General features: G+C 41.1%; 7 protein-coding genes and 1 long non-coding RNA gene across 15 annotated transcripts; 3 read left to right on the top strand and 5 right to left on the bottom strand.

The window, feature by feature from the left end:
- The first annotated feature begins 58,994 nt into the window (after positions 1–58,994).
- LOC118894415 lies at positions 58,995–60,430 on the top strand. The gene is made up of 2 exons (XR_005019710.1): positions 58,995–59,267; positions 59,744–60,430. It is a non-coding gene; the product is annotated as an uncharacterized LOC118894415 (long non-coding RNA).
- Positions 60,431–74,757: 14,327 nt separating this feature from the next.
- Positions 74,758–84,607, bottom strand: ZDHHC19 (zinc finger DHHC-type palmitoyltransferase 19). Its single transcript, XM_036850670.1, has 8 exons — positions 84,410–84,607; positions 83,938–84,059; positions 83,241–83,380; positions 82,231–82,403; positions 81,717–81,822; positions 76,072–76,157; positions 75,574–75,778; positions 74,758–74,978 (listed from the first exon to the last, which is right to left on the bottom strand). Exons 1-8 carry the CDS (start codon positions 84,547–84,549, stop codon positions 74,859–74,861), a joined length of 1,092 nt encoding a protein of 363 aa, XP_036706565.1. The 5' UTR covers positions 84,550–84,607; the 3' UTR covers positions 74,758–74,858.
- A 1,477-nt stretch (positions 84,608–86,084) lies between these two features.
- On the top strand, positions 86,085–97,542 carry LOC118894412 (cyclin-dependent kinases regulatory subunit 2-like). Its single transcript, XM_036850672.1, has 3 exons — positions 86,085–86,432; positions 87,672–87,681; positions 97,532–97,542. Exon 1 carries the CDS (start codon positions 86,092–86,094, stop codon positions 86,320–86,322), a length of 231 nt encoding a protein of 76 aa, XP_036706567.1. The 5' UTR covers positions 86,085–86,091; the 3' UTR covers positions 86,323–86,432; positions 87,672–87,681; positions 97,532–97,542.
- SLC51A (solute carrier family 51 subunit alpha) lies at positions 92,403–109,671 on the top strand. The gene is made up of 9 exons (XM_036850671.1): positions 92,403–92,648; positions 93,272–93,366; positions 104,440–104,594; positions 105,380–105,453; positions 105,862–106,020; positions 106,578–106,689; positions 106,980–107,126; positions 108,630–108,735; positions 109,288–109,671. The coding sequence occupies exons 1-9, from the start codon at positions 92,611–92,613 to the stop codon at positions 109,443–109,445; spliced, it is 1,044 nt and encodes a 347-aa protein (XP_036706566.1). The 5' UTR covers positions 92,403–92,610; the 3' UTR covers positions 109,446–109,671.
- A 528-nt stretch (positions 109,672–110,199) lies between these two features.
- On the bottom strand, positions 110,200–160,931 carry PCYT1A (phosphate cytidylyltransferase 1, choline, alpha). Of its 2 annotated transcripts, none has more exons than XM_036850669.1 (9): positions 160,800–160,931; positions 137,216–137,338; positions 126,232–126,331; positions 121,018–121,134; positions 120,128–120,279; positions 117,813–117,891; positions 117,230–117,372; positions 115,581–115,769; positions 110,200–114,686 (listed from the first exon to the last, which is right to left on the bottom strand). In XM_036850669.1, exons 2-9 carry the CDS (start codon positions 137,330–137,332, stop codon positions 114,480–114,482), a joined length of 1,104 nt encoding a protein of 367 aa, XP_036706564.1. In that variant the 5' UTR covers positions 137,333–137,338; positions 160,800–160,931; the 3' UTR covers positions 110,200–114,479. The 2 variants fall into 2 exon arrangements, with proteins under 2 accessions (XP_036706564.1, XP_036706563.1); XM_036850668.1 differs by having other exon boundaries at positions 111,737–114,686; positions 137,216–137,342; positions 160,800–160,914.
- A 2,556-nt stretch (positions 160,932–163,487) lies between these two features.
- Positions 163,488–183,500, bottom strand: DYNLT2B (dynein light chain Tctex-type 2B). Of its 2 annotated transcripts, XM_036850693.1 has the most exons (6): positions 183,145–183,500; positions 180,228–180,361; positions 174,720–174,789; positions 169,607–169,676; positions 166,471–166,534; positions 163,494–163,634 (listed from the first exon to the last, which is right to left on the bottom strand). In XM_036850693.1, exons 1-5 carry the CDS (start codon positions 183,267–183,269, stop codon positions 166,505–166,507), a joined length of 429 nt encoding a protein of 142 aa, XP_036706588.1. In that variant the 5' UTR covers positions 183,270–183,500; the 3' UTR covers positions 163,494–163,634; positions 166,471–166,504. The 2 variants fall into 2 exon arrangements, with proteins under 2 accessions (XP_036706587.1, XP_036706588.1); XM_036850692.1 differs by lacking the exon at positions 169,607–169,676 and having other exon boundaries at positions 163,488–163,634.
- A 1,333-nt stretch (positions 183,501–184,833) lies between these two features.
- Positions 184,834–198,576, bottom strand: TM4SF19 (transmembrane 4 L six family member 19). The gene is made up of 6 exons (XM_036850238.1): positions 198,272–198,576; positions 192,030–192,231; positions 191,546–191,623; positions 189,407–189,576; positions 188,972–189,155; positions 184,834–185,735 (listed from the first exon to the last, which is right to left on the bottom strand). Exons 2-5 carry the CDS (start codon positions 192,207–192,209, stop codon positions 188,975–188,977), a joined length of 609 nt encoding a protein of 202 aa, XP_036706133.1. The 5' UTR covers positions 192,210–192,231; positions 198,272–198,576; the 3' UTR covers positions 184,834–185,735; positions 188,972–188,974.
- Positions 198,577–214,407: 15,831 nt separating this feature from the next.
- Positions 214,408–285,429, bottom strand: UBXN7 (UBX domain protein 7). Of its 6 annotated transcripts, none has more exons than XM_036850232.1 (12): positions 285,308–285,396; positions 280,727–280,834; positions 265,199–265,346; positions 262,462–262,529; positions 256,010–256,075; positions 254,668–254,780; positions 243,522–243,668; positions 242,087–242,177; positions 241,304–241,431; positions 220,811–221,204; positions 220,602–220,681; positions 214,408–218,928 (listed from the first exon to the last, which is right to left on the bottom strand). In XM_036850232.1, exons 3-12 carry the CDS (start codon positions 265,318–265,320, stop codon positions 218,767–218,769), a joined length of 1,371 nt encoding a protein of 456 aa, XP_036706127.1. In that variant the 5' UTR covers positions 265,321–265,346; positions 280,727–280,834; positions 285,308–285,396; the 3' UTR covers positions 214,408–218,766. The 6 variants fall into 6 exon arrangements, with proteins under 6 accessions (XP_036706127.1, XP_036706130.1, XP_036706128.1 ...); XM_036850235.1 differs by having other exon boundaries at positions 280,755–280,834; XM_036850233.1 differs by lacking the exon at positions 285,308–285,396 and adding an exon at positions 281,106–281,227.
- Positions 285,430–288,358: the final 2,929 nt, after the last annotated feature.

Here is a 288,358-nt window from a genome sequence, read left to right as displayed (position 1 = left end):
GCCCTTTACTATTAGCAGAATGAGATGTCCTTGGACATCTGGTGTTTATAAGGTTAGCCATTGACCAGGAGACTGATAAAATTAATCAAAGCGTCCATATCTCCCTCCTAGGCACACCCTTACTTTCCTGCAGTTTCCCATGGCCTTAGATCCATCAGAGCAGTAAAGAGCAAGATTAGCATAGGGCCATAAATTTAGATCCTGGGTCACTTTAGCTGAAAAGCCCTCTATCACAGTGTATAAGAACCCTCATTCATTGCTGGTAAGTATGCAAAATGGTAGAGCCACTCTGGAAGAGAGGTTGGCAGTTTCTAATAAAGTTAAACACGGTTTTACAGAACAATCCAACATTCGCACACCTAGGCATTTACTCAACTGATTTGAAAACTTAGGTGCACACAGAAATCTTCACATGAATGTTTAGAGCAGCTTATTCATAATCTCCAAAAACTGGAAGCAACCAAGATAGTTGCTTCACCAATAGGTGAATGGATAAATTTTGGTATATGCATACAATGAAATACTATTCAGCAATAAAAAGGAATGAGCTATCAATTCATGCAAGAACATGGGAAATATTGCTAATGCAATATTGAAATGCATACTGTTAAGTGAAAGTAGTCAGTCTTAAAGGACTACATTTTATATGCTTCCATTTATATGACATTCTGGAAAAGGCAAAATTATAGAGACTGAAAATACATCAGTGGTTGCCAGGGGTTTGGGGAGTGGGGAGAGCTTAATAAATGAACTATATTTTAGAGCAGTAAAACTATTCTTTGTGATACATGAGACTATGCATTTGTCAAAACCCATAGAACTTTATAGCACAAAGACTCAACCTTAATGTATGCAAATTAAAAAAATAAATTAGTAGGTCAGGGGAATCCCAGAGTGGAATACAGACTGTGATAAAAGAATATTATTAAAATGTACTGTATAATCTTACTGAAGAGAATGGAGGGTAAGTGCTGACATAAGTGACTTTGAAATGAGTGGAGGCTGTAAGACTAAAGACTAAAGGAACTGTACATAAGCACTGTACTCTAATTGATGAAGTTGTTCCCCATGGGGGCATGGGTTAACAATTCTGAAACCACTATACATGTATACTGGGATTGAACAAATAAATAAATGAATGGCAGATAGTGGGAGGCAGATTTCTCACTCTTGGAGTGTGAAGTTACAGATAAGCAAGAGGGGAGTCTAGAATGAATCATGTGATACTAGATAGTTGCAGACATCACTATGAATCTGTGTTTAGCTTAATGTGGATACAGATAGATATAACAGTAACAATTATGGATGTGTGTATATACACAGATTAGTATATACATATAAAAAAAGAGAGAAAGTCAACAAAACCAAAGTTGGTCCTTTGAAAAGATCAGGAAAATTGACAAACCTTTAGGTAAACTGACCAAATTTAGAAAGAGAAAAGAAATCCACTCAAAACATGAAAATCAGGAATGAAAAAGAGGACATCATTACCAAACCTATAGAAATTTTAAAAGACTATAAGGCAATACTATGAACAACGGTATGCCAACAAATCAGATAACTTAGGATGAAATTGACAAATTCCTAGAAAGACACAAACTGCTAAAACTGACTCAAGAAGAAATAGAAAATCTAGATATGCCTATAGTAAGTAAAGGGATTGGATTAGTAATTTTAAAATTTCCCACAATTTGAAGCCCAAGCTCAGATGGCTTCACAGGTGACTTTTAACAAATGTTTAAAGAGGAATGAATAAAAATTCTTCAAAAACTCTTCCAAAAAATTAAAATGGAAGGAACACTTTCCAGCTCATCCTATGAGGTTAGTATTACCCTGATGCCAAAACCAAAGACTTTACCAAAAAAAGAAAAAGAAAGAAAGAAAAGAAAAAATAGAGCAATATTTCTTATGAATATAGGCTGGAAAATCCTCAACAAAATACTTGCAAACTGAAATCAATAACATATAAAAAGGATTATACACAATGACCAATCAGGATTTATCCCAGAAATGCAAGGTTGGTTTATCATCTAAATATCAATTAACATAATATACCACATCAACAGAATAAAGGACCAAAACCACATGATCATCTCAGTAGACAGCAGAAGAAGCATCTGACAAACTCCAACACCTTTTCATATAAAAACACTCAACAAATAGAAAGGAACTACCTCAACATGATAAAGAGCATTTACAAAAAACCCACAGCTAATATCATCCTTAGTAGTAAAACACCAAATGCTTTGCCCTAAAATCAGGAAAATGACAAAGATGTCTACTCTCACCACTTCTATTCAACATTGTGCTGGAGGTTCCAGCCAAAGCAATAAAGCAAGAAAAAAAGTATCCAGATAGAAAGGGAGAAGTGAAACTATCTCTATTTTGTAGATAATATGATTTTGCCTATAAAAAATCTTAATAAATCTATTAAAACCTATTAGTATATACATGTAAATATATCTCCTAGCTCCGCCACAGAGAGGGCCTAGAAGCAACAACATCCAGGTACAATGAGCACATCTAGTGCCCAGATCTTGGTTTTTAATACCATTCTCCAATAAAAATAAACCAGGCTCCCTGGAGAAATGGCTGGGGCAGGGAATATCCAAGATGAATCTAGAGCATCTTCTGGTGCCAGAAATAAGGAAGTGCTCAAGGGACAAAATGATGGAGATATGTCTATAGCACAGGAGCCAACTGAAGGAGCAACAAAGTAAATAGCAAAATACTAGATTATTATCCAAAGCATAAAATAAATATTGATGAGAGCCTACTAATATAAATAAATGATTGACTAAATAAATAAATGGGAAAGATAGACAAATCTTCTGTACAGAAGAATTCCTATACAAATAATATATGTAGATACTGTTCCATTAAAAAGGTGGAGCCCAACTCCCTACCCCTAGAGTGTGGACTGTGCATAGTGACTTCTTTCCAAAGAGTACAGTATGAAAACGGGAGAAAAAAGAAAACTTACAAACAGTAGTACCTCAACTAGGTAATCAAAGTCAACATCAACAGAGATAAGCAATGTTGATAGGACCCTTGATATAATGTGATGAAAACGGCACTTTTCTTCTGTGGTTTTCCTCCCCCAAACCCGTAACTCCAATGTAATCAGAGGGAAATATTAGACAAACCACAATTGAAGGACATCCTACAAAATATTTGACCTGTACACCTTAAAACTGTGAAGTTCACCAAAAAAAAAAAAAGAAAAGCCTGGGAAACTTGTACTTTCTAGAGGAGACTAAGGAGACACAACTACATGTATAATGGTATCCTGGATGAAATCCTAGAACAGAAATGGAACATTAGGTAAAAACGAAGAAATCCAAGTTAACTATGGACTTTAGTTAAGAATACACATCAATTTTGGTTCATCAGTTGTGGTAAATGTACCTCAGTAATGTAACATAACAGTAGGAGAAAGTGGGTGTGGGGTGTATGGGAACTCTGTATTATCCTTGTAACTTTTCTGTAAATCAAAAAGATATTTTAAAGTAAAAAGTTTATTTAAAAATATGTATATGGGTGAAGGAGGTCAAAAGCTACAAACTTCCACTTATAAAGTCATAAATAAGTCACGGGGATGTAATGTACAGCATGGTGACTATAGTTAATAATACTGTATTATATATTTGAAAGTTGTTTAAAAAATACACACACATTATACAACACATATAGCTAGTTATAGAAAAGGAATAGAAGAAAAAATAACAAAAAGTTAATAGCAAATAATTAAAATTTTTTTCTTTTTCATTAAATGTTCCTTAAAGAATGTATTTTACTTTGAACATAAAAAAATTTTTTAAATAAAATAAACCACTTTGTTGGGAACTCCCTGGCGGTCCAGTGGTTAGGACTTGGCTCTTTCACTGCCAAGGGGCCGGGTTCAATCCCTGGTCAGGGAACTAAGATTCCACAAGCCCTGCAAAAACAAAACAAAACAAAAAAAAACTTTGTTGTTGTTGTTCTTTCCAGCTTTATTGAAGTATGGTTGACAATTTAACCTTGCATAGATATATATATATCTATAGATATATAGATATATATATTTATTTATTTATTTATTTATTTATTTATTTTTTGGCTGTGTTGGGTCTTCATTGCTGTGCGCAGGCTTTCTCTAGTTGTGGTGAGCAGGGGCTACTCTTTGTTGCGGTGTGTGGGCTTCTCATTGCGGTGGCTTCTCTTGTGGAGCACCGGCTCTAGGCATGTGAGCTTCAGTAGTTGTGGCACACAGACTCAGAAGTTGTGGCTCACAGGCTCTAGAGCGCAGGCTAAGTAGTTGTGGCGCACGGGCTTAGTTGCTCTGCGGCATGTGGGATCTTCCCGGACAAGGGCTCGAACCCGTGTCCCCTGCATTGGCAGGCAGATTCTTAACCACTGCGCCACCAGGGAAGCCCTAAACTTGTATATATTTAAAGTGTACAACTTGATATGCACAGACATCATGAAACATTTACCACAATCAAGCTACTTAATATATCTATCAGCTCACATAGTTACCACATTCTTTTCTTTTTGTGGTGAGAACACTTAAGATCTATTCTCTTAGCAAATTTCAAATATACAATACAATGTTATTAACTATAGTCATATTGTTAATAACATTAGACCTCCAGAACTTATTCATTGTGCATAATTGATATTTTGTACACCTTGACCAACAATTTTTCTTTCCCACAACTTTTTTTTTAAACCATGGAAAGAAAAAATGATTATTTGTTTAAAAATGAACCCTGGCTTCTCACTTCTACTATTTTATATCTACTTCTATTATATAACAGGAGGCACATCTTTCTCTTCTGCTGAACATGATGCAGATAATAGATTTGTGTAGGTAGCTAACTCCTTCTGAGCACATACAACGTGCATTTATGCGTCGATCAATTTTCGTTAACAATCCAGTGAGGTGGGTACTGATGTAATCCTCATACCCATTTTCCAGCTGAGAAAACTTAGAGTGGTTAGGAACTTGCCCAACTAATAAGGGTTAGAGGCAGAATTCGAATCTACGTCAACTGACTCCAGAGCCCATGCTGGCCTGTGCTCCTATGAAACCTGCAGCCTGCAGGCTGGCTGGTGTTGGTTAATACCCAGGGTTCAGAGTGATGGCAGAAGAGTAGGTAGGCAGGTCCTGAGCATCTCTGCCTGGCAGACACTTAGGCCACAGTCCCCTTGGGGCTTCCTGGTTCCCCCCAGACCCCAACCACTGTAGAGCCATGGGGATGGGGTGGAGTCTGTCCTTCCCTCCTCCGCAGTAAGCCCCCTTCTTCCCAGGAGACAGTGAGGGGAAACAAGGCCATTGTTGACAGGGTCACTGCATTGCACAACATCCTCGTTTGTGAGTGGTGCTCCGTGGAGCTGCAACTCAGAGGTACGATGGCCGGTGGCATAGTCTGTCAGATAAGAGAGGGGCCATCCCAAGTGAGGGAGCAGAGCGGGCCACAGTCTTGGGCAACCTGGGCTTGGGCAGAACAGGTGAACCCAGGTTTCCCAGCCACTGAATCGCCCTGTGCCCCAGTACGTGTGCACCAACAGCTTCCCTGTGGCAACAGATCTAAGCCAGAGACACAGGGCCACCTTGGAGAGAGCGGTTCCTCTCAGGAACCCTCATCAGTACCGTGAATGCCAATTTAACAATAATGAGAAAGAGAACACAGAGCTCTGACTTGGGACCACACTGTTGACATCTGAAGCCTTCACTAAATTCTTCTTTAGCATAATGCTATCTGCCTTCATTGAGGAACTTTATAATGAGAAGTCGTATGAAACTCATGATTGAACTTAATTGTAGGAGCCATTAAGGAGGGTGGCCATCAGTTTCTCTTGTGAGGTTCTAGGAATTTTTCTAGGGTTTCAGTACCAAAAAAGGCTGAGCTTCTCCTGATCAACTGCAGAAACATTGCTGTGAATCTTGCTCCCGATCGTGTTTCTTTCTCTGCTGTAGCCCGAGGAAGTCAGAATCCATTCTAGGGCCCTATTCCAACAACTGTGCAAGACTTCAGGATGTGTGTTTTTTAGACAGAGGCCCAACCCACCTTGCTTCATCTTATTTTCCTGTCATTCTCAGTAGGAGAGTGGCTGAAACAGCAGACTTGGAGTCAGTCCAACCTTCTGCATTGCCATTTACCAACTGTGTGACCTTAGACAAGATACTTCACCTCTTTGAGTCTGTGTCCTTATCTGTAAGATAATAGTACCTACCTCACAGGGTTGTTCTGAGAATTAATAAAATTATCTGTGTAAAATAATTAGCCCAGTACACAGCCTACACTAATGCTCAATAAATGATAGCTAATATAATAATTTTTAAGTTGTATTTATTCTCCATTGCCACCTCAAATCCTCTTTTGGAATGATATAGGGGTAAAAACAAGTACAAAGATGAAACTCGTAGGTAGTCCAGACTTTCCCCATGTGCCTATGTGGGACATTCTTTCCCTATTAGACGAACACAGAAGAAACCAAAATGTAATCAGAAGAGTGGTAGGTAGAATGGAATTAGGGTAAGGGAAGTCTTTCTCTGGAGATTACCCAAGGCTGAAGAGACCTGCCTCCCCAAGGTCATACCCTCCCATGGAAAGGGTTATCCCAGCTCCAGAGCTTCCTGTTGTAGGATCAGCTGAGGCCTTGGTCACACCTGCAACCCAAGCCAACCTCTCCCAATCCTGCTGCACTCCCCTCTCTGCAGATGTTAATCCTGAGGGCATCTTTAATAAACTTCCTGTGTGCAAAGCTCCCTCTTGGTCTGTTTCCCAGACACCCTACCTGTGACAGTTGTAAGGTTTGATTATCAAATGGCCCCATCTCCTACAGTCTAATGCGTTTGTCTCCATGATGGGCACGTACCCTCCTAGTTTCCCCTGACAGGGCACTGTCCCCTGGGATGCCTCTAGACCTGGGAACCTATAGAAGCTGATCAAAATTAGAGACTGGGAGACAATGCAGAAATCCTAATGTTTCCTACATAAAAGAAAAAAAAATTTTAATAATCCCATGAACCACTAAAGAGGAACAATCCAAACCATACTTCTCAGAAGTACTTTGTATTGAAGTTGCTTCACTCTAAAAGGCTCTTTAGTAACAACTGAACACCCCAGCTCAAGTTAAGCAAAAAGGGAAAACCCACTGTTTGCTCTGGGTAAGAAACTGTACAAAAATCTTAGAGGCTAATCAAGAGTTTAAATGTTAATAGTAATAATGAGTTCCTTGAAGGAGCTCTCACTGCCTGGATTTGAGCAGAGAGGGAACATACACAGAGGTGTCAAATTGCAGCTTGCAAGATGAAGCTTAACCCCTGAAAACACTATATGAACTAAAGCCTGTTCTCCTAGGTACCTTGCAGGTCACTGATTCAATTAGAGATATTAAAAATAATGCATCTGGGGACTTGCTTGGTGGTCCAGTGGCTAAGACTCTACGCTCCCAATGCAGGGGGCCCGGGTTTGATCCCTGGTCAGGGAACTAGATCCCACATGCCGCAACTAAAGATCCCACGTGCCACAACTAAGACCTGGCGCAGCCAAATAAAAAAATATTTTTAAAAAATGCATCTGTAGTGGTTTGGTTGAGAGGGGTGGGGTTGTAGTAAACCTTATGGAACTCAGGGGCAACTATTCTAAATTTCCAAAGAGAGTCCTTAGAGATCCTTGACACTGTTTATAATTGTATACACATGAAGTGTATATGTAACATGTTTTTGAATGTGTATTTTACCAGTTTTTTGGGCCATAGTCATAATAATAATTATTTACCTGGGCAAAATTTTCTCCAGGATATCACTGGGGTGCAGAGTGGGTGCTGGCAAGTGGGTGAGCAGCTGAAAGAAGCTGTCTTCTCAGAGGAAACGGCTCATTGTCCTCTGTTCCACACTGCCAGGTTTAGCTTTATCTCTTTTTCGAGGAAACTGGTCTTGGGTCTGTTGGCCAAGCTCACCATGATATACTATTATCAGATGAGATACATTCTGGATTTCCAACGGACACAACGTATGATAGACACTGAGCTTCACACATAAAATTTTAGTTATCAAGATCATATTGGCTTTATTTTGATATAACTTGATTTTATTATTTGCTTTGGCTCACATCAGCATCACATATTTGTTCACTTTTTTAAAATATGCTCTAGAATGTGCTTACGACTTAAGTAGGATATCATGTTAGCCATTTCTCTGTATTATATACTTGATTAAATATCAAAGTAGCCTTTCTTTCTCAAGGATTTATTGGTCTGTAGTGCCTCTACCTCAGTTCCTTTTTGTTGGTTATTTAAAAAAATATTTTAAAATGTATGCCCATAATGACATTTATTTGCCCATTTAGGTCCCTTGAGCATCAGAGGCTTGGAAAAAAGATCCTCAGTGGCCATCTCATCCCTCCCCATAGTGTACAGATACACAGACTGAAGTCCAGTGAGCCCCTATGAAGAGGAGTAGTTTCTGGTAAAAGATTTCAGAAATACTGTATTTGTTGGTAAGATTAACAGCATGATTCCATTTGTGTTATAAAAAAGGAGATATAAATATTTTTTGCTTATAAATATTTTTAAATAATTTTTGAAAGGACACATAAGATATTATTGATAATGGTTAACTCCAGGGAGTGGGCCAGGGAAAAATTCATTTTTCATTTTATAGCCCTCTGTAGTATTTGAGATGTTTTCTTCCCCTTTGTTCATATATACATAATACATTATATCATATATAATCCCACGCGGCTTGTGGGATCTTAGTTCCCCAACCAGGGATCGAACCCGGGCCCTGGCAGTGAAAGTGTGGAGTCTTAACCACTGGACTGCCAGGGAATTCCCAGGAATTTTTTATATTGAATGAGAAAGAACTCCCCTAACAGCCTCTGTTCTACAAATGCAAACATGATAGACTATCAGCCTTGAGTGGTTTTTCTACAGTAGTAGTGGTAGGCTCATGGTAAGCCAATTGTTTTGACCTAATGACCCAAACATGGCCCCATTGATTTTAACCATAATTATACCTAGATCTTGGAGCATTTAGCCATGTGAGTACCATACTTGTTTGTAAACATCTATCCTACTTGTGAAAAAGTAGAAGGTGATTGTAAGATCTTAGGAAAAATTTCTGGACCACAGCATATCTCTGTGGAGAAAGATAAGTAACAAAATAGAATGTGAACAAAACCATAGGCTCACCATGACGTACCAGTGTTTACCAGATACATTTCAGAGGACGTGAGTTTGGAAATCCCCAATGGCCCATAGAACCCCTATAAACCTCTATATGTGAAAACAATGAATCAGGAAGCTACAAAATATGTTATGTTCTCCTTACCAGTAAACTCCTAATTAATGATTCAAAACTGTAGCAATCCATAATTTCCTTTCTTGCTTCTATACAAAACCTACTTCTAGGGCTTCCCTGGTGGCGCAGTGGTTAGGAATCCGCCTGCCAATGCAGGGGACACGGGTTCAAGCCCCGGTTCAGGAAGATCCCACATGCTGCGGAGCAGCTAGGCCCGTGCGCCACAACTACTGAGCCTGCGCTCTAGAGCCTGCGCGCCTAGAGCCGCTGCTCCGCGACGAGAGAGGCTACCGCAATGAGAAACCCATGCACGGCAATGAAGAGTAGCCCCTGCTCACCGCAACTAAAAAAAAAAAAAAGAGAGAGAGAGAAAGCCCACGAGCAGCAACGAAGACCCAACACAGCCAAAAATTAATTAATTAATTAAAAAAAAAAACAAAAAACCTACTTCTAGAAAGGCCCACAGTAGATACTAGATAAAATCTTATAAAATCGAAATGTATACTTCCTGTGTGAGTTTAGAAAGCACACACATTGTCTATAATTAATATAACATAACAAATAAGAACGCTACCTTACATCCCACTCAAAAAAATTCTGGGTGGTTTAAAGACATAAATGTGAAAGACCAAACTAAAAAACAATATAGAAAATCATATTCTTTGGATCCATCTCCTAAAACAAAGGAAATAAAAACAAAAATAAACAAATGGGACATAATTAAGGATCACAGCAAAGGAGACCATCAACAAAATGAAACAACAGCTTACTGAATGGGAGAAAATATTTGCAAATGATATGACCGATAAGGGATTAATATCCAACAACCTGATTAAAAAATGGGCAGAAGAAATGAATAGACATTTTTCCAAAGAGGATGCAGATGGCCAACAGGCACATGAAAAGATGCTCAACATTGACAATCATCAGGGAAATGCAAATCAAAACCACAATGAGCTATTACCTCACACCTGTCAGAATGGCTATCATGAAAAAAACCACAAATAACAAACTTTGGCAAGGATGTGGAGAAAAGGGAACCCTTGTGCACTGTTGGTGAGAAGATAAATTGGTGCAGCCACTGTGGAAAACACTATGGAGGTTTCTCAAAAAACTAAAAATAGGGACTTCCCTGGTGGTGCCGTGGTTAAGAATCCGCCTGCCAATGCAGGGGACACGGGTTCAAGCCCTGATCAGGGAAGATCCCACATGCCGTGGAGCAACTAAGCCCATGCACCACAACTACTAAGCCTGCGCTCTAAAGCCCGTGAGCCACAACTAATGAGCCCACATGCCACAACTACTGAAGCCCATGCCTAGAGCCCCTACTCTGCAACAAGAGAAGCCACCGCAATGAGAAGACCGCGCACCGCAATGAAGAATAGCCCCCGCTCTCCCCAACTAGAGAAAGCCCACATGCAGCAACGAAGATGCAAGGCAGCCAAAAGAAAGAAAGAAAGAAAAACACCCTAAAAATAGAATATCATATGACCCAGGAATTCCACTCCAGGGTATATATCTGAAAAAAACAAAGACACTAATTCGAAAAGATGCATGTACCCCAATGTTCATAGCAGCATTATTTACAATTGCCAAGACATGGAAGCAACCTAAGTGCCCATCAACAGATAAATGGGTAAAGAAGATGTGATACGCGCGTACACACATGCACACATACAATGGAATGCTAGTCAACCATAAAAAAGAATGAAATTTTGCCATTGGCAGCAACATTGATGGACTTGGAGGGCATTGTGCTAAGTAAAATAAGTCAGGCAGAGAAAGACAAATACTGTATGATATCATTCATACATGGAATCTAAAAACTACAACAAACTAGTGAATAAAACAGAAAAGAAACAGACTCAGATACAGACAACAAACTAGTGGTTGGTTACCAGTGATGGTTGTGGGGGGACAGTATAGGGGTAGGGGAGTAAGAAGTACAAACTATTAGGTATAAAATAAGCTACAAGGATATATTGTACAACATGGGGAATATAGCCCATATTTTATAATAAATAAGTGGAGTATAACTTTTAAAAATTGTGAATCACTACATTATACACCTGTAACTTATATAATATTGTACATCAACTATACTTCGAAAAAAAAAGGAAAACATATAGAAAACCATCTTTATAACTCTGGAATAGGAAATAATTTTTTAAATAAGCTGTAAAAAGTATAAACCATAAAAGAAAATATTGATAAATTCTATTCCATTGAAATTAAGAATTTGTTTTTATTAAAAGATTCTATAAAGAAAGCAAAAAGTAAGCTACAAACATTTCTAACATACATAACCAATAAATTATCTGTATATAAAATATATATTTTAGTTTGTTAAGCCATTTACATATGTTATATATTCTATTTTGAGAATATATTTTACAGTAAAAAAAAAAAATCAAGAATGACAAACTGTAGATTTGGAGCTGGAGTGAACTTGGCTCTGTGACCAAGTGACTTAATCTCTCCAACCTCAGTTTTGTCATGTTATGAGTGACTGTAATAATAGTTCCTTCCCCGTAGGGCTCTCAGAGCCAAGTATGAGTAAGCAAACACCTGATATATGGCAAGAGTGCAACAAACGGTTAATAATTATAACCATAAATAAATAGTGTCAGAGCAGGGTCGGAATCAAATTCAGCTCCTTAAATCATCCTGATCTAAAACAGGACTGTTTCTAGAACACGTGGTTGGACTTAAATGGCCTTGGCTGTGGAGGGAAGGGAAAGCAGATATTGATGGATAGAACCTGTCCACTAGGCTGCCTCTTACGAAGCCAATGGCATAAGCTCCCGGTTATTTCTCCTGTTCTTTCCATTCACTGGCTCTGAGGCAGGTAAGCTCCCGGTTATTTCTCCTGTTCTTTCCATTCACTGGCTCTGAGGCAGGTGCCGTTTACAGCAAACATCACCTCCCACAATGAGTCCCTGCACAGAGCCACCCGCCGGCCTGTCTGGGAGTCGGGGTGGGGCGTGTGGACTGGATTCTAGGTCTGGACACCTGGGAGGAGAAAGCTTCTCAATTAAGACCCGTTCCAGGGCTTCCCTGGTGGCGCAGTGGTTGAGAATCTGCCTGCCAATGCAGGGGACACGGGTTCGAGCCCTGGTCTGGGAAGATCCCACATGCCGCGGAGCAACTGGGCCCGTGAGCCACAACTACTGAGCCTGAGCGTCTGGAGCCTGTGCTCCGCAACAAGAGAGGCCGCGATAGTGAGAGGCCCGCGCACCGCGATGAAGAGTGGCCCCCGCTTGCCACAACTGGAGAAAGCCCTCACACAGAAACAAAGACCCAACACAGCCAAAAATAAAAATAATTAATAAATAATAAATAAAAAAATTAAAAAAAAAAAAAAAAAGACCCGTTCCAGGAACGAATTTCCATCCCGAGGCTCTCTGTTCACCAAAAATACTCCTTAGCGGCGAATAACCTCCTTACATTTTTAAATGGGAGAAACCAACTTCTAAAACTCACTCTAGGGCTTCCCTGGTGGCGCAGTGGTTGAGAATCTGCCTGCCAATGCAGGGGACACGGGTTAGAGCCCTGGTGTGGGAAGATCCCACATGCCGCGGAGCAACTGGGCCCATGAGCCACAACTACTGAGCCTGTGCGTCTGGAGCCTGTGCTCCGCAACAAGAGAGGCCGCGATAGTGAGAGGCCCGCGCACCGCGATGAAGAGTGGCCCCCGCTTGCCACAACTAGAGAAAGCCCTCGCACAGAAACGAAGACCCAACACAGCCATAAATAAAATAAATAAATAAAATTAAAAAAAAACACAAAAACTCACTATAACCCCAACTCAGCAGCACTGAAACTAAGAACTCTTACTCTGAACAGGTTGAGCTTCTGAGAGAAATTCCTCCAAATTATTGGTCCATTCTTAAATTGTCTATTTTGTTCATCATCACACTTAGAAATGTCAAGTAAGGAAAAAAAAAGAAGAAGAAGAAAGGCATGACTAAGGCTGGCTTCAATCCTGATGGCTGAGACAATCAGGGCCAGGCCAGTTGAGAAAGCCCAGGACTCCAGGGGGTACTTCTCCATGGAAGGACCAGCATCCAAAGTGCCTGCTGGGACTGTGGAGCCAGGAGTCCCCTCCTCTGGAGCCTTTAATAAAAAGCTCAGCACTCAGTGGCTGGGGGTGGATGGAGAGTGGTGCCCTGTAGAGGCTGGAACAAATGAACTCCGTGGAATGAGCAGAGACAGCCCCTTTCACACCATAAATAAGCCCCTTCTTATCTGATCCTATGTCTGAATTTTTTATTCCAAAACTATAGTCACCATGTCCCTTTTATTCTAGGACTTTTGAGGAGTTGTTTGTTTGTGTAATGAGAGCTTAGGTCAAGGAAATTTGGTTTCTCTCCAAAACACTGAGGGAAAAATAGGCTTATTGTAAATGGCCCAAGCAACTCTGGCCCAAAGGGCACAGGCCATGCAGTCCTAGTGCCCTATGGCCCCCAGTGGGGACAGCATCATTCTCCACATTGTCCCATTCTCACAGTCAAGGGCCCAGAGAATTGGGTAGGATCAGCAGAAGCTGGGAGTGGGGGCCACTCTGGATCTGCTGGGCTGTAGCTTGGCATGGGCTTCAGCTGGGCCAAGGGAGGCCCAGAGCCAAAGCTCAAGCAAGCGTTTTCCCTCTCTTACCCTTGCAGCCCTCATTCTAACTGCTACCTTGGTTCCCAGCCCAGGCAGGCCCCGGATAGACCAAGGGTCGGACATGTGCCAGGGAGAAGGTCTCCCATGGTGGCAGCTGACAGGGAGCCAGCCAGGACGTCAAGAAGAGAAAGCTCCAATTTCTCAAAGTCCACACGGCAAATGACAGCAAACGATGGCGGGGCTTCCGCAGGGAATTTCATCAGAGGAAGTTGATCCACAGAGGCATGGGTTGGTAGCTTCCTTCCTATGAGCCTCTGCTCTCATTTTGCCACTCTTCCAGTTTTTATCTAAACCACAAAGCATTTCCTTCAATGCCATGGAAAGAATTTGCTGTATCAGGAAAATATATTGCAATACCATTCCCAGCATTAACACATCTGTTTTTTCTAGATCTGTATTTACCTCTCAGCCATGTCATTAAAATAGGACCTGAAGAATTATCCTCACACTCCAGAGACCTAGCCCTGGTTCTCAACCAGCTGGCTTTAACGCAAGCACCAAGTGGTGCCCCAAAGACAGAAAAATAATTTAGGTTCAAACTCTGACGTTCCGTGCAAGTACAGGCAAAATCTGGAACTTCCATTAGAATATCTGTAGAATTATTCCTCATATTGTTCCCACTGGATTCTTTCCTTGATGGTTAAATTTGGAAGTGATTCCCACAGGGCACTATTCAAAGATAAACTAATCTGTACTTCCATCCTTCCTCACTTTGAGAAGTGTTTGTTGTTCAGTAGAAGTATAATGCAATTCACATGTGTAATTTAAAATCTTCTAGTAGCCACATTTAAAATTTAAAAAGGAACAGGTGAAATGAATTTTAATAAAGTATGTTATTTTACCCAACATATCCAAAACATTATAATTTCAACATGTAATCAACATAATATCAATGAGCTATTTTACATTTTTTTTCATATGAAGTCTCAAAATCTGGTATGTATTTTATACTTGCAGCATATCTCAGTTCAGAGTAGCCACATTTCAAATGTTCAGAGCCACATGTGGCTAATGGTTGCCATGTTGGACAGTGCAGGTTAGAGCATCAAGTCTGAATTTCACAGCTTGACCTTCCAAGTCCTTCTTAACTTGACCTCCATTTACGAATTCAGGCATATCTACCCTTACTCCTGAACAGAGAGAAGGGATCTTAGAGAACTTCCCTCATTTTACATCTAATCCCATATGAGCCCAGACATGGAAAGTGACCTCCTTGAGGTCATTCAAATATTTAGTAGCAACAGCAAAGCTTTTCTGACTTCTAAAGCAAGTGGAACCATTTGCGCCAGTTAAGTAAAATACAGTCTATGATAAAGACCTAAATGTAAGGCCGGATACTATAAAACTCTTAGAGGAAAACAGGCAGAACACTTTCTGACATAAATCGCAGCAATATCTTTTTTGATCCACTTCCTAGAGTAATGAAAATAAAAACAAAAATAAACAAATGGGACCTAATTAAACTTAAAAGCTTTTTCACAGCAAAGGAAACCATAAACAAAATGAAAAGACAACCCTCACAATGGGAGAAAATATTTGCAATCAAAGCAACCAACAAGGGATTAATCTCCAAAGTATACAAACAGCTCATTCAGCTCAATATCAAAAAAAACCCAAACAACCCAATCAAAAAATGCGCAGAAGATCTAAACAGACATTTCTCCAAAGAAGACACACAGATGGCCAAAAAGCACATGAAAAGATGCTCAACATCGCAAATTATTAGAGAAATGCAAATCAAAACTACAATGAGGTATCACATCACACAGGTCAGAATGGCCATCATCAAAAAATCTACAAACAATAAATGCTGGAGAGGGTGTGGAGAAAAGGGGACCCTGCTGCACTGTTGGTGGGAATGTAAATTGATACAACCATTATGAAGAACAGTATGGAGGTTCCTTAAAAAACTAAATATAGAATTACCATACGATCCAGCAATCCCACTACTGGGCATATACCCTGAGAAAACCATAATTCAAAAAGAGTCATGTACCACAATGTTCACTGCAGCTCTATTTACAATAGCCAGGACATGGAAGCAACCTAAATGTCCATCGACAGAAGAGTGGATAAAGAAGATGTGGTACATATATGCAATGGAATGTTACTCAGCCATAAAAAAGGATGAAATAATGCCATTTGCAGCAACATGGATGGACCTAGAGATTGTCATACTGAGTGAAGTACGTCAGACAAAGACAAATATCATATGATATTGCTTATATGTGGAATCTAAAAAAATGACACAAATGAACTTATTTACAAAACAGAAATAAGAGTCACAGATGTAGAAAACAAACATGGTTACCAGGTGGGAAAGAGGGGGGAGGGATAAATTGGGAGATTGGGATTGACATTTACATACTACTATATATAAAATGAATAATTAGGGCTTCCCTGGTGGCGCAGTGGTTGAGAATCTGCCTGCCAGTGCAGGGGACACGGGTTCGAGCCCTGGTCTGGGAAGATCCCACGTGCCGCGGAGCAACTAGGCCTGTGAGCCACAACTACTGAGCCTGCACTCCGCAACAAGAGAGGCCGCGATAGTGAGAAGGCCTGCGCACCGCGATGAAGAGTGGCCCCCGCTTGCCACAACTAGAGAAAGCCCTCGCACAGAAACGAAGACCCAGCACAGCCATAAATAAACAAATTAATTAATTAATTAATTAATTTAAAAAAAAGGATAATTAATAAGGACCTACTGTATAGCACAGGGAACTCTACTCAATACTCTGTAATGATCTATATGGGAAAGGAATCTAAAAAAGAGTGGATATATGTATATGTATATGTATAACTGATTCACTTTACTGTACACCTGAAACTAACACAACATTGTAAATCAGCTATAATCCAATAAAAATTTTTTTTAAAAAGGAAAAAAAATACAGTCTATAAAAAATGTTACTGGAGAGGATTAATGGATGAATGGTTCCTTCTCTGCTTTGCTGAGGGTTTTTAGTTGACCCCAGGTTCTTGGCATTAGTCATCCCCACAGCCAGCCCCATGACTGTCTCAGTGGCAGGGTGCACTGACCTTTGGATGGTTATTGGGAAAGTTGCCTCAAGCTCTACATGCCACAGGAATTTGTACACGATCCCCGCAGGGCAAAGCTAGCGGCTCCACAGCCGATGCATCACCAATTCCCTGCTCCAGGTAAACTCAAGACAAGGTTGGTGTCTCCCACATGCCCCCACCTGTTGGACCCAAACCAGAGAAAGGGAAATGGAAGTGACCTCAATATTTGCAGAAAGCCAGAGTCAGGATGAACAGGCCCTGGGGCCAGGCATCTCCAGGGAGCCGGAGGGAGACAACACAGCAGCTCCAGAAGCCCTGGTCTCAGGACCAGGAGGGCCAGCGGGGGCCTGGCTACAAAGAGGCCGAGGCCCCTCCACTTGGGGATGCCTTTAGTGTTCATTTCAGTGACCAATCCCAGCGCTCACCTGAATCCCCTGGAGATCTTGTTAGAATGAAGATTCTGCCTCAGTAGGTTTGGGGTGGGGCCTCAGATTCAGCCTTCCTAACCATCTCCCAGATAATGGTTACCACTGGTCCAGGGACCACACTTAATAGCAGGAGCCTATCCCCGCTACCCGCAGATGAGTGGTCAGTGACTAAGGAGGCCCAGTCAGGCTGGCTGCAGCTGGGCTATTTCTCCTCACCCAGATTTTGGAACTCATAAAGATAGCTAACACCAACAAAGTACAACCGCCACTCTTCGTCATTCACGCTAACTCAATAAATCTTCACAGCAGCTCTATCAGCTGGTGACTATGACTATCATCCCTAGTTACAGATGAGGAGACCAAAACAAGAAAGGTTAGGTGACTTGCCCACAGCTGGTAAACGAAACTGGGGTTTAAGCCCAGGCGCTCTGGGTAGTTCTGCGCACTGGGACTATGTCATGAGAAGTTTCGAAGACTCAGGCCATTGTGTGTTGTCTCAGCTGGGCGGTGACAGACACATCTGCCGTCTACTAGCAAAATGCCTTTCAAACTGTCATGAACTCTCCAAAGTTTGTTTCAAAATACCTGTAAGCCTTCCCCTCGCCAGCCTTGGGCCATAACATACTTCTTTTATCTTCAAACAAGTTCAAAGCTTGTTTGTAGTTTTTTGAATAAAAGTTTAGTTTCTTAGGAATTCTGAAAGGGTATTAAAAGTAATCAGTGTGAGCTGAAGGAATTTTATCTTTAACTTCCTCACGCTGGGGGACAGGCCCTATTAATATGCTTCAAACGTTGTTGATCCGTCTTCTCTGTTTGCTGTGTCATCCTGTTGGGCCCGGGTTTCTCGTTTGTTCTCTTTTGATCCGCGGCCATGTGTCGCTAGGAGAGGAGCTGAGGGGTGCTGAGGCTGAGTGGTGATCCAAGGGCCAGGCCTGCTCTGCTTCCAGGTAGCTGTGTGGTCTGCTCAGCCCACATCCCTGCTCAGGGCTCAGTTTCCTCATTTGTGTCATGAAGGGTCTGGCCAGATGCTCTGAAGTGCTAGCACACGGCAGGTTCTTTTTGAGGGTTCCTGATCTTTGTCAGGCTTTCTCCAGCAGCTGCTGATTTTCTGTGTGATTGACTGTTCCCAGCCTCAGGGTGATTGGTTCCTACAAAACAGAGTCCCTCAAGAAGGTCCGAAACAAAGGTGAGAAATTCTTTGGCAAAAAACCTTGACACTGATTCTGGCTCCCTCTCAGTGGTCTGGGTCCCTTCGACCATCCTCAACATTCACCCGGCCTCACGGAGCCCAATCACCTGGATATCTTGTAACCAGCTTGACTTGCTCCTGCTCCCACTTCTAGCCCCTTGCTTAAATCCCCTCACTGGCTCCCTACTGCCCACTCAGCCAGGTCCAGACTTCTTATTCTGACTCCTGGTCCCTTGTGTTCTGCTCATGTTCCACCAGATGCCTTCTCACCTCTCAGCAATCTGTGAGTGGCCCCTCTAACCTGCATCCTCCTTCTTGCCTCCATGCCTTTTCACATGCTATTCCACTGCCTGGCATGCCCTTCCTTCCCCTGCCTGCCTAGAAAACTCCTCTTCATCCTTCAAGACCCTCCTCAGGGTTGTTTTCTGAGAAGCTTTTTATGATCCATCTGGATAAAACACGTCAGCCATCCTTTGTGCTTCTACTGTATCCCATCCCACAATGAGCTTCCATTTTATCAGTTTGAATGCATTCAGCTGCAAGTAACAGAATACCTGATTAACAGTGATTTAAACAATAGAAACATTTCATTATCTCTCAGACAATTGATGGTGCACTCTTCAGGGTTGGTTCAGCAGTTCACCTCTGTCATCAAGGACCTAGGCCCTTTCTCTTCCATCACCCTCAGCATTTTGGGTGTGTTTTGCCTCATGGCCACAAGATAGTGGCCGTAGCTCCAGGTATCACATCATCACACCTCAGCATCCGAGAGGGAAGCAAGAGGGTAGGAAAAAAATGAACCTTTCATTCCTACGCTCACTCTTGGCCTGCTGATACCTGTCCTTTCCTACCCCTGGTCCCTACACTCTATCAGATGCTCCAATTAACTACTCAAATTAACCAGACACCTTTAAATATTCACACTCAGGACCTGACTCTCAAGTACCTGAGGTCAAATACCTCTTTTGTTCTTAAAAAACAAAATCAGTCTCACAGTCTGAAAATCTTGAAAGGTTTGACTGTCTGAACATTTATTCACTTTTGAATAGTTCTGTAGTATGTGTGGCTTTTATTGTGAGCCATCTCAAATATGTTTTAGAAGTAGGTGTGGTATAAATAACAAATAAATGAGTGAATATCTGGAAGTGTGACTGTTTTTATTTAATCTTGGGAAAATGTGGTAACCACTGCGATAAGCCCTTCCGGCTAAGAGTAAACAGGATGGCCTGATCTCTGTCTAGAATATAAAAGCTGCAAGTTAATATAAGGTGATAAGGCCGGTAGTGGGTGGAGGTGGGGGGCATTTCAGACTTGACCTTGCTTTTTGGTACAGCTCATTGAATGCATAGTGTGTGAACTTTGGAGAGGGATAAGGTCTGAGGCCTCATCACTGACTTCATAGCAATGGCCTGTGTAATGGAAGGATCCCTCTCTCTGGGTCTCAGTTTCCTAAGTGTATGACAAGGAGTTTGGGCCAGAAGGCCTCAAAGGGCCCTTCGAACTTGGCTGCTATATATGTATTGGGGAGGGGGTTGATGAGGTGCCTCCCTGGGGGTGGAATTGTCCACTGGGGGGTAGTGGGAACAGGCAATGGAATCCCTGACTCCTTTGTCTCTCAACCACTGTGGCCTTATCTTCCCACAGGATCTGGGAAGAGGGTTCATCATCCCCCACCTGCCTTGGAAGAATACAGTTCCCACATTTGAGGCTATTCTCTCCTCCGCAGGAGGCTGAGCAACAAAGTCACCGACACTCTTCTCTGTGCTCGCAGCTTGGGGACTGCCCCCTCCAGGCTCCAAGCAGCTCAGGGGTCACCCCATGCCCCACCCACACCCCCAGCTTCAACCAGGACCAGGCAAGCCGAGAGGGAGGGAAAGGGTGCGAAGGGGGGATGCCAGGGGCGGCGGACACCTCTCAGATGCCCGGGGGATGCGAGGGGGCCCCTGACTGCAGAGAGAGCAGGAGTGGAGCCAGAAGCACGGTGCCCTGGGTGGCAGGGAGGGGCTCCCATTTCCCTGGAATCTCTGTCTTTGCCTCCTCAGGCACAGTAGGGACTGACTTGCTGAACTGAAGCAGGAAGAGAAGGGAAGGGCTGGGAGAAGTACCCTTCGTGATGTTCCATCTCCTCACCTTACCTGCCTCGCCTCACCTCACCTCGGGTGTGCCTTTCAGCAGCGTGGCTTTTCCAGACGGATTGAAGGGCAGCCAGGAATGGCTCCTCATTGCCTCTGACCTGGGCCCTTCCCTTCCACAGTCACAGAGGAGGGGGCCCACCTCGGCCTAGCCTCCAGGAATCAAAGCCCTTCACCACTATTCTTGGACGTACCTGGAATTCGGGTCGATACCAAGTGGTGGGCTGAGTTTTCCTCTCTTTGCCTCTCCGGGCTGAGGCATTAGCTTGTGGCTCCTAAAGGGCGGAATACTCAGTGATAGAATAACTTCCAGCCTTCTGTTGTAGAGTACTCTCCAGTTTACACAGCACCTACGTACTTCTGGTTTCATTTAGTTGCTACAGCAAGTCGGCAAGATGCTTACCATAAGCATTGTCTCCATTTTACAGCTGAGAAAATCAAGGCTCAAAGAGAATATCCATTTTCTGTTCTTGCTGTGACAAATCAACACAAATTGAGCAGCTTAATAACACACAAACGCATCATCTCACCATTCTGTAGGTCAGAAGTGCGGGCACAGCCAGGCACGGCATGGCTCAGCTGGTCCTCTGCTTTGGGTTTCGTGACATCGAAATCAAGGTGTCGGCAGGGCTGCGTTCCTTTCTGGAGGTCTGAAGATGAATCTGCGTCCAAGTTCATGCAGGTTGTTGGCAGAACTGAATTCCATGCAGGGTAGGATGAGGTACCAGTTGGCTGTCAGCGGGGAGCCCTTCTCAGCTTCTAGAGACTGCCTGCACTCCTCAGCTTGTAGCTGCCTTCCGCCATCTTCAAAGCCAGTGGGGTTGAGTTCCTTTCATGTTTTGAGTCTCTCAGAGCTCCTCTTGTGACTAATCTCTCTTCTGCCTTGAGCCAGAGAAAGCTCTCTGCTGTTGAGGGCCCATGTGACTAGACTGGGCCCACAGGGATAATCCAGGACAATCTCCCCATCTCTAGGTCTGGAAACTTCGTCACATCTGCAAAGTCACCTTTGCCATGGTCATGTAATGTACAACCTTCACAGTTCTGGAGATCATGGCACGGGCATCCCTGGGGACCATTATTCTGCCTCCCACAGAGAGGTTTTGAAACCTATCACTCAGCTAGGAAGTGGCAGAGGTAGAACCTGAATCCACATCTCCCAGCTGCACAATGTGTACTCTTTCCACCACATCTCAGCTGCCTCAGGAACTTCCGGGGCATCATTTAATTCATCCCATTTCTTTCTGGTAAACCAGAGGCTGGAGGAGAGATTTCATCTTTGCATAACAGAGCCTGGGGAGAAATGTGGGAAGCTGAGGAAGGTGGACTCTGGCCTCGGGCCAGCTCAGTGGGATAAGGGGGTGGGTTCCTGGGCCTGTGTAGACTAGGCTGGTGGGGCCCATCTGGGGACCCTGGCAGCAATGGGTTATCTCAAGGAGACCGGATGCAGAGGACAGAGATGGGGACTCTCCAGGGTCCCACAAGCTGACTGAGCCACACAAATGGCCAACATCCAAGTCAGGAGTTGGGAACAGCCTGCTCCCAAGTCAGAGACTCAGCAACGGTCAAGCTCTGGAAGCCAGTCAGAACCTCTAGCTTTCTCTGTGTGAATTATCCAGCAGCAAAACCAAGCAAAACTGGAGTGGTCTCGTTGGGCCTGTGAGGGAGACCCTGGGAAGTTTGTGTAGAGCCAGAGCCAGACAATGGAAATGGCGTGGTGCCTGTCATGTGAAACAAAGGATATGGCAGTGTTATTGGTGTTCCTTTGTGCAGGGTGCTGTCTTGATTTTGTTAATAAACAAAAACATACTGTAATAGGGGCTTTCATAGTTTTAATCCCAACTTGATGTCCTTCCCCTCCAAGTGCCCTTCTCCATGAGAGTTTAGTCCACAGCCAAGGAAATCTGCTTCCTTGTGGGGTTTCAGGACAGCACACACCGAGGGGAAGAGGCACCTGAGTCTCTACAGGTGTTCCAGTCAGAGGTCCACCAGCACCGGCCAAGCCCTGCCTGGGGAGCTGAGCCCCAGGGTGAGGCTGCGAGGCGCTTTCCCAGGGACCTGGGGAGACTGCATGCTTGATGGTAAATGAAGAGATCAGGAATCCACAGGGTGATGCCATTTACGCCTATGTCTATGCACTGAAGTGGAGAAGGAAGTCTACTAGAAAAATGAGTGGTTATATTCCAGGGCACGGGTTTATCGGTGATAACTTTCTTCCTTATAATTCAGATATATTCCAAGCATATGTATTGTTATATCTTTCAAGGATTCTACAATGAGCAGAAAACAATGAAAATATTATATTTGTAATAATAGTGGCACAAAGCTTAATTAGGTGTATGGAAGAACACCCTGAGTGGGATTGACAGGAAAGGGGTCCCCAGGGAGGAGGCTCTGCCACCCCTCCGTGTGTGTGAGGATCAGACACCCCAGTGCCTAGAAGGGGGCTGGCACTTGCTTGGGGTCCTGGGATGGAGCCATTGACCTCTACCCCACACTGGACCGGGACCCTGTGGTCCTGAAATCAATTTTGCATCCTAGCCCCATGATCCCTGCACCTGGCATGCTAAGCCTTCAGTGTACTGAAGGAACACTAAGCTTATTAGAGTTAGTTGATTGGGTTTCAATATCTTCCACGTTCAGGGAGGATTTTGTTTCCTCTGAGGATGGATGAGAACTGAAGTTCCTCCCCTGGGGATATTGCTCCCTGAGATCACATATGCTTTTCCCTTTATTCAGCTCACACCTGTCAGGTCATATCGCCTAAACCCTACCTCCAGAGTATAGCCTAGAGTGTATTTAGCTTTATTTTCTTTTCATTTTCATTATCCAAGTATTTATATTTATTGCAGAAATTCTAAGAAAAAAATAAGCAAAAAAGTACAGAAATCACCTGTAGGCCCACCAACCAGAGATAACCAATATATTTTTGTCTCATACATAAATATAAAATTGTCAAAATAAAATAATATCAAACATACTCTTTGGGAGCACTCTTCTTCATGACATACACTTCTTGAGTACACTTTTGGCGCTATACATACGCAGGGCTACACATATGTTTTAACGCGTACGTACTATTCCATCGCGTGACTCTATCATTACTTAACAATTACCCTATGGTTGGACAATGCTTTTCCAGATTTTTGTCATTATCAACAATGCGGGGATGACCATTCTTGTACTCATCTTTGCCTTCATCTTGTCATTATTTGATTAGGCCAAATTATAGGAAATATACTGTTAGTTTGAAGGGAATGCAATCTTTTAAAGCATGTCTCTTTAAAACAGGTGACATCTAAAGCCATGAGTCTTTTTCTCCACAAAGCACAGAAGCTGGAGATGTTAAGTATTTGCTCAGATGAGCTCTGGGGCCCCTCTAGCTCAGACCCTCTGATTGTCATTCCATAGCCCCAGACACCTCTCTTCTGGGTTTAAAAGGTCTTGAGTGTGTTGGTGACCTCTTGCCAAAGAAGTGCATTCCCTCCCTTTTCCAAACTGTCCCACAACACAATTTCTCCACCACCTTATCCTCCTCCTGAAATCATTCCCCCCTCCCCCGGCTCTGCTCGGTTCTACAGATGTCGACCACAGTGCTGGCCACACTTTCATTCATTAAGATAATTCAGTAAACAGTGAACATGCATGAGGATTTACTCCGGGCTAAGCCCTGGGAAATACAGAGGTGAACAAGGGAGGTTCCTGACCTCATGGAAGTTATAAACACTAAGGGAATTTCACTAATGTGAAGAAACATCAGAATGACAGGAGAGTGAATAGTCATGAAGAGATGCTATTAATCTCATGGCCCGGCGCATCTTCTCTGAGGAGGTGATACTTGAATGGAGAGAGTATTTCATTATACTTCTCTGTTGATGTGTCCTCCCCCCTTTGTTAGATGGGGACCGAGCCTTATTATGTTATCCCAGAGGTAGCACAGTGCCTAGCTTAGGGAGAGTGCTTGGTAGACATGCATGGAATGAATGAATGAATGAATGCACAGGCGAATCAGTGGAGGTGATGGTCCCACCATCCTCTGCTCTGTTCACATGCATGTGGAGCTCTGAGCCCAGAACCAGGGAGGTGGTTTCCTCCCCAGGGCGCCTCTCCTTGTTACCTACAAATGAATAGGAGATCAGAGAAGTGAAGGAGCTCACTCCACTGCACAGCAAGCCACGGGGCAGAGCTGCCCAGAGAAGCCAGCACAGCAGAGCAGCACAGAAGCTAGCAGCAGCAGCTTGACTTTGGCTCTGCTCCATACCCTGTGACCTTGGGCAAGTTATCAAACTCTCTGAGTCCGTTTTTAAATCTAGAAAATGGAGATAGCAGCACCTACCTCACCAAGCAGTTGTGAGGATTAAATTGAGATAAAGCTTGTAAAGAGCTTGGCAGGGAGGTGGGCTCAGCAAAGGGGAGCGCCCCGGGCGCCAGGGCCTGCTCGGGGCTGAGATGGAGTTTACCTAGCTGGCTCCCTTCAGGACTCGCCCAGGGTGCGGACAACGAGGGTTGGCAGGACGGGGGACCTGGGCAAGACTTCCAGAGAGGAGGAGATAGCATGGGAGCATATTTTCCACGTCATTCCACATTTTTACCCATATCCTGACCTCTCTTTAAAAAGAATTATTGTAAAAACAATACAAAGATGTTAAAGGAAATTTTAAAGGAAAAATAAATCACCTTATAGGATCTTAGCATTCTAACCCAATGATGTTATTTTTTTCTGTCTAGTCTTTCCTGTTTGTCCAAATACATACATATTTGATATCACTGAACTTGTAATCTGTTTCATATTTTTCACATCACTTAACATTTCATCATAAATGCTCTTTCATAATGCTATAGTCTTCGCACATAGAATTTTTAAGGGCAGGCTGATCGTCCATCAGGCTGATGAACCATTATTTATTTATTCATTTTCTTATTGCTGAATATTTAGTTTGCTTCTTTTTGCAGCTAAAGACAAATACATGTTTGTTTATAGCCTTCCTGTTTTGTTTTGTTTTAAATTCTTATTGGAGTATAGTTGATTTACAATGTTGTGTTGTAAAGTGACTCTGTACAGGTGTACAGCAAAGTGACTCTGTTATACATATACATGTATCCACTCTTTTTTAGATTCTTTTCCTATATAGGCCATTACAGAGTATTGAGTAGAGTTCCCTGTGCTATACAGTAGGTTCTTATTAGTTATCTATTTTATTTACAGTAGTGTGTATATGGCAATCCCAATCTCCCAATTTATCCCTCCCTTGTTTATAGCTTTTTAATCCTTTATGGCTATGTTGTTCCCCAGTGTAACAATCGTCACTTTTCTAGCAGTGTGTGAGCCAGTCTTCACCAACTCTGCAGAGAGCTTTAGTGTTGGTGTTAATATGACTGAATATGGTTAACTAAATCTGGTACAGCATGGTGTTTATTTACTGTTTAATTTCCTCTTGAAAGAAATTTAGTTCATACTCTTTGCTTATTATCAGTCTTGATTAGTTATTTATGAACCTAATTTTTTGTCTTATTTGCTGCAAGATTTTTCTCCAGTTTGTCATCTATTTTTTTTTTTTTTTAATTTTATTTATTTATTTATGGCTGTGTTGGGTCTTCGTTTCTGTGCGACGGCTTTCTCTAGTTGCGGCAAGTGGGGGCCACTCTTCATCGCGGTGCGCGGGCCTCTCACTATCGCGGCCTCTCTTGTTGCGGAGCACAGGCTCCAGACGCGCAGGCTCAGTAGTTGTGGCTCACGGGCCTAGTTGCTCCGCGGCATGTGGGATCTTCCCAGACCAGGGCTTGAACCCGTGTCCACTGCATTGGCAGGCAGATTCTCAACCACTGCGCCACCAGGGAAGCCCCCATCTATTCTTTTTCCTTTCAAAATTATACTTAAAAAAGAATTATAAAGCAATACATGTTCATGGTAAAAAAATTGAAAAAGAAAGTATTAAAATCTATGTTACCATTTAGAATTAACCTTTATTATCCTGTTTCAAAACCAAGTGTAAAAAGATATTTTTGAATCTATTGGAAATGAGATTATGGACTGGTTATTAGATGACATTAAGGGATTATTGTTCATTTTGTGGGGTGTGAAAAAGCAGGGTAAATATGTAATTTTTAGAATGAGCTTATCAGTTAAGATGCTTACTGGAGCATTAACAGGAAAACTAATGTGAAATCTCAGAGTTGCTTTTTAAAACCCCACGGCAAAAAAATAAACAAAAAATTGGGGAAAACTAGATAAAACCAAATTAGCAAAATTAAATATTTGCTGAAAGTGAGTGATGGATATATAGGTATTTGTTTTATTATTCTAACTTTGCATATGTTTGAAATTTTCTGCGATGAAAAGTTTAAAAAGTTCAGGAGATCTTCCAGGCCCCCTATCTAAAACTCTAACATGTCTCCTTCATTCTCATTTTGTATTACTCATCCCTGACTTTTGTTTTTTCTCCTTAGCATTTTGTTAGTATCTACCATGCTAACCTTGCTCTTATTTCATCTAGTTAATTTGGCTTATTATCCTTCCCCAACTGGAATGCAACTCTCCCAGAATCTTCATCTGTTTTGTTCACTACTCCTACAGTCAACAATGCCTGGCTACTCAGATAATTATCGCATGAAAAACAAAGTCACTGTTAACATTTAAAAATTACAGATACTCATTTTAACTTTAAATTTAACAGAAGAAAAAAAGATACTGTAGTAGAATGAATTACTGAACATCGGATTATGTTCCTTCCTAAAGGACCCTTTTAAAGTTTTTAAAAAAAATGTATATGAAATCATCATGGTTGGAGGCATTAGATTTTTTTTTTAACTGTTCCTTCATTTCTTAATGGGCATAAGTTTAAATTTCTAGGCAACACAACTTAGTAATTGCTTCATAAACATCAGAATAAATATCACGAATATTTAAGAAACAAACAAACCTTATTTTTTATTTATAAGTACACCAAGAAAAAGTAGAACACGTAGGCCTACTTTTAGAATGGTCCTCTAGACAAAACAAATAGGGGAAGGCAGATCTGTGAGAAAATATCCTATAAAATATCCTAGCTGAGGGGAGAAAGCCACCCATCATGAAGAAATGATTAGAACTACTACATTTCCTTTGTGATTCTTTTCATTACTTTTTTTAAAAATTAATTAATTAATTAATTAATTATTTTTGGCTGCATTGGGTCTTCATCACTGCTCACGGATTTTCTCTAGTTGCGGCAAGAGGGGGCTACTCTTCGTTGCAGTGCACGGGCTTCTCATTGCGGTGGCTTCTCTTGTTGCAGAGCACAGGCTCTAGGGCACGTGGGCTTCAGTAGTTGTGGCACACAGGCTCAGTAGTTGTGGCACACGGGCTCAGTAGTTGTGGCGCATGGGCTAAGTTGCTCCGCGGCATGTGGGATCTTCCTGGACCAGGGCTCGAACCCGTGTCCCCTGCATTGGCAGGCGGATTCTTAACAACTGAACCACCAGGGAAGTCCTTCATTACTTTTTAAAGGACCCCATCACAGGCCTTTAATCGCTGGCCAGTCTGGCAATGGATATACATGGACAGACCTAGTCAAGAGGCAAGAGAAAAATGCCCTCTTGGTTCTCTGTCACCAGCTTCTTCCACCATCTTCCTCTGCCATCCTCACCTTGGCCTGTCTATGTCTTCCCAGTGTGGGTTCTGGCTTTGTCCTCCCTCCTCCCAGCCCACCCTCAGCTCCTTCCTTCACCAGCACGCTGGTTTCCAAGCCTGAGGGTTGTGCCTACCTGAGAAGCTGTAAAAACACAGACTCTACCCCTGCCTCCTTGGGCCCCATCTTTGCAGACCCTGACATGTAGGTCTGGGTGGAGGTTGGGAGTTTGTCTTTTCTGAAGCCCTGAATGTGATTCTAATGAGCAGGTTCAGGGTCTACTCCATCAGTATCTTTCCTTATATATTCCAGAACCTACCATAATGCCTGGCAAATCATACGTGCTTAACAAATATGTAACAAATTAATGAACTGAAGGAAAAAAAATTTAAGCCCTTGTATATGTGTACAGAAATCGGTGTCGCCTCTTGTGATTTTTACAAACGTTTTGTGAAGCAGCGAATAAAGTGGATATTATTGTCCCCGTTTCACAGAGGCCAAGAGAGGAGAAGGGACTTCCCCAAGATCACAGCTGGAGGGACCAGAGTCTGCCTCCCTCTACCAGGACAAGTCCCAGGGGCTTAGAAAGGGGGGCAGAGTTTAAGGAGGGGGAAAAAGGAATTCCCATCCCCATTACTTAGTGGGTTGAGGGGAGTGGAAGCAAGGAGGGGGAAAAAGGAAAAGGAAGAAGAGAAGGGACCAGAAAAGAAGAAGCAGAGGAAGGTCAGAGGTGCCTAAAAGTATGGAAAGGGAACAAGACATCAAAAAACAAAAAGCAAGACCCCAAAACAGACACAGGTAGAGACTGGATGGGATTATGGAGGAGGCGGGGCCAGAGCAGCTTTCTCACAGGGAGACACAGTAGGTTCTAAAGAAAACAGCTCAGGGACTTCGCTGGCGGTCCAGTGGTTAAGACTCCCCACTTCCACTGCAGGGGGGATGGGTTCGATCCCTGGTTGGGGAACTAAGATCCCATAGGACGCACAGCGCGGCCAGAAGAAAAAAAGAAAGAAAGAAAGAAAGAAAGCTCAGAGGGTGTTAAGCCATAAAACCTATCTCTGGGGAGCAGGCATGTACCACTGGTCCCCGAGTTTGATGTTTCCCTTGGTGTCAGAGCACTGGGCCCAAAGTCCCCATGGAAAACACTTCCTTTTGCTGACTGTGGCCTCTGCCTGCCAGCCTCCTCCTCCAGGGCTGTGTGTTTAGGCAGCTGCATTGCATTTTTAGAACAATTTTTAACTTTGCAGGCCGTACCTGCGGAACCAGAATGTCTGGCCAAGATCAGTTACATAATATCCTTAGACCCTCTGGGTGCCAAAGGCAACTGCAGCTCTGGGCCAAGGCAGGTGTGCGCTGGGCCTAGTCAGAGAGTGCAGGAGGGAAAAGAAGGGGTCCCCTTCCCACCTGGAGGCCTGCTGGGAAGGCCTCCCTCTGGAGAGGGAAAGCTGAGTGGGGCCGGCCCCAGTCTGAGTCTTCTATCCAGGAGCCCTTAGAGGGCAGCTTTGTTCTCTTTTATGGCTCCCTGAAGGATTTAGGCTACATCCACCAGAGAACCGCACCATTGAGGATTGTAAAATATGAACGTGTTGCCATGAAGGTGTGAATTTTTCTTCTGTACTTATTTAAAGATTATCTCTGATAAATGAAGTAGTTCTGTCTGGAGCAAGGGGATGGACTACATGACTTCTGCAAGACTCCGCCTGACGGATGGTTCGTAATATGCTGGCCAGATCCCAGGCCAGGACATCCTGGTCCCAGTACCGAAGCGCTCCACTGGAAACAAGACCAAACCTCAAAAAATGTGTGCAGAAGGAAGAGGAGCTGAGCTCACTGCAGCCTCTCCGGGCTCCCCAGGGCAGGCCTGAGTAGAAGGAAGGAGGAAAGGAGATAGCCATCAGGGTGGCTGGAACGCATGTTACAGAAACAGCCTGGAGCCCACGGAGCCCAGAGAGATGGGTGAGAGATGGGATCCCAGCAAGTCAGCGTGGGCAGGAATGATGGGGAGCAGCTGGTCCAAGCCCCTCATTTTATAGGCAGAAGACTGAAAAGTGACTCACTTGCCCACAGTCACGTAGAGAAAGAGGAGGCGGTAAGGCTGTTAGTTCAAAGGCTCAAGGTCTTCCATGAACTTCAGAAGGGCAAAGGTAGGCCTAGCTCTGAAGGCTGCTGGGGTGGGCTGGAGTTCTAAGCCACAGATGGGCAGCCATCTAAAAGGTACGGAGGGAGAGCCATCAACAGGACTTAGAGATGGGCCTCCTGGGACCAAACCGGGGACCCAAAATGGCACTGACATCTCCACCCTGACCTTTCTTCCCAGCCTCCCAAGGTCACCACCCAACCCTGCGAACCTTCCCATAACGCAGGAGCAAGACCCTGCCTGCTCACTGTTTGCCTACCAGTCAACCGGCTCGGGGCTGGGCAACACCTCCCTCCATTCTCACCCTTTCCTCCTTTCTCCACCTCCTCCATTCACCTGGCTCACAGACAGGCTGAATCCCTTTTCACTGACACTGTAGAGGCCCCATTGGTCACGTTTACCTCGCCCCAGATCAGCGTCCCCACTTTCACCTGGACACCTGCCGCAGCTTCCTCACTGTGCCCGGCCTCCCACCTCTGCTCCTCCAGCCCTCCCACTTACGCAGCACCTAGAGAGTGTCCTGAAACACAAACCTGGTCATCTCACGCCCCTGAAAGCTAGTCATGGTTCCCTGGCGCCTCCAAGATAAAGCACCAACTCCTTGGGAGGGCCTTGCATCTCAGCTCGCTGCTCCACGCTCTGCCGTGTTGCTCCGAGAGCCCACCGAGCCTTTTCACAGCTCTGGCTTTTGCACATTTTTTCTTTGCCTGTGATGCTCTTCTACCCCCTGGTCTACCTGGGATATCTCCTACTCATCTTTCACATTTCAACCCAAAGCTTCTTCCTCTGGGAAGCCCTCCTTGATCTCCTCAGGCAGAACCTGCACTCACTTCTCTAGGCACTTACCACCCGTGCTCTAATCACCCATTTGCCTGTTGCGGTAGGTGGCTGCTAGTAGGATGGCTCTCAATGACCCCTGCCTCTTGGTATTTTTCCGTAGGCAACACTCTCCCCTTGAGTGTGGACTAGGCTCCCTTCTAATGACAAGAACGTGGCAAAAGTTAAGGGATGTAACTTCTGAGATTGGTTACAAAAGGAATGTCTGTGCCTTCTGATCTGGGCTCTCCGTGTCAGAGCCCTCACTTTGGAGGAAGCACACTGCCATTTTGGAGTGGTCCTATGGAGAGGCCCATGCGACAAGGAACAGATGTCTCTGGCTAACTGTCAGTAAGGACTTGAGGTGGGTCTACTGCCACAAGAGTGGGCTGGAAGCAGATTCCCCTCAGTCAGGCCTTTGAGATGACGGCTGCCCTAGTTGTCACTTGATTGGTTTTGGAATGGAGACGCTGAGTTAGAGGAACCTGGCTAAGCTATGTCAGATTCCTGATCCATAGAAACCATGAGATAACAAATGTTTATAGTTTTAAGCCTCTAACTTTGGGGGTAAGTTGTTACACAGTAACCACCTGTGTTCTCCATTGGCCTTGGAGCTCCTTGGGGACTGACTTATTTATCTTTAGATCTGCTGGGGCAGCTCACTGGGGATAATGAGAAGATCCTACAAGCTTTGAAGAAGCTAAACCAAACCAAACCAAAACAACAGGTTCCATACAAAGGATCCAGAATCAGAATGGCCTCACCTTCTCAATAGCTACTGTGGAAAGCCAGAACACAAGGGAACAAGATCTTCAAAATTCTGAGGGAAAATGATATCCAACCTACAGCAATTAAATGTGAGTGTGAAACACTTTCAGAGAAGATCTCAAACCTTTAACTCCATGAACCCCATTTCTCAGGAAACTACTTGAGCATGTGCTCTGAACAAGAGATAGTAAACCAAGAAAGAAGAAGAATAAAACAAGGAGCAAAGGGACTCTCTAGCTGATGATGAGGGGAGGTCCCAGGATAACAGCTGTGGCCAAAGCCTAGAGGGCGACTGGTCCACACCGGGGCCCATCAGAAGGTCTGCTAAGGAAGATGCCACTGACAGACCACCTAATGTTTTGAACATATTGACTAGAGATTTGCACACATGGGAGAGAGTTTGGGGTTGAATTAGTAACAAGTATACAGACGACTAAGCAAATGAAAAATGTAAGACAATTGTTAACTCTAGCAAAAACAAAATGTTGTGCAAGAAGAAGTAATCATAGTATACTAATAAGCTGTGAATAGAGTTTACAAAGTCAAAAATATAAACAGTGAATACTGACCTAAAAATTACAACAGAACTAAATGGAAAGGAATGGGGTATGGGAAGTGTGCTGTGAGGTGGGGACAGGCAGAACGAAAATAAGCTAAATCCTCATCTTCCACAGTGAAAAGTCAATAGATAAAGAATTAGCTGAAAAGTTGAAAGTGATTGCCTCTGAAGAGTTGGAAATAGGGTCTGAGTTGCAAGAGACAGTTGCTTTCACAAGTCTCACAGAACTATTTAACTTGTAGAACTATGTGCACATATAACTCTATTAAAAGTTAAACTTTAAATGAAAATCTACCATAATTTCTACATATAGAAGGTGCTCAATAAATGTTGACCATTATAATTCCTTCTGTACAATGTCATTAGACAGCTTGTTATTCTTGCAGCTGTCTTGTGATATGTTAGGACACTTGATTGCAAATGAGCAAGCCTTAACTCAAACTGATGAAAGCATAAAGGGGATTGTACTGTGTCATGTCACAAGCAAGCTTCAGTCATGGCTGGATCCAGGCGGTCACATGGTGCCAGCAGAAATCTTTCTGTCTCCATTTCTTGTCTTTTTTTCCTGTGTTGACTTCATTCTCAAGCAGGCTCCTTTCCCATCTTGGCAAGCTGGCCTCCAGCACCTCCAGGTTTCTATCCGACCAGCTTCATTATCCTAATGGAAGGAGAGAGTCTTTGTCCGGTATTTGCAACAATATGCCTGGGATAGACACTCAGTGATGTGCCTTGGGTCACATGCCCATCCCTGAGCAGACTGCTATGGCCAAAGGGACTGAGCCCTCTGATTGGCTAAGCCTGAGTCATATGCCCACCAGGGAACCATGGAGAAAGTGGGGGTGGAGTGGTTTCACAAAGGAAATCTGGGTGCTGCTATTGGAAAAAGAGAGGATAAATGCTGCAAAATCAACAGTTGTGCCCCAAAACTGAGATGGCTGCTCATGATCAGTGCATAAGCCACTGGTTAGGAGCCTTCTCCTAGAACACTACCCAGTTGGCCCATTTCTTCTGCTTCACAAGAACTGTTAGTGTTTAAAGACATGTCCCACGTTCCCACATCTTCTTATCTCCAGGGAAAACAAGCCTAGGTCCCCTGGTTATCCTTGCATGACAGTTTCTGGACCCCTCAGTTTCCGGGCTCTCTTTCCCTGGATGCTGAGTAGTGTCAAAATACTGAAACATGGTACCCAGAGCTGAATGAAGTGCTAGATGTGGCCTGACCTGTCAAGAGGCCCATAGGATGCTCATCTTATTTCTCCTTGGCAGTAGAGCACCCTAAAGATGTACTAGCTTTTTTAGTAACTGCTATGCTATGCTATGCATTGTTGGCTCATATTCAGTTGCGACCAACACCTTGTATTATATGAGCTGTCATTAAGCCAGGGGTTCCTCATTTTGCATGCACACAGTTGGTTCTTTGAACCTAAATAAAGGACTCTGTCCTTGTTAAATTTCAACTTATAAAATTTGGCCCATTACTGCAGTTCACTGAGGTGTTTATGAATTTAAATCCTGTCTTCAGTACTAACCATCTCTCCAGGTTTTGCATAAACCACCTATTTGATTGGCAGATGTTTTCTTTATTTTCATCCAAGAGGACAATAAAATAAATTAGGGTCAAGGAAAAAGCCCTTTGTCCCACTACCCAAGTCCGCATGATATGGGCAACATAGCTGATATGTTGCCCAATCAGCTATGGAGCAATCACGTTGTTTGAGTCTGCTAGGGCTGCCTAGCACACACATTACCACAGATTGGGCGGCTTAGACAACAGAAATTCATTCTCTCTCTCACAGTTCTAGAGGCTAGAAGTCTTACGTCAAGGTGTCAGCAGAGCCATGTCCCCTCCAAAGACTCTAGGGAAAAATACTTCCTTGCCTCTTCCTAACTTTTGTTGGTTGCTGGCAATCCTTGACGTTCTTTCGCTGTAGCTGCATCACTCCATGTCTGTCTCCATCTTCACATGGCATTCTTCCCTCTACGTGTGTCTTCTTTGTGTCTCTATGTCCAAATTTCCCTCTTATAAGGACATCAGTCATTGGATTTATGGCTCACCCTGATCCAGTATGAGTTCATCTAACTAGATTACATCTGCAAAGACCCGAGTTCCAAATAAGGTCATGTTCACAGGTACCAGGGGTGAGGACTCCGACATATCTTTTTAGGAGACACAATTCAACCCACCATACAAGCAGTATCGGTTTTCATCTCCCATGTTTCCTTCATGTCCTTTCATGTCTGAAGATCTCCTCTATCAGAAGTCTTGCTGTAGGACTTCCCTGGTGGCACAGTGGTTAAGAATCTGCCTGCCAATGCAGGGGACACGGGTTCGATCCCTGGTCCAGGAAGATCCCACATGCTGCGGAACAACTAAGCCCATGCGCCACAACTACTGAGCCTGCGCTCCAGAGCCCGTGAGCCACAACTACTGAGCCCGCACGCCTAGAGCCCATGCTCCGCAACAAGAGAAGCCACTGCAATGAGAAGCCCGTGCACGGCAACAAAGAGTAGCCCCCGCTCCCCGCAACTAGAGAAAGCCCACGTGCAGCAATGAAGACCCAACACAGTCAAAAATAAATAAATTAAAAAAAAAAAAAAGTCTTGCTGCAATCCAGGTGGCCACGGGATTCCATGCACCCACCCCCATAAACCAGTCAACCTGACCCACTAACCCAGTCTAGAGCGGTGGCTGCCACCAGGAGCTGTGCGTGGCTGCCCTCTCCCTTTCCCCCCTTTTTTTTTAACATCTTTATTGGAGTGTAATTGCTTAACATTGTTGTGTTAGTTTCTTGCTGTATGACACAGTGAATCAGTTACACATATACTTATATCCCCATATCCCCTCCCTCTTGCATCTCCCTCCCACCCTCCCTATCCCACCCCTCTAGGTGGTCACAAAGCACCGAGCTGATCTCCCTGTGCTATGCGGCTGCTTCCCACTAGCTATCTATTTTACATTTGGGAGTGTATATATATCAGTGCTACTCTTTCACTTTGTCCCAGCTTACCCTTCCCCTCCCCGTGTCCTCAAGTCCATTCTCTACGTCTGCGTCTTTATTCCTGTCCGGCCCCTACAGAACCTTTTTTTTTTTTTTTTTAGATTCCATATACATGTGTTAGCATACGGTATTTGTTTTTCTCTTTCTGACTTCCTTCACTCTGTATGACAGATTCTAGGTCCATTCACCTCACTACAGATAACTCAATCCCTTTCCACTTTTTAGAGATTCTGATAGAATCTCCCTGGGGGGAGGCCAGAATCTCCTGGGCGTGGGAAGATGGTAGGTAGAGGAGGGAGGCCATAGAGTAGCCTGGTTAAGAGCTTGGACTTTGGAGTGAGACAGACCTGTGACTTTGTGCTGGCTTACTCCACGTCTCTTGCATCTCATTTTTTTTCACTTATAAAATGTGAGTAACAAAACTTTTCTTTATGACAATTAAATGACATCCCAGGGTAGCAGTGGATGTTGCTACTCTTGCTGCTGCTGCCCCTGCTGTGAGCTGCTCAGGATTTGGGTGAATCTAGATCTGAATCCAGATCTTTGATGTCCCCCTGAGGTGAGCCTCTCAACATCGCTGAACCTGCTTCAGGGCTCACATCTGTAAAATGAGCTCTGAGTGCACCCAGTACAGAGCCTGGGGCACAGTAAAGCCATCATAAATGTTTGCGTCTTTCCCTTCCCTTCTCCTGGGAGTAAAGGAGAGGAGAAGGGAAGGGAAAGAAGTAATGTTAGTCTCTTAGGAAACTCAAGTGACTCCTTCCTGATCACTCTCTTTTCTCTGTCCTTGGGGAGAGAACTTGGATGTATTTTGAGCCTGTCTTTACAGAGACTCTAAACTGTTTTTTTAAAACAAACGCTAATTATAACTAGCATATATATATTCACCCAGGCGGTAACTGAGGCAGGTGGTTCAACAACAGCCCCAGAGGCACCGAGTAACAAGGGGTGGAGCAGAGCTTCAGTCCACACCCTCCAACCCCAAACCGCACGCTTTGCCTTTAAACAGAGAAGTTTAGATTTAAAAAAAAAAAAAAAATTAGGTTTAATTACATACATAAATGAGTTTTTTCTTTTAAAACATTAGAACCTTACTGATAAATCTAAAGTTTCTTTGTCCATCCCTTTCAATCTTTATCCCCGTATCCACCTCCCCAGGGGTAACTACTGTTTATGGGTTTGATATGTATGCTCCAGAACTTTAAAAAACATAGACATTTCCATTCCTTTACTGATATACAAACCTATACAAAATACACCGTGTTTGTGCGGGTGTTTTCACATAGATGGCATCACGTACCACCCGTGGTTTGGCAACTTGCATTTTTTACTCCACAGCACGTCTTGAGAGTTGTCCCTGTTGAAACACACGAATCTGGTTTGTTCCTTTGGTCCGCTCTACTCCACCATCAAACGTGCCATGCTTGATGGACCCTGTTGATAGCCCCGTGCTCCTGCCCCACTTCCCACTGCTTCTGAGGGCTGTGGGCTCTGTGGGGCAGGTCTTGAGCCGCTTTGAGGAAGCCTCCTGGGCTCACAGACTTCCTCGGCCGGGAGAGGCCAGAATCACGGGGAGTTCACTTTGAAAGTGGGGCCACCTGCAGACCCTAACCGTCTGGGTTCAAGATCAAGGACTTCCCCCTGGCCACCTGCTGCAGGAGCAGGAAGGCCCAGCAGAGCCTCAGGAGCTCCCTGCGGCCCTCAGTTCCTCTCTGCTGGGCCAGTTCTCCTCACTGCTACTCACTGTTAACAGTGAAAGATAAAAAGAGAAGTAAAATAAACACAATAAATAGGCTGAAGGGTAGTGAATAAAATGGCAGCAGCAAACAATAAAAACAAACCAACTAATTACAGTGCAAATATAAAAACATAGCGATTAAACCCTTTTTGACTAGACTTTGATCTAAATTAGGACTCACCAAGAACAAGGCCTGAGGCTGGGGGTGGGGAACACTTCCCTAAGGGAGCACTCCCTCCTTCCCGCAGGGATTCATCCTTCCTGGATGAAACTGAAGTGAGTCTGGGTCCCCCCTTGAGCCAGAGTCCCTGTTACTGCCCATCTCGGTGGACTCCCAGACTTGAACTTCTTCCAGATAGGGGGCTACCCATTTGAATCACCCAGGAAGATTTAAAACAGTTTCCCAGTGGTTGGGGATAAATCAGTTGAGGGGTGGGAGTATGAATTAACACTACACTGATTTGTAGTGTTTGGCAATTTCCATGGTGTAAATGCTCCCACCAAACTGTTAATGGTTTACTAACTGGCTTGCAAATTAACTCATTCAGAATTCAAGACAATGGCACTACATTTAGAACTCTTGGTAGCTTTTCTCACTTTCTAAGAATTCCCAATACACACCATGATCACTGAAGAATCAGCCAGTCAAAATGCAGTAAGTTATTTATAGCCAAATAATGTATAAAGCAACTTTTTAAAAACTCTTTCCAAATGTTTACAGCAAAAAATATTTAATGTGGGCTGGAAGCTTGTTTCACTGTTTGATAGGATATGTGGGAAGCTTCCACAAGGAACTATTTCCAGGGCCTACCAAGGGCACAGAAGAGGAGGGAGTCCCCACTGTGTGAAGGTGGACAAGAGAAGCACCCACTGACTACAGAAGTCCTCCTCTGCTGGCCCTGTGGCTCATGGAGCACTTTCACAAGGAAGGAAGCTGAGATTCCAAGAGGTAAAGCAACAAGGTCACATGGTCAGGTCTCGACTCAGGACTCTGACACTAGAACTAGGCCTCTTTCCAAAACATGCTGGAGCCCCCCCCGCCCCGGTGGAGTCTGAGACCCCGCTCAGGTGTGGGACCTTTAAAGGTGGGGTGCCCTTCCCTTCGCCCCTTTCCTGACCTTCAGCCATGCCCTGCAGACCACACACTGAGCCCACCTGAGCCAGGAGTGCCCAAAGGGAGAGCCTGGGAGCCTGTAGCCTCCTGACACCCAGGAGAAAGCCTTGGTTACCCATCCCCCAGCCACCTCAGCAAGGCTCCCCAGGATGGGAGAGGTGCCAGCAGGCAGGAATAGGGGAAGCCAGGAAAGCTTTCAGACCTTCTGCTGAGTGTCAGGAGGCACCTCAGTGTGGCTGTGGAACCAGAGCTTCTGGTCCCCAGGGCAGGCCCACACAGCGGGAGCTGCTCCCTGCAGCCTAGGTTACATAACCCATGAGATCAGCCAGGTAGGGTGGCAGTTCCCGTAGAGAAAGCGTTCCCACAAGACAGGGGGCCATTCCCTCATCCTCTGCAGTGAGCCACCCCCCAGGGGCTCCTTATAGCTCACCCCTTTCAGTGGCAAAGCTACCACCCTCACTTTCCTGCACTGGAGAGGGCTGAGGACTGGAGTGGGTGAGGACCTCCTCAGCCAGAAGTGCAGTAAGCCTAGGCAGAAGAAAATAGTTGATTCCCTCAAGTATCAGCCACTGTGGCCAGCTCTGGGCCTGCTCGGGAGGGGGTGGGACCTGGGGAGGTATCCCCACATAGCCCTCAGGGTGGCCTGGGCGTCCTGGCCTCCGAGGTCAGCATTCCACTGAGAATCCTGGAGAGGCTCTCTGCTCTCATACCCTCCTGGATACATCCCCTGGGGTAGGCCAGCTGGGCATAGCTTGATGAGGCAGAGGGGAGAAAGGACAGGCTCTCTGTGTGCCAGTGAATGTCTCTGGTCCCCGTGGTAACCTCTCCTGTCTCTAAAATTATATGTGGATTAAAAGCACTCCATCTGGCAAGAGCAGATGGAATTGGGCAGAAGCATAATCAGGACACTGGATTTTAGATCTGTGGTTCTCCATTTATCAAGAAGACAAAAATAAAAGACAAAAAGGCCAGGAGAGGGCTTCCCTGGTGGCGCAGTGGTTAAGAATCTGCCTGCCAATGCAGGGGACACGAGTTCGAGCCCTGGTCTGGGAAGATCCCACATGCCGCGGAGCAACTAAGCCCGTGAGCCACAACTATTGAGCCTGCGTGTCTGGAGCCTGTGCTCCGCAACAAGAGAGGCCACGATAGTGAGAGGCCCGCACACCGCGATGAAGAGTGGCCCCCGCTCGCCGCAACTAGAGAAAGCCCTCGCACAGAAACGAAGACCCAACACAGCCATAAATAAATAAATAAATAAATTTATTAAAAAAAAAAAAAAAGGTCAGGAGAGAGGTGTATGGTGGGTGTGTGTGTGTGTGTGTGTGTTTTCTTTATGTGCCACGTGATGTAGCAAGTGGACACTGAATTAGTATGTAGTATAGGAAGATGATTTAGGGGGGAGGGGATTAACCAAAGGAAATGGAAAACTGAGGTCAGAATAGATGAGGGGAAAATGGGGTAAACTGGGTGGTCAGAGCAAGACCAGGATGCCCCCAAGGCTCCAAGAGCACAAACAGCTCCCACAAAAGTCTGAATAAGGAGAGCAGAGACACACTGCAGGACCGGGCGTTCCTCGAGAGCCTTAGGGCATCCCTCCAACGTAAAAGCAGAAGGAAGTGCCACACGTCAGTCAAGTATAAACGTAGTTACGGTCAACAGAAAACCTGACTCGAAGGCCCTTGAACAAATAATGGCTTCTTTGTCTCACAAAATAAAATATCTGAAAGTGGGCAGGGGCTGGCGCTCAAGGGTGTCAGGGCTGGCATCTCTGTGGTTCTCTTGGCCTTTTTCCGTGGAAATATAGTTACTGCGGTTTCAACTATCAGGAACCTCCTCAACCCACGCAGAAAAGACTAGGGAACTGCACAAGGCAGCCTGTCCTGGGAGCGCTCCTCCCACTTTAGTCCCATTGGCCAGAGCTGGTCACGTGGTCTCCCTCAGCCACAAGGCAGGCTGGGAAAGCAGAGCGCAGGGTTGCCATGATCATGGCCTAGGCTTGTCAGCTGCTCTATTGCACCAAACAAAATCAAGGTTCTATTAGTAAGGAAGAAAGGGGAAACGAACGTTGGGAAGGCAACCAAGCCCAGAGGTGAGACCCTCAGTGGTGAACTTTCTTGGTAAAGACTAAGTTACTATGCCGAAGTGGAGCTGAAACAGTCTCCAGAAAACTGTAAGGCCCCACTTTGGGAAGGCAATCCAAGTCACCAAAGTCTGGGCCCTTGATACAATCATCTCAGTTATCACTAATTGTCTCAATTGATCTTCAGGGCAACCCCATGAGGTAAACGTTATTATATCTCCCCTCCTGCAGGCAGGAAAGGCGAGTTCCGCACTTTGCACATCACACTTTGCAGGAATACATCTGAGTCAAGATTTTACAGGCCCTAAGTCAGATATTCCTCAGCTGTTTGGTCCTAAACTGACTGCTCCTTATAGGAAGCCGTCCCCTCCTCCTTCACTCAGTTACCGTCCCCGGCCCTTCCCCAGGATCAAAACACCAGTAAGGAGGCCGCTGAAGTCAAGCAGACCTGCGTTCAAATCTCCATTCTTCTTCTGGTCAGTGCGTGGCCCTGGGCAAGCTGCTCAGCTCTCTGGGCCTCGCAGACCTCAAGAGGTTGTAGGATTAAATAGGAGATGCTGGATTAGAGCACCCAGCACAGTGCCCAGAAACAGCAGGCATTCGATAATATCAGTGCCTTTCTAGAGATGCAGCAATGTGGAAATGCAGCCATGGACCAGCTATGGTTTTGCATAAACCAAGATCATGTTATTTCCCATGTACTTTGCTTACAAAATCTAACTCTTTTAAAATCAGAAGTCATCCGTTTTGTTCTCCTTTGCCACTCAAAAGCTGACTTGGCTTGAAGTCTTCAGAAGTACTTCAACTAGCATTTACTGAGCAACTGTTAAGTGCCAGGCACTCTGCTGCTTGGAGGCCTGGCCCTCACCCTAGGAGGGTACAGTCTGGTTGCAGAATGGTGCATGCAGGCAAATAAGTCTAAAATGAGGCAGGGTATAGTGACAATTATGTGTTGTGCTAATTGAAAATGCTGGGACTTCAGAGGTGGCAGAGGCTGTGTGGGTGTAGCGTGGGCTTGTCCTTCCTGCCCTCCAGAGCTGCCGTGGAAGAGGTGCCACCAGGACCAGCTGAATTTATTAAAAATTAATTTCAGTGACAGCAGAGCCTTAAACGGAGGGTGGAGCCCTTCTGGGTGCAGGGCCCTGTGTGACCGCACAGGTCGCATGCTTGCGCAGCTGGCCCCTCAGGTCCTGCACGAAGGGCAGCTGCTGCCTCTGAGAGACTCGGGCACAGAGCAGACCTGTGGGAAAGGGGTCACAGGCCTCCCCCAAGCCAGTGACCATGTGTCACACTCCCTACTTCTGCTTGAGGAGAGTTAGTTCTGTCTGATGAGAGTCATCAGGAGTGACTGTGGGTTTCCACAAGCCAGAATGGATGCTCATTTCCCCAGCGTGAGAAAGAGCTGCCCTGCGATAGTCTGGGGGCCAGTGACAATGGCATGTCCCTCACTGTGCCTTCTGCCTCACCTCAGACCCCCAGCAGAAGGTTCAGGGACCAGGAAAAGGGACAGGAGCCACCGATGCTAACAATCCGAAATAAAGGAATTGCCAGGGACCCTCTGGTCTCAGAGACAGAAACCAAAATAGACGTATAATAAACTGTACCGTACACATAAATATTTGATAGGCACCAGCATGAGAGTGAGATATCAAGTGACATCCTTGGGCTGGTTGGGCCCTCCAGAGGTCAGCCAGGCCATCCCCCTGCCTCCAGCAACTTCAAGGCAAATGCGGAAGGTCCTGTGACATGGAGCGTCACTGGGCATCACCATCTGGGAGGCCATCTCACAGGTCTGTCTGGAGGTGCACAGGGCTGACATGGCTGCTTCCCACCTGCTGCTCTGCTGCCCGCTTATGACTTATTTTGACCCTCCTCAGCGCCCAAGAACAGGTCCCCGTCAATGCCCCAGTTTGCCCAGGGACCTCCATTTCTCTACACTGCCTTTGGGAGCAGCTCTGACTGGGGGCAACCCAGCCCCACTCCTCCCGCTTCAGCCCCAGAGACCAGGCCAGGAAGACTGAAGGCCAGGATGGCCGTGATGCCAGAAGCAAGGAAGCCATAAGTGTGCCAGGGCTCACCCTGTTGCACTTGCCAGGCCAGGCCTGAATGCACCCCTTTACAGCCCGTGGCTATGGGGCAGGTTACAAACCTCCCCTGTAGCTCAAGCTCTGGCACGAGGCCTTCCTGAATGCCCCCACTTTGAAATGAGTTTAGCGAATGGTCCTTCCAGTGAGGTCCTCAGTGATGAGTCACAGCCAGAACAAGTCTCCTGGCTGATCCACAAGCTCCAGGGAGGCTGAGACTTTGTAATAAACTTCTATGTATGCTCTTTGCACCTAGCCTAGGAGTCATTATGTGGCACTCAGAGGGTATGGGCAAAATTTCAGCTTAGCCTTCTTTTTAAAATGACTTTTTTGGGCTACTATCAAAAAAAAACAAAGAAGGAAAAGAAGATAACAATATTGGTCAGGATGTAGAGAAACTGGAACCCTTGTGCCAGTACAGCGGTTCCTCAAAAAATTAAAAATAGAATTACCATATGACTCAGCAATTCCACTTCTGAGTATATACCCAAAGGAACTGAAAGTAGAGTCTTGAAGAGACATTTGTACATCCATGTATAGCAGCAATATTCACAATAGCCAAAAGGTGGAAGCAACCCAAGTGTCCACTGACAGAAAAATGTATTAAAAAATTTGGTGTATACATACAACAGACTATAATCAGCCTTAAAAAGGAAGGAAATTCTGACACCTGCTATTACATGGATGAACCTTAATGACATCATGCTAAGTGAAATAAGCCAGTCACAAAAAGACAAAGATGTGAGGTACCTGGAGTGGTCAGATACATGGAGACAGAGAGTAGAATGGTGTTACAGGCGTGGGTATGGAGAGTTGTTGTTCAATGGGTAGGGTTTCAGTTTTGCCAGGTGAAAAGAGTTCTGGAGTTTGGTTACACAACAGTGTGGATGTACTTAACACTACTGAACTGTACACTTAAAAATGGTTAAGGGCTTCCCTGGTGGCGCAGTGGTTGAGAGTCTGCCTGCCAATGCAGGGGACACGGGTTCGAGCCCTGGTCTGGGAGGATCCCACGTGCCGCCGAGCGGCTGGGCCTGTGAGCCGCAATTGCTGAGCCTGCGCGTCTGGAGCCTGTGCTCCGCAGCAAGAGAGACCGCGATAGTGAGAGGCCCGCGCACCGCGATGAAGAGTGGCCCCCGCTTGCCGCAACTGGGGAAAGCCCTCGCACAGAAATGAAGACCTAACACAGCCATAAATAAATAAATAAATTAAAAAAAAAAAAATTTAAAAAATGGTTAAGATGGTCATATGACCCAGCAATCCCACTGCTGGGCATATACCCAGAGAAAACCGTAATTCAAAAAGACACATGCACCCCAATGTTCATTGCAGCACTATTTACAATAGCCAGGTCATGGAAGCAACCTAAATGCCCATCGACAGATGAATAGAAAAAGATGATGTGGTACATATATACAATGGAATATTACTCAGCCATAAAAAGGAATGAAATTGGGTCATTTGTAAAGACGTGGATGGACCTAGAGACTGTCATACAGAGTGAAGTAAGTCAGAACGAGAAAAACAAATATCGTATATTAACGCATATATGTGGAATCTAGAAAAATGGTACAGATGAACCGGTTTGCAAGGCAGAAATAGAGACACAGATGTGGAGAACAATCATATGGACACCAAGGAGGGAAAGCGGGGGCGGGGGTGGTGTGATGAATTGGGAGTTTGGGATTGACACGTATACACTGATATGTATAAAATAGATAGGTGATAAGAACCTGCTGTATAAAATAAATAAATAAATAAAATTTTTAAAAATGGTTAAGATGGTAAATTTTATGTGTATTTTACCACTATTAAAAATTAAAATCCTATTGACATTTTGTGTTTTTCTGCATATAAAAGAAATATTTATTAAAAATCTTGTACTTATAGAAAAGTTTAAAGAGGAAAAGACATATCTCAGGTACTACATATAAAAACTCATAAAGAAATTAAAATTACACGTAATCCCACTACCCAGAGACAACTGCTGCTAACACGATACATGTCCTTCCGTAATTTGGACATGTACCTGTGTGTACACCTATCTATCCAGCTGTAATTTATAGCATTCAATGGATACAATTATATATACTACTTTTTCACTTAATGTATTGTAAGTATTTCCAAAATCTCCTATAACATGATTTTTAATAGCTTCCTGGTATGTGATCATACGGACATAAAATTTATTCAACTAGCCTTCTATTTCTGAACATTTAGGTTGTTTATAAAGTTTTTCAGTATTTTTAGACTGTGATAACACCCTTCTGTATATACTGTTACCCATATTTCTGACCATTTCCTTAGAATAATTTCCCAGAAGTGAAGTTACTGAGTCAAACTCTGAGTATCTTGAGGCCGACGGCACACACTGACCAGGGCCTCCTGACGCCCGTTTTTGTTCACAGGGCACAGCTGGCCCGTGCTCTGTGTGCTCTGTCCCTGCCAGTGCTCAGAAGGCCCCAGACTTTCTCTCCTTTGACTTCTGCTAGATTTGACTCCTGCAGATGCTGGAGAACTAAATGCTCTGGAACTTAAGCAAAGTAAAAAAGGGTCCCTGTGTCTCTATGAGGTAACTTTGTAGGTTCAAATGACATCTTACAAAAAGTCTAGAGTCTCTGTTGCTGGAAGGGACTTAGAGATGGCCCCATCCAACTCTGTCGAAAAGAAAATGAGGCACACAAGGGGAATAATAGTCTTTTTTCTTGATGGATGGACTGAGCCAAAACTGAGCTTGCTCCATTACCCCAGGAGGGTTGGGGTAACAGCAGAGAGTAAATTCTCCAGCTCACTGGACCAAGCGCCAGCTTCCAGAACAGCTGCGGGGTCATTTCGGGCCATCTTTTGACAGCCTCAGTGCAAATGCCTCATGACCACATCCTGGCTTTCAGGAGGAGCCAGGAAGACTCTCCAGGACAGCGGCTCAGACCCTTCTCCTATTCTAAACTCAGAAAAACCTGGTCTTAGGTTTACAACACAGGCAGGTGCTCCACAGGCAGGCACGTGGCTGGGTGGTTTGCTCTTGGCCAGAGAGAGGCAGAGAAGACCCAGGCTTGCCCTGTGCAAGAAATGGAGTGGGGAAGGGGGAGGGAAGGGGCCCTACCTTCACTGAGCACCTACTGTGTGCCAGGCCCTGTGCTGGGCACCCACCTTCTTTCCCTCAGTCATCAGTTCCACCCTGGGATGCAGGCATTAGCCCCCTTTGGCAGATGAGGCTCGAAAAAGGTAAAGAACCTGGCCAAAGGTCAAACTGATAGCAAATGCAGTCAGGATTTGAGCGCAGGTTGACCACCAACGGCTGCAGTGTCTTCACCACGCCACTCACTAGTCACGAGGACCCTGAACAAACGTCAACATACGTAATAAAGAAGAGATACACGACCTTGCACATGTCTGGAAACTGGTTTCATATCACAGTAAGAGACAAGTGACAGGGAGGTTTGGTCAAGTGTGTCAAGAGGTAGCACTGGTCCCTCCAGCTCCAAGGCTCTGAATCGCAGAATTCCCATAGGAGTAGGAGAACCAACCAGAGGGCCAGTATCCAAGGACCCTGATGATGACCACAAGAAAGAGGCAGCAGCTGTGGGGGAGGAAAGGGCATTGTGCTGGGGGCCAGGGACCTGGGTGCCATTCCCAGCTGAGCCAGGCCAGCTGTGTGAGCCTGGGTGAGACACTTCACCTCTCTGAACTTAGCTCTTCCCATATAAAATGCGAAAAATTCCCTCATCCTCCTCCAGCCATCACCCCATTTCACTCCTCCCCTCTATAGCAAAACTCCTCCAAAGTGTTGTGGATCCTTGCCTCCAAGTCTTTTTTTCTGATTCTTTTAAAAAATTTGCACTTATGGTGAATTACTTCTCAAATAAAAATAATGTATATGTTATAAAGGATATTAAAACAAACTATGCACCTGCCAGTCAGTCAGTTTAAGAAATAGGGACTACTAAGGCATCTGAAGTCCCCAATCACGTCCCTCTCCCCTCCACCCAGGAGTATCCACTGTTCCAAATACGGCATCTATCATTCCCTTCCTTCTCACTAAACTTGGTTTTTTTAATTGAAGTAAAATTTACCTGAACATTGTGTTAGCTCCAGGTACACAACAGAGTGATTTGATATTTCTATATATTACAAAACAATCACCACAATAAGTCTAGTTACCATCTGTCACCATACAAAGTTATTACAATATTATTGACTATATTCCCCACGCTGCACATTTCACCCCTGTGACTCATTTATTTTGTAACTGGAATTTTGTACCTCTCAATCTCCCTCAACTATTTCACTCCTCCCCAACTCCCCTCCCCTCTGGCAACCACCTGTTTGTTCTCTGTATCAATGAGTCTGTTTCTGTTTTGTAATATTTGTTCACTTGTTTTGGCTTTTAGATTCCACATATGAGTGAAATCATATGATATTTGTTTTTCTCTGTCTAACTTATTTCACGCAGTGTAATACTTTCAAGGTCCACGACAGGGGCTTAATTTCTAAAATATACAAACAGCTCATACAACTCAACAAAAAAACTACAAACAACCCAGTGGAAAAAATAGGCAGGATACCTAAATAGACATTTCTCCAAAGAAGACATACAGATAGCCAATAGGCACATGAAAAGATGTTCAACATTGCTAATTATTAGAGAAATTCAAATCAAAACTACAATGAGATATCACCTCACACTGGTCAGAACAGCCATCATTAAAAAGTTTACAAATAACAAATGTTGGAGAGGGTGTGGAGAAAAGGGAACCCTCTTGCACTGTTGGTGGGAATGTAAGTTGGTGCAGCCACTATGGAAAACAGTATGGAGGTTCCTCAAAAAACCAAAAATAGAATTACCATATGATCCAGCAATCCCACTCCTGGGCATATATCCAGAGAAAGCTATAATGCAAGAAGATACATGCACCCTTATGTTTATAGCAGCACTATTCGCAGTAGCCAAGACATGGAAACAACCTAAATGTCCATCGACCAATGAATGGATAAAGATTTGGTATATATATACAATGGAATACTACTCAGCCATAAAAAAGAATGAAATAATGCCATTTGCAGCAACATGGGTGGAACTAGAGGTTATCATACTAAGTGAAGTAAATCAGAAAGAGAAGGACAAATACCATATGATATCATTTATATGTGGAATCTAAAATATGACACAAATGAACCTATCTGTGAAAGAGAAACAGACTCATAGACACAGAGAACAGACTTGTGGTTGCCAAGGGGGAGGCGGGGAGGGGGAGTGGACTGGGAGTTTGGGGTTAGCAGATGCAAACTATTACATATAGAATGGATAAACAACAAGGTCCTACTGTATAGCACAAAGAACTATATTCAATATCCTGAGATAAACCATAAGGAAAAGAATATAAAAAAGGATGTATATATATATGTATAACTGAATCACTTTGCTATACAGCTGAAATGAACACAACATTGTAAATCAACTACACTTCAATAAAAAAATGAATTAAAAAAATTAAAAATAAAATACAATAAGTCCCCTACATATGCACGAGTTCCATTCTGAGAGCACGTTTGTAAGTCCAATTTATTTGTAAGCTCAACAAAGTTAGCCTAGGTAGCCAACTAACACAATCGGCTATATAGTACTGTACTGTAATAGGTTTATAATACTTTTCACACAAATAATACATAAAAAACAAACAAAAAATAAAGAAAACACTTTTAATCTTACAGTACAGTACCTTGAAAAGTACAGTAGTACAGTACAACAGCTGGCATACAGGGGCTGGCATCGAGTGAACAGGCAAGAAGAGTTACTGACGGGAGGAGGGAGAGGAGGTGGGAGATGGTAGAGCTGAAGGATCGTCAGTAATAGGAGACGGAGGGCAAGCTGCAATTTCACTCACGCCTGACGTTGATGGCAGAGGTTCTGGCTCCTTGCTGGATTCAATTCTATCTACCCTCTTGAAAAAACGATCCAGTGATGTCTGGGTAGTACTGTAGCAGCTACATCACCGCTGCTTTTACGCTTGCTTCCAGACATCCTGGGCTTGAAATTAAAATACTGTACTACTGTACTCTACACAGTACACAAAAGCAGAACCACTTATAGAGGATGCATGCATGTGACAATGTACGCCAGACACATGAACTAACTTACATGATTGGACATGCAAATGCAGATTCACATCTTTGAAAATTTGCAACTTGAAGGTTTGTATGTAGGGGACTTACTGTAAATAAAATAAAAATAAACACTAGTATTATATGGTAAAAAAAAATACTTTCAAGGTCCATCCATGTTGACAAATGACAGGATTTCATTCTTTTTTATGGCTGAGTAGTATTCTAGTGTATATATACTATATCTTCTTTAACCATTCATCTACTAAAGGACACTTAGGCTGCTTCCATATCTTGGCTACTGCAAATAGTGCTGCAACGAACATAGGGGTGCATATATCTTTTCGAATTAGTGTTTTTGTTTTCTTTGGGAAAATATCCAGAAGTGAAATTGCTGAATCGTATGGTACTTTTAATTTTTGAGGAAACTCCATACTGTTTTTCATAGAGACTGCATAAATTTACATTCCCACCAACAGTGTACAAGGGTTCCCTTTTCACCATATCCTTGTCAACACTTTTTTTTTGTTGATAATAGCCATTCTGACAGGTGTGAGGTGATATCTCATTGTGGCTTTGATTTGCATTTCCCTCGTGATTAGTGATGCTGAGCATCTTTTCATGTGTCTGTTGGCCATCTGTGTGTCTTCTTGGGAAAATGTCTATTCAGGTCTTCCAGGTTAGAGGTTTTCCATTATTATCTATTCAAATAAGTTCTCTGCCCCCTTCTTTCTCTCTTCTCCTTCTGGGACCCCTATAATGTGAATGTTAGTATCCTTGATGTTGTCCCAGAGGTCTCTTAAACTATCCTCATTTTTTTAAATTCTTTTTTTCTTTTTTCTGTTGAGCTTGGGTAGTTTCCACTACTCTGTCTTCCAGTTCACTGATACGTTCCTCTGTATCATCTAATCTACTGTTAATTCCTTCAAGTGTATTTTTTATTTCATTTATTGTATTCTTCAACTCTGTTGAGTTCTTCTTTATATTTTCTAACTCTTCATTAAACTTCTCACTGTGTTTATCCATTCTTCTCCCGAGTTCATTCAGTATCTATGTGATCATTACTTTCAACTATTTATAGGGTAGATTATCTCCACTTTGCTTAGCTCTTTTTCTGGGGTTTTATCTTGTTCCTTTATTTGGAACATATTCCTCTGTTGCCTCATTTTGCCCAATTCTCTGTTTTTATTTCTATGTATTAGGGAAGTTGGTTACGTTTCTCGATCTTGGAGAAGTGGCCTTATGTAGGAGACAGGCTATGGGGCCCAGCAGCACACTCCCGTCTGGTCACCAGAGTTATATGCTCTAGAGTGTCCCCTCTGTGAGCTGTATGGGCCCTTCTGTTGTGGCAGGGCTGACCACTGTGGGTGCACTGGTAGTCAGGGCTGGCCCCTGGCCCACTTGGTTGCCAGGCCCTGCCCCGTGCAGAGGCTGCCAGCCCACTGGTGGGCAGGCAGGGCCAGTCCCAGCGTGGCTGGCCGTGCAGCCTGGGGTGTCCCAGGGCTGTCCAATGGGGTGTCCCATTGGTTGGCAGGGCCAGGTCTCTAGGGGGCTGGCTGCAGGGATTGGGGGCCCTGAGGCTGGTGCTGGCCCACTGGTGGGCGGGTAAGCCTCCGGTGCTAAAAGGCTAGGGGGAGGACTCCAAACTGGTGCTTGCCAGCAACAGTGTCCTTGAGGTACAACACTGCTCCCAAAAATAGCTGCTGCCAGCATCTATGTCCCCATAGGGAGTCCCAGTTACCTCCTGCCTATCCAGGAGGCTCTCCAAGATCAGCAAGTGGGTCTGACCCAGGTTCCTAACAAATTACTGCCTCCAACCGAGGTCTTGGAGTGTGTGAAATTTCACATGAGCCCTTTAAGAGTAGAGTCTTTGTTTCCTCCAGCCCTGCCGAATGCAAGCCCTGCTGGCCTTCAAAAGCTGACATTCTGCGGGCTCATCTTCCCAGTGCAGGACCCCTAGGCTGAGGAACCTGATATGGGGCTCAGACCCCTCACTCCCTGGGGAGACCCTCTGCAATTATAATTATCTACCATTTGTGGGTTGCACACCCAGGTGTGTAGGTCTTGACTATATCTCGTCTCCACCTCTCCTACCCATCTCGTAGGTTCCTTCTTTACAGCTTTAGTTGTGGAAAATCTTTTCTGCTAGTCCTCAGGTCGTTCTTAGCGATAGTTGCTCTATAAGTAGCTGTAATTCGGTGTGCCTGTGGGAGGAGGTGAGCTCAGCGTCTTCCTACTCTGCCATCTTGGCCACTCCCCTCTCATCAAACTTTTAAGTATTTATGCATCCCTAAACTTTATATAAATGGTATTTCATTAAACGTATTTCTGCCACTTTTTAAATTTGTTATGGATTGAACTGTGTCCCCCCCAAGAAAAGATTGTGTCTTGAGCCTTAACCTTCAGTATTACAGAATGTGACCTTTTTTGGAGGTAATGTCTTCGTAGAGGTAATCAAGTTAACATGAAGTCAATCGAGTGGGATTCAGCCATAAAAAAGAATGAAATAATGCCATTTGCAGCAACATGGATGAACCTAGAGATTACCATACTAACTGAAGTAACTCAGACAGAGAAAGACAAATGCCATATGATATCACTCATATGTGGAATCTAATTTTTTTTTTTTTTTTTTTGCCTGTACTGGGTCTTTGTTGCTGCGTGCGGGCTTTCTTTAGTTGTAGCGAGCGGGGATTACTCTTCGTTGCTGTGCACGGGCTTCTCATTGTGGTGCCTTCTCTTGTTGTGGGGCACGGGCTCTAGGTGCACGGGCTTCAGTAGTTGTGGCACCCGGGCTCAGTAGTTGTGGCACACGGGCTTAGTTGCTCCATGGCATGTGGGATCTTCCCGGACCAGGGCTCAAACCCATGTCCCCTGCATTGGCAGGCAGATTCTTAACAACTGTGCCACCAGGAAAGCCCCTGGAATCTAATTTTTTTTAAAATGATACAAATGAACTTATTTACAAAACAGAAACAGACTTACAAATATCAAAAACAAACTTATGGTTACCAAAGGGGAAATGATCTTCCAACAAACAAAAGTCCAGGACCAGATGGCTTCACAGGTGAATTCTATCAAACATTTAGAGAAGAGCTAACACCTATCCTTCTCAAACTCTTCCAAAAAATTGCAGAGGAAGGCACACTCCCAAACTCATTCTATGAGGCCACCATCACCCTGGTACCAAAACCAGACAAAGACACTACAAAGAAAGAAAATTACAGACCGATATCACTGATGAATATAGATACAAAAATCCTCAACAAAATACTAGCAAACAGAATCCAACAACACATTAAAAGGATCATACACCACGATCAAGTGGGATTTATCCCAGGGATGCAAGGATTCTTCGATATATGCAAATCAATCAATGTGATACACCATATTAACAAATTGAAGAAGAAAAACCATATGATCATCTCAATAGATGCAGAAAAAGCTTTTGACAAAATTCAACACCCATTTCTGATAAAAACTCTCCAGAAAGTGGGCATAGAGGGAACCTACCTCAACATAATAAAGGCCATATATGACAAACCCACAGCAAACATCATTCTCAATGGTGAAAAACTGAAAGCATTTCCTCTAAGATCAGGAACAAGACAAGGATGTCCACTCTCACCACTATTATTCAACATAGTTCTGGAAGTCTTAGCCACGGCAATCAGAGAAGAAAAAGAAATAAAAGGAATACAAATTGGAAAAGAAGAAGTAAAACTGTCACTGTTTGCGGATGACATGATATTATACATAGAGAATCCTAAAACTGCCACCAGAAAACTGCTAGAGCTAATTAATGAATATGGTAAAGTTGCAGGATACAAAATTAATGCACAGAAATTTCTTGCATTCCTATACACTAATGATGAAAAATCTGAAAGAGACATTATGGAAACACTCCCATTTACCATTGCAACAAAAAGAATAAAATACCTAGGAATAAACCTACCTAGGGAGACAAAGGACCTGTATGCAGAAAACTATAAGACACTGATGAAGAAAATTAAAGATGATACAAACATATGGAGAGATATACCATGTTCTTGGATTGGAAGAATCAACATTGTGAAAATGAGTATACTACCCAAAGCAATCTACAGATTCAATGCAATCCCTATCAAATTACCAATGGCATTTTTTACGGAACTAGAACAAATCATCTTAAAATTTGTATGGAGACACAAAAGACCCCGAATAGCCAAAGCAGTCTTGAGGGAAAAAAACGGAGCTGGAGGAATCAGACTCCCTGACTTCAGACTATACTACAAAGCTACAGTAATCAAGACAATATGGTACTGGCACAAAAACAGAAACATAGATCAATGGAACAAGATAGAAAGCCCAGAGATAAACCCACGCACCTATGGTCAACTAATCTATGACAAAGGAGGCAAAGATATACAATGGAGAAAAGACAGTCTCTTCAATAAGTGGTGCTGGGAAAACTGGACAGCTACATGTAAAAGAATGAAATTAGAATACTCCCTAACACCATACACAAAAATAAACTCAAAATGGATTCGAGACCTAAATGTAAGACCGGACACTATAAAACTCTTAGAGGAAAACATAGGAAGAACACTCTTTGACATAAATCACAGCAAGATCTTTTTTGATCCATCTCCTAGAGTAATGGAAATAAAAACAAAAATAAACAAATGGGACCTAATGAAACTTAAAAGCTTTTGCACAGCAAAGGAAACCATAAACAAGACGAAAAGACAACCCTCAGAATGGGAGAAAATATTTGCAAACGAATCAACGGACAAAGGATTAATCTCCAAAATATATAAACAGCTCATTCAGCTCAATATTAAAGAAACAAACACCCCAATCCAAAAATGGGCAGAAGACCTAAATAGACATTTCTCCAAAGAAGACATACAGACGGCCACGAAGCACATGAAAAGATGCTCAACATCACTAATTATTAGAGAAATGCAAATCAAAACTACAATGAGGTATCACCTCACACCAGTTAGAATGGGCATCATCAGAAAATCTACAAACAGCAAATGCTGGAGAGGGTGTGGAGAAAAGGGAAACCTCTTGCACTGTTGGTGGGAATGTAAATTGATACAGCCACTATGGAGAACAATATGGAGGTTCCTTAAAAAACTAAAAATAGAATTACCATATGACCCAGCAATCCCACTACTGGGCATATACCCAGAGAAAACCGTAATTCAAAAAGACACATGCACCCGAATGTTCATTGCAGCACTATTTACAATAGCCAGGTCATGGAAGCAACCTAAATGCCCATCAACAGACGAATGGATAAAGAAGAAGTGGTACATATATACAATGGAATATTACTCAGCCATAAAAAGGAATGAAATTGAGTCATTTGTTGAGACGTGGATGAATCTAGAGACTGTCATACAGAGTGAAGTAAGTCAGAAAGAGAAAAACAAATATCGTATATTAATGCATGTATGTGGAACCTAGAAAAATGGTACAGATGAGCCGGTTTGCAGGGCAGAAGTTGAGACACAGATGTAGAGAACGGACATATGGACACCAAGGGGGGAAAACTGCGGTGGGGTGGGGATGGTGGTGTGCTGAATTGGGCGATTGGGATTGACATGTATACACTGATGTGTATAAAATTGATGACTAATAAGAACCTGCAGTATAAAAAAACAAACAAACAAAAACAACTAATACTAAACTTTCATTGGGTTATTTGTATGGAAATATGTTAATATAAATGTTTCAGACATTACATGAAATTTCTAAAAATCTTATATGTTCTGTTATAATGTTACAAGTCATAATCCTAGTTATTACTTTAAAATGTATATCTCAGAAATAACTAATTTTCTTGTCAACTGCATTATTATGAACTTTCATCAAATTTTTAACTGTGGTCACTTTTAAGTCTTTTGTCATTTACAGACAGTTCTGTGTGTACTCTGATGCTTTTGCAAATATGTTCCTATAAAAGGGTTTCATCTTTAAGAAATTCATGGAAAAGACTCTGACAAGTACAGGTTTCTGGTAACTGACTGTACTGCTGAACTGAATGAATAAGCAGAACTGAATTTTCAGAACTCTAATGAAAAACTGATGAACTCATAAAAGTGCTAACAAAAGATCAAGATGAAAAAAAAAATTAATTACATGGGACTGAGTGAACTGATGAGGATGAGTATAATTTTGTGACTTTCTGTCTGAATTAAAAAAAAAAAATCCAACAAGGACTCAGAGGCAAAGAATATACAAATCAATTTTCACTGCAAAGTAAAGGAGCTGTTACAGTGGAGGATTACTGGACTGAATGTCAGTATTATGACATAGTATGAGTGTGTTTCATGTTTGGTAATTGCAATCATTGTTGCTTTTGTTGTGGTCATCCATGTACAATATTTGGTGTCAGTCTACTTATCTCTTGTAAAAATAAAATACAGTGTGTGTTTGTGAAAAAAAAAATGATACAAATGAACTTATTTACAAAACAGAAACAGACTTACAAATATCAAAACCAAACTTATGGTTACCAAAGGGGAAATTGAGGGGGGGTGGATAAATCAGGAGCTTGGGCTGAACATACACACACTGTATATGTATAAGTATATCATATACATATACTATGTATAAGATAACCAACAAGGACCTACTGTATAGCACAGGGAACTCTACTCAATATTCTGCCACCTATATGAGAAAGGAATCTAAAAAAGAATGAATATATGTATGTATGTGTGTATATATATATATATATAACTGAATCACTTTGCTCTACGCCTGAAACTAACACAAAATTGTAAATCAACTATACTCCAATAAAATTAAAATTAAAAAAAATTATTTTTTAATCCCTTCCTTTTCAATGCAATGTCTACTCTAACCAACACCTCTTGTCAACACTCTCTGAACCAAAAGCAACAGTATCTTAGCTGGGGAAGAGGCAAAATATAGTGGTTTTGAGAGCAGAGCCTGGTCCTTGGAGTCAGACAGACATGAATTCAAATTTCAGTTCTGCCACTTATGTGACCTTCATTTAACCTCTCTATCCCTGAGTTTCCTCCGTTGTCAAATAGTATAATACCTACCTCACAGAGAGGCTGTCAAGATTAAAAATAATGTAGCAAGGCATTTAGCTTACTGCTTCCACTAGATGGTCTCTGCCTTAATTCATCCAACAATTAATTGCCAGGACAATCTGCCTCAAATAAGCACTCATCGCATCAGTCTATAGCTTCAGGGATCTCTTAATGACTACCAAATCAAAGGTAAACTCCTTAACTTGATATTCAGCTCTTACTGTCCACCGTTTGCTTACCTCCAAGACCCCCTCCACTCCTTCCTATTCAACATCACCTCTGGTTATTACCTTCTCCAGGCAAATCACCTCTGTGCCACCATTAAATGTACTAATTCTGAAATGTGGACACAAGCATCGGAGATCTAGGGAACTTCTAAGCAATCACCTGGTCCAAACTCTTCATTTCACAAATCAGAAAATAAAAATCCAGACAGGCTAAGTGATTTGACAACAAAATTATTATCAATCAGTACAAAAACCTGGTTTTTGGATTTCTACTCTAAATGTTCTTTTCAGCATTTTTTCCCACTTTCTCTCTAGCAACTTCAGGAACCATGCAAAACTCACTTAAAAAAAAAAAAAAAGGCCCTCCATTTACAATTTACTCCATAACCTCTCAGAATGTAGGCATAAAGTTTATGTTTTGGTTTATTCAACATGATGCCAAAACATATGACTGACTCAGTCAACAAATAAGGGAAGAAAATCAATGAAGCCAATTATTTGCCTTGTATAGACCAAATCAACTAAATATTTTAACACGGACTAGTTACTATTTTTGGAATCTGCCTTGTTAGAACTTAGATTACTAATTACCTTATTTTAGGTGGTTATCTTTTCTTTCCAACTAGATTACAAGTCTCTTGAAAATAGGAATTTTGTTTTATTCACCTTTGAATTCCCCACTGCCCTGTCAAGGTATCTTGCTCCTTTTTTCATGAATTGTGTAAATAACTGTTAATTTACTGTATTAAAGATGCATTATTTTCCGTACTGTTGAGTTTTATTACCTTTGCAATCTTTCTTATCTAGCCCACTTTGTTATAGTCTTATTTACCCACTTTGTTTTATACTGATGTATTTTCCCATTCAATGGCATAAAAATGAAAAAGATGATTCTCAGTGACTATGTGTTTTAATTTTATTCACATATGCCTATGTATCATACAAATATTTTACATATGTGTACTTTATATCTCCAATCACACAATATATATCTTTTTTTTAAAACGCCATTAGAGGGGCTTCCCTGGTGGCGCAGTGGTTGAGAATCTGCCTGCTAATGCAGGGGACACGGGTTCGAGCCCTGGTCTGGGAAGATCCCACATGCCGCGGAGCAACTAGGCCCGTGAGCCACAACTACTGAGCCTGCGCGTCTGGAGCCTGTGTTCCGCAACAAGAGAGGCCACGATAGTGAGAGGCCCGCGCACCGCAATGAAGAGTGGCCCCCGCTTGCCGCAGCTGGAGGAAGCCCTCGCACAGAAACGAAGACCCAACACAGCCAAATAAATAAATAAATAAATAAATAAACGTGCTAATAATTTTAAAAAAAAAGGCAATATTTATAAAAAAAAAAAAAAACGCCATTAGAGTGGGAGTGTGGGCCCTAATCCAATATGACTGGCATACGTATAAAAAGGGGAAAATTCAGATGCAGAGCCACACACACAGGGAGAACACCACGTGAAGACTGGAGTTATGTTGCCACCAGTCAAAGAACAACCAGATGCTCAGAGAAAGCCCTGGAACAGATCCTTCCCAGCAGCTTCGGAGGGAGCATGACCCTTCCAACAGCTTGATCTTGGACTTCTGGCCTCCCGAACTGTGAAAGAATGTACTTGTTGTTTAAGCCACCCAGTCTGTGGTACTTTGTTATGGCAGTCCCAGGAAATGAATACATCATTCAATAATATATTCTTGAAATTCACTTGTTAATGAATGAAGCTGAGGTTTATTCATTTTCTCTGCCATGCTCCGTTACGTGACGTAACACCATTTATCCATTTTACTCTGCAAAGCTATATGGCTCACTTACAGGTTTTTTGACATGGCAAATGGTGCTGCCCTGAACCTCCTGAATGGTGGATCCTATAGGGAACTGCCATTTGGGTCTAGAAGGCAGATGCAAGTCTTGACTGGGTAGCAACAGTCAGAGCAATAACATACTCAGCAAGATAACCCTGATTGCTATCCCCTGTGCCAATATAGTGGGTGTAAAATGGTATTTCATAGTGTCTTCAATTTGCCTTTTCCTTATTCCTAATGAAGTTAGGCATTTTTCTATGTTTACTGACAATGTAGGTTTTCTCTTTTGCAAAACACCTGGTTGTACTTTCCTTGTCTTTTTTCTTATTTATTTCCAGGAGTTCTTTATGTACTCTGGACTCTAATCCTACGTTGGCTGTGTGCTGCAAGTATCTTCTTCTGTTTTGCAACTTTTCACCTTATTTATAGCATCCTTTGAGGAACATAAATTTTCTTGTCTTTTTTTCTTTTAAATGGACTTATTTTGGGGGGGCAGTTTTAGGTTCATGGCAAAATTATGAAGCAGAAAGTACAGAGAGTTTCTCATATACTGCCGGCTCCCCACACAGGCACAGCTCCCCCACTGCCAACGTCCTCCACCAAGATGGTATATTTGTTACCATTGATTTACCTACACTGACACATCATTATCAGCTTTCATTCTAATGTAGTGGAATTTATTCATCTTTTTCTTAACAGTTAGTGCTCTCAAGAAATTCTTTGCACCCCAAGGTCACAAAGATATACTCCTATATACCTTTCTTAAGGGTTTATATTCTGCCTGTTAATGGACCTGGAATCGATTTTTGACACTGCTGTGTAGCAGGAATCTAAAATGGGCAAGAGAACCTGCCCTGCTATTCTCACAGGGTTATTGTGAAGATCAGAAGAGAAAATGTGTGTGAAAGGGCACTGAGAACTGTCACTGTACAAATCCGGGTGCCTATGATGTTAATTTGATGCGGGATGAGAAAACCATTTAAGAGATGGTTGTTTCAGCTCTTGGTTAGCTAATAAATTGGTTGCATGTTAGGCTGCCAATAGGCCAGGCAGAAACAAAACTACCTCCCCCCTTCTGAGGCTGGAGGACATGTGTGGCCTTTGCACGAAAGCAGGTTCCAGTAAAACCGCTGGGGTTTTTCTCCCCTCCACCCACACTGCACACTCCATCAGCCATCTGACATTAGCAAATGTGGTTGCCAAGAGAGCCTTGAGTCATAGAGAAAAGATTAAATTACGTTCAGGAAATCTGCTCACCAAAGCGCGTGAGTAACGAGATTCAGAAAGATGTCTGTCGAAAGCAGCAAAAAGCAAGTATGGGTACTTCTCGGGGAACCTGCTGCACCCCCTCAAAGACGGATGACTCCACCCCAGCTCCTACTCCACCTGGAGAGGCAACAAAAGCCAAGGACATGCCTGTGACACGTGAGACTGGGGACCCCAGCAACCTTAACGTACGGAAGAGATTAACAGCTCGAGGGGGAGGTGGGGCCGACTTCAGGGAACTGGGAGATTCAGATCCAAGGAGGCAGGTCTGCAGGGCTGGTTAGAGGTAGAGGGCTGAGAGCCCAGGGAGGAGGGGAGCAGGTCCACTGGGAGGTCACACTGCTGGAGGAGGCTGACAAAATCAAAAGCACCCTTTGACCTCAGAAGGTGGCATTGTTCGTGCTCCTTGAAGCACACCATGGCTGAGAGCCAGGGCTTAGGCAAGCCCTTGCCAGGTGCCTGCTACCAGGCCTGTGACACTGACCTTGTAATAGCGAAGAATAAATCTAACTCCATACTGGATGTTTTACTTTAACCTTTGTATGCTATTGCTTTTGCTACAAGTTAATAACTAAAAGAATGTTGCCTACAGCCTGAAAGATACAGAATAGCCCATTCTCAAGGCTCTGATCTTTAAAGGTATAACACTTTTCCATTCATATAGAGAGAAAAAGTTGCAGAACAGAGAATATCTTTTGCCTTGTTGGAGGTTTATACGAACACTGTAGCCAGACCTACCTGGACAGCTGCGAGAACAAAGGATTCCTTCACCACGAAGTTTGCAGCAACCAATCACACCCCCTCCCTTTTTAGTATAAAAGAGGACTGAATTCTAACTCAGGGAAGATGGTTCTTTGAGACACTAGTCCACCATCTTCTCGGTCTGCTGACTTTCCGAATGAGGTTGCTGTTCCTTGCCCCAGCAACTCGTCTCTCTATTTATTGGCCTGTCGTGCAGCAGGCAGTATGAGCTTGCACTCAGTAACGGCCTCACTGGGAGGCGACTGGAGGGAAGGAGGGATATAAAAGGGCCTCAAGGAATTGTTTGGGGATGACAGTGTGTTCAGTATCTTGACTGTGGTGGCATTTCACAGATGTACACGTGTCAAAATTCATCAAATTGTACACTTTAAATATGTCCAGTCTTGTCATTTATATCTCCATAAAGCTGTTAAAAATTACCACAGAGTGTGGTGGTAATTTTTATTACATTTGCATGTAGATAGACAGAAGAAAGACTGGAAGGGTGTCCCCCCCAGATGTTAACGGTGCTTAGTTTGGGGTTGTGGGATTAGAGAGAATTTTAATTTTCCTCTTTGTGTTTTTCTACACATTAAAAAATTTCCAAAATAGATATGTTTTACTTTTGTAGTGATGGGAAAAAAAGTGTTTACTTCAGAATAAGAGCAATCTCTAAGTCACAGGGATCTTGTGAAGACGGGCAGGAGTGGAGCCAAGGCGGCAGATGCTCCATGTGTTGGAGTATCGGAGGCAACCAGCTTCGGACAAAACAAGCCAGCCCTGGGTCACATCTCAGCTCTGCCACTTGTTTGCTGAGTGGCCTTGAGCTAGGTACTTGAACGTTTCGTGCCTCAGTTTCCCCAATTATAACATGGGGGATGACTGTAGAAGCCTGTGAAGGTGGCTGAGAGGTTCAGTGAGGTCACAGCAGTGTTCCCACAGCACGGTAGGCACTGGGTGACTAGTGGCTGCTATTCCCTTCCTGTCTTAACTTCAAGGTATTAAAAAGAATAGAACTGACTTAAGATTTAAAAAAAAAAAAAAAAGATAAAACTAAAGAGAGTTGAATGATCTCTGAAACAGAAAGTCAGTTCTGGAATTGAAAGTTTTTGAGGTTTCTCTTACCCGGTACCAGAAATTTTTCTCTCTCAACCAGCGGTAAACACCATTTGTGCCCCCCTCCCATCCCCGCCAACAAGTGTGTCCCCTCCCACTCCCCCTGCATATCCCCCCTCCCGGCCTCCCTCTCCTTCTCTGATGCTCTGCTGTGAATTACCTGAGCTTGCTTCTCCTGAAGCTGCTTTTGGGGGGCAGAGACCATACTTTACCCTTCCCTTCTTTTATTTGTCCCTTTTCTGCAGACCCAGGAGTAACCACCTGTGCCCTCCCCATCCCCCATGCCCAGCCCAATCTTTGGCTTGGCCTTGCCTTCAGGGGTCTGGATGCGTCCTTTACTGACTTAGTCTGGTGTCGTGGGCAGCTTACCATGCTTCCCTGACCCTCAGCTTCCTCATCTGTTTACTGGCACCGATAACTCCTGCCTTACCTGGCTCATGAGGGAATGTGTTTTGTGACTTGTGCATTAAGCCTCACACGACACAGGTGAGACCAAATTTTCTTCAGTTGGCACCAGTTCCGGGGAAGAGGAAACCCTCTCTGACACTCTACCCTTCACCCAAGGGTGGGCTCCAGCCCTGAGGACGTCACGTACTTCACTGTGACCACCCTTCTGTGGTCAGTCATCTTCAAGTTGCTGACAAAAAGTGTTGTCTTCCATTTCAGTAAAGAACTAATGTTTTTTGGATTGGGTTGTTTGTTTTTTTGATGTTGAGCTGCATGAGCTGCTTGTAAATTTTGGAGATTAATCCTTTGTCAGTTGCTTCATTGGCAAATATTTTCTCCCATTCGGAGGGTTGTCTTTTCGTCTTGTTTATGGTTTCCTTTGCTGTGCAAAAGCTTTTGAGTTTCATTAGGTCCCATTTGTTTATTTTTGTTTTTATTTCCATTTCTCTAGGGGGTGGGTCAAAAAGGATCTTGCTGTGATTTATGTCATAGAGTGTTCTGCCTATGTTTTCCTCTAAGAGTTTTATAGTGTCTGGCCTTACATTTAGACATTTCTCCAAAGAAGATATACAGATTGCCAACAAACACATGAAAGAATGCTCAATATCATTAATCATTAGAGAAATGCAAATCAAAACTACAATGAGGCATCACCTCACACCAGTCAGAATGGCCATCATCAAAAAATCTACAAACAATAAATGCTGGAGAGGGTGTGGAGAAAAGGGAACCCTCTTGTACTGTTGGTGGGAATGTAAATTGATACAGCCACTATGGAGAACAGTATGGACGTTCCTTAAAAAACTAAAAATAGAACTACCATACGATCCAGCAATCCCACTACTGGGCATATACCCTGAGAAAACCATAATTCAAAAAGAGTCATGTACCACAATGTTCACTGCAGCTCTATTTACAATAGCCAGGACATGGAAGCAACCTAAGTGTCCATGGACAGATGAATGGATAAAGAAGATGTGACACATATATACAATGGAATATTACTCAGCCGTAAAAAGAAACGAAATTGAGTTATCTGAGGTGGACGGACCTAGAGTCTGTCATACAGAGTGAAGTAAGTCACAAAGAGAAAAACAAATACCATATGCTAACACATATATATGGAATCTAAAAAAAAAAAATGGTCACGAAGAACCTAGGGGCAGGACAGGAATAAAGATGCAGACTTTATACTAGTATTCTCCATACTAGAGAATGGACTTGAGGATACGGGGAGGGGGAAGGGTAAGCTGGGACGAAGTGAGAGAGTGGCATGGACATATATACACTACCAAACGTAAAATAGATAGCTAGTGGGAAGCAACCACATAGCACAGGGAGATCAGCTCGGTGCTTTGTGTCCATCTAGAGGGGTGGGATAGGGAGGGTGGGAGGGAGGGAGACGCAAGAGGGAGGGGATATGGGGATATATGTATATGCATAGCTGATTCACTTTGTTATAAAGCAGAAACACACCATTGTAAAGCAATTATACTCTAATAAAGATGTTGAAAAAAAAAAAGAACTAATGTTGCCCACCATCAGACACTGTAGCCTCCCCAACAGTGTGCCCTGAGGAAAATTCAGGATGGAGAAAAAAGGATACTCTGGCCCTGGACAGATAAGATACATGTCAAAGGAATAATTTCAATGAGCCCAGAGTCCTGCATCTTCCCACACATAGAAAGGCACTAAAATCATTAATTTGAGGTGTCTGTTTTTTATGATTAGCAGTAACCTTTTGATGTTTGACTACATTTTTTTTTTTTCTCAACAGAAACTCCTATATATCCTGGCACCTCCCTTACCTCTTTGGAGCAGTTCCCCAGAGTCATCTGAGAGGCTGTCTCTCGGGCTATAGTCTTTAGTAAGGTCCCTGAATAAAACGCAACTCGCGACTTTTAGGTTGTGTGTTCTTCTTCAGTTGACAAGTCTTACTGAAATCTTCTGCTGGTTGGTCATTTAAGCTTCAAGCAAGCTCCCTTCTCTTCCCCCTCAGGGTGCTCCAAGTCCCTTGAGGCCAAGGCCACCTCATTCATCTTTCTCTCCCTCCCTTTTCTTTTCTCCCAGCAAATCCACCCCTTGCAGAGAGTTAGCTCACCCGGTGCCTCCTTACTTGTTTGTTAGTTCTATTTGAACCACTCTGGCAAGTCTCAGCCAGAGACTTTTAAACCATTAAACTTTATGGTGACAATAGAACAAAGGCAGAGAGACAGAGACAGTCATTCCAAAGGTGAAAGCACACCCTAAGGGTTTTACAAAAGGCACCAGAACAAAAGGTCTGCAATGGTGTTCAAATAGGAAGGACCCTGACCCCATGTCATTCATGGTGTGTGTGTGTGTGTGTGTGTGTGTGTGTGTGTCAGAGGAGAGGGGCAGCTGTGGCAGGGACAGTGTCTGTGGGTAGGTGGGGGGATCCGTTTGCAAAGTTTACAGCTTTCCTTTGACTTGAATCCTCACCTATCACCGGATTGTGTGTTACAGGCCTGCTGGAGGCCAATTCTAGGCCAGACCAGTGCTTAAAAGAACCTCAGGGGGTGAGTTACTTAGTTCCTCCTCCACGTCGTAGATCCCTGTGCGGCCCAGCCTGGCAGGCCTCTGCCTGCCTTTTGTATCTGCCTGCTTCTCCTTCCCACCATCCCCTCCCCCAAGTCCCCAGTCAGTCTCGCTATCTGCCCTGCCACAGGCGTGATGTCAGCCAGTCTGATGCAACCGTTTCTGGTCCGAGGACCAGTCCCTGCCTGGCACAGTTCCCCAGTGGAGAGGAGAGGTGAGCTCCGAATCGGCTCCACTGCCCCCCCTTTCAGTGGTCCTGCAGGGACCCCCTCTCTCCAGGCCCTACCACCCTCCTGAAGATTGGTCGTGGCCATTGTTTAGCTCCTTCACTCCCTCACTGAGTGACCTTGGGCAACTCGCCTCACCTCTCTGCGCCTGTTTCTGCCTCTGGAAAACAAGACAATAACACTTACTCACGGGATTGTTATGAGCATTAAATGGGAAAACAGTGTTTCCCAAACTTCAGTCATTCAATTTCCCAACACAAATTTTACCATATCTGCACATCACCTGCTCTATTCTTTACTTGGTGTTTGTCACTGAATCAACTTTAAATCATCTCACTTTGTAAAAAATACACTTTGCTAAAGAACGCTGAGCCCGTGCAATTGTTCCTTTCAATTGATCCGTTTTAAAAACTCCTGTCCCCAAATCCTTCAATTCTTGGTCAGGACAGGCCTCTTTTGAGACACCTATATTCTTTTCTAATACTCATTGCCATAAATGCTTAACTACTGATATACCAAGTCCCCCAGGGAAGGGACACACGGGCTGCTGCAACATGCTTTGGGAGACCCCACACGGGAGACCGTGCCCAAGGCAGGGTGCAGTGGCTGTGGGTCATGGGAAACCTCTGCCTGGGGGAGTTGCCGGCCACCTGGACCAGCGCCCTCCACCCCCAAGCAGGGCGACGGGGGGCACAGGGGACAAGGGAGCGCTAGGGCCTGGCTGCAACGAGACGTCCGCTCATCGTGGGAGTCCCACTTCAGGCCACTGTCAGAGTGCATTCTTCCTGCCAGTCGGTGCCTGAGGACCAAGTGCCAGGATGGCTGAGACCGGGCAAGTGGGCGAGGGCAGATCTGGCCTTCGTTAAGCTCAGGTCTGTCGAGCTGTGTGGGCTGGCAGGGCCTGACTCCGTGAGCTCAGAGTGGCCTGGCCCAGCGAGGATTTAAGGGCGTGGAGCTTCATCGCTTCAAAAACAAGTCAATTAAGTGGTGCACAGGGCCTGCACATAACACCCCTGTAATTGTGCTCTACACGGTCAGTTCAGACAGCACTTTCACACGCCCTGCTTCCCTAGGAGGTAGTCAGGGCAACTCCAGGGCTGTTACCCCAGTTCACAGATGAGGAAACTGGGGTTCGGAGAGGCTGAGATGTGTATGGAGGGGGAGGAGTGAGGGATATTTGCTGGCACCTATTAGGAGCAGGCATGTTCCCATGTCTGACCTCATCTAATACTTGGGATAGTGCTGGGAAGTACGGACTATCAGCCAAATAAGCAAAGTTAAGAATCCTACCCAAGATGTAGCCGATTTGAATTTGTTAATTACTAGCAGCCCCCAACTTCCAACTAGGCTATAACCCAGGATGCAGTCAAAAGATATTTTCCCACTGAAATAGGGTTGTTATGGTATTTAGGTACTCAGGCTAGTCCAAGGAGGGCCAATTAATCCACAACACTCCAGAATTCTTGAACACGTGTAGTCAACACCAGAAAAACATTGTTGTAACACCAGTAATTGAAACAGAAAAGCAATAGCACTTGATAAGAAATTACTTTTCATGTTGAATGCTTGCCTGAAAATCTGAGGCCAGATAGAAGAGTGGACATAATTTCCCCTGCACTCCTATTTTAGAATTTAAAGAAAAAGAAGAAAAAACAGGTGGGGCGGGGGGCACAGAGCAGCCAATGGGGAGCAGGCTGGAAGAAGAAGTACAGAGACAGTTGACCAAGTTGGGATGTTGTGATAGGAAAAAGCAGGTCCCCGGGAGCCAGCTCCTTGTGAAGGGGCCGGCAGGATGGCCAGGGACCCTAAATTCTCTCCTGCTCAAGAGGTTGCTTCCTATTGGAACAAGAGTTCCGGCCTCCACAGAAAGATGACAGAAGGTACTGGACCTGCCGACTCCTGGGGAGTCAGGGGGACTCAGAGGCCTGAGAACAAGGAGGGAAAGGCATTTTCTAGGGAGGAGAAATGTGTCTCCAATGGGTAGAACCAGAAGTGGATTTAAACCCCTGCCACCATGTACAAAATTCTGGAAGCGGGGGCAGGTGCAGCATCTGAAAGCATCTGGAAAACCGCCTCAGTCCTGGGAAGAGCAGCCTAGGGCTCTGGCTGCTTTCAGCTCTGATGCTGAGACAGCCGGTTCCAGCCCTGGAGCCCCACTTACCAGCTGTGCAACCCGGCAGGTGCATCACCTCTCTGAGCCTCATCTCCTACTGAAGAGGCGGTACACTTCCCACCCAGGGCTGCTGCGGGGAATAACGTCCACAGAACAACTCAGGCACAGAGTCGGGCACACGGCTGCGGGGACACGACATGTAATCGACACATGTCACCTCCCAGCCTGGCTGGCTCCCTCACTTCCTTCAGAGCCATCGAGGCTGCTGCCATAGCCCCCTTCGATCCAGGTCACAAGGCTGCAACTGAAGGGTGGAAGAGGTCTTGCATGATTCAAAGTGGATATAAAGAAGTGAGAGGAGTGATTCTAACTTGAGATCAGAGCCTGACGGCTGGTCAGGCTGCGGGGGCCACTACCTCCCATTCATGGAGCCCTGCAGGAGAGGGGCCTGCGGTGAGCGTGGGCAAAGCAGAGCAGCTGGCCATGCCGATGAAAGTGTCTATAACCCCCTCGTCCCCATTGTTCTCAGGTAATGTCAGAGCTGGAAAGAGCCACTGATCTTCTGGTTCCACACTCTCACTGCACAGATGAGGGAACAGGTCCAGAGAGGGGAAGGGCTTTTCCCAGTTACACAGCCTGGCAGAGAAAGCGCTGGGCCTAGAAATCAGGTGTCCGAACACCCAGACTGGCAGCCAGAATCCCTTTCATTAGGAAACACTTGCTCATCCACCAAGAGTATCTGATGAATTTGCTTCCAGTCTTTTAAAAATACATAAATATAATTCTTAATTATATTGAAATATAGTATGACTTAAATAATATAGTATAAATTTAAATTAAATTATACATGAACACATTCTTTTAAAAATTAATTTCATTACCTCCGGGGTTTGTTGTGATTATTCAGTGTTTATTGAATGAATGAATGAATGAATGAATGGATTTGTATTCCCACTATCCCAGTTCAGGCCTCAGTCTTTTTATGAGCTTCTCCATGAATGACAGGAATAAGCCTTTGATTGGTACCCTCCTCTGGATATCCCTTCACCAAGTGCCCTTCCTCCCCATACCCATCCAGTCCTACCACGGGCCCCAAAGAAGGGACTCAGGGCAAGGAGGGCAAACAAGGCTGCTCAGAGAATTCCTCTAACCCTGCTCCTCTCGAGGTCAAGGCTGGCCTTGGGACACTCTTCGGACTAGACTTGGGACAGATCTGGGACATCCAGACGCCATCTCCCCTGGATCCATGTCCCAGCACCCTGCTCAGCGGCTCCCTCACACTAACAAGTGTCTCTTTCATTCAATGGCTGGTTTTGCCTTTGCTATTTCTCTCTCTTCCCCCTGGTGCTGGGGCTTGGAAAGACCCTGAGCCTCTGGTGGGACTCTAAGGGAATAATTCAATCATACAAAATTAAGGCTAGTTTGATGGGGGAATCCTTTCACAATGTATACAGATAGCAAATCATCAGGTTGTACACTTTAAATATCTTAGGAGTTTACTTGTCAGTTATGCCCCAATAAAAAAATAAAAGAATATTAAGGCCAGAGCCTGGGAAACTGGCAGGGCCTGAGGGCCTGGAGATGGAGGCTTGACCAGGCCCAGCACTGCTGAAGGCAAGGGAATGAGTGAGTTCTCCAAGATGGGGCATACCCCAAGGATGGCACCTGGGAGATACCCTGGCAGGAGGTATGGGACCTGGGAGATATCCTGGCAGGAAGTGAGAGAAAGAGTCATAGACAGAGTATCCCTAACTCAGGAGGAGAGTCAGGAGTGCGTCAGATACCCGAGATCAAGGGTAAAGAGAGAGTTCAAGAAAGAGGGTGTGGCCAGCAGTGGGAATGCAGCTGAGGATGGACAGACAGTGGCCTTCCCTTCTTGAGATGGATGTGCCCACCGTCCCCTGGGAGCAAGCTTGGGGCCTGGCTGTGCCCAGAGGCCCTCAGGCTGGATCTGGTGCTGGGGAACCTCCCGGTGAGGTTGGACGGTGAGCCTGGAAGGGTGTGGACCCTCCATCAAACCCCAGGGATGAGTGCCCAAGACCCCACTGAGCAGAATCAGGGTGGGACAGAAACCAAACAAATTGCTCCTTTAAAGCCACCTGAAATTCATGTTTCAGGAATGTTTGATTTGGGGCTTCTCTTTCCTGCAGCAGGATATTTAAAGAAAACAACTCTTTAAAAGCTTCAACTCCAAAGCACAGAGCCCTCTGTGTGCCTACTTCTGGTCTCTGCTTCAGGAACAAACCTCCTTTACTCTTTGGTCTGGATTGTATCCAAGGTAGATGGAGCCCCTGGGCCAAGGTGGGTGCAGCCCACGTCCCTGCCGAGGGTTCAGAGTCGAGCCATCACAACCAGACCTTGAGGCCTTCCAGAGGCTTCCACCCCAGGGGCTCAGGGTGGCTGGCAGATGGGGGTGCCAGCTGGGAGCAGAAAGGGCCATATCCCTGCTCCAAACCCAAGTCCAGCCAGCTCCTCCCCTCGGGACAGATACTTGGTGGGGAAGAGAGGGAGCTCAGAAGTCACCCAAGGAAGGTGACCCAGGCTGGGTCTGTCTGGGATTTAAAGTGAGGCGGCCCATTCTCAGCCTTGGCCACTTCCAGATGATCCAAATCCAGAGCCTGCAAAAATGGCAGGGGAAATGTAGACAGAGGGACAGGGAGTTACTCCTGCCAGGCTCCCCAAGCCCAATCTGGCCCTCCCACTGCTCCCTTTCCAGAAGCCCTGTGCCCGTTGGGGCTATGGTTGGTGTGAAGAAGTAAAAGTCCAGAGCACCTTCCCATGGTACACTGTGTCACCCACAAGTGCCAGAGGTAGCCGGGCCTGGGCTCGAGTTTCCCTTCTGCAGATGTGGTAACAGCAGCTCTGAGAGGCTAGGGGCTTTCTTGGGGCCACACCACCAGGAAGCACAGACCCTGCCTTCCAACCCAGGTCTCCTGATGCCCCATCTTGGCATCCCACTGCGCAGCCAGGCAAAGGGCAAGCAGGAGAGTGTCTTTCCATGTTGTGTTTGCCAGGAGCTGAAGAACAGATATCTAGGAACAACTGGGCAGGGGACTTTCCCAGCCCAGATGGCCAAGGGTCCTGCCCAGGGATCGGTATTCTTGCTTGGTGACCTAATGCTCTCCCCACCCCGGCTACTAGGGGACAGATGAAGTTCAGGCACAGGACCCTAATAGGTCCTCGAATAAGCTCTGCCCGGGGCCCCATCCACCTCAGGGCTTGTGCCCAGACCAAGGACCCTCCTCCCTGGCCACTAAGCCACGGACTCCCAGGAGGGCAGGGCAGGAATAGCCCAGAGGATCCTCCAGAAAACTGTCCTTACAGATAGGGAGATGGAGGCCTGAGGACTGTCCAAGGTCACGCCTACAAAAGTCATAGCATCTTCCCCACAAATCATTCTGAGGATTATATGAGATAATACAAGCCAAGCACTTAGCCCACAGTTAGCATCAAAACGATTGTTACTATTGTTGTCACTTTCATGAGTTTGCCTATGGGAGCCAAGTTACCAGGCCTCCAGGAGAAGAAAGAGTGCCCTTCCTGTTTACAGTCCAGGCCTCTGACCCATCCGGCCTCTGACCCGCAGAGGGCGGTGGAAAGGGCTGAGAAGCAGGAGATGGGGACCCAGCCTCGCCTGGCCTCTACGTAGCTGCGTGACCCCAGGGCAAGCCCTGCTGAACCTCTCCCCGAGTGCCGGTGCCTTGGTTTTCTTCTCACTGAGAAATAAGCTAGATATTCAATGTGGGAATATTCCTTCCAGTGTGGGAATCTTCAATGTCAGCAGCAAAACAGTCCCAACCAGAAGCAGCTGAGAAAGCGTGTGCCTGGCAGGCCCCGGTCGGAGACAGACAAAGGCACCCTGTGCAGGCCCTGCCTCTGGCCTGGCCCAGAGTTCTGGAGGTTTCCATGCCCAGGCCCAAGTGCTTCCAAGAATCACAGTTGAAAGTTATTACTTGAAAATTGTCAGACCGTTTACTTTGTGTTCCTGGAAGCTGTTGTCCAGGAAAGGTGGTGACGGGTCGGGAGAGAGACAGAGTGAACACAGGAAGAGCGTGGAAGACAGTGAAAGGAGGAAGAGGGGGAGGAGAGAGAGGAGATGGAGTGGAAAGGTGAGAAGAGGTAAGGCAAAGGCAGACACGGACAGACAGACTGGGAGGCTACAGAGAGAGGGCAGAGCTGGCAGAAGCGGCAGCAGTGGCTCCGAGCGAGGCCCGGACACAGGGTTCAGATGCCCACAGCTTTGGCTTCCTTCAGCCCGGGCACTGCCCGGCCTCGAAACTGATGCAACAGGGTGCTTTCTTAAGCAGAAGCCTCCTCACCCATGCGGGGGGGCAGAGCCGTTGGGTGGTTATCTTGCTGCTCCCTTGAACACGCTCAGCCCACACCTCCATCCCCCGTTGGCTGGGGGACACAAACATTGCTTGATTTTCCGTAAAACACCACAAACCTCCCCTCTGAAGCAGCCCTTCGCCTTTGCTCCCTGGCCACCAGGAAACCCATACCAAACGGCAGCCACTGTGAGTGGCATCACAAAGGCCCTAGCAGGTCACAGAGTCCTGACCCAGGCATCACCTGGATCCTAGTGTGGGGACAATCACGACCATTGATGAAGCACCTACCATGTGCCCACGCTGGGGTCAAGCTCTCCACGTGCGCTGCACACTGAATCCTCATAAAGGCACAATAGAGGCAATGATTCATCCCATTACACAGCAGGAAACCAGGCCGTCTGTCTGGCTTCAGAGCCCATGCCTTAGCCACTACTCTAAGTTGAAATAAAATATAACTGCCTGTGAAGCACAGTGTCGTGACAAAGGCTAAAGGAGTTTGGCTCTGCCACTTAGAAGCAGTGCGACCGTGGAGAAGTGGCTTGTTTGCTCAGTTCTGGTTTCCGCAACTCTAAGACAAGAATAACAACTTCGGGGGTTGCTGTGAGGATTAAAGGAGATCATGTGAATCACTTAGCCCAAGCCCTAGCCCGGTGGGGCTCAGTAAAGTTTTGTCAGCCAGGACGGGCCTGGCACACCTTCAGCCCAGCCCCTTCCCTCCACCGCGCTCGGCGTGCAGGAACTGGAGGAGGATGTGGGCATCGCTGGAGCATCACCTGGGTGTCAGGCACTGTGCCCGGGTGCCCAGGAGGGTCAGCCAGTGAGGGGCCTGTACTCTGGGAGGTATCAGGATTCTGGCCCCCCGATCCCATGCTGCAGCCACCTCCCCTGTCCTATCTGTCCCTGCCCTGTCCCACCCTCAGCCACTGGCAGGGCCCCCTTGGGTGGGGTGGGCAAGGCAGGGCAGGGCTGAGCACAAGGCAGCGGGGCGTCATTATCGCTCCCAGCAGAGCTGGGGTCGGGGTTAAGCCTGCCTTCTTATCAGGTCCCCAGGCCCTGTGCTAACACGTGCTGCCTGGCTCTCCGGGGGCTGGTAGGGGGGCCCTGAGGATGCTGCTCAAGGCCTTCCTCCTCTGAAATGGTCCCTGGAGCAGGAGTGGGAGAGGCAGCCCGGAAACAGAGAGCGCGCGCCTGGCTTGGACACCGTGTCACCCTAGGCAATCCCTTCCCTCTCTAGTGAAAATCTGTGAAATTGAGGGTGGAGGGGCAGCTGGATGACGTGACCCCTAAGTCCCCTCCAGCTCTAAAGAGTTAGGATCCTGTAGCCACCTGTGAGCTAGCCACTATGGTCATCCTGTTTGCAGACGAGGGAGCTGAGGCCAAGCGGAGGGAAGAGGCTCGCTCCCGCAGCATGCTCGCTGGTCGCAAAGCTGAGTGACACCCAGCCTCCCGACTCCTGGCCCAATGCTCTTCCCACCCAGCACACACTCTGACCTTCTAGAAGGTCATGGAGGAAAGTGTAGAGATGACAAGGGGGTGGCTGCTTCCAGGCTCCCCCTCCTTTCTTCAGGTTCCAGGGGTGGCCTGGGGACCTCTCAGAGGGGCTCCAGACATGTGGGCACCTGGCAGCCCTGCAGGGTTTTGGAGGGGGGGGGGGTCACTCCTTGGTTCCTGTCCAAGGGAACGCAGGGACGGCAGGGCTTCCAGGTTGTGTGTGGAGAGCTGGCCCCATTTTCGGGCCCTGATAACACCCCTCCCCGTATCAGCGGGCCAAGGACTGCGAGGGGTGTGTCTGGGCATCGAGGGCAGGTTCAGCAGAAACGTGGAGGTAGAAAGGGAAAGGTGGTGCAGCTCAACGGAGGTCTCCAGCCTGGCCGGAAAGAATCTCTGAGGGCGCCCAAGGCTTAGGGGAGACGGCGCGGGGAGTCACAGGAAAGGGTGAGCTAGGTCTGCTTACACCTTGAGGAGCAGAGGAGCCTGATCCAAGGGGCTTTCCTAAAGAAATCCTAGAAATCTCAGGTTGGGAGGGCCCAGAGACCGAGAATCTACATCCCAGAGCAGGAGGGGACACGGCCACCTCTGAGAATCTGAGGAAGGTTATGTCCTTGCCCAGTGAGAAAATGAGGCCCAGGCTGTGGGGGGAGGTGGCTCACGTGTGACTTAGGACTTGCGAGGCCCTGCCTGAAACAGAGGGAGTCCCCTGTAGAGCTGGAGACAGGGACCCAGTAGGTGCAGTCCTGATGAAGCAGCCAAGACCACAGAAGGACGGCAGCAGGTCAGGCAGCACTGGGCCACCCCAGACTCTGCGGCCTGGCCTGCTCAGCGCCCTGTGGAGCTGGGGTTCTGGGCAGGCACCATTTGGGCACCCAGCCAGTTCCATGAATATCCCTCCATCCAGGCTTTGGCCCAGGTTCCTGAATCTTCTTCCTCTCTGGCGGAGGCCCAGACCGCCCTGAGGACTCCCATTTGGGAGGAGGACTGAGGGCCTCTCCTCACCGCTGAGCAGCCTGGGCTGAGCTGAACACACACAGAGAGGCCACTCACACAGATCTGTGTATCACATACACACCTGGGGTCTGGGGCTCAGAAAGTCCCATGCTCTCGTCCCCTCACCCTGTGACCATGGACTGTGGGCTTCCCAGACAGGAAAGGCTGCTTCAGCTTTACTTGTAAACGTGGGCCCTAAGGATTTTAAATGTGGCCACTGAGGTCATTTACAACAAAGCTAAAACTAGGCTGCCTTTTTCTATGGCAGTGAGTACCTTGCATCCCTCCCCAGAACCCAAGGTTAACCCTGAGAGAGCTGAGAAAAGGCTTGAACCCCAAGGGGGTCTTGGGACTGGGGAGACCCTGGGACCAAGGCAAAGGAGGCGAGAAAGAACTGGAGTCCCTGGGTTGAATGAGGCTGGCCAGGAGGCCGAGAACCAGAGCCACAGGGGTGGGCGAGGCTGGGCCTGGGGCTGCCACAGACAGGGCGGGAGGAAGAGGGAAGGGCAGCCTCAAAGGGGACCCAGCGTAGAGAGAACTGGAGCCGAATCCTGCATCGTAGGTCACCCACCTCTCCAGGCTGGGCCCCCAACACACAAGCACATGTGCACACACAGGCACACACCTTCGCAGGCCCCTGGGGTGCTCATCCGACCCTTTGGTGACGTCCTTCCCTCTCACCTTCACCGCACCCCACTGCAGCTGGATACACGGTGGGTAGGAAGCAGTGTGGTCAGTGTCCATCCTCACCGCCTAAGGCAGCAGTTCGGTAACTCCAGGGTGGTAGGATCCCATGGAGCACTTGATGGTAATTCAGATTCAGATTCCTGTCCTCCCCCCACCCTGAGATTCTGAGTCAGTGGTCTGGGGCCCAGGTAATTCTGAGAAGGTGGTCCTTGGAGGGATGCTGAGTGGTCTGCTAGCTGTGTGGTGGAGAAAATAATCATAATCATACTGGCTGCATTCATTGTGTGCCTACCGTGTACCTGGTGTTTTTCATGAACCACCTCGTTTCATCCTCTGACAACCTTCCTGGAAGGTGCCATTATTTCCATTCCCAAGGTCAGACTCTGGCCACTAGAGGAGCCACAGTTTGATTTGGTTCCCTCCATTCACCCCAACCTACCCACACACACAGACTCACAGGGCCTGGGACCCACCCCAGGGACAGGACCAGAACCAGCACCTGACTCCCCATTAGGAGGAAATGGCCGGGTGAGACCCACCTGCAGGAAAGTTGCAGCGTTGGTCTGTGACGGAGAACACTCCCACGCCCCCTCCCCCGCCCCCACCACCCGGGATGAGGCAGGGGGACCAGCCCACCCGCGAGGCTCCAGGGGTCACGGCTGGACCGGGCCAGGCTTGGAGAATTCCCAGGTGGCGGGCGCCCCCTGCAGCCAGATAGGGGTGCTGCAGGGCAGAGGCGGGACTTCGGGCTCACACCCAGGCATTGCTGGGTTTTCACTTCCATCGTCTCCAGCCGTCGCTGTGGCTGTTACGGTTGCCCCATTTTAAGGATGAGAGCAAGGTTGAGTGTCTTGCCCGAGGTCGCAGAGGACCCTGGCTCCTCCCTCCCAGGGGCTTTGTCCCAGCCCTTCAGAGCCCGCCTCATCCACACTCTCTCGCTTCGAGGACAGACAGTGCAGCAGGGCAGCTGTAGGAGGTAGGCAAAGGGTATTTAATGGGCTTTGGGGGGGGGGCGGGTCTCAGCACTCCCGCCAGGCGAGTGGGCAAGGGCAGGGCACAGAGGTCTCCACAAGGGGCTCAAGAGGTGAGGTTCGGCTGCGGAGGCTCCTGGCATCTCCCAGTGCGAAAGGGCAAGAGGTAGGCGGAGCCTCGTCTGGGGGCCTCCCGCAGCAGGGGCAGCACCGGGCTGGCGTGGAGCTAAACACACGGTGGGGGGGATGCAGGCTCTCCTTAAGCCCCGCCCCGCAGCCCACCCACTGGGGAGCAAGAGACTGCCCAGACTGTCACCCACCACCCCAGAATGTCACTGCAGGGGCTCTGGAGGGGCTGTGGGTTACCCACCCCTACATCATTCTTAATGCTCCACTTCCACATGGTTCATAGACTGGGCTTCAGAGTAGAAGGTGCCTTTAAATAAAGGAATTCCCCCCCTCCCACCCCTGCCAATTATAAACCACTGGACTAGTCTCAATCCTCATAAATAGCTGAGGAAACTGAGGCCCAGAAAGGGTAAGTGACTGGCCCAAGGCCACCCAGCAAGTGAGTGGTGCGGCCTTTTCCCTTTGTGTCTCCAGGGACCCCTGGTGTATTCTGGAGGCCTGTGACTCTACTGCCAACACTCTTCAGGCCTATAATCCCCCTCTCTCGAGCTCTAAGTGCTCCAGCTTCAGGGCCAGCCCAACATTGGGGGGCTTCTCCCAACACCTGTACAATCCGCAGACGCCCCCTCCCAACACACACAGGCACACGTGCACGCTGCACACACACACACGCACACACACACACTCCTCACCTCCTGGAGGGCTGCAGCCTCACCACTCCCTGGGGGCCCCTTCCCTGGTTTGTCGAGACCCAGAGGTTGGGACTGGGGGCCAGACCCAGGCCCAGGGAGGTCTGGGGGACTGAGCGCGGAGGGGCACATCGGGAAGTGCGCGTTCTGCCTGGGTACCCAATCAGGCCCCACCACTCTCTGCAGCCGGACAGCTTCAGCCATGTACCTGGGGAGCAACAAGCCAGATGCGAGTGGTCATGGCCCTGCAGGGAGCTGTCACCAACCTCATCCAGGCTGCCATGCCCCTCTAACCCCATTTCTTAGAGGAAGAACCCACAGAGGCAAGGAAGGGGAAGTTCCAGAGGCTCCCGCAATGCCCTGGAGACAACTCCAAAAGAAGAAGAATAGTGAGCGTAAGGAGATGGGAGCTATGCTAAGGGGCCAGGGGAGATGACCCAGCTTCACCCCACCCCCCCAGCGCCAGGGGCCACCGCTCAGGCCTCTGGTTTGCCAACTCACTTGGGTCCCAGCGGTGCACAAATTGTTAAATACCAGTTGCTGGCACAGCCGTGGTCGAAGGGGTTGTATCCTTGCAGGTATCGGCACTGGGCGGGAGGGGGGGGGGGTCGAGGACAGGAAGAAGAGCTCAGAACCCGCAGGACTGGGCAGGCCACCCCCACTGGCCCTCCCTGCACCGGTCAGCTCAGCCCAGGGCTGCAGCAAGACTCCAAGGACAGAGGAGCCAGGAGAGTCAGGCGAGGCGTCCCCAACCCACTTCTGAGCAGCTCTGGCACTGCACCCACCTCTCCTGCCTGCTCAGGGATCCTTCTCCATCACCTTGTATCCCCTTTCGCACTATCCTCCCCCTCTGTCTCATTTGGCCACACACATCCTCCTGCTACCTCCTTCCAGATCCTTTCGGATCTTCCTTTTGCTGATAAACTGCTCCAAAGACAGTTCCACCGATGTTCCCTCAACTCCTCTACTTTCCCACGTCTCATTCTTTTCTAAAATTGTGCCTTCACTGAACTTCACTATCTGGAAGGATGGTTTGTGGTACCTAATCATATTTCCCTAACCAAAATCACACGGCCTTGGAAATCTGGGCTCAAGCTCCTGAGCACCCAATGCTTGACCGATGTCAAGCCCAAAGGTCAAGTCCTCCCCTGGAAACTCTGGACCAGGTTTTCTCCTCCTCCCCTCCTTCTGCCCATCAGCCTCGCCCCCTCCTCCTTCCCAGCACAGGCTGAGTCTCATGGGGACTTCAAGAGCCTTAGCTACAAAGTGTTTGTCACGTCCTAAAGTGGCCCAAGAGCACCTCTGCCCACCACCAGCTCCCCTGTGTCCCATGCCCTTAACCACTGTGATTTTTTGAGTTCTCCCTACTTTAAGGTGTTTCAAGAATTTAAGGGAAACTGGCATTCTACTCTCAATTTTAATTAAATGGTTAGAAGAGTTTGATTAAATTTACAATCAGAATTTTAAATCTAGAGAATAAATTTTGATTTATTAGATGTACACGAAGAATAGAAAAATGTTGATTGCTCAGTGCTTAAAGGAATGGTAATTGTTTAATGAATTCATAAGAACTGACTAATAAAGTAGAGCCCTTCCTCTCCCCACATGGGACCCTCAGAATGAATGGAATCCAACAGCTTGGAAGTTCCCAGACTGTCCTCTCTCACCAGCTTCAGGCATGGTCTCCTGCTCCAGTTTTGTATCTCAAACGCCCTCATGCTCCACAGGACCAAAACCAAAGTGGGTATCTACTCGCCCCATCTCCTGCCCAATTCCCTGCTGCCTCTGCTCTCTCTCCCCTTCTTCCCCGGGGATCGGGGAGTCAGACTTCTCTCTCTTTCTCTCTCTCCTTCTCTCCCAAAGCATTATGGATTCCTTTGTTTGTAGGTTCACTCATTTGTTCATAAATATTTGGGGACCTCAACACTGTTCCAGGCATTGCTCTGGGGACTGAGGACACACCACAGACAACAAAGCCAGCCTTAACTTTCAGGGTGCTGAGGGCAGTTGGGGAGTGGTCAGGGCAGCACAGAGAGGGGATTGGTGAGGAGAGCAGGCAGCCCGGCCAACACTCCAAGGTGCAGGCAGGGGAGCAGCAGCCCAGGGCAGCAGAGAGAGCTGGACCCTGAGAGGCTGGGGAAGGGCCACAGCAGGTACATTCTGTTTCAGATGCTGCTCTGTGCAGCCTGGAAAGATTAGTCTCAGGATTGCCCGCTGGCTTTGGCCACTTGGAGAGCGTAGCATCAGTATGACAGTGAGGACAGAGGCTGGGCTGAAGTGGGCTGAGGAAGGTGAAGAACGACGCTAGTGAGCACAGCCAATGCTCTCAGCAAATCTGGTTGCGCTGGAGGGGAGAGTACAACAGGGGAGGCCTGTGATATTAAGGGATGTTTGCTTTGTTTTTAAGATGTGAGAGAGAAGAACATGTGCACTGATGATGGGAAGGAATGGCAATAATGATGACCTATGGGGCACTTACTCACACCAGCCACTGTTCTATGTATCTCACACATATTAACCCATGCTGTCCCCTTTTACGGATGGGGAAACTGAGGTACCAGATGGCTAAGTAACACAGCCAAGATCTCCCTGCTGGTGTGTTGTGGAGCTGTGATTTGAATTTATGTGGTCTGGCTCCAGAACCCTTGTGATCTAAGCAAGTGGCCCAGCAGAAGTTGTGGTCAAGGGATGGAGGTAAGAAGGGAATAAAGTTGAGGTGTGTGAAGAATGCCTGAAATGGGTTCTAGTAATGGGAAAGAGCCCTGCCTGGTGAATCTCAGAGTGCAGACCACATTTAGGTTTCTTAAGGCTGGAGATCCTGGATTGGGACAGCCCCATCTGAGCAGGGGACGGAGGGCAGGCCTATGGCCTGACCTGGGCTAGAAGAACCACAGGATATGGGAAGGGAGAATGCTGCCCAGGAGGGGCTGAAATGAGGGACTGAGGCTGGAGAGAGAAGACATGCAGACCACAGGGAGCTGATGAGTCAGGGCTGCACAGAGGAGTCACAGGTGGGCTGGGAACCAAACATGGGTGGGGTGGAGTGATTAAGTGGTGACTGGAAGGATGGGAAATGGTGGGCAAAGAGGGTTCCTCTGTCCTTTCAGCTGTCTCAAGGTCTCCAGCCCCTCCCTCCTTGATGTGACCTATGACAGTCTTCCTAAAACCGCCTTTAGTCAAGTCATTGTCAGGTGGAAGGAATCCCATGGCAAGGGTGTTCACTTTTACCACTCGTAATCAACACAGTACTGAAAGTCCAAGACAATGCAGTAAGAAAAGAAAAGGAAATAAAGCCATACACGTTGGAAAGGAAGAAATGAAACGGTCCTTTTCACAGATGACATGATTTTCTATGTAGAATCAACAAAAAAACTATTAGAACTAATAAGTGAGCCTAGAAAAATTGCAAGATTCAAGACTAATACACAAAAATCCATTGTATTTTCTTATAATAATAAACAAATGGAAATGAAATTTTTAAAAATTATAATAGCACACAAAAATGAAATACTTAGAAAAAATCTAACACAATGTAGTCAAGATCTACATGCTGAAAACTGTAAGACACTAATGAAAGAAATCAAAGAAGCCCTAAATAAATGGAGAGTTATACTACTTTCATGGGTTCAAAAACTCAATATTGTTAAAATGTCCATTTTCAAAATTGATCTATACATTCAACACAATCCAAATGAAAACCTCAGCAAACATTTTTTGCAGAAATTGACAAAGCCGCTTCTAAAACTTATATGGAAAATCAAGGTAACTAGAATAGCCGACAGAACTTTGAAAAAGAACAAAGTTGAAGAACTCACATTGTATGATTTCAAGACAATATAAAGCTACTAAGCAAGACCGTATGGTACTGGTAAAAGAACAGAGAGTCCAGAAATACACCTACATCTCTATATTCAATTGATTTTTGACAAATGTTCAAAGGCAACTCAATGGAAGGATAGTCTTTTCAAAAAATGGTGCTAGAACAACCGATAAGCAAAAAAAAAAAAAAAAAAAAAAAAAATCTTGACCCATACCTTGCATCATATACAAAATTTAACCCCAAATGAATCATAGTCCTAAATATAAAACCTAAGACTATAAAACTTCTAAAAGAAAACGTATAAGAAAAATCTTTGTGACCTTGGGTTAAGGAAAGATTTCTTAATTACACACCAAAAGCACAATCCATAAAAGAAAAAACTGATAGGGGGACTTCCCTGGCAGTCCAGTGGCTAAGACTCTGTGCTCCCAATGCAGCGGGCCCAGGTTCAATCCCTGGTCAGGGAACTAGATCGCACATGCCGCAACTAAGAGTTCGCATGGTGCAACTAAAGATCCCACGTGTCACAACTAAAAGATCCCATGTGCTGCAACTAAGATCTGGCAAAGCCAAATAAATGAATAAATAAAAATAATAATAAAAGGAAAATGTATTAAAAAAAAGAAAAGAAAAAACTGATAACATATTTCAAAATTTAAAACTTCTGATTTTTGGAAGACACTGTTGAGAAAATGAGATGACAAACGACAGACACGGAGAAAATATTTGCAAAACACATGTCTGAATCCTGAATAAATAAAGATTTCTTAAAACTCAATATTAAGAAAACTACCCAATTTTTTTAATGGGCAAAAGACTGGAACAGATATTTAATCAAAGATATACTGATGGCAAATAAGAACATGAAAAGATGTTCAAAATCATTAGTCATTAGGAAAATGCAAATTAAAACCACAATAAAATGTCACTACACATTTATTAGACTGTCTAAATTTTTTTAAAAACTGACAAAGCCAAATGTTAATGATGCAGAGCAACTGGAATTCTCATATATTCCTTATGGGAATGCAAAATGGTACAGCCATTTTGGAAGACAATTTGGCAGTTTCTTATAAAGTTAAACATACAGTTACCATATGACCCAGCAATGCCAGTCTTAAGTATATACCCCCCCAAAAATGAAAACTTGTGTTCACATGCCTGTACACCAATGTTTATAGTGGCTTCATTTATAATCACCACGAATGGGAAACAACCCAAATATCCTTCAATTGGCGAATGGGTAAACAAGCTGTGGCACAGCTATATGATGGAATACCACACAGCAATAAAAAGGAGGAAACTCCTGATGTGGGCAACAACATGGATTAATCTCAAATGCCTTATGCTAAGTGAAAGAAACCAGACTCAAAAAGCTATGATTACATTTATGTGAGATTCTGAAAAAGGAAAAACTATTGGGATAGAAAACAAATCAGTGGTTGCCGGGGGCTGCAGATAGGGAAAGAAACTGACTCAAAAGGCCATGAGGGAATTTAGCGGGGGGTGGGGGAACGGCGGGTTGGGGTTGATGGAACTGTTCTAAATCTTGGTTATGGCGGTGGTTACAGGACTTACAAGTTGGTCAAAACTCATACAGCTGTGCACTTAAAAGGGTGAGTTTTACTGTATGTAAAGAAAAAATCCTATCAAGGCTCTCGGGTTTCCACAGCACCAAGATTAAATTATCCACCTGACTTCTTTGCCTTTTAAATCTGGCCAATCCCAGGCAGACCACTTGCCCATGCCACAGCTGCTCCAATTAGAACTGTTTCCTCATCATCCTATCAACATTCCACAGGCTTTCAGGCTTCCCAGCTTTTTTGCAAGCTTTGCCCGTCACTGCAAAGCCCTTCCCTCGATTTATGCCCGTCCGAAACCACTAAATGGCACGTCCTACTCGACACTGAAGTCCTCACTGAACTCTCAGTGCTCTGAGTCTGTGCTACACAACGTAGGCAGGCCCCTCTCCCAGAGTGTTCGCGGGTGTCTGGCGAGGGTTACTCTGATTTCAGGTTCCTTGTCAACACAAGCGCAGGATGCAGCCTTACCTCTCCGCCCATAGCTCAAAATAATGCGCACGCGCCTAGCACACAGTAGCGCACCTTCGACGCAGCGCACCCAGGAAGGAGAGTGACCACCGAGCTCCAGGAGGAGGTGAGATTTGAGCTGAATTTGGGTCTGGAAGGGCTAATGAGGCACCTTCGAGAGAAGTCAGGCCATCAAGGACCAGGGCGTTGCAGAAAGCGGAAAGTGCGGAAGTCCGGGAGGGGCAAGGTGACCACCCACAGCCCGATATAGTGGCGCCCCGCTCGGCCCCACGTACCTTGCCCTCGTAGGAGCGCTCGGCCGCGCTCACCGACATGGCCTGGATGAGCAGCAGCAGGAAGAGTGGCACCAGGAAGCCGGCGGCGGGTACAGCCACCACGATGCTGCGCACCAGCTAAGGAACAGCGCCTCCGGCCAGTCCTCCTTGGCCCCGCCCTTCACCGACCCCGACCCCAAACAGCCCCGCCCACAAGCCCCGCCCACCCTCTCGCTGTGCTCTATCCCAGTGTAAACCTCACCTCACCCTGCTGTCCAGGCCCCCGTGCCACCTCTAGCACTTCCCCTCCTCGACCCTGCTAGATGCTCAACCCTTCGCAGTTCCTCCTATCCCCACCCATCTGCCCGACCCTACCCACCGTCACCTAGTCCCAGACTGGTCCTCCCGAGCGGCTTCGCGGAAAACCCCGCCCACCATTACCTCTGCACCACCCCCCCCCCCCCGTGACGCCCCTCCTCCGCTGTCCCCGCCCTCCCCACAGCTCCCCTCGTGGGTCCCGCAGCCCAGCAGATACGCAATAGCCTTGTCCATGGAGAAGGGCAGGTGGGTCGTGCGCACCAGGAAGATCAGACAGGTGACCAGCATGGCACCTGAGTAGAGGCATAGTGACAGGACGAGCAGCATAAAGAAGCGAAAGTTGCGGTGACCGATGCAGTTATTGACCCACTTGCAGTGGTGATCAAAGTCCTAGGCGAGAGGGAGAGGGGGACCTCGAGGACCCAACCTCTGACCCAGGCTCCATCGCCCCCAAATCTGAGGCCTTACCCCCACCCTCTAAGCCACCTGCCCTTGGCCTCAGGCACTGGCTCCCATTTCTAGGGAGACAGTGAGCCACAAAGTCCCTAACACTGCTGGCATTTCTGTGGTTAGAGCACCATACGGCTCTGTGGCTCACATAGTTTCATGTCAAGAGGGCTTTAGAGCCGGGGCCTGCTGGTCTTCTCTGGGACACATCCTGGTGTAACTTCAGGCAGGACATAGAATATCTCTGGGCCTCTGTTTTCTTATCCACTGGATGAGCCTAATAATAACACCCTTGCCCAGCCAGTCTCCCAGGGTTGTAAGGACCAGTTAAGACAGCACATTGGTAAACTGTTGCAGGCTGTGCACTTAGAGCCCAGGAGACCAGGAGACCCTCTGGCCTGGACAGCCAGAAGAGGACAGGCAAAGTTCCACTGGCCAGGCCTGCAACCTGCCTGAGGGCCTCGGGCATCTAGTGTCAGTGAGCCCTCGATAGGTCAGGGGTATCTTTCCTTCCCCTGGCCTGACCAGGCCCAGCATAGATGTGGATGCCCCTCTTCATGTCAGCACCAGTGCAAGAAAGGGCCAGCCTCCCAGGAAAGGTGCAGGCACAGCGGCAGTGACTTGTATGAGTGACCAGGAGTGACTGGGAATTACTGCCACCCGTGGTCTTTAGCAGTCCTGGAAGTAGTTTCACACCGACCACAGGCCCCCGTGTGAGTGGGCCTCCTGGTCCCAGGCAGGTGCTGGGAGGGTAGGTGGGCAGGTGAGAGGGGCACTTACCTCCACACAGATGTTGCACTGGGGGCAGTGGTAGGTCCGGGGCGGGCGGTGGAAGCAGCACTTATGGCACCACTGCAGGCGGAAGGCCCTGTGGTTCACCCATACCACATGCACCATCATGGGGCCCTGTTCGTTGGAGCCTAGCATGGGAAAAGGATTGAGCAGCAGCAAGAGGCCCTTCCATCAGTCTGCTGCAGCAGAAGGGTGTGGGCACGCAGCCCCACAGCATCACTGGGCTCCAGGAAGGGTGGGGACCAGGTGGGCAGGGGAATCCTTAGTCCCCATTGAGTAAGCTGGCCAAGCTTAGAGAGGCTGACAGTCAAAGGGAAGGTGGGTTTCCAGCCCGAGGAGTTCTTTGAGAACTCAGGCCTTTGCCACTGTGAGCGATGCTTTAAGGAATCTGTGTGGTAGGAAGGAGGAAGAGAAAACTGGGTGGTTGTGAAGAGCTAGCTTCTCTACCCAGCCTCCCCTAGCCCTCCCCTCCAAGGCAACTGGAAAACCTCCAAAATTCTGTTTTTCCACACCTCCGTGGCTCGAGAAATGAAGTGCCAGATGCAGGGCTTGAGCACAGGAGGACATGGGGTGAAGGGGTCCTGAGACCCCAGGCGGGGAGATGGAAGGAGCACTTTAGGAGTCATCCCAGCAGGCAGGAGCCCTTCGGGTGCTGCCTCCTTCTCCCAGGGGGCCAGTGTCTCACCTTGATGCAAGATGCCAGGGTCTGAGAAGTTGAGTGAAACGAGACTGAAGAAGGTGAGGATAAAGAGGAGGCCTGTGATGACGGGAAAGGCCCATTCCCCGTTCTGGGCCAGCCACCTGCAACTGAGACCAGAGCAGGAGTCAGCCCTGATCTGGGGTGGCCTGAAGCTCCCCCCAGGACCCAGTCCACCCAGTCACGACCCACAGACCATAAATCCTGGTCTAAATATCCAGGCTAGTGACAGATCCATAGAAATTCCACCAAAGGTCATTGAGTATTACAAGCCACCCGCAGCTCCCAGATGCACCAAGCACTCTATACCTCTGTGCCTTCGCACGTTCAGTTCCCTCTGCCTAGAACCTCTTCCTTTCCCGGACCCCCCTTCCGCACTCTCCCTGCCTCCGTACTATCGTTATGTGTTTTCCTTTCTGTTGCTCTGTAAGAAACCTGTCAGCTTGTGTGGGAGACTTACGGGAATGCGAAGAAGAGGCCACTGAAAACGACCAGCAGCACCACGTTGAAAGCAGCAAATAGGCTCGGGAGGATCCAGGGGAGTGGGGCCTGAGGCGGGCGATGAGGCTCCTTCAGGAGCGGCATGGCTGGACGTCCCATGGTCCAGGGGAGATTAGGGCCCCCAGGCTCTCTCTCCACTGCTGGTTCCAGGAGCTCCATGGCCACAGCAGCCTCAGAAGCCACAGCCCAGGGTGGAGGGAAAGAAGTCCCAGGGTGGAGGGAAAGAAGTCCCAGTGTGACATCACAGAGGCTGAGGAGAATGGGGGCTAGGGGCTCTTCAGCAGCGCTGTCTGCCACCTGTGACCGTCACTTCCAACAGCAAACCATACCCCTACTTGTGCTGGGGACTGAGAGGTCCTGCCCCTGCGAGGTTCGAGACTACATGAGATTAGAGAAACAGGTGGGGAGAAGGTGGGTAATGCTACTCACCCTTTCAGGCTCAGTGCTAATCAAAGCAAACGGTGTTCATCGCTCTATCTCCATTTTTTCCTTGCTGTTGTTACAAAATTGCACTTTGGGAGAGGAGGCAGCTAAATCTTCCCTTGTTTCCAGGGTTGGCTTCACAACGCAATTCTGGTCAATGGGACATAAGTGGATGTCGGAGGGTTTCTAGAAAGGCTTTTGCTTTCCTGATAAAAGGGGGAAAAGACACAGTTGGTGCAGCTTTGCCCCTTTCTTCCTGTTTTGAACCTAGACGTGCTGCCTTGGTCCACCTCGACCCATTAGGCAATAAGTCAACATGGGACACGAACAGAATGACAATAATGACACTGAGTCACTGCCCCAGCCTTGAACTGCCTCCCTCTGAGCTGTTTATTATGTGAGAAAATAACTGGGTTTTCTGTTACATACAACTGATATTTGTCATTTATTTTAGTCACTGAGCATCTGAACCCCTCTGTGTTTGGAGGATCCCTGAACTATAAGTCTTGATGAAGGGCAAGGACTCTTTCTCCATCCCAGCTGAACCTGAAAATGCCAGACACTTGCATTCGAAGCCTCTCTTGGAGCTAGCACACAGGCCTGTGACTTGGGCGCCACCAATTAGCCTCAGATCTGCTACCACCAACCAACTGAGGAGTCCACTGAGATGCAGCAACTGTCCTTTTAAAACTTAAGATCATGGCCTCCGATTAGAACCTTCCAACTGCTTCCCTGCCCACTCAGAGTAAAGTTCAAAGTCCTTACCATGGCCTTCAAGGCCCTCCCTGATCTGGCCCCACTAACTTTCTGACCTCATTTCCCAACACTCAGCCCCGTACTCACTCCACACTCGCCAGGCACACTGGCCTCCATGCTGTTCCTCAAACACACGTGGTATAGTCCAGTCCTGGGTTCTTCACACTTGCTCTTCTCTTTCCCTGGAATTCTCTGCCACATATATTCACAGAACTTGCTCCCTCACTTCATTGTATTCTTTGTTCCAGCGGTGCCTTCTGCCGTTATCCACATGCCTGCATCTCCAACTGTTTCCTTACGATAGATTCCTAACAGTTGGATTTAGGCCCAATGAATGCGAATATTGAAAACATATTTCAGAGTCGAGTCGTTGCCTTACCCGACTTGGACGTGTCTCTCGCCTGCGTCCACTCTTCGCGTCCTGTCATTCCAGTCTTGTGCTGCCCAGTGCCCGCCCGCAGGATGGCCCATGAGCAGATCTGCTACTCGGACAAGTACTTCGATGAGCACCACGAGTACTGGCATGTCATGTTACCCAGAGAACTTTCCAAACAAGTACCCAAAACCCATCTGATGTCTGAGGAGGAGTGGAGGAGACTTGGGAGTCTAGGCTGGGTTCATTACACGGTTCATGAGCCAGAAGCACACCTTCTTTGCTTCATACGACCTCTTCCAAAAGGTCAACAAAAATGAAGTATATCTGGGGATCATCAATTAAATCTTTTTCAAATTTAATGTATATGTGTATATAAGGTAGTATTCAGTGAATACTTGGAAAATGTACAGATCGTTCATCCATATCTGTGCATGAGCTGTATTCTTCACAGCAACAGAGCTCAGTTAAATGCAACTGCAAGTAGGTTAACTATAAGGTGGTTAAGATAAAATTTCTTCTAGTCAGTTTTTCTCTTAATATAAGTGCCTGTTTGACTTTACCTGTTACTTTTGTTAAATAAAGTTTATATGTCACATTTAAAAAAAATTTTAAGTAAAACATATTTTACATAATTTAAAAATGCTTTCTAGAGAGTTTGTGCACGTTTATACTATTATGACCATACCCATATCATAATACTAACACTATAATTAGGTATTAATGTAAAATAATTTCCCCAATTTTATAGAGGACAAATGATAACTTGATCTTTTAATTTATATCTCCTTAAATTACTTATGAAATTAAATATTTTTATATATCTATAGGTCATTTTATTGTAGTTGTTTTGTGAATTGCCTTTGTACATCGTTTGCTTGCTCACATTTCAAATGTAGAAGTATTTTTCTCTTTTTTTTATTGCAGTAAATATACATAACATAAAACTTATGTTATGTATAAACCATCACTACTATCCATTCCAGAACTTTTTCATCATCCCAAGTGGAAGCTCTGTACCATTAAACAATAACTCCTCATTCCCTCTCTCCCCAGTTCCTGGTAACCACTGTTTTACTTCCTATCTCTATGAAATTTGACTATTCTAGGTACCTCACAGAAGTGGAATCATACATCTGTCCTTTTGTATCTGCCTTTTTCCACTCAGCATAATGTCCTCAAGATTCATCCTTGAGCTTCAGCAGTCTTGGAAGTTGGTATGTTGTAGCATGTATCAGAATTTCCTGACTTTTTAAGACTGAGCAATATTTAATTGTATGTATATGCCACATTTTGTTTATTCATTCATCCTAAATGTTAATGGACATTTAGGCTGTTTCCACCTTTTGACCATTGTGAATAATGTTGCTATGAACATGGGTGCACAAATGTTTATTCAGGTTCCTGCTTTCAATCTTTTGGGTCATATGGTAATTCTATGTTTAGTTTTTTGAGGAACTGCCATAGTATTTTCCATAGCAGCTGCATTATTTTACATTCCTGCTAACAATGGACAAGGGCTCCAATTTCTTCGCATCCTTGCTAACACTTTTTGTTTTCTTCTGTTTTTGTTTTTGTTTGTTTTTTACAATATCTATCCTAATGGGCATGAAATGGTATCTCATTGTGCTTTTGATGGGAGTGTTGGGTTTTTCTTTCTGATTTGCAGGAGCTCTCTTGTATTAAAAGTTTTGGTTGTGTTTATTGCAAATATGTTCCCAATTATTGTTTGCCTTTTAATTTTGCATGCAATATTTAGTGTATAAAGTTTTTGTTGTTTTTATATAATCAAATCTATGGATCATTTCCTTAGCATCATCTCACCTTATTTCTATGTCTTTCCCCTCCTTCTATCTGATAAATATTTAACTATATTTAACTCCTTCTATCTGATAAATATTTAACTATATTTCTTGTTTTCTTTTTCATTTAACTCTTTAACCTACCTGAAATTAATGTAAGGGTAAGATACAAGGTAAAGGTCTATCTAATCGTGTATTTTCCCCATGTCGTTATAATCAGTTGTTCCGGCGTCATTTATCAAATAAGCTTTCCTTTCCCTCTTACGACAGATACTAAGTTCTTCATGTGCACTAAGATCTGCGGGTAACACTATGAGGTGCCTCCCAGAGGGCAAATAAGCCCACGTGCCACAACTACTGAGCTCGCACACCTCAACGAGAGAGTCCGAGTGCCACAAACTACAGAGCCCACGCTCTCTGGAGCCCCCTTCAGGAATGAAGATCTTATCCCCCCAGTGGCTAGAAAACAGCCTCAGCTTTGGGGATTGCCTCCCCTAAAGAAAATTGCCTCACCCAGGATCCCACCTCCTTCCAAGGGCAGGTTGCATCCAAGGAGTGGTCCAACATGAGGTTATAAAGGCCCAGACACTTTGCCCCAGTGCAGGACAATTCCAAAGGGCCATCCTAGCCCCCATGTGACCTTGGAGTTGGCTGAGGCTTTTATTAGGCCCTTACCACAGATTGACTTCTCCCTTTGCTCAGCCCTGCTTCCTTCCCTTTCCTTTCTTTCCCTTCCCTTCCACAGGTGTTGGTCCCCAAATCATCCCCTAATAAACACCCTATGTGCTAATCTCTAGAGTTTGTTTGTGGATTTTTCTTTCATTGATTTATTGAATTTAGCACCCTGTATTCCAATGTTTGTAGTTTTAGAATCCGGGAGCCTTTTTGCGTTCTTAGTTGTCATCATCTGAATCCCTAAACTTATGATGTTGTGTAGTAAATGAAAACATCAGAACCCAAAAATATTCACTAATGAATGAGAAATGAGACCCCACTCAAATATCACCTTTCCTTTAATACTAGCACCTTCCTTTTACATCTCAACTGCAGTGCAAAACAATGCCAAGTGCAGGTATGATGACAACTTATTGCAAAGTGACATTTTAAATCTTGCAAAAGAAGCAGCATCTTATGATGTTGATAGACATTATATTAGAATGCAAGTTAAATTTTTTTAATTTTTTTTAAAATTTATTTATTTATTTATTTATGGTTGTGTTAGGTCTTCATTTCTGTGTGAGAGCTTTCTCTAGTTGTGGCAAGCGGGGGCCACTCTTCATCGCGGTGCGCGGGCCTCTCACTATCGCGGCCTCTCTTGTTGCAGAGCACAGGCTCCAGACGCGCAGGCTCAGTAGTTGTGGCTCACGGGCCCAGCTGCTCCGCGGCATGTGGGATCTTCCCAGACCAGGGCTCGAACCCGTGTCCCCTGCATTGGCAGGCAGACGCTCAACCACTGCGCCACCAGGGAAGCCCCATAAATTTTTTTAATTTTTAAAAAATGTATTTTTATTGAGCTAACACTGGTTTTAACATTATATAGTTTTCATGTGTAGGACATTATATTTCCAATTCTGTATACACTTACAGCATGTTCACCACCAAAAGTTTCCATCAATCACCATGCAGTTGATCCCCTTTACGCATTTTATCCTCCCTCCCGCCCCTTACCCTCTGGTAACCTCTTGGTTACCAAACCAAAACTGTTTGGTTTTGGTTTGATTTGGTTTGTTTATTTCTTCTGGGGTTTTTTTAAAAGAGAGAATATTATTTAAATGACCCCAAAAGTAATCAGCCAATAAGGGGCTAGTCTAAAACAGCTTAGAATTGAAGAATGGGTTATCAATAAGGTTGATAACATGGTAGACTCTTCAAAAAAGAATGCCTACGGCTTCACTGGTAAATTATACCAAACGTTAAAGAAGAATGAATGCCAGCCCTTCTCAAACTCTTCCAAGAGATAGAAGAGGAAAGAAGAAAGGACACTTCCTAATTCATTATATGAAGTTAATATTACCATGATACCCAAGCCATATGAAGACATTACACACACAGACACACACACTCAACTAAGATCCCACATGCCACAGGGCAAATAAGCCCACGTGCCACAACTACTGAGCTCGCACACCTCAACGAGAGAGTCCGAGTGCCACAAACTACAGAGCCCACGCTCTCTGGAGCCCGTACACCACAACCAGAGAGCGAAAACCCTCACGCCACAACTAAGAGAGAAGCCCACACGCCTCAGCGAATATCCCGTGTGCTGCAACTAAGACTGACACAGCCAAAGAAATAAAGAAAACAAATAAATTTTTTTAAAAGGAAGAAATACAGCATTAAAAAAATAATAAATAAATATCAAATGATTGAGGAGCACTAGGGAAAACTGACGAAATTTATCGTTGGTTGGTCTTTTTTTTTCAAAAATTACCCTTACACTGAGAAAGCCCAAACTGAAGTGATAGATGTCTTATCATGTTACCATATGATTTTGTGGAGAAAATTAAACCAAAAAAAAGAAAAAGTGAAGTGAAGAATTCATTCTTTTTCTTTAATAGGTTATTACTTTTTTAATATTTATTTATTTATTTGGCTGTGCCGCGTCTTAGTTGCAGCACGTGGGATTTTTGTTGCTGCATGCGGGATCTAGTTTGAACCTGGGCCCCCTGCATTGGGAGCACGGAGTCTTAACCACTGGACCACCAGGGAAGTCCAAAGAATTTGTTTTCCTTGATTCTAAACATCAGTGTTTGACAGCTAGCAGTCCTAAATTAGCAAGAGAAGAACTTGATTGGCTGCTCCAGCTCATTTTCCTGATACGCCTTAGCTATGGATGGCCCAGCCCTAACTAATCCATGGGTCCCACTGTACAGAAGATAGGGACTTTGGGTCGGACAGAAGTACCACATCAGCACTATAGCCCTCCCTCTCACCAACCCCCTGCCATTCTTCCTTCCATCATCATCCATCCTGAGGATTAGCCAGCCTCCCCTGGGCCTACCAGCCCCTGCTGCCCAGCTGCGGGAACATGAGTGTCAACCCAGCAGCCTTCCCTTTCCAACTCCCTCCTGCTCTTCAAACCTCCTCTCCTGCCTCCACCACGCCCCACCCCCCATTTCTGTCCTAAAGAAGTTTCAGAGAACATCCTCAGCACCCTGTGTTCTCCTCTAGGGAAGTCTAAAGTTCAGGGCTCTGGGTGGTTCAGCTCAAGGCCTCTCACCGGGCTAGAGATGAATGACCCAGGCAGGATGGAGCACTCCTGTGGAAATGGTTGAGGAAGTTGAGTCAGCCTGTGCCTTGCTAGGGCGGGGCCCAGGCGACTGACCCTCAGGAGGTTAGTGCCCTTATTTTATTTGTTGTGCCCTTACCTCCACCTTAGGAGGTAATTGGCCCCTGAGACTCCTGGACCATTACATTGTCCTGTCCAGAGAACTGTACTTTAGGAGAAGGGTAAAAGAGGGAGAAGGCTCTTCTTGAACCGTAGGAGATATTTTGAGGTGCTTTGGGACAGGAGTAGGGAGTCTTCTTAGTGCCACATCAGTAACTTCTTCCTCTGATTGTATTTACTTACCAGCCCAGAGCAGGGGGATTTCTCTACCTTCCCAGAACTGATTCTCTTGACCCTCTCATGGGCCTTTATTCTTCTTTCTTTCTTTTTTTACTATCGAAAACTTCATCTGAGCCTCAACACAGCCCCTGACCCAGGTTCCTTCTGCCTCTCTCCACACCTCCATGTCTTTCTATCCAATCTGGTGTCATAACCCCTCTGAGCCTCAGTTTCCTTATCTGTAACATGGGAATAAAGATAGCATTTACCTCCTAAGAGTAATTGTAAGGTTTAAATGAGATAAGGAACATGCAGCAATTCCTACAGCACCTGGTGCATGAATGCTCAATATACATTAGCTACTGTTGCTATGATTTTATTATTTTATCAGTCATGCAACCAATTCTAAGGAGCATTTAGTATGTGTGAGATCCTGTGCTGGGAACTTAGGGGTACTATGCTTGGCCTTAAATAGGTTTAAATCTACTTGGAGAGAGAAGAGAAATCACCAATCAATAAAATAGTTTAGAAGCATACAATTCGGCGGTTTTTCAGAATCTGTCAAAATGCCCAGAAATCTCACTCAGTAACTCTGCCTCTTAAATACACCCTCCCCACTCCCCATTTGCTGCATCTTCTGGGGCCGTTTGGCTGGATGAGCCTGCCATCAGGATGCTGTGGGCTGGGCTTTGGGAAACCCACATGGGCCTTATCTGGACTTCCCGGCTAGCCCTCCCTTCCACACTCCAAGCCAACAGCACCAACACAGTCAAGGCCTCAGCCCTGACTTCCATCTTCAGGGGGACAGAGCCAGCGTTCCAGCCAGGTTCTGAGGAAGAAGGGGTTGCTGACCAGGGGGTTTTGCGGGGAGGACCAAGGATTTTGTCTCTACCACAGCCCTAAAAGGCTCCTTAGGAGGGATGGAGGGTGAGGGCGGGCTGGGGGCAAGGGGCGGCCAAAGGCATTTGTGGGAGGGAGGAAGGAGGGGCCACACCTACAGACAGGGAGGAGTAGGAACCAGGGAACTCAGCCAGCTGAGGGGATCAAATTCCTCTGCGGTGAACTCTGAGATAGGAGCTTGTGGGCACGGAGGCCTGAGGAGGGAGAGAAGCGAAGACCCAGCCACTCCACCTACCCACAGCCCAGTCCCGCAGGCAGCAGAGCCGGCAGGAGCCACCTCCCCTGGGGCCCACACCTGCCTGTCCCTCCTGGGTCCTCAGTGCCTGCCGGGAAGGAAAGCCAGAGAGAAAAAGGAGACAATGGAGCCAGACGGGACTCAGATAAAGCTTGATCCCAGGTGAGTGAGGGAGGCAAGCCCCGAGCCAGGAGCCAGTTGCTAAGCAGCAGGGACCCCTCTCACTCTGGCCTGTCCCTACCTCCCTCTCAGGGCCCTTTGGCTCCCAGCACACAGAATGACACAGGACTAATAATGGTCTGGCCATCCCACAAGGTCCTCAGGGACACTGTGGGGTAGGGCGAGTGTATGACCCTTCAGAGCCTTGGCTTTGGCCCCCAACCAGGGAGAGAAAGATCCCAGAGGTGGGGGCAATGGGGGGCATGCACAGAGCCCTGACCAGCTGGAGATCCATTCCTGGTACTAAGGGTCCACTCTTTCTCTGGGACCCTGCTCTTTCTCCCTAGCCAACCTCTGGGCTTCTGCCCCGATGGAAGTGGAGAAAATGGACTATGGGCTTTTTGAGCACTGCAGCCAGACCTACCCATGGCCTAGGTGGCAGCCTGCCTTACACAGTGACCCTGGCCAATTCTCCATTCCCTCTAAGAGTCAGGGCCTTGAGGGGAGATGGACAAGCTCCCTGAACCCAGGAGTATTTGAGGGAATGTCAGGTTGCTGGTGTCCCTTCTGCTACCCTCCCCGTCCCCAGGTCCCCATATTCTGAACACAGGCTGGTGTCTCTCCAGGTACACGGCAGATCTTCTGGAGGTACTGAAAACCAATTACAGCATTCCCTCTGCCTGCTTCTCTCACCCTCCCACAGCAGCCCAACTTCTGAGAGGTGAGTCAGGGACCCTCTGTAGAGGGAACTGAAAGGAGGGAAAAAATGAACATCCCGGGGGAAGTCGGAAGAGCTGAGAGGGGCTGAGGAGAGGTGGTCCTGAGCTGGCCAGCCTGGAGGGCCTGGGAGGATGACTGGCCCAGTGTCTGTCTATCACGGTAAAAACCTGGGAGAAGAACAACTCCTGGAGGAGACAAAAGGCCAAAAGAGAGGCACGACAGCATGGCCCACAGACAAACCTGCATGCTGGGCCTCCCCAGCTGAAATTGGGGACAGTGGTCTGGAGCATTTTTCAGACCCCAGGGCCACCCAGGGACTCAAGCTGGTGCCCAGAGCCCCATAGAATCCCCTTGAGGTCTGCACAACATCCTCCTCAGGAGAGGGTCTATACAATTCTAGTGGGGTGGTTATTATGCATAACGTTCTGAAAACTTAGGTGAACCTGTAAAAGTATCCTGACAGTGTTGGCCAACTAGATCCTATTACTGAATTTCTTTTGAAAGTGAAAGGCAGATGATGGGACTCTGTTTATTCCTTGGGCACCTAAAACATGACAATCAAATGACCCTAGAATCTTGAAAGCAAATGTGGCTCGCATCCACATTTTATTTGGTCTCCCTACTGCATGACTAACTACCTCTTAGGCATTGATGAATAGGAGTCTGTGTCTCTATGGTATCCTTAATGCCTTTCCCAGCCTCCTTCCTGACATCTACCTCAAGGAGTAGACTCTTCCTGAACAGCAGGATGTTGTCAGTGTGAACTAGGAGGCAGACATGGGCATGTCCTCGGACAGTGTTCAGCCTCGTTTCAGATGTTTTGAACCAGAGTGAATACCAACTGCCAGAGGGTATCCAGAGAGGCCTTGTAGCTGCTCTATGGTTCATGCCAGTAGGCAGATGCTACGTCCAGCTCCAGGGACCTCTTGTTCAGAGAGTGCAGATGGTGGTACGAGTGACAACACACCAGTGTTGTCAACCAGAGGCAATTTTGTCCCACTGGAGACTTTTGACAATGTCTGGAGGCAGTTTCAGTTGCCACAGCTAGAGGGTGCTACCGGCATCTAGTGGGTAGAGGTCAGGGATGTTGCCCTGGAAACAAAGGAAAGTCCCCACAACAAGGAATTATCTGGGCCAATGTGTCAATAGTGCTGAGATTGGGAAATCCTTCCTTACACAATGAAAATGGATCTCACATTGCTTTGCTACAAAATGTGCAAATAGAAGCACCAAGGATGTTCAAAGCAGGGAGACCATTCTGAGTCTGGTAGTCTGGAGAGCTGCCTCGTTCCCAAGTGGAACTGTTGGAGTGGGTAGCAGTTGGAAAGTGGAGAGCCGGTGGTGGGCACTGCTGGGGTTGGGGTGGAGATAGAATGAGCAGGCAGGTTCTCCAGACACTGAGGAGCTGGATCTGGCAAGATTCAAGGTTACTGGTGGGGAAGCAGGGGACAATTGAGAGGGCTGGGCAGGTAAGGTGGGGCCTGATGAGTGTCAGGCAGAGGAGTTGTACTTTATCCTGCAGACAGAAGGAGTGGACAAGGGCTCTGAGATTGGGAGGGGCTGGATAGTGTTTCAGGATCATTAATCAGCAATCAAGTTAGACTTTGGGGAGGAAGAGTCTTGAGAATCAGGGGTATAAATTGGAGGTTATTGCCCCAGCCCAGCAGGAAGGGCAAAACCTGAGCCAGATCAGTGTCAGGGAAAGGAAGGGAAGATTGGAAAATACAGGCAATCCAAAGAAAGAGCAGGCAATCTGGTAAATATTTAGACAAGGTAAGTGAAGGAAAAAGAAACTCTAATGATGACTCTGAGAATCTGGACAGTGGTGATGACACTGACAGAAATAGGAGAGTCAGGAAGAGGTGCCCATTGGAGGATGTGGTGAAACCCCTTCCTCCTTCATTTATAAACTCTGTTATTCCTTAAATTAAATGCCATTTAAGAAAGAACTATTCTGGGAAGAACTATTGAAACTTTCAATAATCTGTTTTTGAAATGCCTGTGATATGATTGCAATTATAATCCCTACACGATTATTTTTTTTACTGGACTGATCCAAACATGTATTTGTGGGAGTGACGGGCCAAGAAAAGCCAAGACAATTTTGATAAAGAGTAAGGAAGATATTAAGGGTTATATATCAAGACTAGAGTAATTAAAGCAGCAATGTAATAACTGCAACCACACAACTCAGATTGGGACTTGAACCCACTGTCTTTTTTTTTTCCTTTAAAAAAAATGTATTTATTTATTTATTTTTGGCCGCACTGAGTGGCATGTTACATCTTAGTTTCCCGACCAGAGGTCAAACCCGTGCACCCTGCAGTGGAAGTGAGGACTCTTAACCACTGGACCTCCAGGGAAGTTCCCCACTGTCTTTTCATTGAAATCACACACCTGGTCTCAGCACTCACTGAAGACCAGGTTCTTTATGTTTCCGCACAGAAGAAATTCAGTGAAAGGCAAAGTGATAGGTAAGAAGTAGATTTATTTACAGAGATACACACTCCATAGACAGAGTGTGACACATATCAGAAGGCAAGAGGCCCTGAAATATGGGGTGATTAGTTTTTATGGGCTGGGTAATTTCATAGGCTAACTAGTGGGAGGATTATTCCAACTATTTTGGGGAAGGGGCGGAGATTTCCAGGAATTGGGGCACTGCTCATTTTTTGTCCTTTTATGGTTGGCCTCCGAACTGTCATAGCACCTGTGGGTGTGTCATTTAGCATATGCTAATATATTACAATCTGTGTATAATGAGGCTCAAGGTCCACTGGAAGTTGAATCTTCCACCATCTTGGACCTAGTTGTTTCTAACCAGTTTATGTCGCATCCTCAAGAGCTATGGTTTTTAGAGGTTGTGCCCTGCCCCCTTCCCTCCTGTTTCACAAAGGGCCTGACAAGCAGAAAAATGAAATAAAATAGAAGGCCTAGAAATAGACCCATGGCCACTTGGGGACTTGCTATATGAAAGGATGGTATACACATCAGTGGGACAGGATGGACTCTTTGAGGAGTGATGCTGGACAATTGCCTGTCCCTATGGCAAGTAAATAAACATGAAAATAACTCCAGTGTAGCTTTAATCCAGATAGATTAAGTACCTAAATGTAAATGCAAACATTTTTACAAAAGAAAATACGGAAAGATATCCTTATGGTTGGAAGTAGAGAATAATTTCTAAAATAAAACACAAGAAAGCACAAATGATCTTGAAGATTGACTACATAAAGCAAACAAAATTCTGTACAACTAAAAACACTATAAACAATGTTAAAAGCCAAACCAAAGACTGGGAGAAGATATTTTCAAGCCTTATAACCAACAAAGGATGATTAGTCAGTATAAGAAAAATTACCCAATAAAAATCAGGTAAAAATAGATGATCATACAATTCATACTAGAAGAAGAAACCCAAATGGCCAATAAAGGTACAAAAAGATTATCTGTTTTGTTAGGAATTAGGGAACCTCAAATTAAACAATGAAATAACATTTCACTACTCTCTCAAAGATGAAAATTAAAAGTCCGATAATCCCAAGTGATGGTGAATTTAAGGTGAACTGTGAACTCTCATAGACTGCTGGTGGGAGTACAAATTGGTATAACCATTTTGAAGAATAATTAGATACCTTTAACACTGAAGATTCTCATCTCCTACAACCCAGCAATTCTAAGTGTTTGAATAGAGGAACTCTCCTATACATGCCAAGGAGACACATTTAAGAATGCTTATGGTAGCATTTGTTTGTCACAATGAAAATAATAACAACCATGAAAACAATGTTGAGTGGAAAAGCATTTCACAGGTTAATACCATTTATATAGATTTTTTTTCATACAAAGCAATATAATATGCTGAGTATGTACATATATTGTAAAAAATTAAAACATACAGGAAAAGATACACCTCAACTTCAGAATAGTGGTTAGCCCTGGGAGGTGAGGTAGGGAAGGGAAAAGGATCCAGGAGGTATATACAGAGGCCTTCAAGTACATCTGTAATGTTTTATTTTTCTAAGAATAACTTTTGACGCAAAGTTGGCAATATCGCAACACTCTTTAAAATGGATTATGGATATTATTAATGTTTTCTCTATTACTATATTTATTTTTTAAATCTTTATAATTTTAAAAATAATTATAAAAATAATTTTTGACAGGCTGTGATGAAATGTTAGATGAAAAAAAACAGAATGCAAAATTTTACAGTATGATTGCAGTAATACAATATGTATGAACTTTAACCAGGATGCTTTTTTAAAGCTAGTTTTTACTGAGCAGATACTACATTCCATGCTAAGAAGTTTAATTGGAGGGTAAATGACCTGCCCAAGATTATAGAGCAAGGAGTAAATGGAATTTTACTTTGAACTCAGAGCCTACGCTCTTAACTTCCATGGAAATACATTATGCAAAAATGAAAATAATTTTTGCTTAGGAACTAGCTAGGATTATGGTGATACTCTTTTTTCAAAGTTTTAATGTTCTTATATTGTTTTCATTATTTAAAAAAGTAATCTTCACTGTTACAGATACAGAGGGAAATTTGCTAGTTGCTAAAGGTATAATTGTATTTAAACAGGTGAGTTAGACAAGCATTTCCCAAAACGTGTTCCTTGGAATACTAATCCCAAGGAGTGCTCCATGAAGACAGAGCCTGTAGAAAAAGAAGTTTTGCAAAAGCTATATTGTGTAACCTCCTTTTGGAAATTAACAATTAAATCAGATTTAAAACTTGGTATACTCCACAGGAAAGAAACATGTTTAACCTTGTTTAAAGTGTTTCCAAAGATCCTGGAGCCACTGGATACTTTTGTTCCATAATATCTATTAAGATGCAGAAAAAAAAAAGATAGAGGACAATCTTCCAAGAAGATAAATGAATTTGAGGTAGAGTAGTGGTGTCGGGCTATGTATGCTAAGGAAGTTCTCTCTCTCATAGCTTTTGCGCTATGGAAGTGGATACAAGAGCCGGTAGATGCTGCAAGTATGAGAAAGAATAGAGCACTAAAGCCAGCAGATACAAGAAACTGCAAAAGCACTTCCATATTGAACAGTTGGAATATGCCTCACATCCACCTTCATCAACTTAAGCAAACTTTAGGGCTGCATTTGATCGTTTATATCACTCCACATTTCCTTCCATAGCTATGTGAACACACACCAAGAGTCAGCATGTGTAATGGTGAAGAGAATGGACTTAGGGTCAGGAACCCCTGGGTTTAAATCCCAGCTCCGTCACTTCCAGGCTGTGTGACCATGGGTGAGGTGCTCAACTCTCTAAGCCTAGTTTCCTGAAAAAACCTATAAAATGGAGATGACAATAAGAATTCTTATGGGGTCATTTCTTTCATTCAACAAATAGTCACAGTTACTGCTCCATGCATTTGGAGATAGAACAGAAAACAAGCCTGACAAAATCCCTGCCTTCACAGAGTTTATACTACCATCGCTCCGATGGGGATAGACAGTAAACAAGTAAATAAATATGTAAATAACCTAACTGTGGGGGGCAGCTTGAGGGAGAGGAGGTAACACCACACTGGACGCTCAAGGGAGGCTGGCTGAGGAGGGGGATTTGAGCAGAGAGCTCAGTGATGGGAAGGAACCCGCCACAGGGAGCTCAGGGAGAAAAGACAAACAGACAGAAGCCAAGTACCATAAAGTTCTGGAGGTGGAAACAGCTGAGGTGGTTGTTGGGAGGCTGAGGAGTGGTAGGGAAATCCTAAACCTCAATGAACAGAAGAGGCGAGAGGCAGCGATTGAGTTTGGAGAACGCAGGGTGCGGGAGAGGATGAGGAATCAGTAGAGGAGACCTAGGGTCAGAGACCAGGAGAGGAACCAGGAGAACTGTTGTTCTGGGGGTCAAGGGGAGGGAGATTTTCAAGGAGGGGGAACAGTCAAGGACAGTGAACACTTGCTGGCTTCTGGAAGGGCTGTTTCCACTCTCAGCTCTCAGTGAGCTGATGAGGACAAGAGTCAAGTAGGGGGTGGGGGAATCCCACAAGGAGAGGCCTGCAGCGGTATGCCCCTTGCCAACAATGGACGTTGGTGTTTAGAAATCTACTGAATTAATTTTGGTTTCTGCCTATCTGGACTTTATATTTTGTCTGTATTTTTTTTAACTAAACATTTCTATTGTAAAAATAATTCAATAAAGTCAATACGAAAATAGAGAAAAGTGAAAAGAGGAAAAGTCATGTATGGTCCCACCACTCAAGACCAGCACTGCAGATATCGTAGTATAAGTTCTGTTTTCTATGCTTTTATTTAACATTAGTGGAAATCATACCATACTACAATTTTATGTCCTGTTTTTATAAGCATGACATCATATGAATTTTTTCACGTCATTCTATGTTTGGCAATGTGTTTTAAAAAAACTTTTTTGTTATAAGATACGTATTCATTATAGAATAATTGGAAAAGAAAGAAGACAAAAACCACCCACAGTATCATCACTCAAAGACAGCATTGTTAACTAATTTCTAGGCTTTTTCCTAGGCAATGATTTTATAATGTTTTTATTTTATCAAAGTAACACATGAACGTGTGTTAAAAATTTAAATAGTACAAAAAGGCTACTAAAGAAAATCAACTATGCCCTGCCCTATTTATTCTCATTTCTTTTTTCTTTTAAAAAAATTTTTTTTGGCCATGCCACGCGGCATGCAGGATCTTAGTTCCCTGACCAGGGATCAAACCGGCACCCTCTGCGGTGGAAGCACAGAGTCTTAACCACTGGACCGCCCGGGAAGTCCTCTCATTTCTAATCTTCGTCCTCCTTTTTTAGCTGATGATTATTCTGATAGTTACCTTCAAATTACCATTATTTCCTGTGGTACCAATTTTGGACATTATCTGTAGCTGCTTCTATAATACATGAAAATTTAATTCACTTAGCACCAAACTTCTCCCACTCTTTCCACATAGTTACGTCAATATTTTTAGTTAATTATCTGTATAGCTGTATATACTACACGTATATTTTATTTCTTATTCTGCCAACTATGGACAGTACTTCTTCACTTTCCATTTTATATGATAAAGATATTAGGGCCCCACTCTTTCCATCAACTCTTTTCTACCTTTCTCTCCCCAGTCAAATCCTTTAAACATGGTTATAATTTTACTGCGCTACTTATTTTTATTTTTTATTTGTATTTATTTATTGGCCACACCACGCAGCTTGCAGGATCTTAGTTCCCCTACCAGGGACTGAACCCAGGCCGCTGGCAGTGAAAGTACCAGGTCCTAACCACTGGACTGCCAGGGAAATTCCCTTTGCTAATTTTGCATTCTGCCTTTCACATAAAGATTTGTTTGTTTTAGTCATAAATTACATACAGTAAAGGGCAATGATTTTTATTATTATTTTATTATTTTTGGCTGCACTGGGTCTTCGTTGCTGTGCGCGGGTTTTCTCTAGTTGCGGTGAGCGGGGGCTACTCTTCGTTGCGGTGCGCGGGCTTCTCATTGCAGTGGCTTCTCTTGTTGCGGAGCACGGGCTCCAGGCGTGCGGGCTTCAGTAGTTTGGCTCACAGGCTCTAGATCGCAGGCTCAGTAGTTGTGGCGCACGGGCTTAGTTGCTCCGCGGCATGTGGGATCTTCCTGGACCAGAGATCGAACCAGTGTCCCCTGATTTGGCAGGCGGATTCTTAACCACTGCCCCACCAGGGAAGCCCGTATCTGTATTCTTGCTGAAGAACATGTGGACTGTTTCCAGTTTTGGCCATTATGAACAATGCTGCTCTGAACATTCTTTTGGTGATTAAGGCACTCATTTCTATTAAATATGTTTCCGTGAGTGGAATTTTTGTGTCACAGGGTAGGTGTATGTTAAGCTTTAATAGATACTACCAAACTGTTTTCCAAAGTGGTGGCACCACTCCCAATAGCAATGTGCGAGAGTTCCAATTGTTCCTCATCCTCACCAGCACTTAGAATCATTGGTCAAAGGATGATTAAAATTAAAAGCAATTCTAGCCCTTTTGGTGGGTATATAATGGCACCTCACATTTGTATTTCCCCAGTGACTGTTAATATTTAGCACCTTTTTATGCTTCTTGAACATTTGGATATCTTCTTTCGAAAAGTTACTGTTTAGGTCTTTTTCACTTTTAAAAATTGTGTTCTTTTTCTTACTGATAGGAATTCTTTATATATTACGGATACGAGTCTTTTGTTGGGTATTTGTACTGCAAATATCTTCTCTCGGTCTGAGCACGTCCTTTCATTGTCTTAATGGTTTTCTTTGTCAAATGGAAATTCTTAATTTTAAGGAAGTCCAGTTTATCAATTTTTTTTTCTTTATGATTAGTGCTTTTGTGTCCTATTTTAAAAGGATCTTTGCCTGTCTCAAAGTCATTAAGGTATACTTCTCTGTTTTCTTCTAAAAACTTTATTGTTTTAACTTTCACATTTAGGTATTTTTGTATGATGTGAGGGAGGGGTCAGTGTTCTTTTTTATCACTTTGCATATTAAATGAGACGCAATTAACCCAGCACTTTCTCGAAAAGAATCCTTTCTCCCTGAATTGTAGAGAAGCCTTTGTCATAAATCAGATGACCATAAATGTGTGGATCTGTTAATAAGTTTTTCTGTTTTTTAAAACAGTGTTAACACATTTTTTAAATATTAGGACATAGTCTTTGCAAAGATTTTTTTATGGTATGCACAAATTTTTCATGCCTGCATAATATTCTATTGAGTATTTTACATAATAATTTCAGTATTGTTGGACATTTAAGTTTTTTAAAATTTAGGACTATTAATAACATTATAAACATTATCTTTAAATAAAACAAAAAATAATATATTACTGTTATTTTGCAAAAAATAATATATTACTGTTATTTTGCTCTTCTCTGACTGCTAGGCAGGTTGACTATTTTCCCACTTCCTGAACTGTGTATCATTTTCCCATTTGCAAGAGCCTTCTGTTTTTGTTATTTTCTTTACATAATAAAAATCTTAAACTTGTGTACACATTTATTAAAAATGCTTTCCCCCAGTCTGTTTGCTGCCTATATATTTTTTTAACATTCAGAAGTTTAAACTCTTTATGTCAAATTTGCCCATCGTTCTCTTTGTGATTTCTTGGATTACACCTAAGCTTAGGTAGGTCTTCCCTCTCCAAAGTCTTGATGCAGATACAATTCTCTCTTTTCTTTTCTTTCTCTCAATTTTCCCTGTTTGATTTTTAAAGGTTTATCTCTTTAATCTATCTGGAATTATTTTGATATATGTGTATCTCATGATAAAACAATCATAATTGTTTTAAATCCACTTTTTTATTGTATAAGGGTAAAATTGTGTCAGCCCCCAACCCCACACCATGATGTTTATATTTTTAAAGTTTCAAGGAAGGAAGGTAAAGTCTCTTTTTAATAAAGGACTGCAACCAGGTGTTTTTTTGGCTTTTGTTTGTTTGTTTTGTTTTGTTTTCTTAATGTTTAAAATTTGCAGAGCCTACTGGAGTAATATCTGTAGAGCTAATTGAGAAAGAGGCAACAGAGTTAAACAGCAACAGCAATGCCAAGCCAGTAATTTGGTCACCCAGAGAGGGCTGTATCCTAATTAAGTGGAGGGGGGGTGGAGGCAGGAATGGGGAGGAGGGAAGAAAAATAGCACAGTCCTGTCTTTTGAGGCCTGTAATAGAAAGGAGAAGCTTACTACTGACTTCAGAAGTACAACTTGGGACCTGGAATCCAAGGGCCACCTTCCCCATGGCAGGTCCTCTGGATTGATCACAGACCTAACTGTGGTCAGAGGTAAAGGGCCTATTGGATAAAGCAAACAGAAACAGAGAGAAAAACGTGTGCCCTGAAATAAGAACAATGAGGATCAACATATTTTTTGACAAATTCACCTTTGTCCTGGTTGCTCCTTGTGGTGCCGCCAGGTATGACTGACCCAGATGACAACTCAAGTCTTTACTGTGGTATGGTCTCCTTCCTTCCTGTTTTGGTGTCAGCAGTAATATCTCTGCCTGAGTTGCCCTCAGTCATGAAAACGTAGGGCAAACCAGCCAATGCCTTCCTCATACTTTACTCCCAGTGTAATAAGACAGCGCCCTGGACTCTGACAGTCTTCCCCCACTTCATCTGTCATCTAGCCAGTTAAGTGGCTGAAAGGAAAGAGTCTGCCAACTAGGGAAGAGACTTAGATAAATGAGGGTCCAGGCTTAGTCACTGAGGACACAGAGCCCTTTGTTTAAAACTAATTGTTGCATCGGTTAGAACATGTTCAGAAACAAATATTGTGACTCTATTAATGTTTTCCTGTTAGCAATGGTGAGGCCAGAGGAGCTTCACTGGTGTTTGTTGAAAAAATGTTTGTTATCCTCTGACCATTATCAGGTGAGCTTGTTTAAAATGTGGATTACTGGGTCCATCCCAGATTTGTTCCAGATCTGTTGAAACAGCATCTATGAGGAAAGGGTCTGGACAGCTACTTTTTAACAACTCCTCAAATGATTTCAATAAACACTAAAGAGAGCTACTGGGCCACATTTAGTGTAAGACTAAGTGTGAGGCCAACGTGGGTCAAATGTCCTTGGAGTCTTTACTCGTACCCATTTCTTTTGTTAAAGTCCCTTCCTATGTCCCAGTTTTGTGACATAATTTTTGAAATCAAATTTAAACAGCTCTAAAGTAAATCAAGAGTTATATTCTGCTTTAATTATAATGTTAATTGGTCCCTGTCTGCTAGCAAAACACCTGACACTGAAATAGAAAACTGAATAAGCCCTGTTGACCTCCTAATTTAGAATTTTTGCTAATTATGTACAAACTTGTTTGGTGTCTATATCCTGGTTCAGATAAGCCTTACCATACCTAGAATTATCTGGTCTAGTCTCTCATGAATGCAGAAGAATGACTATTTCTTAGTCACATGTTGGATACCCTAGATCTAAGAAAAAGCCCATCTTCTGCATGAGGGGGCCTAGACCAGGTAATTCTAGATATGGTAAAGCAATTTAGATGCACATGAGGAAGCCCACATCTTCTGCTCCTCAGTCCTGGTCTTCAGCTCACTGGAGTCTGCCCTCTCTTTCCACTCTAGCATTGGGCCCTGCGGAAATTTCTCTCACGGTCATCATGACCTTGCTTGCCCTGGGCTCAGTCGCCATCTTCCTGGAGGATGCTGTCTACCTATACAAGAACACTTACTGCCCCATCAAGAGGAAGACTCTGCTCTGGAGCAGCTCTGCGCCCACGGTGAGGGCCCTGTAGCTGCCTTTTGGGAGGGACTGGAGGGGAGGCAGTGTCCATCTTGAGGATTCCTTTAAACTCAACAATTCAAGTTGCCTTCCTCTACCACCTTAGAGTGAGGGCTTTAGTCTGATATCTGCAGTCAGGACCCCATGCTTGGAAGGTCAACAGGCAGTGGGATGGAGCGTTTGAAATACCTTAGAGCCACAGAAACAGCTGAAGAACCCTCTCAGCCCACCAGCAGCCTCACTCGCTACTCGCCTGCTACAATATTGCAAGCCTCCTTCTTGGACACACCAACTTCCTGTTCCTCAGAGGGTAGGAGGAAAAGAACCTTTTCCCATGGGGTCATGCTCACTCTACCCTTACGTCATAGGTCTTTTTAACTCACTCCCACAGCTATTAGATAGGTCTTTGGCATGTTCCCAGGTCATAAAATGGGACTTCTCTTTCCATGTGGTGAGCTCTGTGTCTGTTTGGCGGGAAGAACAAAGCCCTTGAGGTCCTTTCCTGCCAGATGACATCTGCCTGGGCCATCTCAAGACATCAGATGCTCTAATAACATCTTAAAGATGAACTGACCTACTCCTACCCCAGTGATATAAGTTGAGATAGTCTTCAAAAGAGCCCCCTGACTCAAGGTCACTTTAACTAGTTATTTTTCCAGCTGGTCACTTTGAAGTAATGGTGCCTTGAATGTTTAGGTTTTGCTTCCTTGAGCCCTTGCTGCAAAAGGTGAGCATGAAGCCTCCTTACTTGCCCTAACCAGCTCCTTGCTCTTCTCCAAGCAGATAGTGTCTGTGTTCTGCTGCTTTGGTCTCTGGATCCCTCGCGCCCTCATGCTCGTGGAAATGGCCATAACCTCGTGAGTGTCCTGCCCTGCCCCCAGCTGAACTGGATATCCTTCTGGGGTCCCCCACTCTGCTCCCCTCAACCCCAGGACTCGAGTCCGTGTCTTCTTTTATCCCCTATCCCTTCCATAAATCCGTGCAAACCAAGTGATCACAAATAGAGCCCTTGAACTTCCAGTTCATCCTCAGGCACCATTTCATTCCCACAGCCTGAAATTGCCCTCTTCCCACCCTGTCCTCTCTCTCACTTCCTCTTGGGTCACACACTCAAAACGCCTAGCCCCTACCTGATCCCCTCAGGAAGCCCCACCTCTCCCTGCCCCCTTTGCAGTCTGTTTTTCTTTGGCAGGAAGGGCTGTCCTATCAGCTGCTGCCACCTCCCCTTCTGTGTACTCTCAGGCCCACCTCTCCCCCAACTCCAGGTTTTATGCGATGTGCTTTTACCTGCTGATGCAGGTCATGGTGGAAGGCTTTGGTGGGAAGGAGGCAGTAGTAAGGACACTGAAGGACACCCCAATGATGATCCACACAGGCCCCTGCTGCTGCTGCTGCCCCTGCTGCCCAAAACTCATGCTCACCAGGTAAGGTGGGAGGGAGAGGCTACCTGGAAGAACAGGTTAGCCTCCTCCTGCACTCTCCCAAGAGCCTCTGCTGGCTCTCTCAGCCCTGCTTCAAGCCTCATGGAATTAGGCTTTTATGGAACCAAGCCAGTGATGAAAGGGTGGGCATCCCGCAGCCAGGGTCCACACACTGGGCACCCACGCAGGGGTAAGGGGAGCAGAGGAAGGAGAACTCCTAAGTTCCCATCACTTAAGCTCACTGTCCCCTACAAACTTTACCACACAGAGCAAACTGGATTTTGGACTATTTACTTTCCCCTTCCGTCCATTTCGGTTAATGAGGTTGGGGTCAAAACTCAGTTCTTGCTCAAAGGCAGCATTCTGGTCTGAGGGTGAGTGGGAGGCAAGAAGGAGGGTTCCCAACGCTCTCAACACTCTGGCTTCTTCTGAAGTCCCCATCCATTTGACCATGTTGATGTCTATAATGGCGGAGCCCAGGAGCCCAGTGAGGGAACTGGAAGGTCTTCTTGGGGTGGGTGGTTTGTGGGTCCATGTTCCTAACCCTCTTCCCACTTCAGGAAAAAGCTTCAGCTGCTGATGTTGGGCCCCTTCCAGTATGTCTTCTTCAAGATAACACTGAGCCTGGTGGGCCTGTTTCTCCTCCCTGATGGCATCTATGACCCAGCAGATGTAAGTCAGGAGTAAGGGGCAGCGGAGGCCAAGATTCATTAAATACCTTTGAGCTCTAGAAGGAATAGCTGGAGCCAATATCCCCTAATTCAGGGCCCCAAGAATGGGGTAGCCCCAGGGACAGGGTGGCTGTGGAAAAGCAGAGGCTCAGGGACTCTGACAGGGAGAGAAGAAATGGGAAGGGGCCAAGGCTTTGGGGCTTTTTTACCTTCCCCACCACGGGAGAGGGGAAATAAAAGGAGGAGAAAAGGGCTTGCTTCCTCACTGACTACTTTCTGGCCCGCCACCAGATTTCGGAGACGAGCACGGCTCTGTGGATCAACACTTTCCTTGGCGTGTCCACCCTGTCAGCTCTGTGGGCCCTGGCCATTCTTTTTCAGCAAGCCAAGCTGCACCTGGGCGAGCAGAACATAGGAGCCAAATTTGTTCTGTTCCAGGTAACTATACCCTGGGAGAAAAAAGGTGGTTAATAATGAGACACAAATAATAGGGGTTAGGAGCTGAGACTAATAAAGGATAAAAGTGGGTCTGGGAATCTTCTTAAGCCTTAGGTTTCCTGTGAGATTTGGAAAAGAATCCCTGCTCTTTCCCAGTTTTTGCTTTTCTGTGCTGTAATAGTTTCCAAGGGTTGCTGTAGCAAAATATCACAAACTGGGTGGCTTAAAGCAACAGAAATGTGTTGTCTCACAGTTCTGGAGGCCAGATGTCAGCGGCCCGTGTTCCCTCTGAAAACTGTGGGGGAGAACCCTTCCTTGACTATTCCTGGCTTCCGATGGTTTGCAGCAATCCTTGGCATCCCTGGCATGTCACATGGCATTCTCTCCTCATGTGTCTGTGTCTTGTGTCTCTTTTCTTATAAGGACATCAGTCATATTGGAATAAGGAAGGACCCACCTTACTCCAGTATGACCGCATCTTAACTAATTACATCTAATTAGTTACCAAAACAATGATGCTTTTTCCAAATAAGGTCACATTCTGAGGTACTAAGGGTTAGGATACAGTGCAACCCATAACACATGTATTATCAAACCTTAAATTCTTATACCTTTGCTTTTTTCTTTTCTTTACTACCCATTACTTCTAAAAACCTGCAATTCATCACCACCAGAAACATCAGCATTATCACAGCTACAACTATGAAGTATCTATACCACATACTAGGCACTTTTCATACATTAATTACATTTAAATTCACTATAATCCTCAGAGTCATTATTATTTCTGTTTTACAAATGAGGAAACTGAGATGTTATGGGGCTTGTTCAAAGGCTCATAAGGGATGGGACTGGAATTTAAACCTAGATCTGTCTACTCCCAGACCCACATCTCTTCTTATCACACCGCCTCTTCATCTTCACATCTTTTCTGACAATTCTCTAAAACTCACGTTTGTTTACTTTTTACACTTTCCATTCTCTAAGCCCAGAGATAACCTTTCCACCAAATGCAGTGACTTCTAGCCCAGTGTTGTTTCCCTTCTCATTTCATTCTTTCTGTCTCCTTGCTGGGCCCTTCTCCTATTCCCAAGGCACAATGACTCCTTTACAGTTAACAGAGTGATTTCACATAAATTCTCATTTGATCTAAGCAGGTGCCGCTTACAGGCACATAGTAGGTAGAATTGGAGGGTCCAGAGGAAGACAGAGGACAGAAGAGCCTAAAATGGAGTAAGGGACTGAAGGGGCACAGAAGGGATCTGGGCCCCAGAAGCACTCAGGGTCAGGCTAGCGGGTAAAAGCCCTGTGATTGCCGAGCCTGCCCATGATTATTGTGGGGAAGCCTAGACAAGCCAAGTCTGCCCTGAAGAGACTGTGCTTCAGAAAAGTGTGCTCAGAGAGGGCAAGTACAAGACACATCTCAAACACAGCAGTGGGCCAGCTGGCCTCAGTGCCGGGGATGCTGAGCCCCTACCCTCACTTCTCTTTTCTCTTCTGCAGGTTCTCCTTATTCTGACTGCCCTGCAGCCATCCATCTTCTCAGTCTTGGCCAACGGTGGGCAGATTGCCTGTTCGCCTCCCTTTTCTTCTAAAATCAGGTCTCAAGGTGAGCACATAGGAGCTCCTACTCTATTCCAGGAGGGGCAAGAGGGGGAGGTCAGGGAGGAGAGGAACTTAGAATAGAAGTTGGGCCAGCCAATCTCAGAATACTCAGAATGTTCTGCTCAGAATACTGAGAAAGGAACCTGAAAGAAATCTAGCAGAAGCTCTAAGCAGACTATGACCTCTCTGATCACACAGAGGAAAGCTGCAATCCCACAGCTTGAGGCCAGCCCTGATGGCCAACCCAGGAAGCCATGGGTTCAACCCTCAGCTCCAGGAAGAGCAACGGGTGTGGTTAGGAAGCAGAAGTCATGCTGATGAAACATGCAAAAGAAATGTTTAATGCTAGCCTCAAATTGCAGGAGGTAGAGGGCCAAGTTCTGGTTCTGGCTCTACTATTAACCTGCTATGTTACTTGTGACAACTTAATATCTCTAGGTCCTGGTTTGAGGACAAATTGGAGAAAGTGTTGTTCAACTCATACGCCAGGGCTGCTAGTGGTATACCACCTCTATAAGTTAGTATAACCTACATTATATTTTGCCCCATGCTGCAGTGATGAACTGCCACCTCCTCATCCTGGAGACTTTTCTGATAACTGTGCTGACACGAATATACTACCGAAGGAAAGACGACAAGGTTGGATATGAACCTTTCTCTTCTCCAAACCTGGATTTGAACCTCAAAGCTGGAGATGGATTGCTTGGACAATGAAAGAGACACTGCACTCATTAGATGGGCACAAGATATCTTTACTGTTCCTCAACCTTGACCAAATGGGGATGGATTCCACTGTCAGAGCAAGCTGGCTAATGATATACACTTGACTGTAGAGACGAATGTGAACTATGCAATAGGATGAAATTGTTTTGGATCTTGCCTGAGGAAGGTATTTTAAGTTTTATAATAAACAAACAGGATGGAGTTTGATGTTCTACAACTGGGCACATTGCCTCTGTGTGTGCCACTATTAGCCCATAAAGCTTGTATATTAAAAGGTTACTCTGAGCTTTCCCAAAGCAAATGAAAGGGGGAAGAGTATGTGATAGTTTTACTGGTATAATAACAGGAATAGAACTCAGCCAGGCAAAATAGTACGAGCCCAAACTCTCGAAGAAACCAGGCTTCTGAAGAACAGATGAAAGGTGTTCTTTCCCTTACAGATGTGTCAGTAGGGCACTGATGACATTAGACCTGGGAGATCTGGATCAGCCTCCCTTTGTGGGACAATGGCTTTTTTAGTCTTCTGTACCAAGTTGCAAAAGGAATTCCAATAATACGGTCATGGAGTTATTCTGGGGAGACAAATTAAAATGCAAAAGCAAAGAAAATGATCATACAGGTAAAACCCCCAAATTAGGATGCAAAAGCAAAGGAACTGGTAGTACAGGTAAAAGCCCCAAATACATAAAACATATCATACACATGTATACAAGGTCAAAAACACAGAAAATGGAACATTACATAAAATCACTTTTCCTTTATTTGGCTAATGACAAAAGCCAAAATAACTGAACAATTTAATAACACTCAGACAGGAAAACAATATACTGAACACCAATTGAGGAAAACGTCCTTGTGGACACCAGCACTGGTGATGGGGCCAACATTCATGCCAAGGCCAGAATTTCTTTCCAAGACTCTTTCTGTTCAGGATCCTCAATATAAAACAACTCAACCAATCAAGTCTCTGTGTTCAAACTAGTCAGTGCCTCCCTAAGAAGGGTGAGAAAGCCCACTTGGAAGCTAAAAAAACCACAACTAGAGTCATCCTAATGTTAAACCAAGTACTTTTGTTCTCTACCCCAATCTGAATACTAACATTAAACTTTGGCAGAGTATCTTTCTCCTTTGTTTTAAAGAAAATTAACATTTAATAGTATAATCCCAAGAACATGTTCTACTTACTTGGAAAAATAATAGCTAGGGACCACTCTTTATCCCATGACAATCTATTCTGTGAGAGAAAACAAGAACAATCATTGCATGACCCTGAAAAATATAACTTTAAAAATACTTATATTGGTAAGGTTAAAAAAAAAAAATACCATTAGTTAAAAACATTGTTAAGGGAGCTCTTTTCCTACCTGTACTGATTGAACTTCTGGTGATAGTTTGTGCTGACAGAAAATGTAAAAGCTATGGCTTTTAGGGAATTAAACAAAAGCAGCGAAATATACTTGATTTGGAAAGGTTTTAGATATAGGGTCTGGAACAGGATTAAAAAGGCAATGAGCTCCAGAAAAACAAAAGCTACCCATACATCAAGAAACAGAATAAAAATCACTGTGAAGAACCATTGTGGAGGGAATATTCAAAGACTGCCTGGACAGTGGTGTGGTCAAAAGTAAGAAAAATGTAACTCAGGTGCTGCCTAGGAAGTTATCAGTGATCAGAAAAGGTCAAAAGCTCTCTTGACCTCCCTCAAATTTTTTCTCTCATTCAAGATTTTCAACCTCCTGGCATCCCCAACCTTCTTACCCAAGCCTCAGCAAGATAATGGTCTTTGGCTCTAGCTATCAGAAGCAGCTGCAGCAGTACAAATGATCCATTTTTATTCCTCTAAAATTTCTACCTCTATCCTTCAGTGCTACTGAGTCTAGTGTATGAAAAAAGCAAACTTTTTGCCCAGCTCATCTCAAGGTAACTGCTGAAATGGCACCTCCTCAGCACCGGCTACAGGGCTTCTGTCTCCATTCTCCTTCTATCTTACAGTGAGAGGCTCTGAGGCCAACCAACTTTTTTTTTTTGGCTGCGTTGGGTCTTTGCTGCTGCGCGTGGGCTTTCAATAGTTGCGGCGAGTGGGGGCTACTCTTTGTTGTGGTGCGCGGGCTTCTCATTGAGGTGGCTTCTCTTGTTGCAGAGCACGGGCTCTAGGCGTGCGGGCTTCAGTAGTTGCGGCACGTGGGCTCAGTAGTTGCAGCACGCGGGCCCTAGAGCACACGGGTTTCAGTAGTTGTGGCGCGTGGGCTCAGTAGTTGTGGCTCACAGGCTCTAGAGCACAGGCTCAGTAGTTGTGGTGCATGGGCTTAGTTGCTCTGCAGCATGTGTGATCTTCCTGGACCAGGGATCGAACCTGTGTCCCCTGCATTGACAGGTGGATTCTTAACCACTGGAGGCCAACCAACTTTTAAGGCTCTCCCATTTCTGCCACATTTGGTCTATTCAGGCTGACAGCTTTGTGTGTGGGATTCAGGGAAACAGCCAATTAATATTAAAATTAATGTTAGAAGTTAATATTAACAATAATATTTAAAGATTTACAGATCACATGCATGGTTGTGGAATGTGAACCTCTAACCTCATTTAATTAGGCACAAATCATCAAACAATGCATCATCCCAATAGCTTCTTCCACCCACCAACCCTTGTCCAGCATGTAGGATCACATTTATCCCAAAGTATCTAGCATGCCACACCATAATATTTTTTGCATTCAGTCAAAATTATTTGAAGATATACTAGTGTTAGGAGACTGAGGCCACAGAGGTTCACCAAAAGGGGTGAGAGTTTTCCAAGAACACGTGCACATGCTGGTGCTAGCAGTCTCATGGAGCTTGTCAGCCTAGAGGTCATATTCCAAGGGCAGGATATGCCAAAAGCAGCCCATTTACAGAGCGGAGGAGGAGGACCAAAAATTTGGGACCCAGACAATACACGTGAGAAGAGTGACTGCAGGGAGGAAAATCACACTCTGCGCACCTCCTTTTCCAAATACACTTGGATAACATGTGTACTTTGAGAGAACATGTAAGTGGGCTTCAGTGGTGATTTCACTGCTTTTCTATTGACAGAAATGGGCAGAATTCCCAAAGAGGCAAGACTGGAGCAGCAAGTTAAAATATGTGATCATATCAAGCTGAGTAATGTAGGAAAACATTAACTTCAACTGTTCCAAAAAAAGGATTCCAAGCCAAAGCTTGTGTAAACCAGATTTGATAGTAAAAATAGCACTTCATGAGAAGAGTTAGAAATGTAATTTTCATAGGCCATCAGGACAAGAGGTTTCCCCCTCTTTGTCCCTCTGCTCTGCTGTGCTCTGCCTCTCTGGATGATCTGAGGACCTAGATAGTCCTGCTGTGCAGGCAGGCAGTGATTCTAGCCACCGACCCTCAGGCAGAGGAGCAAGTTTTAACAGAAGGTGTTTAGGGAGGGGACTATGAGATGCTCACAGCCCTAGCAGAGGGGCAAGGAAAGATAAGATGTGGTTTTCTTAGCTGAAAACACTAAAACTCCACCCCCACAAGGGGTATTTATGAGTGATGGGATGGTGCCTGGACATAAGCAATTTTTCGCCCTGAACCCAGCTACAGGATTATGATAGATGACGATCTGCTAGGTCATGTACTGTAGGATGCTAGAGGTTTAAAAGGAGCTTATGCTCAACAGCAAGTGTTAAGCTTCAGCATTCTCTGATGTGAAATTTAAGTAGTGAATCCCCTGGGCAACATACCAGGGGAGGTGGAACCAGGCAGAGTGAGAGGGAGGGAACCTACCACACTCTTGTAAAGTAAGCCCTTGCTCGGTGAATTGCTGGAAGGGCAGCAGACGGGAGTCCCTGCCAGCTGCCAACTCTCAGGGGAAAATAAACACCTCATGGAGCACTGGTTCCAGTCAAGGACACTCTTAAGAGGGGAAGAGGTCAAGAAAAGGCTTTAAAAAGGGGTGTGTTTCCTTATGCTTTTGCGCCTATGTTCTGTGCAAATCTCTCTGAATATTCGATATGGCTATGAGCAACATGGATTAACAGATCATGTTCAAACTGCAGACATTTACAAAGTATCCTTTGTAAAAAGCTAGGTAATAAGTATTAAAATAGGAGTCACAGGGCCAGGGACTTACTCTCAGGAAGAAAATTAATCAAAACTGACTTTGCATAAGATTGAGTATTGTCCCACTCCCCTCCTCAATCAGACTAAACCTGGAAGTGTTCCTCCCTTTAAAGGTAGATTACAGGAAAGAGATTGACAAGAGCTCCCAAATAACTGGGCAACAGAGTTTTCTGAGAAGATGAACACAGCAGAAAAACCGCAGCAGATGCCATGTGGTCTGGTTCCATCCCCATCAGTGTCTTCATGGACCCCATTGGGTCCAACAAGAAACTCCTCAGGGAGCAAGAAAAGTTAGACTCAGATCTCCTTCTTCCCATAGCCACATTGACACATGTGCCAGCAGTACACTTAGGGGATTTGTGACTGTTACTCAGCTTTTAGCTTTTTTTAAAGGAAACCAAAATTATGATATTTCCCCTCCAAATCACCCATCAGCATGGCTCACTGCCTGAAAGACTTGGCAAAACAGTTTGCCTCAGAACAGAAGGCAAATACTATAGTGTATCAGGAAGAAAAGGCCTCTGGGTATTACACCGCTTCCTTCTGCCCACTCCTTGGGGGCAAAAAGTTACTTCTATTTACTACATTTGAAAGACTAATTTTTTAAAAATTAATAAAAATGACAATTTCCCTGTCAAGATCACATGAACATAAACAGTAAAGCAAAGTCCATGGGGAAGGTATATGGATGCCGAACAGGCTTCTAAGATGTAGTTAGCCTCTTTCTTGGTGGGGGTGGGTGATGTCTCTCAGAGGATAGGCTGTCTGGTCCCCCCATCCTAAGTACTCTTGCCCCAATTGTCTTTCCTTTGTAGCTGTCCTTAGGTTTAGTGTTGGGATCACAATCCAGAATTCAACAGAGAGCTTCTGAAGGTGATGGGACAGAGGGAGGGGAGAGGAAAGGAGAGATGAAAACTTAGTCTTCTTCATCCTCACTGATATCATAGGCTGCAGACTTGTGTCTGGAGAGGTTTGCTGGGGAGGAAGGTGGGGAAGTCTTGCCAGAGAAGGGCCACCGGAAAGAGGGAGAGGGGGAGCGTTCACGAGTGGGACTGCTGCTGGGACTCTGCCTTGGACTGATGGCCTGCAGCATCCGGCCTTTCCCCTCTTTCAGCATATGTTTCTGGGGAGACCAAAAGAAAGAGTTAGAAGAAACCTATGGATCCTACTAAAGCACCACTGGAGGATATGAGACTTCAAATTATCATGAGTGCCCTCTGTAATGTCAAAAGTGATCAAGTAAGCCGGAGGAGGAACATAGCTATAATCCTAAGCAATTTCCTCTCCAAAGTGGTCTATGCTATACTATGTCTCTAAGGGTTCCCACCTGCTATCCACTGTCACCCAGTCCTTGACCTCTACGTCAAAGGAATTCTTAAAAGGCTACTTGGGTCTGTAGTCCAGGCTGTAGGCAAAAACAAAGGAATTAACTCAGACAAAAGGGTACCTATCCTAGTTTTGGAGTTCTCTGAAGAGAAAATTCCATACGCTCCCAGAATAATCTATTCTGGCATCCAAACAGCCTCACAGTCAGATCGTTCCTGATAGCCTAGGGCTCATTTGCTCATAGCTACACAGGCACCTTTTATTTGGCTCGAAAAGACCTTGCTACTCCTCAAGGACAGAACTCCCACCGGACCCAACGGTCCTGCAGCAGCTGTGTGTAGTGCAGGCAGCTTTCTTTTTACTGCTCTTTGCTCTTTCCTTCCCTTCCACCTAAAACTATAATGTAGAAGCAAGCTGGGCAAGGCTACTCACTTATCTTGTCACCATATTTGGAGGTTGATAGAGAGCTGGCAAAATTATTTAGGAGAATGTATAACCTCTTTCTGTACAGATTTTTAAAAACTTTCTGGGATAGTGGAAATATAGGTCTGCCCAACAAGGGGAACAGGTTAGATAACTTCTTAAGGTCAATGTCCCTTTGTGCTCAAGGATTCTATAATTTCTTTCACAGCATGAGTATTCCCTAGATTTTCCTGAATTTCCCTAAATTGTCCAGCAAGGAAGAACATACCAGTGCTCCTTCTGGACCAAACATTTCCAGGAAACTTCCAATGAATTCTCGGGATTTCTCCTCCCATTTCTGAATGAGGTCAATGCTTTTTTCTTCTACCTTCTGAACGAATTCTTTTGACTTTTCCTCCACATCTTTCACTTTCTTCTTTACTTTGTCAACTCGCTCCTGCAAGTGGTATTTCTTCTCCTGGATAAAGAAATAACTGCTCTGAGAAATAATACTCATTCTGACCTTCCATACTAAGGGGAAGGAAAAGACTTGGTTTGGCACTCTACTGACACTCCTTTCAGTCTTGAGAATTTCACTTTAACCTATCCCATACTTCTCCAGCATAATAACAGATAAGATATGCTCTGGATGGTCATCTTATACAAGAGTGTAATAATTCTAAGATTGTAGAGCCCAGGACTAAACTAAATGTGTAGTGTAAGACCAGTAACAGACAGGCACATACCAAACGAAGTCAGATTTTTGTAAGATGAAACATAAACTTGGAAGATAAACATGCCCAACAAATCCCAAACCCCATTCTAGATGGAGATGTATAGGGAGAGAGCAACAAGATCACTGCACAATATTGCCAACAATAAGCCAACTGTAACAGGTTGAAAAAGGAAATAGTGGACCTTTTACTTAAGTAATTCATCTATTGTACTGAATTTCTTTTCCTCCATCAGTGGCCTATTCTATGATTATAGAGGAGTTTTTTTAAATTTTTTTAATATTTGGAGGTCTGTTTGCTCATTCGCAAAATAAGGATGATACTCTTTGGTCCTACAGGCTTCCCTAAAGATAAGGGAAAATGGTATGACCCCTCCCAAAGGGAGGGGAGGGGAGGAGTCTTTAGCCAAATGAAAACTATTCTCATTTCCAGATCATAAAGGGGAAGGGGAAGGCGAATATGTTTAGGACTTTTAAACATCTAAAGATAGATTCTGCAGTATAACAACAGCTAGATTGTTAACAATAGCTAGGGTTTACCTGAATAGATAAATCATATTTAAATGAAACCATTTCACCTATTCATAATTCACAGAGCTGGGAGCAAGTGAGGGAGCATGGTAAACTACTTATGTAGAAGATACAGTTAGCAGCTTTCTTCTTTTTAAATTAACTTTATTGAGGTATAATTTATATACAAAATGTATAGCAGTTTGTTTCCAAAGGGCAGTATTAAGCTAAGATAAACTTGCTTTCATAAATCAAATTTTAAAAGTTAGGTTCATGTGCCTTGAGAAATTGCATGCAAAATGTTGTGTGTTACTATGCACACAGGGAGAGGATCCACAGCTTTCATCAGATTGCAAAGACCATCCAGTCAAAAAGAACAAAGGTTAAGAACCACTGTTTTAAATATATTTGATATAAGTACTGTACTTTGTAAGTTCCACGTTCTTATTTATTTAATTGGCTGTATGTCCTTATATCGATGTGTTGATACTAGCTCATAAAGGCAGAAAATACCTCTAGATACATCCATATGCTCTTTGTAAAGAGCTTGGCATAGCGTTATGTGCAAAGAGGTATCCACTGAGCTTTTGGAGGTGATAATAACAGCAGACTGAAAAGCAAGTTTAACTTAGATGAAGTGAGAGACAACATGCCCTATAGGGCCAGGGAACTCTAGGATGAGGTTTGGAACTCACATTGATAAAGCTGACATTGAGTTCCTTTGCCGTGTAGCCCCTCTGTAGGTTCCGTCTGGCATACACATCATAGTCGCGGACAATTCGGGTGATGATGTCTGATGTGGAGATACCTTCTGTCCTCTGTGTTGGAGCAAACATGCCTAACCCAAGAACACATACAAACACTGTGACATTCTGATTAGCTCAGGCAGTAGGACTAGATGGAAACTGGAGCCACATTCCTCTTCTTTCCTCATAAAGCAGAGTCTGCTATTACTAAGTAAAGTCTGGAGATACTGACATACAGAAGGAACACTGAATCAAAGGTTAGGAGTAAGGAAAGGCCCTAACATTAAGAAAAATATGGGGCTGGAGAAGGGTTTCCTGAAATTAAAAGAGATGTCAAAAGTAGATGTTTAGACTGAGAATTGATGGATATGATGCTATGCTCACCTTAACCTCTTAACCAAAGTGTGACCTGGAAACTGGATGTTAAAAGTTCTCACTGTATAAATTTTCCTCTGTAAAGTACTGATGTGGTTGAATCTCTGTCACTGCCCCTAAGACTCCATAAAATGAGGATGTACATCAACTTACTCACCTGCTTCCTTGATGTGCTTATAAACATCATCACTCCCAGCAGAAGAGTAAGGGATGTCATCATGGGCTACAAAATCAATCTGAAAGTAAGGAAACATCATTTAAAACCCAGCATAACTACCATTCAGAAAGAACCAGTAAACACTCTCAGGCCCAGAAAAAGGACCACAAGGAGAGGGGAGGCCTCAAATGAACTTTTCTCTTTATCTCTCTTTGCTTTGCTCATAAATTCCACGATTCATTCACAAGCCACCCAACCTAATTATTCGTGGATCATAAACATGAAGCTAGCCAGTTTCTTTTTTAGCTATTCCTCCTGGTCTACTGGAAGTGCTACCCTCACACTGTATACCAGTCACCATGCTGTGGTAAATAGGCCTAGAGGATTTTCTGGTATGCTAGTTAGTGGGTGGAATCAAGGAAAGAAGAAAGGAAATCTCCCCACCCTCCTGGGTCTACAAGGATGGGTCAAATAGGGTTTCTAAAAATATGAGAAAGAGGTCACTTCTTTGTTAACTGGTTTCTCTCTCAGTCCATGAGATGAGTGGGAATATAAAAATATCAACCAAGAGCACTTTTACTAGAATAGATACATCTGTACTCCTGAGAAATGCAAAGCCCAAGGCCATAAAAGACCTTTAAGTCTCAGATCTATTATTTTACTACTGTCAATACCTCTCACACTGGGATCAATAATCTTTCTAAACCTCTCTCATTTACTCCTTCCTGAATAGGCCATATGCCCTTTGCTAATATAATTGCTAATACCACCACACCCAGCTCCCAGAAGCCACTGTAATGTGAAGTACGCTCATCAGGACTATGTCAGGGACTCTCAGCTAACATCTCAATTACCCATGAACAACTTGTCAGGGATCCATAGGCAGCAAATTGAAAATAAGAATGGTGAGCAAGCAAGACTCATGGTTGAGGACACACTGCTAACAGGGAGAAAAGGAAATATGGAAGTTCCTCTAACCTCTTCTGCCTGGGCTTGCCTGGCTATGTTGCTGAGAATAATCTTGCTCATCACCTTTGGTACCATTGGCTGCTAAATGTTGAAGCAGTAAAGCTAGAGAACTATAAAAGTTCTGTCTTAAACCTAAATAGTTATAACAAATATCCCTTAGCTTCAGGCCTACCCAAATACTGCTTTTGAAGCACTTTGGCTACTTTTGTTCTTTCCTGCCTCATTGAACAATTCACCTTCAACATTCTACACACCACTGTAGAGAACTGACAACATGCTTGCTGGTTCCTCAAGCTCGAGGGCCTCCAACATGACCTGATAAATTCTTCTCAGCTATAAACCCCTCTTTTGTAGGAAACCTGTTGCTTTAATGTGGGAAAATAAAAAGGAGATAAGAGTTTTTTATAATACCAACTCACTGAGAAAAAGTGAGAAACCTCCCTGGTTTCTGATCCCACATAATTTCTAGCCTGAAATCAAAAGTCTTGAAACTAAATTTAAGTCAATACAAGAGAAGTCTATGTTTATATATCTTATTTCCTGGAATGTGAACTCCTTGAGAGCATGTCTGGGGCTGTGTATACTCTAAAAAGACCGATATGCTGTGAGGATGGATACGCCTATAATGGGGTGGGGGGGGGTGCAACAGACTCACATAACTGAAGAGTTCAATTTCTTTTTTTTTTATAAGTTTTTTTTTTAATCATTTATTTTTGGCTGCGTTGGGTCTTCGTTGCTGCGTGCAGGCTTTCTCTAGTTGTGGTGAGCGGGTACTACTCTTCGTTGCGGTGCGCGGGCTTCTCATTGCAGTGGCTTCTCTTGCTGCAGAGCACGGGCTCTCGGCACGTGGGCTTCAGTAGTTATGGTGCGCAGGCTCAGTAGTTGTGGCACACAGGTCCAGCTGCTCCGCAGCATGTGGAACCTTCCTGGACCAGGGCCCGAACCCATGTCCCCTGCATTGGCAGGCGAATTCCCAACCACTGCGCCACCAGGGAAGCCCTGAAGAGTTCAATTTCTAGCCCTGCTAGAGTGTGACCTGGTTATTTGGCCTCTCTGGCCCTGTTCTTATATGTAAAGTGGAAATAACTAATAACTACCCAATAGGATTTTTGTGGGGAACAAATGAAATATAATGGATGCAAAAGTGCTTGTAAACCATCAAACCCAAGAAAAATGTCAGGGATGACTATTATTAGAAGTAATAACACTGTTACCTCTTCTATGTGAAATTTACATAGAAGATAGAAGTAAAATAAGGCTAGTGGAAAACTAGCCACAGTACCAGAAGTCTTGAAAGTTGAGGAAATTCCAGAACAGGGAATGGAAACCTGTGCTCAGTTTCTTACCCGGTGTTCTGCCAGGAACTCTGGTGTCAGGGTCCAGGGGGCATTCCTCACCACCTCATCCACATAGCGGCAGTGCTGCACTGCATCATAGCGCTCAGTTTCATTCATCACGGTGAAGCCTTTGAAGTTGTGTGTTAGCTCATCACTGCAAACTGAGTTCACCACAACATAAGGTTGTAAGTCAAAGTCCCCTCTGCTTAACCACTCCTCAATCATCAACCTCTCACTTCCCAACCTCTCATAACCAATCTCCCCAGCCTGGATAAGAGTCTTCTGGATGTAGCTCAGTCTGGATAACAATGCTTTTCCTAATCCAAGATACACCTTCAGGAGCAACATTCACTAAATATGTTCACACTTTGGAGAGGAGAGGATACAACGGAGGACTAAGATCTGTGGCTTTGAAATGAAACTACCGTGCATCTCTGTATCAATTAACAGTTTTAAAAAATGTTTTCCTATTATACTTTTATTAGACTGGACTGGACCACATAACATTAGCTTAGCAGACTTTTGTACTTCACTTGACTCAGAATAATAAACTGAAATCTAAAGCAAATGCTCTTCTTAAGTAGCATTTATTCTTAATGCTATTCTGACCACCCCCGCCCCCACCGGGGGTCAGACTGCAGAAACCCAGCCAAAACCAGCGAGATAAATCCTGGACGTCTCAAGTCAATGAGCTTAGAGCTTCTCTCTCCAGGTTTATACAGTTCAGGTTTTATATACTTCATGTTCTTCATATATTTCACATTTTAAAGAGGCTGCACTATATCTCTCATTTGAAAACCAACATAAGAGGCAATGTACTCGGGTTATAAAGATAGGAGAAAAGAGGCTACCATAATTTTTTTCTGGACAGCACCTAAAGTCATCAGATGTTTTCTTACCTCCCACAATGAGATATGTATTAGGGAAAAGGTTCTTTGCTTGCATCAGAGCCCGGGCATGACCAGAATGAAATAAGTCAAATATTCCATCTGCATAAACTCTCACAGGCCGTTCACCTAAATCCAAAGGAAAGAATTTATCACAGAAATACATTGATTCAATACCTCATATTTAACAAATGGAAATGGCACTGTGTGATTGTTCCACCAATGCATAGCCCCCTTTTAAGGTGTCCTCTGGATATTCACCTTAACTTGGGGTACTTTGGGGTTGTGAGGAATAACATCACAGGCTTCCTTGACTACAAAGACACTCTTGGCATCATATCCACTAACTCTCTTTGTTAGCCTGGTTGTACCAAACTGCTCAGGTAATTGGATTTCATGATTGCTTTTTCTTAAAGTTATTTTAGAAGTGAAGGGAAGAGTTATACAAGAGCTATATCTGAAACTTCAAAATCTTCACCTTCGGCTTATGTTTAAACTTCAGTTATGTTTAAACAGAGTATAATTAAACTATGCTCTTGCTACCTGCTCTCTCTTTTTCAAGCTGCCTTGATTACTAACAACTAATGCTTTGCTTTGAAAATAAAATACTTTGCTTTGAAAGTAAAGAGTGATGCAGAGGGGTGAGATTGCTTCACAGTCCCAGATTCACCCTTAATAACTGCTCTGTGATAACAGATGGAGCTCCTTCAAGCATTTCTCCTTGATAGTGAGCATGTTACACTTTCTCAGTAGAGGGTGATATACCAGGTATTTGAAAATCAAATATAAATATTTTAGGACTTTATATTAGAGCCTTTCCTCTTCCCTTGTCCATTAGTGAGAATAACAGAGAACTGACTGTCAATTTATTTTTAGTGGCAGTGGACTATGAAAGAAAAGGAGGAAATGATCTCTTGGGGTACAAGCCTAATTCCAAAGCCAAATAAACACACTGAGAATGACATTGATATAATGGTTCATCATGCTTCAAATGATAAACCTAATGAGTCCTAGTAACATATTTCCACTACTTGAATAAAGGAAGAGCTGTTTCACTGTAGCAGCAGAAAATAACAGTAGGAGCATCTACATCATTCTCCGAAAGAAGGGCCAGAGCCTCATCAAATACACCATACTGAAGGTAAGGATAAGATACATCTCCTTCCTGCCTTGAGGACAGTGAATCAAGGGGGAGGAAACTGGTTCTCAGGAGGGTAATGGACTTTTCTTTATAGATAGCTTTATTCATAAAAAAGTAGTTTTTAAACTGAGAAATCATACACTGCTGATAGAAGTATAAATTGGTACAACTCTTAAGGAAGGCAATTAGGCAATATCTATGAAAAGACAAATGACAAATGTTTATACCCTTTGGCCCAGTTATCCCAATTCTAGGAATTTACCTCACAGATATGTTTGTAAATATGCATGCAGATTGCATTATTGATTGCAGCACTGTTGGTAATAGCAAAAGTTTGGAAACAACCTAAATTTCAGTGGAAGACTGAATATGACATGATCCACCCACTAAAAGTGTGGGAAGATTTATATATTATTTGCTTAGATATCCACAAGAAATTGGTAATACTGGGCTTCCCTGGTGGCGCAGTGGTTAGGAATCTGCCTGCCAATGCAGGGGACATGGGTTCGAGCCCTGGTCAGGGAGGATCCCACATACCATGGAGCAACTAGGTCTGTGCACCACAACTACTGAGCCTGCGCTCTAGAGCCCGCGAGCCACAACTACTGAAGCCCGCGCGTCTAGAGCCCGTGATCCACAACAAGAGAAGCCACCGCAATGAGAAGCCTGTGCACCGCAATGAAGAGTAGCCCTCGCTCGCCGCAACTAGAGAAAGCCCGCACACAGCAACAAAGACCCACTGCAGGCAAAAATAAATAAATTAAACAAATAAATAAATAAATAAGAAATTGGTAATACTGGTTACCTGTAAAAGGGATACTAGGTGGCTGTGAGACAGTAATGAGAGGAAGTCATTTCACTCTGTGTCTTTTTTGTACTTTATGAATGTTAGGCCATGGGAATGTACTAATTTTATAACACAGGAAATAAAAAATTTTAAATAAAATAAATACACCAATACAATGAAAAACTGAGAAATTATATGACGGATTTAAAGAGTCAGAAAAATTATAGCTCAAGCTTGCCAACCAGCCTCATTCCTTTGTAATCTTAATCTCTTTAAGCCTCAGTTTCCTCATCTATAAAATAAAGCAAAACAAAACAAAACCTGAGTAATATAATCTCTCTTCTACATCCTAGAAATCATGACCATGAAGTAACTAATATACTTCTATCTTTCCTAAACAAGTCCAGAGTGGCTATGATCTCACTTTATTTGATCCTAAAAGACAAACGATAGAATATAAAATTTGAGAATACTGTATTGTTGTTTCTACACCAAGGGCAAAGTGAGATGAGGGAGATTTAGCTCAGTAAACACATTTCCTGGATAGTAGCAATAGCACAGACACTGTTGATTATGTGGCTATTTGCCAGCAGTTAAACATCCCATATTAGGCCAAGCCACCTCTGAACCCTTTCTTGGACCAATTCCTGATGTGCCTCTTGCCCTCTTAGCATTTCCCCAGCTTCCCAACCTCTCAATTCCCCATGACTTAACTGCAAGTCTTTGGCAAACCCAGGCTTGTATATTAACCAAATGACCAGAAGGGGCCACTGTTGAACTAAAAATCTGGGGAGAAAGCAAGCGTTATCCATTCCTTTACCAAGTGGCTATTGGTCAGGATGACTATACCCTCTGATTTATATCTGTTGTTCCAGCACACTGTCAAGAGCACCTGCTTTCACTCTCAAAAATAGTCTTGATTTGGATTACAAATTATAGTCTTTTCACTACTGCTAGACTAACTCGATGTTCTCCTTTAAGCAGAAGAGACCTGGGTTTCAATTTTTATCTCTTTTGATATATTCTCTCAAATAGCTACCACTGAAACATTCATCTTTAACAGATTTCCACTGCCCTTCAGACTTTGCCTTTTTCTTCCTTTCTCCAGAAAGGAAGAAACCAGAGAACATACTGCTGGGTTTTTTTCCACCTTCTAAAAAAGATGATCTTCTCATCTCTCAAGCCGTATTCCTTTTATCTCCAAGTAGTGAGTTTACTCCAAGATTACACAAACTTCCCTCTTGTACTCCCTTAACCTCCCTAGGTGAAACCTGGGGGCAGGGGGAGGGATGCCCCTTGAACCAGTTATTGGTTTAAAATTCACTAACTATATGGCATGTGTAGATTCTTTATTTGTTTATTCCTTGTCTGGCACTGGCATGAAGACAGTCACTTACTTGGTTATTTAACATAAAACTGAACAGACAGAATAAGATAAAGGAAAAACCAGAGGTCAAGTTAGACTGGCAAATTTTACAGGCCAATTTGTGACTATTTGTTCCACCCAAAATTCAATCAGCTTGCTGATAGCCTTCTATAATTTATAACTAATGTCTATATAAAGAATAGCACCACTCCAGGATGAAAAGAACACAAAGATGGAAAAACTTAGGTTTTTAGCTTCAATTCTATCACTAATTATTTGTTTTACTGTTTCACTTCTTAGTTTCTATGGACCTATATTCATGTATATAATGAAGAGTGTAGAAAGTATATAATCTCATAAATGACTTACTTATAAAATTCTACTATTCTAAAATTTTTAGAAATTAATTTATTAGTGTTTGTTAATTATAAGTTGCAAAACTTGGAAACAGTATACATATACATACATACATTTTTCCTACCACAAATGGTATGTGGCTAGATTAGCAACAAGGTGGCTAATATAACTAATGTGATCAGATCTGAGTGAGGTACTGCATTCTGAATGTGTGTCATTAGAGAGTATATGAAAAGTTCTTGCCCTCAACAGGCTCTACTATCACATCTGAATGTGATCCTTGAACTGTCTAGTGGCATTTTGAAGTCTGACCTGCCACCACTACACTGTTACATATAGCCTGTCTTTCCTTGTTGTCATTTCACTCTGCCCCATTAGCCTGCCTATTACTGAAGTAAGAGGAGCCAAACCCAAAAAATCACATCATAAATCAGAAGGGTTGTGATCAACATGAGCTATATCTAAACACTTTTGCAAAAGGAAAGCATTCTCTGAAATTTTGAGGACCCCAAAACCATACTCCACACAGCCAAGATATAGCTAAGGGGTATTGGGACCCCTAGCCTAACATTGTCCAGCATTCATTTCTATTCATATTTCAGTACTCCTAAGTTACAACAGAGAGTAAACATACTAACACAATTAAGAAGTAACTACAAATATCTTCTATATACTGAAAATGTATAGATTTGTGGCTATAACTACCTCTTATTCCCTAGTGCTTGCCTGGGTTGAGTCCAGCCCTACATTTACAGAGTAAACACTTACCACAGTAATCAAAAGAAATGAAAAAGGATTGGGAAAAAAAGGAGAAATGGAGAATTTACAGAGAAGTAAGAACAGATGCCTATAGGACTTTGTATTCATAACAAATGCTCGTGGAAGTTTCTATTTATGATGATCCCTAAAACCAACTGCCCAAAACTATCTGGAATACATATTAATAATTTATGAGGCCAGAAATTGCTACTTAATAATGTAAACTAAGTATACAAATAAAGAGTATGGGCTTTGAAAATAATAAAGCAAGTCTTTTTTTAAAAAACCTGGAAAACTATAACATCAATAAAGATAAAATTAAGTGATAAGCATCTCCCAACTTAGGATATCTTTGTCCTCTGTCAGTCAGCAGCATCATAGCTAGTGTACTGACTGATAGAAAGGAAAACTTGGTGGGAAATTCTGATGGCTATTAAAAATGTGACAGTCTGACATATTATTTGGACCTTTATAAAAACAGACAAGATTATAAAGCAGCTCAGGCTAATATCTTACTGTCTCTGCTCCTCTGTATCTCACAGCCGTGATGATAACAGCCCCCCAAAAAAGTGTGTACCACTGTATCTCATAGCTGTGACAAAATACTGGGAAATTAGTATACAATATAAATGAAATTTTATGGAGTACAGTTATCCTCCCAAATAGAACAGCAAGTGAGATGGGGGGAACCCCTCTCTCAAGTAGCTTTTACAGGTAAACTGAGGGAAGAATATAGTGAGTGGGTGTACATTTGATAAGTACAATTGAATGCTAAAAACAATAGTAAAACAACAAAATAATTCGTCATTTACTTACAAGGAGTTCCTCTGCTGGCTTCTTCCATGGTTACCCTGACATAGGGCTTACTAAAGTCTACTTCAATTTCATCAGAAAAAGGCGCTGGCTGCCGTAAGCCCTTAAGAAGAGGAAAGTGAAGGAAAAGAAAAATTCAATGGTATAAACTAAAATACTCAAAAAATGGCAGCTTTAAAGAATAATCAGTTATTCAACATGCTGTGATTAAAATTTTTCCTAAAAGTTCATAACCTTAAAAAGAAAAAAGATAAAAGCATTCCAAAATGACAAGTGAAAGTTGCAACCTTTTACCAAATGGGCAAATCATGGCATGAAAGATAAATGTCTTGATGGTGATTTCAGGATAGGACTGAGGAAGGTGGCTGAGAACCTAAGCATAGTCCCAACTAACTGGGTCCAGAATGATAGCTCCTCTGCCAGACGGCAGAACAGCCAACCCTGATCTATGTGATGAATTTGCCAAGGTTCACAAGTGCCTTTTCATACCACTTCAACTATGGGACTGGGAAGGCATACAGCTGCCATGTGCTTTAAGTACGATCATCACTGTATAATGCTTTCCACTGTAAATACGTTCTAATTCTCATTAACAGCCCTGTGAGGCGAGTAGTACAATAGTTAGCATCCTCAATTTAAAGATGAGGAAAATGAGGTTCAGAGAAGTTATATGAATTGCATGCAATTACTCAGAGGCAATGCTGAAATAAAAACGTAGGTATGCTCTTTCCTCCTTAGAGGAAAGCCTTACTTAAGAGCTTCTGTTAAATCTATTCCTAAGTATTTTATTCTATTTGATGCTTTTGTAACTGTTTTCTTAATTTTATTTTTGGATTGTTCCTTGCCAGTATATAGAAATGCAATTGATTTGTATGTGTGTATGTGTATCAGTGTGAGTAATTTCAGTTGACTCATCTCCTGTGGCTTTGTTAAACTCAATTATCAGTTCTAGCAGTTTGTTTGGTAGATTCCTTAGGACTGTCTACATATGAGATCATGTTGCCTGTGAATAAAGACAGTTTAACTTATTCCTTTCCAATCTGGATGGCTTTAACTTCCTTTTATTATCCCTTATTGCACTAGTTGAAACCTCTAGTACAATGCTGAATAGAGGGGGTAAGGATAAATATCCTTGCCTTGTTCCCAGTCTTAGGGGAGAAGCATGCAATCTTTCAACACTAAGTATTATCTTAGCTGTAGGTTTTTCTTAGATGCCCTTTATCAGGTTGAGATATCTCTCTTCATTTTGTAGTTCGTTGAGAGTTGGTTTTTTTTGGCTGTGCCATGAGGTTTATGAGATCTTAGTTCCCCGACCAGGGATCGAACCCAGGCCACGGCAGTGAAAGCGTTGAGTCCTAACCACTGGACCGCCAGGGAATTCCCTGTTGAGAGTTTTTTAATGAACGAGCATTGGATTTTGTCACATGCTTTTTCTACATTATTGAAACAATCATGTTTTGGTTTTGTCTTTTATTTAATTAATTATGGTGTATTCGATTAATTGATTTTAGAATGTTAAGCCAACCTTGCATACCTGAGTGAAATTCTTCTTGGTCACATTGTATAAATCTTTTTATATGTTCTTGGATTCAATTTGTTAATATATTGTTAAGGACTTTTGCATCTAAGTTTGTGAGGGATTTTGAACTATAATGTTCTTTTCTTGTGCTGTTTTTGCCTGTCTTTGCTATCTGACCTCATAAAATTGGTTAGGAAATGTTCTCTCCTCTATTCTCTGAAAGTGGATAGGATTGATATTATTTCTTCCTTAAATGTCTGATAGAATTCACCAGTGAAGTCATTTGTGTCTGACTGTCTTTGTAGGAAGATTTTTTTAAAGACAATTCAATACTTTACTTGGCATAGGTCTATTCAGATTTTCTATTTTTTTCTTGGGTCAGTTTTGGTAATTTGTCTCTTTCTAGGAATATGTCTATTTCATCTAAATTGTCACATTTTTTGGCATGAAATTGTTCATAATATTCCCTTACAATTCTTTTAATTTCTGTTGGGCTATAGTGATGTTTACTTAGATTTTTAAATTACACATAGATCACATTGTGACTGGGCTAAATTCAGAAACTGGGAAGACATTGTTTTTTTTTTTAAATTTATTTATTTATTTATCTATTTATGGCTGTGTTGGGTCTTCGTTTCTGTGCAAGGGCCTTCTCCAGTCGTGGCAAGCGGGGGCCACTCTTCATCGCGGTGCGCGGGCCTCTCACCATTGCGGCCTCTCTTGTTGCGGAGCACAGGCTCCAGACGCGCAGGCTCAGTAGCTGTGGCTCACGGGCCCAGCCGCTCCGCGGCATGTGGGATCCTCCCGGACCGGGGCACGAACCCGTGTCCCCTGCATTGGCAGGCGGACTCCCAACCGCTGCGCCACCAGGGAAGCCCCCATTGTTTTGTTTTGATTTGATTTCAGATAGGATAGATTTTTAAAATAAGGCTTTAAAATTAAAACATATTTCTTTTAAAGAGCACTTATATAAGCTTAGTTTAAAATATGCTAAAGCTATAAGAAAAACATTTTTAGGAGATGTGTGTGTGTTATCCTTTTTAAGAACGTTTTTAAAAAAAGGTTAAGAATAGACCAAGGACACAAATGTGTGATTTTCTGAAGTTATTAGAAATTTACCTACAGATTAAATTAGAAAAAACAATTTATCCTCTGGAAGTTAGTACCCAAAGAGTTGCCTAACAGTAATTTGTGTTTCTAAAAGTATATGCTAGCCACAAAATAATAGACATTCTATGATTCTATCTATATGAAGGTCAAAAACAGGCAAAGCTAATCTATGGTTAATAGAAGTCAGAGAACAAAGAAAAAAAAAATCTGGGGAAAGAGGCTACTGACTAGCAGGAGCGTGAGGGAGTCTCCTAGGTGTACCAGTGATTACACGGATGTACACATATATAAACATTTACTGAGCTGTACACTTAAGGTTTGTGCACTCTACTGTATGTAAGTTATACCTCAAGAAACAAATGCCATTCAGCCATAAAAAGGAATGCAGTACTGATACCTGCTACAACATGGATGAACCTTGAAAAAATTATGCTAAGTGAAAGAAGCCAGCCACAAAAGGCGACTTATTGTATGACTCCATTTATATGCAATGTCCAAGAATAGGAAAATTTACAGACAGAAAGTAGATTAGGGGTTACACAGGGATGGAAGAGTTGGGGAGAAATGGGGAGTGACTGCTGATGGGTACAGGGTTTCTCTCTGGAGTGATGAAAATGCTCTAAAATGTATCATGATGATGGTTGCACAAGTCTGTGAATATTCTGAAAACCACTGAATTGAACACTCTACATGTGTAGGTGAATTATAATGGTATATGAACTATATCTCAATGAAGTTGTTTATATATAAATATATTTATACCTAATATAAAATATATGAAACAAATAGAAAAAATTGTGTTTATTAACAATAGTACATGTAGATAAAAGACAGCCTTACTGTGTTCTCTGAAATTTATTATCAATGGTGTGCTGGAGTCAGTTTTTAAATATTCACATATTTTGAGGGCTGGTAGTTTGAAATCAGCCACAGAAATCAGTAAATGCTATATATCAGAGGTTTGTTCCCCCCAGTTTATCAGGACACCACTGGTTATTCTGCATACTTAGAAAGAGATCAGTTCAGAGGTTATTACAGGGAGGAAGAAATGGATTTGTGGATTTTTCCGTTAATATTGCAATGGGAATAGAGAGAGTGACAGTTAAAAGATTCTGTGAAGGAAGAATAGGTAGGACATGGTAAAGAGAAAATATACTGTCACTTGAGAGAGGAGTTTATAATAACTGAGCTTTTGAACTGAGGAAAATAAGACTGTGGTACCATCAGCAGGAATAGAGAAGTTTCTTCAAAAGGAGTAGAGATCAAAGAAAATGAGAACTGACAGTCTTTGAATCTGGAGATTCAAATGACTATTGGAGACCTCCTAGAATATATTAGTGAAAGTCAGAACACCAGTGCCTTTAAGAAAATTGGAAGACAAGGAAACAGATTAGTAATAATCTCTCATTAGAGATGTATAGCCATAAAGGGAATGAGAAAAACAGAAGGGTACCTAGAGGGGACAGAAGGATCAAGCAGCAGGTTTTCTTAAAAGTTGAGGATATCTGTACATGTCTAAGACAAAGGAAAAGGAGCCGAAGAGATTGAAAATATCAAGAGAAGGAAAAAAACAGATAATTAAGGAAGGAAGAGTCTAGAAGAATGACAGGGAATGGCCTCAAAGGAGAGCAGCGGGGAAGCTGTTGGCCCTATAAGTAATTAGGATCACATTTTTCTGAAAGCAGAAGAAAGGAAAGGTGATAAAATGATAATATTGGATGTAAAGGAGGAAGGATGTATAAACTTATATTCTGATGCCCTCAATTTTCTCAGTATAGTAAAGAAGAAAGTAAAGTTCCCTATAAAGAACAGGGACCTTGGAATGAGACTGAAAACTTGAGGAAAGTACAAAATATTTGGAATAGCTGTTGTGGGAAATGTATATATTTGAGCATCAGCAAATGATTAATGGAACTACTGAGCACTATATTCAGCCCAGATCAAGCTAGAAACTTTAATCTTTAGAAGGCCAAGTTAATAGGTCCAGGAAGAAAAACAAAGAATTAACAGAAACTGGAAGATCTAGGGTTAGGTCCTGGTGAATGGAAGGGAGGCAGAAGAGGGAAGAGAAGAGTTAAGGAAAAAGAGGTATCCAGACATTTCTCCAAAAAAGATATACTAATGGCCAAAAAACACATGAAAAGGTGCTCAACAATATTAGGCATTATGGAAATGCAAATCAAAACCACAATGAGACCCTGGTTCACATCCACTAGGATGGCTAAAAGCAAAAAGACAGGCAACAACAGTGATGGCAAGGATGTGGAGAAACTGGAACTTCTGTACACTGCTGTGAATGTAAACTAGCACAGAGCTTTGGAAAACAGTTCTTCAAAATGTTAAACAAAGAATATATATGACCTAGAAATTACAATCCTAGGTATATAAGCAAGAGAACTGAAAACATATCTTTAAAAAAAACCTTGTACATGAATAATAGTCAGAACATTATTCACAATAGCCAAAAAGCGGAAATAATCCAAATGTCCAACAACTGATGAATGGATAAACAAAGTAGTATGTCTATATGGATTCACCTATAAAAAGGAATGAAGTATTAATAAACACTACCACCTGGGTGAACCTTGAAAACATTGTGCTAAATAAAAGAAGCCAGAGACTTCTATGGTGGTCCAGTGGGTAAGACTCTACGCTCCCAATGCAGGGGGCCCGGGTTTGATCCCTGCTCAGGAAACTATATCCCACATGCATGCCGCACCTAAGAGCCTGCATGGCGCACCTAAGAGCCAGCAACTAAAACATCCCACGTTCTGCAACTAAAAGATCCCACGTGCCGCAACTAAGACCTTGCACAGCCAAAATAAATAAATAAATACATATTTTAATAAATAAATAAATAAAAGCCAGGCATAAAAGGCCACGCATTGTGTGATTATATGAAATGTCCAGAATAGGCAAATCCCTAGAGAGAGAAAGTAGATTAGCAGTTGCCAGGGAGTAGAGGGAAGAGGGGAATGACGGAATGACTGCTAATAGGTACAGGGTCTCTTTTTGTGGTGATAAAAATGTTCTGGAATTAGATAGTGGTGATGGTTGTACAACACTGTGAATTTTCAGTATTAAAACCACTGAATTGTACACTTTAAAATGATTAAAATGGTGAACTTTATGTATGTGAATTTTATCTCAATTTTAAGAGATACATTACGTATCCTATCTTTCATAACTCTGTTTCTTCCATCTTCCTTGTATACTGTGTACATTCCAAGGCAGAAGGCAAATGCAACTGTCCCTCCTGGCTAGAATTTGTGCTGAATCGATCCCTCCTAAGTATAGAGAATGAAACCTAAGGTTCTTCAGCTAAAACAGATCAGCAAAATCTTTAACTCTCTAGAGCTGCCTCCTGTTAGAATGAGTAGTATTTTTTAAAACACCCTATTATTCTCTTCTCAGTTAGAGAACATTGTCTCTAAAAGCTGATGTTTATATAAAAGTAGGACTAAGTATTTCTACCTGTGTTCTCCTAAAACAAACCTCCTTCATTTTAACCTCAAAGAAATTCTACGGAATAATACTGCTTTCAAGTCTTTTGACTCTCTGGTAGCAAAGTATAAATGAAAGGGCAAGGGTTTAGGACTTGAAAAAAACTTAGATCTAAATCCCAGCTCTATCACTTCATAGCTGTGAAATCACAGCAAGCTTCTACAGCTTTCATTTCACCTGCTATAAAATGGAAGATCAGACTTCCCTGGTGGCACAGTGGTTAAGAATCCACCCGCCAATGCAAGGGACACGGGCTCGAGCCCTGGTCCGGGAAGATACTACATGCTGCAGAGCAACTAGGCCTGTGCGCCACAACTACTGAGCCTGCGCTCTAGAGCCCGCAAGCCACAACTACTGATCCCGCGTGCCACAACTAGTGAAGCTCGTGCGCCTAGAGCCCGTGCACCACAACTACTGAAGCTTGTATGCCTAGAGCCCGTGCTCCGCAACAAGAGAAGCTACCGCAATGAGAAGCCCGCACACCACAACCAGAGAAAGCTGGCGCGCAGCAACGAAGACCCAATGCAGCCAAAAATAAATTAATTAAGTAATTAAGTAATTTTTTTAAAAATGGAAGATAGTAATACCTGCTCCATAAGGTTGCTATGAGGATTAAATAAAATAGCATATGCAAAGTAACTAGCACAATGTTACACATATGAGTAGGCACTCAACAAATCTACATTAGCTCATTTTCTCTTCCATTCTATGGAACACAGGTTTCATTTTACTAACAAAATTAACTAAATTGTATTAATCTAAGAGGTTGGCTTCTAAATGCTATATAAAGTTTCTAAGTCTATGCAAATTATAACTAATACTATTATAACTAAAAATTAAAACTTATAATGATCATCATCTCCCAAATTATGAATGAACTTCTGGATGCAATATTGCTTCCATAAAAACTTTTTCCTGATTATGTTCACATATATTAACTCACTACTCAAAATTCTCGTGAAAGAGAAGAAGAGATTCTGGTGTCCTTACTAATAGGAAAGAGGAGATAACTCAAATAATATAATACTAGAACTTGATATTGGCTTCCCAGTATGTATTCTATTTCCAAGGATTCGTAAACATTTTTCAGCAAAAAGTTTCAGAATGGCACAGAGAAACATTTCCCATTTACCCAAACATTCTGCACAAATGGTAACATGCCCTCCTGAGTTCCAAATTATTTCAGTAATGCCAGGAAAAAGGCTCTAAATTCAAGAGGAATACCATGTGGTGTGAGAAAGAAGGGATAAGGAACAGAGCAGAAAGAAAAAGAAAAACAATCATTCTCCCTGATTCCTGTTGCCATTTCAACGGACGGAAACAATGAGCTCACCTATTTAACTACTATTTGGATGCCTCATAGACCTTCTAAGTTGAACATGTACTAAACCCATCGCCTTCCTCCTAAAACAGCTCTTCTTCCTGTATTTTTCATCTGAATGAGAAGCACCCCATCTACACAAACTACCTAAGGCTGAAACCTAGCAGTCATCCTTAACACCTCTCACCCTCTGCATCCTGATAATTTCCAAGAATTGTCTATTTCACTTCTTAAAAACTTAAAGTTTATCTTGTCCTCTCTGTATCTACTGCCTTAGTTTAATCCTTCATCATTTCTAACCTGAATCATTACAATAATCTCACAACTAGTCCTGTGGCTTCTGTCTATCCCTGTTTCAACTGTTCCTTTCCAAAGCAATCAGGATGATCTTCTAAATTGTATATCTGATCATATTACCTATAGGATAAAGTTCAAATTCCTTAGCACAGCGTACAAGACCCTTCATGAGTAGGCCCTTGCTTTACCTTATCTATTGCAGATTCTTATTCTGAACTTTAAGCTCCAGTAATGTTACTTGTAGTTTGCTAAACATACTATTATTTCACACTTCTGAAGTTGTACTCTATCTCTTGTCCATTTCTTGAATTCCTATTTAGCCTTCAAAGTTCAACTCTGAAATAATCTCCTCAATGAAGCTTTTCCAAAACCACTGTCCCCACCCCTCGGTCAAAGTTAATCTGTTGCTCCTCTAGAGGGTCACTGTACCTCTAATTTACTTCTATTTGGACCTTTTCATACTGTATCTTAATTATTTGTCTCTTTCTCCTATTTGTCTATGAGCTTCTTAAGGGCAAGGCCACCTTTGCATCTTTGCATCTCAATGCATAGCAAATGATACACAGAGGTTCTCAATATATGTAGTTTGAAATGAGATTGTAAGATCTATCTCCATAAGCAGAACTTCGGTCAATTAACCTCAGAGTTTAAGTACTCTGTGACTTATTCATACATATGACAAATATTAAGATAGGCTAAATGTCTATTCTTTATAAATATTTCTGTGATCCTTTTGATTTTACCTTTAGAAACATGTTTCAGTAAATTCTTTATACTTATAGACAAACTAGCCATAAGTTATCCCTTAATTTTTCCTCCTTAACTCTTTTCTCTCCCTTCATCCATTTTGTCCTGACCTACCAACCCAGCTACCAAATACTTGGGGAGGTTGGGAGGAAATGGGGAGTGACTGCTAATGGATATGGGGCTTCTTTTGGGGACGATAAAAATATTCTAAAACTGGCTGTGGTGATGGTAGCACAACTCTGTGAATATATTAAAAACCATTGAATTGTACAGTTTAAATGGGTGGATTTATGATCTCAGTAAAGCTGTCATAAAAAAAAAGAAAAACTTTGTTCATTTTTGCTACAGAGTTGAAAGGGATTCAGAGATAGAAAGCACATGTGTACAGTGGAGATGACACACAAGTTTATTTAGCAGACACTCTTCATTAGAGTCAGTCCAGCCTGTTGGGTGAGTGAATCTTTGACCATTAGCCCATGTTAAATAGCCAGTGTGTACCAGAGAGGAATGTGAAATAGGTAGCAAGCCACTTAACTGATCTGTGACATGAATATATGAAGCAGAGTAACTTAAAGCATTGAAATTCCTTAGATTCTAAGAACCAAGAAATTTAAGTCTTCTCAGAGCTCATTCCACTAAGACTGGCCTTGTTTGGTCTATTCGTGGCTATGGTGATTGGCTCAGAGTATTACCTACTTGGTTATAACTTGTCCCTACTCCAAGTGACAGTGCTCAATTGGTGCCCACCACGATCTCCTTAACCTGAATTCTCTAAGAAACATTCAGAAATTAAAAATGCCCTGTTAGGGACTTCCCTGGTGGCACACTGGTTAAGAATCCACCTGCCAAAGCAGGGGACATGGGTTCAATCCCTAAGCCCGTAGGCCACAACTACTGAGCCTGTGCTCTAGAGCCCGTGAGCCACAGCTACTGAAGCCCGCGCGCCTAGAGCCCGTGCTCTGCAACAAGAAAAGCCACCACAATGAGAAGCCCGCGCACCGCATCTAAGAGTAGCCCCTGCTCACCGCAACCAGAGAAAGCCCGCGCGCAGCAATAAAGACCCAAAGCAGCCAAAAAAAAAAAAAAAGCCCTGTTTTGTTGACTGCTGAGTCTTTTCTGAGTTTACTTGCTGTAAAGAATAATGGTCCCCTAAGGATGTCTACATCTTACTTTCTAGAACCTGTGACTATGTTACATGGCAAAAGGGGCTTTGCAAATGTGATTAAAGGATTTTAAGATAGACAGATTATCCTGGATTAGCCAAGTATGTCCAATGTAATTACAAGGGTCTTTACAAGTGAATAAAGGAGGCAGAGGATTCAGAATCAGAAGGAGATGTGATGACAGAAGCAGTGGTCAGAGTGTTGTGATTGCTGGCTGGCCCCTGAGCAAAGCAGTACGGGCAACTTCTAGAAGCTGGAAAAGGCAAGGAAACAGTTTTTCCCCTAGAACCTCCAGCCCTAACAACACTTGATTTTAGACTTTTAAGACCCATTTCAGCCTTGTGACCCCTAGAACTGTAAGATAATATATCTGTATTGTTTTAGGCCTTAAATTTGTGGTAATTTGTTACAACAGCAATAGAAAACTAATACACTTGCCCCCAACATAATCACCAATATCAGGCCTGAAGCATATACCTACTATTTGTGGAGTCCAGTTGCTTTTATTGCTCAAGATAAAATATTGGTTTAGAACAACTAGTAATTGTGTCCGAGTAGAAATGTTTTTCCTTTTGGGTTATGAAGCTCCAAAAGTAACCAGTGGAAACTGCAGTTATCCGGATCAATGGCTAATGGTCAATATAGGTACAAAACATACAGAAACATATAACTCTGTCACTGGGATTTTAAAACATGGATTTCATAACAACACTGTATATCAATAATAACTCCAACTGTGTATAAATATTCTTTGACATATTTTTTTTAGGGGAAGCTTCAGGAAGGGTACCAACCTGAGACAGGATGAGCCGTTTGGAAAGGGGTCTTTCATCAAAGGCTTGGAAGTGGTTAGGAAATACAAAGATAACATCCCAGAGATAAAGGAACATAAGGTAGGCAGTAACAGAAAAAGGTTCTCATCTAAGATATAACCAGTAATAGAGTGGAGGAGTGATATGAGAGAAGAGACAGTAAGACACAGAAAACTAAACACCATGAGATGATGCTAAGATCAGATCACTGCCTGGAGCTACAATTTCTCTATTTCATTAGTTTGAATTTGATCTTTTGCCTAATATATGTACAACCTCCAAATTTTCCTAACATTCTTTTTTCAATTCCAGTGTAAAGCTCTTACAACTGAGCTGTGAGTTATAATCTGCATAAGAGTTCCAACAACTGGTGGAAAGTTACTATTCACACTTACTATTCATTCTTTCCATTATTTAAGAAGACTTGTAATGTTGATATTGTCAGTGTTATATCAGTTTCTACCCTCCTCCTGCCAGGTTAAGTGTTCAACAAAGAAATCTCTTCCTTACTTACAATTGCACAGCGTGGCATTTTTGAAGGAATTCCATCATCCTCTGCTGCCCCATTGGGTCCAGGTATCTCTTTCCTCCTCTTCCTCATGTTGACTTTGGCTGAATTCTGTGCATCCATCTTCTTCTAATTGGTGATAGAAAGTGAAAAAGAATTTTTGTCTCATTGGGGTGGGAAAAGCCTGTCACCAGTATTTCAGAGATGTTAATATGGATGCACTTAGTATCAATTCCATAGCACACATTTCACAAAGATGAACCAATTGCATCCGGCAAAAACAGCAAAGCTTCACAAAACCCAGGCTCTAGTAGAAACACTGAAATGCCTCTCTGTGGAACAATGGCACAATTAATCACCTGGACCTTGTAAATTATTTCCCAACCAATACAGCCTGTATACCAACTGCTAATTTCATATCCTGACTGCATGCAAAAACCTGGAAGAACTTGGCTGAGAAAGTTAGTTATACAGACTTTCCACTACTCTTACATCATATCTCTAGGACACCTAGAAGTATGACAGGTGCAAGGAAATGTGAAAGGTATGTCTTCGGTACAGACGGAGAAAAGAGCCTTTTTTTTAAAAAAGGATGGCCACCAGCGATTCCTGGTTTAACAAAGCATGGATTTCTTAACTCTAAATGCTCTGTATATTTCAGAGACCACTCCTCCAGGATGAGAGCTATGAAAACTGTAGAGTAAGTGTACTTGTATCTTTTAAATGTCCTTCCTCTTCCTTTTTCAATTCATTTCCCCTCCCTCTTTGAGTCTTAGCACCTTAAGCTTGCTCAGAGTCCCCAACTACTAAAACCCCACCCAGGCTTCTCCTTCCCCCAAGGAAAAACTTATTTATTATTGTCTCATTTAGCAGAAAGTGTCTAGCAACTAACTATTACAGAAAAGTTCTGAATATTTGATGTTTCATGTTTAGATGTTGGCTTGTGCTACACCTCCAATCCCCTACAAGGATATCTGCATTTTTCTTAGGTAACATAATTTGCACAAATAAATTAATTTCTTGATAATGATGAAATTTTAGATATCAGCCAGAAATTGGAGATAGAGGAACTTCAATGATCAACTGCCATCTCTGCCCAAGATGTAGTACAGTGAAAGGTGGAAAAAAGATCCTTATAGCAGAAGCCGAAAACAAAACAAAATACTAGACAGAATGAGGACTTTCTACTCTGCCTCACTGCCTCTAATAAGCCCTCCAGAATAGATGTTTATCTAAACAATCGCAATTGTGCCTTTCTTTCTTTCCTCCCACTAAATTCCAAGTGGCAATGTGATAAGATCTACAAGAAACCTAACCTAATTCTTAGAGACTGAAAGAAACACACCATGAGTCATGGCTAAGTATTAGGCTGGTATGAACAAATGTCAGAATCTAAAGTGAAAGATGAACACCACCCAGAAACTTCCTTTCATCACATATTCAATTAAAATTAAAATGTATTTTTATCACAAATTAAAATAAAATGAAAGGAGGGTACTATATATTTAATAAGTTTTTCCAGTGATGATGATCAGAGATTTTCTTCATTATTGTTATTAATTATTCTTTTGAAATATCCAGAGGTCAGATTTACTACTCCCATCTCACTGGTCTGAGAGGCCTGCTAAGAATGCCTAATCAGTTCAGTTAATGACCGTTTCTAATTTGCATACAAGAGGACTTTGCTGCAAATATCTGTTAAATTCTCAGAGTAGGTAGACAAAATCCATTATGAGAAATATAATCAGCAATCTGGTGTCAGGTAGCTCAAGGTCAGGCAGTCAATAATATTGAGTATTTATTGTGCACAAGGTATTATAACATAATTTTTAAAGTAAAAGTTATTTTCTCAAGAAGACTTCAATCAAGGTGAGGAAACCACATGTTTATGATAAAAAATGCTCCTTAGGATTGAAAAACCATTGGAGGAAAGTTTGTTTAGGAACAGTTTCAAAGTAAATATCTCCCCATCAATGACTTATTAATTACAAAGTAAAAAGAGTTACCTTTAAAGTGAAAAAAATCTGAATTGGGAGATTGGGATTGACATATATACACCAATATGTATAAAATGGATAACTAATAAGAACCTGCTGTATAAAAAAAATAAATAAAATTTTAAAATGTACACTATTAATAATGTAAAAAAAAAAAAAAGTGAAAAAAATCTCTCAGCTAAGTAATTAAAGCTTATTAACGTCACCAATAATGCCTCCTGATGTGAGGCACTGAGGACACATCATCTTCCAAAAATGCATAACCTGTATGGATTTATGAGGAACAATCAGACAAACCTCAACTAAAGGACTCTCTACAAAACAACAAGGCTGTATTCTTCAAAAAAATGTCAATCATGAAAAACAATGAAAGGCTGAGGGACTGTTCCAGGTTAAAAGAGACCAAAGAAATGACAACTAAATGTAACACATAATTCTAGATTGGGGGAGAAATTGTTATAAAGGATAGTTATTAGGACAATCAGTAAAATTAAAATATGGATTCCGTATCAGATAATAATATATATCAATGTTAAAATAAACTTCCTGAAGTTGATCATTATACTGTTATGTAAAAGACTGTCATTGTTTTTTTATGCTGAAGTATCTAGGGATAAAGGGTTATGATCTCTGCAACTTAACCTCAGCAAAAAAAAAAAAAAAAAAAAAAAAAATGTGTATATTATATTACATATAAAAAGGTAAAGTAAATATGGCAAAATGTTATCAATGTATGAAGCTGAGTCAGGCATAAAGGAGTTCATTTTAATATTCTTGCAACTTTTCTAAAGGCTTCACTTTTTTTTTTAAAGTAAAACGTTTGGACTTCCCTGGTGGTGCAGTGGTTAAGAATCCGCCTGCCAGGATTAACCAAGATGGCGGAGTAGAAGGACGTGCTCTCACTCCCTCTTGCGAGAGCACCAGAATCACAACTGGCTGCTGGACAATCATTGACAGGAAGACCCTGGACTTCACCAAGGAGGATACCCCACGTCCAAGGACAGAGGAGAAGCCACAGTGAGACGGTAGGAGGAGCGTAATCAGAGTAAAATCTAATCCCATAACTGCTGGGTGGGTGACTCACAGACTGGCGAACACTTATACCACAGAAGTCCACCCACTGGAGTGAAGGTTCTGAGCCCCACGTCAGGCTTCCCAACCTGGGGGTCCGGCAACGGGAGGAGGAATTCCTAGAGAATCAGACTTTGAAACCTAGTGGGAATTGATTGCAGGACTTTGACAGGACTGGGGGAAACAGAGACCCCACTCTTGGAGGGCACACACAAAGTAATGTGAGCATCGGGACCCAGGGGAAGGAGCAGTGACCCTGGGGGAGACTGAACCAGACCTACCTGCTGGTGTTGGGGGGGGTCTCCTGCAGAGGCGAGTGGTGGCTCTGTTTCACCGTGGGGATAAGGACACTGGCAGCAGAGGTTCTGGGAAGTTCTCCTTGGCGTGAGCCCTCCCAGAGTCTGGCATTAACCCCACCAAAGAGCACGGGTAGGCTCCAGTATTGGGTTGCCTCAGGCAAAACAACCAACAGGGAGGGAACCCAGCCCCACCCATCAACAGTCAAGTGGATTAAGGTTTTACTGAGCTCTGACCACCACAGCAACAGGGAGGGAACCCAGCCCCACCCATCAACAGTCAAGTGGATTAAGGTTTTACTGAGCTCTGACTGCCACAGCAACAGTCAGCTCTACCCACCACCAGAGCCTCCCATCAAACCTCTTAGATAGCCTCAACCACCAGAGGGCAGACAACAGAAGCAAGAAAAACTACAATCCTGCAGCCTGTGGACCAAAAACCACAGTTACAGAAAGATAGAGAAGATGAAAAGGCAGAGGGCTATGTACCAGATGAAGGAACAAGAAAAAACCCCAGAAAAACAACTAAATGAAGTGGAGATAGGCAACCTTCCAGAAAAAGAATTCAGAATAATGATAGTGAAGATGATCCAGGACCTCGGAATAAGAATGGAGGCAAAGATTGAGAAGATGCAAGAAATGATTAACAAAGACCTAGAAGAATTAAAGAACAAACAAACAGAGATGACCAATACAATAACTGAAATGAAAACTACACTAGAAGGAATCAATAGCAGAATAACTGAGGCAGAAGAACGGATAAGTGACCTGGAAGACAGAATGGTGGAATTCACTGCGGCGGAACAGACTAAAGAAAAAAGAATGAAAAGAAATGAAGACAGCCTAAGAGACCTCTGGGACAACATTAAACGCAACAACATTCGCATTATAGGGGTCCCAGAAGGAGAAGAGAGAGAGAAAGGACCAGAGAAAATATTTGAAGAGATTATAGTCGAAAACTTCCCTAACATGGGAAAGGAAATAGCCACCCAAGTCCAGGAAGCGCAGAGAGTCCCATACAGAATAAACCCAAGGAGAAACACGCCGAGACACATAGTAATCAAAGTGGCAAAAATTAAAGACAAAGAAAAATTATTGAAAGCAGCAAGGGAAAAACGACAAATAACATACAAGGGAACTCCCATAAGGTTAACAGCTGATTTCTCAGCAGAAACTCTGCAAGCCAGAAGGGAGTGGCATGATATACTTAAAGTGATGAAAGGGAAGAACCTACAACCAAGATTACTCTACCCGGCAAGGATCTCATTTAGATTTGATGGAGAAATCAAAAGCTTTACAGACAAGCAAAAGCTAAGAGAATTCAGCACCACCAAACCAGCTCTACAACAAATGCTAAAGGAACTTCTCTAAGTGGGAAACACAAGAGAAGGAAAGGACCTACAAAAACAAACCCAAAACAATTAAGAAAATGGTCATAGGAACATACATATCGATAATTACCTTAAACATGAATGGATTAAATGCCCCAACCAAAAGACATAAACTGGCTGAATGGATACAAAAACAAGACCCATATATATGCTGTCTACAAGAGACCCACTTTAGACCTAGGGACACATACAGACTGAAAGTGAGGGGATGGAAAAAGATATTCCATGCAAATGGAAATCAAAAGAAAGCTGGAGTAGCTATACTCATATCAGATAAAATAGACTTTAAAATAAAGAATGTTACAAGAGACAAGGAAGGACACTACATAATGATCCAGGGATCAATCCAAGAAGAAGATATAACAATTATAAATATATATACACCCAACATAGGAGCACCTCAATACATAAGGCAACTGCTAACAGCTATAAAAGAGGAAATCGACAGTAACACAATAATAGTGGGGGACTTTAACACCTCACTTACACCAATGGACAGATCATCCAAAATGAAAATAAATAAGGAAACAGAAGCTTTAAATGACACAATAGACCAGATAGATTTAATTGATATATATAGGACATTCCATCCAAAAACAGCAGATTACACGTTCTTCTCAAGTGCACACGGAACATTCTCCAGGATAGATCACATCTTGGGTCACAAATCAAGCCTCAGTAAATTTAAGAAAATTGAAATCATATCAAGCATCTTTTCTGACCACAACGCTATGAGATTAGAAACGAATTACAGGGAAAAAAACGTAAAAAAGACAAACACATGGAGGCTAAACAATATGTTACTAAATAACCAAGAGATCACTGAAGAAATCAAAGAGGAAATAAAAAAATACCTAGAGACAAATGACAATGAAAACACGACGACCCAAAACCTATGGGATGCAGCAAAAGCAGTTCTAAGAGGGAAGTTTATAGCTATACAAGCCTACCTCAAGAAACAAGAAAAATCTCAAGTAAACAATCTAACCTTACACCTAAAGAAACTAGAGAAAGAAGAACAAACAAAACCCAAAGTTAGCAGAAGGAAAGAAATCATAAAGATCAGAGCAGAAATAAATGAAATAGAAACAAAGAAAACAATAGCAAAGATCAATAAAACTAAAAGTTGGTTCTTTGAGAAGATAAACAAAATTGATAAGCCATTAGCCAGACTCATCAAGAAAAAGAGGGAGAGGACTCAAATCAATAAAATCAGAAATGAAAAAGGAGAAGTTACAACACACACCGCAGAAATACAAAGCATCCTAAGGGACTACTACAAGCAACTTTATGCCAATAAAATGGACAACCTGGAAGAAATGGACAAATTCTTAGAAAGGTATAACCTTCCAAGACTGAATCAGGAAGAAACAGAAAATATGAACAGACCAATCACAAGTAATGAAATTGAAACTGTGATTAAAAATCTTCCAACAAACAAAAGTCCAGGACCAGATGGCTTGACAGGTGAATTCTATCAAACATTTAGAGAAGAGCTATCACCCATCCTTCTCAAACTCTTCCAAAAGCTTGCAGAGGAAGGAACACTCCCAAACTCATTCTATGAGGCCACCATCACCCTGATACCAAAACCAGACAAAGACACTACAAGAAAAGAAAATTACAGACCAATATCACTGATGAATATAGATGCAAAAATCCTCAACAAAATACTAGCAAACAGAATCCAACAACACATTAAAAGGATCATACACCACGATCAAGTGGGATTTATCCCAGGGATGCAAGGATTCTTCAATATACGCAAATCAATCAATGTGATACACCATATTAACAAATTGAAGAATAAAAACCATATGATCATCTCAATAGATGCAGAAAAAGCTTTTGACAAAATTCAACACCCATTTCTGATAAAAACTCTCCAGAAAGTGGGCATAGAGGGAACCTACCTCAACATAATAAAGGCCATATATGACAAACCCACAGCAAACGTCATTCTCAATGGTGAAAAACTGAAAGCATTTCCTCTAAGATCAGGAACGAGACAAGGATGTCCACTCTCACCACTATTATTCAACATAGTTCTGGAAGTCCTAGCCACAGCAATCAGAGAAGAAAAAGAAATAAAAGGAATACAAATTGGAAAAGAAGAAGTAAAACTGTCACTCTTTGCGGATGACATGATACTATACATAGAGAATCCTAAAACTGCCACCAGAAAACTGCTAGAGCTAATTAATGAATATGGTAAAGTTGCAGGATACAAAATTAATGCACAAAAATCTCTTGCATTCCTATACACTAATGATGAAAAATCTGAAAGAGAAATTATGGAAACACTCCCATTTACCACTGCAACAAAAAGAATAAAATACCTAGGAATAAACCTACCTAGGGAGACAAAAGACCTGTATGCAGAAAACTATAAGACACTGATGAAAGAAATTAAAGATGATACCAACAGATGGAGAGATATACCATGTTCTTGGATTGGAAGAATCAACATTGTGAAAATGAGTATACTACCCAAAGCAATCTACAGATTCAATGCAATCCCTATCAAATTACCAATGGCATTTTTTACGGAGCTAGAACAAATCATCTTAAAATTTGTATGGAGACACAAAAGACCCCGAATAGCCAAAGCAGTCTTGAGGCAAAAAAATGGAGCTGGAGGAATCAGACTCCCTGACTTCAGACTCTACTACAAAGCTACAGTAATCAAGACAATATGGTACTGGCACAAAAACAGAAACATAGATCAATGGAACAAGATAGAAAGCCCAGAGATTAACCCACACACCTATGGTCAACTAATCTATGACAAAGGAGGCAAAGATATACAATGGAGAAAAGACAGTCTCTTCAACAAGTGGTGCTGGGAAAACTGGACAGCTACATGTAAAAGAATGAAATTAGAATACTCCCTAACACCATACACAAAAATAAACTCAAAATGGATTAGAGACCTAAATATAAGACTGGACACTATAAAACTCTTAGAGGAAAACATAGGAAGAACACTCTTTGACATAAATCACAGCAAGATCTTTTTTGATCCTCCTCCTAGAGTAATGGAAATAAAAACAAAAATAAACAAGTGGGACCTAATGAAACTTCAAAGCTTTTGCACAGCAAAGGAAACCATAAACAAGATGAAAAGACAACCCTCAGAATGGGAGAAAATATTTGCAAATGAATCAACGGACAAAGGATTAATCTCCAAAATATATAAACAGCTCATTCAGCTCAATATCAAAGAAACAAACACCCCAATCCAAAAATGGGCAGAAGACCTAAATAGACATTTCTCCAAAGAAGACATACAGACGGCCACGAAGCACATGAAAAGATGCTCAACATCACTAATTATTAGAGAAATGCAAATCAAAACTACAATGAGGTATCACCTCACTCCTGTTAGAATGGGCATCATCAGAAAATCTACAAACAACAAATGCTGGAGAGGGTGTGGAGAAAAGGGAACCCTCTTGCACTGTTGGTGGGAATGTAAATTGATACAGCCACTATGGAGAACAATATGGAGGTTCCTTAAAAAACTAAAAATAGAATTACCATATGACCCAGCAATCCCACTACTGGGCATATACCCAGAGAAAACCGTAATTCAAAAAGACACATGCACCCGAATGTTCATTGCAGCACTATTTACAATAGCCAGGTCATGGAAGCAACCTAAATGCCCATCAACAGGCGAATGGATAAAGAAGTTGTGGTACATATATACAATGGAATATTACTCAGCCATAAAAAGGAACGAAATTGAGTCATTTGTTGAGACGTGGATGGATCTAGAGACTGTCATACAGAGTGAAGTAAGTCAGAAAGAGAAAAACAAATATCGTATATTAATGCATGTATGTGGAACCTAGAAAAATGGTACAGATGAGCCAGTTTGCAGGGCAGAAGTTGAGACACAGATGTAGAGAATGGACATATGGACACCAAGGGGGGAAAACTGCGGTGAGGTGGGGATGGTGGTGTGCTGAATTGGGCGATTGGGATTGACATGTATACACTGATGTGTATAAAATTGATGCCTAATAAGAACCTGCAGTATAAACAAACAAACAAAACAACTAATACTAAACTTTCATTGGGTTATTTGTATGGAAATATGTTAATATAAATGTTTCAGACATTACATGAAATTTCTAAAAATCTTGTATTTGTATGGAAATATGTATAGAAATATGTTAATATAAATGTTTCATACATTACATGAAATTTCTAAAAATCTTATATTTGTATTTGTATGGAAATATGTATGGAAATATGTTAATATAAATGTTTCAGACATTACATGAAATTTCTAAAAATGTTATATGTTCTGGTATAATGTTATAAGTAATAATCCTAGTTATTACTTTAAAATGTATATCTCACAAATAACTAATTTTCTTGTCAACTGCATTATTATGAACTTTCATCAAATCTTTAACTGTGGTCATTTTTAAGTCTTTTGTCATTTACAGACAGTTCTGGGTGTACTCTGATGATTTTGCAAATATGTTCCTATAAAAGGGTTTCATCTTCAAGAAATTCATGGAAAAGACTCTGACAAGTACAGGTTTCTGGTAACTGACTGTACTGCTGAACTGAATGAATAAGCATTTTCAGAACTCTAATGAAAAACTGATGAACTCATAAAAGTGCTAACAAAAGATCAAGATGAAAAAAAAAATTAATTACATGGGACTGAGTGAACTGATGAGGATGAGTATAATTTTTGTGACTTTCTGTCTGAATTTAAAAAAAAAAAATCCCACAAGGACTCAGAGGCAAAGAATATACAAATCAATTTTCACTGCAAAGTAAAGGAGCTGTTACAGTGGAGGATTACTGGACTGAATGTCAATATTATGACATAGTATGAGTGTGTTTCATGTTTGGTAATTGCAATCATTGTTGCTTTTGTTGTGGTCATCCATGTACAATGCTTGGTGACAGTCTATTTATCTCGTGTAAAAATAAAATACAGTGTGTGTGTGTGAAAAAAATAATAATAAAATTAAATTAAATTAAAAAAAAAAAAAAAAAAAGAATCCGCCTGCCAACGTAGGGGACATGGGTTCGAGCCCTGGTCCGGGAAGATCCCACATGCCACGGAGCAACTAAGCCCTTGTGCCACAACTACTGAGCCTGTGCTCTAGAGCCCGCGAGCCACAACTACTGAAGCCCGTACACCTAGAGCCCGTGCTCCTCAACAAGAGAAACCACCACAATGAGAAGCCCGCGCACCACAACAAAGAGTAGTCCCCGCTCGCCGCAACTAGACAAAGCCCGCGCGCAGCAACGAAGACCCAACGCAGCCAAAAATAAAAAATATAAATAAATAAACAAATTTATAAAAAAAAAAAAAAAGTAAAACGTTTACTTTTAAAAATGTTCAATAACCATTTTCTACACAGACAGGCCCTCATCTAAGGTTGTCCTTTGGGGTCTCTAGAAACAGATTTCCTCTCCTTCCTAACTCTTTGAATCAGTGTAGATGATACATATATTCCAAGAAGTATGTTTTAGGAATCTAAATGTGTTGCAAAAAAGTAAGATAATAACAGCAAATTCATAATAATGACTATTTTTTTTTCAATATTACCAGTGCCAAGCACTGTGCTAGGTACTTTATATACATTATTCTCATTTAACCCATATAACCTGAGAAGCAGGTATTTTTAGTCCCAATTTACAAGTGAGAAAACTAAGGATCAGGGAGGTTAAGCAACCTATCCAGAGATCACACAGCTAGTAAATGAGAAAGCCAGGATGCTCTCTCCCAGAAATTCACAAATTTTTTAAAGAAGCTGTCTCATCATTACTGCTGCTTCCCTCAATCAAGAACATTCTTTCCACGGCATGCGTTCCTTAAGTTTTTGCAAACTTAGGTCAGACCAGCCTAACTGAACAGTGGAATAAAAGGTCACAGTCACTTAAAGGTAAACAAGGTCCCAGCACCAATCAAACAGAACTGACATGGCTATTGGCCTGATTCCAAAGCTGCCTGATTTGTCAGCTGTACAGATCTTTCCTACTGGAAAAGTTTTGCTAGGATTTCCTGATAAGTTTTCAACGTAAGCAAGAAAGAATTCTTTAATTCTCTGCTCGTCTCTCTTCTGACATTACAAATAAGGTGGTGCTTAAGTCATCTGTACTTTTCATTCATGATACAAAATAGAGTTTTAAGGATGCCAAAATAAATCAAGGGAATAAATGTCATGTCATATTCTCAACAGTTACTTTCCATGACTTCAAGTTAAAATTCCTTAAAGTTTAATAGAAAAATACTTAACACATCCAAAGACATGTTTATAGGAACTTCTCAGAAGTCTTTGCTCTGTGTGTGTGTGTCAGGGGCGGTGGGGGGGAGGATTATGTGTGCTATAATATTTTTACAGCTTTACTGAATGAACTATAATTGACATACAATAAACCATATATTTGAAAGTGTATAATTTAATGAGTGTTAACATTATATACCTGTGAAATCATCAAAATTAATAAACATATCCCTCACTCTCAAGTTTCCTCATACCACTTTATAATCCATCTCTCCCTCCCTACTCTGACTGTGCTTTGCTTTTTTGTTTTGTTTACACTGTGGTAAAATATACATAACATAAATTCCGCTTTGCTTTTTAACTGTTTAATTCTTGAAGTACTGAACCATCTTGCATAATTCAACTTAACCAGCCAAACCCATGCTAGATAGATATCATCATACTAGAAAGAAGCAAAGGCGCTAAATACTGCCCTTGTGGTTTTAAAGATATTTTAAAGTCAAATTGATATCTGGAGTCACTAGATATTGTGACACTGGATCTATTCCACTAGATTAAAAAAAATCGTACAAAAAATATAAAATATCACAATGAGAACTCAAGGGAGGAGAAAGGAGGTATCTGACTAGTTATTTAAAGCTAATGTAAAATTCATGAACAAAGAATCAAGGCAACCATTATTATTAGTATTAGTACTGACACATTGCAAAGCCCATTGGTAAATAATAGTAATACTAACATATTTTACCTGAATTTCAGTTGAGTACATACATTCTTCAACAAAATCTCTCCTTCTGTCTTATATAAATACCTCTAACCAAATGTCTAAGGCAGTGTTTCTCAATATTTTTTATCCATGCTCCATTTTGAGAGAAGTAAAAATCTTTAACCTCACTCCATTAGCATACTGTAGTGATTAAATAGAGGTCAGCCCCTAAATCATATTACCTAAATATGAATCCCATTTCTACCACTAACTAGCCATGAAAATTTGGACAAATTCCTTTATCTCTCCAAGTCTTAGTTTCATCATCTAACAAATGTGGTTTAAATGGAATAATCCATGTAAAGCCTTAGCTCAGCGTCTGGCACACAGTATGTGCTTGTAAACATTAGCTACTATTATTATTTCATAGTAGTAGTAGTTGCCATCATCTGCCTTAAAGTCTATCTTCTGCGTATCCCCTATAGCCAAGAAGATTTTGTCAAGTTTTCATCCATGATTACTACTATAAAAAGTGTACTTCTAATGTAAAAGTATGATAAAACATGAAGTATGCTCCATCGCCCCATCTTATCCTTACCCCATTTAAGAATCACTGCTGTGGAACTTCCCTGCTGGTCCAGTGGTGAAGAATCCGCCTTCCAATGCAGAGGACGTGGGTTCAATCCCTGGTCAGGGAACTAAGATCCCACATGCCACGGGGCAACTAAGCCAGCGCGTCACAACGAGCTCCCGTGTCTCAACTAGAGAGCCTGTGTGCTGCAAAGTACAGAGCCCACGCGCTCTGGAGCCTGCGCGCCACAACCAGAGAAGAGAAAACCCACACGCCACAACTAGAGTGAAGCCGGCACGCCGCAGCAAAAGATCCCGCCTGCCTCAATGAAGATCCCGCATGCCACAACTAAGACCCGACGCAGCCAAAAATAAAATAAATAAATAATAAACAAATCTTTTTAAAAAATAAAGTAATTTAACAATTGAACATCCTTGCCCAACAGACACTAATTCAAAAAAAAAAATTACTGTTGTAGCAAGAACTCTTCTAGAGTCTGATGTTAAGCTATGATGAAGAAACACCACTATACTACTACTACTACTACTACTACTACTGTCAGCATGTATATAACACCTGTATGTCTAAAAACTTTAAAAATATTAAAACTCTCAGGGCTCCCCTGGTGGTGCAGTGGTTAAGAATCTGCCTGCCAATGCAGGGGACACTGGTTCGAGCCCTGGTCCGGGAAGATCCCACATGCCACAGAGCAACTAAGCCCGTGCGCCACAACTACTCAGCCTGCGCTCTAGAGCCTGGGAGCCACAACTACTGAGCCCGCGTGCCACAACTACTGAAGCCCGCGCGCCTAGAGCCCGTGCTCCGCAACAAGAGAAGCCGCTGCAATGAGAAGCCCGCACACCGCAACGAAGAGTAGCCCCTGCTCACCGCAACTAGAGAAAGCCCGCACATGGCAACGAAGACCCAATGAAGCCAAAAATAAATAAATTTTAAAAAACTCTCTTAACATTCACAACCCTTTGACATAGATGTATTATTTTTATCACTATTGAAACTGAGGCACAGAAAATAAGATCACACAGCTAGTAAGTGGTGAAGCTAGGAATCAAATTCAGCCAGCCTGGCTGCAGACTACACACCCTTAACGACTGTGGTATACAATAAAATGTGACACTGTACAATACAAGAAGGTACCTAATAACTATCTCTAAATATTTGAATGCCTGTTATGTTGGATAGGGCAGACACTTATTCTGTGAAAGTCCAGATAATAGAAAATGAATCACTAGTTGGAAGATGCAGAGACACAAATTTTAACTAAACATAATAAAAACCTTTTTAGGAACGAGTTATCTGAAAAGGGGCTGAGTTACCTCGGGGGCATTTCATTTTGGCATACCAGGACATTCAAGGAGAGGCTGTGCAGAAATACCTTCATTCATTTTATTAGTCATAATCCTGTTAAGGTCCATCATGGTTGATCTTTTTGTTTGTTCTAATCTTAAAATAATTTCAAATCATGACTGCCATCTATCACGTTAGCATTCACAATTTTATGTAACCTATAAACTTGAAAAGAATGGTTTTTATGTCTCTATCCATGTTAGTGCTGAAAGTATTGATCAGGATAGATATATGTCACCATACACCAATGTGACATACCACTAGACCCCTCTCTCCTCATTGAGATCCACTCTTAATACTCTAGGTTAGTACAATATAAAACACAGGGGCGTTTATCTTTAGAAAACAGGATAGAAAAATATATTTAGAATTCTTAATGATTAGGGTATTCAATCAGATGTAAACCCGTTTCATTGTACTATCACATAATCCACATTTCTCTATCACAGTCCCAAAGATTATAATAATAGTGATGATAAAAATTATAGCTAACACTTACAGAGTACTTCCTTTGTGCCAGAAAGTTATAAACCTTTTGCATATATTAAATAACTTAATTCTCACAACAATTTTATGTGGTAGATAATATTATTTGCTCTATTTTGCAGATGAGGAAATTGAGGCACAGCTGGGTTAAATGACTTGACTGAGGTCACACACCTAGGACAGGGCAAAACCAGGATTTGAACCAAGGCATTCTGGCTCTAGGATCTGTGTACTTAACAACAACACTGCCTAGTATTTATTTACTTATTATATGCTGCCTAGTATATAAAATGGTCATACATGAATTTAAACAAAACCACTTACTGCACTCTGGCCATGCACTACACTGTGCCAAGCAGGAATTTAATTTCATCTTTCACAAAGACTGGGCTCCTTCTCACTGGGCATATCGCTGACAGACTACTTAGGAATTCCAGGGGCTTATTTTGGTTTGGGCCAGAGTAGAAGAGTAGAGGGTGCACTAGACCAGGAATCATATCATATAAACTGGGACTTCATTCTAGCTCCTCCCAGGGAATTCCCTGGCAGCCCAGTGGTTAGGACTCGCTTCCACTGCAGGGGGCATGGGTTCGATCCCTGGTCGGGGAACTAGGATCCCACAAGCCTCTCAGCCTGGCCAAAAAAAAAAAAAAAAACCTAGCTCCACCTAGTACCTTAACTCTTAAGTTATGGTGAGTGCAAATGAGAGATTAGAAAACAAACTCCCTGATGTTGCTGTCTTTCCACAGTTCAATTCTCCTGCTCTGAAAAGAGCCCATTTTCATTCGGAGACTCAGTATCATTCGGTCTGTGTGATCTTCACCCTTAGCCATACCGTCAGATGCCACGTGCCTAACCTGAACCAATCAGCACATCACTCTCTCAGGCCACAGACTGGGGGAGGAGGGAGGTGGGAAGGGCAGTGATTGGTGACCTAAGATAGTCCAATCAGAGTGAATCTCAGGACTCGCCAGATAGGAATTCTTGGACAAAGATTATCACTTCTTTCTTTGTGAATTCAGGCCTGGAGACCTGACTCTAGGAACCATCCTATAACAATCTAGTGGTCATCCTATAACCAGGAAGAGAGTCTTTCTCAAAATAGTCACACAGAGAAAGCAATGCTGATGATGGAGAGAAGCCAGATCCTGAACTGCCTAACTGTGTCAACCAATACATTCCCCTTTTTGCTTAAGCTCAATTAAGCTTGGTTTTTTATCACTTAGAACCACAAAATCATAATTAATTCATTCAATGCTTGGCAATGAGCCCTAGCACAAAGTAGGTGCTCAATAACTATTTGAATAAATGTAATAAGTGAAAAAACTCCTTTGAAATTTTGAAAAGCACTACTCACATTAGTATTTTGTTTTGATGGAAAGAGGTCAAGTACTTGTCAATTTATAAGTGTATCAAAGATGGCAAAACAAAGCTCTCATCCTGTCAAAAGTATTTTTTTCTTATCTGCTTACAGTTCTTCTATTTTCCAAAGATGGCTTTTGCGTCATATATTATACCATACTTTATTTTTTTTAATTAATTAATTTTTTTGGCTGTGTTGGGTCTTCGTTGCTGCGCGCGGGCTTTCTCTTTGTTGCGGTGCACGGGCTTCTCTTTGCGGTGGCTTCTCTTTGTTGCGGAGCACAGGCTCTAGGTGCACGGGCTTCAGTAGCTGTGGCATGCGGGCTCAGTAGTTGTGGCGCTCGGGCTTAGCTGCTCCGCGGCATGTGGGGTCTTCCCGGACCAGGGCTCGAACCCGTATCCCCTGCATTGGCAGGCGGATTCTCAACCACTGTGCCACCAGGGAAGTCCCTTATACTATACTTTAAACTGAACATTACACATCAGACTTAAACTGAAGTCTTAAGATCCTCTGGATTTAGAACAAACACATATAATACTTTTTGTTTTATAATGCAAAACACTTCTATATCTTCTCCACTTTCTTAGAAGATGGAAAACACCAAGATCACAGTCATTCCATAATAGTGACCCTAAAAGAATTCAGAAATTATAAAGAGATTAACCCTCACACCTTTCCTCTAGAACTATTACTAATTTTTAAACTTTGACTTTATAGGTCTCTCAAGTTTTTCATTTTTCACTGGCTCTCTTAGACCATTCCCATGTTCCTCACATCTACTAACTTATACACTATGAAAGTATATATAAAAATTTAATAATTAGTGCCTAAACTGATGAAAAAAATTACCCCCAGCTTCCCTAAAGTTCCAATAGATGTCTGCTAGGACACATCAAATTTGCTACTGAGAAAAGGTATGTGGGAGGATGAGGGCACACTGAGGGTAGCAAATATATGTTCGCTTTTTAGTTCATTATACTGAGACTTAGCTTGACCTAAAATCACACCACCTTTACAATACTCACAATTGCCCAATAACCACTGAATACCTCCAACAATGAGGAACAATACTTCCCAACTCTCCATTTATGATAACTGCCCCTTTGCAATCAACCAATACTATTCAAGTAAAAGTGAGTGATGACCCTGGAAAAGGAGGAGACTTTAAATATCTACATTCCAGAGGGAACACACACACACACAAACACAGACTGCCTTAATATCTGTTTGTCCAGTGGGTGATAGGGTTGGGAAAAGATGACACCTCCTCAGAGCCAATACGGTACAAGATCAAAACGGGGATGGGGAGCAGGAGATTGCCCAATGATTTGCAGGCGGAGCCTGGCTTCCAGCCATAGCACCCACATTAACTAAGCTGGGGTGAGTTAAAATGAAAGCAGTTGGAGACAGAATACACAGCCTCACTTATGAGCCCATTAGGGTGGGCCAAAACTTCCTATTTCCTTAGCAGTTTATCCTCCCCAAAAGTTTCTATGTCAAAAGAAGCTATAACAAAAGAGAACAAGGGAGCTGGCAGCCAGAATGCAGCATTTGTAAGGCCTGATCTTTCCAACACTGCTACATATTCAGTCCCGAGATAAGTCACCTTATTTTAGTCACTCAAATTCCCCATTCAAGCACAGATTCTAAATATGGACATAAATACCCACACCACCACCATCACTACCATAACCCTGCCTATTAAGTGCCTTAGTGTCTCCAAATTGCTTTCAAGATACAGAATGTGGTATCTGTTCCTGTGATTTTTACCCAGATTCACAAAATCTGGCTCCATTTCTGCTGACTCACCTCCCAGTACACACTGCTTGCCTTGTTCTTTAAAGTTCCAATAGATGCCTGCTTGGGATTAACTTTGCTATTAAGGAAGTACACAGAAGAAGTAGAAATGTGTGTCAGCAGGGAGGGGTGGCAGGGAGGAGATACTGAGGATAAATCTAATCAAGTGTTTTTCCAACGTGAATATCTTGAAGGAGACAAAATCTGGGTGCTGGTATGCATATGCTTGTATTTTAAAGATGAAAGTCTCCAACAAATGCAGTTTTAGAAACTCCCACCCAATCCCCTCTATTCTACTTCCTTATTGTTGGTAGATTTAGTAAGCACCCCAGGGTGAAAGAGGAGGCGGACTCTGCTTCCTAAGCTATGCAACAACCTAAAGAATAGAAGTTGCAATCATGTATACTCTTAAACCTAATTCAAATTTGACTGATTACTACAGGGAACTATCTGTAAAAAGAGGAAACATGAATTTTTCCTTTGCATTCTATTCCTGCTTCCCTGTCTCTGGGCCTACAATTATCTTCCTCAGTAAGACCCTATGCTCAGTAATTTTCTACTGGCATACCAATGTCCAGTTCCAAAGCTGAGTGAGCAAGCATACTTTGTACTTGGGATCTTTATCTGCTTCTACCTTTGTGGAGCTTAATAAAGTAGTGCTCTAAGAGGCAAGCTCTGTGAACTCCTAGGTTACAGTGAATCAAATACTGTTGGCATTAATCATGTCATCTGCTGTACATTCAGGCCTTCCCACAGATAACAGTGCAGTCACATCACCCCTTGTGTAAAGACCTTTGAAGCTTGAGGGAGGATATGTCTAACCCATAGTGGGAACGAGGGACTGGATTCAAGAACCAGCAGAACTCCTAGAGCAGCTCACAAGCCAAAAATGGCCCACTGCCTGTTTTTGTAATTAAGGTTCTACTGGAACACAGCCACGCTCATTCACTGATGAATGAATGAAAAGTGGTCTATGGCCACTTTTGTGCTACAACTGCAGAGTTGAGTAGTTGCAACAGAGACTGTATGACCTGCTAAGCTGAATATTTATTATCTGGCCCTTTACCTAAAAAGTTTGCCAACTCTATTCTAGATGAAAACAGGATCAGTTTTATCAATAATTTGGTAGTGAATTCCAAATACCTAGATTATGCAAACAGCTCTAAAGTGGAGGACAGTGCTAGGAATAGAACTATTTCAAGAAACTGTGCCATAACTTTCTGATACAGGATTTCTACAGTTTATGTCACTAACCTGTATATACCACCACACTGTATAGAATAAGTCAAAAGAGTGCCTGATTTGGGAAGTTCTAAATGTAAAAGTGATTTCACAACAGGATCTGCACGGATGATTAGTTTTAAATCAGAGCTCAATGTTATTCCTCAATATTTGGGACCTGTAAATTGCCACATCTAAGATCTTAGCTCTGAACTTGATCTCTTCCCTCTAATTTCTCCAGAGAAACCCTTATTCAACAAACACTGAGTGGGCACTTACTCTGTGCCAGACCCTGGGTTAGTCCTGGACCAAAATAAAGTTTCTTCTTGGGCCTGACCACACAGTAGGATATTTCAGGAAAGAGATTATCCTAAAAACCACAAGGGACACTTGAAATAGTTCTTACAGTTGAATGATTTTGCTCTGCCACTATTCTACTAGAAGAATCAGTGAGTAGACCCTGTGTTAAGATTTTGCTCTTCCTAGAGTGGGTTATGGAACGTATATCTCTAAGGCAGGGTCTACGACAGATTCAGGGAGTCTCGGATTTGGACCAAAAAAATTATATCTTTATTTTCACTAGCCTCTGGCAAATTCACCATTCCTTCAATTATGAACGTAAGCCACAATAGTAATAGTACACTTAGTAGAATAGACTTTGTCACCAATAGAAATCATAGATATTTTCATATAATATCACACTCGTTACAAATACCTTGAAATACTGTTTAAACACACGATCATTTAAAAATTATCATAGCTATAAGACCCACTGATAGACAGTAAACTTTATTTACTATGTTAATAAAAACTACCTGTGCTATATCACACATTTTAAAAATATTTTGATAACTATATTTCAATATAATTTGTTTCCTTTATAATTCTATGTATTTTTTTGCAATAAAAACATTATTCCAAAAAAGAAGTCAACAAGGTTTCACCATATTGACAAAGGGGTCCACGGCACAGAAAAGATTAAGACCTCGGGGCCAAAAAATAAACAAACGTAATCACATCTGAGGTAATTCTATGTAGATAAAAACACTACTGTTTTCTGTTAAGTGCCATACACTCATTTTGTTCTCTAATATAAAGCAAAGAGTATAAGTCATTATTTTTAGCAGCCCTCACTTCAAACTGGTTTGCAAATAGTTGTGAATGTGATATATAACAGCCTAGCAAATCCATGGGTTCCCCTGGCAATCATTCTAGTCCAAACATAGAAAACTTCAAACTAACATAACTTTCAACAAGAGAGTTACCAAAAGAAAGGGAGAAAAAAGACTGAAAAAAGACAACAAACAAACAAAAAACCAAAACACAACCCTGCTATATATCTATCTACTAATCTGGTTTGCAAACAGTAAAATACAGGCAATACAATTATTTATATTAATGAGATAATGTATGTAAACGAACCTAACACAGTGCCAAATATATACTAGAGACTCACTCTTTTTTTTTTCTTCTGGAATGGTGCCCTGGCATATACTGCAAAATAACGTACGTAAAAATGTATATTCCCTAAATTAACTGACTGAATTATAGAGGAAGGGAGTTAGGATTTAAGTTTTGCCACAAATCATTCATAAACAATTGACAAAACAAATCATACTTCATACACGTGTCCAGGTATCCATTTGACAGAAATATTGTGAAAAGGGAACTTTAGGACTAGAAACAGAAAGGTTTAAGCTTAGGAAAGAGAAAGTGCTAGAAGTTACCCTTTGGGCATATAAGCAGGAGGGCTGAGCCCTGCTCTTACACTCTCCTCCCTATTGTTTTTTCTTTCTTTTTTTGTTTTTTAATTGGGGTATAGTTGTTTTACAATGTTGTGTTAGTTTCTACTGTACAGCCAAGTGAAGTAGAGTTCCCTGTGCTATACAGCAGGTTCTCATTAGTTATCTATTTTATACATATTAGTGTATATATATATGTCAATCTCAATCTCCCAATTCATCCCAGCCCCCCTCCCTTTCCCCCTTGGTGGAAGTCCATATGTTTGTTCTCTAAGTCTGTGTCTGTTTCTGCCTATTGTTTTCTAATGTGACTTATGTAGTGATAACGTAGGTAAAAGATGTAGAAGCAGCCACAATCTTGAGTAAAAAGGAACTCTCACAGTCCAGTGATAATTGGGAAGTACTCTGATTTCAGGGTTTCTCTAACTGAAAAAATTCCCCCCAAATATGACTTTTAGAAAAATTTATTCTTTCCAATCTATTTTAGGGTAACACAAATGTTAGTGTAAGAGAGACCTATTTCTGTTTGATTCAGTAGGAGGAATTACCTCTGTTAGTAGAAAAGCCAGAAGATCTGGCTTCAGATGAGAGTTACGCAAATATTTGGAAAGAAAAGCATAAGAAAATTACAATTATAACTAGATATTCTGTTCTTATTCATCATTTAAAATAATAGCAAATTATTACGCTTGCTTTTTCTATGAATATTTCATAAATTAACCCTCATGAGAGTTTATAACATGAAGAGGTTATTCAGCTCCCACAGGAAAATCATGAATGAGGTCAGGTGGTTTACAAACTCTATGAGATTGTACACTAAATTTGGTGCGTGTGCATATATTTCAGATTATTAAAGGGCCATTTAACCAGAAGAACAGTTATCTCTGCCATAGAAAATCTAAAGCAAGAGAAAGCATTAATCCTTCCCAGAGACACAGAGTAAGTCAGTGTTAACATCAGATAAAGTAACCAGGGACTTCTGAATCCAAGGCTCTATCTGACTAGATCATTCTCCTTAAGGGATCACATATCCAAAGAGGAGATTCCCCAAGAAAAATAAAACCTCACCTGTTTATGGGAGAAGAAATCATAGGCTGAGGAAGGAATAAAAGATCATTCTTATCAATCAGACCATTATACTGGTTTTCAAAGGGAATTTGCAAAGCAGGGTAAGTCAGAAAGAATCATCTCATTCAGCAGACACAAATCACCCCAGAGGCAGTGCTGCAGTTCCCAAGTCTAAATGTCTTCCCTTCTGTGGTGAGTTACCTTTAAGCATTATATTCTGTTCTAGGAACAAATTCTTGAGTAGTTCCTTTTAGTCATGTTGAATGTAAGCCAAGTAAACATCTAATGTTCTAGAAAAAGCCATTTTTTAGCTAAACAAAGGCTATCCCTCACCATTCCCAACTCATTCCCATTCAAGAATCTTTCTGAACTCTCTTCCCCTATCACAAAATGTATGTGTGTGTAGAGGGTGGGGTGACTATTAGGCTATCAGATAAATACAGTGTCTGGTAAGTTGAAATTGCCTCAAACTTCTTCTATTAGATGTATTTTTTAAAACACTGGGTGACACAGTAAGCAGCACCTTCTACAAAGGGCTGTAAAAGAGGAGGAAGTAGTGAAACTCACTTTAATTCATTTCATCTGCATCACTAACAGCCCTCATGAAAGGGAATTAGTAGGAAATAAAACCAGAGCTAAAACATCATTTGAATTATCCACAGCATGGTATCATTCCCAGTATGCCAGTCTTGGCCTCCAGTGCACAAATCATTGAACTGGATAGCTAAAAACAGTAAAGCTTCTCCGCTGTGGCATTCTAGTCACCACTGTTGACCTTCCCAGATCATCCTGTCTTCTCCAAGATAATCATCTATCTGTTCATCACTGATTCCTGCACCAAATTCCATTCTCAACTAGTTTCTTTTTACTAGCAATTCTCTGTACCTGCAGAATCACTAAATACCAAGATTGAAAAGGACCCTGAAGGTTATATCTCCCTACTCCCACTTTATTTCTTGGCAGAATCTTTTCTGTCTCTATCTTCAGTTCCCTTTCTAAGCTTTGTTCCTACCCTCCTCAAAGCTTCCCCCTCCCTCAATGTCTATTCCTAGCAGTTTTTCCTATCACAAACCCCTATATCCTCACTGCCTTTATAAATATCACTGTCCCTATTTCAATATATACCTGTTGGTTCTCCTAACTGAGAACCTGAGTTTCAGTCCCCAGTCATAACTGGTCACTTCGATTCTATTTGGGAAGACTTCTCCAGTTAAGTCAATCTGATAGAGCCTGTGCCCAAGCCCCAGATCCAGTCTTCCTAATTGCATCTTTGTACTTCCAAACAGTCCCCTAATCGTAGAATGGTCGCATTTTAGACCAGAAAGAAAACTCAGAAATAATCTGGTCCAATGTTTTTCCAACTTTTTTCTTACTACCTTTTAAGACACATGAAATCCATTTTACATCATAATCTCACACACACATAACTGAAAGACGTTTCATGAAATAATACTCTTACTCTGCGAACACACTGAAAATTTCTAGTCTATTCCTTTTTTTTTTTTTTTTTAATTTCAGGTTCCATCCACTAAATAGACTTCACAACCCAATCATCGGATGGAAGCCACAGTTTAGGAAACATTAATCTAGCCCAAACTTCCCATTCACCGAGGAAGAAACTGTAGCTCAGTGGTGAGGTGAGCTTCCCAGCCACAAGAAGGTTGTCCATAAAATTAAACTCGGGTCTGCCTGATAAGTCCCAAACCAGTGTTTCCCACTAAGACCTTCTCCACCCAGTCACCACACCCCGTACCCAAACACCATGCTACTGTACCCTGTCCAGTCACTGATCCCACCCTCTTCTCCAGCTCAGCCCCTCAAAGTTACTGCTCGTTGGTCGGAATCCCCCAGCAGCCGCCGCTTCATGTTCCCTTAGGTCAGAGTCCCCTCACAGTTACTATCCATCGATCGGTCTCCTCCGAGTCGTTGGTCCTTGGTCACAGTTCCCTGCTGTCACTGCTTCATACTTCCTCGGTCATAGTTCCCTCGCAGCCTCTGCCTCGTGTTCTCCGAGGTCAAAGTCCCTCAGCTTTCACTGCTGCTGGGTCGCAGACCCCTCGCGCGCAGCTGAGTCTCAGTCACAGTCCCCTCGTTGTCAGTGCCCCTGGGTCACAGTAGCCTTGCAGCCCCAGCCTCACACTCCCCTCGCTGTCACTGACCCACTCTTCTTTCAGTCAGTCTCCCCGCGGTCCCAGCGCCACAGTTTCTCCTCTCAAATAGAGCCGCAAGGATAGGCACACACCGAGTCCTCACCTGCAGCTCACGCTCCCCCGGTCCCTGTCCCGTCGAATTTCTCCTGGGCGCCGCGTCACGGACAAGAGAAGTTGAGGGGGTTGCGGGGAGACGCCCGGGAAAGGCAGCTGACGGAACCGTGGGCCGGAAGTCCCGCCTACTGCCCGCCCACTTGTCACTCCGACCACGACTTCTCCCTGAAAACCACGACCCCTGACACAGTAGTTCCGCCTCCATAGAGGCCTCGGGGACGGAGTGACTGAACCGAAATCCCCAGAGACAGAAGACAAAATGGCAAAGGGTCAGTCTCCATGCGGAACTAGAGTATGCGGTGAAGATACGTATGTATCTTGTAATGAGACACGCTGTGACTTGTCACTCGTGCTCACTGGCAGTCCTTCAAGAAGCGTTAACGCGGTGGCTCCCCTTTTGCCCAGCTCCGGGCTCGGTCCCTTCCAGGAGGACCTGTCTTGGTCCTTCCTATTCTACCCCGGCGCCTGGCGTGGTGCCAGGCACTCGTACCAGCACATTGACAATGCAGATGGCCGCGACGCCTTCCACCCTTGACATTCCGTACCTCCACCCCATGGTCCGCGGCTGCTTCACACAGCGCCACCTTTTCCCTACTTGGTGATGTAAAGAGAATTCCAACCAAGTCCTGTGAAAAGCCCTCTTTCTTCCTGTTATTTCTAACCCAGGTTGGCTCAACAAAATGTGATTCCTAGGAATAAACTGGGGGCTAGCTGAACAGGAACGGATTCAAGGGAGGCCACTGGTAGGAAATCACATGGCAGGGTGTCTGGTGAAGAGAAACTTTTTCCTTTGCTAGAATGAACCTTTGGAGGGATCCCTTTTGATTCTATAGCTGTAAGGCAAGTAAATACCCAATGTTAGGGAAGAAGTATGTAAAAGAACTTTTAAATGTATTTACTTCTTATTTTTGTCTACATGCTTGACTTGAAAGTGGCTGAGAAGAAACAGGGTGGGTAAAGTTAAGCATCTGCTAAGGAGCCTCCAGGCGAAAAAAAGGATTGTAACCATTCCCTTTCGAGTTTCAAATAGTTATTTGAACAGGGCAGATAGATTAAGGTGCTGTAGATAAGGACAGCTAGCTGGAGAAGACACCAGGGACTCTAAGGGGAACATTACTACAAAGATAGTGGGAATTGGGATAGTAACCAACATAATCTCCGAGAGTCTTAAGGGAGAGCTAATTTCATATACAGCCTGGAAACTCTCAGACCCTGCCACTGGGCAAACCCTGGAGAAAACAAATACATGTTTACACTAACAAGCTGTGGAAAGTGTAGAATGGCAAGAGGTGAGCAAAAACACTGGGTGAAAGATAAAAGCAGTCATTCAAAATGTAGGAAAAGCAGTGGGGCTAATGGCAGACTCCGGGAGGGTTCACGCCAAGGAGTACTTCCCAGAACTTCTGCTCCCAGCGTCCTTGTCCCCACGGTGAGCCACAGCCACCTCCTGCCTCTGCAGGAGACCCTCCAGCACTAGCAGGTTTCCAAAACTTGACTCCGTGGCTTAGAAAGATCCAGTGCCTCTGCGTGGTCAGTGAACGGATGCCAGTTTGCATTTCCAGGAATGATATTCACGTTCAGAGCAAAAAAAAGGAGACTGTTTGGAACTTTGCACGTCAGCACTATATGGAGTGTAAGTGGTGAGAGAGGACATCCTTCCCTTTTTCTTGATCTTAAAGGAAATGCTTCCAATAATTCACCATGAAGAATGATATACAGAGTTATTCCAATCTGCTTCTTGAAATGAGTTTGATTCTAAACATGGGCTAAGTACTTGACCCAGACATCCAGGGCTCAGCAGGATCAACGTAGTCTCTGAGCCTCTTGCTCTGATTCCAACAGTATGATCATATCGCCCTCCATACAGGGCCTTTCACGTTGTAGTTGGTGGAGCAGCTGGTGTCCTACCTGAACTCCATGTGCATGTGTATGCACTGTACCTGTAAGAGCCTGTCCTACCCAGAACCTGGTAACCCTCACCAGCTTGATGGTCTACAGACAACTCTGTCCATGATGGTGTCTTGGCAATGATTAGGCTGAAACCATCTGAGAGGATCTTAGGACACTGCATATTGACCTAAGGAGCATCTTGACATGTGGAGAGTAAACTCCAACCTTTTCTGACAAAACTGTCTTTAAGAAACTGGAGTTTTCCAATTTCCTTAAGCTCTTTTCCTATAATTGCTATAAGGTGATATTAATATTTCCTATATGGGAATTCACTGTAGTTATGTTTGATTAATAATATATTATTTGATATTCCTCATTTCCAAAAAAAACCATATAGGCTAAAAAACTTTATGCACAAATAAACTGATCTCAGTGTTATTTATAATAGCGAAAAATTAGAAATAATCAGTCCCTCAATAAGGACATGGCAAAAATAACCAATGGTGTATAACCTAATGGAATAAGTACAACTATTAAAGTATGCTAGTGAAAACTGCAATCAAATAAAATGGCAAAAAAATTGCACATGACATTATGAGAAGTGAAAAATCAGGTTACAAAATTATATACATGATTTTTTTAACCCTGCAAAAAAAAAAAACACCACTGGTTATGTTTGAACAATTGAATTATGAATTTTCCCTACTTTTTTCTCTACCTTCCAAATGTAATAACATGTTATAAAGAAATCAAAACATTAAAATATAAGGCCTAAAACTCAACAGACTCAGTTGCCAAACTGCCAACTTTATTTTGTCAAGATATTTAACAATATAAAAAACTTTATATTTCTTCATGGTCATACCGTTTTCCAGCTTTCAAAGATTCAATAGTAGAAACAGCCAAATGCTGCTACAACACAGAATAAACTGTCCTAAAAAAACAAACAAAACAGAAAACAAACACACAAATCCAGAATGTTAGTACTAATGAAGGACTAAGGGCAGCACAGACGTGAAATTAACATCTCAGATCTTTGCCAATTTTCAATCATGAAGACTCTCTCCCTTCTTTAAGAAACAGGTTTTCCAGAGTATAACTATAAATTTGCTTGCCTCAGGGTAGCTACAAAATTGCTTGCTAAAAGGGTAGGATGAGTAAAGAATTAGATTTCTTGAATGAAGAAATAAAATGCAAACTAATGTACTTTATGTAATGTTTATTCATAAAACAAGTATTCCTGTTTTTCCTGATTTATCAAAGAAATAATATAATTAAAATGCTTTGAGTTTCTTGGAGTAAATGCATTACCCAACCCAAGGTTATTATAGTTTCACAGATAACGAAAATACAGCGCCTTGTCATAAATTCTGGATAAGGACAAATGATATCTGGTTGTTTGTTCTTAATTGATAAAATTCATTTGTCCATCTTTTAACTCAGAATCTCAAAATGTGCTCCAGATCCTAGTTAAATTTGTTAAAACACTTTTTAGGTACTTATTACAGGAGTTCCACCTGCCTCAGCAACTCCTAACTCACCAACCTCACCTCCAGCCTGGCAATGATGGGAGAAAATATGAGTTCAAGTACCCGATTATTAACCAAAAGCAAATTCTGTGGTTAGCCCACTTCCCTGGCTCCTTGGATGGGATTACTGTGAGCTGTGTTCTCAAACAGTGCTATCTGTGGTGAGGGACCTATTTTTTGGTTTGTTTTAACTGCCAATCCCTTATGAACTGATACTTTCATAAAATACAATAGAAATTAATAACTAAGAAAATGAAATGAAAAAAGAAACATACAAATATAACCAAAACTTATTAGATTCAATGAACATAAAATTACTTTGTCAAATTCCATGAGCGTTTCTAAACCCTTACACATAATTTATGTACTTATCTTGTTGAGGACCTATAACAAACAGTTCATAGACTGGCACTGGTCTGTGGACCCCACTTTGACTGGCACTGTTCTTACAATGCCACCCAGAGTTCTCCATCAGGACTGAGCCCTGGTTATCCACAGCAATTATCAGCTCAATAGTATATGCTTTTCTCTCCCCTCTCTCATTTCCTCATCTTCTATTGGTCCTTCCTGGGATCTTCTCCCAAATAAAGTACTTTAAGTTCTAAAAAATGAAGCCTAAATAAACACTCAACAAACTGAACTAAAGATACAGTAGACTAACTCAGCAACCTAGACCAGGCTTTCAAAAATTATTTTTAGACAGCGCCCCAACTAATCCTGTATTCTAAAACCTGATCCTGATAATCTTTAAAGCAGCCACAACTACTGAAGCCCGCACGCCTAGAGCCCATGCTCCACAACAAGAGAAGCCACCGCAATGAGAGGCCCACGCATCGCAACGAAGAGTAGCCCCCTCTCACCGCAACTAGAGAAAGCCCGCGCACAGCAACGAAGACCCAATGCAGCCAAAAATACAATAAATAAATAAAAATATAAATAAATTTATTTTAAAAAAAAAATATATATAAGGCCACTACAGAAGCTGGAACATAATAGGAGCTCAGAATTATTTGTTGAATGAATGAACTGTATTATATAAGGACTCAGAGAAATACGCAGTTTTAACTCCACAAAGCAGGAAAAACCACCACCTGAGCTTTATTTACCCTTCCCCTAGAAAGCTGATAAATGAAGATTTACATAGTACTTCCCACTGTTCAGCCTTTGATCCCTAGGGCAGTTGAGCATAAAATAAAACTTTGGTAGGACCATAGAATTTTAGAGCTGAAAGGTACCTTAAGATCATCTACACAAGCAGCTTCCATACCTGGCAGTAAGTATAATCATGTGGAGAACTTTTTTAAAAATTCAGATTCACTGATCCAACCCCTGGCTTGTTTGATCAGAATCTATTGAGCAGAGCCTTAGCATCTGTATTTTAAACAAGTTCCTCAAATTATTCTTAGGCAGTCACAGCCAGTCTTTAGGAAAATCTAGTACAGCTTCCTAGTGTTACTGATACAACCACAGAAAAGTTCAATGATTTACCTAAAGTCACTTAATTAGAAAGTTACAGAGCTAGAAATGGAACCTCTCTCCTAATTCACCCAATCTAGTTCTTTTCTACCCTACTGTACTTTAATTCTGACTCTACTAATTCACAGCCTGGGAGCATTTGGATAGAAGATGGGAATATTTCTGGAAGCAAGTACAAAATAACAACATATGATTAAAATACATGACATTCATGTCAATAACATACCAATGTTTAAATGAAACCTCTTTTTAAAAATTCCTCTTTACTTTTGTTTAGTTTTGAGAAATAGCTTTAAGATAAAGTAATTAATTTTATTACTGAAAGGAAAATCACCTTTGCTCATGGAATCCCTGCCACCCAAATTTCTTTGCAGCTTAGCAAACTGCTATATGTCTATTAGCACCAAATAAATAATATGCGATTTCCACATTCAAACTTGTGAAGAGTTACATCATAAAGTATCCTTGCCTATAAGCAGCACTCTAGGTTTCTGCTTTAATAACACAAACGAACAGTAAAATCATCTTATCCAGAAGAAGTCTCAGACAAATGTCTAAAACTAAAGTGTCCTCAGGGACTTCCCTGGCGGTCCACTGCAGGAGGCACGGGTTCAATCCCTGGTTGGGGAACTAAGATCCCACATGTGTGGCACGGCCGAAATAAATAAATAAAGTGTCCTCACATCTTAACAAATAGTAAGTGATTTGATTTGGAATGCCCACGTGACCTTAAGAAAGGAAAAAAAGGGTTCCAAATAGGCTTACATTCATGAAAACATCATGAGTACAGTTGTCAGCGTCAGCATCCCAGAAACAGCGAGCAGCCATGCTAAAAAGTCAAAGAATAGAGAATTATCAACAATATAACAAGGATCTGAACTATATATATCTGCCACAAGCAAAAGTTTTCCTTGATACATTCTTATACATCAGTGCTTCCAAACATTTTCACAGAACGAGATGACATACAGAAGATCATATTTGTACAGCAGAGTATACTGGGTAAACTAGAAGGGACTGGAGTCATAGATAAGGCTGCTTTCAGCTGGAGGTGACCAGCCCAGGGGTCTAGCAGCCTCAGACTCTGATGGCTGCCTGATGGCCTGATGGCTGAAGTCACTGGTAGTCTGGGTGGGAAGCTCTGTTATAGATTATTTCAGGTAAGATATCTATGTGTGACTTTTAGAGGAAATAATACCTACGACTTATGGCTAAAATGGGCTCAATTCCTGCACAATAATATGAGAAGGTAGGTCTGGAAAGGACCCAACAAATTATTTAGTCCAACCTGATCATTTTATAGAGTCACAGAAAAGAAAGGGGCAAACTCTGAACTAGAATTCAATCTTCTAACTAATTCTAAATCCAGTATTATCTCTAGAGGATGCTATACTACCTCTAAATTCTAAAATTAGCCATTCTCCTCTCCCCAGTTCTTGGATAAGAAAAAATGTCAGTAAAAATAAAAGCCTATTTAAAAGTGGAAACAACTTAAATACCCAGAAGTATTGGATTGGTAAACAAAATTAAGGTATTTCTTAGCAATGAAATTCTATGCAGCCATTAAAGGTATTTTTTACAAAAAAAAAAACTTTAAGAACATGAAAAGATGTTCACAATATAATGTTAAGTTTAAAAAGTAATTTAAAATTTTTTTTAATTAAATGTATGTATATGATTCATCATTAACATTGAGCACTTACTTTGAGCCCCACTGGTCTAAGAGCTTTACATATATTAACTCAATCCTATGAGATAGGCATTATTATTATATCCATTTAATAAACATGGAAACTGAGAGTCAGAGAAGTTAAGTAAACTTGTCCAAGGTCATTTATATAGTAAGTGACAAAGCTTGGCTTTGAATCTAGGCAGTTCAGCCTCAAGTCTGTAGAGAAAGGTATATATACACCATGCTATATTGGTTTAATTTTAAAAGACCTTTTTTTTTTTTTTTTTAGTTTTACATAGAAGAGCTCCCCCCAGCCTAATATTTCACACATTCTTAAATCAAAAAAGTTCCACCTATTTCCAAACTGTAACAGTATGAAATAAAATTCATCTACTTAACTGATCAATCAACAAGTATTTATTTAGCAAGTACCATTTGTCCAGAAAGAGTAAAATCTGGTTTGTCCTCAAACAATTCTCAGCTTAAATAGGTGAAAAAAAATTAATACACACCAAAAGAATAAGATAATGTATTGTTGGTGCTGATTTATAGGTTATTAGGATTAAAAGGGATTATAATATCTATCTAGATCAAGCCTTCAAGTCCAAGTTGCACAATAGTTGAATTAAATCCGTAGAAGTGCTGAAGAATTTTAGAGAATTTAGAGAGGAGAAAAAGCCAAAGAAGATTTCATGAAGGAAGTAGTGCTTAAGCTGAGCAGAACCAAGTGAAAGCATGAATATAAAAATGTATTTAATAAGTATTTGTTGAGTATTATATACGAGCAAAGTGCTAGGTGCAAATGATACAAAGATGCATAAAACACAATCCTTGCTTTCAAATTGTGGTCTCTTTACACAATTTCCCAATAAAAGGAACCACAGCTCCTTGGAGAAACAGCCAATTCTAGGGCCACGGCTGTAAATGTACAAGATAAACCTGGGACACTTGGGTCATATCAAAACCCTGGGCTATATCAAAAAGAATTTTATAGGGACTTCCCTGGTGGCGCAGTGGTTAAGACTCTGCACTCCCAATGCAGGGGGCCTGGGTTCGACCCCTGGTCAGGGAACTAGATTCCACATGCATGCTGCAACTAAGAGTTCGCACGCCACAACTAAGGAGGCCACCTGCCACGACTGAGACCCAGTGAACCAAATAAATAAATAAATATTTTTTAAAAGAATGTTATATTTAAATACATACATACACACATTTATGTATATATATTTTTTACACATATGTGTATATATATTTATATTGATAAAGTTATGTCAAAAGACTTAGAAGAAATATGATGGAACACTTTGTAGCAGGCCAATGCTCCCACCAAGTCAATTAGAAATACTGAATAAAATGAATCAGAGAGCTGCTGAAGCAAATAGGACTAGGGGAGCCAAAATTCCAGAGAGGTGAACCACATGAGGTAAGCTGATATTCTGCAGCGAAGTTCTCCCTGGGGCATTTGCCAGCTCTGGGCACAGAGCTAGAGGCTGAGAGCCTGGGCTCTGCCCAGGTAGAGGACCAATTACTGAGGGAAAAAGAAACCAGCAGGACTGCTGGCAGTCTTGCAGGGCCGGGGGGGATAAAATTGGAGGCTTGAGGGACCAAGATCCGTGTGAAAAAGGAGAGAGTAGAACTGAGCCGGTCACATAGTAGGTTCCCTATCAAGACGTGTGCTGAATTCTGAAACTACATAAGCAGGAACCTAAAAAGCTATGTGTGGTAGGCAAAATAATGGCCCCCCACCAAATATGTCTATGTTCTAAACCCCAGAACCTGTGAATATGTTATATTACATGGCAAAAATGGTTTTACAGATGTGTAACTAAGGATCTTGAGATGGAGAGATTATCCAGGTGGGCTCAATGTAATCACAAGGATCCTTATGAAAGAAAGAGGGAGGCAGGAGGGTCAGAATCAAGAGATATTTGAAGATGCAATGTTATTGGCTTTGAAGATGGAGGAAGGGTTTATGAGCTGAGGAATGCAGGTGGCCTCTAGAAGATGGAACAGGCAAGGGAATGGACTCTCCCCCAGAGCCTCCAGAAGGAATACAGTCCTGCCAACACCTTGATTTTAGCTCAACAAAACCCATTCTGAATTTATGATCTCTAGAACTGTAAAATAATATATTTTTGCTTTTTAAGGAAACTAATTCATTAAAGAAAAAGCCTCTGAAATGAAGAATAGTTTAATGCTGAGGAGACAAGGACTAAAAGTCAGTACCTGCTGAGGCTGGGGTTCCAGGTTCTTGGTTGAAAGATCTGGAGGGCTACATTCAAGACAGAAGGGTGAGCTAAAGATAGAGAGAGACTTATCAAATCAGCAACCCAACCTCAACTCAGCTCAGTATCTGATTGGATTACGGTAAGTAGCCCATATTCTACCTGAATTATAAAGGAAAGGGTTAAACTTCTCTGGAGGAAAATAATATTATCTGGCAGTTTTACAGTTTTTTTTTTTTTAACACAATGTCCAGGACTCAAACTAGGCATGCCAAGAGACAGAGCCATATGAAAGATTAACAAGACAAAAAAATAATCAAAGGAAACAGGCTCACATGTGATCCAGATACTAGGGTAAGCACTGTTATGACCAAAATGCAAAAAAGGAGGAGAGAGGGAGGATGGAGAACATAGATAAAAAATAAAGAATTTCAACATACAATTAGAATCTACAAAAAAAAAGTTTTATGAAAAAAGAATTAAATGGGAATTCTAGACCTGAAAAATATAATAACAAATTAGGAATTCAGTTGGTGGGCTTAATAGCAGATTAGACACAATGGAAAAGAGGATTAGTGAACTGAAGGACAGGTCAATAGAAAAATATCCAAACTGAAGCACAGAGAGAAAAAACAAAAATTCAGAAAAGAGCATCATAAATTACAGTAAAAAGATCTAAATACTTGTTATTGGAGTCCATAAAGGATAGCAGAGAGCAAATGAAGCACAGGTAATATTTTAAAAGATAATAGCAATATATATAGCACCCAGATTTTAGTTTCTAATGCCATTCTCCCATACAATGAACCAAGGCTCCTTAGGGAAATGGCTGATTTTAGGGCTGGGGCAGAAAATGGATAAGGTGGGGCATCTTATAGTGCCAGTAAATAAGGTTGTGCTCAAAAAACCCACAATAGTAGGGTATGTGAAAGGGACCCAGGAGTCAGCTGAAAGAGCTCTCAATGGCCAAAGCTGGAACAATTTGAGCAACAAAATAAATAAAGTAGTACCGGATTATAATCCAAATTATAAAAATCCATAGTCCATACTGAAATAAATAAATGACTGAATAAATAAATAAATGAGAGAGAACAGACAAATCTCTTATGCTGAAAAATTCCAAGTAATTTATGTAGACACTCTGCCCTCAAGGAGGTGGAGCATAACTCCTTGCTCCTTAAGTGTGGGCTGTACATAGTGATTTCTTTGTAAAGAGTACAGTATGGAAAGGGGAAGAAAGAGTAACTTTATAGTGAAAAACCTGACAAGTACTACTCAGGCAGGGATCAAGGTTAACATCAACAGTAATATGTAATGTTGACAGTATGTACCCTGAAATGATATAATGAGAACAGCACTTTACCTCTGTGATCTTCCTCCCCAAAACCTATAATCCCAAACTAATCATGAGCAGACAAATCCCATTTGAGGCATATTCTACAAAATACCTAACCAGTACTTCTCAAAACTGTCGAGGTCATCAAAACCAAGGAATGTCTGAGAAACTGTCAGATTTAGATCTGATTAAGACTAGATCTAACTACTTATTTACTAGAAATACAGGAGCTAGAAGACGTACTAAACAATACCATGGGGATACAATCCTCAAATACCAGAATGTACCAGTTTAGTCAGAAGACTAAAGAGACATGTAATGTGGTATCCTAGATAGGATCCTAGAACAGAAAAGGGACATTAGGTGAAAACTAAAGAAATCCAAATAAAGTATGAACTTTAGTTAATGATAATGCATCAATATTGGTTCATTAATTGTGACAAATGTACCATACTAATAGAAGATGTTAATAATAGAAGAAACTGGATGTGAAGTACTTAAGAACTCTCTGTACTATCTCTGCAACTTTTCTGTAAATCTAAATTATTCTAAAAGATTTATTTAAAAAAAAGAAACAAAGATAATGGTTAAGACTTTTCCCAATCTGATACAAAACAGATTCAAGCGCCCACAAATTCAAAAGGCCCTGAGAACCCCAAGTAGAATAAATACAAAGAAAACCATATATCATTATAGTAAAAAGGCAATGAGAAAAACATTTTAAAGTGGCTAGGAAAAAAGACACATCACCTCCAAAGGAACAATAATAAGGCCTAGAGCTGATTTCTCAACAGAACCAACTGAAATCAGAAGACAATGTAATCACATCTTTAAAGTACTGAAAATGGAAAGGCATATATGCTTTCCTTCTATCTCTTTCCCTTAAGGAATGTAAATAAATGTAGTATTGAGCCATCTTCAACCATGCAGATGAGGACACAGCAGAGCAAGACAGGAGGGCCTATATCCTTGACAGCAGTGAAGCACCTCACCAGGCTTGGACTCCTATCTGGTGTGTTTTGAGAAAAGAAATAAAGTGTCTGTGTTTTTTCAAAAAAAAAAAACAAGGAATGAAGGAAGGGAAGGAAGGAAAGGGAAGGGAGGGGAGGGGAGGGGAAGAAGAAGCTACCAATGGCCAAAGATGGGACAATTTGAGCTTCAGTGAAGACACTAACTGCAATTGATTTAAACACATCACATATATTTAAAACCATGGGTTCATGGATAGAAAAAAAACTCATTGGTAACCTTGGGAGGATGCTAGGGAACCAATTCATTACTCTGAAAATAGGTAAATTTATCCCTCCTTTCCTATACAAACTGTATCTCATTGTAATGAAACAAATGAAAGAAAAAAAAAGTCATTCTTAATAGAAGAATTCCAGCTAATAAATAAAGAACAATGATAGAAGATCACTATCTTGTAACCTGTGATGAATAATGGATCTAGGACAGATGCTAAAATCATTAATGGTAAAGCTGATAGGGAACTTTATAATAGATGGATCTATCCAACAACATCTGAACTCCATGATCAATCTTAACAATAAAAATAGGAACAGCCAGACATTTTTGTGCCTCCTGATAAGGTGCAATAGAATGTATACTAAACACCTATGTACTATTCTTGCCCAAAACTCAAACCTATCACTGATTAAGACTAGATCTAACTACTTATTTACTAGAAATACAGGAGCTAGAAGACGTACTAAACAATACCATGGGGATACAATCCTCAAATACCAGAATGTAGGAAACTCTACAAGACAAACAACCCAATTTCCTCAACAAATAAATGGCAAGGTTAAAAAAAAAGGGGAGGAGGGAGGAGAAGCAAAATGACAGACTAAAAGAAATTTAAGAGACATATCAACCAAATGCAATGCGTGGACTTTGTCTGTATCCTGACTTGAACAAACTGTAAAAAAAATACACATATACACATACACACGCACAAAAACACACATATACATACATGCACATGTATATATGAGACAACTGGGAATAATTAAAAGCTAACTGAATGTTTTATAATATTAAGGATTTTCAATATTTACATGTGATATTTTATTATGTTGAAAAGAGCCCTTATATTTTAGAGATATATACTGTTGTATTTACAGATGAAATGATATGATGACTAGAACTTGCTTCAAGATAATTGGGTGGGGTCAGGGAGAGTAGATGGAGGTATAAATGAAACAACATGGGTGTGTGTTAATAACCTTAAAGATAAGTAATAGACATATGGGAGTTCCTTAGTCCCTGTACTTTTTCATATGCCTGAAATTTTAGATGATAAAAGTTTTAAAAGGAAGTGGGGAAGGCCATGCTTTAGAGTTTAACCTGATCACATTTAACAAAGTCAGTCAGGACAAGTTTGAGAGTTTATACTATACAGGGTTTGAAATAAACTCTGTAGAGTTTAAGAAAAGGAGGTGAGGGTGTACTTCTGGGAGACTGGTCTGCTGTGTGAATTGCAGAGGAGAGAGATCAGAGTCTGGAAGTGCTGATAAGGGGCTGCTAAGCAACCCTGGCATCCAGGTTATAGTGCGTGCAATGAGAGAGAGGAATGGCTACATAAGATAAAAGAGAGTTCCACGCTTTTAAGCCTGAGTCACTGGAATCTTGGTAACAAGGCAGGAGACAGAGAAATGAAAATGAGAGGCTTATTTGAGGAGAGGAAGGGAAAAGAAATATGCAACTCTATTTGAACACGTTGACTCTGAGATGACAGAATAGTAAGTATTTCTTAAGTTTCTCTGTGGTGAAGAACTCTCCTGAAGCCTTTTGACCGAATGGTAGAGGGCACCACGGTGAAGAGCACTGTGCGAGGAGTCAGAAGCCTGGGCTCTATTAGTGAGCCTGACGCCAGCCAGATCTAGAATTTTGGGCAAATCATGCTGAACCTCATAAGTGTCATCATAAAATAAGGGGACTGGACACCAGAAAGAATCTGCATTCTCTTCCCAAGCAAACATTCTATAGTGAAAATTCTCAGTGATAGTATCTACAAGGTATTTTTTTTATTCATCCAGCAAATATTTTCATACTTTCTTATAAAATACTGGACTAGGCACTGTTTACAAAGGGAAACAGGAGATTAACACTTGGGCACAGGAAAAGACAGGAAATACAGATTTTGAACTTGCCAATACAGGAATGATGGTTTGAGGTAATGAGAATGAATGAGCTCATTGAAAAAGCACACAGAAGAGCAGAAGAATAAGACTGAGCCTTGAAGAAAGCTCACAGCTGGGGATGTAGGGGAGAAAGAAGAAACAGTTTAGGAGAGAATAATCAGTTAGAAAAACAGAAGAGAAACAAGTTACGTAAGTGACATTGGGGCCAAAAAAACCAGAGTGAATTTTAAAAAACAGAAGCCCAGGTCAATAACAATAGCTATGAAAATTGTCACTCAGACAACTTTAAAGATATTAATTTAGGAGGATGGTAGGACCAAAAACCAGGCAACAAGGAATATGGGAGGAAACATATATACATAATCCTACACTCTCTTTGGGAGCATATATACATAAACCCTGAAAGACGTACTAGCCTACAGATACTATGAAAATTGAGTTACCCCATGGAGCTCACCCAGACTGTCAACCTCGCTGCTCAGTACCAGGATCTCTTCAGTTCACAGCTGCATTTTATTATACCGTCCATTCCTCTCACTCTTGCAAAGACACTATCTTACTGGATTGTCGAGAAGATGAACACCCAATAAGAAATATATAAAAATAAAAACAAGAAGGAAAAACCAACTACTCACAATACACCTTCCCCTCTTTTTTCTCCAATCACTACTTGCACCACCATTTTATATCGGTCAAATCCCATTTCTGGAAAGAAAAAATAAGAAAGTTATCTATAAGCAAATATATGGTAAAATTACTTAATGAAGGCAAATTTGCCTAGAAATGAACATAAGCATTCAGTCTACAAGCACTTACTGAGTATGATTATAAGCTTGGGAGTCAGACTTGAGGACAAATTCTAACCATAAGCTTAGTAAGTGTGTAACTTTAGACGAGTTATTTAACTTTTTAGTTTAAGTCTCCCTCAACTGTTAAATGGGAATATCACTACCTTCCTCCTGGGGGTGTTGTGAGGTTACATGAGACAAGCTGCCTCCTGTCTCTACCCATTTCTCTTCCATAGTAGTCTCTCAGTAGGTCTTAGCTTCCTTCCTTTCTCCCCTACTCTAAGTCAGGTAATGAGCTAGGCCCTCAAGATACAGAGATAAATAAGATGCTCTTCTTGCCTTAAAGAACTCATAGTAGTTGGGAAGGCAAACATGGAAAATAAAATGAAAATGCAATATAGTAATAATTCAAAGAGAGGCACGTATAAGGTACATTAGGAGCACAGAGCTGGATGGCTCCTCCCTTTGACCGGGCAATGGGGAAGGGATGACCCGAAAAGGCTTCTTGGAGGATGCGATAAGTGAGCTGAGTCCTGAAAGACGAGTGAGAATTTACCAGACGGACAATGTTTCTCCATTCTATGGAGGGGGATAGCATATGCAAAGACACGGAGCATGGGATCTTTAGAAAAACGCAAGCTGTTCAGTAAGATAGAAAATAAACCATAAGATTCTGGAGAATACTGGCATGGCCTAGGACAACTCAGCTGCTTCCCCCAAAACTATACTGCTAAAACAGCAAAATCCTGAAAATCCTCCCCAACACCAAATCTGGGGGACAGAAAACTGAATGGGCATCTTTATCTTCCCTCCTTTCTGACCAAGGAATAGGGGAAACAGTGAAGAAAAAAAAGTGAAACAGGCAAAGTTGAGACAGAGCCAATCCCTTTTTTTTTTAAATAATCTTTCTCTTAATTTAGTCTTATTTCGTTTTTTTATATATATAAAAATTTATTTATTTTATTTATTTATTTTTGGCTGTGTTGGGTCTTCGTTGCTGTGCACGGCATTTCTCTAGTTGTGGTGAGTGGGGGCTACTCTTTGTTGTGGTGCACGGGCTTCTCATTGCGGTGGCTTCTCTTGTTGCGGAGCACGGGCTCTAGGCGCGTGGGCTTTAGTAGTTGTGGCACGCGGGCTCAGTAGTTGTGGCTCGCGGGCTCTAGAGTGCAGGATCAGTAGTTGTGGTGCACGGGCTTAGTTGCTCTGCGGCATGTGGGAACTTCCCAGACCAGGGCTCAAACCCGTGTCCCCTGCATTGGCAGGCAGATTCCTAACCACTGTACCACCAGGGAAGTCCCAAAGCCAACTCTTTTTGATGAAAGTAAAAGCTCCAGGATTATACAGTAAATTAGGCAAACAATCTGAACACTTATAGGAGCCCTTCCATTGTGGGACATGAACCCTAATTCAGTATACTTAATAAAATCTCAGAAGGAGACAGAGCCCAAGTTATTTTTAAAAAACAGTGCACACAGCTCAGCTGAGCTTCCTCCTTTCTCTACCCATTCCTCTTCCTCCTTTTCTCATACCCATGCTTTAGAAATGTGGCTAGAATATTAAATGCCCATCACTTAAAACACAGTTCTGAGGGAAAAATAAAATAGTCTTAGACACCATAAAACTCCTAGAAGAGAGCATAGGCAAAACATTCTCTGACAAAAATGATACCAATGTTTTCTTAGGTCAGTCTCCCAAGGCAATAGAAATAAAAATAAAAATAAACAAATGGGAGCTAATCAAACTTACAAGCTTTTGCATAGCAAAGGAAACCATAAAAAAATGAAAAGAAACATACGGAATGGGAGAAAATATTTGCAAATGATGTGACAGACTAGGGCTTAATCTCCAAAATATACAAACAGCTCATACAGCTCAACAACAAAAAAACAAATAACCCAATTGAAAAATAGGCAGAAGACCTTAATATAGACAGACATACAGATGGCCAGTAGGCACATGAAAAGATGCTCAACATCACTAGTTATTAGAGAAATGCAACTCAAAGCTACAATGGGGGACCACCTCACACCCATCAGAATGGCCATCATTAAAAAGTCTACACATAACAAATGTTGGAGAGGGTGTGGAGAAAGGGGAACCCTCCTACACTGTTGGTGGGAATGTAAGTTGGTGCAGCCACTATGGAAAACAATATGGAGGTTCCTCAGAAAACTAAAAATAGAATTACCATATGATCCAGCAACCCCACTCCTGGGAATATATCTGGACAAAACTATAATTCAAAAAGATACATGCACCCCATGTTCATAGCAGCACTGTTCACAATAGCCAAAACATGGAAACAACCTAAATGTCCATCAACAGATGAATGTATAAAGAAGATGTGGTACATATATACAATGGAATACTACTCAGCCATAAAAAAGAACGAAATAATGCCATTTACAGCAACATGGATGCAACTAGAAATTATCATACTAAGTGAAGTAAGTCAGAAAGAGAAAGGGAAATACCATATAATATCACTTATACGTGGAATCTAAAATATGGCACAAATGAACCTATCTACAAAACAGAAAGAGACTCACAGACATAGAGAACAGACTTGTGGTTGCCAAGGGGGAGGGAGGGAGGGAGAGGGATGGACTGGGAATTTGGGGCTGGTAGATGCAAACTATTATATATAGAATGGGTAAACAACAAGGTCCTACTGTATAGCACAGGGAACTATATTCAATATCCTGTGATAAACCATGATGGAAAATAATATTTTAAAAAAGTATGTCTCTATGTGTATAACTGAGTCACTTTGCTGTACAGCAGAGATTGCCACAACATTGTAAATCAATTACACTTCAATTAAAAAAAATTTAATAAAATAAAATAGTCTTAGATACAGTGGGAGGAGAGTAAAAAAAAAAAAATCACCCACACCACATCAGAACAAAATTAAAAGAAGCTGAATGGCAATATGGAAAGGTACAACAGCAAAAACAAACCAAAGAATAACAAGAAAAGAAACGTACTGCTTAAAAGACCAAAAAACTCAACCTAGGAGATAATATAAATCAAGGAACAAAGAGAAATTTCTCACAACTGATTCACAATATAGAAAAACATAAGCCCACAAATTCAGTAAAATAAGAACTCAATCAGATTACAAAACAACAGAAAGATGAAAGGGGAGATTATAGACCTAGGAAACAAACTGAATACTCACATGATATCAGTGCAGAACTAATCAATTAAAAATGGCAAGAGAGGGGTTTCCCTGGTAGCGCAGTGGTTAAGAATCCGCCTGCCAAAGCAGGGCACATGGGTTCGAGACCTGGTCCCGGAAGTTCCCACATGCCACGGAGCAACTAAGCCCGTGCACGAGCAACAACTACTGAGCCCGCACGCCTAGAGCCCGTGCTCCGCAACAAGAGAAGCCACTGCAATGAGAAGCCCGCACACCGCAACGAAGAGTAGCCCCCTCCCGCTGCAACTAGAGAAAAACCCACGCACAGCAACGAAGACCCAATGCAGCCAAAAAATAAATAAATATATATATATATATTTTAATGGCAAGAGACAAGACAGACACAAATGAAAACAAATACTGACAAGGTGATCACAAGTATACGTCAAAGAAAAAGGAAGAGATTACGGCAAAGATAATAGATGTGGAAGACAGAGATGATTCAACACATCAATATTTGGTGTCCTAAAGGAGATAATCTAACAAATGGAACCGGAAATGTAATCAGAGATACAAGAACATTTCCTTGATATGGAAAAAATAAAATCTGCAGATTAACAGACATAAAATGCTCAATACCAAGCCATACCCTAGAAAAACTACTGAGCATCAAGGTTAGGGACAGGGTTCTTTCTGCAGAGAAGGTCAGACTGGCCTCATATTTCTCCACAGTAACATTCAATGAAAGAAGACAGTGAAGCAACATCCATAAAATTCTCAAAAAATAATTAACTCAAAATATTATATTCATCCAAAATATATTCTTGTTTAAAGGCATTCTCAAACATGAAAGAATCCAGGGAATACAGCATTTCTGAGCCCTTCCTGAAAAAACTTACAATAAAATCTCATCAGGTAAGAATTGAACCAGAAAAAAGAACTCAGCAATGGAAATAGCATGGTGAAAGGACTAAATAGTGGGCAATCATTCCATTTAAATATAGAATGAATGCTATAACACTATGGGAAATAGTCTATAGTATACCATTGTTTTTAAAGTATTTATCTGTATATATACGTAGAAAAGAGGACTGGTATGATGGTCATGTAATATTAATGATTCTTCATGGGTGGGGGCATTTGGAGTGATTTTTCTAATTTTAATTATTTTTCTACACTTTATTTTTTTATAACAAGCATGTATTTTTTTTACAATAATTTAATAGTGAATTTCATTAAAAATCTGAAAACAAAAATGCTAATATACTAACAGTTAATTTGGATGATGGAAATAGAATTGCTATTTTCTTCTTAGTATTTTTCTATATTTTTTATTTCTAAAAATTAAAACATATTAATAAAAATAAGAAAATACATCAAAGTATTAAATAGTAACTACCATGGATAACAGACTTTTATATCATTTAAATAAAAACACTTTATCTGTATTGTCCAGGTTTATTACAATGAAAATGTATTATGATTACAAAGACATTTCTTCCCTCCAAAAAAAATCTTTAAAAAAGAGTAAATAGGGAGTTCCCTGGTGGCCTAGTGGTTAGGATTCTGGGCTTTCACTGACGTGGCCCAGGTTCAATCCCTGGTTGGGGAACTGAGATCCCGCAAGCCGCGTGGTGCAGCCAAAAAAATTAAATTAAATTAAAAAAAATTTTTAAAGGGTAGATAGAAAGGACTTTTCAGATTGTATAACACTATTAACAAAAGAGACTGAGAGAGGTAGAAAGACAAAGAACAGGGAGGAAAAGCACAAGATCTGCTCCGCAGATGTACAGTGAAGCAGGAGTGGAGTGCTGAGTAGGGCAAGTAGTTAAGGATTTGGCAGGAGAGATGCACTGAGGTCAGACTGTGAGGGTACTGATGGGAGGCTGAGGACTTGATATCTTGGTAGAAAAAACAACCAAAAATTATGGGGGAAAGGAGCCCCTGTATTTTCTGGCCTTTCTGCATACTGGGAATTCTTGGATAGTAGTTCGGTACAAATAGGTATTTCACACCTTTGCTCTTTCCCACCATCTACAAAAACCTACATGAGTAAAAGTTACCAAATAATTGAGATGACTAGACAGTGAAGAAAATTTTGTGTTTAATAGAATCCACAGTTATGTCCCTTATTTAAAAATAAAGAAGGAGACAAATGAGTAAAATTGGATGTTTGAAAGGAACAAGTCGTTTCCAATTACCACCACTATTACCTTTTAATTTATCTTTAATATTTTCTGATAAACGTTTTGTGAGCTGAGGCATTTCTTCTGGAGAGTATTCAGCATTTGCCAGTTCCTCCTTGAGCACAGCATGGATACAGTCTTTAACCACAGAGGGTCTGAACCTAAATGAAACAGTTTGAAACATCCAGTTGGTAATTCCAAAACCCTAATTTACCTTCACAGCTTAACTTCCCCCAGTTTTTTGTCATTACAACAATTTAATCCTTCTTTTTCATATTTTTTATTATAAAAGTAATAACAACAAATTAAGAAAACAAGTCATATTGCAAACCTATATCTCCAGCCTCTCCCTTGAACTTCAGACCACATATTCCCACCCATATTCCATCCAGATGTCTAGCAGGCAACTTAAATTTAATACATCCAACACTGAGCTTCTGATCATCTCCTCTCCCCAAAACAAGGTCCTCATCTCAGTCAATGGTAACTCCATTCTTCCAGCTGCTCAAGCCAAAAACCCTGGTGGCAGTTTGGTTGCCTTTTCCTCTCACAGCCCTCATCCCATTCATGAGCAAATCTTATCAGTTCTACCTTCAAAATAATCTAAAATTCAATCACACTCACCACCCCACTACCACCACCTTGCTCCAAACTACCATTACTTCTTTCCTGGATTACAATGGCCTCCTAACAAGTCTCTCTGTGTCTGCCTTTGCCCCTAAATCCTGTTCTCAACATAGCAACTAGACTGGTGCTATTAAATACGTGTCAGATCATGACACTCCTCCGTTCAAAATACCCCAAATATTTCCCACCTCACTCAGAGTAAAAGCAACATTCTGTTACTTGCAAGGTCCCATATGATCTACGCTACCAAACTCTCTGACTTTGTTTTCTCCTACTTTGCCCCTAGTTCTCTCCACTCAGGCCACACTGGCCTTCCCTATGTTCTTTGACCACACCAGGCATGGAAACCTCAGTGCTTCTGCAGTTGCTGTTAACCTCTGCCTGAAGTTCAATTCCTCTCCTTATATGCATAGCTCCTTCCTTTCTTTCAAGTCTTTATTCAAAAGTCACTTTCCCTAGCCACCCTCTCTAAAACTTCAAACCACCCTCCTACCACTTTATATCTCCCTTCCCGGTACTTATTACTATCTGATACGCTATATGGTTCACTTAAGCATTTATCTTGTTTGTTGTCCTTCTACCCAGCTAGAGCACAAGCTCCAAAGAGCAGAGATTTTTATCTGTTTTGTTCACTGTTATATCCCCATTCCTAGAACACTATCCAGCACATAGTAGACAATATTTTTTGAAGAAATTAATTACTGAATAAACGAAGACAGAGAAAAAAAGTCTCCCCTCATTTCACCACCCTAACAATACTATTAGCATTTTAGTTGTATTTATTACATATTACAACACTAGGTTCCTTTATCTGGGCTATATATATATATATATTTTTTTTTTTTTTTTTAATATTTATTTATTTAATTTGGCTGTGTGGGGTCTTAGTTGTGGCACATGGGATCTTCGTTGCTGCATACGGGATCTTTAGTTGTGGCATGCGGGATCTAGTTCCCTGACCAGGGATGGAACCCGGGCGCCCTGAATTTGGAGCGCAGAGTCTTAACCGCTGGATCACCAGGAAAGCCCCTGGGCTTCTATCAGCTGATTTGTCTATCATGTGCCAAGTTACCAGAACGTTTTAAGTTTTGAGGTTATAATGTGGTTTAATATTTGGTAGTAGTAGCGGCCTCTTATTTCTTTTTAACAGTATTCTCTTTAGTCTCTTGCTTGCTTATTCTCACAGGTGAACTTTAGAATCATGGACAAATTTCTAGGATTTGATCTGTTCAAAATGTGGTCTTCCTATTAACAAACATACTATAGCTGGCTCTTCCCTTAAGCCTTTTCCACTCTCAGTAAAATGCTAAAAGTTTTCTTCAAACGGGTCACAAATAATCTCATAGAGCTATTCCTACATAACATGTATTTGTTGTTAACCTTGTTCTGTTTTACAACAGAAACACAGGTGAATGGCATTCTATGTATTTAGAATCTTTTACCGAGATAACTGAACATATTTTTTTAATGTCCCTTCTACCCACCAGAAAACTGCTACATGAAATTTTTTATCACATTATAACTAAAGTTCCTGGGTTCTAGTATTTGCCAAGCATTTGATTCAGGAATCTAGTTTCAAAAAACAGAGGAAGGGCGTGGGAAAGTCATTTTTTAAATTATTTTTTTAAATCTTGTGAAAATGAAGTTAGTGATGGATCCTACAGCCCTAACTGACTGTCCTCTGCAGGAGACGTTGTACCTTAATTCCGGGAAGGTATTAGGGTGGCAGGCCAAAAGCCTCCAGATGCTACTTGGGTAAGACTGTACGCATACAGGTCTCGCGCCCTGCAGAAGAGTAAGCGCTTTCTGGCACACGTATGCACACAGTAACCCTCGAAACAGGGCTGAATGGCATTCGATGCAAGCCGCTTGTTTTCTGCCATGCAACTATCTCAATTCCTCTGTGCCCACATTCTGGATCTCCTAGAGTCAACCATTCCTACTGTGCTTGTCTAAGGGACTACCTCCCGGCGCGTTAACCCTGCAACCGCAGGTCTGGTCCTCTGCTGCCCCCTGCAGCTGGAAGCCCAAGGAGAACAGCGCCCCACCCTCTCCCGCCCAGCCCCTCCTTCCCCGGTCCTGTCCCTTCCTCCGTCGCCGGTTCCCCCGCAAAACCCGGCCTCCTCCCCGGCCTGCCCCTCTGTCTCTAGCCCCGCCCCGCCCCTCCTAGCCCCGCCCCCTCTCTCCCGTCCCGCCCCGCCCCACCCCGCCCGTCACCCGCGGGTTCCTTCCGGACGCCCCGGCTATCAGGCAAGCTGTGCCTGCGGGAAGCTGCAGTCTCGCAGGTCGGCCACGCCACAACGCGTCTGCTACCCGCCTTTGCTGGAAAATGGGCCGCAGAATATAGGTATTCTCGGACTCCCCAGCGTTCTTCTCAGTCTCAGGCAACCCTTCGACCGCAGAGAAGGACGTGCGCATCGAGAAGGATGCGGCGACCGACATGGCCTAAGCTTCTTGGCCCCCGTATTTCTCCCGAAGAAGGCTTAGCTCGCGGCGCCACGGAGCTGGGAAACGGTCGCCAGGGCGACAGCGCCGCCTTTGACCCTACGTGCGGCGGCTGCGCGCTCTGCGCTGTGCGACCCGCCCTTCTTGTGCTTGCACCGCCCTACCCGCGCCTGCGCGCCGGATGCTGGACCAGAACCGGCGGAGCTGCAGTGACCATAACTTCGGCGAAGACTGGTTTGTTTCTGTCCCGTTTACAAAGCACTTCAACACGCGTCAGCCCTTATTAACCGCGCTGCAATCTTAGAAAGTGATACAGAACCTGAAGCCCATAGAGGCCCAAGGATACACAGCTAGTAAGCAGCCGGTGAAACTGAGCTGGACCCTGGGGTGAGGGGTGGGGGGGCGGTCCAGTGACAGATCCTGTGTTCTTGGCTTCTTGCTTGTGAAAAAAGCTTTAGTCTCCTAGGCCTTTCCGAGTTCTAAAGAAAAGACTCTAGCAGTTAATGTTTAGAAAAATGGAAAAGCAGTCAAGCAAGAAAAGTAATAATAAACAATAGGTCAGCCCTAAAAAGAGTTACAGGATTCCTATCTTCTCCTTGAGGGATATAGGTAACCTTCTGATGCACATTCTTTTTTTTGATGGTTGTACAACATTGTGATTGTATTTATACCCTTGAACTGTACACTTAAAAGTGGTTAAGATGAAAAATTTTGTCACGTGTATTTTACCACAAATAAAATTGGGGGAAAAAGTACCTAAGGTGATTGATAACCTTTGACTCCTGCTAAGAAAACATTGCCCTCATCCACTGCTGATGCACATTCTTAAATTGTTTTCACAGAAACCAGGACCCCCACCAGATGGAAACTGCTGACTGCAAATGCTAGACCATAGACTGGCTGGAGCCAGAGATTCGATGATTGAGATTCCTGAAACTTCACCCAGTTACCTCACCACTAACCAATCAGAAGAATGTCCAGGAGCTGATCACACACCCTGGGACCCTCACCCCTAATGTTGCACTGAAAGCCATTGGGGAATATGAGTCTTTTGAACACTAGCTGCCCATCCTCCTTGTTTGTCACCCTGCAATAAACGCTGTACTTTCCTTCACCACAACCCAGCATCAGTAGATTAGCATTCTGCAATATTGGCAGAATTGATCAGTTGCAAAAAGAGACCATATGGCTCTCAAAATATGAAATATTATCTGGCCAGGCAAAACTATATATATAAAAAAAAAGATAGGGCTTCCCTGGTGGCGCAGTGGTTGAGAATCTGCCTGCCAATGCAGGGGACACGGGTTCGAGCCCTGGTCTGGGAAGATCCCACATGCCGCGGAGCAACTAGGCCCGTGAGCCACAACTACTGAGCCTGCGCGTCTGGAGCCTGTGCTCCGCAACAAGAGAGGCCGCGATAGTGAGAGGCCCGCGCACCGCGATGAAGAGTGGCCCCCGCTTGCCACAACTAGAGAAAACCCTCGCACAGACATGAAGACCCAACACAGCCATAAGTAAATAAATAAATAAAATTTAAAAAAAAAAAAAGATAACTAAGTGAAAAAATATATTATCTGGGCCTTTACAGAAAAAGTTTGCAGTGTCCTGCTCTAATCCATAACTGCCAACCTGCAGTTCCCCCAGCCTCACCACACTCCTGCTCCAGGGCAAAAGTCAGGAAGGAGCAGACTTAGGATGCCTTTCCTGCTTATGAGCACCAGTCCTGGTCCTGTTTTAGAAAGCTGTATTATCCTGCCAGCTTCAAAAACTAGGAAGAAATTCCCCCAACATGCATCCTGAACAAAGATCCCAAAACAGGAGAGAGGGAGGTGCTCTGCTTTCCACATTCCACACTGAAGGAGCTGTGGCATCACAGTTCTCCACCCACACCATCCTGTGTCTCCCCTTTTGAGCTTCTATTTCCTCTGCTGGGAAAATGCTTCCTTCCCTCTTTGCTGGGGTAACCATTTCAAGAATCAGTTCAGACATGACTGATGCCTTCCTTCATCTCTCACAGATCCTCTCCTTAGAGGTTCCTGGTTCTTTCAAGCTCTCATTACATCCTGGGTTGACCTCTAACATGGTCCCTACCATATGACATTCAAATTATTAGTAGATGAGTTTCCCTAATATGACCATGAGCTCTTCAAGGACAGGGCAGGGCCCAAGGGCAAGGACCATGTCTCAGTCATTTTTGAATTCACAGCATGCATGGCAGTGCCGAGCACACAGTGGACACTCAGTATATACCACTTATTGAACTGCACTGAACACTGGTGGATTAGTCAGCTCAGGCTGCCATAACAAAATACCACAGACCGGGTGGCTTAAACAATGGAAATTTATTTTCTGGAGGCTGGAAATCCACGATCGAGGTGCCAACAAGGTTGGTTTCTACTGAGGCCTCTCTCCTTGGCTTGCAGATGGCTACCTTCTGGCTGTGTCTTCACATGGCCTTTTCCTCTGGGCTCCCATGGAGAGACAGATCTGGTATATCATCCACTTTCTTTTTCCCCACATCTATTTAGCATATACTAAATTCTCACAAATATTTAGTTCTATCTCTGGGCTCCCTAGTCTGATGCGTAAATTTGTCCATTTAATGTACTACACTGTTTGAATTATTGTAGTTTTATATTAGCTTTTAATATCTAGTAGAGTTAGTCCCACCTCACTGCCTTCTTCAGAAGTTTCCTGGCTGTCCAAGTTTGTTCATTTTTCATGTGAACTTTAAAACCAGCTTATTCCATATCCTCTTCCACCAAATCTCGGTGATTTTATTCATCATGTTAAATTTATAGATTAGTTTAAGGGCATTTATATTTTATGATGTTAAGTCTTCCTATCCAAGTTCATGGCATGCCTTTATATTTGTTCAAGTTTATTTTGTATCCTTTAGTAATATTTTAGTTTTCTTCAATAAGTATTTCACATTCTTGTTTTGTTGGTAACTAGGTTTTTTTTCCCCTCTTTTGTTTCTAATGTAAATGGGAGTTCCCCATCTCCATACCTGTTAACTGCTTGTTGTTTGTATACATGAAGATTTTTGATTCTGTATATTTATTTTATACCCAGACATTGTATGAAATTCTCTTATTGTTTGTAATATAATTTATTTGGGTGCTCTAGATGTGTTATCATATTGTCTGAATATAATGATAACTTTACCTTCTTTCCTATTTTATATCTGTTAATTTCCTTTTGAATACTTGCTTGGGCTAATACCTCAAGAACAATATTAAATGATAGTGACAATAGTGTCATCATCTTATTTGCAACTTTAATGAGATTGTTTCTAGTATTCATTAAGCATGATGCTGACTTTTGAGTTGAGATAGATACGTTGTATTATGATAAGGAAGGACCTGTCTTCTCGTTTTCTTAAGTTTTATTAAGAATATATGTTGAATTTTATCAAATGCCTTTTCAGCATTTATGAAGAAAATCATTAGGATTTTTTCCTCCTTAAATCTATTAATATAGGCGACTAAACTTTCTGAAACTTAATCATGCTTTTATGCTGGAAATATACAATGTCATTTTTTTAGGTATAATTGACATATAACATTAGATTTATTTCAGGTGTACAATATAATGATTTGATTTTTGTATATATTGCAAAATGATCACCACAATAAGTCTCATTAACATCTGGCACCATACATTAGTTACAAAAAATTTTCTTTTTCTTGTGAAAAGGACTTTTAAGATCTATTCTCTTAGCAACTTTTAAGTATGCAATACAGTACTATTAACTATAGTCACCTTGTTGTACATTATATCCCCATGACTTAACTATTTTATAAGTGGAAGTTTGTACCTTTGACTCCCTTCACCCATTTCTCTCACTCCCCAGCCCCAGCTCTGGCAACCACTAGTCTGTCACTGTATCTATGAACTTGGTTTTGTTGCTATTGTTGTTTTAAATTCCACATGTAAGTGATATCATATGGTATTTGGCTTTCTCTGACTTATTTCACTTAGCATAATACCCTCTAGGTCCATCCATGTTGTCACAAATGGCAAGATTTCATTTTTCTTATGGCTGAAGAGTATTCCATTGTGTGTGTGAGTGTGTGTGTGTGTACCATATCTTCTTTATCCATTAATCCATTGATGGACACTTGGGTTGTTTCCATGTCTTGGCTATTGAAAATAATGCTACAATGAACATGAGGGTGCAGATATCTTTTTGAACTAGTGTTTTTGTTTGCTTCAAATAAATACCTAGAAGTAGAATTGCCGGATCATATGGTAGTTCTTTTTTAATTTTTTGAGGAACCTCCATACTGCTTGCCATACTGGTTGCACCAGTTTACATTCCCACCAACAGGGCACAAGGGTTCCTTTTTCTCCATATCCTCACCAACATTTGTTATTTCTTTCCTTTTTGATAATAGCCATTCTAACAAGTATAAGGTGATATCTCATTATGGTTTGGATTTGCATTTCCCTGATGATTAGTGATATTAAGCATCTTTTCATGTACTTGTTGTCTCATCCTCTTCTCATAAGGATGCCAGTCTTATTTGATTAGTGTCCCACTCTTATGACCCCATCTAACCTTAATTAGCTTCTTAAAGGTCCTATCTCCAAAGTCACATTGAGGGCTAGGGCTTCAACCTATGAATTTTGGGAGCACATAATTCAGTCCATTAAGCTAGTGAACTTGAATTTAGAAAGTAGGGGGTCAGGTATTGACTTTACCTGAACCTAATTGACTGCTTTTGGGCAGCAAGTCCATTATCCTCTAGGAGCCTCAACTTCATCTGTAACATGTGGCCAATTTTATGGGGCTTTTGAGAGGCTGAAATGAGATCATGGCTGGAGGACATTTTATGGACTATAAGTTCCTACACAATAATAATGATAATTATTTCTACTAATATATCATCTTGCAGTTTACAATGTGATTTTTTTAAATTAATTTATTTATTTGGCTGCATCAGGTCTTAGTTGCGGCACACGGGATCTTTTTGTTGCAGTGTGCCGGCTCTTCATTGCAGCGCGCGGGCTTCTCTAGTTGTGGTGCACAGGTTCTAGAGAGCGCGGGCTTAGTTGCCCCACGGCATGTAGGATCTTAGTTCCCTGACCAGGGATCAAACCCTTGTCCCCTGCATTAGAAGGCAGATTCTTAACCACTGGAAGTCCCTACAATGTGATTTAAAATGCATTGTATCATTCAACATAACATGCAAGGAATTATTATTGTTATTATTACTACATGACTACCTAAAAGGGAAATTTGTTTAAAACTCATACCCACTCTTGCAGAAAAGATTCAAGGCAGCTCATGATGAAAACACTCATATTTAAGAGGGAATTACCAGGACTTCCTTGGTGGCGCAGTGGTTAAGAATCTGCCTGCCAATGCAGGGGACACGGGTTCAAGCCCTGGTCCAGGAAGATCCCACATGACGCGTGACAGCTAAGCCCATGTGCCACAACTACTGAGTCTGCGCTCTAGAGCCCGCGAGCCACAACTACTGAGCCCACGTGCCACAACTACTGAAGCCCGCACGCCTAGAGCCCATGCTCCACACCAAGAGAAGCCACCGCAGTGAGAAGCCCACACACCGCAACAAAGAGTAGCCCCCACTCGCCACAACTACAGAAAGCCTGCGCGGCAATAAAGACTCAACTCAGCCAAAAACAAATTAATTAATTAATTAATTAATTTTTAAAAAAGAGGGCGTTACCTGTTACTTCTCACAGAGGCTGCAGAAAAGGCCCAGGAAGCTGTTGATGAAATGAATGACCACCAGGAGAATCTGGAGGAGGCTGATGCACAGAAGGGTGGAGAAGAAGCACACGTGCCAAATGACAGCTTTAGAAGGCTCCAGGCAGACAGAGTTCCAGAGTGAATGGTCATACAAATAATTCCTATCCCCAAAAATAAGGAGACCAGGGGTTGGAATAAGTAAGAAAATCCGAGCAACCTTGTTAGAAACCTGGGTTCTCCCTCAGCTCTGGTCGTAGGACTAGACTTTTGAGGGTGACTATTGTTGTATTTGCAATTTTCTGAGCATCAGAGAAGCAAGATGCTAGAACGCATGACTAAAAGGAGTTTGTAGTCCATTTGTGTGTCTTTCTTTCTCTGAAGAGACTGCAAATCCAAGTTTCCATCCATTTACCTGTTATGCAGGTCTTTGAATGGGTAACCATGTTTCCAAGCCTGTGTCTGATTGAACGGTGAAACATCGAACATGCAAAAAGGACCATCTTTCAGGGCTACTCCAGAAGTGATAAAGCAAATCAAGGCTCCAAGAAAAGCCAGGCCACTTGACAGCAGAGCAGTAAGCATCTGCAGAAGGAGAGAAGAAACAGTGAGCCTGAGAGGGGGTCGTGACTTGTGGGCTGATCTGGACAAATCTAACTTCTCTGGTGCTCAGGCCTTCCCCAGTCATGGGGATGATCCTACCCACAGCACCTCCTTTAAAGCATAGCGAAGGTAGGGCTGGCTGATGAGGGGTCACTGGGTAGAGCCAGGAAGGGGTAGGAAAGAAGGAATGGAGAAGGGGGAGACACTGGCACCTGGTCCCAGCAGCAGGTTCAGCCTGATTCAGCAGGCTCTTCAGAGCTTCTCAGCAGATTGGCATCAAAAACTTTGTCACTCTGCAGTCATTCAGTCTCTGGCTTAAAGGGTCAGACTGGTTATCACAAGCCCCCCTCTGACCCTTTTAAAAGAAAGCTGTATTTTTCAAAAGTTCCAAGCTGCCATCCCTGATTCCTCTCTTTCTCAGATCAAGCATGAAAGGAAGGAAGGGAGGAAGAGGGGAAAGAAGGAAGAAAAGGAGGGAGGGAGGGAGGGAGGGAGGCAGAGACAGAGAGAAATTACAGTCAACTCTGAAATGACTCTAGTTCTGTCATTGTACTTTTCTAGTCTGTGCACCACTCATTTCCTTCCCAAAAGATAGCAATGTGTTTATTTCCTTGGCAGGATTCTAACTTCCAGATTGGTTTCTTTCTCAGGATACTAGATTTTTTTTTCTCCTTCCCCCAAAACACATATTTTAAAATTTTAAATAAAACATATATATATATGTGTGTGTGTGTGTATGTGTATATATATATATATATATATATATATATACACAGTTTTTATACAGAATCAGAGTCATTTTCCCACTGATGTCAAACTGGTTTAGAACTCGAGAGGGGCCGCAGAAAGCTGTGTAGTAAGTTTTGACTCTAAGTTAAAAGATTCAAGATGAATTAGTCTGACATAAGCCTAGGACAGAGGTTCTCAAAATGTGGTCCCTGTCCCAGCAACATCACATCACCTGGAAACTTGTTAGAAATGTAAATTTCCCCCCCCCTCCCCATCTTGCTCCACCCCAGACCTACAGAGTCAGAAACTCTGGGGGTGGGGTCCAGCAATCTGTGTTTTAACAAACGCTGCAGGGATTCTGATGCACACATTCAAGTCTGAGAACCACTTGCCTAGGGGAAAACCAGACATGACTGAGAACAGATAGTGAATGAAATGTGTGGGTGTTTATCTTTAATTCTTTAACATATAATTCTGAATCAGCAGGGTTCCCACCCAACATGTGGGCTGTAGATATCAAAGCAGGATGCAGAGTTACTGTAAAAAGACCACAAATTCATGTGTCTGAGACTGAATGAGCAATATATCTTATACATTTATGTACTGAGATTTTTCAAATATATATATAGATGTTGCTGTAATTAATAAAGTGCAAATTTATTCTGGGCCTCAGCTTCATTACCTGTAAAATGGAGAGGTTAGACTAGAATCTAGTCATCAGATGTTCTCTGGAGAATCTTTCAGCTCCAAGAAAAATTAAGAAAAATAGCCAGGAAATTTTCTATCAATGACACATGACTACAATGTACATAACTCATGTCCATATTGTTCAATAGGCTAAAACTAATAAGAACAGTTCATGTATAGCTGAATCGCATTGCTATATAGCAGAAATTAACAGGACGTTGTAAACTATACATCAATAAAATAAAAAAATATAAAAGAACAATTCCTCACACGTGTGTAGACATTTATGGTTCATTAAGCACTTCCTCCCTGGACTTGATCCTGTTAACTTTCATTTTACAGAAGGATCTGAGATTCAGAAAACTTGCCCAAAAGCTTAGGGTTTTTAGACCCTTAGAGAGGTACGGTCAGGACCTGACTTCAAAGCCCAAGACTTCAAAGCCCAAGACTGAAATTGTCTCTTTATCACTCTGCCTCTAAAGTAATAGAATGTGGGGACATTCTAGGTATTAGAAGAGTGGAATCGGGTGCTTACACTTCGGCAGGGCCCACCCTTACTGAAGCAGCCATATCTCCAGCCCGTCAAGGAGATGAGGGTAGCTGCAGTGAGAACCTGGGGGAAGAGGGAAGAGTGTTAAAAAGAGATTGGGTAATTTACATCTCTAGCTGCCACCTGTGGCTGTTGAAATAGAGTGGTTAGACATCTCACATGGACTTAATTACCCTACCTTTCCCAGAGGGCTTGGCGTAGACTGTGGGGACCCAGTTTTGGATGACTAGCCTGATGTGACTCTATGGATGGCAACGTTCACACCAAGCCTGCCTAGTCCAAAATTCAGCAACATTTGACCAGTCTTCCTAGAGTCTTCTATCCCTTGGAACTGCTATAGACCCCACAGTCAGCTTATTAGTTCAAGCTTTTTTTCAAGGAATCAAAACACTCCCCCAACCCCCACCTCGCTGCTCCACCCCTAAGGAGCACTTTGGGAGTTCACACCCAGGGAACCCCAGACACTTACCATGAGGCCTCCTCCCCAGAGCCCAGAGCCCAGCATGGCATGCCTGCCAATGAGGCCCCTCAACAGGTAGGTCACATCCCAGTTAGGAAAGAGGAGCACTGTGTTGGCCGCAGCAGCAAACAGGGCTGTAGTCCCGAGGCTCAGCCCCAGTATTTGGGAGCAGGTCCGTGAGCATGCCATCACACAGAGAGAGGACAGTGTCCTGGAACCAATGGAAAGAGGGTCATGGTAGCTCTGTTACTGGGAGCTGGTGGGTAGGGGAAACCCCAGGAGCATAGGGTGGGGAGGGGGAAATAGACCAGAGGCACTGTCACCTCCTAGGGTCAGATCAAGAAGAGCCAAGGAACTTGCTTAAAAACTCTGCATATTATAAATATTTCCCAATGGATAGGATTTAGTTGCTCCATTTTCTGCCAGCTCCCACTCACACGCACACACACACGCACACGCACACACACACACTCCTCATCCCATCATAATTTGCTTGTACCTCTATTAAAGCCAGTGATTATTTCTACTTGATACAGAAAAACAAAATTTTAAAGGTGTCATCCTCTTGCTTTAAAACACGTCATTTTAAAGATGTCTGCTGTTACCACTTCCATTCAACATTGTACAGGAGGTCCTTTCCAGTGCAATAAGAAAATAAAAAGCAGCAAAAGCCACAGGTATGAAAGAAAGAAGTAAGAATATCATTATTCACAGTAACATGATTATCTGTGTAGAAAATTGTAAGGAATCTATCAAAAAGTTAATAGGTGAGTTTAGCAAGGTTACCGAATAAAAAATTAAATATACAAAAATTCTATTGTATTTCTATATATAAACAATGATAAATTATAAAAGTTAAAAAACAATATCATTTACAATAGCATAAAAATAGAAAATACTTATGGATAAATTTAACAAAATCTGTGCAAGACCTGTACACTAAAATTTATAAAACATTACTGAGAAAAATTAAAGAAGACCCAAATAAATGGAGAGATATACCATGTTGATGAATCAAAAGGCTCAATATCAGTGCAATCTCAGTCAAAATCCTAGCAGCGTTCTGTCGTAGAAACTGACAAGCTGAATCTAAATTTACATGGAAATGCAAAAGACCTAGATTTTTCAAAACAATTTGGAAAAGAAGACCAAAGTTGGAGGGCTTACATCATGTGATGTTAAGACATTATAAAGCTACAGTAATCAAGACAGCGAAGTAATGGTGTATATAGACATGCAGACCACTGGAACAGACTAGAGAATTCAGAAATAGAGCTATACAAATAGGATCAAATGATTTTTGAAAAAGATGGTATTTTAGTGGGAAAAGGAGAGTTTCTTCAACAAATGATGCTGGAACAATCCATATGCAAAACAAAAATATATACTTTGCCTATTACTGCAAACACTATTCAATAATTAACTTGAAATGGACCATGGATCTAAACCGAATAAAAATTTTACAAGAAAACAACAGAGAAAATCATTGGGATTTTCGGTTAGATAAAGATTTATTATATAGAACACAAAGTACAACCTATAAAAAGTGATGAACTAAACTACTTCAAAATTAAAATTTTGCTCTTCAAAAGACACCGTTAAGGAAATGAAGAGATAAAACACAGGCTGGGAGTAAATATTCACAATATATATTTTGTAAATATGTATGTGAATGTGACCACATATACATCTGACAAAGGATTTGTATCTAGAATACATAAAGAATTCTTAAGACTCTACCATAAGAAGACAAACAACTGAGGGACTTCACTGGCGGTGCAGCGGTTAAGACTCCACAATCCCAGTGCAGGGGGCCCAGGTTCAATCCCTGGTCAGGAAACTAGATCTCACATGCATGCTGCAACTAAGGAACCTGCGAGCTGTGACTAAGGAGCACGCCTGCCGCAACTAAGACCCAGCGCAACCAAATAAATAAAATAATGTAAAAAAAAAAAAAGAAGGCAAACAATGGTTTTTAAAAATGGGAAAACGATGTGAACAGACACTTCATTTCATCTCACAAAAGAAAAGCTATATGGATGACAACTAAGAACATGAAAAGACACTCAACATCATTAACATAGGGGAGTGCAAATTAAAACCAAAATAAGATCCTACTACATACCCACTGGAATTGTTAGTTAAAAAGTTGGACTATACCAAGTGTTGGTGAGGATGTGGAACAACTAGAAGTCTCATAGATATGTGATGAGAATGCAAATGGTACAGCCACTTTGGAAATAAGCTTGGCAGTTTCTTAAACAGTCACTTACCAAATGATCAAGTAATTCCACTTCTATATATTTATCCAAGAGACATGAAAACACATGTCCACACAAAGACTTGTACTTGAATGTCCATAGGAGCTTTATTCATAATAACTAAAAATTAGAAACATGGAAACAACCTAAGTGCCCACCAACAGATGAATGAATGAACAAAATATATATATACATACATATATACATATACATATACATATATATATATATATATATATGTGTGTGTGTGTGTGTGTGTGCAATGGAATATTATTCAGCCATAAAAAGAATGAAGTTCTGTTACATGCTGCAACATGAATGAAGCACGACAACATTATGCTAAATGAAATAAGCCAGACACTAAAGGACAAATATGTATGATTCTACTTATATGAAATATCCAGAATAGGCAAATTCACAGAAACAGAAAGTAGATTAGAGGTTACTAGGGACTGAGGCGAAGGGGGAATGGGGAGTTATTGTTTAATGTTTACAGAGTTTCTGTTTGGGGGTAATGAAAAAGTTTTGGAAACAGGTAATGGTAATATATAGTTACACAACATTGTGAATGTAATTAATGACACTGAGTTGTACACTTTAATATGGTTAAAATAACAAGCTTTAAGTTATATATATTTTACCACAATAAAAAATCAATTAAAAATGAGAAATACAAATAAGTGAGAAATAACTCAAATGTTCATCAATAGGTGAATAGATAAACTGTGGTATATCCATACAATGAGTACTACTACTAGGCAATAAAAAACAATAAACTACTGATACATGCAACAACATGGATGAATCTCAAAATCATGCTAAATGAAAGAAGCCAGAAACAAAAGACTACTCACTGTATGATTCTGTTTATATGAAATTATAAACACTAGAAAAGGCAGAACTAGTGACAGGAAGCAGATCAGTGGTTGCCAGGGGCTGAGAATAGAAGAGGGGATTAATATAAGTACATAAGGAAACTTTTTGAGGTGATAAAAATGTTCTATACCTAGATTCTGATGAATATACAACTATATATATATTGACAAAACTCATCAAACTACTCTTAAAATTGGTGAATTTTATTGTATTTTAATTATATATCAATAAAATTGATTACAAATTAAAATGTCATGTCTCGATAGGTTGTAAAATGCCTCCTCCACACCTTTACTTATAGCCATTTCTCCCTTTTTTTAAAAAATTTATTTTTATTTATTTATTTTTGGCTGTGTTGGGTCTTCGTTTCTGTGCGAGGGCTTTCTGTAGTTGCGGCGAGCGGGGGCCACTCTTCATCCCGGTGCGCGGGCCTCTCACTATCGCAGACTCTCGTTGCGGAGCACAGGCTCCAGACGCGCAGGCTCAGTAATTGCGGCTCACGGGCCCAGCTGCTCCGCGGCACGTGGGATCCTCCCAGACCAGGGCTCGAACCCGTGTCCCCTGCATTAGCAGGCAGATTCTCAACCACTGCGCCACCAGGGAAGCCCCATTTCTCCCTTTTAAATTTTCACTGATCTGTGAACTTTTTCTTTTTTAATATGAATTAGAATAGGACTAGTAATATTTGGGTAGACTCATGTCAATGTGGATCTGAAAAAAATCAGTACCATGACATCCCCAAGAAGTGGTTTGTTGCCACTTCGCAATTCAGTTACATGTCTGGCTCAGCTTAAGGCTCTTGACGCTCCCCTCCTAACACACAGCTTTGCCCATAACCAGAAAATATGTATAGATCAAAGCCGCCACCTCAATCTCTCTTTTACAAATATACATACACCTACATATATAATGAAATATTTCAGAGTTAAAGAATTAAGCATAATGTATATAATATATTTGCTCTTGCTAGTTGTGTGGAATAATTGAACAACACCTATGTAAACACAACTGGTTTACAAAATAGATTCTTACCACTAATACTATTGAAGCCCCAGGTGTGCCCTCTCTATCATCTTCCTGTACTCCTTCCTGGGAACGACTATCCTAAATTTCGATTTTATCATACATTTTTAAAAACGGTTTTACAATTTATGAACTTAATTAAAAAACAAACAAACTTGATTAGCCTAGGTTTTTTTTTGTTTGTCCAGACTTCAGCTTATATAGAGACTGGTGTTAGACACAGCACTGAGCAGGCCATTTGGTTGGGGCAGGAAAGGGGGTGCTCTTGTCCTGCCCGCCCCTACCCCCTTTCCCCAGCCTCCTCAGCCCTTGGTGACATTTGCTTCCCTAATCTCAGAGCCCAAACTCATCTCAGCTGCTCCTCCCAGCAGGGAACTTTCTGACGCAATTGCTAATATTTTAGTGGGATGAGTTGCCTCCACCGTGTGCCCTCTCCACAGGGTATTTGCTCTCTAAGCCATGTTTCTGAAACGGTGAATAAAAGAACTCATCCCTGATGAAAGGAAGTTCGGGTCTCTGTGGAGGGGGGCACACGCTGGAGGAGTTGGGGGTAGGATATGGAGGAAGAGTGGCCCTTACTCCAAGGATACAAGGGGCCTGGAGGGAAGAGGGGGCACCAGGAATCAGGAGGGTTGGTCTGTCCCTTCCCCTGCCCCCTCCCCCAGGGGCCCACCACAGAGACCTCTTTTCCTGAAGTGTCCTCCAAGCCGGTATGGTACCGGCTGCTTCCTCCACAGGTCCTCAGGGTGAGAAGCCTGCTCCGCTGTCAGCGGGCCGGGCATCTGTATGATAACAACCCCCCCCAAACAGGTTGTGATGCAGCCTCCCTCCCCAGACCTTCCTGCCATTGAGAGCCGAGCTCTCAGTGTGTGTCCAGGGTGTTAGCAAGTAACGACTTTAACCCACATGCCTCTCAGATGACTGACATTTTGTCAGGGGCCCAAGAAAGGACTGGTGTGTGGTTGGACATTGAGGCACACTCTAGACCACCGGCTGGAAGAACCTTTTGTTCAGGAATGCCTTCAGCCTCCTTTGAATCATTCCACCTATGAGTAAGGCCTGTCTAGACAATAGATCACCGACATGAACCTCCCCACCCCGACAATCTCTTCTTTGGAAATTATTCTTATCAGGAAAGAGTTTTAGAAGGGAAACTAAAAGATATGAACGTGCAGAGGGAAAACTAAGTTGAGCATGGCCTTTGGGATGAGTGGGATTCAGAGAATCCTGGCTGTCCTACTAATCTGCTAAAAGCACTTGCTGTGCTGCTGCATGTAGGAGGGCTGTGGCTCAGTTGGAGTTTCACTTCCTCCCCTTGATTTGTTCCCCTAGAAATCACAACATTCTGAGAAATGCTTCCACAAATGTGAGCCAGGAGATTAGCAAAGAGTTTGGCTAATTTGATATCTGAAGAGACAAGCAGGATCATAAGGTAAAACCTTACAACCAGGCTTTAGGGGGGCCCTGTTCTAACCTGAGATCCTGGCTGGGTGAACAAATCATTACCTAGATGTCTGGGCAACAGTTTAAGTGATCAGCTGAGTCATATAGAGGAAGAGACTTTAAATTCTGTGTGTCTCTCTACCTAACTCATCACCTAGCCAGACCTTTATCATTCTTTCATCAGTTAAATATTTATTGTGACCACTACCTGCCAGGCACTATTCACTCTGGTGAACCAGAGACAGACTCTTCTCTTGAGGAACTTAAAGTCTGGTGGGGACACTAACCAGGCAATGAGCAAGTGTGGAGCATAACGGTCCAGCTGAAGGTGTGATGGAAGCACTGGAGGATTGCCTAATCCTATCTGCAGAAGCAAGGTGGAGCCTCCTGGAAGGAGTGTTGTCCGAGCTAAAACCTGACAACAAGGCATTAGACGGGCAAAGTTGGGAAGGGAAAAGTATTCTAAGCATGTGTAAAGGCCTGAAGTTGATAGACTGAGGCAAAGAGATGTTAAACAAATTTCCTGAAGTCACACAGCTGCTCCGTGGCTGAGCCAGATCTCCTTTGAGTTGGAAGTTTGTGCTCTTAACTGCTAGACCAAACTATTCCCTGGCCATCCCCTCACTGGGCCCTTCCATTTCTGCTTACCTGCATCCGGTGGCAAGAATCAGGATGGGAGAGAAAGAACCTGGAGAAGGGCTCCGTGTTCAGAGTGGGCCTGAACTCCTGTGGCCTCAGCTGGAACTCCTGCAGGTTTGGACGGGAGGCTTCTCTTTCAGGACTCCTACAGAGGGCCAGAGAGGCGCTATTTATATGTGGAAGTCACTCAGGCGTGTGTGTGTGTGTGTGTGGGCATGCATGCCCGCACACTGCTGCCCACAGGCCTGCAACAAAGGAGCTTTCCTCTTCCTGAAGAGCCCTCTCCTGATGACCCACCATCTACTCATTTTCATGTGACCCTAAGAAAGGAACCAGGAAGCATGGCCTCGTGAGCTAAAATGCCATAATGAGTCAGAGGATGCACCCATGAGAAATACCTTATCCTCCTTTCTTTCCCAAGCAGCAGCACTTTTTCACACACTACCAGCCCGTATCTGTTTCGCTCATTGCAGAGTTTGGGCTCTTTGGAAAAACAGCACCAAGCAGGGCAGCCATCATTTTTTCCTTATCATCTTCCTTATTTTGCTCTTAGCTGTGGTCCCTTTAATAGCTTTCTAATTTTTTGTTCAAGCTCTAGGCCACCATCATCTGTACCACCATTTTAATGATACTGAAATGAGAGTGTCTGCTGTAAGATAAGCCATTGAGCTGGGAACAGAAATACCTTCTAAAATCTGAGCATTCTGTCATCTGGCATTCTGTCATCAAATCATTCTAATTGCCTAACTATGAAATGTTCTAACAGACACTGCAAATAAAATCCTTTTTGCTAAGCTGAGAAGAAAAGAGAGGACTAACCCAGGAGAGGCATCTTGCATCTTATTTAATTCTCAGAATAAACTTGTGAGGTAGGCATTATTTTATAAATGATAAACCAAGGCCCAGATTATTACCGAGGCTCAGTGAACTACCCAAGTTCACATAGCTAATAGGTATTTGTAGCAGAAGTTGAGACCCAGGTCTCTTAGGTGCCAAAGCACCATAGTACTGCCTCCAAAAAGATAGTTGGAATCTGGGTTGGGAAAAAAATATCTCAAGCATCAATATGTGGGGCTGTATAGAGTGTAGAGTTAGATGACATAGGATCACTTTCCTTCAACTTCACTCACTGTTACTCTGAGCAAGTCAAATTTCTCTGGGCTATAATCTCTTTAGCTGCATGATGAAGCTAACCTAGTATTTATTTTACTTGCTTTAGGTCTGTTGTAAGGATCTAATGAGATAGTTTGTAAATGTGTTTTATAAGGTGAATAAATGTTTCTTCTTAATATAAAGCTTGTGAGCCCTCGCCTAGTATCCTCTATCAAAATTCAATTCTCTGGGGAGATACAAGAATTCATTTGGGCTCTAAATGATTCCCTTTTACGATGAAAATGAAAACTGGATCCTATTTTTTTTTTGAATTTCATTTTATTTTTTATACAGCAGGTTCTTATTAGTCACCCATTTTATACACATCAGTGTATACATGTCAATCCCAATCGCCCAATTCATCCCACCACCACCACCACCCCCCCCCCCCCGCCGCTTTCCCCCCTTGGTGTCCATACGTTTGTTCTCTACATCTGTGTCTCAATTTCTGCCCTGCAAACCAGTTCATCTGTACCATTTTTCTAGGTTCCACATATATGCGTTAATATACGATATTTGTTTTTCTCTTTCTGACTTACTTCACTCTGTATGACAGTCTCCAGATCCATCCACGTCTCTACAAATGACCCAATTTCGTTCCTTTTTATGACTGAGTAATATTCCATTGTATATATGTACCACAACTTCTTTATCCATTCATCTGTCGATGGGCATTTAGGTTGCTTCCATGACCTGGCTATTGTAAATAGTGCTGCAATGAACATTGGGGTGCATGTGTCTTTTTGAATTAGTTTTCTCTGGGTATATGCCCAGTAGTGGGTCATATGGTAATTCTATATTTAGTTTTCTAAGGAACCTCCATACTGTTCTCTATAGTGGCCGTATCAATTTACATTCCCACCAACAGTGCAAGAGGGTTCCCTTTTCTCCACACCCTCTCCAGCATTTGTTGTTTGTAGATTTTCTGATGATGCCCATTCTAACTGGTGTGAGGTGATACCTCATTGTACTGGATCCTATTTAATGAACTTTTCAATAGTGGTTTACCAGCTTTTGTGTCAGGAACATATACATCTGCATACATAGAAATTTCACACATAGAAAGCAGCTCACATACAGTTTAAAAGAATATTAATAACATAATTATTCCTTCTCATATATATGCATCAAGGGTTTTCTCAGTATTGTTTGCATCATTAGTAAAATCTCTGTGCACAGAGATGATGTGTGTTACTCCATCCAGTGCATGAATTAATTCATTAATCAAGTGATTCCTGAATCCCTACCATGTTCTAAGCTCTATGCTAGATTCTGAGTCTACAGAGCAGAATAAGATACAGCAGCCTCTACCCTCAAGGATCTCACAGTTGTGGGGAAGAGGCATATAAACAGCATAGGTAAATAAAAATGCAGTGGGAAGTGGGCAAAGATTTTTTTAAACAAGACACAAAAAGCAGGGACCATAAAGAAAAAGATTGATAAATGGAACTTAAAATCAAGAACCACTCTTCATCAAAAGACATTGAGAGTGAAAAAGCAAACTATAGACAGGAGAAAACATTCATAATACATATATCTGACAAGTGTCTCATGCCTGGAATTATGAATGCCTACAAACCAGTGAAGAAGAAGACAAAGAACCAGTAAAAACTGGGCAAAACAACTTGAGCGGTCACTTCTCAAATGGTCAATAAGTATATGAAAAGCTCTAACTCGTCATGAAAATGCAAATTAAAACCACAGTGAGATACTACCAAACACATAACCGAATGGCTTAAATTAAAAATGTTGATGAGGATGGCAGAACCAAGATGGCGGAGTAGAAGGACGTGCTCTCACTCCCTCTTGCGAGAGCACCAGAATCACAACTGGCTGCTGGACAATCATTGACAGGAAGACCCTGGACTTCACCAAGGAGGATACCCCACATCCAAGGACAGAGGAGAAGCCACAGTGAGACGGTAGGAGGGGTGCAATCAGAGTAAAATCTAATCCCATAACTGCTGGGTGGGTGACTCACAGACTGGCGAACACTTATACCACAGAAGTCCACCCACTGGAGTGAAGGTTCTGAGCCCCACGTCAGGCTTCCCAACCTGGGGGTCCGGCAACGGGAGGAGGAATTCCTAGAGAATCAGACTTTGAAGCCTAGTGGGAATTGATTGCAGGACTTTGACAGGACTGGGGGAAACAGAGACCCCACTCTTGGAGGGCACACACAAAGTAATGTGTGCATCGGGACCCAGGGGAAGGAGCAGTAACCCTGGGGGAGACTGAACCAGACCTACCTGCTGGTGTTGGGGGGTCTCCTGCAGAGGCGGGTGGTGGCTCTGTTTCACCGTGGGGATAAGGACACTGGCAGCAGAGGTTCTGGGAAGTTCTCCTTGGCGTGAGCCCTCCCAGAGTCTGCCATTAACCCCACCAAAGAGCACGGGTAGGCTCCAGTGTTGGGTTGCCTCAGGCAAAACAACCAACAGGGAGGGAACCCAGCCCCACCCATCAACAGTCAAGTGGATTAAGGTTTTACTGAGCTCTGACTGCCACAGCAACAGGGAGGGAACCCAGCCCCACCCATCAACAGTCAAGTGGATTAAGGTTTTACTGAGCTCTGACCGCCACAGCAACAGTCAGCTCTACCCACCACCAGAGCCTCCCATCAAGCCTCTTAGATAGCCTCAACCACCAGAGGGCAGACAGCAGAAGCAAGAAAAACTACAATCCTGCATCCTGTGGACCAAAAACCACAGTTACAGAAAGATAGAGAAGATGAAAAGGCAGAGGGCTATGTACCAGATGAAGGAGCAAGAAAAAACCCCAGAAAAACAACTAAATGAAGTGGAGATAGGCAACCTTCCAGAAAAAGAATTCAGAATAATGATAGTGAAGATGATCCAGGACCTCGGAATAAGAATGGAGGCAAAGATTGAGAAGATGCAAGAAATGATTAACAAAGACCTAGAAGAATTAAAGAACAAACAAACAGAGATGACCAATACAATAACTGAAATGAAAACTACACTAGAAGGAATCAATAGCAGAATAACTGAGGCAGAAGAACAGATAAGTGACCTGGAAGAAAGAATGGTGGAATTCACTGCTGTGGAACAGACTAAAGAAAAAAGAATGAAAAGAAATGAAGACAGCCTAAGAGACCTCTGGGACAACATTAAACGCAACAACATTCGCATTATAGGGGTCCCAGAAGGGGAAGAGAGAGAGAAAGGACCAGAGAAAATATTTGAAGAGATTATAGTCGAAAACTTCCCTAACATGGGAAAGGAAATAGCCACCCAAGTCCAGGAAGCGCAGAGAGTCCCATACAGAATAAACCCAAGGAGAAACACACCGAGACACATAGTAATCAAAGTGGCAAAAATTAAAGACAAAGAAAAATTATTGAAAGCAGCAAGGGAAAAATGACAAATAACATACAAGGGAACTCCCATAAGGTTAACAGCTGATTTCTCAGCAGAAACTCTGCAAGCCAGAAGGGAGTGGCATGATATACTTAAAGTGATGAAAGGGAAGAACCTACAACCAAGATTACTCTACCCGGCAAGGATCTCATTTAGATTTGATGGAGAAATCAAAAGCTTTACAGACAAGCAAAAGCTAAGAGAATTCAGCACCACCAAACCAGCTCTACAACAAATGCTAAAGGAACTTCTCTAAGTGGGAAACACAAGAGAAGGAAAGGACCTACAAAAACAAACCCAAAACAATTAAGAAAATGGTCATAGGAACATACATATCGATAATTACCTTAAACATGAATGGATTAAATGCCCCAACCAAAAGACATAGACTGGCTGAATGGATACAAAACAAGACCCATATATATGCTGTCTACAAGAGACCCACTTTAGACCTAGGGACACATACAGACTGAAAGTGAGGGGATGGAAAAAGATATTCCATGCAAATGGAAATCAAAAGAAAGCTGGAGTAGCTATGCTCATATCAGATAAAATAGACTTTAAAATAAAGAATGTTACAAGAGACAAGGAAGGACACTACATAATGATCCAGAGATCAATCCAAGAAGAAGATATAACAATTATAAATATTTATGCACCCAACATAGGAGCACCTCAATACATAAGGCAACTGCTAACAGCTATAAAAGAGGAAATCGACAGTACACAATAATAGTGGGGGACTTTAACACCTCACTTACACCAATGGACAGATCATCCAAAATGAAAATAAATAAGGAAACAGAAGCTTTAAATGACACAATAGACCAGATAGATTTAATTGATATATATAGGACATTCCATCCAAAAACAGCAGATTACACGTTCTTCTCAAGTGCACACGGAACATTCTCCAGGATAGATCACATCTTGGGTCACAAATCAAGCCTCAGTAAATTTAAGAAAATTGAAATCATATCAAGCATCTTTTCTGACCACAATGCTATGAGATTAGAAATGAATTACAGGGAAAAAAACGTAAAAAAGACAAACACATGGAGGCTAAACAATACGTTACTAAATAACCAAGAGATCACTGAAGAAATCAAAGAGGAAATAAAAAAATACCTAGAGACAAATGACAATGAAAACACGACGACCCAAAACCTATGGGATGCAGCAAAAGCAGTTCTAAGAGGGAAGTTTATAGCTATACAAGCCTACCTCAAGAAACAAGAAAAATCTCAAGTAAACAATCTAACCTTACACCTAAAGAAACTAGAGAAAGAAGAACAAACAAAACCCAAAGTTAGCAGAAGGAAAGAAATCATAAAGATCAGAGCAGAAATAAATGAAATAGAAACAAAGAAAACAATAGCAAAGATCAATAAAACTAAAAGTTGGTTCTTTGAGAAGATAAACAAAATTGATAAGCCATTAGCCAGACTCATCAAGAAAAAGAGGGAGAGGACTCAAATCAATAAAATCAGAAATGAACAAGGAGAAGTTACAACACACACCGTAGAAATACAAAGCATCCTAAGAGACTACTACAAGCAACTCTATGCCAATAAAATGGACAACCTGGAAGAAATGGACAAATTCTTAGAAAGGTATAGCCTTCCAAGACTGAACCAGGAAGAAACAGAAAATATGAACAGACCAATCACAAGTAATGAAATTGAAACTGTGATTAAAAATCTTCCAACAAACAAAAGTCCAGGACCAGATGGCTTCACAGGTGAATTCTATCAAACATTTAGAGAAGAGCTAACACCCATCCTTCTCAAACTCTTCCAAAAACTTGCAGAGGAAGGAACACTCCCAAACTCATTCTATGAGGCCACCATCACCCTGATACCAAAACCAGACAAAGACACTACAAAAAAAGAAAATTACAGACCAATATCACTGATGAATATAGATGCAAACATCCTCAACAAAATACTAGCAAACAGAATCCAACAACACATTAAAAGGATCATACACCACGATCAAGTGGGATTTATCCCAGGGATGCAAGGATTCTTCAATATACGCAAATCAATCAGTGTGATACACCATATTAACAAATTGAAGAAGAAAAACCATATGATCATCTCAATAGATGCAGAAAAAGCTTTTGACAAAATTCAACACCCATTTATGATAAAAACTCTCCAGAAAGTGGGCATAGAGGGAGCCTACCTCAACATAATAAAGGCCATATATGACAAACCCACAGCAAACATCATTCTCAATGGTGAAAAACTGAAAGCATTTCCTCTAAGATCAGGAACGAGACAAGGATGTCCACTCTCACCACTATTATTCAACATAGTTCTGGAAGTCCTAGCCACGGCAATCAGAGAAGAAAAAGAAATAAAAGGAATACAAATTGGAAAAGAAGAAGTAAAACTGTCACTCTTTGCGGATGACATGATACTATACATAGAGAATCCTAAAACTGCCACCAGAAAACTGCTAGAGCTAATTAATGAATATGGTAAAGTTGCAGGATACAAAATTAATGCACAGAAATCTCTTGCATTCCTATACACTAATGATGAAAAATCTGAAAGAGAAATTATGGCAACACTCCCATTTACCATTGCGACAAAAAGAATAAAATACCTAGGAATAAACCTACCTAGGGAGACAAAAGACCTGTATGCAGAAAACTATAAGACACTGATGAAAGAAATTAAAGATGATACCAACAGATGGAGAGATATACCATGTTCTTGGATTGGAAGAATCAACATTGTGAAAATGAGTATACTACCCAAAGCAATCTACAGATTCAATGCAATCCCTATCAAATTACCAATGGCATTTTTTACGGAGCTAGAACAAATCATCTTAAAATTTGTATGGAGACACAAAAGACCCCGAATAGCCAAAGCAGTCTTGAGGGAAAATAATGGAGCTGGAGGAATCAGATTCCCTGACTTCAGACTATACTACAAAGCTACAGTAATCAAGACAATATGGTACTGGCACAAAAACAGAAACATAGATCAATGGAACAAGATAGAAAGCCCAGAGATTAACCCACACACCTATGGTCAACTAATCTATGACAAAGGAGGCAAAGATATACAATGGAGAAAAGACAGTCTCTTCAATAAGTGGTGCTGGGAAAACTGGACAGCTACATGTAAAAGAATGAAATTAGAATACTCCCTAACACCATACACAAAAATAAACTCAAAATGGATTCGAGACCTAAATATAAGACTGGACACTATAAAACTCTTAGAGGAAAACATAGGAAGAACACTCTTTGACATAAATCACAGCAAGATCTTTTGTCATCCACCTCCTAGAGTAATGGAAATAAAAACAAAAATAAACAAGTGGGACCTAATGAAACTTCAAAGCTTTTGCACAGCAAAGGAAACCATAAACAAGACGAAAAGACAACCCTCAGAATGGGAGAAAATATTTGCAAAGGAATCAACGGACAAAGGGTTAATCTCCAAAATATATAAACAGCTCATTCAGCTCAATATTAAAGAAACAAACACCCCAATCCAAAAATGGGCAGAAGACCTAAATAGACATTTCTCCAAAGAAGACATACAGACGGCCACGAAGCACATGAAAAGATGCTCAACATCACTAATTATTAGAGAAATGCAAATCAAAACTACAATGAGGTATCACCTCACTCCTGTTAGAATGGGCATCATCAGAAAATCTACAAACAACAAATGCTGGAGAGGGTGTGGAGAAAAGGGAAACCTCTTGCACTGTTGGTGGGAGTGTAAATTGATACAGCCACTATGGAGAACAATATGGAGGTTCCTTAAAAAACTAAAAATAGAATTACCATATGACCCAGCAATCCCACTACTAGGCATATACCCAGAGAAAACCGTAATTCAGAAAGACACATGCACCTGAATGTTCATTGCAGCACTATTTACAATAGCCAGGTCATGGAAGCAACCTAAATGCCCATCAACAGACGAATGGATAAAGAAGAAGTGGTACATATATACAATGGAATATTACTCAGCCATAAAAAGGAACGAAATTGAGTCATTTGTTGAGACGTGGATGGATCTAGAGACTGTCATACAGAGTGAAGTAAGTCAGAAAGAGAAAAACAAATATCGTATATTAATGCATGTATGTGGAACCTAGAAAAATGGTACAGATGAGCCAGTTTGCAGGGCAGAAGTTGAGACACAGATGTAGAGAATGGACATATGGACACCAAGGGGGGAAAATTGCGGTGGGGTGGGGATGGTTGTGTGCTGAATTGGGCGATTGGGATTGACATGTATACACTGATGTGTATAAAATTGATGCCTAATAAGAACCTGCAGTATAAAACAACAAACAAACAAAACAACTAATACTAAACTTTCATTGGGTTATTTGTATGGAAATATGTTAATATAAATGTTTCAGACATTACATGAAATTTCTAAAAATCTTATATTTGTATTTGTATGGAAATATGTTAATATAAATGTTTCAGACATTACATGAAATTTCTAAAAATCTTATATGTTCTGGTATAATGTTATAAGTAATAATCCCAGTTATTACTTTAAAATGTATATCTCAGAAATAACTAATTTTCTTGTCAACTGCATTATTATGAACTTTCATCAAATCTTTAACTGTGGTCATTTTTAAGTCTTTTGTCATTTACAGACAGTTCTGGGTGTACTCTGATGATTTTGCAAATATGTTCCTATAAAAGGGTTTCATCTTCAAGAAATTCATGGAAAAGACTCTGACAAGTACAGGTTTCTGGTAACTGACTGTACTGCTGAACTGAATGAATAAGCATTTTCAGAACTCTAATGAAAAACTGATGAACTCATAAAAGTGCTAACAAAAGATCAAGATGAAAAAACAAAATGAATTACATGGGACTGAGTGAACTGATGAGGATGAGTATAATTTTTGTGACTTTCTGTCTGAATTAAAAAAAAAAAAATCCCACAAGGACTCAGAGGCAAAGAATATACAAATCAATTTTCACTGCAAAGTAAAGGAGCTGTTACAGTGGAGGATTACTGGACTGAATGTCACTATTATGACATAGTATGAGTGTGTTTCATGTTTGGTAATTGCAATCATTGTTGCTTTTGTTGTGGTCATCCATGTACAATGCTTGGTGTCAGTCTATTTATCTCTTGTAAAAATAAAATACAGTGTGTGTGTGTGAAAAAAAATGTTGATGAGAATGTAAAGCAATTGGAACATCGCTGGTGGGAGTGTAAATTAGTAGGACCCCTTTGGTTAAATGTTTGGCAATATCATTTACCCAAATTAAATACTCACCTACACTATGACCCAGCAATTCCAATCTGAGGTATAACCCAGCAAAGGAAAATGATGGAATTTGGCTTTAACACCTTCAAGTGCCACACTTAGTTGGGGCTGGTGAGGGCAACTTTAAGTCCTTGTTCCTTAGGGTAAATTTGTGACAATTAATTCAATGATTAATTTGATGAACAAGAGCCTTCTTTTAGAAACTATATGCTTGCAATAAAGTTTTACTAAGTAAGGCCAGCTTAGGTCAAATTCTTCATTCCCCTGTGGTAAGCCCTCTATGGTCACAGAGGCCTGGTCACTGCCATGAAAGAACTAAACATTACCTTCTTACAGATATGTTAATAATATTAGAATTTGGCTCTATTAGAGACACAGCTACTAGTTATCACTTGGTTGGTGATATTTCTAGGGGAAAGTAAATGGGAGTCTAGGGTGGGCACAAATTAAGAATGGGGCCTGGGTGGGAAAACAATTTGCCTAATGCCATAAAAGGCTTCCCAAGGCCGAAAGGCTTGCGAAAACAGGATAGACAGATGTCCCATTCTGGGGGATATTGAGAGGTCTGGAGGTGGGATTTGAGCAAGGAATAGAGGAAGTTGAGAAAATGGAATTCACTGGTAGAGGGAAAGGGAAAAGATAACGACAATCAGGCCAGTGTTTCCCAAGTAAGACTGACAGACTAATTAGCTTCCTCGTGGGTGGGCTTCAACTTTGACAGCTGACTAAACGAGAGAGCACATTTTCCTCAATTGGAGAGAGAAAAAAAGGAAGATAACTGATGTTGAAAGAGCTGCCATTTATACCAGTCCACTGAAGAGGAAGTTTGGGATTTTTTCCTTTTTTCTTCATTAGTATAAAAATATTACAAACTTCAACCCACTCAAATTAGGCTTCCATCTCCAACATCCCATTGAAACTGTTCTTGGTCTCCAATGATTTCTTGTGTCTAACGAACACTTGGCCCTTAGGCAGAATTACATAGTTGGCCACTAGATGCTTTTTGAACATTCTCACTCTTGGCTCCCTTGACAACCCACTCTGGTGTTTCTTCTTGCTCACTGGCCTCACCTCCTAGACGGGGCCTCTTCATGTTGGTCATCTCCAGGCCTGGGTTCTGGGCCCTCTTCTTTTTTTTTTTTCTTTACAAACCCTTGTGTCGAGGGCTGACTTTCAATAGATCGCAGCGAGGGAGTGGGCCCTCTTCTTTAACTTTCTTCTGAGTGACCTCATTCTTTCTCATGGCACTGAACTCCATCTATAGCGCTGATGATTTCTCAAATCTCTAAGTCCAGTTCACCTCTCTTCCTAGCTTCAGAATCACGTGTCCAACTTGCTATACTACACCTGCACTTGGAAGTGCTGCAATTAACACATCCAAAATGATTTCTATCCCACCAAATCTGCTTGATCCCCCAGTCTTCCTGCCTCAGGAATGATACTATTACCTATCCACTGCATGAAACTTGAGTCATTCTTGATTTCTCCTTCCCTCATTGCCCCACATCTAATCCAACAGTTAAGTCTTTAAATTTCTACCTTAAAATGCATCTCTAATCTGTATACTACTTCCCAGTTCCATTGCCATGACGCTGATCCAGGCAATTTCTGTTTTGTACCCTGATCATTGCAATAGTCTTTACTCTTGCTCTTTTGCAATCCACCCTCCACACAACAATGGCTTCTTGTTATACTCTCTATGAACACTGTATGAACTCCTTACCGGGCCTAATAAGGTGTTGTATGATCTGACTTTTACACATTTTATGTCACTCCCTTTGCTCACTACATGCAAGACACATTGGCCTTCTCTCAATACCTCGGATACATCAAAAACTTTCCTGCTCCACAGCCTTTGCATTTGTTGTTCTCCTTGGAACTTTTCCTCCTACTCTTAGCATGGGCCACCTTCTTTTCATCCTTCAGGTGTCAGCCTAAATGTTAACTCCCCAACATCCTAGTTAAAGCAGAATTCTCTACTGGCTCCTTTTCCAGTTTTGTTCATAGTGTTTGAATCAAATCTGTATTTTTTCATTTGTTTACTGTCTGTATTCCTAACTAAAAAGAAAGTTCTTTGCGGGCAGGGGCTGTGTCTGTTTTGCTCATCACGATCTCTCATAACTCCTGGTTTTTCTCCCATTAATTTAGTAATTACTTTTTTTCCTTCACTTGAGTCCTTAGTCATTCATTAGTCACTGCTGGTCTGAAAGACTAGACTCTGCTTGAACTGCCAGTATGTCAAATACAGAATCTTACTTTCCTTACAAGACTAGCTAACCCAGTGATTTCATGAATAGTTCAACCAACATTTATAGAGCATTTATCATGAACGTTCAACATGTTAACTAAGAGCAGAGAAGAAGCTAACAAACATTACCCTTGACAACCGGACTATGAACTAACCTTTGTCAATAAATACTACAGTGTGCTAAACATGAGAATATGAGAGCAAGCAAACCTGAATTGTATTAACAAAAGTAGTATCCAGAGTCTTACCTCACAAAAACAATAATGCAAGAAAACTAATACTGAAAAGTTTTTGATTTTATTTCCAAGATCAAATATTACAACAGGACATTTACATGTATTTATAAAAAAATGCAGCAGTTGAATTTATAGATCAGAGGTTTCCTTGAGTTTGGTCCCTCTCTCAGCACAGTGAGCTGATGTCTTCAAAAGACTTCCCTCCCTCCCCAACCCCAAATGTCCCACCGCCCCCCTCCCCAATTCAAGTTGCAGTATCAATATAAAGCAACTGGGTACAACACAGCAAGAATATTCACAATTTGGTACAGCCAAAACCAGAGGATCACCAACTGAGAGAAAGATCCTCATTTTAGAAATTATTTACCTATAGACTATGTGTATCTATAGATATATCACACCCAGTTATCTAAGATTTCCCTGGTTTTAGAGCAAGTGGAAGTTCCATTGAGTCTTAGCCAGCAGTTACAGCTCTGCTTTATCTAACGGCTTGTTTTTCTCCTCCTACAAGTTTAGATTTTCTATGGCCTCCATATGTCTTCAAATTTAAGGCTTTCCCTAGCACCTTTATTATCACTTACTAGAAATACAGGAGGGTCTATAGTGTGTCTTGAACAAAAAAATTTAGTGGATGATCCAGTTGCCCCTTTCTCACAGGTCCCAAAGCCTTCTTCCCACTCTTGAGAAGAACCGCAGAAACAAATATGTCCTAGCACCACGGGATTAAAGCCCAGAAAACTGAGAACTATACATATGTGCATTTTAGGGAGCACTTGCCAGAAACATTACAATAGAAGCACTGTCTCTGTCCATTATCTTCTTGGATTCAATAACAAAGTTACACTACAGATTAAATTTAGAGCCTGTCCTGCATTAAGAATGCAAATCTCACTAAGACCACCACTTTATCCAGAATAAGGTGAGTACACAAACATCCCAGGGAATTTCTAAACACTGTGAGAAACTGCTTGAGAACACTAAAGCAAATACCCTAAGTTGACTTCACTCAAGCCCCCAACCCACCCCCATCCCTATCCCCAAATTTCATTCCTTGGTTAAACTTCTCTGAATAAGATGTGAAGTGCGGTTTGGAAAATGACATGGAAAATGTTTAAAAAACACAGTCAGTAAAGACATGCCAGAACTGGACATCCCAAATGATTCAGAACGCATTGTTCAAACTAAACTCATACAAAGCATGCACAGAAGCCTACAAACACTCCTGAGTGTTTCCATGGAACAATCAATACCTACTTTGTTTCTTAAAGGGTTAAAAAAAAAAAAGACACCAGATGCTTAGAAGTTGTTAACAATCAAAAGGAAAACCATTCTAGAAAGAAAGATTCTTAAGAGTGAATAAAATTGTGTCTAAAATTCATGCCAAAGCTTGGCTGGAAGCCCCTCAAAGTCTAAGTATTGTGTTAGCATCAACTGGTACTCATTTCTCTACATTTAAGACTAGAGGATTATCTCATAGCTTTACTGTCTGTTTCCCAGCAAGTTTTAAATACCCTTTCCAAACCAAAGTGACAAACCTAGGAAAGTAACAAGGCCCAAGTCCCCCAACAGGTAAGATAAACAGCCCCTACAAACTTCCTACTCATTAACTGAAAAGTGGAGGTCACATACTCCTTTCATTCTAATTAGCATGTAAAAGGGGATTTTCTGGTGGCAATGGTCACTCCACGTGAGGTTTAACTTACAGGGCAATAAATTATCAAAAAGCTACTGTTAAGAGCATCTGATTATCAGTGTCAAAAACCTATTTATATTTTGAATCACACCATTTATTGATATTTTCCATTATTAAGAACACAGAAGCTTTGAGAAAAGCATACTATAAAGCCATTTTGTTGAAAACAGAAAGATATCCAACTGAGCATCAACATTCCAATGTCATTAACTGAAATATATCCTGGTGACATGTACTTAAAGTCAGTGACCTTGACAGAGGGGAAAAAAAGCACAATGGCAGGGAATGGTTCCAGATCAAGAATTTCTCCCTTATCAGATAAGATGCCCATATTGAGTCTATGAAAAAAGCAAATAGAAAAGATTTTAAGGAAGGGAGAATTCAATTCCAGGTCCGAATTTTATCTAATTATTTGAAATGTTTCCCATTTTATTTACCATGTCTAATAAATGAGTGATTCATGGTGGCCCAGTTAGATTAACAACTTCTTTTAATGGAGATAAAATTTTTCTTATGTTAAGTCCAGCTTATTCTTCCAATTTGTAAACCTAAGTGACCTTATAAGGGATATAAAATCTTAGGGCATTTTGATCTCTGTAGAGGAAATACTATTAGGCAAACAACAAAAACTTGCTGTTTGTTGCAAGAGAATTAAGTACAACAAGGCAGCTTTCCATATTTATAGATTAATACGTGATTGTTCTTAGGCAAAATACTACCATCGGTATTTGTATCTCTAATCCTACAAATAAATCTGGTTATCTTTTGAAAATACAGAAATGCTAAATTATGTTTTATTAAAGTAGTTCATATTAGATTGCTCAACTCTACTTTGAGATCATATGTCAAAGCAAGGCCTGTACCAAAAACTATCACGTTTATGAGAATGACTGAGATTCTAAGCAATACAACTGCATTCCATAGGCCAAAAAAGGGCAGAGGGGTATCATGGAGCTAGCTATTCTATATTTGGAATAAGGATTCTTAGGTAGAGAGAAAATGAGTTATAAAAATGATGTTTGCCTCAAATTCTTTCCTTGTATATTAATTTATGAAAAAATGAAAAATGTTACATATTAAAATTTAGAAATGGAATTTCTTAAACACAGCCAATTTTCATTGAAAATCATGACATTTTCTGAGAACAGATGTCAAAAATCAAGAGAATGGAAAAGTAAAATAGAAAATTATATTAAAAGATTTTCTAATTTAAGGGTCTCATTACATCCAATAATTTAACCACGAGATCACTTCATGGGAAAACTACCAAGGTCATCATAATCTCTATTAAAAAAAGCTAGATTCTAAGCTGTCTCTCTAGCAGGATTGATACACAGGTGAATCAAAGACCAAAATAGCCATCACTGAAATACTGAATTTCTACATGTCAGGAGAAATCAATGTCAGGCTTGGTGTTCTCTGTTGGTTATTTTCAGTACTAAAGAACATTCTTACCACCATTCTAAAATGTGTACAGTGCAGTACTAAGCTGCATGGTGAGGCAGTAACTAAAATGCTAAGCAAGGCAAATCAATGAAATTGAATATTCATAGTACACAGCTGTCTTTAAGTGGTCCTATTGGAAAACTGCCATGTTCACCAGAAGGGTGGGTTCTTCTTACTCTCATTTAGTTTTACACAAGACATTACTTATTCATCAACCCCCATCCCATGATTTACTATTGAGTAGTACTACTGAATACTATTTACTCTCTCTCTTTGGCCCTAAATGAAAGAGGGCCAGAGAGAGAGAGAATGACACCATGGAGATACACTCTATGGGATAAGAAATATTTTAAAAAGTCGACCTAATTGGATCTTGAAACACTTGTTTCTGTCAAAACCAAGTGTGAATTCTACAGCTTACACAAGTCAATTTCATAACAATTGCTCAGCCAGTAAAGTGCTTTGTTTAAGCACACATAAAAATAAAATTTAACTCTGGTGTCAGTGAAATATTTGGTTCTCATTATATTTTAGTCATACTCAACACTGATTAGGAACACAGCATTAAGTTTTAAAAGTAATGAATTATGTTTAAAAGATCATTACTAGATCTGTAACTATTATACTCTCCTTTTTGGAGATTACAGTCATCACAGTAGGGTAGATTAAGTTACTGGGCAAATGAAACCTGGACACAGAAAAAAAAAAGCAAGAACTGATTAACAAGTATACTTTTAATTACTCTAGGGATAATATATAAAATAAAGGTAAGAGACTAAAAGCATTAAATTTTGGAGTGGAAAGGAGTCAGAGATAATCTAATTCAGTGGTCTACAATCTGTAGGTTCCAAGAGTTTCTGCAAAAGGTCTGCAATTCCATATGCACATTTACATTTTCTCCACTTATGGAATTAATGATATTTATACTTAACCCCACAACTCCCCACCACTGCTGAATTTTAAAATTACAAGCCCTTTTACTTGAACAGACTAAGAATTACTGATCTAGTCCAATTCTCTGTTAATTAGAAGCAGAGCTGTTACCCAAGTACACTTATTGCCTACATATAGTGCCCTTTCTGCATATCATATATAATATATTGTACTATACATTTAATTTGTACCTGGGTATAGAAATTAAATCTTTCCTTCACTTTTCAGTAGCAAGTGGCTCCCTCTGGTATTTTCCTAAGTATCCAAGTGAGATCCCTGCTAGCTAAAATCTTTAATCCTGGGATCAATAATTCTTTCCTACTTGGGTACTAGTTATGCCTTACTGTTAAAACATCATGCCCTAAATCTAGTAGTTACAAAAGCTGGAACTAAAGAATACAGGTAAGTCAAAAGAAAATCTGAGCCACAGTGTTTGCCACTTTCCAGTTTTATTTTCCTAACTAAAGTCTACACTATTCTTTACCCTTTCTAAACTTCTATTGTAATTATGGTTCAGTCTCAGAAAGGTAAGCATTTACATATTCTCCTATTATCTCAAGTGTAGTGTGTCTCTCCAACTGGATAAAACAGGCAGGAACCAGATCTTGGATTTCAAGATTTTTCCAACTTTGATTAAGGACTCAAATAATTGTTAACTTACAGAATCAAGGAAGTAGAATTTTATAGGAGATTTTAAAATATACACATAGAAGTTTCAATAATCTAATACAGATGGGATATAGAAAAGATAATTGTATCTTTTCTGAGAAATGGTTAAAAATTTGATAAAATTCTTTTTTATCCTTTCCATTTTTTCTTGGCAAATAATGCCATAGTTATTTTCCTCTTACATTTTCATCACTGCATCATTTTAAAAAAGCAATCAGTAATCTGCCCCTCAAAATAATGGTGTAAATAAGAATTTATAGGCATAGCACAAATCTCACAAGCTTTAAGGAAAAAAATCAAATGATAACTTACAGAGCCAAACAATGGGAAGATAACCTTTTGAGCAAATTGATTCCTATTGCAGGAGACTACAGCATGGGAGTGAAAAGAGCATGAATGCCAATTTTGATTTTGCCACTTACTTACTAGCTGTGACATCCTGAGCCAAGTTCTCTGAACTTCAATTTTCTTCCTTATCTATAAAATGTGGAAAATATCCATTTGGTAGAGTTCTTGGGGAGATTAAAGGAGAAAATGCACATAAAGTACTTCACACATGTTAGTTACTCAAAATTAGTTCCCTGTTCTTCCCTCATTTGGCTGTTCTCTTCTCTGGTTCCTTCCTAAATCAAATTCGAAAGACTTCCTGTTACTTTTCCCTCTTTATATTTGTCTCCTGTCATTTACTCTCAAAGTCTATCTTGTTCTTTTCCTCCCTACCTTTTAAGATCTCTTTCAAGCTGTTTCCAATACCTACAAGGAATGATTATTTTTACCTATCTTACTAACTTCATTTTATCTATTCAATAAAACCTCTCCTCCAAAGAGCTAAGGAATTTGCAGAAGAAATAAGACATACTACCTAAGTGGATTAAGTTCTTGAACAAAGCACAATCCATACTCTTCCTGTGTACAATCCATAATGCCTCCCCCATGGGCCTCTATGTCAAGGCCAGGATAATTACACTCCTGCCTCAAAATAAAATAAAATCCTCTAATCTTGTACTCTAAACACTCCAGTTTTATCTAAGTTGGATCAGTATCTCATGCCCTACCTCTTTGATATGCTTACTTATATCACTTTGATGTGGTCATCTCACAGTAATTGAAGTTGAAAAAGTCACTTTGGTTTCTCATAAATGGATATGCCAGGGCTGAGCTTATCAGAAAGAACTACATCCTATCATTAACAAACACGTTGTCTCAAGTTCTCTAGATATGTTTTATAAAGAGAAACTAGTAGGTAAAAGAATGAAACAGAATCCTATGGGGAAAATTCTTGACTTCATATTTTTGACAGATTTGGACTTTAGCTGTGACTTTGCCGAGTGGAGACAGGTGCCATGACAGCACCAAAGCTGAGCATAACCTTATTTCTTACCCTGTGCCTCCCTGAATTTCTAGATTTCTGACCTTGTCTACAACCAACAATTTTTTTACCCTCTAATGCACCTTTGTATATAACTCTTTTCTTCAGATAGCAAGTATATTATCCAATTTCAGAGATACAACTGAGGAATTAACATGAAAACCATGCCTCCTCACTAAATCAGAAGCTGCTAGTTAGCCTCGAGAGCCTATGAAAAAAACACCAAAGTGGTATTACTCAGTCACCAATCTAAAGAGAGAACTTTGACTCAAGGTATAAATGAAATTGTAATTATATAAATATATTTATAAATATTTATACAATTATATACTTATACATAAGCACTTACACAGATTTAGAAAAAAATGTAAGAACATTAATTCAATAGGACTCACTGAAGAATAAACAGAATTTTCCATGATTTCCTTGAGGAGATACATAACTCATTCTTTAGAGAGGGTCCCTCAAAGTCCAACCATTAGAAACCGTATTCTCTAATTGTGTACTAGCAACAAGAAGCATGTGTTTTTTTTTTTTTTTTTAATCCCTTAGTTGCCAAGAGAGTGATCTTAAAGTCGATGGGAACCTAAAGGTCTCTGAGCAATAGCAATTTATGTTCCTCAAGCAGAAGAATCAGTCAATCTAAACCCCAATGGACAAAATACGTTCATTCTGTATTATGGTTTTATAACAAGTTAAAGTTCTGATTTTGCCACCAGAGTTACTACTACCCCTTCAGAGGACTCTAAAGCTCAAAATAAGAATTGAGCATAATGTGAAGCTGATAAGTCAAATCATATTATATAGATTCAAGATGGTCTCTTCTAAATAATACTGAAAAAGGTGTTCATCAACTACAATTTGAAGGTGGCTTTTGTTGGCAGAAAACACCCACATCTGAAGATTACTGGTAATCTTCCCCACCTCCCTTACTAAATGTTGTCTTATGAATTGATTTGAAAGGTCTTCCACTTAGAGAGGTTTTCAGTTTTGATACCTTTTGCAAGAAACAGCATGAGGAATTAGGCTCATTCAGTCACCAGAGCCTTTTAGAGACTGTTCCAACCAAGGGTAAAAAATGAATCATTATTTCTAACCAAAGGAACATGGTTAGCAACTCTCAGCTGCATCTTTTCTTTTTCCCCTGGGGCATACATTAAGTATGCCTTAAAGTAACAGGACAATCAATAACCATAGTGGTTACAACTACAAGCCACTGTACTCATGATTATTGAACATCTGCCTTCCTATAGATCACTTGTGGACCCAAACAATGGAAGGGCCAAAGGAACTATTATGCTGTACTGGCAAAAACAGCAAGCACCTTCCTATCCCAGTCACCACAATATGCTCACGAAATGTCCATTCCAGGACTAGCAGGATCAAGATAGTTTATAGAGTAATAAAGAAAGCTGTCTCAGGCTAGGATATTGAAAGCCACCCCATGCTACTCACCCTAGTTTAACATTCTTTCCGTCAATAACACATATCATGGAAACAATTCTAGCTGGGAAGATGGGAATCCTTTGAAAAAAATTTTAAATATGATGAGCAATAATTATAAAGGACGCTTTTTCCATGTAAACAAAACCCTGGACACTGTTACACGGTATTTCCTACATGAATAATAAAACAAAACATGTGTTAGAGAATTTCTTCTCCCTACTAAACATGGGGCTTACAAAAAAAGGAGGCTGTTCTTATTCTGAATCTAGCCATTCCTTTACCAAAGGAGTCTGAGGAGTAACATTATCATTTGATCCCCAAAAAGTGCCGTGTAAGAGACCACTTATTGGAACATACATTTCCTGCTGCCAGTACTAGGAGGTCTTATCCTAACACTTCCATTTGGTCACCAGATTAGGTAAGAAAGAGAGAGAAAAGTAGGAAAAAGAAGAAAATGGGAGAAGAGAGAAAAAGAGAGGTGGGGTGGGGTGTGTGAGACTGATTATAGGAGAGAACAAGAAATAAAAGAGAAGGCAGGTGACTTGCTTGCCCAACTTTGGCTCTATGGTCCTATGAGCCAAAATACATACTCAGTGACATGGTATCTCACAGAAAAAGGGAAAAAAAGGGGTAAGCTGAGAGAGGTCAGGCCATGATGTTAATTTCTTTCCTGTACAAAGACAGTCTCTTGAGGACAAAGGCCTGCCTCCTGTAATGTAATATCATAGTCCAGATGAGAGAGTTTCCTTCGAGGGAAGTTGGTGAGAAGTTCAAAACGTTCATTTGGATATCCTTTAGATTGGACATGCTTCACCAAAGCCTATGAAAAATAACAGAAAGACAAAGCTGTTAGACGGAAACAAAAAGAAAGAGCATATTGAAGAATTAAAAATATAACATTCATTTTTAAATCAGATAAAAGTTTAAGTTATTCTTTCAGATAATTGAAGCTTACTCTTATGGAAGGGCCAATATAACCCTTTGGATGGGGAGATACTAAACCTGCACCCAATAATTTAGAGCCATTAAGTGATACTGAAATATACAGGGTTATTACTGTCTCTCCAATAAACAAACCCAATTTCTTCCCTGGTGGTGCAGTGGTTAAGAATCTTCCTGCCAATGCAGGGGACATGGGTTCGAGCCCTGGTCCAGGAAGATCCCACATGCCACGGAGCAACTAAACCTGTGCGCCACAACTACTGTGCTCTAGAGCCCGCGAGCCACAACTACTGAGCCCTCGTGCCACAACTGAAGCCGTGTGCCTAGAGCCTGTGTTCCGCAACAAGAGAATCTACCACAATGAGAAGCCCACACACCACAATGAAGAGCAGCCCCCACTTGCCACAACTAGAGAAAGCCTGTGCAGCAATGAAGACCCAAAGCAGCCAAAAATAAATAAGTAAATAAAAATAAAGTTCCCTTTAAAAAAAAAAACAAAAAACTATTGTCCTCATTTTTAAACATTTTATCAGTTTTCCTTCTTTCTGTTTATCAGGGAAGATATGTCCTTCATCCTATCTTGTCACCTGTGCACTGAATCCCTTCTTGCCATCTCAGAAACTGTGCCACCACAGAATACCACTCTTTTATGGGTATCTTCAACATCTTCTCTGCAGATACTTCCCATCAGACTTAAACATGCTCAGTCTCTCCTTCGATCATCTTTTCCCCTCTGATTACTGCCCACTCCCCACTCTAGCTTCACAACCAACCTTCTCAAAAAAGTGGTCTATACTTGTTCTATTCATTGTCTCATCTCCCATTCCTTTCCAATTACTAGACTAGGGAGACAGTCTGGGTATTAGCACCAGAGGCCAGAGCCTACTTGCATTGAAGTCACAGTCTTCAAGACTCTAATTATTTTTAGCCACAGCAAATGGCCAGGTATGAACACCTGACCCAAGGAGGATCCATTCATAGGCTAATCTAAGCAAGTCAGACTCATTCTCTTTTCTAGAAGTTGAAAAACACGGAGGGAGGGCCCATCAGCTGCAGACTCTAGAGGAAAAGGCCCTCAAAGCACCGGTATGATGGACTATGTACAAGCTGTTTTGCAAACAAAAGCCACCAGAATACAGAGAAAAGAATGGTATGAAGCAGAGAATCACAAGGGGAAAACCCAGCAGGCCCCACAAGAGAAACACACAGCAAAATAGTCTTGGTTCCTAACTATTTTGCAGTTCCAGCTACTAGGAAACCCAGGAGGCCCATCTACAGTCTTCAAATAACTCCACTCCCCTTTTCCAGGTAATAATTTCAGTTGGGTTTCTATTACATGCAGCCATGGAACAGAAAGGCCTTGACTACAACAGACTATGTGAGTTGCCCAAGATAATTCGGGAAGGAAATAAAGCAGTTAGAATTAAGATTCACCACAGTGAAGTTTTCAGTTAGAGGTCACACCTAACACCTCTTTCAAAGAATCATCAAGCTAATTACGCCAATTAGTTTCTCTGCTTCAAGTAAATGCTTCCAATTAGATATACTTACTAGTAGTTTAGCTTGCTCTGGAAGAGTGATTTGTTCCCTTTTTCCATCTGGATACCGCAACATCAGCTGTGCTTTTGGTCCTAAAGGAAGGGTTAAAAAATATATATATAGATATAGCTGCTTAAGATAGAAGACTAATTTAAACAAATAAACAAATCCCTTCAGTAATATTCAAGTTTTAAGTAAAGGAAATCTAAAATGTAACCCACCATTTACATCAATGCCCTCCACTATTCCATCTGATTTTTCAGGTGACATCTCCAATATTTCTGAATCCATCGCTGGCAATCCTTGGTGGTTTGTGGCTGTTCCAGGCTCAGTTCTGGCAGGGGGCTCAGTCAGTGACCTTCTGTTCTCCTCTTTTCTATGCCCCAAATCTTTGTGGGGAGACTTTCTAGACTTGGCAAGATTCTCTATCTCCTCCTCCTCATCAGAGCCACAAACAGATATGAACTCCTCACTGCCAGAAAAAAGTTCAGATTCAGATTCTTCATCTGAGCGGCTATCCTGTTTTGTCTGTGTGGAATCAAAATGTGTCTCTTGCAAGGAGGCTCTGATGGCAGCTTCTAGCTGGCTGTCTTCACTTGCATCTATAAGACTCTCCTGCAAGATGCAGTCATAAAACATGGGTAGAAAGAAAAAGAAAACAGTTAAACCAAAAAATAATCAAGTCAAATAGGGCACAGGAAATGTAACAGCTTGCCATCATTATTTTCTGCTGGATGTATCTCTTCTATTAAATTTTAAGCTATTTGAGGGCAACAACTTTGTCTTACACAGCCAAGTTGGAATGGAATTTTAAAAACAAAAATAAAAACTGTCATACCATCTGGCACAATGATTGCAAGCGCAAGATTTGGTGGGAGGGGGAGGAGTCAAGAAAACAATTTATTCCTTGCCCAGAACAAGACATGAGTTAAGGTTTCAAATATAAAACCAAAACATCAGTATTTAAAACGACTAAACACAGAGAAAGATGTCTATCTTTCTTACCATTGTATACTTCAACTAGCACTGCTTTGGCGCACAGAAGGATATCAATAAATCAATAACTCAGTAATGATCATTTTGCAAAAAATCTAACGGTCAGATCTTTAACATTCAAAACAAAACACCGCAAAAAAAATATGAAAAAACAACTATATTTTCCCAAGCTTAATTTCAATGAAGGTTTTCACTGTGATCATAAAAAGCAATTTTCAATAGCTTTTGCCTTGGAAAAGTTCTAATGTCACAGGTTTCACTAAACTTATTGAGTCACAAGATATGAATTGCTTGAATGGAACTTATTTAGATCCTAACTCAAACAAACTATACAAAAAAAATTTTTTATGACAACCAAAAATTGAACACTGGATACCTTATAATATAAAGGAACTACTCTTAATTTTTTTGAGGTTAATGGTACTGTGACTGTTTTTAAAAAATAAAAAGAACCTTTATCTTTTAAAGATACATGCCAAAGTATTAATGAATGAAACAATGAATTCTGAGATTTGCTGCAAAATAATGCACAAAGGATGGGGTATAACTGAAATAAGACTGGCCACATGTTGTTAATTACTGAAATCAGTTAATGGATACACAGAAGCTCAATACATTCCTTGTACTTAAAAATTTTCCACCATAAAAAGTTTAGGTTGCTAACAAAAAACTAAAGGAGGCTCAATTTGGCTTTCCCTATCTGCCAATCATATAGCAAAAAACCTTTTTTAAATTTTAAAGAAACTTAAGGCTAATTTACCACCAAAGGGGAAAAAAAAATAAAGCAAGTAGATGTGCCCATGTGACCTGCAACGGCTTAGGTGAACTGTAGGTTTATAATAATGATATTGCACAATGTGTAGCTTGAGTTTTAAAGATTGCTGCCATGGTAGACAGACACTGCTGGCTTCCTACCCAACATTTTTTCTCCTCTGAATCCTTACTTACAGAATCCTAATTATGTCTATAAATGAAATATGTCCCACTAAAAAATTCCATTTACCAGTTTCCCTTGCAGCTAAAAAAAATTGTGGAATGGAACTAAAGCAGGACTTACAGAGAAAGTATAGAACTAAATGCCTACATTAGAAAAGAAAGTCTCAAATTAATAACTAAGTTTCCATCTTAAATTAAAAAGTACCCCATATGAAAAAAATTAAATTAAACCCAAACTATGCAGAAGGAAAAAGGACAGAAATCAACCAGTAACTTAGGAAACAAAAGAAAAATCAATGAAACCAAAAGCTGGGTTTTTAAAAAGTCAATAAACTTTTAAAAAGTCAATAAGCCTCTAGTCAGACTGTCAGGGGAAAAAAAGCCACAAATTACCAGTTACAGGACTGGAAGAAGGGCCATCCCTACAGATACCACAGTCACTGAAGGAATAATAAATACAATGAACAACTTTACATCTTTGACGCTTTAGGTAAAATGGACAAATCCCTGGAAAGACACAACCTACTAAAGCTCATTAAAGAAGAAATAGATACCCAAATAGTCTTATATCTATCAATGAAATTGAATTTGTAGTTTAAAACTTCCTGCAAAGAAAACTCTATGCCCAGGTGGCTTCACTTGTAAATGTCATCAATTATTAAGGAAGAAATAATACCAACTCTACACAAACTCTTCCAGAAAACCAAAGAGGAAGAAATACTTCCTAGTTCATTGTGAGGCCAGCATTAACCTGATACCAAAGCCAGACAAAGATCAAGCTCTTACACGGAAAACAAAAGACAAAAAAAAAAAAAACAACTATAAACCAATAACCCTAATAAACAGAGATACAAAAATTCTTGACAAAATTTTAGTAAATCAAACTTAACAATATATAAAAAAGCAATGCATCATAACCAAGTGGGTTTTAGCCCAGGAATGTAAGGTTGGTTTAACATTAGAAAACCAACCAATAGAATTCACTAAAAAAGAAAACCATATTATCATTTCAATAGATACAAAAAATCATATGACAAAAACCTCTCATAAAAACTCAGCAAACCAGGAGTAAAAGGAAACTTCCTCAATCTGATAAAGTATATATATAAGAAACATATAGCTAACATCAAACTTATTGGTCAAAGACTGAATAATTTCACCCCAACACCAGAAACAAGTTAAGGATGTCTAATCTCACTACTTCGATTTAACTTTGTACTGGAAAGAAAAAGAAAAAGAAATAAAAGGAATAGAGACTGTAAAGGAAGAAGTACATCAGTCTTTATTTGCTGACAACATGACCATCTATATAGAAAATTCTAAGAAATCTACAAAAAAGTTACTAGACCTAATAAGTGACTGTAGCAAGGCTGCAGGCTACAAGGTCAATATACAAAAGCTACCAAACATTGCCAAGAGAAATTCAAGGCTTAAATAAATGGAGAGATATATGTCATGTCCATGGATATGAAGACTCAATGCTGTTAAGATGTCAATTCTCTCCAAAATGATTCATAGAGCTAATGTAATTCCAATCAAAGTCCCAGCAGCTTTCCTTGTAGAAAGTGACAAGCTGATTCTAAAACTTATACTGAAATGCAAAGGACCTGAAATAGCCAAAACAACTATGAAGAAGAACAAAGTTGAAGGGCTTACACCAGGCAATTTCAAGACTTATTACAAAGCTATAGTAATCATTAAGACAGTAAAATAATGACATAAAGGTAGACAAATCAATCACTGGAAAGAATAGATGCCATAAACCCACACATACATGATCAATTTCTGACAAAGGTACTAGGTTCAATGGGAAAAGGATAACCTTTACAACAAATGGTGCTGGGACAAGCATACAGGCACAGGCAAACAAACAAAAAACCCCAACTCAACCCAACCCTAATACCATATACAAAAATTAATTCAAAGTGGATCACAGACTGAAGAGCTAAAACTATAAAAAATATGGGATAAAATCTTGGGTTAGGCTAAGATTTCTCAAATAAGACACAAAAAGCACGAAGTATAAAAGAAAGTTGAGAGGAGCTTCAATACGGCAGAAGAGTAAGACGTGGAGATCACCTTCCATCCCACAAATACATAAGAAATACATCTACATGTGGAACAACTCCTACAGAACACCTACTGAACGCTGGTAGAAGACCTCAGACCTCCCAAAAGGCAAGAAACTCCCCATGTACCTTAGTAGGGCAAAAGAAAAAAGAAAAAACAGAGACAAAAGAATAGGGACAGTACCTGCACCTCTGGGAGGGAGCTGTGAAGGAGGAAAGGTTTCCACACACTAGGAAACCCCTTTGTGTGCGGAGACTGAGGGTGGCGGAGGGGGGAAGCTTCGGAGCCACGGAGGAGAGCGCAGCAACAGCGGTGCAGAGGGCAAAGCAGAGAGGTTCCCACACAGAGGATCGGTGCCGAACAGCACTCACCAGCCCAAGAGGCTTGGCTGCTCACCCGCCGGGGTGGGCGGGGGCTGGGAGCTGAGGCTCCGGCTTCAGTCGGATCCCAGGGAGAGGACTGGGGTTGGCCGCGTGAACACAGCCTGAAGGGGGCTAGTGTGCCACGGCTAGCCAGGAGGGAGTCTGGGAAAAGGTCTGGAACTGCAAAAGAGGCAAGAGACTTTTTCTTCCCTCTGTTTCCTGGTGCATGAGGAGAGGGGATTAAGAGCACTGCTTAAAGGAGCTCGAGATGGGCAAAAGCCACGGCTATCAGTGCAGACCCCAGAGACGGGCATGAGATGCTAAGGCTGCTGCTGTAGCCACCAAGAAGCCTGTGTGCAGGCACAGGTCACCATCCACACCTCCCCTCCCGGGAGCCTGTGCAGCCCGCCACTGCCAGGGTCCTGTGATCCAGGGACAGCTTCCCCGGGAGAATGCATGGCGCACCCGTATCAGCTGCTCCTTTAACCCCGTCCTGTCTGAGCAAAGAACAGATGCCCTCAGGCGACCTACATGCAGAGGCAGGGCCAAATCTAAAGCTGAACCCTGGGAGCTATGCGAACAAAGAAGAGAAAGGGAAATCTCTCCCAGCAGCCTCAGGAGCAGCGGATTAAATCTCCACAGTCAACTTGATGTACCCTGCATCTCTGGAATACCTGAATAGACAAGAAATCATCCCAAATTGAGGAGATGGACTTTGTGGGCAACGATATATATATATTTTTCCCCTTTTTCTCTTCTTGTGAGTATGTATGTGTATGCTTCCGTATGTGATTTTGTCTGTATAGCTTTGCTTTTACCACTTGTCCAAGGGTTCTGTCTGGGTGTTTTTTGTTTTTTTTTAGTATAGTTTTCAGTGCTTGTTATCATTAGTGGATTTGTTTTTTGGTTTGGTTGTTCTTTCTTTCTTTTCTTTTCTTTTCTTCCCCTTCCTCCCTCCCTCCCTCCCTCCTTTCCTTCCTTCCTTCCTTCCTCCCTCCCTCCCTCCCTTTCTCTCTTTCTCTCTCTCTCTTTCTTTCTCCCTTTTATTCTGAGCCATGTGGATGACAGGCTCTTGGTGCTCCAGCCAGGCGTCAGGGCTGTGCCTCTGAGATGGGAGAGCCAAATTCAGGACATTGGTCCACCAGAGACTTCCCAGCCCCACGTAATACCAAATGGCGAAAATCTCCCAGAGATCTCCATCTCAACGCCAAGACCCAGCTCCACTCAACGACCAGCAAGCTACAGTGCTGGACACCCTATGCAAAACAACTAGCAAGACAGGAACACAACCCCACCCATTAGCAGAGAGGCTGCCTAAAATCATAATAAGGTCACAGACACTCCAAAACACACCAGCAGACGTGCACCTGCCCACCAGAAAGACAAGATCCAGCCTCATCCACCAGAATATAGGCACTAGTTGCCTCCACCAGGAAGGCTACACAACCCACTGAACCAACCTTAGCCACTGGGGGCAGACACCAAAAACAAGGGGAACTACAAACCTGCAGCCTGAGAAAAGGAGACCCCAAGCACAGTAAGTTAAGCAAAATGAGAAAACAAAGAAACACACAGCAGATGAAGGAGCAAGGTAAAAACTCACGAGACCTAACAAATGAAGAGGAAATAGGCATTCTACCTGAAAAAGAATTCAGAATAATGATAGTAAAGATGATCCAAACTCTTGGAAATAGAATGGAGAAAATACAACAAACATTTAACAAGGACCTAGAAGAACTAAAGAGCAAACGAACAATCATGAACAACACAAAAAATGAAATTAAAAATTCTCTAGAAGGGATCAATAGCAGAATAACTGAGGCAGAAGAACGGAGAAGTGACCGGGAAGATAAAATAGTGGAAATAACTACTGCAGTGCAGAATAAAGAAAAAAGAATGAAAAGAATTGAGGGCACTCTCAGAGACCACTGGGACAATATTAAACGCACCAACATTCGAATTATAGGGGTCCCAGAAGAAGAAGAGAAAAAGAAAGGGACTGAGAAAATATCTGAAGAGATTATAGTTGAAAACATCCCTAATATGGGTAAGGAAATAATTAATCAAGTCCAGGAAGCACAGAGAGTCCCATACAGGATAAATCCAAGGAGAAACACGCCAAGACACATATTAATCAAACTATCAAAAATTAAATACAAAGAAAAAATATTAAAAGCAGCAAGGGAAAAACAACAAATAACATACAAGGGAATCCCCATAAGGTTAACAGCTGATCTTTCAGCAGAAACTCTGCAAGCCAGAAGGGAGTGGCAATACATATTTAAAGTGATGAAAGGGAAAAACCTACAACCAAGATTACTCTATCCAGCAAGGATCTCATTCAGATTTGATGGAGAAATTAAAACCTTTACAGACAAGCAAAAGCTAAGAGAATTCAGCACAACCAAACCAGCGCTACAACAAATGCTAAAGGAACTTCTTTAGGCAGGAAACACAAGAGAAGGAAAAGACCTACAAAAACAAACTCAAACAATTAGAAAAATGGTAATAGGAACATACATATAGATAATTTACCTTAAATGTAATGGATTAAATGCTCCAACCAAAAGACATAGACTGGCTGAATGGATACAAAAACAAGACCCGTATATATGCTGTCTACAAGAGACTCACTTCAGACCTAGGGACACATACAGACTGAAAGTGAGGGGATGGAAAAAGATATTCCATGCAAATGGAAATCAAAAGAAAGCTGGAGTAGCGATTCTCATATCAGACAAAATAGACTTTAAAACAAAGACTATTACAAGAGACAAAGAAGGACACTACATAATGATCAAGGGATCAATCCAAGAAGATATAACAATTATAAATATTTATGCACCCAACATAGGAGCACCTCAATACATAAGGCAAATACTAACAGCCATAAAAGGGGAAATCAACAGTAACGCAATCACAGTAGGGGACTTCAACACCCCACTTTCACCAATGGACAGATCATCCAAAATGAAAATAAACAAGGAAACACAAGCTTTAAATGATACATTAAAAAAGATGGACTTAATTGATATTTATAGGACATTCCATCCAAAAACAGCAGATTACACTTTCTTCTCAAGTGCACATGGAACATTCTCCAGAATAGATCACATCTTGGGTCACAAATCAAGCCACAGTAAATTTAAGAAATTGAAATCATATCAAGCATCTTTCTGACCACGACACTATGAGATTAGAAATGAATTACAGGGAAAAAAAACGTAAAAAACACAAACACATGGAGGCTAAACAATACGTTACTAAATAACTAAGAGATCACTGAAGAAATCAAAGAGAAAATCAAAACATACCTAGAGACAACTGACAATGAAAACACGATGATCCAAAACCTATGGGATGCAGCAAAAGCAGTTCTAAGAGGGAAGTTTATAGCTATACAAGCCTACCTCAAGAAACAAGAAAAATCTCAAATAAAAAATCTAACCTTACACCTAAAGGAACTAGAGAAAGAAGAAAAAACAAAACCCAAAGTTAGTGGAAGGAAAGAAATCATAAAGATCAGAGCAGAAGTAAATGAAATAGAAAACAAGAAAACAATAGCAAAGATCAATGAAACTAAAAGCTGGTTCTTTGAGAAGATAAACAAAATTGATAAACCATTAGCCAGACTCTTCAAGAAAAAGAGGGAGAGGACTCAAATCAATAAAATCAGAAATGAAAAAGGAGAAGTTACAACAGACACCACAGAAATACAAAGCATCCTAAGAGACTACTACAAGCAACTCTATGCCAATAAAATGGACAACCTGGAAGAAATGGACAAATTCTTAGAAAGGTATAATCTTCCAAGACTGAACCAGGAAGAAATAGAAAATATGAACAGACCAATCACAAGTAATGAAATTGAATCTGTGATTAAAAATCTTCCAGCAAACAAAAGTCCAGGACCAGATGGCTTCACAGGTGAATTCTATCAAACATTTAGAGAAGAGCTAACATCCATCCTTCTCAAACTGTGGAGGAAGGAACACTCCCAAACTCATTCTACGAGGCCACCATCACCCTGATACCAAAACCAGATAAAGATACTACAAAAAAAAAAAGAAAATTACAGACCAATATCACTCATGAATATAGATGCAAAAATCCTCAACAAAATACTAGCAAATAGAATCCAACAACACATTAAAAGGATCATACACCATGATCAAGTGGGATTTATCCCAGGGATGCAAGGATTCTTCAATATACCTAAATCAATCAATGTGATAAACCCTATTAACAAATTGAAGAAGAAAAACCATATGATCATCTCAATAGATGCAGAAAAAGCTTCTGACAAAATTCAACACCCATTTATGATAAAAACTCTCCAGAAAGTGGGCATAGAGGGAATCTACCTCAACATAATAAAGGCCATATACGACAAACCCACCGCAAACATCATTCTCAATGGTGAAAAACTGAAAGCATTTCCTCTAGATCAGGAACAAGACAAGGATGTCCACTCTCACCACTGTTATTCAACAAAGTTTTGGAAGTCCTAGCCATGGCAATCAGAGAAGAAAAAGAAATAAAAGGAATACAAATTGGAAAAGAAGAAGTAAAACTGTCACTGTTTGCAGATGACATGATACTATACTAAGAGAATCTTAAAGGTGCTACCAGAAAACTACTAGAGTTAACCAATGAATTTGGTAAAGCTGCAGGATACAAAATTAATGCACAGAACTCTCTTGCATTCCTATACACTAATGATGAAATATCTGAAAGAGAAATTAAGGAAACACTCCCATTTACCACTGCAACAAAAAGAATTAAATACCTAGGAATAAAAATACCTAAGGAGACAAAAGACCTGTATGCAGAAAACTATCAGACACTGATGAAAGAAATTAAAGATGATACCAACAGATGGAGAGACATACCATGTTCTTGGGTTGGAAGAATCAATATTGTGAAAATGACTATACTACCCAAAGCAATATACAGAATCAATGCAATCCCTATCAAATTACCAATGGCATTTTTTACAGAAGTAGAACAAAAACTCTTAAAATGTGTATGGAGACACAAAAGACGCCGAATAGCCAAAGCAGTCTTGAGGGAAAAAAACGGAGCTGGAGGAATCAGACTCCCTGACTTCAAACTATACTACAAAGCTACAGTAATCAAGACAATATGGTACTGGCACAAAAACAGAAACATAGATCAATGGAACAAGATAGAAAGCCCAGAGATAAAGCCATGCACCTATGGTCAACTAATCTATAACAAAGGAGGCAAGGATATATAATGGAGAAAAGACAGTCTCTTCAACAAGTGGTGCTGGGAAAACTGGACACCTACATGTAAAAGAATGAAATTAGAACACTCCCTAACACCATACACAAAAATAAATTTGAAATGGATTAGAGACCGAAATGTAAGACCGGACACTATAAAACTCTTAGAGGAAAACATAGGAAGAACACTCTTTGACATAAATCACAGAAAGATCTTTTGTGATCCATCTCCTAGAGTAATGGAAATAAAAACAAAAATAAATAAATGGGACCTAATGAAACTTCAAAGCTTTTGCACAGCAAAGGAAACCATAAACAAGACGAAAAGACAACCCTCAGAATGGGAGAAAATATTTGCAAACGAATCAACGGACAAAGGATTAATCTCCAAAATATATAAACAGCTCAAGCAGCTCAATATTAAAGAAACAAACAACCCAATCCAAAAATGGGCAGAAGACCTAAATACACATTTCTCCAAAGAAGATGGAGAGATGGCCAAGAAGCACATGAAAAGCTGCTCAACATCACTAATTATTAGAGAACTGCAAATCAAAACTACAATGAGGTATCACCTCACTCCTGTTAGAATGGGCATCATCAGAAAATCTACAAATAACAAGTACTGGAAAGGGTGTGGAGAAAAGGGAACCCTCTTGCACTGTTGGTGGGAATGTAAATTGATACAGCCACTATGGAGAACAATATGGAGGTTCCTTAAAAAACTAAAAATAGAATTACCATATGACCCAGCAATCCCACTACTGGGCATATACCCAGAGAAAACCGTAATTCAGAAAGACACATGCACCTGAATGTTCATTGCAGCACTATTTACAATAGCCAGGTCATGGAAGCAACCTAAATGCCCATCAACAGACGAATGGATAAAGAAGTTGTGGTACATATATACAATGGAATATTACTCAGCCATAAAAAGGAACGAAATTGAGTCATTTGTTGAGACGTGGATGGATCTAGAGACTGTCATACAGAGTGAAGTAAGTCAGAAAGAGAAAAACAAATATCGTATATTAACACATATATGTGGAATCTAGAAAAATGGTACAGATGAACCGGTTTGCAGGGCATAAATTGAGACACAGATGTAGAGAACAAACCTATGGACACCAAGGGGGGAAAGCGGCAGGGGGTGGTGGTGGGGGTGGTGGTGTGATGAATTGGGCAATTGGGATTGACATGTATACACTGATGTGTATATAACTGATGACTAATAAGGACCTGCTGTATAAAAAAATAAAATTAAATTTTAAAAAAAGTCATGTACCACAATGTTCATAAAAAAAAAGAAAATAACTATACTACCAAAAGTAATCTACAGATTCAATGCAATCCCTATCAAACTACCAATGGCATTTTTCACAGAACTAGAACAAAAAATTTCACAATTTGTATGGAAACAGAAATGACCCGGAATAGCCAAAGCAATCTGGTGAAAGAAAAACGGAGCTGGAGGAATCAGGCTCCCTGACTTCAGACTATACTACAAAGCTACAGTAATCGAGACAGTATGGCACTGGCACAAAAACAGAAATATAGATCAATGGAACAGTATAGAAAGCCCAGAGATAAACCCACGCATATATGGTCACTTTATCTTTGATAAAGGAAGCAAGAATATACAATGGAGAAAAGACAGCCTCTTCAATAAGTGGTGCTGGGAAAACTGGACACCTACATGTAAAAGAATGAAATTAGAACACTCCCTAACACCATACACAAAAATAAACTCAAAATGGATTAAAGACCTAAATGTAAGGCCAGACACTATAAAACTCTTAGAGGAAAACATAGGCAGAACACTCTATGACATAAATCACAGAAAGATCCTTTTTGACCCACCTCCTAGAGAAATGGAAATAAAAACAAAAATAAACAAATGGGACCTAATGAAACTTAAAAGCTTTTGCACAGCAAAGGAAACCATAAACAAGATGAAAAGACAATCCTCAGAATGGGAGAAAATATTTGCAAATGAAGCAACTGACAAAGGATTAATCTCCAAAATTTACAAGCAGCTCATGCAGCTCAATATCAAAAAAACAAACAACCCAATCCAGAAATGGGCAGAAGACCTAAACAGACATTTCTCCAAAGAAGATATACAGATTGCCAACAAACACATGAAAGAATGCTCAACATCATTAATCATTAGATAAATGCAAATCAAAACTATAATGTGATATCATCTCACACCAGTCAGAATGGCCATCATCAAAAAATCTACAAACAGAGTTACAGAAAGATAGACAAGATGAAAAGGCAGAGGGCTATGTACCTGATGAAGGAACAAGAAAAAACCCCAGAAAAACAACTAAATGAAGTGGAGATAGGCAACCTTCCAGAAAAAGAATTCAGAGTAATGATAGTGAAGATGATCCAGGACCTCGGAATAAGAATGGAGGCAAAGATTGAGAAGATGCAAGAAATGATTAACAAAGACCTAGAAGAATTAAAGAACAAACAAACAGAGATGACCAATACAATAACTGAAATGAAAACTACACTAGAAGGAATCAATAGCAGAATAACTGAGGCAGAAGAACAGATAAGTGACCTGGAAGACAGAATGGTGGAATTCACTGCTGCGGAACAGACTAAAGAAAAAAGAATGAAAAGAAATGAAGACAGCCTAAGAGACCTCTGGGACAACATTAAACGCAACAACATTCGCATTATAGGGGTCCCAGAAGGGGAAGAGAGAGAGAAAGGACCAGAGAAAATATTTGAAGAGATTATAGTCGAAAACTTCCCTAACATGGGAAAGGAAATAGCCACCCAAGTCCAGGAAGCGCAGAGAGTCCCATACAGGATAAACCCAAGGAGAAACACACTGAGACACATAGTAATCAAAGTGGCAAAAATTAAAGACAAAGAAAAATTATTGAAAGCAGCAAGGGAAAAACGACAAATAACATACAAGGGAACTCCCATAAGGTTAACAGCTGATTTCTCAGCAGAAACTCTGCAAGCCAGAAGGGAGTGGCATGATATACTTAAAGTGATGAAAGGGAAGAACCTACAACCAAGATTACTCTACCCGGCAAGGATCTCATTTAGATTTGATGGAGAAATCAAAAGCTTTACAGACAAGCAAAAGCTAAGAGAATTCAGCACCACCAAACCAGCTCTACAACAAATGCTAAAGGAACTTCTCTAAGTGGGAAACACAAGAGAAGGAAAGGACCTACAAAAACAAACCCAAAACAATTAAGAAAATGGTCATAGGAACATACATATCGAAAATTACCTTAAACGTGAATGGATTAAATGCCCCAACCAAAAGACATAGACTGGCTGAATGGATACAAAAACAAGACCCATATATATGCTGTCGACAAGAGACCCACTTTAGACCTAGGGACACATACAGACTGAAAGTGAGGGGATGGAAAAAGATATTCCATGCAAATGGAAATCAAAAGAAAGCTGGAGTAGCTATACTCATATCAGATAAAATAGACTTTAAAATAAAGAATGTTACAAGAGACAAGGAAGGACACTACATAATGATCAAGGGATCAATGCAAGAAGAAGATATAACAATTATAAATATATATGCACCCAACATAGGAGCACCTCAATACCTAAGGCAACTGCTAACAGCTATAAAAGAGGAAATTGACAGTAACAAAATCATAGTGGGGGACTTTAACACCTCAGTTGCACCAATGGACAGATCATCCAAAATGAAAATAAATAAGGAAACAGAAGCTTTAAATGACACAATAGACCAGATAGATTTAATTGATGTATATAGGACATTCCATCCAAAAACAGAAGATTACACGTTCTTCTCAAGTGCGCACGGAACATTCTCCAGGATAGATCACATCTTGGGTCACAAATCAAGCCTCAGTAAATTTAAGAAAATTGAAATCATATCAAGCATCTTTTCTGACCACAACGCTATGAGATTAGAAATGAATTACAGGGAAAAAACGTAAAAAAGACAAACACATGGAGGCTAAACAATACGTTACTAAATAACCAAGAGATCACTGAAGAAATCAAAGAGGAAATCAAAAAATACCTAGAGACAAATGACAATGAAAACACGACGACCCAAAACCTATGGGATGCAGCAAAAGCGGTTCTAAGAGGGAAGTTTATAGCTATACAAGCCTACCTCAAGAAACAAGAAAAATCTCAAGTAAACAATCTAACCTTACACCTAAAGAAACTAGAGAAAGAAGAACAAACAAAACCCAAAGTTAGCAGAAGGAAAGAAATCATAAAGATCAGAGCAGAAATAAATGAAATAGAAACAAAGAAAACAATAGCAAAGATCAATAAAACTAAAAGTTGGTTCTTTGAGAAGATAAACAAAATTGATAAGCCATTAGCCAGACTCATCAAGAAAAAGAGGGAGAGGACTCAAATCAATAAAATCAGAAATGAAAAAGGAGAAGTTACAACACACACCGCAGAAATACAAAGCATCCTAAGAGACTACTACAAGCAACTCTATGCCAATAAAATGGACAACCTGGAAGAAATGGACAAATTCTTAGAAAGGTATAACCTTCCAAGACTGAACCAGGAAGAAACAGAAAATATGAACAGACCAATCACAAGTAATGAAATTGAAACTGTGATTAAAAATCTTCCAACAAACAAAAGTCCAGGACCAGATGGCTTCACAGGTGAATTCTATCAAACATTTAGAGAAGAGCTAACACCCATCCTTCTCAAACTCTTCCAAAAGCTTGCAGAGGAAGGAACACTCCCAAACTCATTCTATGAGGCCACCATCACCCTGATACCAAAACCAGACAAAGACACTACAAAAAAAGAAAATTACAGACCAATATCACTGATGAATATAGATGCAAACATCCTCAACAAAATACTAGCAAACAGAATCCAACAACACGTTAAAAGGATCATACACCACGATCAAGTGGGATTTATCCCAGGGATGCAAGGATTCTTCAATATACGCAAATCAATCAGTGTGATACACCATATTAACAAATTGAAGAAGAAAAACCATATGATCATCTCAATAGATGCAGAAAAAGCTTTTGACAAAATTCAACACCCATTTATGATAAAAACTCTCCAGAAAGTGGGCATAGAGGGAGCCTACCTCAACATAATAAAGGCCATATATGACAAACCCACAGCAAACATCATTCTCAATGGTGAAAAACTGAAAGCATTTCCTCTAAGATCAGGAACGAGACAAGGATGTCCACTCTCACCACTATTATTCAACATAGTTCTGGAAGTCCTAGCCACGGCAATCAGAGAAGAAAAAGAAATAAAAGGAATACAAATTGGAAAAGAAGAAGTAAAACTGTCACTCTTTGCGGATGACATGATACTATACATAGAGAATCCTAAAACTGCCACCAGAAAACTGCTAGAGCTAGTTAATGAATATGGTAAAGTTGCAGGATACAAAATTAATGCACAGAAATCTCTTGCATTCCTATACACTAATGATGAAAAATCTGAAAGAGAAATTATGGAAACACTCCCATTTACCATTGCAACAAAAAGAATAAAATACCTAGGAATAAACCTACCTAGGGAGACAAAAGACCTGTATGCAGAAAACTATAAGACACTGATGAAAGAAATTAAAGATGATACCAACAGATGGAGAGATATACCATGTTCTTGGATTGGAAGAATCAACATTGTGAAAATGAGTATACTACCCAAAGCAATCTACAGATTCAATGCAATCCCTATCAAATTACCAATGGCATTTTTTACGGAGCTAGAACAAATCATCTTAAAATTTGTATGGAGACACAAAAGACCCCGAATAGCCAAAGCAGTCTTGAGGCAAAAAAATGGAGCTGGAGGAATCAGACTCCCTGACTTCAGACTATACTACAAAGCTACAGTAATCAAGACAATACGGTACTGGCACAAAAACAGAAACATAGATCAATGGAACAAGATAGAAAGCCCAGAGATTAACCCACGCACCTATGGTCAACTAATCTATGACAAAGGAGGCAAAGATATACAATGGAGAAAAGACAGTCTCTTCAATAAGTGGTGCTGGGAAAACTGGACAGCTACATGTAAAAGAATGAAATTAGAATACTCCCTAACACCATACACAAAAATAAACTCAAAATGGATTAGAGACCTAAATATAAGACTGGACACTATAAAACTCTTAGAGGAAAACATAGGAAGAACACTCTTTGACATAAATCACAGCAAGATCTTTTGTGATCCATCTCCTAGAGTAATGGAAATAAAAACAAAAATAAATAAATGGGACCTAATGAAACTTCAAAGCTTTTGCACAGCAAAGGAAACCATAAACAAGACGAAAAGACAACCCTCAGAATGGGAGAAAATATTTGCAAACGAATCAACGGACAAAGGATTAATCTCCAAAATATATAAACAGCTCATTCAGCTCAATATTAAAGAAACAAACACCCCAATCCAAAAATGGGCAGAAGACCTAAATAGACATTTCTCCAAAGAAGACATACAGACGGCCACGAAGCACATGAAAAGATGCTCAACATCACTAATTATTAGAGAAATGCAAATCAAAACTACAATGAGGTATCACCTCACTCCTGTTAGAATCGGCATCATCAGAAAATCTACAAACAACAAATGCTGGAGAGGGTGTGGAGAAAAGGGAACCCTCTTGCACTGCTGGTGGGAATGTAAATTGATACAGCCACTATGGAGAACAATATGGAGGTTCCTTAAAAAACTAAAAATAGAATTACCATATGACCCAGCAATCCCACTACTGGGCATATACCCAGAGAAAACCATAATTCAAAAAGACACATGCACCCGAATGTTCATTGCAGCACTATTTACAATAGCCAGGTCATGGAAGCAACCTAAATGCCCATCAACAGACGAATGGATAAAGAAGATGTGGTACATATATACAATGGAATATTACTCAGCCATAAAAAGGAACGAAATTGAGTCATTTGTTGAGAAGTGGATGGATCTAGAGACTGTCATACAGAGTGAAGTAAGTCAGAAAGAGAAAAACAAATATCGTATATTAATGCATGTATGTGGAACCTAGAAAAATGGTACAGATGAGCCGGTTTGCAGGGCAGAAGCTGAGACACAGATGTAGAGAACGGACACATGGACACCAAGGGGGGAAAACTGCGGTGGGGTGGGGATGGTGGTGTGCTGAATTGGGCGATTGGGATTGACATGTATACACTGATGTGTATAAAACTGATGCCTAATAAGAACCTGCAGTATAAAAAAACAAACAAACAAAACAACTAATACTAAACTTTCATTGGGTTATTTGTATGGAAATATGTTAATATAAATGTTTCAGACATTACATGAAATTTCTAAAAATCTTATATTTGTATTTGTATGGAAATATGTTAATATAAACGTTTCAGACATTATATGAAATTTCTAAAAATCTTATATTTGTATTTGTATGGAAATATGTATGGAAATATGTTAATATAAATGTTTCAGACATTACATGAAATTTCTAAAAATCTTATGTGTTCTGGTATAATGTTATAAGTAACAATCCTAGTTATTACTTTAAAATGTATATCTCAGAAATAACTAATTTTCTTGTCAACTGCATTATTATGAACTTTCATCAAATCTTTAACTGTGGTCATTTTTAAGTCTTTTGTCATTTACAGACAGTTCTGGGTGTACTCTGATGCTTTTGCAAATATGTTCCTATAAAAGGCTTTCATCTTCAAGAAATTCATGGAAAAGACTCTGACAAGTACAGGTTTCTGGTAACTGACTATACTGCTGAACTGAATGAATAAGCATTTTCAGAACTCTAATGAAAAACTGATGAACTCATAAAAGTGCTAACAAAAGATCAAGATGAAAAAAAATTAATTACATGGGACTGAGTGAACTGATGAGGATGAGTATAATTTTTGTGACTTTCTATCTGAATTAAAAAAAAAAAAAATCCCACAAGGACTCAGAGGCAAAGAATATACAAATCAATTTTCACTGCAAAGTAAAGGATCTGTTACAGTGGAGGATTACTGGACTGAATGTCACTATTATGACATAGTATGAGTGTGTTTCATGTTTGGTAATTGCAATCATTGTTGCTTTTGTTGTGGTCATTCATGTACAATGCTTGGTGTCAGTCTATTTATCTCTTGTAAAAATAAAATACAGTGTGTGTGTGTGAAAAAAAAATCTACAAACAATAAATGCTGGAGAGGGTGTGGAGAAAAGGGAACCCTCATACACTGTTGGTGGGAATGTAAATTGATACAGCCACTATGGAGAACAGTATGGTTCCTTAAAAAAACTAAAAATAGAACTACCACATGACCCAGCAATTGCACTACTGGGCATTTACCCCGAGAAAACCATAATTCAAAAAGAGTCATGTACCACAATGTTCATTGCAGCTCTATTTACAATAGCCAGGACATGGAAGCAACCTAAGTGTGCATCGACAGATGACTGGATAAAGAAGATGTGGCACATATATACAATGGAATATTACTCAGCCATAAAAAGAAACAAAATTGAGTTATTTGTAGTGAGGTGGATGGACCTAGAGTCTGTCATACAGAGTGAAGTAAGTCAGAAAGAGAAAAACAAATACCGTATGCTAACATATATATATGGAATCTAAAAAGAAAAAAAAATGGTCATGAAGAACCCAGGGAAAGTTGGAAATAAAGACGCAGACCTACTAGAGAATGGACTTGAGGACACGGGGAACAGGAAGGGTAAGCTGGGACAAAGTGAGAGAGTCGTAGTTTATATATGGACATATAAACACTACCAAATGTAAAATAGATAGCTAGTGGGAAGCAGTCACATAGCACAGGGAAATCAGCTCAGTGCTTCGTGACCAGCTAGAACGGTGGGATAGGGAGGGTGGGAGGGAGACGCAAGAGGGAAGACATATGGGGATATATGTATATGTATAACTGATTCACTTTGTTATAAAGCAGAAACTAATACACCATTGTAAAGCAATTATACTCCAATAAAAATGTTAAAATAAAAAAGAAAGTTGATAAATTGGATTTCATCAACATTTTAAAATTTGCTCTTCAAAAACACCATCATGAAATGAATAAGCAAGCAACAAACTGAAAAAAAGTATCTGCAAACCATATATCCAACAAAGGACTTATATGTAAGTCCTTACAACTCAATAAAAAGATATACAACCCAGGGGCCTTCCCTGGCGGTCCAGTGGTTAAGACTCCGCGCTTCCACTGCAGGGGGCAAGGGTTTCATCCCTGGTCAGGGAACTAAGATTCCACATGCTGCGCAGCATGGCGCCCCCCCACCCCGCCGCCACAAAAAAAAAGATATACAACCCAGTAAGAAAAAAATGAGCCTGAGATCTGAATAGGCTCTTTACAAAAAGAGACAGACAGTAAAAAAGCACATGAAAAGATGCTCATATCAAAACTTGTCAAATTGCAAATTTTAAATATACTCAGTTACTACACATTAATTATACTTCAACAAAGCTATGAAATTTTTCAAAATAAACTTAAATAGCACTCACAAGAAAGCAAACAGATATGCTCACGTGACATGCAATGGCTTGGACTGACTACAGATAATAACACTGTATCATGAAGGCTGATTTTAAAGAATGACATTATGATGGACTCTGTTAGTTTCCTATTTCACATCCAGTCTTCTTTGCTTCCTTATTAAAAGAACCTCAACTGTGTACAAGAAAATGTGTCCAGCTAAAACAAGCAGAACTCTTATCTGGGGCTGTTTTACCTTTGGAATAGAGACGCCACCCCCTTCCTCCTTGTCCATGCTGAAGACGGGAGCACAGCGTCTGTACTGTGACCATGAGGACAAAAGCCAATACTAAGGATGGAGGGGGGAAAAGAAGGGGAGGAACCTGGTTCCTTGATGACATCCACATGAGTCAAGTCCTAGACTGCTTGCCTCTGAACTTCTTGTTGAGAAAAGATGTCTTCTTTGTTTAAGCCATTATTTGTTGCTGTGTCTCTTGTACATAGTTGATCAAAATTTGTTACATTCAGAGAATTTAGTTCAGAAGTGGGGTCTGAGGTACTAGTCACCCAAATAAGCCCTATGTAACTGTCCAATTTTATGGTCCCACTCTTTTCCTTACTAAGTCCCTTAACTTTTATAAGAGATCTAGTGAGATTTTAAACTCAATTTATGTTGTTAATTCATCAACTCACAAGCTCAGGCTCTGGTTTTTGACAGTATCAGCCTATGACTGCAAAAGATGAGAAAACTCTCTTAGGGAAATCACAGAAACTTCCTGGGTTTTGTAATGCCTTAAGAAAGAATTCTACTTACGTAAAACTTCTGAGTAATGGAGGGGGGGAAGAAAAGAATTCTATACAAACCCTTGGCAAGCACCCATAGCCTCTCCTTAAATGGGCACTTTATTCTAGGTAATAACTTAAGGAACTGTTTCATCACTGCATGATATTGGACTGCTAAAGTCACATCCTCTGTAACTAATTTTATCCTCACTGCCATCAAACCCAAACAGTTCCTACAATCAATGTGAGATTCCCACATCTTTGAAGGTCTCCTACATGCAACTAATCTTGCTATCAATTATCAAATAGGTCTGCCTAGTAATAGCATATTATAGAAATTAAATATAGAAATAATCTTTGGGTGGGCCTGAGACCCAGGTCCTAAAGGTATGTAATCAGCAATAATGCCCAATTACAGCATAAGAGTTGTTCTAGCAAAAATACCATTTCCGCTGCTGCTTAGACCTGGATTCCAACAGTCCAAGCAGTGCTGCCCCTGAAGAAGTGGGTTTCTCTGTTACCAGGCTTGCAGGTCAGTCTTCCTGCTCACTGCTACATATTCACATTGTTTACTTCTAAATCCAGGTCTTAGGTCACATGCCTGATCCTAGGAGATGGGAAGTATGAATCCTGTAATTTCATTGAGAAGAGAGAACCCTTACGCAGGAAACTATCAAAATGTAAGATGTTGTGCAACCACAAATTGTAACTGTCCACCACTTACATTATTATCTTTACCATCTTAACCTCAAACATTTTACACAAGACACTTCTATACAGTGACAGTTAACTGCCCATCACCACTTTTTAGTCATACTTACTGAACGGGCACATTTTTTGGGGGGACTGCTAGAAAGTCCATCCAGTTGCCCGTGTTCACCCAGAAATCCTGTTACTTGGTCCAAGAAAGAAGATACGTCTAACTGGTGCCACTCTACTAGCTTCTGACCTAAAGATTAAAAACCAGGATATAGAAATAAAATCAACACTCTTTCTGAATTCTCACTAAGTATTTCTTTCAGCATATACATAATTAAAATTTACTGGGAACATATCCCCACCCAACACCAGCTTAATTTACATAGTGTCTTCATAACCTAGGGAATACATTAATTATAACCAACCTAAGAGATTCCCAGCCATCATGATGGAGGAACTACTTTATCTACTGATATCATTTATTGCCATTTAGGAAGAAGAGATTCAGAGAAAGCAATACCTATATAAAACTCAATCAATTAATAATAAACCCAGCTCTACCCTCTGCTTCTTTGGTGGGATTACAACCAGTACCTGAACAATCTTAACATTTTAGTGACCTAAGGGGATTCCTTAAAAATCATAAGGAAGATAAACAGTTATTCTTTGAAAAAACAGAACTGCACAAATATAAAATACTACCATCTCCCAAAGTTGTTGGAAACATATTCCCTAAATACACACATCAACAGATGTTTAAATAAGTGTAAAGGGCATGAACAAGAACCCTTCAACTAAATTACTACAAACAATTTTGAAACTGGACCCAGTCAAATATTAAAGATTATTTAGGTAACTGAAAGTTAAATAATAGGTTAAAGACTATAAGCTGAAATAACCCTTACCTGTCCGTGGATCCAAGATGGAAACATAGGGGAAATCCCCTAGCTTATAAAACTGTATGTATCTCTGACCTTCCTCACTGTCATGATAAACCTGTTAAATCATTGATATTAAAAAAAAAAAATCAGCCTCTTAAAAAAGTACTAACTATATCCTTGTTATATACCAACAGCAATTAAAGAGAAAATGAAGGTCACCTAGTGTGAACTCCCTCCACTTCCTGCCCTCAGTCACTTCTGAAACTTATATAAATATAGCAATCCATTCTTCCTCCTTTCTCAGCTCAAAAGAGGTATTGCTCTTCCTTTTCAAGTTATCTGTCCACCTATTTCATTCCTGACTCTCAACCACATATACCTTAATAAATCACAATATATTAAGATTATAAGCTCAAGTGCATAGCATACTGCTAGGCAAAGAGATGCTCAATCAACAGTCGCTGAATAAAAGGTTACCATTCAGAAAAAAATTTACTGAATTTAGGGGCCTGTAAAACATGAACAGGCAAATTACTAACATTAATAGCATGTCTTAGAGTGGGGAAAAGATTAAGTTCATTCTGAAGTATTTATTTTATAAAAAAAATTTTTTTGGCTGTGCCACGCAGCATACAGAATCTTAGTTCCCTGACCAGGGATCAAACCGGTGCCCCCTGTGGAAGCACAGAGTCCTAACCACTGGACCTCCAGGGAATTCCCTATAATTTTTCATAATATAAACAATTGGAGCACAATCATCTACCCTTAGCTTGGTAATTTATATAAAAAGAAACCAGAGCCAGTAAGACTAAATGACAAGTTTAAGGACATACAATTAAAGACTATCAAACTCAAGCTAAAATCCACATCTTAGTCAAATGTTTTTTGATTACTTCAAGATCTTCTACAGTCCCACTATCAATTATAGTAGCCACTAGAACATGTGCTACTAAAGCATTTGAAATGTGACTAGTCCTAACAGCTGTACTGTAAGTGTAAAATACATACCAGATCCTGAAGGCTTAACACCAAAAAACAAAACAAAACACCTCATCATTATTTTAATATTAGTTTTATATTAGAGATATTGATTTTTAAAATACATTAAAATCAATCGCCTGTTTCTTTTGACCTTTTTAAATGTGGCTACTAGAAAATTTTAAATCACATTACATTTCTATTGAACAGTACAGCTGCACACTCTATCAAGACGTTCAAACTCTTCTGAGATATGAATACTACATGGTTTACGCGGCTTGGTTCCTTTTTTCCTCCTTCCCTTCATTGCTGCCCTTTCACTTATCCTTACTATTTCAGCCATTATGGGTGGTTTTACTTTTTCATATGTCAAAATTTAACTCAGTTATGAATTTGTTCCAGTTTATAACCCAATTCCTCTTCCCCAACATCCCATGTACCAAAGTAAAATACTACAAAATTTTTAATTAACTCTCCCCACCTGCCAGAAAATGAAATGTTCTCGGATAATATTCTTCACAGCTTCATTGCTCCATACATCACGGTTGAGGCACTGGCATGCAAAGTCTTGTACATTCTGAATGTTTATCATCAGCCACTTATTCTGCATCTGGCCACACTCTTTGGCCTGTAAGAGTAAAGTTACATAACAATTGTTAGAAACATTTTCTACTTGGTAACTGGTATGTTTCAGAATTCAGAAGCTGTCCTTTTTCCATATAAATACTAAGTTTTTTTCCCCAAGTATGGCATCTATAGCTTTCAGTGTCTAAACATTAATTACAGGCTTCCCTGGTGGTTCAGTGGTTAAGAATCCACCTGCCAATGCAAGGGACACGGGTTCATGCCCTGGTCTGGGAAGATCCCACATGCCGCGAAGCAACTAAGCCCGCGAGCCACAACTACTGAGCCCATGTGCCAAAACTACTGAAGCCTGCACACCTAGAGCCCGTGCTCCACAACAAGAGAAGCCACTGCAATGAGAAGACCACGCACTGCAACAAAGAGTAGTCCGCGCTTGCCACAACTAGAGAAAGCCCGCGCGCAGCAACGAAGACCCAAAGCAGCCAAAAATAAAATAAATAAAATTTAAAAATTAAAAAAAAACATTATTTTTTTAATAATTACATGATTTTGCTTATATGTATATAGTTATACTGTCCATTTGCAAGCATTTTTCAAATTTAAATGAACTGTTTTCCTTTTATTCACTGTTATTTGTTATAGTAGCTGGATTTTTATTGTACATGTAAACATCTTTACCTGAAAAAGATTCCACAAACAAGGGCAACAAGTCACATAATTCTATTGTGCTGTCAATCCCTATCCACAAATATATCTCTCTTTTTTAATAGTTGTAACTAGTATGTGCATATTAGTTTATGTTGTTTTATTTTCTTCAACATCATTTTCTATAAACATTTCCAAATATATTCATCTCGATTATTAGGCATGTGGTATTTCATAGAATCATTCTAAATCTTTCAGTAAAAGCTGCTGAGGATTTTTTCTCTCAGGGTTGTTTTCCTAGGAGTGTATTTCAAAATTGAGATTTCAGATCAAAGAATGTTTCAGAATAATCTCCAAAAGACTCCCCAATTTATAGTACAAATATCAATCATGAGTGCATGAGTGTGCACTTTCTTTTTTGCCTCACATTTCCTCATGACCATAATGACCTAAGAAATATTGCTGAACTGGAAAAGAATGGCAGAAAAGCAAATGAACAAATGCTACCTCAAACCTTTGCATAGAAACAATGAAATGAAAGCCATAGTTTTGAATAATTTTGTCCTGGAACAATATTTTTTCCAAATCAGTTTGACATGGTAAAATCTTAAGAATCAATTAACTCAGGTTAACAATAATTGAAGAACATACATCATTTTGGAGGTACTGGAGAATATAAGACTAAGAATATCTTTTGTTTTATAACAAAGTTTACACAATCTTACAAAAATTGTTATCCTATTTTTCTGTACAAATCCCCCAGAGAAAATAATTTTATAATATTCATTACTGATTCCACAGGTGAAAAACCCAAGTTCTAAAAGGAAGTAGCCCTATATTGAGCCAGAAAGCTACAATTAACTGGTCAAAAGCTTATTTTTAAGTATACAAATTTAATAAAATAACTCTCTGCTTCCAGAAAGTAATAGTATTCCACTTAATTCCTTGCCTATAGTAAGCACATAGATTTGATAAATGGGAGATAAATGAGTAATTATATTGCTTTAACTGAAGAAAAAGTATTTGAGAACAAAGAAAAAAAATAACACACTCTAGAGAGACAGATTGAAGAGTACATAATCCCTATAATAAGGTAAATTTATTAAGTCTGCCTCAACTACAACACTGACCAAAAAAAAGTATAACGAACTTCCCTGGTGGTCCCATGGCTAAGACTCCACACTCCCAACGCAGGGGGCCCAGGTTCGATCCCTGGTCAGGGAAGTAGATCACACATGCTGCAACTAAAGATCCTGCAAGCCGCAACTAAAGATCCCGCATGCTGCCACAATGATCCCACATGCCGCAACTAAGACCCGGCGCAGCCAAATAAATAAATAAATATTTTTTTAAAAAAGTATAACACTGAAAAATAATAAAAGTCCAGAATTCAAAAACAATGGAGAGTCATTTGCTATTGTTTTTAAAAATTCATTTATTCACATTCACACTTTCATTCATTCAGATTCATTCATTTGACAAATATTTGAGGATCTACCATGTTTCAGGTACAGTTACAGATGCTGGATTTATAGCAGTTACCAAAACAAAAATCCCTGCCTTCATGAAGTTTACATTGGGAGAAACCTTATACAAGCAAAAGAAACTGGAAGATGTTGTTAAGCAAGTACTTCTAATATAAATCAAAACTACAATGAGGTACCACCTCACACCAGTCAAAATGACCACATTAAAAAATCTACAAATCTGGACAGGGTGTGGAGAAAAGGGAACCCTCCTACACTGTTGGCGGGAAGGTAAACTGGTGCAGCCACTATGGAAGACAGTATGTAGGTTCCTTAAAAAACTAAAAATAGAGCTACCATATGATCCAGCAATCCCACTCCTGGGCATATATCCCAATAAAACTATAATTCAAAAAGATATATGCACCCATATGTTCACAGCAGCACTATTCACAATAGCCAAGACATGGAAACAAGCTAAATGTCCATCAACAGGTGAATGGATAAAGAAGATGTGGTACATATATACAATGGAATACTACTCAGCCATAAAAAAGAACGAAATAATGCCATTTACAGCAACATGGATGCAACTAGTGATTATCATACTAAGTGAAATAAGTCCGATAGAGAAAGACAAATACCATATGATATCACTTATATGTGGAATCTAAAATATGACACAAATGACCTAATCTAGGAAACAGAAACAGACTCACAGACATAGAGAACAGACTTGTGGTTGCCAAGGGGGAGAGGGGGTGAGGGAGGGATGGACTGTGAGTTTGGGATTAGCAGATGCAAACTATTATATATAGAATGGATAAACAATAAGGTTCTACTGTATAGCACAGGGAACTATATTCAATATCCTGTGATAAACCATAATAGAAAAGAATATGAAAAAGAATGTATATACATGTATAACTGAATCACTTTGCTGCACAGCAGAAATTAACACAACATTATAAATCAACTATACTTCAATTAATTAAAAAAAAAAAAAGAAATTACTTCTAGAAAGAAGGGCTCCAAAAAAAGACACAAATTTCATGCAAAGCAACAATGTTTGGAGGGAACATAAGAGAATCTTATATAATCTCACTAAGTATACTAGTTATATGAGTCAAGGACAAGAGGTGAGAGTGGGCCATGGGACAAATGATGAACCTTTCCTCTTGGAATTCATTAGGTTGTTCTGAATCAACATTCAAAAGCCATTATAGAGAAACCCAAGAGCAAGTGTGGCTATACCAAATAGAGAGGTATGTGACAAGGACTATCTGTGATAATGGGAGAACAGTGAGAGACTAACATCTCTCCCAGTCCCAAACAGATCAGGAAAGTATGAAAAGAGGATACAGAGGAAAAAATAATTTGCTTGAATAAATATATATGCATAAAGTCAAAAAGGAAATATATTAAAATATGCACAATACTTTCTTATGTAAATGGAAACTACTATTATTTTTCCTTGGTTTTTTCCTATAATTTTTGCCTAATTTGAATAAAAATATAAGCTATATATAAAGTTTATTTAGAAAAACTTTATCTTACGTATTTTGTTACTGAATCAGTTCTTTACATTTTAACTAAAATGTTTTTACTTGCATTTATAGCAAGTACTTTTGAAATTAACAAAGTACTCTTAGTAGGACTAGGTGCATGTGCAATTGAATGGCAATTTTTATATTTTATTTTTATTTTTTATAAATTTATTTTATTTATTTATTTTTGGCTGCATTGCCTCTTTGTTGCTGCACGTGGGCTTTCTCTAGTTGCGGTGAGCGGGGGCTACTCTTCGTTGTGGTGAGCAGCCTCCTCATTAAGGTGGCTTCTCTTGTTGCGGAGCACAAGCTCTAGGCACACAGGCTTCAGTAGTTGTGGCTTGCAGGCTCTATAGCGCAGGCTCAGTAGTTGTGGAGCATGGGCTTAGTTGTTCCGTGGCATGTGGGATCTTCCCGGACCAGGGCTTGAACCTGCATCCCCTGCACTGGCAGGCGGATTCTTAACCACTGCACCACCAGGGAAGCCCTGAATGGCAATTTTAACAAATAAACATGTATTTCTTATGAAAATAAGGAATATTATGGAAATTGTTCTGATTCGTTCTGTACAATATACTCTAGATTATGCCACTCAATCATTTAACAAAGATTTAATGAGGGGCAACTGTGTGCCAGACACCCCTCTATGCACTGTGAATATACAACAATTAATAAAACAAAATCCCTGTGTTCATGGAACTTACATGCTAATGGGAAATAAGAAAACCTAAGAAATGTTCCCTTGCCCGGGTCAGGTTATTCATCCTAAATCCCTTGCTCACTCAGCTCCAGCTACACTGGTTTCCTTGGCTGTACCAGAAATATGCCCAAGCTCTTTCCAATACCAGTGCCTTTACACTTAACTGTTTTTCTGCTCTTCCCTAAGACCCTTCTATGGTTTACATTCCCTCACTTCTTTCAGGTTTCTCCTCAAATCTCATTCTTTCAGAAATATATCCCCATCTTCCTATCTGAATCAGTCCTCTCTCATCACAATTATAAATGTATGTGAAACCTATGAAATCAACCTTGCTTTTCATTTGCCTGTAAGAACACATGCACCTTAATGTCCCCAAACAGAACAGTCCTCTCTTTGTCCCTTATTCTATTTTATTCTTTCTCCCAGCAACTACTGTAACCTGAAATTTCTCTGTGTGTCAAACACATACATAAAAAAATATATACATATATATACACTAAATGTTATAGAGGTATTGTTTTTTATTTGCTGGTAGCCTGTTTCTCCCTCTAGATTATAAATTTTTTGATGGCAAAGGACTTTGTATACTTTGTTTACCACAACCTCCCTGTGGCAGAAACTGCTTATAGGTAACAAATATCCATTTTTCCCTTCTCCTTAATAGAATCTCCAAAGAAAAAGAAATAAAAGGAATACAAATTGGAAAAGAAGAAGTAAAACTGTCACTGTTTGCAGATGACATGATACTATACATAGAGAATCCTAAAGATGCCACCAGAAAACTACTAGAGCTAATCAATGAATTTGGTAAAGTTGCAGGATACAAAATTAATGCACAAAAATCTCTTGCATTCCTATACACTAATGATGAAAAATCTGAAAGAGAAATTAAGGAAACACTCTCATTTACCATTGCAACAAAAAGAATAAAATACCTAGGAATAAACCTACCTAGGGAGACAAAAGACCTGTATGCAGAAAACTATCAGACACTGATGAAAGAAATTAAAGATGATACCAACAGATGGAGAGATATACCATGTTCTTGGATTGGAAGAATCAACATTGTGAAAATGAGTATACTACCCAAAGCAATCTACAGATTCAATGCAATCCCTATCAAATTACCAATGGCATTTTTTACGGAACTAGAACAAAAAATCTTAAAATTTGTATGGAGACACAAAAGACCCCAAATAGCCAAAGCAGTCTTGAGGGAAAAAAACAGAGCTAGAGGAATCAGACTCCCTGACTTCAGACTTTACTATAAAGCTACAGTAATCAAGACAATACGGTACTGGCACAAAAACAGAAATATAGATCAATGGAACAAGATAGAAAGCCCAGAGATAAACCCACGCACCTATGGTCAACTAATCTATGACAAAGGAGACAAGGATATACAATGGAGAAAAGACAGTCTCTTCAATAAGTGGTGCTGGGGGCTTCCCTAGTGGCGCAGCGTTTGAGAATCTGCCTGCCAATGCAGGGGACACGGGTTCGAGCCCTGGTCTGGGAAGATCCCACATGCCGCAGAGCAGCTAGGCCCGTGAGCCACAATTACTGAGCCTGTGCATCTGGAGCCTGTGCTCCGCAACAAGAGAGGCCGCAACAGTGAGAGGCTGGCGCACCGCAATGAAGAGCGGCCCCCACTTGCCACAACTAGAGAAAGCTCTCGCACAGAAACGAAGACCCAACACAGCCAGAAATAAATAAATAAATAAATAAAAATAAAAAAAAAAAGAATGCTCCTTTATTCATAAAAAAAAAAAAATAAGTGGTGCTGGGAAAACTGGACAGCTACATGTAAAAGAATGAAATTAGAACACTCCCTAACACCATACACAAAAATAAACTCAAAATGGATTAGAGACCTAAATGTAAGACCGGACGCTAAAAACTCTTAGAGGAAAACATAGGAAGAACACTCTTTGACATAAATCACAGCAAGATCTTTTTTGATCCACCTCCTAGAGTAATGGAAATAAAAGCAAAAATAAACAAATGGGACCTAATGAAACTTCAAAGCTTTTGCACAGCAAAGGAAACCATAAACAAGACAAAAAGACAACCCTCAGAATGGGAGAAAATATTTGCAAACGAATCAACGGACATAGGATTAATCTCCAAAATATATAAACAGCTCATGCAGCTCAATATTAAAAAAACAAACAACCCAATCCAAAAGTGAGCAGAAGACCTAAATAGATATTTCTCCAAAGAAGACGGACAGATGGCCAAGAAGCACATGAAAAGCTGCTCAACATCACTAATTGTTGAGAAATGCAAATTTAGAGAAATGTAAATCAAAACTACAATGAGGTATCACCTCACACCAGTTAGAACGGGCATCATTGGAAAATCTACAAACAACAAATGCTGGAGAGGGTGTGGAGAAAAGGGAACCCTCTTGCACTGTTGGTGGGAATGTAAATTGATACAGCCACTATGGAGAACAGTATGGAGGTTCCTTAAAAAACTAAAAATAGAATTACCATATGATCCAGCAATCCCACTACTGGGCATATACCCAGAGAAAACCACAATTCAAAAAGACACATGCACCCCAATGTTCATTGCAGCACTATTTACAATAGCCAGGTCATGGAAGCAACCTAAATGCCCATTGACAGACGAATGGATAAAGAAGTTGTGGTACATATATACAATGGAATATTACTCAGCCATAAAAAGGAACGAAATTGAGTCATTTGTTGAGACGTGGATGGACCTAGAGACTGTCATACAGAGTGAAGTAAGTCAGAAAGAGAAAAACAAATAACGTATATTAACGCATGTATGTTGAACCTAGAAAAATGGTACAGACGACCTGGTTTGCAGGGCAGAAGTTGAGACACAGATGTAGAGAACAAACGTATGGACACCAAGGAGGGAAAACCGCGGTGGGGTGGGGATGGTGGTGTGCTGAATTGGGCGATTGGGATTGACATGTATACACTGATGTGTATAAAACTGATGACTAATAAGAACCTGTCGTATAAAAAACCAAAACAAACAATCAAAAAGCAACTAACACGAAACTTTCTTTGGGTTATTTGTATGGAAATATGTTAATATAAATGTTTCAGACATTACATGAAATTTCTAAAAATCTTGTATGTTCTGGTATAATGTTATAAGTCATAATTCTAGTTATTACTTCATTTTAAAGTATATCTCAGAAATAAAAACAAACAAACAAACAACAAAAAAAAAACAAAAAGACACATGCACCCCAATGTTCATTGCAGCACTATTTACAATAGCCAGGTCATGGAAGCAACCTAAATGCCCATCAACAGACGAATGGATAAAGAAGATGTGGTACATATGTACAATGGAATATTACTCAGCCATAAAAAGGAACAAAATTGGGTCATTTGTTGAGATGTGGATGGATCTAGAGACTGTCATACAGAGTGAAGTAAGTCAGAAAGAGAAAAACAAATATCGTATATTAACACATATATGTGGAATCTAGAAAAATGGTACAGATGAACTGGTTTGCAGGGCAGAAAATGAGACACAGATGTAGAGAACAAACACATGGACACAAAGCAGGGAAAGCGGCGGGGGGGTGGTGGTGGTGATGTGATGAGTTGGGCGATTGGGATTGACATGTATACACTGATGTGTATAAAATTGATGACTAATAAGAACCTGCTGTATAAAAAAATAAATAAAATAAAATTCAAAAATTCAAAAAAAAAAAAAAGAATCTCCAATTTTCAGCTAAGCATCTTGACTTCCTACTGTCCTCTGCAACTAGGTGTGGCCACATTGCTAAGTTCTGTTACCAAGTCCAGGCTCGCTCTGCTCGCTGCACGACAGGCCAATAAATCCAGAGATGAGGTGTTGAGGCAAGGGACTTTATTTGGAAAGCTGGTGGACCATGAGGACAGCAGACTACTGTCTCAAAAGAACCACCTTATCGTGGTTTGGATGCCAGTTTCTTTTATAGAACAGAAAGGGGGAGGAGGTGAGGAAGTAAAGTAAAAAGACCGTTAAGTTTTGCAAATATCCCCTGGAATAGCCAGCCTTGGGGAGGGGATGTGTTAATTTCTTCTTTCTTGCAGCCATCCACAGGTGAACAGGGTTAGGATGCTTCCCTGAACAAAGGCACTTTGGTTTAACTTTCAGACAGAGGGGCAGGGTTCCCTGAGGCAGGCCATTATATATAGACAGTATCCTTTTAGTGAACAAAAGCAGCAGAAAGCAATGGTTAAAGTAAAAGAAACAGATTCAACATGTAGTCAGATTTGGCTCTTCCCTGTTACAGTTCTGGTCAATGGAATGTGAGAAGTGATGTGTATGACCTCTAGGTTGTGCCTTTAAAGGGAAAAGGTGTACCCTTCTCGGTCACTCCCTTCCTTCATGCTAACTGGAAAGCAAACATGGTAGTAAGCCACCTTGAATCATGTAGACAAGGGCAAGCAAGACCTCGCAGAATAGGACAGAAAAAACTGCGTTCGTAATAACTTCATAGAGCAGAACCATCCTAACAGCATGGACTTCTATCTTGTTTAAGTTAATGTTTGTTTTATTCCTGGTCTCTCTCACACATAGTTAAATCTTTATCCCATTACACATAATCCCATCCCCTAGAACAAGGCCTTGTAACAGGAGGCCTCGCTAAATATTTACTGAATGAACAAGTGAACTAATCAATCTCATCTGGTTAGCATGAGCCAGAACCCTTGAACATGGTCTACCTCTAGTTACATTAAGAAATAAGAAAGTCTATGAGCTTCCCTGGTGGCACAGCGGTTAAGAATCCACCTGCCAATGCAGGGGACATGGGTTCGAGCCCTGGTCTGGGAAGATCCCACATGCCGCGGAGCAACTATGCCCATGCTCCACAACTACTGAGCCTGCGCTCTAGAGCCTGCAAACCACAACTACTGAGCCCATGTGCCACAACTACTGAAGCCCGTGCACCTACAGCCGTGCTCCACAACAAGAGAAGCCACTGCACTGTAACAAAGATTAGCCCCCGTGTGCAGCAACGAAGACCCAACGCAGCCAAAAATAAAATAAATTTAATTTAATTTAAAAAAAAAAAAAGAAAGAAAGAAGGAAGTCTAGTTTCTACACCTATAAAACTGTGGCTCAGATCTACATCTAATTCAAACCTGTGGGTCCTGCCTGAGCAGCCAGACTATTCCTTTAATTTTTAATATTCACCTCTCTAAGTTTCAATGACTTAATTTTGCATATTACTTCCCTAATTTCTATAAAACTAATGGGTATATCATTAGTCATAATGAAATGCCTACTTTTTCTGGGAATGTTTATATCATTTAAAGGCTTGTAAATGATAAAGTTGAGTATTATCAGTGAAAAAAATGAAGATTGTTGAAAACAACATAGGTCACAAAATTCAAAGAAAAAAGGTGACACAACTTAACAAAATGAATCAAACTTCAGATGACAGTATCAAAAAAGATTCACATTTTCCCTTAATAACAAGCCGCAGAGTAACTGCTTTTTATGAGCCCAAAGTGACCAAATTAAATCAAGCTCAGAGTTATTTAGTTAAGCCCCAGAGCAACACAAAAGCTAATGAAAATAGAAAGCACATCAAAACAAACTCAGATCCTTTTTGTCTTACATATTGTGCTATTCTGTCAATGGTTATATTATCACCATAACAGTAGAAAGGATAGGCAGTTACCATGTTAAAGATCATGAACGAAAGATGAAGAAAACTGAGGAGACATCTAACCTGACATCTTTGACCTGATAAATGAACACCAGACTCCCTGAACTTTATTTACACAACAAAAAGAAACACATTTAATCAAATCTCCATCATCTGGATTTTGTTACACGCGGCCAAACACTTTCAGGTTTTACAATTCAGAAAATTAAAGAATTCAGAAAGAAAAAGCTTACAGTTAAATTTCTTAACCTAAATATTTCATTTAGGCTACTTTAAGAGTATCTCTAAGGACAAAATTTTTTTTTAAAAACAATCAAAATTCACTTCTAAATATGTAGCTACTAACATCATTTTTACAGTTATTGTTTGGCCTACTTTATCCTAACAGAAAAGACTTACCTGAAATGTCAGTGATTTACATCTACAGAAATGCTCTTCTGATTCAAAAGAGCGTTAACATGATAGTCAACACACAAAAGCAAGTTGTTTGAACACCTCAACAGAAGAATGTTTAAAATCCTAACTAAACGCATTCATTTACCAAATACCATGTTCCTATTAAATGCTAGAGACTGGGTCCCAAGGATCACCAAAATAAAAAGAAACATGGTTCCCCTGCCCTCAGTAAGCGTATAATTTAGCAGACAATCATATAAACCTGCTCCGGAAAGTTTTCCTTTGGCTTCAGCTAAATTAAAACAAGAACTAAGGGAGAACATACTCCGCAACCACAGAGACATTCTTTTAAAACACACTAGGATCCTCATAAAAAATATGGGTAAAAGATACCTACAAACAACTCACAAATGGTCAAAACAGACACACACACAATATTCTCAGTAGTAATTAAAAATATATAAACTTTTAAGAAATATAAATCAATGTAACCTTCTAGGTATCTCATACTTACTAAGATGCCAATTCTCTACATGCTGAAAACTTTTTTTTGCTCTTAGAAAGAAAAACGCCACTAAAAATGCAAAAAGATTCATAGCTCAGGCTTAGAATCTCCAACAACTTACTGTTTCAAAGCTGCCTTTATGCATCAAATCAATGGGTGGCCGGAACAGATCTGCAAGGGTAGTTAGTTTCTTGTCTATTGCTCCTCCATTTCTTAATTCCTGTTCTTGCCGAACTGCAACACAGGAGGATGAGAAAGTTTCAATTAGCCATAAAATAAGTCATGAATCTTGCAATTAAAAAAAAATGTATCAGTTGCAAGAACTAACGAACAATGTGCTTGACCTCAAATGCAAATGCAAAGATCTAAGGCTGACTGAAAAAAAATACAAAGTCAGGTGGGGAGGGAGTCTTAAGACTTGGTGCTCTCTATCCAAAGGTAAGGATAAAAGTGGAAATTATGTAAGAGTCGCTTATTCAAAATATTTCCTTCACATACTCAAAACTAACTTTAGCACAGGAGAAAACTTTCATCTTCATTTATCTATTTCTGAAACTCATCCTAATTTATCTAGCTACATTCTAGTTGTTTCTAGCTACATTCTCAATCTTGAAAGATTATGGCAGTGAGAGAGAATGACTATTGCTGTCATCTTCTCCTGGAAGGGCACAGGATTCCCTGGATGACCTGAGTCAGTCTGGATTCCATGTCAACTCTCAAGTTACAAGACCTATCTGTGCTTCAATGAGCTCATTATAAATTATTACAAAATCAAATATGGTTCAAGAGTTTCTCATATATTCTCTAAACATAACTGTCTTTTCTCTAGGATCCCATTGCTAAATCAGTATTAAGTCCACTAAAAGGAGGCCAAGACTCTCATTCTTATTCAACAGAAAGACATAAACCTATTCCAAACAACTGTTGCCAAAATGTTAATAGTGGCTGCTTTGGGTAGTATGGCCTTTTCTTCTTCTATTTTCCAATCCCTACAATAACCATTTTCATTGTGGTCATTCCTTTAATTGACATATATCAGGATCCTGAGGAAAATCAGTTTTTTATTTTATTATAGTCAGCATTTAAGTGCTCATTCAGAAACAAATTAAATTTGTAAATTACCATATTTCTCACATTATATCCATCTCTCTTATTCTTCTATAACCAAGTAGGTTGGAATCTGGAACAATTTAGCTCAAGGGGGAGTTAATAACAATCACAGACTGAATTCATAATTTAGTTTTTAAATAAGATGAATCCTCAAAGTTATTAGGCCTAATATTAATCATCTTCTTAAGAAAAAAAATTATATAAAACAAACTAGGATCTTGACCTGAAGGGGAGTGTGTGGGTGCTTTTCCACCTTGCGGTTTTAATCTGTGGGAGAGGAGACAGGGGAGAAAGACAATGAGAGAGGGAGAGGGCGGGAAAAAGAGATGATAAACTGGTTCATAGATACTTACTAGTTTCAGTTTGGAAATCCCGGAAACCATCAAATATTGAACGTGCAGGCCGTCGTCTTTTAGGAGCTATAGGAGGAAAAAATGGAATTGATACAAAAAGTTAAACATTAATTTTGTAACAATTCTAAAAATGTCCTTATCTATAGCAATTTCTTATTTTAAGACACTCAGATTCATAATGGTGCCCTCCTTCAAAATATAAAATACTTCAAAAACCTTCAAGGCATTCATATATAATTAACCATCTTCAGCCCAATCATATTTTACAAAAAAGAAAATTAAGGCCCAGTTAAAAAACTTGGCCAAACTTGTGTAAAAAGATAGGAAGAAAGATTTTGAGGATGACTTCCCATGGCGATGAAGCTACACACATGCTGCAAATACATAATTCAGGTCAGCCTAAATGATCTGCCTACCCTTTAGTATAATACTTGAGTAAGTTCTAAACCATAATATTTAAGAACTACCTCTTAGTAAGTGGATACACATGCAGAATTATAAACACCAAAAAACTAATTTTGGAGGAAAAATTTTTCCTACAGTTACAGAAAAATGAACAGAACCAACGTCCTTTGATACCTTTGTATAGCGCCTATTACCCAGTCCTTAAGTATTGTACAGATAAAGCTGAAAAAGCAATCATCAAAATGTTATCTTCCTCTATGTTCTTAAACATAAAAATTTTACCAGGTCTTAAATGGGAAAAGAATCTGAAAAAGAATAGGTATATGTATTACCGAATTAATTTGCTGTACACCTGAAACTAACACAACACTGTAAACCAACTATACTCCAATAAAAAAAAAAAAGTTATGTCATTTATATACATTACAGTAAATAAGGACATTTAATGATTCTTTCAATATGGGTAACAGTTATTCAGTTGGTTTATGGCAAGCCCCAGGAGCACTGTCAGCATGTAACCAGAACAATGCTACACATTAACAGATGATGATTGCATAGTAAGATTAGACAGAAACTATAAAAGTCCCCCATCCCATGTCAAAGCATCTTTCCCAACAGCCTGTGTTTGCCATTAAATAGGGTAATTCTTTTAAGCTAAGAATTACTGAGTAAAAAACAAAACAAAAAAATAACAAAAGAATGCAGAACCATATGTTAAAAAAATCCCACATTTGCTTAAAGCATTATCAGGTCAGTATATCATTTATGCACATATGTGTATCAGTATTTATATTAAAGAATCAATATTATCTCTAGGAAAAGGAAATTTGGTAAAAATCAGAGACTTCCATATTTTAGCTTTGTACTGAATTTCAAAATTTAAATTGAATTTTACATATAAATTGTTTTATTTAAATAAATTATATAAATTATTAATTTTAAATTTTATTATTTAAACTTTTAAAATTTAAATACTGCATTATTTTTCCTCCCTCCCTTTATAAACAAGAAGCAAGAAATGTTATTCTTTTTTTTTTTTTTTTAATTTTTATTTATTTATTTATGGCTCTGTTGGGTCTTCGTTTCTTGTGCGAGGGCTTTCTCTAGTTGTGGCAAGCGGGGGCCACTCTTCATCACGGTGCTCAGGCCTCTCACTATCGCGGCCTCTCTTGTTGCGGAGCACAGGCTCCAGACGCACAGGCTCAGTAATTGTGGCTCACGGGCCCAGTTGCTCCGCGGCATGTGGGATCTTCCCAGACCAGGGCTCGAACCCGTGTCCCCTGCATTGGCAGGCAGATTCTCAACCACTGCGCCACCAGGGAAGCCCCAAGAAATGTTATTCTTTTCAATCTTGGAACTATTTTTAATCAAGAGTCAAGAGTCATGTATCTTAAATGTACATGTTTCCAGCAGCAATAATATTTTTTTAACATCTTTATTGGAGTATAATTGCTTTACAATGGTGTGTTAGTTTCTGCTTTATAACAAAGTGAATCAGTTATACATATACATATGTTCCCATATGTCTTCCCTCTTGCATCTCCCTCCCTCCCACCCTCCCTATCCCACCCCTCTAGGTGGTCACAAAGCACCGAGCTGATCTCCCTGTGCTATGCGGTTGCTTCCCACTAGCTACCTATTTTACATTTGGTAGTGTATATATGTCCATGCCACTCTCTCACTTTGTCACAGCTTACCCTTCCCCCTCCCCATATCCTCAAGTCCATTCTCTAGAAGGTCTGTGTCTTTATTCCCGTCTCACCACTAGGTTCTTCATGACCTCTTTTTTTTTCTTAGACTCCATATATATGTGTTAGCATACTGTATTTGTTTTTCTCTTTCTGACTTACTTCACTCTGTATGACAGACTCTAACTCCATCCACCTCACTACAAATAACTCAATTTTGTTTCTTTTTATGGCTGAGTAATATTCCATTGTATATATGTAGCAGCAATAATATTAACTGCTCAAATAATGCTTTCTTAAAACTCATTATCAGATATTATTTAACCATAACAATTAAGAAAGTAAGGTTATCTCAGGATAAGACATAAAACAGCTGCCTAAGAAAGCATATTATTATTGGGGAGGTAGTACATAGTACATAAAAGGTACTTTTCTTCTACTTTTAAACTGCCAAAGGCAGGCCAGTCAATATCTACATTCTTCACACACACACACACACACACACACACTCTCTCTCTCTCTCTCTCTCACTCCCCGCCCCCACCCCACCCCCCCAATTTAGCCCTTCTCTATTATACACTTGATCTCCTGGAGATTCATACTAGCTCCTCTTACTGCTAGCTTTCCAACCACTCTCTTTTATTTCTTGGGCTCGTGACCTGCTCCCATTTGTTTCCCCCTTATATATCCTAAGTCTAACCAAGAATCTCTCCTCAAGCCACAACATCTCTAGCTCTAGGATCATTATTACTCCTGCCTGCCTCTTCAATATGTGGTTTCCTCATTCTTCCAAACCATATGCTATAAGTAAACATCAGTCCTCTGTACTCTCACTCCACTGCCCACGTAATAGGAGTGCTGGTCACTGAGGTCAAAGAGACTAAGCTACAAAGAGCTAAAAGAGATTCAAAAAGGAGCCTCATAGTCAGAACAGGGGAGGAACAGAGAACAAAAATTTAATGAGCAGAGCGGCACTGTTTCACATTTTCACAAATCTCTGTTAATAACTGGTATAAGAGAAGACACCTGAATTTTTAGATCTGCTTCTGCATTCAATCTGCTGCTATTCCTTTAGTTCATGTATACGAAGAAAATTAAAATTCAACTTCACACAGACATGTAGTTGTAAAAGGGAAGAGTATTTTAATAGTGTTTTAAGATAATTGTGAACATTCTCCCCTGCTACCACACCAAAGCTCAACCAGTGGTAATTTCTTAAAGGTTGGTTGCAACATGGAATCTGAAATCTTATCAATGAACTTTTCATACTCTGCTCCATTAAAATCCATTGGTCTTATGTGGTAGGCAGGCTCTGTGATGGCTCCCGATTATCCCTATCTCCCGGGATTCATAACCTGTGTGTGAACATCTTGAGTATGGGCAGGATCAAACAGAATGTGGCAGAGGTGATGGGATGTCACTTCCAACAGCTAGGTTAGAAAAAGATAGTGGCTGGAGCTCTAGTGGTGCAATCTGTTAGCGCATGGTACTTATACAAAAAGATAGTGGCTTCCATCCATCCTGGGCTGCCCTCTCTGGCTCTCTCATTTGCTCTGCAGTAAGGAACTGATGTCTCCAGCCAACCAGCAGCCACGTGAGTAAACTAAGATCTTCCTCTAGTCACGCTCTGAGATGATTGTAGCCCTGGCTGACACCTTGATTATACCCTGTGAGAGACCCCAAACAGAGGCACTCAACTAAGCCACACCTGGATTCCTGACCCACAGAAATGGTGATACAACAAATGTTTGTTGCTTCAGGAAGCTAAATTTTGAAGCGATCTGTTAAACGGCAATAGATATATAATCTATATTGCATACATAGATACTTACATATAGATCCGAATAGATCTTTCACCCATGTACAATTTTGTAATATTGTGCTTTGGTCATTTGAAAATACTTGTTCACTGAGTCATGCAAATATTCCAAATACTGACCATTTCATCATACGATATTTAAAAAAAAAAAATCGCCAACTGTTAATGTCACTGCTAACCTCATCAGAAAGCCTTTAAGTACTGGGAAGCTATCAAGCTCACAATCATGCACATAAACTTTCTAAAATTCTAAGTTCTGCCTGAAAGCCTTTTTTTCTTTTCTTAAATCACTGGCAACAAATAATGTCAGTTGTTTGCCTTAAAGCAGTTAACAGGCTTTGTTCACATTCAAGAAAATGTTTGCCAAATGCTTAAGTCTAAATAACTATAGTTTGTCAGTAATCTTTCAAGAAAAATGTTCCATAAAAAAAGCAGCTAGTTTTGCTTTCAACTCAAACTGTACAAGTGTTTCACCTTAAAGTAACCAGAGTACTTCAGTATGCAGAAGTGCTTTATGCACACATCCTATTTCATCAAACAGAATAGTTTAAAAATGTGGATCTAGAGCAAATAAAATTAATTTTTATTGCTTTTGCTTTTTTTTTTTTTTAAACTGCACGTGTGTGTCAGTGAAGAATTCAACAAATAGTACCAGTTTGGTGCCACTGTCCTGATTCAATTAAGATGCAGCAGTATGACCCATCACTGCTTCTGAATTATCAGCCCAAATGTCAACACAGTGAAAAAGGCAAATAACTTGTTAGTATTATTATGAAAACAGTTTTGATCTTACAGACCCACTAAAAGGGCATCAGGGACTCCCAGACCACACTTTGAGAATCACACTTTAAATCAATACTATCCCTGGGACTTCCCTGGTGGTCCAGTGGTTAAGACTCCGCTCTCCCAATGCAGAGAACCTGGGTTTGATCCCTGGTCAAGGAACTAAGATCCCACATACCGCCACTAGAGAGCCTGCGCGCCACAACTACTAAGCCTGCATGCTCTAGAGCTTGCACGCCACACAAAGACCCAGCGCAGCCAAAATTATTTATTTATTTATTTATTTATTTATTTATTTAAAAATCGATACTATCCCAAAGAAGAAAATAGTTCTCCAAAAACCTTTTCAAAGTTATAATAAGGTCTAATAATGAAAGTTAGGACTGACTCCCTAACTGTATAAAGTCATTCTCACCCCCCTCACCAAACCAGATGTAGAAGGAAGAAAGTGGAGTTTCAAATGGGGACTCTTTTGCCTCTGTTAAACAGTAAAATAGCACAGAACCCATTTGCTGTAGTCTTCCCCACTCAAAGATCTTGCCTTTATTCCTTGCAATAAAGGAAAGATAAAGCTTCCAAGGGCATTCCTCAGCTCCAAAATCTGTAACATTTATATGAAAAAAAAAAACCATGAACAATGCTTTATTACCTCTGGTATATTAAAGGCACAATGACTAGCTAAATTGAACAGTTCAGAAAGCACACATTATATTTCAATATTCAGACCATATCGTTTTCTTCCTCCCATCTTTATTTCTGAATCTGGAAAGTATATTCTTTATTCCTTTCCACAGTAAACTCCAAAGCTGCCAAGTTAAAAATCAACCTTAAAACTCTCAACTAAGTTGCTTTTTCAAATCAAAAGATATGGTTTATGTAATTTTCTTCATCCTTTTCTTACAATTTATTTCTTCTTTATTTTAGTTTACCTACAAAACTTTTTATAGGCCTATTTCTCTGCACTGCTGTTCTCAATATATACAATATACATTTCTATGTCTCTGTCTACCCAACCAAACCATAACTTTATCTGCTGGGTTCTTTTTTTTTTTTTGCCCATGCCGCATGACATGTGGGATCTTAGTTCCCCAGCCAGGGATTGAACCTGTGCCCACTGCACTGGAAACGCAGAGTCTTAACCACTGGACCGCCAGGGAAGTCCCCTATCTTCTGTTTTTTAATATACCTATTAATGACTAAAATATCTGGCTCACAAAAGGTAAATAAGTGCTTATTAAAATAAAACTATAAATTTTCTTTAAATTTGATTAAATGTTCCATTTTCTACTATCTTCTCTATGCACCCCAGACTGATACCACAATTTTTTGCATGGATTAGGGGTTACTTCCTCCTTTTTTCAATACAAGAACAGCACTTCTAGAAATTAAAAAAGAGTGAAGGTACAGCATATCAAGACAGTAAGGATATGGCAGTCAAGTGGGTACCCAAAAAACAAAAAATAATCATAGTCTTTTATCTAATGATAGATTTGTTTCCATTTTAAGGCAGTAGTTCTTTTTGTTTATTTTCCTCCTTTTGGCCTTCTGCAACAACTATCAACTTTTTAATCTGGCTCACTCCTCGGAAAGAGCCAACTGTGCAACTTTCCTGAGGGGAGTACAGAATTACAAGATAAGAATCAACTCTACTTGAAGTAACAATCTCTGAGCAAGCCTTCATATCTTTTGATAGCTTCATTAAAATCCTGAAGACAACAGTAAAGTCAAATAAAGCTAAGGAAAAAAGGTAAACTTACCACCAAACAAAGGTTCTGGTTCCACCAAGATTTCCTGCTTTTGAGGAATTGGGGCACGGACTTCCTCTCTATTAAAAAAAAAAAAAAAAGTGGGAAAATATCCAAATGAAAACTGTTTTCTGCTACCTATTCTTACTGTAACTATTGTGTGCATATTCAAATTAACAAATAAAATGAACAACAGATTTAGTGACTTTTAGGAACCACATTAAATTATGATAAATGATTGTCAGATGATTTCCATATAGAGATGAACTGGAATAAAGTACCTGGCATAGATAGTGCAAATGGGTTTATAAAGAAAGAGAACAAACAGAAAAATAAAAAATATTTCTCCTTTCCTCTAAGTTCCCTGCCCTAAATTCTTCAGAAAAAAAGAAGATAGGAAATTTACAAACACACACACACACAAAATTCAGGCAAAAAATTAATGGAAAATATGAGCTTAATAAAAGCAATATTACATCAACACTATATCAAATAATAGATAATTAAATCACAGATATATTAAAATAAGCTTAAACAGGCAGTTAATTTTATGCTAGTTATGAAGTTGGCTAACAAAGGTAGTACCATTGGATTACTTATTAAATAGACACTAACATATATAAAACAGAAAAAATACTCTTTTAAAAGCTAAAAACTCTTCAAAGTTTGCCTCCAGAGGGTTTACTAATAATCCATCTCTTCCAGTGAACAATACTCATTTAAAATATGCTGTAAAAATGGTGTGTATCCCTTTATATATCAGTTTAATTATTTTAGTTTTAACGCAAATACGAAACTCTGCTGATTAATGCTCATAGCAAGTAAGAGTAAGTTTCAAATTTAATATGCTCCCCTTATAATAAATATTAATTTACATTAGGCCTAATGTTTTTCATTCAGGTGTTTCTAATAGTAATAACTGAGCTTAAGGCCCTGTTTTTGACACCTAAAAGTTGAAACTTCAAAATATACTTTATTTAATACAGTATCAATACTCATTTGTCAACAAAAACTAACATTCTGTAATCAAAGAACAACTAGTTAGACAAAGAAATCTACAATAAGCCAAATGAGTGAAGGATAAAGGATAATTCAAAATTATGTTAAGCACTGTTTCCTACTGGATTTCAGTCACTGCTCACATACAGAACTGCAATACTCTAAAGAAACAGACAATGCGTCTCTAAGAGGAAGCTCTATTAAATCTCTTTCACCAAAGAGAAATAGGCCATTATCTTAGCAAAACTAAAAACTTCTAACACATCTTTTACCTGAATAGATCTTTCCATTATTGGTATAATTCACTTTACAGTGTGTGTGTGTGTGTGTGTGTGTGTGTACAAAGTTATCTCAATCTAAGGCAATTTAATTACTCAAGAAACAAGCCTTAATCTGATGAAATACATCAATTAGGGTGATGGCTTAATTAGTAGTCCCTATACAGAAAGACTTGATTACTACATGTTTGAGGTCATCTATTCCAAGATTGCTAGCTACCCAACAAAATGGAAGAATGGAACAGAAGGTGAACTGTAAAGAAAGAAAATTATAGTTTAGGAAGTAGGTGACACTATCAAATGTTAATCAATTAGTAACACAAATAATCTAAGTCAAATTATAATGTAACTCAGCAGGAAAAGACATTCATTAATCAAAACTATTTTTAAGTACAATTAAGAAAACATGTTTTAAACAGTGAGGACTGATATGTCCCCCCAAATCAGCTATGAATACCTGTTATTCAAGTGAATGTAAACTAAATCATGTTTTCATATTGATTTCCATTAAAGATTTGAGTTATGTTGGTGGAGAATGGGCTATCAAACTTGAAATACACAGTCAACATCGATAGGAAAAAACTTATATAAAATATAAATAATAACCTCTAGAGTTCACACTTTGTGGGGAAACAATATTACTCTAGAATCTGGAACTAGATTAAAAAAAAGAGGCAATCATGTCCTGAATGTTTATTTGGCTTTTTAAATCTAATTTAGTAAAAATAAAATCCATGTTTTTGCCTATTCCTATTTAAGGGGATTCTTCTTATTTAGTATCTCATGTTGTAAACACTGAAGAGTTATAAATGGCTATGAGTATTAAAGTCTTATTTAAATATCTTTGAAATTTTGACTCAAAAATCAATGTTTTTCATTCGAGTAGCATTCATCTCTCATATTTTCCAAAGACTACTAGAATTTTGCCTAACAGATATTCATTTCAAACTCTCACTGGTATCAAATGTAAAGGGCAGAAAACACCAAATGTATTTATCATCTGTTACTATCCTCTATATATTACAGTTCTATATGCTGAAGGTGCCTCTAAAGATTAGCGACATGTAGTTATTTAAGGCATAAATTTTCTTCAAAAATTTTTCATGACAACTCAAAACTTTCCTGGGACAATGTAGGAAAATCCAGAATTGGGAAATCTGAGCTTTATTGGGCTTTCCTTCCATATCTGCTACTTAATTGTTGTATAACTTGGGGAAATGGCTATCCTTCTGCTTCCTCTGTAAAATGTGGATAATAATGCCAGCCTATAGGGTTCTTCTTAGGATTAAATAATGGACTTGACAGTGCTGTAGAGAACTTAAAGCATATAAGTATAAAAATTTTCACCTGACACTTTCAGATGCTTTCAACTTTTAATTTGTTCAAAACAGAGAATTAACCTAACATGTTAAAAATGTAACTGCTCAATTTTGGCAGGGGGTAGCTCCCAATAATAAATAATAAATTCATACTCTGTGTGTGGTCTGACAGTGGAGACACTTGCTGAACTGGTACTTGGCTCTTCAGCGATTCCTCCACCATCCAAAAACATAGTGACTGCCATCTCCAGATTATTGTTGCAGGCTTCAAGCATATGTTTCCCTACACTTTCACTTGCACCTGAAATAGTATAAAAACAAGAAAAAAGTTTAAAAATGACACCTTCTTACATTCAGTTCACATTAGACTACAGAATTCCCAAGCGAATAGTACTTTTCCCTCTTTAGAATGAATGATTTTTAAAACAAAAACTGTTTACTTCTATGCTTGTTGGCTGATTACTGTGAAATATACAGAGCTAGAAAAGAAAGCAGCAGCATTAAAAATAGTAGTCTTCCTTCATAATAAAACAAAAACTAAATAAAGCATTTATTTGCCATTTCTTTTTTTTTTTTTTTTTTTTTTAAATTTATTTATTTATTTATTTATGGCTGTGTTGGGTCTTCGTTTCTGTGCGAGGGCTTTCTCTAGTTGTGGCAAGCGGGGGCCACTCTTCATCACGGTGCGCGGGCCTCTCACTATCGCGGCCTCTCCCGTTGCGGAGCACAGGCTCCAGACACGCAGGCTCAGTAATTGTGGCTCACGGGCCCAGTTGCTCCGCGGCATGTGGGATCTTCCCAGACCAGGGCTCGAACCCGTGTCCCCTGCATTGGCAGGCAGATTCTCAACCACTGCGCCACCAGGGAAGCCCTATTTGCCATTTCTTTATATGGGCCGACTATATATTTGTTAACAAACTGAAAAATAAAATGAAAGACTATATACTCTAGAAAGTTAGAAATACTTTGTTAGAAAGAATGCATTCAGTTACCAATTTCTACTTCTATAAGAAAGGAAACACTTTAATAACAATGGGAGAGAAGGGAGATGGGACTTTTTGCCAAAGATATAACTAAGTCAAAATTTGGTAAGAAATGTCAATCTTCATCATTTAAAACTGGCCCTATCACACACTCACTTGCACAGTAAAGCAAGCATAATCTGTTTGATGCAATGTAAACTGGTGAAGCCCTTTAACAAATCAATTTTATAACATGTATCAAGAAACACAATGATTGTTACTTTCTTGACCCAGTAATTTGGGCATGTGGTCTAAATAAATCTACATAAATCTATATAAAGTCTAAATAAATCTACGTAAATTTAGTCTAAATAAACCTATATAAAACACCTGCATAAACATGTCTATACACGTGTCCAGTACAGCTTTAGTTAAAATTGAAAAATTATAGATAACATAAATGTCTAATAGTAGTAGAGTCTAAATTGTAAATCTAGTTGGTGGGACATTTTGTGGGCATTAAAAAGCATCTCAGGTCACAAGAAACTATATTCAATATCCTGTAATAAACCACAATGAAAAAGAAAAAAAAATAAAAAGGGAAAAAAAAAAAAACATCTTAGGCTTTCCACTTGGGATGACCTTCCTTCTACCTGAACTGTGTCCCTTAAGAGTCTCCTGCAGTGAAGGCTTGGGTGTGTGTGTGGTTTTTTGTTTGTTTTCTGTGTTTTTTTTGGTCTGAGAACACCTTTATTTTGCTATTGTTCCTGAAAGACAGTTTCATCACTGGATATTCTTTTTTAAGGCTGACAGCTATTTTCTCTCAGTACACTGAAGATAGCATTCCAGTGTCTTCTGTTGTTGCTTCTGAGAAGTAAGTTGCCAGACTAAAGAAAAACATTTTTAGAGCAATCTGTTGTTTCTCTCTAGTTGCTTTTAAGACCTTCTCTGCCTTTGGTCTTCTGCAGTTTCACTCTATTTCCTGGGGCTGATTTTATTTATCCTCCTTGGGATTCACTGGACTTCCACCATAAGGACTGTTTTCTTTTATCAGTTCTGAAAAACTCTCAGACATTTCTATATAAAAATTACCACACAAGCTTTAAATGATACATTAAACAAGATGGACTTAATTGATATTTATAGGACATTCCATCCAAAAACAACAGGATACACTGTCTTCTCAAGTGCTCATGGAACATTCCCCAGGATAGAGCTTATCCTGGGTCACAATTCAAGCCTTGGTAAATTTAAGAAAATTGAAATAGTATCAAGTATCTTTTCCGACCACAACGCTATGAGACTAGACATCAATTACAGGAAAAAAATCTGTGGAAAATACAAACACATGGAGGCTAAACAGTACACTACCAAATAACCAAGAGATCACTGAGGAAATCAAAAAATACCTAGAAACAAATGACAATGAAAACACAACGACCCACAACCTATGGGATGCAGCAAAAGCAGTTCTAAGAGGGAAGTTTATAGCAATACAATTTTACCTCAAGAAACAAGAAACATCTCAAATAAACAACCTAACCTTACACCTAAAGCAATTAGAGAAAAGAAGAACAAAAAACCCCCAAAGGTAGCAGAAGGAAAGAAATCATAAAGATCAGATCAGAAATAAATGAAAAAGAAATGAAGGAAACAACAGCTAAGATCAATAAAACTAAAAGCTGGTTCTTTGAGAAGATAAAATTGATAAACCACTAGCCAGACTCATCAAGAAAAAAAGGGAGAAGACTCAAATCAATAGAATTAGAAGTGAAAAAGGAGAAGTAACAACTGACACTGCAGAAATACAAAAGATCATGAGAGATTACTACAAGCAACTATATGCCAATAAAATGGCCAACCTGGAAGAAAAGGACAAATTCTTAGAAATGCACAACCTTCCGAGACTGGACCAGGAAGAAATAGAAAATATAAACAGACCAATCACAAGGACTGAAATTGAAACTGTGATTAAAAATCTTCCAACAAACAAAAGTCCAGGACCAGATGGATTCACAGGCGAATTCTATCAAACATTTAGAGAAGAGCTAACACCTGTCCTTCTCAAACTCTTCCAAAATATAGCACAGGGAGGAACACTCCCAAACTCATTCTACGAGGCCACCATCACCCTGATACCAAAACCAGACAAAGAGGTCACAAAAAAAGAAAACTACAGGCCAATATCACTGATGAACATAGATGCAAAAATCCTCAACAAAATACTAGCAAACAGAATCCAACAGCACATTAAAAGGATCATACACCATGATCAGGTGGGGTTCAACCCAGGAATGCAAGGATTCTTCAATATATGCAAATCAATCAATGTGATAAACCATATTAACAAATTGAAGGAGAAAAACCATATGATCATCTCAACAGATGCAGAAAAAGCTTTCAACAAAATTCAACACCTATTTATGAAAAAACCCTCCAGAAAGTAGGCATAGAGGGAACTTACCTCAACATAATAAAGGCCATATATGACAAACCCACAGCTAACATCGTTCTCAATGGTGAAAAACTGAAACCATTTCCACTAAGATCAGGAACAAGACAAGGCTGCCCACTCTCACCACTATTATTCAATATAGTTTTGGAAGTTTTAGCCATAGCAATCAGAGAAGAAAAAGAAATAAAAGGAATCCAAATCAGAAAAGAAGAAGTAAAACTGTCACTGTTTGCAGATGACATGCTACTACACAGAGAATCCCAAAGATGCTACCAGAAAACTACTAGAGCTAATCAATGAATTTGGTAAAGTAGCAGGATATAAAATTAATGCACAGAAATCTCTAGCATTCCTATATACTAATGATGAAAAATCTGAAAGAGAAATTAAGGAAACACTCCCATTTACCACTGGAACAAAAAGAATAAAATGCCTAGGAATAAACCTAACTAAGGAGACAAAAGACCTGTATGCAGAAAACTATAAGACACTGAGGAAAGAAATTAAAGATGATACAAACAGATGGAGAGATATACCATGTTCTTAGATTGGAAGAATCAACACTGTGAAAATGACTATACTACCCAAAGCAATCTACAGATTCAATGCAATCCCTATCAAACTACTAATGGCATTTTTCAAAGAACTAGAACAAAGAAATTTCACAGTTTGTATGGAAACACAAAAGACTCCGAATAGCCAAAGCAATCTTGAGAAAGAAAAACGGAGCTAGAAGAATCAGGCTCCCTGCCTTCAAACTATACTACAAGGCTACCGTAATCAAGAAAGTATGGTACTGGCACAAAAACAGAAATATATATCAATGGAACACGATAGAAAGCCCAGAGATAAACCCACACGCATATGGTCACCTTATCTTTGATAAAGGAGGCAAGAATATACAATGGAGAAAAGACAGCCTCTTTAATAAGTGGTGCTGGGGAAACTGGACACCTACATATAAAAGAATGAAATTAGAATACTCCCTAAAACCATACACAAAAATAAACTCAAAATGGATTAAAGACCTAATGTAAGGCCAGACACTATAAAACTCTTAGAGGAAAACATAGGCAGAACACTATATGACATACATCACATCAAGATCCTTTCTGACCCACCTCCTAGAAAAATGTAAATAAAAACAAAAATAAACGAATGGAACCTAATGAAACTTAAAAGCTTTTGCACAGGAAAGGAAACCATAAACAAGATGAAAAGCCAACTCTCAGAATGGGAGAAAATATTTGCAAATGAAGCAACTGACAAAGGATTAATCTCCAAAATATACAGGCAGCTCATGCAGCTCAGTATCAAAAAAAAAACCAAACAACCCAATCCAAAAATGGGCAGAAGACCTAAATAGACATTTCTCCAAAGAAGATATACAGATTGCCAACAAACACATGAAAGGATGCTCAACATCACTAATCATTAGAGAGATGCAAATCAAAACTACAATAAGGTATCACCTCACACGGGTCAGAATGGCCATCATCAAAAAATCTACAAACGATAAATGCTGGAGAGGGTGCGGAGAAAAGGGAACCCTCTTGCACTGCTTGTGGGAATGTAAACTGACACAACCACTATGGAGAACAGTATGGAGGTTCCTTAAAAAACTAAAAATAGAACCACCATATGACCCAGCAATCCCACTACTGGGCATACACCCTGAGAAAACCATAATTCAAAAAGAGTCATGTACCACAATGTTCACTGCAGCTCTATTTACAATAGCCAGGACATGGAACCAACCTAAGTGTCCATCTACAGATGACTGGATAAAGAAGATGTGGCACATATATACAATGGAATATTACTCAGCCATAAAAAGAAACGAAATTGAGGTATTTGTAGTGAGGTGGATGGAGTTAGTCTGTCATACAGAGTGAAGTCAGTCAGAAAGAGAAAAACAAATACCATATGCTAACACATATATATGGAATCTAAAAAAAAAAAATCTGTTCTGAAGAACCTAGGGCCAGGACAGGAATAAAGATGCAGACGTAGAGAATGGACTTGAGGACACGGGAAAGGCAAAGGTTAAGCTGGGACGAAGTGAGAGAGTGGCATGGACATATATACACTACCAAATGTAAAAGAGATAGCTAGTGGGAAGCAGCCGCATAGCACAGGGAAATCAGCTCAGTGCTTTGTGACCACCTAGAGGGGTGGGATAGGGAGGGTGGGAGGAAGACACAAGAAGGAGGAGATATGTGGATATATGTATACATATAGCTGATTCACTTTGTTATACAGCAGAAACTAACACACCACTGTAAAGCAATTATACTCCAATAAAAATGTTAAAAATAAATAAATAAATAAATAAATAAAAATTACCTTACTCCTCCATTCACACTTATGTCCTTCTGGAACTCCAATTAGATGTATGTTAGAACTCTTCATTCTATGCTGTGCCAATTTGTTTTTTACCTGTTCATGAGCTTTTAATTTTAGTTAATTTTTTATAACTAGAAGTTCTGGGGTTTTTGTTTCCTAATCTGCCTGGTCATGTTTCAGAGACCCTTACTTCATACTCATATTTCTTTTCATTTCATCTAATATATTAATCAAACTTACTGGAATTATTAAGACAAAATATAAAATTTCTGCAGTCTCTAGAGGTCACTGTCTCGTTTCTGCTGGCTCTTGCACACTATGCAATGTTTTTTTGTGCACTTTGTGATTTTTTTTTGACTATGATCTTAAGTGGCTTGGAATTTTAATCTGTAGATTTTTGAAGGCTGGGTTGAAGGTACATCCCTCCTAAGAGAAGATAACTTGATAGATTTTGTAAGGTACCTGAAGGCACCACCAAACAGAGACTATTTAAAATACATTCTTGGGGCTTCCCTGGTGGCACAGTGGTTAAGAATCCGCCTGCCAATGCAGGGGACACGGGTTCGAGCCCTGGTCCGGGAAGATCCCACATGCCGTGGAGCAACTAAGCCTGTGAGCCACAACTACTGAGCCTGCACTCTAGAACTTGCTCGCCACAACTACTGAAGCCCTCGCGCCTAGAGCCCGTGTTCCACAAGAGAAGCCACCGCAATGAGAAGCCTGTGCACCGCAACAAAGAGTAGCCCCCACTTGCCGCAACTAGAGAAAGCCTGTGAGCAGCAACGAAGACCCAACGCAGCCAAAAATAATAAAGTAAATACTAAATGTTAGTTCTTAAAAAAGTTTTTTTTAAATAAAATAAAATACATTCTTGACTTGAAGTTTTATGAAACCACATGGGAAATGTGACCCTGTAAGGACCCTTGTTATAAATTCTCAGAGAAGATTTCTCCTGCCACTCCCCAAATGCCAAGGTCCCAGCTTCATGTATGGGAGGGTTCTCCTTTCAGATTCCTCTCCTTAGGAAGGCTGCAAGCTTGTTTCCTGTGCCCTCTGACGCCATCAAAAGAGAAGTTCAAAGCCATCCAGTTAGGGCAGCTTCAACGAGGGTGAAAGCTTACTTAAAACCTCGCTAACATCTCATTTCCAATTTCATTTCATTTTTAGCTTCTGAATATTCTTTACTTTCTCACCAGCCCAATGATACATTTTATGAGATTTTTAAAAATATTTTATTCAGGATTTTCCTTCTCACTTGGGAGGGTTACTCATGGTATCTCTCTAGTTTAGTCCTACTGCCAGAAATGAACTGCTGACTCTACTCTTAATATCTTTCATTTGTTTTCTTTTCTCTACTATTATCTGTAAGGCTTTAAATCAAGTCCTTAATTCTTCTTACCTGGATTACTACAATAGGCTCCTAACTGATCATCATTCTATCTTCCACCTTGCTGCTGAAGTTATGTTCCAAGATACAAGTGTGATTATCACACACAAATACAAACACACACACACAGTTTAAATTCTTTAATGGCTCTCTGACACCCACAGTATAAATTCCAAAGTTCTTATGATCTGGCAAGTCCTCTGTGATCAGACCTCAGCTTATCTCTCTGGCTTTTCCTCTTCTCTTCTCCGTCCTATGCAATTCAGTACAGTCACACCAAATTACACACTTGGAAAGCCCTTATTCTCCTTATCTCCCCCTTCGTCTAGTTCATGCATGCTCAAGAATCACCATAAGTGTTACTTTTTTCAATTCCTGTGCTAAGCATTCTCTACACTACCTCCTCCCCACTCCCACCACTGTGATACTCTTCTATTACATACATGGACATACTACTAAGCAGTAAATACTTGTTTACTTTCTAGCTCCTCCAAAAGAGCAGGAGCTTCTTGAACACAGGGGTTGATTTTTTTCTTGGTACCCTAGCATCTAACGTCATGTTCGCTTGCATGTGATCAATATCTAATAAACTGACTTAAAACTATCTCATAGTACTTCAGTTAACCAGTTAGTACACTGGGGAAAGAAAGGCCAGACTTCAGCCAAAACAACCCTTCTATATCCTTTGAATTTTTTTCCTCTTGGCTGCGCCACACGTTTGTGGGATCATAGTTCCCCGACCAGGGATTGAATCCCGGCCCTGGCAGTGAAAGCGCCGAGTCCTAACCACTGGACCACCAGGGAATTCCCCTATCCTTTGAATTTTAAACCGCATATATTTACATTTTAAATTTCATTTACAAAGCAATATGGTTACACTGTGGAAATCACAAATAGCAAATGGGTATTTAGGATAAATGAACTTAAGATAAAATGTCCAGTGAAAGCATCACATACAAATTTTAAATGTGCTGTATCTCAAACAACATAAAGTGAAAATCACATGCTCCAAAAAACTGTTAGATGATACTGAGCAGCTACAGCTTTGTCAGAAAGCTGACAAAGAGATATCTAAATGCTAGTAAAAAACAAAAAAAGAACAAAATTATTTCATGGAACATGACTGGAAAAAAGCATTAATATACAATATTGTGATTTAATGTTAAATCAATAAATAACATTATAAAAAAGCATCAATCATTTCACTTAAATCTCTAGAAATTTACATATTGATGTCAGTCAAAAATCTTTTTTGGGAACTGGACAAATACAGAATTGCCTTTTATTTGGGGTGTGCCTTATATCTGGGTATATATGGTAATTTAAGTTACATAGGGCCAGGGATGTTTTTGCTTTAAAAGGGCTTCATATATTACTCAAAATTGAGAAACTTTCCTCCACTATTCTCTCTTCAACTGCAAACAGCCCATCAGTCAACCAACAAATCCTACAGCTTCCATCTAATTAACAACACCCCTATCCATACTGTTCTATGTTCACTGCTATACTCTTTGTTCAGGCCTTCAACATCTCTTACATGAACTATCACATTTCTTTGCTCTTGGTCATGCTCCTATTGATATACCTTCTATATTGCAAAAGAATGTAAATTTGATTATCTCCCCTGTTTCAACAGTTCTGCACTGCTGACTGGAAAACTTTTCATCTCTCTTGAGCTGCACACAAGACTTGGCCCTTATAAACCGCTCCTATTTTATACCCTTCTGCTTTCATCTCATCTCTGTACCATTCCCTCCAGATGCAGGTGTTTTTGTAACCTAGGCAGATCACTTGGTGGTACTTTACAATGCCATGCCTCTGTATGATATGGAGAGTGACAGCAGTAAAATCAGTCCCCTCATTCTTCTTCTCGTTTTTTGTTTTTTTTTTTAATTTATTTTTGGCTGCGTTGGGGTTGGGTCCTCGTTGCTGCATGCGGGCTTTCTCTAGTTGCTGTGCATGGGCTTCTCATTGCAGTGGCTTCTCTCTCCAGATCACGGGCTCTAGATGTGCGGGCTTCAGCAGTTGTGGCGCACGGGCTCAGCTGCTCTGCAGCATGTGGGATCTTCCCGGACCAGGGCTTGAACCCGTGTCCCCTGCATTGGCAGGCGGATTCTTAACCACTGCACCACCAGGGAAGTCCCAGTCCCCTCATTTTTCTTGACAACACACCAAATACCCACCTGTTAAGTTGTGGACCTTCCCCCTCTCTCCTCACCCTAAAGTAGATACAGGAATAGATACTACTTTTCCACAGGGCCTTATCTCTATCCTTGTCTCTGCTAGCTCTTCTACCTTACAGACTTTAAAAACTCACTGAACTGGCCAGTTCTCACTTTTCTCAAACCAGTTCTCTCTCCATAAGTCCTCAGTCAAGCTGAACCAAAAGTTCTCAAATTCTATACTATATATAAAATAAGCAACAAGGTCCTACTGTATAGCGTAAGGAACTATATTCAATATCTTGTAATAAAACTATAACGGAAAAGAATAAGAAAAAGAATATATATACATGTATGTATAACTGAATCACTTTGCTGTACACCAGAAACTAACACAACATTGTAAAAACTAACTATACTTCAATAAAAATAAAATAATTTTAAAAAAAATGTTCTCAAGTTCTAGTATATACAGACTTATATTCTCACCATTAGGAAACACTTTAAAAAAGTGAAGTCTCGGACTTCCCTGGTGGTGCAGTGGTTAAGGATCCGCCTGCCAATGCAGGGGAAATGGGTCCGAGCCCTGGTTCGGGAAGATCCCACATGCTGCGGAGCAACTAAGCCCAGGTGCCACAACCACTGAGCCTGCACTCTAGAGGCCACAAGCCACAACTACTGAGCCCGCGTGCCACAACTACTAAGTCCATGCGCCTAGAGCATGTGCTCTGCAACAAAAGAAGCCACCACAATGAGAAGCCCGTGCACAGCAACGAAGAGTAGCCCCTGCTTGCCGCAACTAGAGAAGGCCCGCACGCAGCAACAAAGACCCAACACAGCCAAAAAAAAAAAAAAAAGTGAAATCTCAAAATAAAAACAAATTCAACTTTTTGAGGGAAAGGAGGAGTTCAAATATCCCAGTAGCCAACTGTATGTTAGGTAATTAAATACAAACTCTTGGGGCAAAAACAGTACAAATTTGATGAAAACTTTCTATATCATTACTCATAAAACCTGAGGCTTTGTTTCAGTGTTTTTCTAATATTTTTACACTGTGTCTAGTTATACTGGTTACATTACTATATTTCTTAAATGCTAGTCTAAAAGTTCAGTGTCTATTGTACTCCACCATTTTAATTTATCTACACAGCAGCTTCTGAAAATTAAAAGGTTCCTGTATGTAAACTACTCTGGCTGCTTATTCCAGCAAGAGATGCATTAACTATTATCTTTGCCACATAATAAACCCTAAAACTAGCTTCTGAATGACATCTACTGATCTTTTTCTTTTCAGAGAATTAAATGGCTGAGTTTATACCATTTTGGCTCTTGTCTCTCTAGGTGCTCACCACACTGCACTAAAGCACCACAAAAGGCACAAAGAACATGCTGGGACTTCCCTGGTGGCGTAGTGGTTAAGACTCCGTGCACTCTCAATGCAGGGGGCCCAGGTTCAATCCCTGGCCGGGAAACTAGATCCCACGTGCATGCCACAACTAAGAGTTCACATGCCACAACTAAGGAGCCCATGTGCTGCAACAAAGGAGCCAGCGAGCCACAACTAAGGAGCCCATGTGCTGCAACTAAGGAGCTCGCCTGCTGCAACTAAGGCCTAGTACAACCAAATAAATAAATAAATATTAAAAAAAAAAAAAAGAACATGCTGATGGGGGATCGAAACTCCCTTCTGCTATAATAGCAACCAATCCCGGCTGCTTCACTCCTTTTGAAATTTGTTCATAAGGAAATTCAACTTAAAAATGACCACTGCTGGGAATTCCCTGGCAGTCCAGTGGTTAGGACTTGGCCCTTTCACTGCAAGGGCCTGGGTTCAATCCCTGGTGGGGGAACTAAGATCCTGCAAGTGGCCCCCCAAAAAAAGAGCTGATGTAGAAACACAGGAAAATGTAATAAAAGTATAGGTGAGTATTTCAGAGATCTACTGAACTATAGATTAAAATAGAATTTAGTAAAAGGGATTATACCGAGAATGACTTTAAGACAAAAATAAAGCTATAATAAAGGAAATAATAACTGTGATATTTTGGGGGGCAGAAGGTGTCAACACTCGAGGCTCAGAATTGCTTTTTTTAACATCTTTATTGGAGTATAATTGCTTTACAATGGTGTGTTAGTTTCTGCTGTATAACAAAGTGAGAACTGCCATTCTTATCTATAATCCTCACTTAACCATTTAGTGCTAGAATCTAAACTATAGACAGCATATCATATATCTTTTGACAATCTGACAGGATAACTTCCATCACTGGAGCTTGTCAGTATAGTGACCTAAGAGCTTTCCATAAAAGGGGTCTCTACTTACGAGATTTTTTAAAAAAGAAGCACATGCTAAATTCTGGCAAGACTGAAGAAGGCAGTATTAGAGAGGGCCCCAAGAAGCAAAGTACACCATTCACTTTCTTAAATAAAGCCAAATTATCTGAGCCATCTGTGCTTGTATAATCAGGCATTCTTAGTTTATCACTTGTTGTATCACTTAGTGTATCTTTTTTTTTTTTAAATGTAGATCCTGCCCCCACTCCAATTGGAAGGGTCTGGGTAGGGCCCAGGAATATGCCATTTTTTAAAACATTTATTTATTTATTTGGTTGCGCTGGGTCTTAGTTGCAGCAGGAGGGCTCCTTAGTTGTGGTTTGTGGGCTCCTTTGTTATGGCTCACCGGCTCCTGAGTTGCGGCACACGGGCTCCTTAGTTGTGGCATGTGAACTCTTAGTTGCAGCATGCATGTGGGATCTAGTTCCCTGACCAGGGATCGAACCCGGACCCCTTGCATTGGGAGCACAGAGTCTTAACCACTGCGCCACCAGGGAGGTCCCAAGTGTATCGTTTTAGAAACAGAAGATAACTGAAGGATAATTAAAGGTTCCAGTGGTTCTCAATGTCAGGAAGTAGTAGAGACATCTAGAAATGTGAGACACCATTTTTGGTGTTTCATGATTAGGGGATGGGAGCACTACTGGCATTTAGTGGAGAGAAGCCAGGGGTGCCTTAGTAGGTTGGAAAATGTCTCCCCTCCCCTAAAGACTTCTCACACCTTCATTTCAGACTTCTGGCCTCCAGAGCTGAGAGAATAACTGTGTTAAGCACTGCAGTTTGTGGTAATTTGTTACAGCAGCCACAGGAAACTCATACAAGCGCTAAATCTTCTGCAAGGAACGGAACAGTCCTACAGAACAAGAAACTGTCCTAGCCAAAATGCCAACAACACTTCCACTTAGCTAAACAGAGGAATAGAAGGTTAACTGAGAGAGCAAAGGAAAAGTAAGGAGGGCTAAATGATATAGAGGACAGGAACAGTGATAAACAAATTTAAACAAGTTACAAGTTTTACCTATATACTTAGAGGTAATAACAATTTTTGATGAGTCAGCCGTAAAAAAATTTGAAATTCTCTCTTATTATATTCAGAATGAAGAACAAATCTTTTTTAAAAGGGGGAGGGGGGCCTTTAAAAGAAACTTGCAGATTTAAACTACCTGTAAACCTGTTCATGGGCTTATTTTGAGGTCTCAATATTATAGGTAGCAGCAGGATAGCTTAATCTAACCCAGTGTCTTAGTTTGTTCGGGCTGCTCTAACAAAACTACCATAGACTGGGTGGCTTAAACAACGAACATTTATCTCTCACAGTTCTGGAGGTTGGGAAGTCAAAGATCAGGCTCCAGCAGATTTGGTGTGTGGTGCAGGCCCACTTCCTGGTTGATAAGACAGTTGTCTTTTCCGTGTGTACTCACATGGAGGAAGGGGCCAGATAGCTCTCTGGGGTCTCCTTTTAAGTATACTAATCCCATTCATAAGGACTCCACCCTCATGACCTAACCACCTCCCAAAGGCCCCACCTCCTAATACCATCACACTGGGGGCTCAGGATTTCAAAATACGAATTTTGGGAAGGACACAAAAATTCAGTCCATAACACCCCATAATCCATATCTATGGCAGAAGTCCCACTTTACTGTTTCTCACCACATGCACTTTTTATTTATCCATTACCTTTTCTTCCATCTGCTTTAGCTTGCTAATGGCACCAAAGGCATTAACCCAGCTTGTGGCACCCAATTTATCAGTGGCCATCTCCTTGCTGCTGCCTCTTAGTTCACACTCTTTCTCCTTTAATAACTTCATATAGAAAATAGCCCCAAACCTGTAATGCAGTCTATGTTTCCACCACAGCTGGAAAGAAGAATCAAGAGACATTTCAAACTTTAGTAGTCCTTTATACCTATTCTCTACACTATTTTCAATGCCAAAAGAACAGTCTCTTCACTATTATCAATGAACCTAAGTATGGTAGTCACAGAGATTTTTTTTAAAAAGAAAAAAAATCCCTCTACAGACCCTTTCTTGCCCCACAGGGATAGAGCACAGAAATGACAGGGACACAAAGTGGTTACTTTTTGGTTCTACACTTCCCCTAGAAATGATAATAAAGCCAGCCAGACTATCCACCAAGGAAATGAGAGTCGGTGACAGTTGCAAGAAGTAAGATCAAAGTTCAACCTCCTCACTGGTCTCCCATCCTGGAGTTTTTAAGTATTGAGGAATAGAAAATATTTTTTAAAATATTTATATACAAGCACTATGGAGAACACTATGGAAGTTCCTTAAAAAACTAAAAATAGAACTACCATATGATCCAGCAATTCCACTCCTGGGCATATATCCGGATAAAACCATAATTTGAAAGGATACATGCACCCCACTGTTCATTGCAGCACTACTGACAATAGCCAAGACAGGGAAGCAACCTAAATGTCCATAAACAGAGGAACGGATAAAGAAAATGTAGTATATATACACAATGGAATATTACTCAGCCATAAAAAAGGATGAAATAATGCCATTTGCAGCAACATGGATGGACCTAGAGATTACATACCAAGTGAAGTAAGTCAGACAGAGAAAGACAAAATGCAAAATGGTGTATGTATCAATAGTAACTTAGGAAAATAGTATGACATTTTTTAAAGTTACACACCTATCATATGATCCCACTCCTATTTATCCAAAGGAAATGAAAACATACATTCACACACTTGTACACTAATGTTTTTGGCAGCTTTATTTATAATCTCCCAAACAAGAAACAACAAAATTATCCATTCATTTAATGAATGGATAAACAAATTGTAGTATATCCATACAATGGTATATTATTCACCAATAAAAAGGAACTACTCATACCACAACATCATGAATGAATCTCAAACGCAGTATGCTAAGTAAAAGAAGCCAGACTCAAAAGAAGCCTGACTACATACTGTGATTCCATTTATATGACATTCTGGAAAAGAAAAACAATAGACAAAAAGATTAGGCTACAGGTGAGAGAAGGGACTGACTACAAAGGGACAGGGGGAAATTTTTGAGGATAGAACTGTCCTGCATCTTGGGGACTTCCCTGGTGGTACAGTGGTTAAGAATCTGCCTGCCAATACAGGGGATACGTGTTCGATCCCTGGTCCAGGAAGATCCCACATGCCGCGGAGCAACTAAGCCCGTGTGCCCTAACTACTGAGCCTGAGCTCTAGAGCCTGCGAGCCACAACTGCTGAGCCCATGTGCTGCAACTACTGAAGCCTGCGCACCTAGAGCCCGAGCTCCGCAACAAGAGAAGCCACCGCAATGAGAAGCCCACGCACCGCAACGAAGAGTAGCCACCGCTCACCACAACAAGAGAAAGCCCACACACAGCAAGACCCAACGCAGCCAAAAATAAATAAATAAATAAATTTATTAAAAAAAAAAAAAAGAACTGTTCTGCATCTTTATTGTGGTTTTACGACTGCATGCACTTATGAAAACTTTAACTCTACACTAAAAATGTTACATTTTACTGTATGCAAATTATACCCTTTATTTTAACAGAATTTGGGTTTATATTTTGTATGTGTTCTTTTTATTTCATTTTTTTAAACACTTAATTTTTATTGCATTTTTACTAAAGCACTGGTCTATGGGGAATTCCCTCCTTTCACTGCTGAGGGCCCGGGTTCGATCCCTGGTCGGGGAACTAAGATCCCACAAGCCACGTGTGGCGTAGCCAAAAAAAAAAAAAGAAAAATTAAAGTATTGGTCTATGAAGATTTTTTTTTAAAGGGGTCGGGGGGGGGGCGGTCCTTTCCTACAAATAAATTTGAGAAGCACTGACCTAAGACATATAACCCTAAATCACTTTACTTCTCTGGGCCTTCAATTTCTCATTTTAACTCAGAAATGGGTCAATATGGTTTCTAAGATGTCTTCCAACCCTAACCAAGAAAAATCTGTGAATATTCAATGATTTCTGGTTTCCTAAAGTGCCTACATAATATCTGACATATTACCCTACTCCTAATGTTTAAAGTACCATCACATTCTCCTGGTTTTCCTCCTACATCTTTGGTTTCTTCCGATCCTTCTCTGTACTTTCTTCTTTACCGTCTGTTAGATGTTAGTGTTCCTTCAGCTTTGTGTCCTGGAACAAAGGACACATCCACTTTTATAGCTTCAACTGCCATCAATATGACTCATCAGATGTCACTCTTCTTTCTAGACCCAAATATTCATTTCCCTACTGAACAGCTCCATTTGGAAGTCCCACAGGCAGCAACTTACCTAAGCTGAACTAATCATCTCCCCAAACCTCTGCTACTATTCCATACCTTCACAAATTGTACTATTATAAACTTAGACGTCCAAAACAGAATCCTAAGCTTCATTCTGACTCCTCTGAATTCTTCCCTTACCTTTCAGAGTCCACTTCTCTGCCACTAACTTATTTCAGGACACCAGCATCTTCAATTACTGCAACAGTCTTCTACTGATGTCTATGCCTACCTCTTCTCCCCTATGGCCAAGCAGCTCTTTCTGAAAAAACCAAATGATTGTGTCACTCCTCTAATTAAAACTTTTCACTGACTCCCCATTACATTCAGAATAAAGCCAAGATTTCTTAACATGAGTTACAAGGCCCTTCCTAATCTGGTACCCTCTTATCTCTTCAGCCCCATTTATTGCATCTCACACAAGCTATGTTCTCTTCATTTGGAATTACCATCAATTCCCTCAACCTACTGTCTCTCCTTTCTTGTCTCCATATGTATGCCTGTCCCACTTTCCTCCAGGTCTCTGCACATGTTTCTCCTGTCAGAAACAGCTCTCCTCCAGGTTTTAGCTAAGAAATTATTTCTTCTGCGAAGCTTTTCTTGACCTCCCTCATTTGTGCTACCGTAACAGCTCCTTACCATTATCCCAATGTATTACAATACCCATTTATGTGTCTGTATTCCCATTAACCTTTAAGCTTTTTGAGGACAGACACCATGTCTTGCTCATGGTAGTATCCCCAAGATCTGAACCATGCCTGGCACATAGTAGTCTATTAATAAATACTGAGTTTACTAGTAAGAGTCTACTCACAACTCAAAAAAATTTATTCCCTCCCTAAATTTCTGCTCAAACTTCATTAACACTCTTTGAAATAGTTCTTAAAATTCCAGAAGAGTTTTCTTTTAATATCTAGAACACTTGCAACTACCTTTCTTGACACAGAGAACTTAAATACACTTTAATACTAACCCAAGAAAAATGTATTGTAGAAAGAATATGAATGGAAGTTGACCACAAATCCAAATACTACCAACACCAAGAGTTTCTAATTTAACAAATATGCATTCATTCAACAATTTTAAAAAAGATTAAACTAAAGGGGTTCTATAATTTCATTAAGTTTGTGAATGCCTACTATACACAAAGCTTTATGGAATGCTACACTAGCAACCACTTGTACTCTTCTCAGCCTCACTTTCTATTCCCTCACTTTTTGGCCTTACCTTCTGATTGTGTATTTATTTCTACCTATTCTATAGCATCTATATCTCCCTCATCTCATGAATTATTCTGATTACACCTATGCATTTTGTATATGTGTGGCTGGATGTCAGTCCAAGTTGGTGTTAATGGGATACTGCTGTGGTTCAAAACATTTTTAAAAACTGCTCTTTTGGAATTACCTTCAGATCCAGTGGCACATTCTTTCCTCAGGTTTTGAGAACTGATATAACTTCTGAAAGTAGTCAGCAGTCTAAGCCATGTATGAGAGTATCAAGGGAGATCAAACTGAGTAATACTGTAAAATGTGGTAGACTATAAAATAACAGGACTGGTTTTCTATGTAGCTTGAAATAATGCTAATGGCATCAACGGTAAAGGTACATAGCTTCTCAGTGTGACCACTTCAAAGACCATCACTTCCCTTGGCTATCTGCTTATCAAAGGGTTTAATCATAGGAAAAATGTTTATGATGTAACGTTAATTGAAAATTTCAGAATTCTAAATTATGTACATTATGATCCACAATGTAAAAATAATTTTAAAGTAATTTAAAAAATAAAAATAAGTATGTAAACAAGAACTGGAAGATAATATGTGAAATAAATAATATTGCTATTGTGAGAATGAACTAGTGTTTCTTTTTTCAAAATTATTTCATGTTGTGATATCTTTTTAATGTTTTTTAAAAGTCAGAGTCATTACTTCATACTCACATATCATAGAGAGAGAGTGTGAGAGAGATCTGTTCTATTTAGTGAGAAATAAAAGTTAAAATTCTTTCAATTTTCTCTACTTCTAAATGCCACAGAAAAGGTAAGACTCACATTTTTGAAAATGCATTGCTTTTACCACAATGTTGGGCTTCCAAGTAAGTAAAATCTTTTTGAAATGAGAGCATAAACTCTTAAGGTCAGTTTCATTCATCTAGCAATAAATAAATTTCAAATACCTTTCTGTCATAAATACTACAATTTAAAATATTAGTGGGGGACTTCCCTGGTGGTCCAGTGGTTAAGACTCTGCGCTTCCATTGCAGGGGGCACGGGTTCCATCCCTGGTCGGGGAATTAAGATCCCACATGCCGCGCGGCCAAAAAAAAAAAAAAAATATATATATATATATACACACACACACATACACACACACACAAATTTTTTTAGGATATATTAAAGGGAGTAAAGGGGTCAATCATGTGTTTCTAATATTTAATTACTATCTTGTAAAAAAATTATTATAAATCCATAATACATTAAGAACAATCTAAGGTATTTTCGCTTTTACAGACCTCCAGATACCACTGTCTACTGAGGGTCTCCAACTTGATTCAGGAATAGAAGGGCCTGTGACCAGGAAACAAGCCATGAAGACTAGCTGACAGAAACAGAATTAAAGCAATTAAGTGAGTCACTTCATCTCACCACATTTTGGGTTTTGTCTACACATACCAAAAATGTTGCATTAGAAGAAATAATGTGAGACTAAAACAATCTGAGTTCCTAAAGTGGTAGTTAGCATAAAAAACTGGAATGAAATAGGTGGCATCTTAAACCACCTCTAGAAAATCTAAAGAAAAGATAATGATAATCACTTCTATATGTAATTCACTACAAAGATTTTTCTATATAAACATAATACAGCAATAATTTTCTGATTTTCCCAATGATCTGCTTAGACACTGGGAAATGCATTACATCTCTAATAGTCCAATCACAATTTTTAAATATTAAGAAAAGTTATCATTCCATTTCTCATCCCAATTTTGTTACAAATTTTACTTTATCAACTTTGACTTGATGTTTCATGCCCACAAGCTAGACAATGCATCAAAAATATGGTTATCGCTGCAAAGTAAAAAATAAAACTAGCTTTAACTATTAAAACGACAACTCGCAACAACCGGTAGTGGTTAAAACATAAAATTTCACTTAACCAGATCTTGCACGTCAAACTCTGGATACATTCAAAATGGAAATGTTCTCTGCATCTAACAAACTACCAAATAAAGTATAGATCTGCTAACATTCTGACCTCCTTACAAAACGACAAACTAGAACGGCAAAATTACACTCAGGCACATGTAGTACTCTTCTCTCAAATCACTCCACAGAGAACTTCATCATTTGCTCCGCCCTCTAATAACTCATGCAAAAAAAGTTCAGCACCATCACAGAGAACAAGACAGAGAGAATTCATAGAATGGCTTAGGGCCTTTCCTCCAGGCAGTAAGAGGATCTGCGTGTGCCCTTCGCAGGGGTCCAAAGGAAAAGAAAAACCGAGGGTTTGGGGGATACTGACATCCAGAAACTGATTTTGTCTCAAAGAAGTTTCTGCCATCATTCCTATTTTATCAGCAGGAGGCCCTGGCGCCATCGTCTCAGTCTTTATTATTTTTTAATGGGGAGGTGGGAAACGCCACCGAGGATTCCTCCAGGCCTTTCCTATTAAGGTCTGGGGGCGGGGGGTTCCCCCTCATTCTTCTCTTAAAACCTCAGTCTGGAGGGTACTCCTCAGCACCCCCCCTTTCTGGCGGCCTATCCCCCGAGATCGGTAAAGGCGCTGCCGAACCCACCAGCCTCGCCGTTAAGGCGGGAGGGCCCGAACACGCCAGGGCCACAGCGATGGCTCCGAGGGGCCCAGAAAGGGGAAGGGCAGGCCAGGCACGGGGGGGAGAATGACCTGGCCAAGGAAAAAAGGAATAAGGAGGTGAGGGGATGCGCTGCACCCCAAGGCTGCACAGAGAAGAGGCGATGATGATGAAGGAGGAGGGCGGTGGCCCGGGTGCGGCCCCCCACCTCTCCCGCCCCCAGGTCCCCGGGCCGGCGGGGGAGGATGAGCTCGGCCCATTCCCCGGGTCTGGGCTGAAAGGGGGTGGGGAGGTTTCCCTCCACACTGCGAGAAGACCAAGAACGAGGGTATGGGGTGCGCGGGGGTGAGGGGGTGTCTCCCGCCTGAACCCGGAGACCCGACGCCGTCGTCGCCTCTTCCTCAGGAGGGAGGACGAGAGCTGTGGGTAAAGCCCGAGAGAGGAATGCATGAAGGTAAAGGGAAGCCCAGGGCAGACCGGCCGCCCGCTCCAGACCCCACTCTCCACCTTCCGGTAACCGCGTCTCTTACCGGTGATGGCGGTGAACTGCTGAATTAACCCCTTCAGCGCCGAGGACGCCGCGGAGCCCCCGTGGGCAGCCATCTTACCGCCGCCGCCGCTGCCGCCGAACAACAACACAGACACACACGGAACGCCCTCCCCCACCTCGCCGCACGGTTTGCGCAGGCTCATTGACCGCCCCCAAGCTCCGCCCCGCCCGCCCAGGCCCCCCGCGGCGGCCTGCGCAGGCGCACTTCCAGATCGGTCCGGGAGAGCTTTCTGCTCCCCGGGTTGGCTGGTCGGTTGCTGTCCGCCACCGCATCCTTCATTGCAACCTCTGCTGCCTTCCTCTCCAAGCTCCAAGGCCAGTCTCAGAGACGCGATATTGCTTCCTAAGTTTCCGAAGGGCTTGGTAGGTAGTAGGCTCTTTGCGTTTCAGCTTCACAAGCTTTATTAACCGACCCAACTGCCGATGACAGTATATTTTTTGTTTTTGCAACTCCAGAGCCCTCTGCTAGGTTTCCTGCAACTCCTATCAAAATACAAATCCTACATCGTTGCACTAAAGCGACTTTCGCACCTGCTCCCCAGCCTCTAAACTAATTGATTAGTGCGGCAGCCCATGCAACAGAAGTAAAATACCAGAACCCGTGGTCCAGTCCACTTTCCTTCAATAAATTTGCAACACATCTCCCCTCAAGGTCTCAGTTTCCTCACCTATAAAATGAGAAGGTGTCATTTATGTAAGGAAAAAAAATGTGTATATGTATATACAGTATAGGAAATAAATGTATAGAAAGGTCACTGGAAAGGTGTCCTCAAAACGATAATGGTTACCTCTAAGAGAGGGGAGCAATGAGGGGCATGGTGAAAGCGGACTTTGAGGGGTTTTTTATCCTTTATTTTTAAACAGAGGTAATATTAGTATGTTAACTATATGATTTAAAGTACTTTAAAAAACAATTACAGGATTACACTCAAATCTGGTGATCCCCCCACCTTGAACATAAAGAGACTCAGTTTAGGTTCTAGCCTCCCACCTCTCACCTACATATTTTGCATCTACACAGAAAAATGGCCCAATAAAAGATGAGATGAGTCATCTGGAGAATTGACCCATCCTGAGAGTCTGTAGATGTGCTATTGGGATGAATTAAAAAAATAACCAAGTTAAATCAAAGTAACCATAGGGTTATATGATTGGTGTATAAGAAAGCAGACTCCTAACCAAGAGTATTGTCGGTTAAATGACAACCTCCTAGGTTGCTGCAGTTTTCTAGATGGGTTGAGGAAGCCCAGGAAGCAGTTGTAGATTTGGGAAGCTGTTTGGTTCACATTGACACAAAGGTGCAAAAATGGAGGTGAAAACCAGAGCAAGAAACAGTGTGACCTCTTCCTTCCTAAAGGCCTTAATCCTAAAGTCTGTGTCACTATAGCCAACCATGCAAAATGGGGTTCCAAATAAAATAGTCTCTCTACAAAAACTAGATGCAGTTATTTCTGTACCTCCATTAAATGGAGAGACTAACAATGAGATCTGTAGGTTTATTTCCAAGGTCTTAGGGTTCAGATATAGTGATGTCATTTTTAGGTTAATCTTCTGAAAAACTGGTAAAGATCGTGGTATCCACAACTCTAGAAAAGATTTTGTAGAAATTAAAATGTAAGCTAAAAGAAAAGGAGGCAGGAAACTAATAACAAAACCTTGAAAATAAGTTTTGGATTGTTAAAGAATATGAAAGAGGGACTTCCCTGGTGGTGCAGTGGTTAAGAATACACCTGCCAGTGCAGGGGACATGGGTTCGAGCCCTGGTCCAGGAGGATCCCACGTGCTGCAGAGCAGCTGGGCCCATGAGCCACAACTACTGAGCCTGCGCTCTAGAGCCCCCGAGCCACAACTACTGAGCCTGCATGCCACAGCTGCTGAAGCCTGCACGCCTAGAGCCTGTGCTCCGCAACAAAAGAAGCCACCGCAATGAGAAGCCCGTGCACCGCCACAAAGAGTAGCCCCCGCTCTCCACAACTAGAGAAAGCCCGTGGGCAGCAACGAAGACCCAACACAGCCAAAAATAAATAAATAAATTTATTTAAAAAGAAAAGAATATGAAAGACCTTTAGAATCACAAGAAAATATATTTATATATATCCCCCAAATCATGGAAAATATGTTCTTTAAAAAACATGGATTATCCTCAGAAAATTGAACTGCAAAAGTATTATACATTGAATGACAGAAAATTAAAGTTTTAGATGACAAAGAGCAAATACCCAAAGCTAAACGTCAGTTACTATTTGAATTCTTTCACCAAATTACACTAGGATTTTGTTTTTATTTTTAGGTCTGGTTTTAAGAGTCCCTGTCACAAATCAATTTGTACCATGTTACTGTAATTGAAGGGAATGACAGTAAATGAGCTAGAGGGGATATTCAAGATAATCTGATTCAACACTTCTATTTTATCACTACTCTCCTGAGAGAGAGTTTGAAAGAGTTGCTCAAGGTCACACAATGGTGGGGTAGAGACTGGAATCCAAATCCCTTGAATCCTAAATGTACTATACTTTGATTGTAAACTAAAATGACAATATTTCTTTTATTTAAAAACCAGATAATTAGATTATGTAGCTTAAAAAAATCCAACTATATGCTGTTGAAACAAGATATACCTAAAACATAAGGATAAAGAAAAATTAAGGGAAAAGTAAAAAAGACATGCAGAAGTACTATTAAGGAAATGAAAGGTGGAGTAGCTATATTCATTTCAGACAAAATAGGCTTTAAAGCAAAATGTTTCATTAGAGATAAAGAGACGTCACTATATAATGACAAAAAGAACAAATCACCAGGAAGATAAAACAATTCTAAATCTGTATGCATCTAGTAACATGATCTCAAGTGTGTATAAAGAAAAATTAATTTTTAAAGAAGAAATGACAAACATACAATTAAACAACCCCCATCTCTCCGGCAAAAGTAGGAAAGATACAGAAAATACTTATTCTATTCAAGCACCTGTGGAACAAAATAAAAATTGACCACAAAGCAATTCTCAACAAATGCCAAAGAATCATGATGATAT

This window comes from Balaenoptera musculus, chromosome 4 (genome assembly GCF_009873245.2).
Source record: "Balaenoptera musculus isolate JJ_BM4_2016_0621 chromosome 4, mBalMus1.pri.v3, whole genome shotgun sequence".
Taxonomy (NCBI): domain Eukaryota; kingdom Metazoa; phylum Chordata; class Mammalia; order Artiodactyla; family Balaenopteridae; genus Balaenoptera; species Balaenoptera musculus.
The sequence above is the reverse complement of the archived record's forward strand: the minus strand, read 5'-3'. Positions and strand labels throughout refer to the sequence as shown.

What these genes read in the sequence shown, in the direction of transcription:
- ZDHHC19 (XM_036850670.1), bottom strand. Translation starts at nt 84,549, where the DNA reads ATGGGACGTCCAGCCATGCCGCTCCTGAAGGAGCCTCATCGCCCGCCT. An exon ending in TGTGCACCGCTGGGACCCAA is followed by an intron (nt 75,779 to 76,071) that starts GTGAGTTGGCAA and finishes GTTGCTCCCCAG; the next exon opens with GTACATGGCTGAAGCTGTCC. An exon ending in AGGCTGCAGCCCTCCAGGAG is followed by an intron (nt 74,979 to 75,573) that starts GTGAGGAGTGTG and finishes CCGTGTGTTTAG; the next exon opens with CTCCACGCCAGCCCGGTGCT.
- LOC118894412 (XM_036850672.1), top strand. Translation starts at nt 86,092, where the DNA reads ATGGCCCATGAGCAGATCTGCTACTCGGACAAGTACTTCGATGAGCAC.
- SLC51A (XM_036850671.1), top strand. Translation starts at nt 92,611, where the DNA reads ATGGAGCCAGACGGGACTCAGATAAAGCTTGATCCCAG. An exon ending in GGAGCAGCTCTGCGCCCACG is followed by an intron (nt 104,595 to 105,379) that starts GTGAGGGCCCTG and finishes TTCTCCAAGCAG; the next exon opens with ATAGTGTCTGTGTTCTGCTG. An exon ending in GCATCTATGACCCAGCAGAT is followed by an intron (nt 106,690 to 106,979) that starts GTAAGTCAGGAG and finishes GCCCGCCACCAG; the next exon opens with ATTTCGGAGACGAGCACGGC.
- PCYT1A (XM_036850669.1), bottom strand. Translation starts at nt 137,332, where the DNA reads ATGGATGCACAGAATTCAGCCAAAGTCAACATGAGGAAGAGGAGGAAA. An exon ending in AAATGCCACGCTGTGCAATT is followed by an intron (nt 126,332 to 137,215) that starts GTAAGTAAGGAA and finishes CCTCTTCTTAAG; the next exon opens with GGCTTACGGCAGCCAGCGCC. An exon ending in TTGGTCCAGAAGGAGCACTG is followed by an intron (nt 114,687 to 115,580) that starts GTATGTTCTTCC and finishes TGGTCTCCCCAG; the next exon opens with AAACATATGCTGAAAGAGGG.
- DYNLT2B (XM_036850692.1), bottom strand. Translation starts at nt 183,269, where the DNA reads ATGTCGGTCGCCGCATCCTTCTCGATGCGCACGTCCTTCTCTGCGGTC. An exon ending in AAAAGAGGGGAAGGTGTATT is followed by an intron (nt 166,535 to 174,719) that starts GTGAGTAGTTGG and finishes TTGACTTTTTAG; the next exon opens with CATGGCTGCTCGCTGTTTCT. An exon ending in CTCATGATGTTTTCATGAAT is followed by an intron (nt 163,635 to 166,470) that starts GTAAGCCTATTT and finishes TTGTTTTTTTAG; the next exon opens with GACAGTTTATTCTGTGTTGT.
- TM4SF19 (XM_036850238.1), bottom strand. Translation starts at nt 192,209, where the DNA reads ATGGCATGCTCACGGACCTGCTCCCAAATACTGGGGCTGAGCCTCGGG. An exon ending in TCTGGGGAGGAGGCCTCATG is followed by an intron (nt 191,624 to 192,029) that starts GTAAGTGTCTGG and finishes CTCTTCCCCCAG; the next exon opens with GTTCTCACTGCAGCTACCCT. An exon ending in AGGGTGGGCCCTGCCGAAGT is followed by an intron (nt 189,577 to 191,545) that starts GTAAGCACCCGA and finishes CTCCTTCTGCAG; the next exon opens with ATGCTTACTGCTCTGCTGTC.
- UBXN7 (XM_036850231.1), bottom strand. Translation starts at nt 285,380, where the DNA reads ATGGCTGCCCACGGGGGCTCCGCGGCGTCCTCGGCGCTGAAGGGGTTA. An exon ending in ACCAGAACCTTTGTTTGGTG is followed by an intron (nt 256,076 to 262,461) that starts GTAAGTTTACCT and finishes TTCCTCCTATAG; the next exon opens with CTCCTAAAAGACGACGGCCT. An exon ending in CATCTTGGATCCACGGACAG is followed by an intron (nt 241,432 to 242,086) that starts GTAAGGGTTATT and finishes TTTAATCTTTAG; the next exon opens with GTCAGAAGCTAGTAGAGTGG.